At 41.4% G+C, this 270,974-nt stretch overlaps 8 protein-coding genes and 2 long non-coding RNA genes across 14 annotated transcripts; 4 read left to right on the top strand and 6 right to left on the bottom strand.

Moving 5' to 3' along the window:
• The first annotated feature begins 2,225 nt into the window (after positions 1 to 2,225).
• On the top strand, positions 2,226 to 6,092 carry LOC124117013. The gene is made up of 2 exons (XR_007219736.1): positions 2,226 to 2,539; positions 5,394 to 6,092. It is a non-coding gene; the product is annotated as an uncharacterized LOC124117013 (long non-coding RNA).
• A 24,514-nt stretch (positions 6,093 to 30,606) lies between these two features.
• LOC124117021 lies at positions 30,607 to 49,749 on the top strand. Its single transcript, XM_046478690.2, has 4 exons — positions 30,607 to 30,695; positions 43,577 to 45,803; positions 46,458 to 46,604; positions 46,990 to 49,749. Exons 2-4 carry the CDS (start codon positions 43,715 to 43,717, stop codon positions 49,374 to 49,376), a joined length of 4,623 nt encoding a protein of 1,540 aa, XP_046334646.2. The 5' UTR covers positions 30,607 to 30,695; positions 43,577 to 43,714; the 3' UTR covers positions 49,377 to 49,749.
• An 8,872-nt stretch (positions 49,750 to 58,621) lies between these two features.
• On the bottom strand, positions 58,622 to 85,239 carry LOC124117020 (protein IWS1 homolog). 2 transcript variants are annotated; one of them, XM_046478688.2, is made up of 18 exons: positions 85,117 to 85,239; positions 82,185 to 82,243; positions 78,852 to 79,806; positions 76,134 to 76,230; positions 74,675 to 74,739; positions 72,744 to 72,777; positions 69,597 to 69,660; positions 69,329 to 69,386; positions 68,823 to 68,931; positions 67,924 to 68,068; positions 66,158 to 66,240; positions 65,798 to 65,849; positions 65,051 to 65,128; positions 64,061 to 64,178; positions 62,626 to 62,734; positions 61,858 to 61,917; positions 60,486 to 60,597; positions 58,622 to 58,965 (listed from the first exon to the last, which is right to left on the bottom strand). In XM_046478688.2, exons 1-18 carry the CDS (start codon positions 85,133 to 85,135, stop codon positions 58,840 to 58,842), a joined length of 2,343 nt encoding a protein of 780 aa, XP_046334644.2. In that variant the 5' UTR covers positions 85,136 to 85,239; the 3' UTR covers positions 58,622 to 58,839. The 2 variants fall into 2 exon arrangements, with proteins under 2 accessions (XP_046334644.2, XP_046334645.1); XM_046478689.2 differs by having other exon boundaries at positions 79,521 to 79,806.
• An 11,928-nt stretch (positions 85,240 to 97,167) lies between these two features.
• LOC125377339 lies at positions 97,168 to 102,982 on the bottom strand. The gene is made up of 3 exons (XM_048390373.1): positions 102,581 to 102,982; positions 101,583 to 101,791; positions 97,168 to 97,212 (listed from the first exon to the last, which is right to left on the bottom strand). The coding sequence occupies exons 1-3, from the start codon at positions 102,855 to 102,857 to the stop codon at positions 97,168 to 97,170; spliced, it is 531 nt and encodes a 176-aa protein (XP_048246330.1). The 5' UTR covers positions 102,858 to 102,982.
• Positions 102,983 to 123,139: 20,157 nt separating this feature from the next.
• Positions 123,140 to 141,363, top strand: LOC124117019 (ADP-ribosyl cyclase/cyclic ADP-ribose hydrolase-like). Its single transcript, XM_046478686.2, has 8 exons — positions 123,140 to 123,449; positions 133,103 to 133,238; positions 134,312 to 134,399; positions 137,798 to 137,940; positions 138,561 to 138,634; positions 138,792 to 138,884; positions 139,393 to 139,479; positions 141,197 to 141,363. Exons 1-8 carry the CDS (start codon positions 123,247 to 123,249, stop codon positions 141,339 to 141,341), a joined length of 969 nt encoding a protein of 322 aa, XP_046334642.2. The 5' UTR covers positions 123,140 to 123,246; the 3' UTR covers positions 141,342 to 141,363.
• A 7,715-nt stretch (positions 141,364 to 149,078) lies between these two features.
• On the bottom strand, positions 149,079 to 152,275 carry LOC124117002. Its single transcript, XR_007219584.1, has 3 exons — positions 152,170 to 152,275; positions 150,650 to 150,718; positions 149,079 to 149,168 (listed from the first exon to the last, which is right to left on the bottom strand). It is a non-coding gene; the product is annotated as an uncharacterized LOC124117002 (long non-coding RNA).
• Positions 152,276 to 161,712: 9,437 nt separating this feature from the next.
• Positions 161,713 to 168,974, bottom strand: LOC124117017 (ADP-ribosyl cyclase/cyclic ADP-ribose hydrolase-like). Its single transcript, XM_048391410.1, has 8 exons — positions 168,699 to 168,974; positions 168,219 to 168,357; positions 166,469 to 166,556; positions 165,460 to 165,602; positions 164,890 to 164,963; positions 164,599 to 164,691; positions 163,102 to 163,188; positions 161,713 to 162,289 (listed from the first exon to the last, which is right to left on the bottom strand). The coding sequence occupies exons 1-8, from the start codon at positions 168,911 to 168,913 to the stop codon at positions 162,193 to 162,195; spliced, it is 936 nt and encodes a 311-aa protein (XP_048247367.1). The 5' UTR covers positions 168,914 to 168,974; the 3' UTR covers positions 161,713 to 162,192.
• A 2,148-nt stretch (positions 168,975 to 171,122) lies between these two features.
• On the bottom strand, positions 171,123 to 183,872 carry LOC124117015 (ADP-ribosyl cyclase/cyclic ADP-ribose hydrolase-like). 2 transcript variants are annotated; one of them, XM_046478683.2, is made up of 8 exons: positions 183,610 to 183,872; positions 182,259 to 182,397; positions 174,791 to 174,878; positions 174,401 to 174,543; positions 173,761 to 173,834; positions 173,445 to 173,537; positions 172,231 to 172,317; positions 171,123 to 171,791 (listed from the first exon to the last, which is right to left on the bottom strand). In XM_046478683.2, exons 1-8 carry the CDS (start codon positions 183,792 to 183,794, stop codon positions 171,647 to 171,649), a joined length of 954 nt encoding a protein of 317 aa, XP_046334639.2. In that variant the 5' UTR covers positions 183,795 to 183,872; the 3' UTR covers positions 171,123 to 171,646. The 2 variants fall into 2 exon arrangements, with proteins under 2 accessions (XP_046334639.2, XP_048247366.1); XM_048391409.1 differs by lacking the exon at positions 172,231 to 172,317.
• A 7,389-nt stretch (positions 183,873 to 191,261) lies between these two features.
• Positions 191,262 to 211,247, top strand: LOC124116953. Of its 3 annotated transcripts, XM_048390857.1 has the most exons (15): positions 191,262 to 191,536; positions 193,362 to 193,853; positions 199,694 to 199,794; positions 200,704 to 200,878; positions 201,483 to 201,553; positions 202,270 to 202,354; positions 202,788 to 203,870; positions 204,524 to 204,576; positions 204,869 to 204,932; positions 205,387 to 205,448; positions 205,799 to 205,850; positions 206,326 to 206,357; positions 206,473 to 206,536; positions 209,804 to 209,869; positions 210,301 to 211,247. In XM_048390857.1, exons 2-15 carry the CDS (start codon positions 193,592 to 193,594, stop codon positions 210,969 to 210,971), a joined length of 2,841 nt encoding a protein of 946 aa, XP_048246814.1. In that variant the 5' UTR covers positions 191,262 to 191,536; positions 193,362 to 193,591; the 3' UTR covers positions 210,972 to 211,247. The 3 variants fall into 3 exon arrangements, with proteins under 3 accessions (XP_048246814.1, XP_048246816.1, XP_048246815.1); XM_048390859.1 differs by lacking the exon at positions 202,788 to 203,870 and having other exon boundaries at positions 191,266 to 191,536; XM_048390858.1 differs by lacking the exons at positions 191,262 to 191,536; positions 199,694 to 199,794 and having other exon boundaries at positions 193,718 to 193,853.
• A 32,484-nt stretch (positions 211,248 to 243,731) lies between these two features.
• Positions 243,732 to 245,624, bottom strand: LOC125377338 (cell wall protein DAN4-like). Its single transcript, XM_048390372.1, has 3 exons — positions 245,202 to 245,624; positions 244,485 to 245,033; positions 243,732 to 244,172 (listed from the first exon to the last, which is right to left on the bottom strand). Exons 1-3 carry the CDS (start codon positions 245,622 to 245,624, stop codon positions 243,732 to 243,734), a joined length of 1,413 nt encoding a protein of 470 aa, XP_048246329.1.
• Positions 245,625 to 270,974: the final 25,350 nt, after the last annotated feature.

The following is a 270,974-nucleotide window of genomic DNA, read 5'->3' as shown; positions in this document are numbered from 1 at the left end:
ACTACACCCACAACTACACCCATGACTACACCAACAGCTACACCCACAACTACACCAACAACTACACCAACAACTACACCCACAACTACACCCACAACTACACCAACAACTACACCCACAACTACACCAACAACTACACCAACAACTACACCCACAACTACACCAACAACTACACCCACAACTACACCCATGACTACACCAACAGCTACACCCACAACTGCACCAACAACTACATCCACAACTACACCAACAACTACATCAACAACTACACCCACAACTACACCCACAACTACACCCACAACTGCACCAACAACTACACCCACAACTACACCAACAACTACACCCACAACTACATCAACAACTACACCCACAACTACACCCACAACTACACCCACAACTGCACCAACAACTACATCCACAACTACACCAACAACTACACCCACAACTACACCCACAACTACACCCACAACTGCACCAACAGCTACACCAACAACTACATCAACAACTACACCAACAACTACACCCACAACTACACCCACAACTACACCCACAACTACACCCACAACTACACCAACAACTACACCAACAACTACACCAACAACTACACCCACAACTACACCCACAACTACATCCACAACTACACCAACAACTACACCAACAACTACACCCACAACTACACCAACAACTACACCAACAGCTACACCCACAACTACACTCACAACTACACCAACAACTACACCCACAACTACACCCACAACTACACCCACAACTACATCCACAACTACATCCACAACTACACCCACAACTACATCCACAACTACACCAACAACTACACCCACAACTACACCCACAACTACACCAACAACTACATCAACAACTACATCCACAACTACACCCACAACTACACCCATGACTACACCAACAGCTACACCCACAACTACACCCACAACTACACCCACAACTACATCCACAACTACACCAACAACTACACCAACAACTACACCCACAACTACACCAACAACTACACCAACAGCTACACCCACAACTACACTCACAACTACACCAACAACTACACCCACAACTACACCCACAACTACACCCACAACTACATCCACAACTACATCCACAACTACACCCACAACTACATCCACAACTACACCAACAACTACACCCACAACTACACCCACAACTACACCAACAACTACATCAACAACTACATCCACAACTACACCCACAACTACACCCATGACTACACCAACAGCTACACCCACAACTACACCCACAACTACACCAACAACTACACCCACAACTACACCAACAACTACACCCACAACTGCACCCACAACTACACCCACAACTGCACCCACAACTACATCAACAACTACATCCACAACTACACCAACAACTACACCAACAACTACACCAACAACTACACCCACAACTACACCCACAACTACACCAACAACTACACCCACAACTACACCCACAACTACACCAACAACTACACCAACAACTACACCAACAACTACACCCACAACTACACCAACAACTACACCCACAACTACACCAACAACTACACCAACAACTACACCCACAACTACACCAACAACTACACCAACAGCTACACCCACAACTACACCAACAACTACACCCACAACTACACTCACAACTACACCCACAACTACACCCACAACTACACCCACAACTACACCAACAACTACACCCACAACTACATCAACAACTACACAAACAACTACACCCACAACTACACCCACAACTACACCCACAACTACACCAACAACTACACCAACAACTACACCCACAACTACACCCACAACTACACCAACAACTACACCAACAACTACACCCACAACTACACCCACAACTACACCAACAACTACACCCACAACTACACCAACAACTACACCAACAACTACACCCACAACTACACCCACAACTACACCCACAACTACACCAACAACTACACCAACAACTACACCAACAACTACACCCACAACTACACCAACAACTACACCAACAACTACACCAACAACTACATCCACAACTACATCAACAACTACATCCACAACTACACCAACAACTACACCCACAACTACACCAACAACTACACCAACAACTACATCAACAACTACACCAACAACTACACCAACAACTACACCCACAACTACACCAACAACTACACCAACAACTACACCCACAACTACACCAACAACTACACCAACAACTACACACAAAAACACATCCTCCACTACATCCACATTCTCGAAATCAACCACCCCCACCCCCACGACATCTACTACACCCGTACCTTCAATAGTAAACATTTCCACCACAACATCGACTACCACAATAACTGCAACGACAGCACCAGCAACTAGAACGGCAACATCATCACCAACAAACGATGCGACAACAGCAACAACAACGACTGTTTTGGCCTCAACAGCATGGCAAACAACATCATCACTTGGACTTTCACTAACAACAGCACAGCCTGGATCATCGGGTTTCGTAAGAGGTTCGATCTATTTCTATTGCTACAACGATATGGCTGAAATACTGCCGATGTGACGTTAAATCTTAACTCACTCACTCACTCACTATTGCTACAATATAATCCATAATTCAGCTACAATTCCTAACAATTAATATATTCATTCACGTAGCAGTTGACAGACAGTTGCCCTGATGACATTTTCACCTGCGGTCCGGTTGGTTCTAAATGAGTGAGTGAGTGAGTGAGTGAGTGAGTGAGTGAGTGAGTGAGTGAGTGAGTTGGGTTTAACGCTGCTTTTAACATTATTCCAGTTATATCACAGCGTGTCAGCTTAATGTGGGAGGAAAGCCCGAAGTGATGCAGGTCTCAGACGTTTACCACTTCGGTGAAACCCACGAGCACGACCATGGTGCTGACAAACCTAGAAACATAATCGGGGCGAACCGGGATTCGAACCCACAATCATAGTTTTCTGGCGTGCCCAAGGGACGTAAGTCTGCACAGCGAATTGCGGCCCCTTAGACGACTGGGCCACCCGTGCCCCCGGTTCTAAATGAGAACGACGATTTGCAAATTAATTAAAATAGGGAATAGTCTGTTTAATGTCAATACGGTACACGGCAAAGAATACTATGTACCCAACAATATCTGCTGATTGTTATTTTTATTCCAGTCACTGGAAAATGTTGTTTGAGAAACTATCATGTTGTTATGAGTATAAGGGGTGGGTGGGGGTGGGGGTGGGGTTGGGGGGGGGGGGGGGGGGGGGGGGGTTGGAGAGAGAGAGGGGAACAACGGTAGGTGGAACCGCGGAAACACGTTTATGGACAAGTAATCATAATTTAATGTCGTTAACCTTGAACATAAGGTTATTATAAAATAACAAGCGACAATGCGTCACATCGGACAACCGAGTTATTCAAGTTATTCCGTCACTATAATTTCTTCATCCATGATCATTATCTATCTTCTATAGTTTTCCATAAGAAAGATGGGAGGTCGGTCAGTCCAGTGGTTAAAACGTTCGAACCTCACGCCGAAGACCCGGGGTCGATTCCCTACATGGGTACAAAGCCCATTTCTAGTGTCCGCCGCCGTCATATTGCTGGAATATTGCTAAAATCGGCGTAAAACCATACTAACTCACTCGTAAGAAAGCTGACGAAAGTGTTGTTCTGGCAGTGTAAACAGTATTCTTCCGATTTATCAGCCAGACCAACTCTTATGAAACGTAACTTAAAACGGCGACAGTTGAGCGCGGATCGATGCTCATGATGTCAATCAATGGACTGTCTGGTCCAGACTCTACGGTTGAAACCTTATTTGTTGTGAAACGCGTCGGACTGCTCTAGCCATTCGTCACCACTCTCCCCTTTCCGGAACCTGCAAGAAGACTCGTCCCCCTATCGATGAATGTTATGTGCGAAAATACGACAAACCAATCAGAATACGAGTATGGTTTCAAGTTCTTCGTCGAAGAATGCCTCAGAAATATTTTTTGATTTTGCATATGTCTTGCATCTAAAATTATACCCAAGACACAGTTAAAGGTGTTCAATCATACTGTATAATTCAGCACGTCCCGATGTGCTTTAAATTGCACCTGAAATATATGTATAATATGTGGGGAAACATATGTGAACCATTACGCAACGAGTTGACAATTGTTTTTGGTATGCCCGTTTGCGCTAAGACTGAACCCGGTCGCAAAAATGGCCACGAGAGAGGCACGAGTCGCTATTCGGCTTGTCCCGGAGTAACACGAGCTGGTCACGAATGAGCCACACATGTCATAGCTGACATGAAAGCAGAGGACGGGGGTCTTCCCGTCAATAACGAAAACCGATAGCTTCACGCCGATATGCAGTGTGTGTAGATTATAAGTGGTCTATTCACAGACATTTACTGATACAGATGCGGATTATATGTCCGAAATGTCCGAGTAAAATGCTTTGAGTCAGCTATTTTGACAGATAACAGACGAAACGATTTACTTCCGTTTACCCAATACATTCGGATAAACATCGGTTCATTTCAGGTCAATGATACTTATGCGAGATAAACATGTTACCTAAGGTGTGTTCCGATTGATTTCTCAGCGGGCTTCATGAGCGGACAACATAGAACCAATCAGAAGGTAGTATTGTATTGTAAGCTTAGATGAGCGGCGTCTATCCTACGTCTGAACAGGTAGTCATGCAATTATCACTCCTTGTTTTTGACCCCTCTTTGAATCCCACAGTCGCCCGGTTAATGAACTCGACACGATACCAATGCTCGTTGTTTTTTTAAAAAACCTCCTACATCAGACTTTGTTTCAGACACTGAACAAACTCTTGTTTTCAAACCGATAATAGACCATACTCGCTCTTTCGCGTACTTGATACGCTCCATACAGCGAGTGTTCACACGTACAAGTCGTGACATAATTATGTTCAAGATTCCGGGGTAGAATAGGTCTTCAGCAACCCATGCTTGCCATAAAAGGCGCCTATGCTTGTCGTAAAAGGCGACTAACGGGATCGGGTGGTCAGACTCGCTGACTTGGTTGATGCATGTCATCGATCCCAATTGCGTGGATCGATGCTCATGATGTCAATCACTGGATTGTCTGGTCCAGACTCGATTATTTTACGGCCGCCGTCATAGAGCTGGAATATTGCTGAGTGCGGCTTTAAACAACAAACAAACAAACAAACAAAATAATTATGTTCACATGTTTTGGCTTCAGGATTAAAATCTGGTCAAATGTGTTCAGATCTCTATGTTAACAAGTGGTCACATATATTTAAGCCTCGACCACATCGTTGTTAACACGTGCCACACAACATTGCGCATATGTTTTTTTTAATATACTCTATTTCGTCCATTTCAGGCTATCAACCGACGCTTACAGACACTTGCTACTTTTTAACCATTTGGGTTCCAAACCACGATTTTCAAAATGCAGACAATGTCATCGCTCAAGCCTCCAACAGAACCTTCCCAGAGTGTGCCCACATGTGTACTGGTAACCCCAGGTGTCTCGTCTTCGTGTTTCACAACAACGGGGACTGTAAAGTGGGAGATACTTGGTCGCCAAGTCTGTGGACAAATGCCACCATGTCTTCACGTGTGTACAGATTGGTGCGCATGGACACAAATACGTATTTATACGCCCCCTAGTCATGCATCCACAGCCCGCTCGGTTGTGGATCAGAAGTAGTCCACTGGGTGAGAATTATAGCTCAAATTCGATTTGTGGAATTGGGTATGATTTTCAATTTCCAAATAACAACAATGGTGAGTACACCAAATGTTCAAATATACGTGAGTGAGTGAGTGAGTATGGTTTTACGCCGCTGTCAGCACTATTGGGGGCGTCATTTATTGCATGGTGTATATATGCACACAACTCGTATACTACATATTCATCATGGGCACGTTTTCATGACAGTCACTGAAAAATATACCCTATAAACCTTGGTGTCAGTGAAAACCTTGGACAGTCAGTACCTTGGAGAGTCAGTGAAAACCTTGGAGAGTCAGTGAAAACCTTGGAGAGTCAGTGAAAACCTTGGTCAGTCAGTGAAAACCTTGGTCAGAAAAATCACCATCATCCATATCTCGTTTCATATGCACTGAGTGAGTGAGTGAGTGAGTGAGTTGGGTTTAACGCCGCTTTTAACAGTATTCCAGTTATATCACGGAGGAAAGCCCGAAGCGATGCAGGTCTAAGACGTTTACCACTTCGGTGAAACCCGAGAGCACGGGTATGGTGCTGACAAACCTAGAAACATAATTGGGGCGAACCGGGATTCGAACCCCCAATCATAGTTTTCTGGCGTGCCCAAGGGACGCAACTCTGCACAGCGAATCGCGGCGCCTTAGACGACTGGGCCATCCGTGCCCCCCATATGCACTGATACAAGATAGAATCGTTACACCACCATGTATCAAACTTCATTAATAGTACATGTACTTGATGTGTGGAACTGCTTCAATCTGTCGTCCTACATATTCTTGGAAAGATTGATTTATTGGTGAACGCGTGGTACCACTGCGTTGCTATCAAATATACACTTGTGTTGACACATTCGATGCAACTTTGAACGGTCTTTGCTTAGGGATCGAACAGTTGATATTCGGGGGCGGGGTAGGGGGTGGGATGTTCTTGCAGTTTGTATCGAGATTGGATAAGATATGTTTTCAACTCTAGCGACAAAACCAGATATGTTTTTATTTAAAACTATTAGCCTGGATTTTAAAAAGTAAAATGCCTTGCTGCAATGTATTTTTTTGTGGCAGACAATTATTTTTGTTTCAACAGTCTAAAGCATAATTATTTCTTTTCTCAAAAATTTATTGGGACAATTTTTTGTTTCCGATAAAATCCCAGGCACCCCCCAGTGTATCAAATGGTCGGTCCATAATAATAATGTACAGATATCATGACAATAAAACTTGACGTTCACGTTTCTATTTCCTATGTTTTGCGTCTGTTTTAGTTCCTTTGAATAGAACATCACAATCACAAAGTTCACACTTTATTTTTGTCTGAGTCATCATCATTCTGACTTAAATAAGGAATCGGAAAGGTGAGGAGTACAATGAGAGCACTATTCATGAGACCCGTGAAGATCCGGGGTAGAATTTGTCTTCAGCAACCCATGCTTGTCATATGAGGTGACTAACGGGATCGGGTGGTCAGGCTCGCTGACTTGGTTGATGCATGTCATTGTATTCCAGTTGAGTAGATCGATGCTCATGATGTCAACCACTGAATTGTCTGGTCCAGACTCGATTATTTACAGACCGCCGTCACATAGCTGGAATATTGTTAAGTGTGTCGTTAAACAACAAACAAACAATTATCAATTATTGACCATTCATGAGGGCAATGTTTCAAGGCCAAAAGAAACGGAGATTGACCGCACCCTAACCATAATCTCCAAATCTAGCATCACTAACTTCTATTACAAAAGAATGACATTGCTGTAGCCGTCATTTTATGACATTTGTAAAACTAAGGGACGTCACTTCCATGGAATGTTTGAGACGGATGACGTCATCACGAAAAACAACTCTCTGCGTTAATATAGTTCGCTTTAAATAAGTAAAGTTTGGTGTTAAACAGGATTGTTTTGTTATGGTTGATGTCTATGTGAATATAAGGATTGAGGTTGTATTTGTTGTCGTTTATCATCTGGTGAAGACAGTGCTTCACGTGAGCAAATGGACCGTGTGAAGCGCATCGCATGAACGTCAACAGCTACAACTTCAATCCTTAAATCAATGAAAATTTCGAACTTTAAATCTATATTTTAGTATGAGCAAGTCCGTGATCCAAGACGAATTTTTGCCATATGTATATACTGTTTATATCTGCATCTCGAATGAAAATTAACTTGGGTCAAAGACCCGCTCCTGTTCAAATATTCGAAAACAAACGTTGTTACTTTTTGCATTTTGGCTCGGATTGGCAAAATCAGAACAAGGGAATTTGGAGTGAGAATGGTTTTACGTCGCTTTTAGCAATATTCCTGCAATGTCACGGAGGACATCATAAATTAAACGAGCTTCATACATTGAACCCATATGGGGAGCGAACGCCATATGGGGAAGTACTAAACTACCCCACCCCAGGGAATTTGGAAAAGAAGTTTGACTTAAGCTGATATCGTTTACCAACCTGGGACCCGTTCTACAAAGTGATCTTAGCGCTACGACTGTCGTAAGTCAGTGTTAAAGAATGGGAGTTACGATCGACCTAGAGCTTGAAGTAAGATAAAAATGTGAAAAAAAAAGATTTGGAGTGACAGACACTTCAGGAAAGTACTCACTATCTTTAGTCAGGATGACGCGGAAGTAAACTGGACAGCCTATTCGTTGTCATAATGCTTCTTGTTTGTCCAATAAAATAAAAGTGACATATCCTTATTCCATATTTATAAGAAATATCTGCTAAAAACAGAGACTATTATAAGATTCCGACTGTATCATGAGAATATGTTTATTAATCATTAATAAATAGCAATGAGGCGAAGGCGTTGTCCCGAAAAGGTGAGCGCATCCTGCCCTTCCGGTGGAACCCGCCACAAAGACATTCAAAGGCAAGTCAATTGTTCACCTGAAAAAACTCGGGAACATGTAGTCTATATAGGGAATTGCATCGGACATCATGTTTGTCACTGATGCTTCAAACTTGGAAATGTCTACCATAAACTTTGCTGAAGCCTTCAATGAGACCCGTGAGCTTGATCAACAAGTTCTTCAGCAAGAGTTGTATGATGCTCTTGGAAATCTTCGTAGAAAGAGCATGCTCGGATGTACATCAAAGGTTGCGTAATGCGACACCAAAGGCTGGAGCTGCAGGAATATTGCTATTGTAACGTTGAAGTCATCCCTCCTGTCATACAGTTTTTGTCACTCTGAATCTTTATGATCTAAATATGAAATATAGATGACGTGGTCTAAATACACAAGGCGCTACAATCTCAGAGTGAAAAAACCCAATGTTAAATGAGCGTTGATCTTGGCCATCATCAGGACTCATCTCTGTGAATGAATATGAATACTTCTTCTTGAAAAATATCTATTGATACCTTTAAAATTTTACAATGTATTTTAAATATTGTTCCGTGTCGATTCCCAAATTGAAACAAACTTGTTGAGCCAGAAATCTGTACGTAAAATAAGTTAGTGTGAAACCAATAAACAAACAACAAATGGTAGACAAACAACGATGTATTACACAATTCAATTTACAAATCAATATAAATTACTACAAAAATATAGTGATGATAGCACAAGTCAGTGATAATAATATATTCACCCAGCGGCGACTCTGGTCAAGCTTCCTAGATTGCCTAGGCAGGGAATCCTGGGTGATAAGTGATCTTCACACGAAAGCTGGTCTTCATGTAATGAAATGTGAGATATGGTGTGTAAGATGCAGGAGGCACGCTATTGTCTCCTTCTATACAGTCTGACTAGTGTCCAGAATATTCCCTAACGCTCCATACCAGTCAAAGGTATACCGAAAGATCACACATCACACATGACACTGGCATCTAAATATAGTAACTTCCTCACCACTGCTTACATCAAATAATACTACATTCCAGACAACTAATCCAAATACAATGCAATGGGCGAATCTCAACAGAACCAATTTAACACAGCTACAATACACTGCCATTGACAATGTGCGAGTACGATTAATCTCCTAAGTGTTTAACTGTACCTGTATCTGTGACTTAATGTTAAAATGGAGGCCATTCGTGGGGAGTATGTGATCAGTACTTCAGAGCGTCAAGAACATTAGTCAGCATATAACCCAATATAAGAAAGAAAATACAAAGAAAGAAAGATACTTTGGAAGCTAATGTTTTGATAGAAACAAGAAATAAGCATATTTTAAAGATTCCATGCCAATTAATGTAAAACTGCATGAATATTATCGTCTGTATATATACTTTATAATAACGAGAAACGCAAAAGTAATACAATTGTAAATATGTGACATAGTGTTGCCGATATCCATAAAAACATAATACCAAAAATGAATCGTTTATTTCTGCATGGATTGGGATTTGTTTGTGTGGAAAGAATGGGGTACTGCAGAAATATGGTGAGAGAAAAAAAAACAAAAACAAAGAACAAAAACACAACCACGTGAGATTATGGCGCCGAAACACATAAACATGACATGCCCGTGCAACATTACTTGTTTGGCAATAAAAAGATGTTTTTTTATTTGCATGCTATCATAATCTTACAGCAAATGAACAGCAAAAGATGCTACGACTGACCGAAGCCCAACGCAACAACGTCATTGGCCGACTGCAAACAGGAGAATCATCTTCAGCTGGAGCCAGGTTTTTTTCCACGTAGCACCAAGCACCATCACATGGCTGGGGAACCGTTATCAGACACACGGGACAACACGGGCCCTTCCAAAAGCACAGGCTGGACTCATACGGCTACGCTACTTGAGAGAGGGGGCACGGGTGGCCCAGTAGTCTAAGGCGCGTTGCGTCCCTTGGGCACGCCAGAAACCTATGATTCCCGGTTCGCCCCGATTATGTTTCAAGGTTTGTCAGCACCATACCCATGCTCGTGGGTTTCATCGAGACGTTGTGTTTACAGGCAAAAGCACTGCAGACAGAGTGGGCGAACATTCCCCAGGCCACAATTAGGGATCTGATTGCTTCCATTGGACGATGATACCAGTCAGTTTTGGACCCAAATGGTGGCCATACAAGATATGGAGCATAGATGATCTTCACATTGTAAATCTACTGTTCCATGTATGTCATAGGGAACCTTGGTCAATGACAATGGTGTATATGTTTCATATTGTGAATAAAAAATATCCATTCTATGTCTTCCTTACTGCTTATACCGCCTCCGTGGTGTTGGGAATAGAGCTTCAGCCTGGAGAGCGGAAGGTCGTTGGTTTGATCCCCGGCCGCGTCATACCAAAAGACGTTAAAAGATGGTAATTGTTGTTACCCTGAGTCAGGCTCGGAGTCATTATACTGCGTCTGAGTCGGGTATTCATGTTAAACTGTGGCATGGTATCTCAGTAAGCTGGTTGGCTAGCACTATCAACTCGGACTAGTACAAGCAGCCACACACACACACACACACACACACACACACACGCACACGCACCCGCACCCGCACCCGCACACGCACACACACACACACACACACACGTGCATGCATATGAGAGACGTAAATGCGAAATAGGCTGAAGCAATTTTCAAATCTATGATATATTGTGCTTCTTGATCAAGCGCTGAATAAGGTTTATGTTTAATAAAAGAAGAAACATCGTTTAATTGTCCTCATCATGCACCTATGTTGCAAAGTTAATTCGATTCCTAAACGTTCCACAACAGAGGTGACGCAGACAGGTGTTATTAGGTCGTGGTCAGTCAAGTGTAACGTGTTTTCATAAGACAAATTTCGTATGAATGAAGCAGTTTTTGTTGGAATATGAAAGTGGCGTGTGATTGATTGATGGGCGTTTACAAGATCGACAAGACGCTCTTCCATCATTCAAAGAGGACATCGTTTCGCTTAAGGACATCATTACCGATGGCACTCTAATACATTGAGTGCTTACATTGTAGGATTCCAGCTGATGCAACTGTGCTTCTGTGCTTCCAAGCGCGCATTGAAAAGGGTATCGGTTCTCTCATAATATAGGTAATCGATTCATGTAAATTGTGTGGGAAAGGAATTATTTTGTGTTCATCTCATCTTACACAAGACTTCGCTCATGATATAATCATTCTTATTCTTAACTCTACGTGTGTGTATGAGTGTTGTACAATCATAATAAAACTGTTGCATTTATTTAAATGGCATGTTTTCTTCACATTTCATCCTACCACGAAATGTCCTCCTTCCATTTAAACGTTCTTCTAATGTCATTTCACCGCTCCTTATTAGGTACAGCTAAACTGCAATATGCTGAAACAAAATACGTAACACGTTTTGTGGTTAAATGATAAATGTGGAATATCTCACCAGGAAACAGAACTTTTTCAATCAAATATTTGTTCAACTTCTGAGATTTTGTCTATAACTTCTTTAGATTTTGATTACCAATTTTGCAACTGTGTACTCGTGAGCGTTGCGGGGTCTTTACTTTCTCTATTTTCAGCATTTTATAGATGGATATTTTGACTTTTATTATCTATAAACCATGTTAGGCAACGGTCGCATTTCTCACTTCATATTTTATATGTTTGGGGGAATGACACGTGAATTACAAGTGCATAGATGTATGTTCAATATCACCTAGTTACATGTGTTCCTATATCAGTTATCCATAGTTCGAGACAATCGGTGGGTGAACTCATATATTTTCATGATCCGGTGAAGATCCCCAATATAGATTTACATTTCGAAGATTTACCATGATGCCCTTTACCCATTGTTCTTGTGCTCACAGTAATCAATTTGACTTGACGAACTCTGTGAGAGAACAATGAACAATATAAAACTAAGCGGCAAAAGAAAGTATAAGTTGGCAATTTGTAATTTTCCTAAAAACAGCGATAACTAGTGGAAAGTGGGTATTGGGAATGTGACTTCCAAGGAACAGGTACAACAAAACACCGCACACGAACGCGCCACCTTTGACGGCGCTCGTGCGGTGACAAAAAAAAGGTGAAACAGGTTTCCCGCCTATGGCATAAACTGCACGTGCATGTTAACTGTATAAATGCGTTCGTCTGCAGGGTATAACCACACGTGATGAAAGCGCACAAAAGAAATGCCACGACTGTCACAGGAGCAAAGAGAGAGAGGGAGAGAGCCATCGGTATGGCCGAAATGGGGGCAACACAGGTCCAAATTGCCAGAAGGTTTGGTTGTATACCATTGACAGTAGCCAGGCTGATTCAACGGTACAGGCAGACAGGGAGGAAACTGAACAGGTCTAGAACCAGACGACCCCGAGTGACAACACCACTGGAAGACGGTCAGATACGGCTCATTCCAACTGCGAAACAGATTCGTAACGGCGACGGCGACGGCGACGGCAGCAACAGCGTTGGGACATCCCATTAGCCAACGTACAGTACTACGACGACTTCGCGCTGCTGGAATCCGAGCGTGTCGTCCTTTCCGAGGAATGGTACTGACTGCTCAACATCGACGCCTGAGACTGCGATGGGCGAGGCAGGTTCGACGCTGGCAAGTGAGAAATTGGCGTCGAGTGCTGTTTACTGATAGGAGTCGGTTTAACTTGTTTCGAAATGACGGCAGAGAACGAGTTTATCGACGCAGAGGGGAACGTTTGGCTCCGGCGTGTATTCGAGAGGTCCATCCATTCGGCGGGGGAGGTGTCATGGTGTGGGGTGGTATTTGTGGAGATCAGAAGACTGATTTTGTGATTAGACAGGGAAACCTGAACGCTGTGCAGTACAGAGACCAAGTGTTGCAGCCAGTTGTGCTTCCGTTCTTACAAACCCAACAGCAGGGGACATTATTTCAACACGACAATGCCAAGGCCCCATACTGCAAGACTGACTCGGAACTTTCTAAACCAGCAGAACGTTGACGTTTTGCCCTGGCCTGCCAAATCACCCGATATGAATCCTATTGAACATCTGTGGGACCATCTTGACAGACAGATTAGAGCACGCCATCAGCCTCCCGCCAACAGACAAGAATTGAAGCAGGCCCTGAGAGACGAGTGGCAATGGATTCCATTCCACGTCATCAGAAGACTGACGTCATCGATGAGGCGGCGTATCACAACATGCATTGAGGCAGCTGGAGGTCATACACGCTACTTAAGGCAACTGTGTCGACAATGAACTTGTAGGGTGTCTGACAATTTTTTGGTGACATTTCAGACAACTTTTGAAAATGAAATTTCTTACCCCACCATTGTTACCTTGAGCTTACATTACCTGTGATTGCACAATTTCATTCAAACTGTGGTTGATAAATCATTTGTTACCCCTCCCTAGATTATACTATAATTCACACCAAAACCTCTTCTTGTTATTTTTTTATCGATCATGGAACTCGATTTATACTTTCTTTTGCCGCCCAATTATTATATCAATAATTAATCATCAAAAGGAATTAGAGCGCGGTGAAGGGATGCTGACCAATAACAATCTTACAAATAATGATTAAATGGTTTCATAGGACACGATCACATTGATCTTCACATAATATTGATTGAATCATAGTTCAAGAGATAGGCATATCAAAGACCGTAAAACGCCTTGGTAGTTAAATTGCAGCTATTCACTTCTGATGACCTCAGCACCGACTGTATAGAAGGATGAATACTTTGGTATCGTGGATTTTCATCACAGGTAAGGTGTTTTCATTTCATGTTTAATGGGTATTTTCAGTTGTATGTTATTCAAGATCCTAATTTACAAGGTAAATGTAGTACAATGTATCTGGATTTGTGCCATGCGTGCGCCACATGAGGATGCTATTGCAGTTATTAAATTGTAACTTTGAGCAAATTTATGATATGTATGCGCCTTGTGATAGATAAGTGGATGATTATTAATTGATTGTAGACATTGCCATCTCATTGAATGATTCCGTTGAGATTGTTAACGGGTAAGACACTTAATACTCGAGAACTGTTCGAATGGAAGTTTAATTGTAGTTCCTGGAATGAAACATTTTCTCTGTAACATCTAAATATACATTTTTTTCTGGTTAATTATTCTGCGATCGTTTTGGGAAAAATGACATATATGTTGCATTCTTTTTGCCAAAATATTATGTTGAATACTGACTTTGATTGGAACGTTGTACTTTGAACATGTATCAACACCCTCACAAACTGAAGGCTTTTACATCTTTGGCAAACACGTTACTTCCAATGATGACACCGTTCCTGCTTTCATTCGTCATAACCTAGGCTTCGTGAAATAAAAATTCTTGCTTCACATGACCCAGCTTCAGGACGTTTCTTTACCTACCTTATCTAAATTCAGACGTTCAGGACAATTTGTGAAATATGAGAGCAAATGCCATCTGAAGTTTACAATATGTGAAATGCTGGACTTCCTCATTGATAACATCTATATAAAAACTGGGGGTAAGACATTTAGGCAAGAAGTAGGCATCCCCATGGGCACCAGTTGTGCTCCCCTTCTTGAGGATCTGTCTCTTTATGCATATGAATAGGAATTTCTGTTCGTATTGGCAAAGTCAAAACAAGGTAATTTGGCCAAGAAGTTTAACTAAAGCTTCATGTATATCGATGATCTGATATCATTCAATAGCAATCAAATAGCCAATTCCCTTCCACTGATTTACCCTCCTGAACTAGAAATAAAGGAGACCAATGAGACCGCCTCATCTGTTTCATATTTAGATCTATGCATAAAGATTCAGAGTGACAAAACACTCTCCACAAGACTGTATTACAAGAGGGATGACTTCATTTTTCCAATAGTCAACTTTTGTCGAGCAAAATACGAGCAGCTCCAGCCTTTGGTGTCTACATTTCGCTACATCGAACATGCTCTTTCTACCAAGATTTCAAAGAGTGTTTGCATATATATATATATATATATATATATATATATATATATATATATATATATGTGTGTGTGTGTGTGTGTGTGTGTGTGTGTGTGTGTGTGTGTAATATGTGTGTGTGTGTGTGTGTGTGTGTGTATATATATATATATATATGCGCTCTCTCCCTCCAAGAATAAGTTTGGGCTGGCCTATATTAACACACAAAAGTGTTACATTTCGTCTCCTAAGACGTCTTCAGCCGTCCCCCATGTCTCCCCTTTTTTCAGACTTGGTGGCACATCAATTTGATACCTTATAAGGTCATTATCATTTAGAATTAGTATTTATAGCAACACTGTTTTTCTAAACTTTTAACAATATTTCCTTTGGCTCTTGCAATCGTCTCTCTTTAAATATACTACATAACAAAACCACGCCGTCTGGTCCCTTATCACTGGACTGTCTTGTCGAGTCTCGGCGTTGGGTTCCAGACAGGCGCTTTTTGTTGCCGATTGTGTGAGAAACAGGTGCTGCCCGTGGGGTGGGGCGTGTTTGCTCTTTTCGCGACACCTGGTGTCGTTACTGTTTTCAGTGATCCGTTCGTGTGTTTTTCACCACTTTTTACCTGTTGCGCCGAGTGAAATCTGTTTCGTCAGATGGTCGAGGCTGATTGATCTTTAGCCTTGACGTTTTGTGTCCCCTTTATGGCTATTGATAATGATGAGAACAAGTGTCTTACGCTATTTGTTATCTAGAAATCTTGAAATACCGCCTTTCCAGAAAGTATATAGACACGAGACTTGCCTGTCATTTAGCTCGAAAGATACCAACACTATCATGTTTCGAATCTGTTTGAGGCAACCGCACTGAATGTTAATTCCTGGTATCATCGCTAACACCTGGTATCAACCCTCTCTGATAATGATTCATATTGTTTGTTTGTTTGTTTGTTTGTTGTTTAACGCCGCACTCAGCAATATTCCAGCTATATGACGGCGGTCTGTAAATAATCGAGTCTGGACCAGACAATCCAGAAATTGACATCATGAGCATCGATCCGCGCAGTTGGGATCGATGACATGCATCAACCAAGTCAGCGATCCTGACCCGTTAGTCGCCTTTTACGACAAGCATAGTCGCCTTTTACGACAAGCTAGGGGTTGCTGAAGACCTATTCTACCCCGGAATCTTCACGGGTCTAATGATTCATAAACTTATGCTCCTAATATAGTTGGAATCGTACAATCGACTCTGCGTTTAGGCAGAGATTTCTTAAGTTGTTGTTGTTGATTGTTGTTTAACGCCGCTCTTAGCAATATTCCAGCTATATCACGGCGGTCTGTATATAATCGGGTCTTGACCAGACAATCCAGTGATTGACATCATCAGCATCGATCCTTGCAATTGGGATACGATGACATGCATCAAACAAGTCAGCGAACCTGATAACCCGATCCCGTTAGTCGCCTCTTACGACGAACATAGTCTCCTTTTACGACAAGACCTGATGTCGTTTTCATACTCTTTCTTTCATATTAAGATGCTATTTAAAAAGTCACACAAACTTCTGAAAGTGTTGTAGAGCGAAAGGTGCATTGTTATTCTTACATTATGAGTGAGTGAGTGAGTATGGTTTTACGCCACTTTTAGCAATATTCCAGCAATATCACGGCGGGGGACACCAGCAATGGGCTTCACACATTGTACCCATGTCGGGAATCGAACCCGGGTCTTCGGCGTGGCGTGCGAACGCTTTAACCACTAGGCTACCTGACCGCCCCTCTTACATTATGAAGCTTATTTGTGAAAGGTACAAATATTTGAGTTTCATTTGCCGATATAAAATATAGTATAACAGATTACCGGGAGAAGCAATAAGTAAGCATGCCTTCGATGATAATTTAAACACACATTGTTATCGAAAACAATTGAGTGTATATGACGAAATATATCTTCATTAGAATGTAAAAACATTAACCTTGATCGATAAAAGTACATTTCCAAGTGCAACTCTTGATCCTGACTTTTTAATCAATAAAAGTATAGAAAAGGGATGTGAATGTATCGTGTCGACACTTGGCATTCATTAGAATGTAAACAGGATAGATTATTTTCTCAGCATAGTTAGTGATCAATAAACAACGTAAAACATACAAATATTGTTTCCTCCTGTCACATTGATTTTGTATGCAGTAGTGTTGAAGAAATGGCCAAGGATCGAAGAACGTCATTCTTTGAAGTTTGCTGCCCTAATCTACAAATAGTCTTGATAGTACCACGTGGCCAAAAGGCCCGTGAAGATCCGGGGTAGAATAGGTCTTCAGCAACCCATGCTTGCCGTAAAAGGCGACTTTGCTTTTCGTAAGAGGCGACTAACGGGATCGGGTGGTCAGGCTCGCTGACTTGGTTGATGCATGTAATCGTATCCCAATTGCGTGGATCGATGTTCATGTTATCAATCACTGGATTGTCTGGTCCAGATTTGATTTCGTACAGACCGTCGTATATTTCGGATATGAAGATACTTATAGTTCGGATATGATGATATTAATAGTTCGGATATGATGATAGTGGTAGTTCGGATATGATGATCTTTGTGGTTCGGATATGATGATAGTTGTGGTTCGGATATGATGATAGTTGTGGTTCGGATATGATGATAGTTGTGGTTCGGATATGATGATCTTTGTGGTTCGGATATGATGATAGTTGTGGTTCGGATATGATGATAGTTGTGGTTCGGATATGATGATAGTTGTGGTTCGGATATGATGATCCTTGTGGTTCGGATGTGAAAAAAGTTATAGTTCGGATATGATGACCGTTGTAGATCGGATATGATGATCTTTGTGGTTCGGATATGATTATCGCTGTAGTTCGGATATGATGGTCGTTGTAGTTCGGATATGATGATAGATGTAGTTCGGATATGATGATCCTTGTGGTTCGGATATGATGATCTTTGTGGTTCGGATACGACCATACTTGTTGTCCGGAGATGGTTACATTTAGTGAATCGGATATGATGATATTTGTAGTTCTGATATGATGATAGTTGTAGTTCGGATAGGATGATATTTGTTTTCCGATATGAAGATAGTTGTAGTTCGGATATGATGATAGTTTCGGTTCGGATATGATGATAGTTGTGGTTAATTTACTTAGTTTATAAACGTTGCCAACTAGCAACCTTATAATTGAAAGCACAGTTGGCTATCTTCTGCTAAGATTAATGATTCATGATTCTGACCTATTGACACGTGTTATTCGTCATTGTTATTTTCAGTTACGGTTGCGACAGTCAACGGGACAAAACCCACCCTTAAACCGGCGAATGAATATGCATATTCCAAAGAGAGTCAGTTCAGCTCTCCAGACGTGTTTTGGCCTATGCACTCCACTCTACATGGCAGCGGGGCACCCGCCTCCAGCATCACGGCTCAGCTTCACAACGCAGCATTAGGCGCAGGAGAAGGGAACCTTGGGGCGGCAGAACTCACAGGAACACCAGACTCTTACATTCAGATCCCAAACACTGGAGACCTTGATGGCCAGATGGCATTTTGTTGGATCTTCAACCTGTACCCTACATCGCCCCAAACGGCAACCATCCTTGAGTACGCCGGTATGGGGGGGACGGGTAACGGGGTAAAGTTGACACAGGAAGGACAGGAACTCGTCGCTACCGTGTACGACATTGATGGAGTTTTTTATGATGAATACAGGCGAAAGATTTTGAAGATCAACGCCTGGAACTTTGTGGGATTTTCCTACAACAAAGTCTGGGGTATTATTGACATCTTCAAGGGTCGTAATATTGACTACAAAATCACTGGGGTCACTAATAAGGAAGTCAATGCCTTGGGTGACGTGACAGTCGGGAGGTCAGTTGATGGGTCGGGTCAGTTTGAAGGGAAGGTGTCTTGCATGCAGTTTTACAAGAAAGCGCTTTTTAACAAAGCCCTGAACAATCCCCGGACCTATTGTGATCTGTCCATGTGGGACTCCAGCGTTTTAGGTGAGGTTCCTATAATTTTCAAACATTCCTTAAGAAAAGATAAACAGCTGTTGTTGAGAAGTACATGTAACTCAATGATTGATATTTGTTACCTTAATCTCCCAATGCGACCCGGGTCAGAATAGGCCTTCAGCAACCCATGCTTGTCGTAAAAGGCGACAGTGCTTGTCGTAAGAGGTGACTAACGGGATCGGGTGGTCAGGCACACTGACTTGGTTGATGCATGTCATCGCATCCCAATTGCGTGGATCGATGCTCATGATATCAATCACTTGATTGTCTGGTCCAGACTCAATTATTTACAGACGCCGTCATATGGCTGGAATATTGCTGAGTGCGGCGTTAAACAACGAGTGCGGCGTTAAACAACCAGTTAACAAACAAACAATCCTCGAATTCGTTTCAATTTGATATCTTCAACCCGACTATCATTGACCTAATTCCAAATTAATGTCCGAATGATGGTTGAGTTCGATAATTTTATAACATTAATTAATACATTCTGTTCTGTTCGATTTAGAAATTATGGTTTGATATCTGAATACTTATTGTAACGTTGTGTATTTCTAGATTGGACTGAAGACGTTATTACTACAGCAACTACCACGACTACAACAACTATCACGACTACAACAGCTACAACTACACCAGTAGTCACAACCACTTCATCCACAACTACACCCATAACTACATCAACGACCACAACAACAACACCAACGAGCACAACCACACCAATCGTCACAACCACTACATCCACAACTGCATCCGCAACTACACCCATAACTACATCAACGACCACAGCCACACCAACAGTCACAACCACTACAACGACCACACAAATAACCACACCCTCGACTACATCCACAACGTTCATCTCAACCACACCCGCCCTCACGACCACCACCATACCCACACCAACTACATCTACGAAACCCGCAATTCCAATGACTTCTATAGTTACCATGTCAACCACACCAACCACCTCAACTACCACTAGAACTGCAACAACGGAAACAGCACCCACGTCGACAGGAACAGCAACACCATCACCAACAACGCCTGTTTTGACCTCCATGACAACACCAACACCATCTTCATTTGGACTGTCACAAACACCAGCGCAACCGCATACATCAAGTTTCGTAAGAGGTTCGTCTATTTTTCTTTGCTACATTCTAATCCATCAATCAGCTACGATGCTTTGCACTAAATGTATTTATTGATGCAACACAGTCGCATATGCAAAGGGGGCGGTCGGGTAGCCTAGTGGTTAAATCGTTCGCACTTCACGACGAAGACCCGGGTTCGATTCCCGACATGGGTACAATGTGTGAAGCCCATTTCTGGTGTCCCCCGCCGTGATATTGCTGGAATATTGCTAAAAGCGGCGTAAAACCATACTCAGTCAGTCAGTCGCATATTCAAAGACAGAAGCTTAAAAGTAACCCGAATAATTACCCCTAGAACACTGCCCCCGGAACATACCCCCTTGGACAAATTACATCTCCCCCCATCCGCCGGCAACGAGCGTGATGGGTGGGGCACAGTTTTCCAACGTAGGTTTTGTGTTCCTGCAGGTTTTGTTCTGTTGCTGGAATGTTAAATCAGCAACAAACAAATTCCTGTATCATTCCATAACTATTATTTATAGAGGATTCAAGTACGTGACGTTTTACCCCGGTATTAGTTACCCCGGTATTAGTTACCCCGGTATTAGTTACCCCGGTATTAGTTACCCCGGTATTAGCTCGTAGCCTCATATGCTTCATTACCTTCAGTTGCTGGCGCTCTATAGCCCGTTTTTATAATGTAATGTTATGTATAGTGCTATTGATTTTATTATTACATACTAGTTTTAAATTTATTGCTGTGATATGTCTAGTTGTTTTACTGTCCCTCGTTGGCAGGTTTTTACAATCGTTTCAATATGTGTATTCTATTTAACTATTGATAGTCACGATATGGCTGAAATATTGCCGATGTGACTTAAAATTTTAACTCACTCACTCACTCATTCATATGCTTCATCAGTTGTCACGCGTGATAACACGTTCCAGTTATTTATCAATGTCCAAATGGAAGATTTAGCTGTAAGAAGCACCGCCACACCAATATATCCTAAACTACCTCCACAAAACATCATGCTTCTCGGCGCCTGCGTCATATGGGCCTTGGTATGCTATCATATCATAACGATCAAAGCAGCATATGTTCATGCCTCTACAACATAAGTGCTAACACGTGGTCGGATGTGTTCACGTTTCTACCACTTCAGTGCCAATACGTTCAAGCGATCAACAAGTGGCCACGCTCATAGAAACCAAAATTGCACATTTTTTTACTTGTAATGTTCACTTGTTTGCATGTATACTCAATGTATTCGTCAATTTCAGGCTATCAATCGACGCTTACAGACACTTGCTACTTTTTAACCATTTGGGTTCCAAACCACGATTTTCAAAATGCAGACGATGTCATCGCTCAAGCCTCCAGCAGAACCTTCCCAGAGTGTGCCCACGTGTGTACTGGTAACCCCAGGTGTCTCGTCTTCGTGTTTCACAACAACGGGGACTGTAAAGTGGGAGATACTTGGTCGCCAAGTCTGTGGACAAATGCCACAATGTCTTCACGTGTGTACAGATTGGAGCGCATGGACACAAATAAGTATTTATACGCCCCCTGGTCATGCATGCACAGCCCGCTCGGTTGTTAATGAGTAGTTCACAAGGCGGCAATAATTTAGTTATCTATGTGGCGGAATGTTTGCTCAGAATTGTGCAGCCCGGTATTAAATTCATCTTTATATGACTTTAAAAAAAGAGTGTATTGTCCGAGAGTAAACACCACGGTGGTGAGGTGAAATGGGGTTTAACGTCGCGTCCAAGATTATTGCACTTATATAGCGACGTGCATGTACGTGTGTGTGTTTGTGTGGCTGCTTGTACTGGTCCGGACTGATGCCGATTTATAGTGCTAGCTCACTGAGATAGGGGTAACAACAAGTACCATGTTTTAACGTCTTTTGGTATGACGCGGTCGGGGATCGAACCCTGGACGCTCTACCACAAGACCACGGAGGCGGTCGTAAACACCACGTTTTCAATGTCTGTCATATGTTCGAGTGAAGTATTACAGTGTAAACAAACTGCTTGAGTATATACAGCACCATGTTTTGTTCGGTGATTCCGTAATTCAGATCGATCACCCACTCAAAACACTGAACTCAACCCGTGCCACTTCACTCAGTTTATTTGCTAACACCAAAGAGTTCGCGTTTTATTTAGTCATGGTAGAATGGAGATAAACATACTATGTTTTCAATGTAATGCTAGGTTACCTGTAGATTTAACCGCCCTAAATTTAACATTTGAAACCTCACTCTGCGCGTTCGGTACCAAATTCAATTTAGCGGGGTTAAATCTACAGGTAACCTAGCTCTACATATCTCCTAAATGAGCCTGCTGGTACAACGTGATTGTCAATGTAACTGGAATATTGCTGAAAAGCCGTTTTCTTTACGCTCCAGAAGAGTTTGCATTGCAACGAGTGATTCTTCTTTTGACCAATTATTTTTGTGATCGGGCAGTTTCAGAATTACGCGGCATTTGACGCCAGCATGTGAAAGAAGTGTGACATTTGTGACCCCGACACAGTGGTTCGGGTATGTTTTGCTTAATTGTGCGTGTTCTGAAATGAATTTGAAAGTTTGAAGCACGGGTATGGATTCATGATAAGACTGAGCCCTGTTAATAAAACCTAATAGACTACAGTATTTGATCAAAACTGGGGGTATTTGTTGGCATCATTTTTTCATCACATTGTTAATAATCTATATCCGCAATGTTGACATTAAAACCAAAATTAAACATAAAGTTTGTGTTCGCTATTACAAACTTGGACAGCCAAACTTCTTCCTTTTGCTTGTGTTAGTTGTGTTCACGCTAGCACCCGAATGGTAATACAATATTGACAAATTATACCAATATTGATAAAGGAATATGCGATTTTACAAATATTGACACATTACACACGGCAATGTAATACTTATACAATGTCTCCGTTGACTACATACGGTTTCCTCAGAATAATGTATAACACTATGTATACAATGTCGCTGGTGCCATTTCCTTTATGTTGTCCGGTTCTAGTTTCCTGTGCATCTGTGAGGCTAAAATTGTTCATGGACTCAAAAATGTTAGAGACTAAGTTTTTTTCTGAGACTGAGACATTACTAAGGCAGATATGCTCTCACATTAAGATAACCTTTCGTATGTGTGCAGTAAAACAACCATACAAAACACAAGATTACAAACTAAAACGCTGATGCAGTTATATAATTCATGAATCTGTATTTCTGTGGCGCATGAAGAAGTGTTCGTTTTCGGAGTTTAACAATCTGAGTGAGTGAGTATGATTTTACGCCGCTTTTAGCAATATTCCAGCAATATCACGGCGGGGGACACCAGAAATGGGCTTCACACATTGTACCCATGTCGGGAATCGAACCCGGGTCTTCGGCGTAAGGAACGAACGCTTTAACCACTAGGCTACCCGACCGCCCTTTAACAATCTGAACAGTACAACCCACTCTGTGTAACGGTAAAACAATCATGAAGGCAATGATCGCCCGTTTATTATGGTAAATAACGTGTGATAACGTTAATCTGTGTAATCGGCTGTGAGAATATTCCCATTTACCTATGATATCCACAAGCTACATTCTCGTATTGGAGTATCTCTCGTATCTCTGAAGAATCACGGAATCATACACATAACATTATTAGTTGGTTGGTGTGTTGTTTAATATGGAATACTGTAAGGGACATTCTCGCGATCTCGCATTTTCGCGATCTCGACCTTTGGAAACGAGGTTAATATGCCCGAAACACGAGAACGCGAGATTTGGCCAAAATCTCGCATTCTCGTGTTTTTGATACATATGCGAGATCGCGAGACTGTCCCTTACAGTATTCCATAGTTTAACGCCGCACTCAGCAATATTTCAGCTTTATGACGGCGGTCTGTAAATAATCGAGTCTGGACCAGATAATCCAATGATTAATATCATGAGCATCGATCCACGCAATTGGAACCGATGACATGCATCAAACCAAGTCAGCGAGCCTGATCACCCGATCCCGTTAGTCACCACCTACGGGTTCGGGTGGTCAGGCTCGCTAACTTGGTTGATGCATGTAAGTAGAGTTAATAGTCTTCAGATTGAAACGAACGTTGTTTCCAGACGCACGACATCAATATCAGCCCCAGCTTGTTCATTGACGCACATGATGTTGTCGTAGACATAAAAATAATCCTTGCACTGAATTCCAACATTTGCGTCTTAGTAATGGTTGACAAAGATCGTTTAAAATCCAAAACTGGCTCCCACAGGAGATATCGCTTGGATGAGATCAAGCTTTATTACCCACGTGGTGGAGATGCAGGTGGTAAGATACTAAATCCGTACGTCACACGTGTGTCGTACAAGGTTGATCTTGTTTTATTCGTTTTGATTGGATAACCGTGACCTCTGTCACCCCGGGACTACTTTTTTCATTCATAAAAAATCGCGAGACGTCATTCAAGGCAGATCTGAAGAAATTCATGAGAACGAGAGATGTTTACAAACACTTCATTAAACCAAACAAGATAGTCACACGCATCAAATTCGGTTTGCATTCTATGTTAGTTATGCATAGAGCTTCTACAGACATTATATATAATCGAGCTAGATCTATAAATCGATTTACAATGTACGACTACCGATCAATAGAGCGAGGGTCCCCTTGTGCGTGACGCACCCGACCACTTTCGCAACTTTCAATTTGATTTAACGTAAAAGGATAAGCGTGGTGAAATGAAGTCTGTTTAAATTATCTGGACAGATATCGAGACTTACTTGGGATGATCCGGTTGTGCCATCGGTGTCCCCTTTGAAGCGTGTTTTGTGGCGCTGTTTCGGGAGGTGTTGTTCATGAATGAACGAACACGACAGCACGACCAGATCACTTAAAGTTAACAGTTCCGATACAAATCATTCGAAAACTCCGTGGAAGTGTGCATGACTTCTGATTTTGTGGCCCCAAACATCCCAAATGTGAATAATAACATTCTAGCGTAAAACGCTGTGAGTGGATCGCGGTTGTCTTTTCTTATTCCGGTAGCGACCTTGCCCTTCGATCGTTCGAAGCTGTCACTGACATGCAAGCAGATTTGAGTTTGTTGATTTTCACGTCTTCAGTATATAGGGTGGTACAGTTAACATGAATGTCTTTGGCGAACAGTCTGATTTCCCTCTTCCAAAATGGTACGAACATGATATAAATTCAGCTGATAGATCAAGGAAACCGGACCATTTTGATTGCACAGCCGGGACCCCGGCAGCGCGAGTGACCGACTGTTGGTCCGATATTCAAAGCGCGGCGCTAATGTGACATTTCAAATGTTCTTATCGGTGTCCTGCGTACTAACAACATGGCGCTTGAATTACCATAAGTTGAAGAATTTCTTCCTAAAGGATCTTGAGCGTCGGTGCTGGTTTGTTTGCAAACAGAACAGCAGGCACATGTTGTTAATGCGTATGCATAAACATGTCAACAATGCCCATATTTGGTCATATATCAATATTCATGCGCAACCAGATTTTGCAACCGGTTTCAGTTTGGTCTGTCAACGAACGAAAGTTGTTATGTATTTACACTAAAATATATTTTAACGTGGGTAATAAATAAAATACCACACTCATTCTCGTTAGATACCATTTTTACGAAACTCGTGAACTTTCTATGGTATTTCTATACCATTGAAAGTCCACTCGTTTCGTAAAAATGGTATCTAACGAGAATGAGTGTAGTATTCTCTATTTATTACTTGCCCGTGAAGAGATCACCCGTTTAATAAACATACAGCTTTATTACACATTGTGTAATACCAAAACGCGTGCTTATGTACTCTCGGAACACGTTTCACGAACAAATATTGAAAGCTCTCAACATCCCTTGGCGTATTCAACGAAATTGTGTGTGGAGATGATAGATCACTGGGAGGAGCTTATGCACACTCGATGACCCCAGCAACCTTGTTGCTAGGCTGACGTCACATGGCATTGTTTCGCCGATGGATCTTGCAACAAAATTCAACAAATTACGTCATCGGGTATTGTGACGTGATTGTAAACTTTGAGGTGCAAGGCCCCATCCACAAGGCGATCGTACTCTAGCGCAACGACAGTCGTTAGTCTAAGTTAAATTATGTGAGTTGTGATAGCCTTAGCACTACGATCATTTTGTGGGACGAACGCCTGAATTCTAAAGGTGGACCATTGTATGATATTAAATTCATACGTTTCAACTTTTGATTGTTTGAAGTATTATTCTGTTAAACTCAATTGGATTAAGCCATGGATCGTGTAGGTGTCAGCCTATTTACACTCAACAGTATAATTCTAAAAACATTATAAATGACAAGTAATAAATAAAATACTAAACTCGCTCTCGTGTAAAACCAATTTTATGAAACTCGTGAATAGTTGTGGTATCTGACTCGCTTTCGCTCGTCAGATACCAGAACTATTCACTCGTTTCATAAAATTGGTATTACACGGGAGCTCGTTTAGTATTCTATATATATCTACACTGTAGATATCGCTGCAATGAAATTACATCACAATGCTTTGCAGACCATTGTGACGTCACTGGTTACCATGACGTCACAATCAAATGACATCACTAATGGCTCTGCTACTGAAGCAGTTTGCAGTACTTTTTACACTGAAGACACTGCTAATTACTGTCTACCAACTGAAAAAGTTGAAAGAATGATGTTGGATGATAAATAAAATCTCACCCTTGTGTCTTTTGATATCAAATATATCAACACTCGTTGATAAAAGTGGCAAAAATCCTCGGCAAGCCTCGGAATTTTTCCACTTTTATCAACTCGTGTTGATATATTTGATATCAAAAGACACTCGGGTGAGATTCTCTATTTATTACTCTCTTACTGTCGCTGGAATATAGGAGATTATGTACAGTGTTAATAGTAGTGTTATAGTGCATACCATTTCAATATACTTATTTAAAATAGTGCAAACCGTTTCAATACTTTTATTTTACATTTCATTTATCTAAATACCTAACTGGTTCAATATGTTTCTAAGTGCTCTGAAATTCTGCCTTTTGTCTGTTTAATATATTCAGCAAACATTCGGCGTATCCCCTCTTATCATAAGCCCCTCCGGGCAGGACCCTTTATCTCCAGCGCTATCTATAAATTTCAAATAACACCTCCTAACGTCGCCGGATCTTACGTCTATACATACACGTGGGACAATGACCTTGCCACACGTTACGTAATACCTCGCTCTACAAAACCCGACTGACATGGTCAGTCAGGGAGACAGCCAGAAGGTAAGTGACAGAACGGTTCTCCCACCCGGGTACATTGGCCACTCGGTCCCGGTGTGCGTTCTGTCACGTTCTTATCAACATGTACCTTTTCGACATATTCCAAACCATCAACAATAAACATGGCTGCTGTCGTCTAAACTTTACCCCTGAGTTTTGTCTTCCGTCATCACCCTGAGCTACCATCCGAGGGGCGAAACGAACGCCCTTGGACAGTAGCAGCAAAAACGCCACGTGGCCTGCCTATCTGATGTAGCCTATTCCCAGTATAACCATCAGACCACAACCCACCACTGTTTCCACCGACATAGCTCATCCTCTTCAAGGGGTCTACAGCAATGCTATGGGAAAGACTCTTCCGTGGTTACACAAGTCCACAATCCCCCGACAGCTTCTCCAAAATGTGGTGAGGTGAGGTGAGATGGGGTGAGGTGAGGTGAAATAGGGTTTAACGTCGCGTCCAAGATTATTGCACTTATATAGCGACGTGCATGCACGTGTATATGTGTGTGTGTGTGTGTGTGGCTGCTTGTACTAGTCCGGACTGATGCCGATTTATAGTGCTAGCACACTGTGATACCATGCCGCAGTTTAACACGAATACCCCACTCAGACACAGTATACTGACTCCGAGCCGACCAGTCCTTGTTTTAGCCCCTTAATGCCGAGCGCCAGACAGGGTAACAACAAGTACCATCTTTTAACGTCTTTTTGTATGACGCAGCCCGGGATCGAACCCTGGACCTTCCGCCCTCCGGGCGGACCCTCTACCACAAGACCACGGAGGCGGTCTATACGGGTATGTGTGGATGTGATGTGTGTGTGTGTGTTGATTGATGGGAGTAAGTGTGTGTTATATACGGGTATGTGTGGATGTGATGTATGTGTGTTGATGAATGGGAGTAGGGGTGTGTAATATACGGGTATGTGTGGATGTGATGTATGTGTGTTGATGAATGGGAGTAGGGGTGTGTAATATACGGGTATGTGTGGATGTGGTGTATGTGTGTTGATTGATGGGAGTATGGGTGTGTAATATACGGGTATGTGTGGATGTGATGTATGTGTGTTGATGAATGGGAGTATGGGTGTGTAATATACGGGTATGTGTGGATGTGGTGTTTGTGGATGAATGGGAGTAGGGGTGTGTAATATACGGGTATGTGTGGATGTGATGTATGTGTGTTGATTGATGGGAGTATGGGTGTGTAATATACGGGTATGTGTGGATGTGATGTTTGTGGATGAATGGGAGTAGGGGTGTGTAATATACGGGTATGTGTGGAGGTGATGTATGTGTGTGGATGAATGGGAGTAGGGGTGTGTAATATACGGGTATGTGTGGATGTGATGTATGTGTGTGGATGAATGGGAGTAGGGGTGTGTAATATACGGGTATGTGTGGATGTGATGCATGTTTGTGGATGAAGAATGGGAGTAGGGGTGTGTAATATACGGGTATGTGTGGATGTGATGTATGTGTGTGGATGAATGGGAGTAGGGGTGTGTAATATACGGGTATGTGTGGATGTGATGTATGTGTGTTGATGAATGGGAGTAGGGGTGTGTAATATACGGGTATGTGTGGATGTGATGTATGTGTGTGGATGAATGGGAGTAAGGGTGTGTAATATACGGGTATGTGTGGATGTGATGCATGTTTGTGGATGAATGGGAGTAGGGGTGTGTAATATACGGGTATGTGTGGATGTGATGTATGTGTGTTGATGAATGTGGGTAAGGGTGTGTTATATACGGGTATGTGTGGATGTGATGTATGTATGTGGATGAATTGGAGTAGGGGTGTGTAATATACGGGTATGTGTGGATGTGATGTGTGTGGATGGATGGGTGTGCGATATACGGGTGTTAAGCGGGTGCATGAAGCGCGCGTATACTGTATATATGTACATATATATGGTATGTTGGCCGTGTACGTTATTAATGTAGGCATACACATACATACATGTCTATACAGTATACACATATACACATATCTATATGTGGTGTGCATGTTTCAGTTGTATATACAACTCGACTTTATGCATGCGTTAATGCTAATCAGCTAATGGCTGTGTGGCTGTTTGAGGGTGTGTATCTAAATATGTACATGCGTAGGCGAGAGAAAAAATGACAAGACGTTGGCGTGATAGCCACGAAAGTGTATGTCTACGGCTATTTATAATACTTCAAACGATGCATAAATGTTACTGAATTTCATATTTTACAAGTCGGTCTCAGAGTTAAAAATGGCCGTTCGATAATTGTTCTTTTAAGTACGCAATTATTTTGGTCGCTGTGTACAACTAGTGACTAAGTATGACTAGGTAGATTTTACTTCTTTGGGGCAACATAGAGATAGTCGTTAGCTTCTCGATCTAGTGAACCTCTCTCTCCCTCTCTCACTCTCTCTCACTCTCCATGAGGTAAGCTGCACTGGATAATCGATCATTGATGATGCACCCTTTAGTAGATAATCCAACGTCAGTTTCTTTGTATATTATTTATTAGGTAAACTTATCTATTCATCCTAGTTTCAAATAGAGTTGTAATTAAACAAGACACCAGTCATATTGGATTTCGACCACATTTTATAGCGGTATTCAAAACGTCGGTCTGGTTTGGGGATTCCCCTGGTGACGTCACATCCTATCTAACTAGGTCATTCGTCACAGTCATCCGCCTTTCCGTATTGGCCGTTTACAGTAACAAGGAAGTTGCCAGTCCGTGTAATTGGAGAGCAAAGGTCAGATACTGACATGACATTGTCTTACCGATGTAAATAGTGCAATATCAATATCCGACAACATTGTAATTTAAAATGATTTGATAAGCGATGGCGAGGTATGCAATGCGGCAATGGCGGCGGGAATTTCCCTTGTGATGGCAGATTATGTTGCATGGTTAACTCGCGAATTAACCTCAGGTCCATGTAACTTATATTCTATACGAAACGTCTGCAAGTTTATTAGTGCAGGATATATTAGTTACAGAACAGTCCAGTGAACCATGGCATGTGCCGATTGTGCGACCTTGTGCGAGCTAGCATTCACTGAGCCTTTTAAATATGGTAGGCTTGTCAAGCACAGGCGATCGTGTCGTTTCTAGTAGGAAATCATGACATCACTATGAATAGGCCATCTAGCACAGTGTCAAACTTGGAGGGTGTAACCTGCTACCAATGTAAGACAGGTGCTACCACCCCATTAACACTGTGAATAGGTTGTCTAGCCCTGTGTCAAACTTGGAGGGTGTAACCTGCTACCAATGTAAGACAGGTGCTACCATCCCATTAACACTATGAATAGGTTGTCTAGCCCAGTGTTAAACTTGGAGGGTGTAACCTGCTACCAATGTAAGACAGGTGCTACCATCCCCTTAACACTATGAATAGGTTGTCTAGCCCTGTGTCAAACTTGGAGGGTGTAACCTGCTACCAATGTAAGACATGTGCTACCATCCCATTAACACAGTGAATAGGTTGTCTAGCCCTGTGTCAAACTTGGAGGGTGTAACCTGCTACCAATGTAAGACAGGTGCTACCACCCCATTAGCACTGTGAATAGGTTGTCTAGCCCTGTGTCAAACTTGGAGGGTGTAACCTGCTACCAATGTAAGACAGGTGCTACCACCCCATTTACACTGTGAATAGGTTGTCTAGCCCTGTGTCAAACTTGGAGGGTGTAACCTGCTACCAATGTAAGACAGGTGCTACCACCCCATTTACACTGTGAATAGGTTGTCTAGCCCTGTGTCAAACTTGGAGGGTGTAACCTGCTACCAATGTAAGACAGGTGCTACCAAGACAGGTGCTACCATCCCCTTAACACTGTGAATAGGTTGTCTAGCCCTGTGTCAAATTTGGAGGGTGTAACCTGCTACCAATGTAAGACAGGTGCTACCATCCCCTTAACACTATGAATAGGTTGTCTAGCCCTGTGTCAAACTTGGAGGGTGTAACCTGCTACCAATGTAAGACAGGTGCTACCATCCCCTTAACACTATGAATAGGTTGTCTAGCCCTGTGTCAAACTTGGAGGGTGTAACCTGCTACCAATGTAAGACAGGTGCTACCAAGACAGGTGCTACCATCCCATTAATACTATGAATAGGTTGTCTAGCCCAGTGTCAAACTTGGAGGGTGTAACCTGCTACCAATGTAAGACAGGTGCTACCATCCCATTAACACTATGAATAGGTTGTCTAGCCCTGTGTCAAACTTGGAGGGTGTAACCTGCTACCAATGTAAGACAGGTGCTACCATCCCATTATCACTGTGAATAGGTTGTCTAGCCCAGTGTCAAACTTGGAGGGTGTAACCTGCTACCAATGTAAGACAGGTGCTACCATCCCCTTAACACTGTGAATAGGTTGTCTAGCCCTGTGTCAAACTTGGAGGGTGTAACCTGCTACCAATGTAAGACAGGTGTTACCATCCCATTTACACTGTGAATAGGTTGTCTAGCCCTGTGTTAAACTTGGAGGGTGTAACCTGCTACCAATGTAAGACAGGTGCTACCATCCCCTTAACACTGTGAATAGGTTGTCTAGCCCTGTGTCAAACTTGGAGGGTGTAACCTGCTACCAATGTAAGACAGGTGCTACCATCCCCTTAACACTATGAATAGGGTGTCTAGCCCTGTGTCAAACTTGGAGGGTGTAACCTGCTACCAATGTGAGACAGGTGCTACCAAGACAGGTGCTACCATCCCCTTAACACTGTGAATAGGTTGTCTAGCCCCGTGTCAAACTTGGAGGGTGTAACCTGCTACCAATGTAAGACAGGTGCTACCATCCCCTTAACACTATGAATAGGTTGTCTAGCCCTGTGTCAAACTTGGAGGGTGTAACCTGCTACCAATGTAAGACAGGTGCTACCACCCCATTAACACTGTGAATAGGTTGTTTAGCCCAGTGTCAAACTTGGAGGGTGTAACCTGCTACCAATGTAAGACAGGTGCTACCACCCAATTTACACTGTGAATAGGTTGTCTAGCCCTGTGTCAAACTTGGAGGGTGTAACCTGCTACCAATGTAAGACAGGTGCTACCATCCCATTAACACTATGATTATGTTGTCTAGCCCAGTGTTAAACTTGGAGGGTGTAACCTGCTACCAATGTAAGACAGGTGCTACCATCCCCTTAACACTATGAATAGGGTGTCTAGCCCAGTGTCAAACTTGGAGGGTGTAACCTGCTACCAATGTAAGACAGGTGCTACCACCCCATTAACACTGTGAATAGGTTGTCTAGCCCTGTGTCAAACTTGGAGGGTGTAACCTGCTACCAATGTAAGACAGGTGCTACCACCCCATTAACACTGTGAATAGGTTGTCTAGCCCTGTGTCAAACTTGGAGGGTGTAACCTGCTACCAATGTAAGACAGGTGCTACCATCCCCTTAACACTATGAATAGGTTGTCTAGCCCTGTGTCAAACTTGGGGGTGTAACCTGCTACCAATGTAAGACAGGTGCTACCATCCCATTTACACTGTGAATAGGTTGTCTATCCCTGTGTCAAACTTGGAGGGTGTAACCTGCTACCAATGTAAGACAAGTGCTACGACCCCATTAACACTTTGAATAGGTTGTCTAGCCCTGTGTCAAACTTGGAGGGTGTAACCTGCTACCAATGTAAGACAGGTGCTACCAAGACAGGTGCTACCATCCCCTTAACACTGTGAATAGGTTGTCTAGCCCTGTGTCAAATTTGGAGGGTGTAACCTGCTACCAATGTAAGACAGGTGCTACCATCCCCTTAACACTATGAATAGGTTGTCTAGCCCTGTGTCAAACTTGGAGGGTGTAACCTGCTACCAATGTAAGACAGGTGCTACCATCCCCTTAACACTATGAATAGGTTGTCTAGCCCTGTGTCAAACTTGGAGGGTGTAACCTGCTACCAATGTAAGACAGGTGCTACCAAGACAGGTGCTACCATCCCATTAATACTATGAATAGGTTGTCTAGCCCAGTGTCAAACTTGGAGGGTGTAACCTGCTACCAATGTAAGACAGGTGCTAACATCCCATTATCACTGTGAATAGGTTGTCTAGCCCAGTGTCAAACTTGGAGGGTGTAACCTGCTACCAATGTAAGACAGGTGCTACCATCCCCTTAACACTGTGAATAGGTTGTCTAGCACTGTGTCAAACTTGGAGGGTGTAACCTGCTACCAATGTAAGACAGGTGTAACCATCCCATTTACACTGTGAATAGGTTGTCTAGCCCTGTGTCAAACTTGGAGGGTGTAACCTGCTACCAATGTAAGACAGGTGCTACCATCCCCTTAACACTGTGAATAGGTTGTCTAGCCCTGTGTCAAACTTGGAGGGTGTAACCTGCTACCAATGTAAGACAGGTGCTACCATCCCCTTAACACTATGATTGGTTGTCTAGCCCTGTGTCAAACTTGGAGGGTGTAACCTGCTACCAATGTAAGACAGGTGCTACCAAGACAGGTGCTACCACCCCATTAACACTGTGAATAGGTTGTCTAGCCCAGTGTCAAACTTGGAGGGTGTAACCTGCTACCAATGTAAGACAGGTGCTACCACCCCATTTACACTATGAATAGGTTGTCTAGCCCTGTGTCAAACTTGGAGGGTGTAACCTGCTACCAATGTAAGACAGGTGCTACCAAGACAGGTGCTACCATCCCCTTAACACTGTGAATAGGTTGTCTAGCCCTGTGTCAAATTTGGAGGGTGTAACCTGCTACCAATGTAAGACAGGTGCTACCATCCCCTTAACACTATGAATAGGTTGTCTAGCCCTGTGTCAAACTTGGAGGGTGTAACCTGCTACCAATGTAAGACAGGTGCCACCATCCCCTTAACACTATGAATAGGTTGTCTAGCCCTGTGTCAAACTTGGAGGGTGTAACCTGCTACCAATGTAAGACAGGTGATACCAAGACAGGTGCTACCATCCCATTAATACTATGAATAGGTTGTCTAGCCCCGTGTCAAACTTGGAGGGTGTAACCTGCTACCAATGTAAGACAGGTGCTACCATCCCATTATCACTGTGAATAGGTTGTCTAGCCCAGTGTCAAACTTGGAGGGTGTAACCTGCTACCAATGTAAGACAGGTGCTACCATCCCCTTAACACTTTGAATAGGTTGTCTAGCCCTGTGTCAAACTTGGAGGGTGTAACCTGCTACCAATGTAAGACAGGTGTTACCATCCCATTTACACTGTGAATAGGTTGTCTATCCCTGTGTCAAACTTGGAGGGTGTAACCTGCTACCAATGTAAGACAGGTGCTACCATCCCCTTAACACTATGAATAGGTTGTCTAGCCCTGTGTCAAACTTGGAGGGTGTAACCTGCTACCAATGTAAGACAGGTGCTACCAAGACAGGTGCTACCATCCCATTAATACTATGAATAGGTTGTCTAGCCCAGTGTCAAACTTGGAGGGTGTAACCTGCTACCAATGTAAGACAGGTGCTACCATCCCATTATCACTGTGAATAGGTTGTCTAGCCCAGTGTCAAACTTGGAGGGTGTAACCTGCTACCAATGTAAGACAGGTGCTACCATCCCCTTAACACTGTGAATAGGTTGTCTAGCCCTGTGTCAAACTTGGAGGGTGTAACCTGCTACCAATGTAAGACAGGTGCTACCACCCCATTAACACTGTGAATAGGTTGTCTAGCCCTGTGTCAAACTTGGAGGGTGTAACCTGCTACCAATGTAAGACAGGTGTTACCACCCCATTAACACTGTGAATAGGTTGTCTAGCCCAGTGTCAAACTTGGAGGGTGTAACCTGCTACCAATGTAAGACAGGTGCTACCACCCCATTTACACTGTGAATAGGTTGTTTAGCCCTGTGTCAAACTTGGAGGGTGTAACCTGCTACCAATGTAAGACAGGTGCTACCAAGACAGGTGCTACCATCCCCTTAACACTGTGAATAGGTTGTCTAGCCCTGTGTCAAATTTGGAGGGTGTAACCTGCTACCAATGTAAGACAGGTGCTACCATCCCCTTAACACTATGAATAGGTTGTCTAGCCCTGTGTCAAACCTGGAGGGTGTAACCTGCTACCAATGTAAGACAGGTGCTACCATCCCCTTAACACTATGAATAGGTTGTCTAGCCCTGTGTCAAACTTGGAGGGTGTAACCTGCTACCAATGTAAGACAGGTGCTACCAAGACAGGTGCTACCATCCCCTTAACACTATGAATAGGTTGTCTAGCCCTGTGTCAAACTTGGAGGGTGTAACCTGCTACCAATGTAAGACAGGTGCTACCATCCCATTATCACTGTGAATAGGTTGTCTAGCCCAGTGTCAAACTTGGAGGGTGTAACCTGCTACCAATGTAAGACAGGTGCTACCATCCCCTTAACACTGTGAATAGGTTGTCTAGCCCTGTGTCAAACTTGGAGGGTGTAACCTGCTACCAATGTAAGACAGGTGTTACCATCCCATTTACACTGTGAATAGGTTGTCTAGCCCTGTGTTAAACTTGGAGGGTGTAACCTGCTACCAATGTAAGACAGGTGCTACCATCCCCTTAACACTGTGAATAGGTTGTCTAGCCCTGTGTCAAACTTGGAGGGTGTAACCTGCTACCAATGTAAGACAGGTGCTACCATCCCCTTAACACTATGAATAGGGTGTCTAGCCCTGTGTCAAACTTGGAGGGTGTAACCTGCTACCAATGTGAGACAGGTGCTACCAAGACAGGTGCTACCATCCCCTTAACACTGTGAATAGGTTGTCTAGCCCCGTGTCAAACTTGGAGGGTGTAACCTGCTACCAATGTAAGACAGGTGCTACCATCCCCTTAACACTATGAATAGGTTGTCTAGCCCTGTGTCAAACTTAGAGGGTGTAACCTGCTACCAATGTAAGACAGGTGCTACCACCCCATTAACACTGTGAATAGGTTGTCTAGCCCAGTGTCAAACTTGGAGGGTGTAACCTGCTACCAATGTAAGACAGGTGCTACCACCCAATTTACACTGTGAATAGGTTGTCTAGCCCTGTGTCAAACTTGGAGGGTGTAACCTGCTACCAATGTAAGACAGGTGCTACCATCCCATTAACACTATGATTAGGTTGTCTAGCCCAGTGTTAAACTTGGAGGGTGTAACCTGCTACCAATGTAAGACAGGTGCTACCATCCCCTTAACACTATGAATAGGGTGTCTAGCCCAGTGTCAAACTTGGAGGGTGTAACCTGCTACCAATGTAAGACAGGTGCTACCACCCCATTAACACTGTGAATAGGTTGTCTAGCCCTGTGTCAAACTTGGAGGGTGTAACCTGCTACCAATGTAAGACAGGTGCTACCATCCCCTTAACATTGTGAATAGGTTGTCTAGCCCCGTGTCAAACTTGGAGGGTGTAACCTGCTACCAATGTAAGACAGGTGCTACCATCCCCTTAACACTATGAATAGGTTGTCTAGCCCTGTGTCAAACTTGGAGGGTGTAACCTGCTACCAATGTAAGACAGGTGCTACCACCCCATTAACACTGTGAATAGGTTGTCTAGCCCAGTGTCAAACTTGGAGGGTGTAACCTGCTACCAATGTAAGACAGGTGCTACCACCCAATTTACACTGTGAATAGGTTGTCTAGCCCTGTGTCAAACTTGGAGGGTGTAACCTGCTACCAATGTAAGACAGGTGCTACCATCCCATTAACACTATGATTAGGTTGTCTAGCCCAGTGTTAAACTTGGAGGGTGTAACCTGCTACCAATGTAAGACAGGTGCTACCATCCCCTTAACACTATGAATAGGGTGTCTAGCCCAGTGTCAAACTTGGAGGGTGTAACCTGCTACCAATGTAAGACAGGTGCTACCACCCCATTAACACTGTGAATAGGTTGTCTAGCCCTGTGTCAAACTTGGAGGGTGTAACCTGCTACCAATGTAAGACAGGTGCTACCATCCCCTTAACATTGTGAATAGGTTGTCTAGCCCCGTGTCAAACTTGGAGGGTGTAACCTGCTACCAATGTAAGACAGGTGCTACCATCCCCTTAACACTATGAATAGGTTGTCTAGCCCTGTGTCAAACTTGGAGGGTGTAACCTGCTACCAATGTAAGACAGGTGCTACCACCCCATTAACACTGTGAATAGGTTGTCTAGCCCAGTGTCAAACTTGGAGGGTGTAACCTGCTACCAATGTAAGACAGGTGCTACCACCCAATTTACACTGTGAATAGGTTGTCTAGCCCTGTGTCAAACTTGGAGGGTGTAACCTGCTACCAATGTAAGACAGGTGCTACCATCCCATTAACACTATGATTAGGTTGTCTAGCCCAGTGTTAAACTTGGAGGGTGTAACCTGCTACCAATGTAAGACAGGTGCTACCATCCCCTTAACACTATGAATAGGGTGTCTAGCCCAGTGTCAAACTTGGAGGGTGTAACCTGCTACCAATGTAAGACAGGTGCTACCACCCCATTAACACTGTGAATAGGTTGTCTAGCCCTGTGTCAAACTTGGAGGGTGTAACCTGCTACCAATGTAAGACAGGTGCTACCACCCCATTAACACTGTGAATAGGTTGTCTAGCCCTGTGTCAAACTTGGAGGGTGTAACCTGCTACCAATGTAAGACAGGTGCTACCATCCCCTTAACACTATGAATAGGTTGTCTAGCCCTGTGTCAAACTTGGGGGTGTAACCTGCTACCAATGTAAGACAGGTGCTACCATCCCATTTACACTGTGAATAGGTTGTCTATCCCTGTGTCAAACTTGGAGGGTGTAACCTGCTACCAATGTAAGACAAGTGCTACGACCCCATTAACACTGTGAATAGGTTGTCTAGCCCTGTGTCAAACTTGGAGGGTGTAACCTGCTACCAATGTAAGACAGGTGCTACCAAGACAGGTGCTACCATCCCCTTAACACTGTGAATAGGTTGTCTAGCCCTGTGTCAAATTTGGAGGGTGTAACCTGCTACCAATGTAAGACAGGTGCTACCATCCCCTTAACACTATGAATAGGTTGTCTAGCCCTGTGTCAAACTTGGAGGGTGTAACCTGCTACCAATGTAAGACAGGTGCTACCATCCCCTTAACACTATGAATAGGTTGTCTAGCCCTGTGTCAAACTTGGAGGGTGTAACCTGCTACCAATGTAAGACAGGTGCTACCAAGACAGGTGCTACCATCCCATTAATACTATGAATAGGTTGTCTAGCCCAGTGTCAAACTTGGAGGGTGTAACCTGCTACCAATGTAAGACAGGTGCTACCATCCCATTATCACTGTGAATAGGTTGTCTAGCCCAGTGTCAAACTTGGAGGGTGTAACCTGCTACTAATGTAAGACAGGTGCTACCATCCCCTTAACACTGTGAATAGGTTGTCTAGCACTGTGTCAAACTTGGAGGGTGTAACCTGCTACCAATGTAAGACAGGTGTTACCATCCCATTTACACTGTGAATAGGTTGTCTAGCCCTGTGTCAAACTTGGAGGGTGTAACCTGCTACCAATGTAAGACAGGTGCTACCATCCCCTTAACACTATGAATAGGTTGTCTAGCCCTGTGTCAAACTTGGAGGGTGTAACCTGCTACCAATGTAAGACAGGTGCTACCATCCCCTTAACACTATGATTGGTTGTCTAGCCCTGTGTCAAACTTGGAGGGTGTAACCTGCTACCAATGTAAGACAGGTGCTACCAAGACAGGTGCTACCACCCCATTAACACTGTGAATAGGTTGTCTAGCCCAGTGTCAAACTTGGAGGGTGTAACCTGCTACCAATGTAAGACAGGTGCTACCACCCCATTTACACTATGAATAGGTTGTCTAGCCCTGTGTCAAACTTGGAGGGTGTAACCTGCTACCAATGTAAGACAGGTGCTACCAAGACAGGTGCTACCATCCCCTTAACACTGTGAATAGGTTGTCTAGCCCTGTGTCAAATTTGGAGGGTGTAACCTGCTACCAATGTAAGACAGGTGCTACCATCCCCTTAACACTATGAATAGGTTGTCTAGCCCTGTGTCAAACTTGGAGGGTGTAACCTGCTACCAATGTAAGACAGGTGCTACCATCCCCTTAACACTATGAATAGGTTGTCTAGCCCTGTGTCAAACTTGGAGGGTGTAACCTGCTACCAATGTAAGACAGGTGATACCAAGACAGGTGCTACCATCCCATTAATACTATGAATAGGTTGTCTAGCCCCGTGTCAAACTTGGAGGGTGTAACCTGCTACCAATGTAAGACAGGTGCTACCATCCCATTATCACTGTGAATAGGTTGTCTAGCCCAGTGTCAAACTTGGAGGGTGTAACCTGCTACCAATGTAAGACAGGTGCTACCATCCCCTTAACACTTTGAATAGGTTGTCTAGCCCTGTGTCAAACTTGGAGGGTGTAACCTGTTACCAATGTAAGACAGGTGTTACCATCCCATTTACACTGTGAATAGGTTGTCTAGCCCTGTGTCAAACTTGGAGGGTGTAACCTGCTACCAATGTAAGACAGGTGCTACCACCCCATTTACACTGTGAATAGGTTGTTTAGCCCTGTGTCAAACTTGGAGGGTGTAACCTGCTACCAATGTAAGACAGGTGCTACCAAGACAGGTGCTACCATCCCCTTAACACTATGAATAGGTTGTCTAGCCCTGTGTCAAATTTGGAGGGTGTAACCTGCTACCAATGTAAGACAGGTGCTACCATCCCATTATCACTGTGAATAGGTTGTCTAGCCCTGTGTCAAACTTGGAGGGTGTAACCTGCTACCAATGTAAGACAGGTGCTACCATCCCCTTAACACTATGAATAGGTTGTCTAGCCCTGTGTCAAACTTGGAGGGTGTAACCTGCTACCAATGTAAGACAGGTGCTACCATCCCCTTAACACTATGAATAGGTTGTCTAGCCCCGTGTCAAACTTGGAGGGTGTAACCTGCTACCAATGTAAGACAGGTGCTACCATCCCCTTAACACTATGAATAGGTTGTCTAGCCCTGTGTCAAACTTGGAGGGTGTAACCTGCTACCAATGTAAGACAGGTGCTACCATCCCCTTAACACTATGAATAGGTTGTCTAGCCCTGTGTCAAACTTGGAGGGTGTAACCTGCTACCAATGTAAGACAGGTGCTACCAAGACAGGTGCTACCATCCCATTAATACTATGAATAGGTTCTCTAGCCCAGTGTCAAACTTGGAGGGTGTAACCTGCTACCAATGTAAGACAGGTGCTAACATCCCATTATCACTGTGAATAGGTTGTCTAGCCCAGTGTCAAACTTGGAGGGTGTAACCTGCTACCAATGTAAGACAGGTGCTACCATCCCCTTAACACTTTGAATAGGTTGTCTAGCCCTGTGTCAAACTTGGAGGGTGTAACCTGCTACCAATGTAAGACAGGTGTTACCATCCCATTTACACTGTGAATAGGTTGTCTATCCCTGTGTCAAACTTGGAGGGTGTAACCTGCTACCAATGTAAGACAGGTGCTACCATCCCCTTAACACTGTGAATAGGTTGTCTAGCCCTGTGTCAAACTTGGAGGGTGTAACCTGCTACCAATGTAAGACAGGTGCTACCATCCCCTTAACACTATGAATAGGTTGTCTAGCCCTGTGTCAAACTTGGAGGGTGTAACCTGCTACCAATGTAAGACAGGTGCTACCAAGACAGGTGCTACCATCCCCTTAACACTATGAATAGGTTGTCTAGCCCTGTGTCAAACTTGGAGGGTGTAACCTGCTACCAATGTAAGACAGGTGCTACCACCCCATTAACACTGTGAATAGGTTGTCTAGCCCTGTGTCAAACTTGGAGGGTGTAACCTGCTACCAATGTAAGACAGGTGCTACCATCCCATTTACACTGTGAATAGGTTGTCTAGCCCAGTGTCAAACTTGGAGGGTGTAACCTGCTACCAATGTAAGACAGGTGCTACCACCCCATTAACACTGTGAATAGGTTGTCTAGCCCTGTGTCAAACTTGGAGGGTGTAACCTGCTACCAATGTAACATATGTTACCATCACTGATACACATATTGTGTAAGTGTTACACATACTGAACAGATTGTTCTTGTAAAATCGTTCATGCAGTTCATAATGATTGATTTTGTATGGCAATTTAGACAGGGGTTTCCCAATGCATTGGGGCACTATGTTTTGTTTATTTATTTGTTTTTTAACGCCGCACTCAGCAATATTCCAGCTATATGACGGCGGTATGTAAATAATAAAGTCTGGAGCAGACAATCCAGTGATTGATATCAGGAGTATCGTTCACACAATTGGGATACGATGACATGCATCAAGCAAGTCAGCGAGCCTGACCACCCGATCCCATTAGTCGTCTCATACAAGAAGCATATTCGCCTTTTACGGCAAGCATGGGTTGCTGGAGACCTATTCTACCCCGGATCTTCATGGGTTGGGGGCACTAGGTCATGGGGCAATTCACTCAGGCAGTGTATTCTGACTCTGTTTCTAATGTTACCTTGGGATGAAAATATGTCAATTATTTTAAGCATGACATAATGTGATAAAGATTTTGATTCCTTTGTGTTTTTCGGTATCATAATTATACCATATGAACAGGAATAAAAAGTATGTATTAAATTTGCAAGGTCTTGCATAATACAGTTTCAATATTTAATATGTAATATTTTTAAATGAGTACACTCTCAGCTGATAATCTCTATTTATTTAAGAAATAAAGTTTGCTCTACTCTCATGTGTAGTGTAATAAAGTATGGTTTTCCACTGAACTATAAAAGTTCAAGCACGAGGACACTTACATCCAAGTGCATTGATGATTTTTATACTTCAGGGCAAAACTATACTCTTTCTGAGAAAGTTTGCTCTGGTCCCATGGGGGTGATCGGGTAGTCGTCTCGGTTAAATAGTTCTCTTATTGGACTATCGATATGTGCAATAGTCCAATCATATTTAGGACAGGAAAGGGGGGCATGGGTGGCCCAGTCGTCTTAGGCACCCCGACTCGCTGTGCAGAGTTGCGTCCCTTGGGCACGCCAGAAACTTATGATTGTGGGTTCGAATCCCGGTTTGCCCCGATTATGTTTCTAGGTTTGTCAGCACCATACCAGTGCTCGTGGGTTTCACTGAAGACGTAAACGTTTGAGACCTGTATCACTTCAGGCTTTCCTCCCACATTAAGCTGACACGCCGCGATATAACTGGAATACTGTTAGAAGCAGCGTTAACCCAACTCACTCACTCAATAGGACAGGAAAGTGGGCTTGATGTGGCAAGGGTGGAAACAAGTCTTTTATAGAAAGGCTAGTGGACGCTCTTGCCTCGGGAAGATGGTCTAACCCTGGCTAGCACTGGAATAAGTCACAGTCAAGTTTAACAAGTGTTTTAATCACAAAAGTCCTTGACTCCTTGTCATAGCCTAATGTTAAATGTTTACAGGGATCCTAGACTCATATGCCATAGGAGCAATCCCCCCCAAGTTTTAACGCTGATTAGTGTTAATGTTGACAATACATACAATTTCACTACACATTTATGTAGGACTAACAAGGATTGGATTTGGAGTGATTTAAAGAGGTCTATCTCAGTTTTTATTTTATACTGTTGAACATATCAGAACAAATATGCAGGTGAGCTTCAGAACTTTATTGTAATTGTATTTATTGTATTTCAGACACATACATTCTGAGAGTCAAGATGGCTTTAACACAAGACACAATAGAGCTCTGTGAACAAGCATCTACCAATTGAGCTCCAGCCAGCTATGAGAGCGATGGTCATGGAGTAGTGACAGCATAGTGCGGAACCCTATATGATGTCCAGTAAGCCCAGACAGTCAAAGCCCAGACAGTCACGTCTTGTTTGTGTGTTCCCTGGTGTTGAGGAACAAGCTGTAGACAGACATTGCAGAAAACCAGAAACCAGCCACGGAGCAGCATCCAGTGGTCCTGATGACCTGATAGATCTTTCTGACATTGGTCCTGCCCACTCCTCAGTGCACAGTTCATCGAATGAATCTAAAGTGAGAGGCATTCCTGTTCAGGCTGTGGGACAGGGTGATGTGCCTCTCTGTCACACCCAGCCTCTGCAGACAGATAGCATCAGATACCCTTCCACACCCAGCATTGCAGGCATTGGAGTAAACAATATGGACACTTATTCTTATGTTCAGCCTGATCAAAGGCATCTAACCAAGCAGGGCTCTGTGAATGTACCTATGGACCATTGGTCACCGGGCAAATATGGCGCTGTGGGGGGTTCTGAAAGACAATACAAAGACTTAAATCCCCCTGCCACACCAGGATTACCTGGAGATCAACGGACTGACAGTGATTCAGCTCTCATGTTGCAACTGACGACCAGTGGGCAGGATAGTTCTGTTGACTCTCCGTTTACCATGAAGGACATTTTGGGGGAGTTCCGGTCCAATATGCACTGTTCAGTGACAAGCAGTGTTATGACCGATAGCTCAGAGGATTCATTCTTTAATTCCAGAAATTATCCATCGGGGGGATTCACATTTGATGAAATACCTAAGAGGATGGAGAAAGAAATCAAAGCAGTTCTATCTGACTGTCAACTGAAGTCCACAGCTGTCTGTGAAGGGCTAGGTGATACTCAGACACCATCCAAACCTCATGAAACATCGGCTGGAACAGATCCAGCAGTTGAGGCAGATGTCTCTGAGGATGCTTCTCTGATGAAGATGATGAGAGATATGACCTTAGATGGACAGCACCCAAACAGTCAGATGGCAAATGGGGTCACATGTGATGGCACATTGTCCACTGGGCTTGAGAAAGGAAGGAATGATTGTACCATGCGTTGTCGTGACGATGAGGAGAGTCATGCTGATGCACATTCAGCTTCAGATGGAGACTACACAGCTGAGCCCACAATATGCAGTTTCCATGGTACAGAGTCAGGCGGATACTGGCCAGTACTTGATTCGTCAGCCACATGCGGTACTTATCCCGACAATAGTCTGGATGATTCACGGATAACATTGCAGATTGAAAAGGAGAAAAAGACTTTTCCAAAGGGCAAGGAACTTGTTGAGGGGAATACAATAGTAAGACATGGGGAGATGGACAGAAGGCAGACGGGGGGACACATGACTGGGAGGAGTGTCGTGGGTAGAAGGGAGATGATAAATGAGTGTTCAAGAAGTGGGACAAAAGAAAGTGTGACAGGCATGAGCAGAGGTGAGACGGATAGAAGTGAGATGGGCAGATGTGAAATAGGCAGACGTGAGACAAATAGACGTTTGATAGGCAGTAGTGAGAAGAGCAGAAGTGAGATGGCTAGAAATGAGAAGAGCAGAAGTGAGATGGACAGAAGTGAGATGGGCAGAAGTGAGACAGGGGTGACTGAAACAGACGAGAGCGAGACAGATGTACAAGAGAGGGGTAGAAGTCAGAAAGAAATATGTGTGAAGGCTGAGACATCACCAGAGATACAAGACTTGGATGAAAAGATGACATCACAGGCAGAGAGAAGCACTGACACTGAGAGAGAAGAACAGAATTATGGTGGAGCTGCTGAGATGCTAAGTATATCATCTCTACCATCTTTGGAGGAACCTCCTCACTTTCAGATGGATGAACAGGAAACTCAAGCTGAAATCTTCAGTTTAGAATCCAAATATCCGATAATCAATCCGACACACATAATAGTGGAAGACTGCTCAGATGAAGATTCAAGTAAGTTCTGTCAACCACCACCACCATTCCAACAGACTAGTGGGGATATTTTGACTGATGAACAAAGGTTGGCTGTAGCAAGAAGAATAGAGAAAGATCTTGTTGTGGATCAGATGGGCACACTAGCACTACCTTGTGGCGATGATGCTGCATGGTCATCCCTGGAGAGAAATAACCATCTGTTTGTTAACAGATCAAGTAAGTTAAATTAAATCCTGATATTTGGGGGTCAGATTTGGTTTGTTTGTTTGTTGTTAATCGCCGCACTCAGCAATATTCCAGCTATATGACGGCGGTCTGTAAATAATCGAACCTGGACCAGACAATCCAGTGATTAATATCATGAGCATCAATCCATGCAATTGGGATCGATGACATGCATCAACCAAGTCAGCGAGCCTGACCACCCGATCCCGTTAGTCGCCTTTTACGACAAGCATAGTCACCTTTTACGGGAAGCATTGGTTGCTGAAGACCTATTCTACCCCGGAATCTTCATGGGTCTTTGGGGGTCAGAGGTGATGACAGGTATTATGTCTTTGCAGGACTTGATTTAGCTACATAAGACATGCACCGGTGCAACCTATTAAAGAAATATGCAACCTGTTATTTATGTCTATGTGCACCAAGTGCATGTCAAAATCTTTCAAATTTGTGTCTAACCCTTCTATGTCCACACAAACATCAGTCTTTGAACACATTCAGTACCTCTAAACCTTATTAACTATACCACATTAATAATTCCTGTGTTATGTTTGATTTGTCATGTTTATTACGTCGAATAAAGTAACGTAAAATTGGATGGCCCGATAGTCGATTGCTATGTCTGTAATGCTCCTATTTCCATGACAGGGCAAGTAGCTGCTGTGTCCCCTGAAGACAAGAGAACACTGGCAGTGGCTGTCAACCACTCAAACAATGTGCAAGCTGTGGGATCCTTCCATTACAACAAACATATCTATAAGCGGTCAACAAGTGAACCTGGCCTTCACATACAAAGTAGGTGCTACTCAGGTGCCGCTTCTTGCACAGGGTGCCAGCTAACAATAGGTGTACTTCTGAAGAAGTATTCCATAAATGTAACATTAATGTAAAATGTGCCCTTCACACTTGTGCCACTATGGCCTGAGATGGTACCATTCCTGGGCAGAGTTGCATCCCTTGGCCATGCCAGGATCCATTTCAGTAAGCACAATGCCTGTCCTTGTGGATTTCACCTGCTTTAACTAGGTGACACATTAATTTCATGATTTAGAGTAACTTTTTAAACATCTCTTGAGTAATTTTGGAGGCAACAAAGATGAACATTTACGTTTGAGTCAAAATGTAGTAAATTGTGTGTCCCATACTTACTCATTCAGTCTGCATTTGTCTTGTATTGTAGCACAGAGCATGCAGGAGATTACGATCCAAGAGAAGCTGTTTGTCGAGACACAGGCATATAATGACGTATGGAAAGTGCTGGAGGAGGAAGGGATGGTCTTCATTGTTGGTCCTCCAGGGTCAGGCAAGACGATGATAGCTAAAAGAATACTTCTGCGGTATCACACAGAGCAAGACTTTGAACCACTGATCCTGTTTGATATGAAAGAAATGAGGCAGATGATGAACACTGAAAAGAAGCAGGGAATATTCATCAGAAACACTTTTGGAGTTTCAGACTTCGACCAAGGGAAGCTAGATTCTTTCCGGGAGTATTTTGCCTCAGTTAACGTTTGTGTTTCAGATAACAAAAAGTTCATCTTTAGTTGCAACAACAGAATTTTTCAAAGATGTGTTCCATGTTTGAAACTTTCCAATTTCTTTACTAAAAGATCAGTTTTTGATTTGACACTGGTTGGCTCCTTGACATCATCGAACAAGAGAGCCATCTTGTATAAGCATTTCAAACGAGATACCCTTCCAGAAAACGTAGTGGAGAAAATTGTAGACTGTGAGAGTAATTCCACACCTGTCTTCCTGAAATGTTGCCACATATTTGCACGGTCACCCTATTTACATCACAAAGAAAAAGCCCTCGAGTTCTTCCAGAAGCCTGTTTTGTACTATAAGCTTTCAGTTGATTCATTGTTGCAAAGAGATGACAAGAGCTATTTTGTAGTGCTTTTGCTAGTGATGGTTTTGGGTGAACTTAAAGACTCTTTCTTGAATGATCTATCAGAAGACAGTCTCATTGTAAAGAAAGCATACAAGGTTCTTGACATGTTGCCATATGAATGTACCTGGGTCCAGCTAGATTCAGCCGCCAAGGATCTTCTGCATGAAGGGCCGTACCTGAAAAGGTCTGCAAACAAGGACTCCTTTATCTTCATCGATAGCTGTATATACGATGCTGTTGCTGTTGTATTTGGTGAGAAATATCCTAAACATCTGCTGGAGATTTGTTCTGGGACATTTCTGTGTGAGAGAGTGCTTGTGAATTCTCCAAATCAGAAAAAAAGTGAAGAGGAAAATTTTACATTAGAGAGTGGTCAATTTGATTTCTTGTCTGAAAGATTTGTGACTGAAATACGCTCTGGTTTTCCATATATGGTTGCTCTGCATAAAGCATTTGGTGATGATTCATTTATCAAAGGTTTTGCAAAGTACTGTGAGGCTCAAACAGATATTGAAACCATCATAACATCAAAAGACAAACGTCACGATTTTCCATGGTTATTTTGGTCATCGTGGAATGAGAAGAAACATTTGTTTCAATGGACTTTCCGTGAACTCAAGAAACGAAAGCTACCAATAACAAAAGAAGCCATGAAAAAAATCGCTCGAGCATGTTGTATCTCAGGAAATGTGGAGTCTCTGAAAATAGTTTTCAAGGTTGTAAAATCATCTTCAGATATGGTAAAGGACTGTGCAACAATGTCCCTTGCCATGCCAACATGGAGTGAAGCTTCCCTGGCTATGGCGCCAGTTGAAGGAGTTGTCCAAGTGGGTGGAATGCTCCACACTGCATGCCTTAATGGTCACCTCCCAGTAGTGGAGCTGCTGGTGACCGAGTACCACTCTCCAGTAGACCTCCATGATCACTATGGCAACTCACCCTTGACCATTGCCGCCAAAAATGGACATTTCAACATTGTGAAGTTCCTCATCGATCAAGGAGCCCGAGCAAATGTGAGGAATCATATAAAGAAAATGGCAGTACATGAAGCTTGTGAAAATGGAAGGGCTGAAGTTGTGGATGTTTTGTTGACAGCCTGGCCTAAACTTGTGTCAGTTCCAGGTCCAGATCCAGACCTCTGTTTTCCCATACATTTGGCATGCATAAGCAAGGAACCCAAGTTGGTAAAGTTGCTTGTTAAGAAGGGTGCTGATCCCAAGTGCTTGGATTCATCCAAGAACACTGCATTCCACACAGTTTGCTGTAGGCCAGGGGGGCTACAGGTTCTAAAAGAACTAAAACCAACTTCACAGGATTTAGGGTTACAGAACAAGTACGGTGATACTTGTCTTCATCAAGCTTGTGAGTTTGCAGGGCCACCCATGGTTGAGTTTCTCCTCCGGGTGGGTGCAAATGTGAATGCTTTGAACAACAAGCTGCAGACACCCCTGCATGTTGCGTGTAAGAGAAATCATGTCAAGATTGCTGAAAAGCTCTGGAAGAATGGAGCTGATGTTTTTGCCTTGGACATCACACACAAACCCGCTCTAAAGCTGACAACAGACAAAAGGTTAGGGAAGTTACTGCTTGAACAAATGAATAGAGGCGATAACCAACGCCACATCAGCAATATTTCATCTTCACAGCAACAAAAAGTCTCAGAAGGTGTATAAGTTGTATTATTAATCGCCCATTGAGGATACCACTGTGTAATAACACAATAGGCTGATATTACAGTGTTTTATGCCGAACGCGTGCTTACGTGCTGCGGGAACCACCAACAAATACTGAAAACTCCCATCATCCATGAGCTTATTCAATGACATTAGAAATGATATATCACTAAGGGGAGCTTTTCCACACTCGGTGACCCCAGCAACCCTGTTGCTAGGCTGACGTCACATGACATTGTTTTGCCAGTGGATCTTGCAAAAAACTTTACTACGGTCTTGTGTTTTGTTTGTAAACTTTGTGGCGCAGTTCCACCAAACAATCATAACAGCAACGACTGTCGTAAGTCTGTGTTAAAGTATGGCAGTGGTTGACAGCAACGACTGTCGTAAGTCTGTGTTAAAGTATGGCAGTGGTTAACAGCAACGACTGTCGTAAGTCTGTGTTAAAGTATGGCAGTGGTTAACAGCAACGACTGTCGTAAGTCTGTGTTAAAGTATGGGTGTGGTTAACAGCAACGACTGTCGTAAGTCTGTGTTAAAGTATGGCAGTGGTTAACAGCAACGACTGTCGTAAGTCTGTGTTAAAGTATGGCAGTGGTTAACAGCAACGACTGTCGTAAGTCTGTGTTAAAGTATGGCAGTGGTTAACAGCAACGACTGTCGTAAGTCTGTGTTAAAGTATGGCAGTGGTTAACAGCAACGACTGTCGTAAGTCTGTGTTAAAGTATGGCAGTGGTTAACAGCAACGACTGTCGTAAGTCTGTGTTAAGGGGTGTGGTTAACAGCAACGACTGTCGTAAGTCTGTGTTAAAAGTATGGCAGTGGTTAACAGCAACGACTGTCGTAAGTCTGTGTTAAAGTATGGCAGTGGTTGACAGCAACGACTGTCGTAAGTCTGTGTTAAAGTATGGCAGTGGTTAACAGCAACGACTGTCGTAAGTCTGTGTTAAGGTATGGCAGTGGTTAACAGCAACGACTGTCGTAAGTCTGTGTTAAGGTATGGCAGTGGTTAACAGAAACGACTGTCGTAAGTCTGTGTTAAAGTATGGCAGTGGTTGACAGCAACGACTGTCGTAAGTCTGTGTTAAAGTATGGCAGTGGTTGACAGCAACGACTGTCGTAAGTCTGTGTTAAAGTATGGCAGTGGTTGACAGCAACGACTGTCGTAAGTCTGTGTTAAAGTATGGCAGTGGTTAACAGCAACGACTGTCGTAAGTCTATGTTAAAGTATGGCAGTGGTTGACAGCAACGACTGTCGTAAGTCTGTGTTAAAGTATGGCAGTGGTTGACAGCAACGACTGTCGTAAGTCTGTGTTAAAGTATGGCAGTGGTTGACAGCAACGACTGTCGTAAGTCTGTGTTAAAGTATGGCAGTGGTTGACAGCAACGACTGTCGTAAGTCTGTGTTAAAGTATGGCAGTGGTTGACAGCAACGACTGTCGTAAGTCTGTGTTAAAGTATGGCAGTGGTTGACAGCAACGACTGTCGTAAGTCTGTGTTAAAGTATGGCAGTGGTTGACAGCAACGACTGTCGTAAGTCTGTGTTAAGGTATGGCAGTGGTTGACAGCAACGACTGTCGTAAGTCTGTGTTAAAGTATGGCAGTGGTTGACAGCAACGACTGTCGTAAGTCTGTGTTAAAGTATGGCAGTGGTTGACAGCAACGACTGTCGTAAGTCTGTGTTAAGGTATGGCAGTGGTTGACAGCAACGACTGTCGTAAGTCTATGTTAAGGTATGGCAGTGGTTGACAGCAACGACTGTCGTAAGTCTGTGTTAAAGTATGGCAGTGGTTGACAGCAACGACTGTCGTAAGTCTGTGTTAAAGTATGGCAGTGGTTGACAGCAACGACTGTCGTAAGTCTGTGTTAAGGTATGGCAGTGGTTGACAGCAACGACTGTCGTAAGTCTGTGTTAAAGTATGGCAGTGGTTGACAGCAACGACTGTCGTAAGTCTGTGTTAAAGTATGGCAGTGGTTGACAGCAACGACTGTCGTAAGTCTGTGTTAAAGTATGGCAGTGGTTGACAGCAACGACTGTCGTAAGTCTGTGTTAAAGTATGGCAGTGGTTGACAGCAACGACTGTCGTAAGTCTGTGTTAAAGTATGGCAGTGGTTGACAGCAACGACTGTCGTAAGTCTGTGTTAAAGTATGGCAGTGGTTGACAGCAACGACTGTCGTAAGTCTGTGTTAAAGTATGGCAGTGGTTGACAGCAACGACTGTCGTAAGTCTGTGTTAAAGTATGGCAGTCGTTGACAGCAACGACTGTCGTAAGTCTGTGTTAAAGTATGGCAGTGGTTGACAGCAACGACTGTCGTAAGTCTGTGTTAAAGTATGGCAGTCGTTGACAGCAACGACTGTCGTAAGTCTGTGTTAAGGTATGGCAGTGGTTGACAGCAACGACTGTCGTAAGTCTGTGTTAAAGGTTGACAGCAACGACTGTTGTAAGTCTGTGTTAAAGTATGGCAGTGGTTGACAGCAACGACTGTTGTAAGTCTATGTTAAGGTATGGCAGTGGTTGACAGCAACGACTGTCGTAAGTCTGTGTTAAGGTATGGCAGTGATTGACAGCAACGACTGTTGTAAGTCTATGTTAAGGTATGGCAGTGGTTGACAGCAACGACTGTCGTAAGTCTGTGTTAAAGTATGGCAGTGGTTGATAGCATGGGCAACGTCGGCACGACTTGACCCTTATTATTCGTGTTTCACCAAACTGTAGCACCTACCAGGACTGCACGTTTTTACGCCCGCACGTTATTGCCCATGGGCTTACAAATGGAAAAGTAAAAAACTTTGAAGTCCATGGGCTGAAATTAGATTAAAGTTGATTGATCTCCCATACCGGATATTCTTCAACAAGTTTTGTAGCATGCTTCCATATAGCCAATTTGCACAAATGTTGTACTAAAAGTGTTGTTTAGAGGTTTCCACATTTACACATTGGACCCTTATGCCAGGTGTTGTAAGAGACGACTGTGCTTGTTGTAAGAGGCGACTGTGCTTGTTGTAAGAGACGACTGTGCTTGTTGTAAGAGGTGACTGTGCTTGTTGTAAGAGGTGACTATGCTTGTCGTAAGAGTCGACTAACGGGAATCGGGTGGTCAGACTCACTGGCTTGGATGATGCATGTCATGGTATCCCAACTGCGTGGATAGATGCTCATGATGTCAATCACTGGATTGTCTGGTCCAGACTCAATTATTTACAGACAGCCTTCATATAGCTGTAATAATGCTGAGCGAAGCGTTAAACAACAAACAAACAAACAAATTTTCCGGATACTCAGTGTGACATTTTAAATGCATATGACAAACACCCACAACTGTGATACATGTTTATTGTAACTTTTTTGAAAGCAGTCATTTCAATTTTGAACGTGTTCTTGACTCATAATTTACTAGTTATAAAGGAAAATCATGACTTGTGTTAACGTGTTGCTCTCGTGAGTGTTGTTTCCTTACATTTGGGATATTCATTCTCCCTGGGCTTAAATTTGGATAAAATGTTATTCAACTAAAAATAGTCCAAATCCGTGATTGAGCCCAGGGCTTAATAACGTGCAGTCCTGGTACCTTGGGTTATCTAATATTCCTTAACAAGCCAAAAACACTGACCAAATACATTACAGGCCGATTCCACATTTATTCAAATGCACAACTCTTCCAAGTTATTCTAAAAACATGCGTTTGTTTCGGTGTGCACGTCAAGAAGTTCAGACCAAACACATTGTGGTCCTCTAATAACGTGTGTTCTTCAGTGTTATCATGAAAACAATAGAAGCAAGCAAACTTGATATTAATTCATTTTATCACATGAACTTGAGATAGATGTTCAGATCAACTTGTCTGTACGTGAGCTCACTGAAGTACCTTGCCACAGTTTAATATGGATAGCCCACCCACATTATATGACTCCGAGCCAAACTGGTCTTTGTTTTATCCAATTGTTGCTAAGGGCCAGGCAGGGTAACAAGTAACACGACCTTCCGCTGTCCGGGCAGACGCACTATCCACCAGACTTCGGAGGTGGTCTCATTAATGGTGGTGAGGTGAAATGGGGTTTAACGTCGCGTCCAAGATTATTGCACTTATATAGCGACGTGCATGTACGTGTGGCTACTTGTACTAGTCCGGACTGATGCCGATTTAAAGTGCTAGCCCACTGAGATACCATGCCGCAGTTTAACATGATTACCCCACTCAGACACAGTATACTGACTCCGAGCCGACCAGTCCTTGTTTTAGCCCCTTAATGCCATCGCCAGACAGGGTAACAACAAGTACCATCTTTTAACGTCTTTTGGTATGACGCGGCCGGGTCTCATTAATGGATGAAAGAAAGAGTCACAATACCTTTACAATATCTCACTGTTTCTTGATCAGTTGGGACCAAATGTTTCCTTTGCTCCTGCAAAGCGGCAGTCAATTCATTGAGCGTATGGAGAGGTGGGTCTCTTTGTCGAACACAACGGCCTAAAATGGGACAGAATGGGACAGAATTCCTCAGAATCAAATCCAGAGATTGATCCAAAGAATGAGGAGGCGTCTTGAAGCAGTTGCTCGGGTTCAGGGAGGTTACATAAGATACTGATGGAAGTCAATATTTGGACTTGCAGGACATTGTTCTTCAATTCCGTGAACCAGAAGTGTGCATCTCACTGACAGTTAAGTCTTTGCAACAAAAGTGACATTCGTAATTTTTTTGGATGAAATTAAGTCATTTTCCAAATCTGTAACATAACCAAAAAAAGCCACATTATTTCTTGGTAATCTTGGCTATGTTCCTCCTCAACCCTTTCTTTTTACTAAATAATTTATTTGGTATGGAAATCTTTTACACATTTCATGCACTAGTTGATTAAAGTTGCCTGGTCTGAGACTATACGGGTGTTGCTTAACTAATTTCCATGTGTATACAAATGTTACCAATTGTTAAATTGAAAAACAACAATAAAGACTGATTTCAAAATTTTATTTCTTTTTTTTTTAGTTGTAAAGCTATTTACAGGTGTATGTCTGACGTATGTACACAATGAGTTGATGGATGATTCAGAATGATGCATGACACCATACATGACCAGGAACAGACACATGCTACTTCTTCCACACATCGTCTTCATGTCAAATCATGTCCTTAACCTTCTATGCATGGAGCGCAGAAACCAAAACTTATTAGAAGATCAAACTTGTACTTTAGAGTTTTATGGTGTTTTGTTTACACAAATTAGGACTATTTCCCATTGTTACTACTTCCAGTTTGACAAGTCAAAAATAAGGAGGAAGAAAATGCGCCTCCACGCGATAACTCCCTCGTCTCGGGAAGATGCATTACACTGACTATAAAAGTCCTGTTTCCACCCTTCCTGAATTAGGCTGGAATTATGGAGTTATATTTTGGCTTGACAAACGAGTCTATACACAGTCCAATCAAAATTGAGTACCAAAATCAACATCCGGTTCCTAAACTGCACTGTAGATTTCGGTTGGTTGCAGGATTTGCAAAGCATATGAACTCGGCGTCAACAGATATTTTCAAAATCTTTTCATGTTTTTAGCAATGTGGTTACAGGATTTGCTTCACCTCGCGAAGCAAGACCCGTCTTATCATAAAAGAGATTTTGTCAAACATTCATCTACAAATATTGATACAAATACACTTGAGACTAGAGAAGGATGATCAGTATTCAAAATCTGTATTGTGATAAGATGGTGCTTCACTTCACAAAGTAAGACCTGTCTTATCACAATATAGATTTTGAATATTGCTCAGATCATCTTGACTTGGTACCACCATTTTGTTTGAAGCTGATGCAAGTGATATGAGAGGTGGAATCTGATTGGTCAATAGGCGGGACATATAAGGGACATAACTCATAATAGCTACTGGTGGTGCTACCCGACATCCCAGCCTAATTCAGCAAGGATGGAGGACTTTTACAGCCAGTTAACTCCCTTGCCTCGTGAAGATGGGGATGATGAACCGGTCCATCATGGATGATGTTTTAGCGATACCGGCCTAAGACTCACATATCATGTGGAATGTATGTTTGCATGTGAAAAGGACTGAATACAAAACAAGCCAAAGATATGAATGAATGAATGCCTACATAGTACTGTCTTGTCACGTTGGCGAATCAATGACACTGGGAAGCTGTACAATGTTAGATATTGCCCACATACCCAGAAGCATAGGTGTGGTGTGCAGCCAGTAGCTGTCATTGAATTGTGAAGTGTGTATACTTCAGCAGTAATCAAATGGGGGAAATAGTGAGTGAGTATGGTTTTACACTGCTTTTAGCAAAATATTCCAGCAATATCACGGGGCGAACCCGGGGCGAACCCGGGGCTTCGGCGTGATGGGCGAACGCTTTAACCACTAGGCTATCCGACCGTCCCCAATGGGAAATAGTGGTAAAGGGAAGAGAACATCTTGTTTGTGTCAAACATTCCTCTCTCGTGCATATATGCAGATGTATATGCACAGGAATCCAAAGTTATTCAAATAAAATATTAGACTTATTTTCACCATCAAACATCCTTCTCTAGTCTCGAGTGTATGTGTATTAATATTTGTAGAATGTCTGACAAAATAAAAAACCAACCAAAATATGGTACATGTATGTAAATGAGGTACTTTGGATCCCTGTGTTACATGGGTCTCCAATACTGAACATCTGTACTGGAAACGAGAGTTTGGTACAAAGCTGCTTTGAACAGTATTTCAGTTATGTCCCCACTGGTCAGCTTTATGAGTGAGTGAGTATGATTTTACGCCACTTTTAGCAATATTCCAGCAATATCACGGCGGGGAACACCAGAAATGAGCTTCTCACATTGTACCCATGTCAGGAATTGAACCTGGGTCTTCGGCGTGCAGAGTCAGTGAGTGAGTGAGTGAGTTTGGTTTTACGCCGCTTTTAGCAATATTCCAGCAATATCACGGCGGGGGACACCAGAAATGGGCTTCACACATTGTACCCATGTTGGGAATCGAACCCGGGTCTTCGGCGTGACGAGCAAACGCTTTAACCACTAGGCTACCCGACCGCCCTCGTGTATAGTGAACGTTTTAACCACTAGGCTACCGACCACCCATCAGCTTTATGAGTCGAAATGACATACACATGACACGTGTAACATGGTACCAACTGACCAATGATCATTGTTGTGGTGAACCCAAGACACTGACCCACAACCAGCACACCCTGATATGGCCGAGGAAACATTCAGCAAACCGTGGGGCCTTAAAGACCCTGGTTCACCCATCCCCAACTGAAGTAGTGTAAGGTCATGAACAAGAATAGTGTTCTGATAACCCAAATTTGGGTTGACCTCCCTATAGAGGGGTGAGAATCTTCTGCTGATCTGCAAATTTCCGCAAATTTTAGTGACCACAAATTTGATAAAATCTGATGGCTTCCCCCTTTAAAAAAACACCAAATTATGGACCACACTCCATTGCAAAGAAGTTTCAGCTGAAAAGAAATATATTCATTCTCATCCCTGCATATATTTGGTGACTGTAAGAGTTGTGCACAGTCACACGTACATGTTTGTTGCCATAGGAAAGTTCTTGGTTGGGGAAAATCTAAAAAAAGTCTTATCTTACTTTGAGAACTGACTATTTTCAAGATAACCAGTCTCATTAAAATCAGATTTTAGTGCTTGCTTCCATTACACCAAAGATCTGAGGACATTATATTACAGGTCACATCAGAACGACCTTACACAAACTTTGAACGACCAATGAAACAGGAAGCTCAACATCAGCCAATCTGAAAGAAGCTTTCTCGAATTTAGTTTCAAAATGTTGACAATACTGGAAAAGAGACTACCTTAAGAAAATGTTAAAACAGAACAAAAAACATTCTGGAATGTCTAATATATGGTCTAAATTGAATGACAGTACTCCCAATGGACCATGGACATTCTATTTCTTTTCAAATGTTCATCCCATTGAAGTGAAACATAGACCATATCTAGAATATGGAATCAGTTGAACTGCCCGTGACCGTCATTCTGAACACCCTGCATTTACCTTTTTAAGTTTGCATGCCGAGAAAACACATTCGGACCGATACCCTCCCGTTCTGGTAAACGATGCTCTGATTGGTTGGATGAAGGGTCATTCTGACGGGAACCGTAATGGGATCTCCTCAGATCTTTGTTAAGCAGTAGCAAGAACTAAGATCTGATTTTGACAAGATTGCAAGAAAAGAATTTTACAAACGAAAAAGACACCAGGCTCTCATGAATTATTCTGGGGGCTGATTTCTCGTCTGTTTTTAGTCAGCACTCTAATGCATAATATTATCAATACGAACAGAACAGAGAGATAAATAAGTATCAACGATGATTTGATTTTATGAAACAGTATTGAAATGTACAATTAATGTTTCACTTGGAAATTCACCAATTCCATTAACAAGAAGCTTACTTGTAAGTACAGTAGAACCCGGATATAACGAACCCGGATATAGCGAACAAACTGATACAACAAACTGTTAAAAAATCCCCGACTGATCTATATGTATATAACAAACTCTCTACAGCAAACTAACGGATACAGCGAACTGATATCTGATCGACGACAAGCCCATCTTTCACTAATTAGTGACGTGTATAGCGAACTGAGAAATCTCACTCAGTGTCAAGTGTCACTGACAAGTGGCTGTACACGATCAGCGGCGAATCAACACAATGGCGGCGAATCAATACAATCAGCGTTGACGGATCAACCTGTCAAATTTGCATTGTGTTAATCTTACCTGTAGAGGTAATATTGTCTGAAAAATATTATGTCTGTCATTGGAAAATCTGTGTTTTGTCTTATCCAAGATGGCGGACATTTCCGAGCGAAAACGTGTATAGCGAACAACAGATTAACGAACTGATTTCTCTGGTCCCTTGTAGTTCGTTATATCCGTGTTCTACTGTAATATTATTCTTGAAGGCATATTTGTAATACATTGCAAAATGGACATTGCTCACACATATCGGTACATGTTAAACTACCGCTCCTTAAAGAGTGTGAGTTGTTTGATGACATCAAAGAATCTTGCACAAATATTGACACACTTTCATATTGATCATACATCCCTTTTGAAAAACAAGACATTTTCTGTGACCTACTCAAGTCCACTTCAACCATTTAACTCTATCATACACAGAGGAATGGTTGACAAATACTTTTCTGACAAATTAGTATGAACCATTCATTCACTTGTTGCATTTAATGGATTTTTTGGCAGATCAAAAGTAATCCTCAGAAAATATCATTTTCATTACATCTCTATATCGGTGAACAGCCTGCAGATCTGTATGGCTAAGTGTCATCAACTCAATCACTGATTGGTAGACAAGCAGCATTCCCAGCATGCACTAGAAGACTGAGGGCCATGTTCCTGCCTTCAATGTTGATGGTGATTGGTTGTCAAGCAGCACTCCCAGCATGCACTACAGGACTCAGAGGGCCATGTTCCTGCCTTCAATGCTGATGGTGATAGCTCTCTGGGCCTTACTGTTCTTCCTTTTATCTGCAAATGCTCGTGCATGTTTATCATACCGACTTGGATCCTTCTTTCCTGTACTCTGTAAAACAAATATTTTACAAATCAATTCAGAGCATATGGCAAACTATGCATTTGACTTATGAGACGCTATCACCACCTTCACCTACAATATACAGCACCTTGGGTGTGGAATGGTACTACGTCATAGCAAACAATGACGTCGGCTTTCAAAGAAGTTAGATGCTTGTTGGTGTTGTAGTATTGCAATTACATTTTTTTAAGTATGGCAATATGATAACCCAATAGTCAAGTGGTCGTTGACATATTGTATAAATCAGACCTCAAGATACAAGGACAACCAGTCACACATTTCAAACACCCAACGATTATTTTACTCACGTCCAGGACAAGAATGAATTGAGGGTTCAATAGAATTTCAGTCACAAAATTCAAGGCATTCCAAGGCCCTCTTCCCATAATTCAAGGCAAAACAACAAACAAACAAACAAACAAATGCCTATGTTCCAGAAATAGCTTCAACAAGTATTTGTCACAAAGTGACGAAATGTCCCCCGCCTGTATATACACCATAGTACCAAATATGAAGACAATCCAGCGATTAGTTCTTGAGATATTGTGGCAACACCGTTTTCTAACTCCAAAAGCAGATTTGCCTGCTGTGACCTTGAAAATGGGGTCAAGGTCACCAAAACCGACTGGTGTCTGCAGAGTCTGTATATACACCATAGTTCCAAATATGAAGACAATCCAGTGTTTAGTTCTTGAGATATCGCGGCAACACCTTTTTCCAACTCAAAAAGCAGATTTGCCTGCTGTGACCTTGAAAATGAGGTCAAGGTCACCAAAACCGACTGATGTCTGCAGGGTCTGTATATACACCATAGTTCCAAATATGAAGACAATCCAGTGTTTAGTTCTTGAGATATCGTGGCAACAAACAGGTGGGACGTATGGACGTACGTAGGGACGGTCGTGAATACTATATCCCCGGCTTCGCGCTTTCGCGCGGCGGGGGACAACAAAACATCATATCAAATATTGCAAAGGGAGTCTACTTCATGTATGTGAGTGAGGTGGGTTTAAAGCCAGTATGTGAAGGTGGGTATGAGTGAGTGAGTGAAGTGGGTTTAACGCTGCTAAAGGTGGGTGTGAGTGAGTGAGGTGGGTTAATCGCAGCTATGTGAAGGTGGGTGTGAGTGAGTGAGTGAGTTGGGTTTAATGCCGGTATGTGAAGGAGGGTGTGAGTGAGTTGGGTTTAATGCCGGTATGTGAAGGTGGGTGTGAGTGAGTGAAGTGGGTTTAACGCTGCTAAAGGTGGGTGTGAGTGAGTGAGGTGGATTAATCGCTGCTATGTGAAGGTGGGTGTGAGTGAGGTGGGTTTAACGCTGGTATGTGAAGTTGGGTGTGAGTGAGTTGTTTTCAACGCCAGTATGTGAAGGTACTAATCATACGGCTTCAATAGTTTCACAACCAATGGTTGAAATACCTTCAACAGTTTGTCAAGCTTGTTGAATTCAATGTTTAATTCTATTTTCATGTGGAACTGAAACATCCTAAGAGATAAAGTGAGAAACAAACCTTCTTTGCTGTGTAGTCTATCTCTGTCTTTGGTCGTACAACATAGTCTCTGTTGGAGGGGGTAGGGACTCTGGCTCGATACACCCACCCCGGATCACCCGGACGCAAGGCTCTGAAAAGTCATCCAAACACTCGTGTCAGAAATAATCATCAGTAGGGCTGGTACGAATCACCGATACCATCGATACTAGGTACATATGATACTTGAATTGTTAGTTTGTGAGATTGCGATATGCTATAAATAGAACAGGAACTAATAGTTACATCCCATAATGGCAGAAGTAGCATAGCGCCACCTGCAAGCATGGCAGAAAATAAGGACGGGGCAGCTGAGGACGCACCAGGTAACTGTTACATTCAATAACCATTCCTTCATTTAAAACTGTTTTGTTCTTATGGTCTTCTTTGTTTTTGAAATAACAATAAATAAATGGATAAAGTAAGGGGTTTAAGAGCTGTATTTCAGTGACTTCATCATTCCTTACTATTTGATGTGGTGTATCACGATACCAGTCAATCCATTTCGTGATCAAATCGTATTGCATATACCAGGCGATACTCAGCTCTAATAATCAGGCAATGTTTGAGTTTTAGGGATATACTACATACATTAGTCAACTGCACTGAGGGGCTTTATTATACCCAGACAAACTCATGGCATATAGCACGAGTTGAGTTGCTTGAAGCAGCAGTCAATATACAAGCTGTATCACAGCAACCTGTGAATAATTGTGTCAGGGGCATGGAAACAAGTGACTGAATGCATGAGCAGCAACGCCAGGCTGTTCAAAACATGACTATTAACACAAAGTGAGTGAGTGAGTGAGTTTGGTTTAACGCTGCTTTTAACAGTTATATCACGGCGTGTCAGCTTAATGTGGGAGGAAAGCCCGAAGTGATGCAGGTCTCAGACGTTTGCCACTTCAGTGAAACCCACAAGCACGGGTATGGTGCTGACAAACCTAGAAACATAATCGGGGCGAACCGGGATTTGAACCCACAATCATAGGTTTCTGGCGTGCCCAAAGGTCGCAACTCTGCACAGTGAATCGCGGTGCCTTAGACGACTGGGCCACCTGTGCCCCCTATTAACACAAAGACATTCAAAGATCTGTTTGTTAAAACCAAAATATTTCTGTAATTTTATCCAGGGCTTAGGAACAGCAGACCAAACAATTAAATAAACTGTGACCTGAAACGCAAGGAATTAAGTGTGTGGCAGTGGGGAGATGGACTAGCATCACTGAGGTAGGGTGGATGGAACAGCCACAACATTGTGTGGGCCATAATGAGCTCCTAGTAAGGTGTGAGTAGACTTGACCCATTACTTGAGGCCACTGGCCATCAGTGATGAGGTTGCAGGACGACTTACTTCTTTTCTCCTTCCATTGCATTGTCGATATCTCTCCTCGGAGTCTGACTTCCTTCTAAACTGTAACAGAGATTAACTATCAATAGCATCAACAATACATCAACAATCTCTACATCAGGAGATGAGTATTACAGACAGGAAAGAATGATAGAGCCCCCACCCCCAATAAAAAAATAATTTAAAAACTTACAACATCTAATTTGATGACACTCAGATCTATACTAACCATGTTATAATCTATATCCTTTGAGGTAGGCATATGTCTACCTCTTTAAAATTAGAATTAATTGTTCATCTGGAAATTTCTACCTCTTGTCCCAAACTGTTCCATTGACAACTTTTAGGATTTCCCAGTACCAGGTAGGTTCACAATTCCAGCAAAAAAATTGACAAAGTTAACTGTCAACAAAATCAGACATTTTGTTTGTGTGTTTGTTTGTTTCATTCATTCATTCATTCATTCATTCATTCATTCATTCATTCATTCATTCATTCATTCATTCATTCATTCATTCATTCATTCATTCATAATAAATAAATAAATAAATAAATAAATAAAAATAAAAAAATAAAAAAAAATAAATAAATAAATAAATAAATAAATAAATAAATAAATAAATAAATAAATAATAAATTAAAAAAAATATAAACTAGAATGGGCAAAATAACGAAAGTGCTTGTCATCAAGTGTCAGTAGCAACAAGCCTATAATAGTCCTCCATGTATGCCAGGAATAGAACTAGGACAATTCCCAAACGTAATGTGTACCTGAGTTTCCTCCTCTTGGGCAGCTGTTCATAATCTCTCTGTTCTCTCTCGTCTCTGGACAAAGTTTTGTAATTTGATGTTAGGTTGAAAATAGGTCGGGACCACTCATCTAGAAAGAAAAGTACAGATGACCGATTTTTGTTTGTTTGTTGTTTAGTGCCACACTCAGCAATATTCTAGCTACCGTATTCGACCCATTAAGACAGAAAGGGTGGGCGCTTATTGGGGACAATTAAGGTCAAATTGGCGTAAATTCATCAGTAAGCCTTACCGTATTTTCTTGAGAATAGTGCACACTTTTTTTCCAAAAAACACAGCTGTGTAGAAAGGGGTGCACATTATGCACGAATTAATAAGTTTTGATGTCTTTCCCCCATGGAAAGACATTACTGTGAGCACGTAACACCGGAAATACCATGTCAACAAATCCACACTGAAGTTCGCAAATTATTCATGTTATTACACTGTCTGGCTATAAAAGTGTTCTTTGTTTATCTGGACTTTTGTTTGTAACTTATTTCATTAATTTTATTCAAAATTCCTTTTAATATTGTTTTAATTAATTTCGGCGAAATCGTGTGTGAAGCGATCGGAAGATCGCACAACTCACCGTTATTAACAGCAACCACGGTCAGATTACCGCTATTGACGCCTTGAAACGAACTTAAGTTGACAGAGAATGGATACATATATCATAAATGCCATACTTTGAATCGTTAAAAGTCATATTAAAATCCTGTAAAGTTATATCATTGGGTGTGTCTTGACCGAATCACCCGTAGATTCCAAGAAAACGTGTGTACAGGTGATTGCTGTGTCCGGCTTAGTTTACGAGAAAATACACAAGGTAATCTTAATCCCTGGATATAAAATGATGCCTAGCTGAACAAAAAATACAATTTAAACGGTAAATCAACATGTCTGGTGATTTTTTAATTGATTTTTTAAAATAAACAGAATACAGTCATGCCCCGCTTATACAGACTTCAAATATCCGGAAACCTCGGTTCCCGGAAGATTTTCACTTAAAACAAAATAATTTTCGGAACCGGGAAGGGGGGCGCTTATTGGGGAGGGGCGCTTAATGGGTCGAATACGGTATATGACAGTGGCCCATAAATAATCGAGTCTGGGCCAGACAGTTGAATAACACCTAGTGACAAGCAAACTCTTAACTCGACCAAACTCTCGAAAATCACCAAAATGTACCCCCCACCCCAACACAAAATACTAAGTAGCAGTTTAAGAAGACAGCTTGTGTTTTGCAATGAGGAAAGTAAACCTTAGCTATACTAAGAGAATGTTGCAAGACCACTGAGAAATAAACCTGGGACCCTGTGGCATCACATTTCAATATTACAAGTTTCATGAAACTGGGCCCTGGATGACTCTTTTAGTCCTGGCGCAACTAAAAGCTGGGGTGTGTTCAACTCACTGATCAGTTTCCCCGCCTTCTCCTTATTTGGGCGCACCTCCCTAGGGTGTTTGTACAGATACATGACAGCTTTCCCGATTCCACTCATCTTCAGACTGTCCGAGCTGATGGCCGGAAACTGAAAAATACACATAATATATATTTGGACCGCCTCCGTGGTCTAGAGATAGTGCGTCCGCCCGGAGAGCGAAAGGTCCGGGGTTCGATCCCCGGCTGTGTCATACCAAACGAGTGAGTGAGTGAGTGAGTTTGGTTTAACGCTGCTTTTAACAGTATTCCAGTTATATTGCGGCGTGTCAGCTTAATGTGGGAGGAAAGCCCGAAAGTGATGCAGGTCTCAGACGTTTACCACTTCGGTGAAACCCACGAGGACGGGTATGGTGCTGACAAACCTAGAAACATAATCGGGGCGAACCGGGATTCGAACCACCAATCATAGGTTTCTGGCGTGCCCAAGGGACGCAACTCTGCACAGCGAATCACGGCGCCTTAGACGACTGGGCCACCCGTGCCCCCTCATACCAAACGATGTTAAAAGACGGTACTTGTTGTTACCCTGTCTGGCGCTCTGCATTAAGGGGCTAAACAAGGACTGGTCGGCTTGGAGTGAGTATACTGTGTCTGAGTGGGGTATTCATGTTAAACTGCGGCATGCATGAACCAAGTCAGCGAGCCTGACCACCTGATCCCGTTAGTCGCCTCTTACGACAATCATGGGCTGCTGAAAACCTATTCTACCCCAGCTCTTCACGGCTTAGATAAGATATATAAATCTGTAATATATTATGACTTTTTTATTATAATGTCTGGGCCAGACAAACCAGTGATTGACAGGACATGGGCAACATCCCAAGCAGTCAGGTAGGGTACAATGATATGCAATAAAGTCAGTCGGATCACTCCATTACGTCGCCTCTCATGACAAGCACAGGATACTGAGCAGCTGTTCTAGCCTGGATCCCCATAGGGTGGGACACACTAGTCACTTACATCCCATAATATCTTCAGTAAAGATTCCCTGATGGTAAGATGTGGCAAACTTTTATCTGGAAGAGGCGCCAACCATTCCTGAAAGCAACAAAATGAAATATCACTTTAAATAGCTCAAAAACAATTATCACTACAGTCTATGAATAAATACATCATTATGTCAGACCAATTAACTTCCTTGTTATAATATTGTAGATAAAAAACAAAAAAATCATATAAGTTTCCCTCAACACATCTCTTTCTATATTTTTATAGGAATATTGTTTCAAGAGATTTCTTCAGGAAATTAATGTGTGAAGCCAATATGACAAAGACAGTAGAAAGACTTAACACTGCTTCACTCTTCTGGTGTATTGACAAAGAAAATCTTTTAAACAAGACATTTCTTTGTTTGACATAAATGTTCATGAGAATACCTTTTTGAAATGAAAATCTTAGTCTTTACACATATTAATAATCTAATTTGCATCAGAGTTTCTCAAAATCAGCCCTCTCCATCACATCATAAATCGTCCACAGAAATTCTACTCCGCCTGGACAAAATCAATATCAAGCTAAGAATTCAGATTGTAAGTTGAGTTGTCTCCCCTTTCCAAAAGTCCTAAAGTGAGCAGTGTCATCATGATTATAGTAAGTAATATTCCAGGAATATCAAGTTAAGAATATACCATGTAAGTTGTCTCCATATCCACAAGTGCTTAAGTGCACAATCCTTAAGTAATATTCCAGTAATATAAATTCACTTACTGTAATTGCACTAAGGATCCCAGAGTCTAGGAATATTATGTGGAGATCAGCTCTGCAAAAAAACCCATCAAATATGTTGTAAAAGAGTGAGTGAGTGAGTATGGTTTTACGCCGCTTTTAGCAATATTCCAGCAATATCACGCGGAGGACACTAGAAATGGGCTTCACCATTGTACCCATGTCGGGAATCAAACCGGGGCTTCGGCGTGACGAGCGAAAGCTTTAACCACTAGGCTACCTGACCACCACATGTTGTAAAAGAAGTACATATTGCCACGTTTACATCATAATAAAGTTTGTATTCTCAGTATATATTTTATGACATGGAAATCACTCAGCTAGTCGCTACAATCTGCTTACTTCTTGAGTTGGGAGATGACCCATGGAAGCAGCTTCAGTTTCTTTGTGGCAGCCTGTCTCTTCTTGTTCAACTCTCGGTCTTCCTGTCAACAAAGTAAACAGTTACCATAGAAACACTGACACTCAACCAGGATCACTCAAGGGATCAAACAGTTACCTGTCAGTCAGTAGAAACACTGACACTCAACCAGGATCACTCAAGGGATCAAACAGTTACCATAGAACCACTGACAGTCAACCAGGATCACTCAAGGGATCAAACAGTTACCATAGAACCACTGACACTCAACCAGGATCACTCAAGGGATCAAACAGTTACCTGTCAATCAGTAGAAACACTGACACTCAACCAGGATCACTCAAGGGATCAAACAGTTACCATAGAACCACTGACAGTCAACCAGGATCACTCAAGGGATCAAACAGTTACCATAGAACCACTGACACTCAACCAGGATCACTCAAGGGATCAAACAGTTACCTATCAGTCAGTAGAACCCCTGACACTCAACCAGGATCACTCAAGGGATCAAACAGTTACCATAGAACCACTGACAGTCAACCAGGATCACTCAAGGGATCAAACAGTTACCATAGAACCACTGACACTCAACCAGGATCACTCAAGGGATCAAACAGTTACCTATCAGTCAGTAGAACCCCTGACACTCAACCAGGATCACTCAAGGGATCAAACAGTTACCTGACAGTCAGTAGAAACACTGACAGTCAACCAGGATCACTCAAGGGATCAAACAGTTACCTGTCAGTCAGTAGAAACAGTGACACTCAACCAGGATCACTCAAGGGATCAAACAGTTACCTGTCAGTCAGTAGAAACACTCACAGTCAACCAGGATCACTAGAGGGATCAAACAGTTACCTGTCAGTCAGTAGAGACACTGACACTCAACCAGGATCACTCAAGGGATCAAACAGTTACCTGACAGTCAGTAGAAACACTGACACTCCACCAGGATCACTCAAGGGATCAAACAGTTACCTGACAGTCAGTAGAAACACTGACAGTCAACCAGGATCACTCAAGGGATCAAACAGTTACCTGTCAGTCAGTAGAAACAGTGACACTCAACCAGGATCACTCAAGGGATCAAACAGTTACCTGTCAGTCAGTAGAAACACTGACAGTCAACCAGGATCACTCAAGGGATCAAACAGTTACCTGACAGTCAGTAGAAACACTGACAGTCAACCAGGATCACTCAAGGGATCAAACAGTTACCTATCAGTCAGTAGAAACACTGACAGTCAACCAGGATCACTCAATGGATCAAACAGTTACCTGTCAGTCAGTAGAAACACTGACAGTCAACCAGGATCACTCAAGGGATCAAACAGTTACCTGACAGTCAGTAGAAACACTCACAGTCAACCAGTTTCCCTCAAGGGATCAAACAGTTACCTGACAGTCAATAGAAACACTGACAGTCAACCAGTTTCATTCAAGGGATCAAACAGTTACCTGTCAGTCAGAAGAAACACTGACACTCAACCAGCTTATGCTCAAGGGTTCAAACAGTTACCGAATTTGTGAGCAACAATCCACGTCATCAGGGAGCTATAGCTTGCTGTCAACCAAGTTACCAAGCATGACAACGTTGATACATTCGGTTGCCTCTTCTGACCAGCATAGGTTGCTGGGGATAAAGTAGCACCTGGAATCCCCATGGGACCAATCAACAATCAATATTAAAAGTAACAGTTTGTTGCCAGTGGGAATAATGTCCAGTGGACTGAGAACCTACCTCAGCTGCTAGTTTCATCTTGCCAATCATGTCAGCGATGAGGTCATCATTATCATTGATCATGTCACAATCTTTCCTCTTCCTCCTCTGTCTCTGTCTTTCCTCCTTCTTCCTCTCCATCATCAATTCAAAGTCAGACACAAAGCTGTAAAAGTAATCAAAAAATGGTCATATGGAGACAGTGGCATAATATTATTCAAATTAGAACACTGTTAGTTAGTATGTGGAAGATTTACTCACCTTGTTCAGAACACTGCCAACCTATTGGGGCAGGAGACACCCGGGATGGGATTCACAGTGTGAACAATATGAATAATGATGAATAAAGCCACTTTGGACAGTATTCAGTTATATCACGTCGTGTTAGCTTCATGTGGGAGGAAAGCCTGAAGTGATGCATGTCTGAGGTGATGCATGTCTCAGACATTTAACACTTTGGTGAAACCCACGAGAACGGGTATGATGCTGACAAACTTAGAAACATAATTGGAGAAAACCAGGATTCGAATCATAGGTTTCTTGCATGCCCAAGAGACGCAACTCTGCAAAACGAATTGCAGCTCCTTAGATGACTGGGCCACCCCATGCCGAGTCAGGGTTACACAATTTCATATACTTTTACAATTATACATATAAACAGAAATCATAAACAAAATTAGGTTTAGTCGTAGCTTATGTTCACATAGACCATAGTTTTCCCCAATGCATATTTTCAAATATTGGATATATTTGTCGAAATTACGGTACACAAACATCAAAGTTTGGACAGATCGTCACCAATACATGGTTTAATGTGGAAGAGTGACTGATTACGGCTTTGAGCAACAACAGTAACATTACAGCTATTTGTGGAGCCAATAGGAAGGTGGGATACAGGACAACCAGTCCAGGTGACCTACTTGTCCTTCTGTAAAGCATCTTCATTCTCATCATCAGACAGCTCAGGCAAGGCACCGGTCGGACCCGCGGCTTCCCCAGTCTGACCATCCTCGTCATCAGATTTCGCAGCTGCAAGACAAATATACAATGAGTCGTGTTTGTCTGGATCCTGTCGGTCCTGAAACCCTTCCATCCCAGTGATTACTGTTAGCGAGTGAGTATGGTTTAACACCGCTTTTAGCAATATTTAGCAATATCACGACAGGGGGCACAACAAAGTAGGCTTCTCACATTGTACCCATTTGGGGAATCCAGCCTGGGTCTTCAGCGTGACGAGCGAATGCTTTAACCGCTAGGCTACCCCACTGTCACGGATTACAGCCAATTTCTACAATAATGAACTATCTGAATTAATAGGACTTTTTCGTAGGTCAAGCGACTTCCATTGTACCTACAGGCAAAGTTAGACTTTAAACTGAAGTAATGGAGAGCTTTTTCACCACTGTACAGGACAATCAATGGTTACCTGTTTTCTTTTTTTCTTTCTTCTTGGCATGGGCTTCTACATCAGCTTCACCAAAACCCTGAAATAGCAGGTAGATATATTAGGTGGAAATGTATCCCTGTAAATAGCAGGTTGTACCAAAGGTGTGAATTGAACCCGGGCCTTCGGCATGACGAGCAGACGCTTTAACCACTAGGCTACCCGACTGCCCATGCAGAAATACATGTAGTACCTAAGAGTGAAAAATGGTCAAGTCTTCTTTTTGCCATAATTACGATTCCAAGCTAACCTCAAATTCTTCATCTTCATCACTTGAGCCAAAAATGTCAGCAATGAGCCCATCTGCGACAGACCTGGAACAAATCATCATACATTACTGATTCAAGCAGGGTGTACTGCCTATCAACTATTTCAGTTGATTCAACAGGGTATAGTTAGAGCTGTTCCTGCCTATCAACTACAGTCAAGTCTCGTTAATCCGACACTCGGTAATCCGACAATCGGCTTTATCCGACACTAATGATGGGAACCAATTAAATGAGTGCTATTTAAACCTGTTAATCCGACAGTCTCGCACTCCGACTCCGACACACCTAATTTGCAACAAATTACTGAAATCACTCATTAATCAGTCTTGTTAATCCGACACAGTGATCAGCGTACTCCGTGGTCATCTGCCCGTGAGTACACAGCCCATGTTTTGATACGAGACGGGCCGGCTGATGGCTGCATATTACAACGGCTGCAGAGATAAACTTGCTTAACAATAAACAATTAATGCTTTAAATAAAGACAACAGGATTAATCACATGCTTAGATTACCTCAATATCATTAAAGTCAGATACAGCATGTACAAGTTCTCGCTATCGCCGAGGACATCCCATTACAGGTAGAGGTGTAACGATACGGGAGGGTCGCGATACGATACGTATCCCGATACAGGGGTCGCGATACGATACGTATCACGATACAGTGTTTACTTGTACAAGCTAAGCCAAGTTGCTGTCTTTCTGCTATCTAAAAGATGTGACAAGTACAGTTGAAGAAGATATAAGGTGTTTATTTACTGTTATAGCAAATTGTCAGCAATACAGTATGTTTTACTGAAACAACAAACTGGCTTTGAAACTGTTAAATGTATTTCATGGGCGCACACCCCCACCCCCAAACACACACCCCTTTTTATTTCGAAATAAATCTATATTTCTGTATAAATTACCACCAAAGACAACAATAAATAGATCTTAATTGTGCACCCCCCCTTTTCAAAAAAGCTGTATCCGCCCATGTATTTCATCTATTTTCTTGAGTATAGTGCGCACCGATGTATGATGCGCACGCCCCTCTAGCGGGTTCAATATTTTGGAAAAAAAGAAATATGAATATTATGCGCAGAAAAAATTACACCGTACCCCTTCAGCGAAGTCCGGCAAACAAACGGGTGATGAGAAACTTCGTCAGTACAAATTCGAAATTTGAGATAAAAAATCACCAGACATGTTGATTTACCGTTTAAATTGTATTTTTTGTTCAGCTAGGCATTGTTTTATATCCAGGGATTAAGATTACCTTGTGTATTTTCTCGTAAACTAAGCCGGACACAGCAATCAGCTGTACATGTACACACATTTTCTTGGAATCTACCGGTGATTCGGGCAAGACACACCCAATGATATAACTTTACAGTATTTTAATGCAAGGATCGGCAAAAGTTGTATCTAAAACTATTTTTTGATCAGGAATAATATATTCCAATATATTGTTAATTTAGATGCAGCTTTTACTAAACATATTTAAAATAATAATAACCCTAAGCGAAGCAGCTGATCGCTATTGCCGGGTATTATTTTTTACATGGAACCAGTCTGACCAGTCACCGTCAAGGCTCCCGAGCACGTGATCGCGAGAATTACGTGTTGACATAGAATCGTCCAACAAAAACAAATCTGACTTTTAACGAATCAAAGTATGTCATTTATGATATGTGTATCCATTCTCTGTCAACTAAAATTCCTTTCAAGGCGTCGATAGCGGTAATCTGACCGTGGTTGCTGTTAATAACGGTGAGTTGTGTGATCTTCCGATCGCTTCACACACGATTTCGCCGAAATTAATCATAACAATATTAAAAGGAATTTTGAATAAAATTAATGAAATAAGTTAAAAACATGAGTCCAGATATACAAAGAACACTTTTTTTATAGCCAGACAGTGTAATTACATGAATAATTTGCGAACTTCAGTATGGATTTGTTGACATGGTATTTCCGGGGTTACGTGCTCACGGTAATGTCTTTCCATGGGGGAAAAACATCAAAACTCATTAATTCGTGTATAATGCGCAACCCCTTCTACACAGCTGTGTTTTTTGGAAAAAAGTGCGCTCAATATACTCAAGAAAATACGGTAGGTATAACTGCTGTTATGAAAATATCGTATGTATCGCGATACATGCTTTCCAAATTGATGCATCGTATCGTGGGCTGTGCATCGGGATACAATACTGTATCGCCGTATCGTTACACCACTAATTACAGGTGGTCACGTCAGAACAACTTTTTTCAAACTATGACCGACCAATGAAATAACTAACAGGAAGTCAACATTAGCCACTTAGAAAGCAGCTTTCTTAGGCTTTGCGGTACCAGTTTCAAACTTGCGACTTCCATTCCAGACTATGCTTTTAAAATTATTTGGAATAAGTCATACAGTAACAGTGGTTTTGTGTTGAGCTTTAGAAGTTGCAGATTAGAAAACATATTCCGTTAACAATGTAACATAACAATAGGAATATTTCATTTATATTTTTTTTTTACGTGTTTGTATCTTTATCTATTGTGTAGTTGTCCGATTTTCGATCACAAACGTTGATAATGCCTAATTTTGTTTATCCGACATACTCGTTAATCCGACATAATCATATGCAACCAACAATGTCAGATTAACAGGACTTGACTGTACTGCAGTTGATTCAACAGGGTATAGTTAGACGTGTTCCTGCCTATCAACTTTTTCAGTTGATTCACCAGGGTTTAGTTAGAAGTGTTCCTGCCTATCAACTTTTTCAGTTGATTCACCAGGGTTTCGTTAGAAGTGTTCCTGCCTATCAACTTTTTCAGTTGATTCACCAGGGTTTAGTTAGAAGTGTTACTGCCTATCAACTTTTTCAGTTGATTCACCAGGGTTTAGTTAGAAGTGTTCCTGCCTATCAACTTTTTCAGTTGATTCACCAGGGTTTAGTTAGAAGTGTTCCTGGAAGAGGTCTGAACACTGAAACAACACCATCTCCATTTAGTAGTCTCTGTCAAAAGACATGAGCTACCTGGACACCTATTTTGTCACAAACCCCCGAAGGATGGGAGAAGAGCATGCTGTGTTGGGAGTCAGAAGCCATGCTCGGTTGCAGGACGACAAGAGATGGAAACGTTTACTTACTCTTTATCGCTGTCTTCATCATCACTTGCTTTAGCTGCAACAGAATTGATACAGTGCAACATAATCACAGAAAGCATTGACACATGTACATGGACAAGCTCCTAACAGCGATATCCCGTTCGCAGAGCTCTCTATACCATCGCTGCCACCAGTCAAAACTCCCCACTGTGATAGATGACCACAACCATGCTTGGAGTTGAACTCACAGCCGATTGACCGTTATGATTATAAACAAGTGACGACTGTCGTGACGCCAAAACACCTACCCCTGCTTAATTACTTTCTTTGTTTGTCAATTTGAATTTCTATTTCATTAAAACTATCATGTTATTGATAAAGTAAGAATGTAGGGGAGAAGTTGGTTGATTTTCCATTATTCTGCAATCTCGAACCAATCTGATTATACAAACAACAAAGTAAATTCATCTGGAAAACATGGTCAGTTGTAAACCTTTTCAAAACGAACAATTATGGTATTCCCAAACACATAAACAAAAGTATGAACGTGACTACATTTGGCGTAAGAGGCCAAATTTCAAGATTTTTGTAATGGCCACGCCCACACTGGTGGCAGCGATGTTACCGAGAGTATAAAGGCGTCATACGCTGGGAATGAGCTTGGTACATGGATAGACACGGCCACTGCTCCATTTGTCCGAGGACAGATTAAACCCACAACCACGTTTACCATCTCTACAAAATGAACTGTGGACTAGTTGGACATGACCAATGGCATCCACCTTATACCCATGCAATAGGCTAATATATCTGATATATTTGTGGGCCTGACCGAAGTGATGTTTAGTGTTATTGTGAACTGCTGTTCATTTTAAATATCTTCCCATGACCACTCTACCTGGATCAGATACTGATGTTTAAGCAAGTATTTACAGTAAGTGATATTTTGAAGACCGTATGGTTAATCAACTACCTATGAAGGTGTTGTACTACACCAAATTGTTGCTACAACTGTACTAGACAAGCTGATCATCCATACTATCGTGTCATCAAAGTAAGTCAATAATTACGTTGCCTATCATCAGGGATCATGACACATGACTCTGAGCCCCATTGGAGTCAGATTCTCCCGACAACCATTGATTTCTTATCAATTGGGAGGGTGAGGTGAGGTCAGGTGAAATTGGGTTTAACGTCGCGTCCAAGATTATTGCACTTATATAGCAACGTGCATGCACGTGTGTGTGTGTGTGTGTGGCTACTTGTACTAGTCTGGACTGATGCCGATTTATAGTGCTAGCTCACTGAGATACCATGCCGCAGTTTAACATGAATACCCCACTCAGACACAGTATACTGACTCCGAGCCGACCAGTCCTTGGTTTAGCCCCTTAATGCCGAGCGCCAGACAGGGTAACAACAAGTACCATCTTTTAACGTCTTTTGGTATGACGCGGCCGGGGATTGAACCCCGGACCTTCCGCTCTCCGGGCGGACGCTCTACCACTAGACCACGGAGGCGGTCTCAATTGGGCGGGAACATAGTTCAAGATATGAAGGAGGAATCTATACACCCTGATTACACTCACCTTCAGAGCTACAGATAAGCAGCGTATTTGCGTAAAATACCCCCATAAAATATTCAAAACCCAATTACTTTCAATTATATTGCATACCCGTAAATACCCAATGAAGCTTTTTCAGCATGCTACAAAGGAGCTAATTTCCTAAACAAAATTACGAGCTAATTTACCTTCCGTGTCAAGCCTATATATTTAGAACAGTTAAATACATCTAAAGATTATTTCATTTTTTTCAAATCTTAAAATGTTCACTAATTTAGGGAAAAACCCAATCGAGTGATGAATAGATGAGTGAAAAGATATTAGTTACCCAATGAAAAAGTAACCCAATTAAAATAGAAACCCTAGAGTAGAAACTCAATTGCTCAAAAAGTCATCTGGAGTTCTCACCTTTCTTCCTTTCTTCTGGCTCGGGTTCCCGGTCACTTTCATCATCGGAAATGATTCTCCGAGGCCTGGAACACAGAATATCAGCATACAGTGGTATATTCATGCTTGACACCACAATACTTGCTCATCAGCCCTTAAACCATGGAAAGCAATGTCTTCTCACACAGTTGGGTACAGTGAAACCCTGTTAATCTGAATTGTACCAGTTCCAGTGAAATCTTCTGGATAATCACATTTCCGGGTTAACAAATTATGTTTCAAAATAAATGTCCCTTCAATTCTTTGGGGTTATATATGCATACCCCAAAACTCAGGGAAGGAAGAGTGTCCCGACTGACAGGGCCTAGAATAACTAGGTTTCAAAGAATGTACATCTCCACTCTCCAGGGATATTTCTAGGCATTCGCAGAGACACTTCCGGGTTTATTAAATATAAAATTCCCAATGACCTCCCACTATGATGTTTTCTTTCTTTGTTGTTTAACACTGTACTCAGCAATATTTCCAGTTATATGACGATGGTCTGTAAATAATCAAGTCTGGACCAGACAATCCAGTGATTGACATCATGAGCATGTCTGGTCCAGACTTGATTAATTACATATGGCTTGAATATTGCTGAGTGCGGTGTTAAACAACAAACAAACAAATCTAACCAACATATCAAGGCACGTCCTGGTTCTGGAGATGAGCGTTCCGATTACAGTGCATTATGGGAATAGTGCACTTTACTGCACACACTTTTTCAGATTTCAATAAGCGCTGTGTGGAGGATCGAACTCACATTGCCAACTTGAAGCTAGGCTAGGCTAGGCTAGGCTAATGAATTAATCTTATTGGCCAACGCCCTACCACGGGACCATAGGCGCTATCACAAATAATTAGTGCTCATTTACCAAATTATCAGCAACTGACTGTTTACCTTTAGGTGTATGCAGCAGCCATTTTCTCCGCCAAACTTGAAACTTGATACAAGTGAACAGAGTTTCCTCCCTTTAGATTTGATTAATTCGTTAAAAGAGACAGCTAACCCATACCCTACACCACAACTGACCCTAAGGATCATAAAGGGTGCCTAACCCTAAGGGTTGTGAAGAGCTGTTGATCGGAAAATGGTACCTAACCCTTATGATCATAAAGGGGTGCTTGATCCAAGGGCTAAGGATAGAGTTGGGAGTACCTGCCCTAACCCTAACACAACTAACCATAGGATTGAAGAGGCATGAGAGATCTGGTGAAGTGAGAGCCATGGTCAGCAGCCTGAGCCAATAAGCGCTATTGTAAACAGTGCCTGTTAAACTGCATTGTTGCCCGTATGACTTCTGTGACGTATACACTGTTAAACCCTGACTCTAACAGACACATATCACTGCTACCCTACTTGTTAGAAGTATGTTATCATGGGTGACGGATGAACATAGCTTATATGAAGCCATATTGTATTGACAATGCCACTTACTTTGGTCGTCTTTCATCACCACTTCCCAGGTCGCTGGCGCCATCATTCTCCTTGTCTGAGCCTGGGCCTGGGCTAGGTGGGGAGCCTCTGGGACTACCTGTTACCAGAAATGCTTGTTAGTCAATGCTTAGCATGCTTATACACTGCAATACCTCTCACCTTTTGAGACAAGCTCAAGTTCATACAAGGCTAAGCTTCCTAAAGATGCCTTGTTATCAGTGATTTTTCTATTTTCTGTAATTCTCACATGAGATATGGCCTATAAAATACATGTACTGAAACATTTTAGTTTTGCTTGTCTGTCTTGTTTGAATAGACAACAGACACATAACATAAATTAAGTTTGACATACAGGGTTCTTTGTTATAACCCTAACAGTCTCTGCTCTATTATGCAATTTGCAGAATATTTCACAGAAATGCCCATTCTGTGCAGAAATGTACCTATCTTGCAGAAAATCACATTTTGTGCAGAACTTTTGCAGGATTTCACGAAAACTAAGCTTAAAAGTTTGTAGACTTGTGCGAAGAATTATTTTAAAATTTGTTTAGAATTTACAAAAAATGTGAAAAATTTGTTGGCAGCGGAATACAGTGGGGACTGCCCTAATGTCAAACATTACATCATTGTCCCTAGATTCAATTAGCAAAGAAGCAAACTCGAGCACACTGGGAAAAAGATTCTATTATTAATTGTGGAACACACTGATTATTTTTCTGTTATCTTAATCTTTCAGTTACATGTATCAGCATCAGCGTCATCAGTATGATTGCACTACATCGTACATACAATAGTCACAATACCATGCTTCTCAGTGGACTGTCAATAATGGCATGCGCTTACGATGTTGCCATTGTTGGTGACTGCAAAGTTGCTTGAGGTCCTCCAGCAATGCTTGTCTGACCCAGAGTTGGGTACAATGTAAAGTAAATTCTGCGAATTGCAGAAAGTTACAGACCAAGTTTGGAGTAGCGGCCTCAAGGGTAGATTAGGACTTTGTCTAGTGTTACACTACTTTTACCAGTATGCCAGAAAGATGATGTTTGGGAGACCAAGACAGGGATTCATACAGTACAGAGAATCAAAGCTGGGTCTTCAGCACGACAAGGGAACACGGTTCATTGTTTAAGGATGGATGTCAGTTATCAGGGTTTACAATTAACATGAGTCCTCTGGAGACGAGTAAATTTCAGGAAGGACATTTTCTTGTGGACTACCACCTTCACCATTGAGTAGATGGCAACTCTGTGCCCAGCAGATATATTTTGCAAACTAGTGAACATGGTGCACATAACAATTCACTTCTAATTTGAACAATGGTTAGGCTGTGTTGAACCAATTTAACTGACAGGGATAATTCTAGGGTGGGGCTTCGTGCTTTTAGCGCCCAAATTTGAAAAGAGGCCCACATGTTCAACTACAATGGGGCATTTTAACATTCTGCTGTATGGGCGAACCTCTGGAATATTGAAATATTCACAGAAACATGATAAGGGGCCCGCGTCAGAAAATTCCTAGAGTGAAGCCTGAACTGAGTTATAAAATCTCACCTGTCCAAAGTTCATTAAATTCATTCAGAAGCTAATCATCACCTATATCAAAATATGTCGGAATAATATCCCTCGAAACAAACGTTGGCACAGATTTGCTGAGTACGTGAGTGAGTGAGTGAGGTTTTACGCTGCTTTTAGCAATATTCCAGCAATATCATGGAGGGGGACACCACAAATGGGCTTCACACATTGTACCCATGTTGGGAAAAGAACGCTTTAACCACTAGGCTACCCGACCGCCCCAATTTGCTGAGCATGAGATGTAATGAGACATTGCTGACAGCCATTGTGAAGCATGATGATCTAGACACTACATGCACTACAGCTACTGTTCCGGTACAATCCCAGTAGAGAACTTAACAGTCAAGAGTAATGTACTAACATGAGTTTAATATATATAAACTTACAAGGTTCCCCACATTTGTAACATAGTTTAAAATTGATTTTGATTGATTGATTGATGAGTGACTGAGTGAGTATGGTTTTACGCCACTTTTGGCAATATTCAAGAAACATCATGGCTGGGGGACACCAGAAATGGGCTCCACACATTGAACCCATGTCTGGAATCGAACCCAGATCTTCGGCGTGACGAGCGAACACTTTTACCACTAGGCTACCCGACCGCCCCTTCATTTACAAGAAATCTATTTATCATTCAGTCATTCAATGAACAACCCTCTGAATGTTTTCGTGAAGAGTCTGCATGACCATCAACTGCAAGACCATGACACAAAGTTCTCTATTGGGATAATACTTATGGCTGTCAAGTACAATCTGCCTGTGGATGCAAGGAAGAATTTTATGACTTGTTTTACAGCACAAACAAGCTCCACCATGTCCAAACATGTGCACTGGTGACCCTACCTCCTTAAAGGATTGGTATCTTCATCCTTGACACACAAACAATTCACCCATTTCAAAATTATGCTTTCCAGGTGAAAATGTGACTAACAGTTAAATGGAAATATATTCAAAAATAAAGTAGCATGAAAAGTAACTGACATGAATATCAAATTTAGTATATCTGAATATGTATCCTGTGACAAGCCTTGTTTCTTATTTATCCTATTGTAATCTGGCTTAATAATTAAGAAAGTCTTCAATAAGGGCAACCATTCTTTGCATCCACAATGCACATTGGTTTGTTCAGCCATTACAGTACCTGGTGGAGACTGAGAGGCGCTCCTTGGACTGCCCATAGGGCTGTAAGATGGCGACCCTCCCGGTGCCCGGCTCCTTCCGGGAGATGGGGAGCGACTCCGATCAGATCTGGGTTGTGTTTCTTCTTGTAGGAATGACTCAAGACCTGGAGCCATTGGGGATCCCATTGGGGAGTTGGGTGCACTGAACATTGGTGATGCAGGGGACTGCAGCCCTCTTCCTGCCAGCAACCCTGGCCCACTTCCTGCAGGCGACCCTGGCCCACTTCCTGCGGGTGACACTGGCCCACTTCCTGCTGGGGATGCAGGGCCACTGCCCGGTGACAGTGGCCCACTTCCTGCTGGGGATGCAGGGCCACTGCCAGCTGGGGACGCAGGGCCACTGCCGGGTGACTGAGGGCTTTGAGGACCACTACCAGCTGGAGAAGCTGGACCACTTGCTGGCGACCTGGGCCCACTGCCAGCAGGTGACTGGGGGCCACTTCCGACATATGACCCAGGTCGACTACCAGACCCGTCCATGCTCATTGGACTGCCAGGAGATCCTGGGGGACTACCAGCCGGAGACTGGGGCCCACTTCCAGGTGGAGACCGTGGTCCACTAGCAACACTCATAGGAGACGCCGGAGGACTAGCAACAGATCCACTGGCTGGAGACCCTGGTGGACTACCTGATCCAGGCCTGGCATCCTCGTTGTCACTGCCAGGCTGATATTCTTGGTCATCTTCCACCTCCCGTTCCACCTCTTCTCGCTCAACGTCGTCGTCATCGTCAACATCCCGCTGGACTTCCTCTCGCTCTACCTCGCCGCCATCACTGAAGTAGTCATCTCCATCATCAGCCTGCGTCACTGGCTGGTCATTGTCAGACCCCTCAGCATCGCCCCCTGCCTCAACACTCTGGGGGCCATGGTCTGACTCTCCGCCAGGAGTACGAGGTGGGCCATCTTCTTCCCCCTTAAACACAAGCAAAACAAGACCTCAGACCAAGCACACGACACAGTTTCAATACACTACACAAAATGTAAAATAATCAGGGAAACTTACTTCCTCTACAAAACACTTGAAATAAGCAGTGATGAGTACAGAATATCAAACGAAAGAAGCACTTCCATTCACATGACTTGCACAAGGCAGTGACTTTGACAGAGGTGAAGTGAAATGGGGTTTATCGTTGCGTCCAAGATTATCGCACTTATATAGCGATGTGCATGTACGTGTGTGTGTGTTTGTGTCGCTGCTTGTACTTGTCCGGACTGATGCCGATTTATAGTGCTAGCTCACTGAGATACCATGCCGCAGTTTAACATGAATACCCCACTCAGGCACAGTATACTGACTCTGAGCCGACCAGTCCTTGGTTTAGACCCTTAATGCCAAGCGCCAGACAGGGTAATAACAAGTACCATCTTTTAGCGTTCTTTGGTATGACGAGGCGGGGGATCGAACCCCGGATCTTTGGCTCTCCAGGCGGACGCTCTACCACTAGACCATGGAGGTGCTCTGACTTTGACAGAGACAAATGGCATAGGACATTTTCTTGTTTATCAACTTCTGATATGATACTTCAATGTCATCATTACCAAATTTTTACCATATCTGCAGGACATTATGGATACCGTATTCGACATAGTAAGCGCCCAGGGCACTCTCAAAATTAGAAATAGGGGGCTCTTATTCGAATATTATTTTGGTGAAAAACAACAGAGTTGAAAGATCTTAAATTTCGTGGTTTATGCTGAGAGCCTGAAATGTTTATATATGACGAATAAATTTTTCCAGAACTTAATTGCCCATAATTAAGGGTGCATATAACAAATATATTATGCACGAATAGTCTTGAGTACATTTATCAATCGGAAGGGGTGATAATTGGGATTGTTCACTAGCTAATATATTAGCAAATATCGCCGTGGGCGCATATTAGAGTGGTGCACTTATTACGTTGAATACGGTAACCATCAGTCAATGTCCTAGAAAATGAACTGATCTGATTCTCTGCAAGGATGCTGCTTGTTTCAGGCAAGTGCTGATATCTTCCCTACAGATTTACATGATGTATTATGACGTAATATCATCTTACCAATGTTCTGTATCATTAACATGAAGCCTCCACCCAACACAGGGAGAAGAAGCGGGACTATTTGAAAATGGGCTTGTCTTTTGCAGCATATTCAGTGTGTACATAAATTATCATGATTATGTCAATACAATGTTTTGTGTTTTGGACACTTGGCGCCATTAAGGTCCTGAAGAGAAACTGCTTGTATATTGACAGACAATCCTGGGAAAGTGTGACTATTATGGAAACAGCAAGTACAGTAACTTTCCTTTCACAAGGAAAATGCAGGTTGAAGTGCTCTTAGGAACTTACCAAGATTGGTTTGAGCTGAGTACATTCTCCGTTATTAAGCGAATTCTTGGACAACTTTATTTTAATCATGTTAATGGCTGAACATACACAAACCCACATTTATCTGCCCAGTGCTTGGGACTTATTGCTTTGATTATTGTCTGTGCTAGTTATCCAGCTGGCTTCCATTTGTCCATTGCTATTCACCTATCAGCGCCAATTAACTGTTGGCTTCCCTTGTTAAGCTTCCAGTGTTACCTTAGTACTTTTGTTGTTCTTACAGGTGCCATTTTATGTTCTCTGCCTCATAGCATTCATTAACCTGATGAAGGAGTAAGCATTTACTCCGCAACATTGTGTTCAGATTAACAATACGTATCAATGAGAGATATCGGTAATTCATTGCAAGTTAGGTGTGTCAGAGTTGGAGAGCTGGCTTCCATTTGTCCATTGCTAATCACCTATCAGCGCCAATTAACTGTTGGCTTCCCTTGTTAAGCTTCCAGGGTTATCTTAGTACTTTTGTTGTTCTTACAGGTGCATTTATATGTTCTCTGCTTCATAGCATTTATTAACCTGATGAAGGGGTAAGCATATACTCCGCAAAATTGTGTTCGGATGAACAAGACGTATCAATGAGTGATTTCAGTAATTCATTGCAAGTTAGGTGTGTCAGAGTTGGAGAGACGGATTAACAGGTCTAAATAGCACTGACTTTTTCGGTTCCCATCATTGGTGTGGGATAAAGCTGATTATTGATTAACGAGTTTCGGATTATCGAGACTTGACTGTATATCACTGTATATTGCTGATGCTTCCTCCACCAGATGGCTAGGAGGTGAGGTGGTTAGTTGAAATGGGGTTTAACATCGCGTCCAAGATTATTGCACTTATATAGCAATGTTGAGAGGGCTAGGATATATTATGTCTGCCTGTACCAAGGTGTTATTGAAATTACTCGTTCCATAAACGACTCACTTACCTCCCCATTTTCAGCCTCATAGTCTGGCTCATCCTGGAGTGGTGTACTGCCCCCACTGCCTGCAAACACAAGGTGATAGTGCACATTTAACAACAAATTTGAAATGAGGCTTGTTTTACACCAGTCATCAATAATCTAGATGGCCTACAAAAGAACACCCAGAGCCAGACAAAGAAGCGGTCGATATTGTGAGCAAAATCCCACATTATGATGACAATGAGGCAAGTCATTCCGCCTATCAGCTCCATGACAACAATTGAGTCCTGGGAACCCAGGTCCTCAGAGGGAAGGTGATTAGACTGAGTAGGGTGCAACAGTACTTTGAAGTTGAACAGTCTTCCATAAATAACAAAAAATTCAGCTTAATTCAGGAGGGCTTGAAGTGATTCAGATCTTGGTGCTGAAGAATCTGGGATTTAAATCATGTGGATGGTTAGTGTCAAGCAGCATTAACTCTCTACCATGCAGCAAGAGGGAATAGGCCATATGTTTACAATATTTATAACTAAGATAAACAGTTGTTTGTTTGTATATTTGTTGTTCAAGGCTGCACACAGCAATATTCCAGCTATATGACGGCAGTCTGTAAATAATGGAGTCTGGACTAGACAATCCAGTGATTGACATCATGAGCATCGATCCACTCAATTGGGATAAGGTGACATGCATCAACCAGGTCAGCGAGCCTGACCACCCGATCCTGTTAGTCGGTTGTTATGACAAGCATACACCTATTCTACCTCAGATCTTCATGGGTCTGGTCACCTCAGTTGCAAGCGAGCTATCCTAAACAGGACTCCCTACAAGTCACATTGACACTGGGGTGAATAAAAATGTGTAACCCAAACGGATTCGTTCCCCAATAATAGAGAAATCTCATACCCAAAATCAAAAGTAATTTCGTAACCCTATGCAATAAGCAAGAAATTGTTATATAAAATATTAATTTAGATTTAGATCTTAACAACATATAATGTAAATACATAGGAGCAATATTTTAAATGAACAAGAACAAGAACAACAACATATGTTTTTTTTTCTGTTGACTAAAGCTAAACTTTAAGAAAACACTGTTTCAATTGACAATTACTTTTGGGCTCCTTGATCACAGTAGCCATTGAGAAGGAATTTGGAGATGTTTATTTAAAAATAACACCAGGCGAAGGTTCGTAAAGTGATGAAGATGCCATTCAACTACTTTCAACTTGGTATGGATGGCAACACTGTTTAAGCAATATACAATATATTCCAGATATATCATGGCTGTTTGGACCAGACTATGCAGTGACTGATACAGTGAATTGGGATATTGGTGGTGGTTTTACTGTGAAGTGTTTGATTGTTGTATTTATTACCCACGTGGTGAAGATACAGGTGGTAAGATACTAAATCCGTACGTCACACGTGTGTCGTACAAGGTTGACCTTGTTTTATTCGTTTTGATTGGATAACCGTGACCTCTGTCACACAGGGACTACTTTTTTTCATTCATAAAAAATCGCGAGACGTCATTCATTTTGCAACTAGCCTACAGGGCAGAACTGAAGAAATTAATAATGAGAACGAGAGATATTTACAAACACTTTATTAAACCAAACAAAATAGTCACACGCATCAAATTCGGTTTGCATTCTAGCTTCTACAGACATTATATACAGATATCTAATCGAGTTATATCAATAGAGCGAGGGTCCCCCATGAGCGTGACACACCCGACCACTTTCGCAACTTTCAATTTGATTTAACGTAAAAGGATAAGTGTGGTGTCATGATGTCTGCTGATGTTTACTGATTAATTGCAATTTTCATTTACAAAGGTTGTTAATTTTCTCATGTTTGTTCACCTGAGCAGCCGTAGAAACTTAAAACTTTTCTCCACTAGTCTTTATAATGATAACATATAGCAAAACCCGTTAAAATGACAAATTTCTTCAAGTCCTTATGATACCTTAACTATTGGGCAGTTTGGCAAGGACTATGGGACAACTGCCCATTTCTAACGCTGCTGAGGCAATACAATGTAGTTTTTGACTGAATACAAAACATACACTAAAATTGAGTACAACTGCTATTTAGTAAACAGCAGTTGTACTCAAGCCTGCACTATGCACAATATTACCAACATTCATCCATGGACCCTGATACCCGTGTTATGACAAGGGATGACTATATTTTAAATAAAGTTTAACTAATGGCTTGGTTAATGTAACCTGTATTCCACTAATAACAAAAGCAAAAGTGAAGAACTGGCATAATTTTACATTATCATTTTGTCTGCAATGTAAAATACCCTTAAAAAAAAACTGTTTAGAAAAATCACAATTGTTAACAAGTTTGCCTGACCAAGGCCCTTCATTGGGGATTCTTGACACATCCCTGGTAAAACCCTAGTCCAGTATCAAATGTTCTTCCATCTCTGCTTTATCTTCACTGTGCAACTGTCTACATAAGATGTATCTGATATAATCACCAGTGTTGTTTTCATCGTTGATTAAAACAGAGTATTCCTCATTACTTTGAAATATAAAAACAGTAACCACAGATGACCTTTGATATTATCGTTTGCTAACTACTGAATTTGTTTTTGTTACAGTTGATGATTGATGATGGCTTCACGTGTCTGCTAAGTGAGGTGTTTCATGAAATAGGCCCTATAATGGCAATATCATCAGATCTTTGTTTACATTTCTATGACCTATTACACATAAGCAAAAACCTAGACTTTTTATTTCCGTTTATTTTCACAACACATTGAAATAACTGAGTATATCCTAAGCAAACATGTACCGATAACATTATAACAAAATTAAGACTTGTGTATGCAGAAATTCGAAAATGTGCAACAGTCAAAGAATACCATGATTATGATTTTGAATATCCATAATTGTATCATATATCAGACAACATACGTTGGTCAGATTTTAGTAAGTACCTGGTTCGTCTGAATCCATGAATTAGCTCAACCTATCTACTTCCCAGATAAAATAAACCGCCGGAATATTCGCTCAGTTGTTCGCTGTATACAAACACATATGGCTGTAAAGGTGGCGCTGCGTGTAAAGGGGCAGATAACTCTAAAACACATCACATTGTCAAATTTATGTCATCTATTTTGATTAAATAAGAGTTCCATCCTGCTATATTAAAGCGGCGTCAAAATATTTAAGTTTTAGACGATAACATACTTAATCGAGAGTTTATAATTGTCTTCATGATTTTAATCAAAGAAGCATTGATAATAATTGTTATTGGAGGTGAACAAAATTTAGTTGGCAAACTTACCGTCGTTTGGATAATGCTATATAATCAACCGTATCAATCCAATCAGAAATGAGATTATAAGCCGAGTGTGTTTTCGTATCGTACAGATAATATTTTAGGAACACAAATTGTATAATGTCGAACCTTAGCTTATGACTCTTCTTAATGTTTTTTCATATAAATGGGCGCAGACAGGCTTTTTCTAGGACCAAGTTCGCCCTAAATCCAAAGACTATTACTACTTAAAAAAAAGAGTATGAAAACTTTTATTTTCATTTTTGTTCTGTGACCAATTATATTTTTCTTATAAGAAACCTTTGTAAGAAACTACATGATTTCTAAATGCTGCTATTTAACAAGGCGTTGACATACAACAGTCATTAAGAAATAATGATTATGAAGGGTTTTGGAAATTTCAACGTCACTGTATTTAAACATCAGTTACAAATTATAGTACTGCTATTGAGTTGCAGGAATACTTTAAAGAACCGGCAACAGATGAAGAAGAAGAAGAGTTTTTACATGACCATAACCCAGATTCATGTAATTTGTATTCGAACCCTAATGACAAGTGATCATGTGAAATTAGTGATGATGAAATTAAAGGAGCCATTAGGAATACTAAAAGTAATAAATCACCTGGAGATGATGGATTACCTCCAGAACTTCAAAAAGAAATAATTCATCGCACCATATTTAAATTATATTCTACAAAAAAGTTACTACCTAAAAGCATGGACATCAGTCATTATTGTTCTTTTATACAACAAAGGTTATACACAGGATCCCAATAATTACAGGGGTGTCTCATTATTGAATACAATGAGAACAATTTTTTCATCAATCACAGATAAAAAGACTAAACACCTTTTTGGAAATGGAACAAATAATTGGGGAATATCAAGGTGGCTTTAGATAGGATGACTCAACGATTGATAGTATTTTTATTTTACAAACTCTGGCACAAAACCATACAGCAACAAGAAGGGGGAGATTTTACTTTGCCTTTTACTGATTTAAAAAAACAACCCGTTCGATATTGCCGACAGAAGACAATTTATTTGTTATGTTCTTATAAATGGCATAGATGGTAAAATTCTTGACAACAATACAACGTATATATGATGAAGTTAAATCAATGGTTGCCAAAATGGATTTAAATCGTTATATAATTTCTGTAGCAAAGCTGGTGTTCGCCAAGGTTGTAGTTTAAGCCCAATTCTCTTTTCACTCTTCATCAAAGAACTGGTGGCAAATGTTACAGAAACGTTTGTTGATGGCATATATGTATCGGAGGACATTTACAAGGTTATAACTCAATTATTTGCAGATGACCTGGTACTACAATAAGTTACCAAAAAAATGTCACCGAAAGTTCAGCACATTTGTGCTAAATAATAGTTTCAAGTTACCATATTTGGCACCTATGGTGATTTTGGGATAATCCTTTTTCATATTACCCTTTCACGTGAAATGGTTTCGATAATGGCTCCGTCTTATGCCAATACCAACTGACATGTATCCATTTCTGCGCTATTATATGTTCATAAAAAAGCCGACCGCCTCCGTGGTCTAGTGGTAGAGCGTCCGCCCGGAGAGCGGAAGGTCCGGGGTTCGATCCCCGACCGCGTTATACCAAAAGACGTTAAAAGATGGTACTTGTTGTTACCCTGTCTGGCGCTCGGCATTAAGGGGCTAAAACAAGGACTGGTCGGCTCGGAGTCAGTATACTGTCTGTATTCATGTTAAACTGCGGCATGGTATCTCAGTGAGCTAGCACTATAAATCGGCATCAGTACAAGCAGCCACACACACACACACACACGTGCATGCACGTCGGTATATTAGTGCAATAATCTTGGACGCGACGTTAAACCCCATTTTCACCTCACCTCACCCCATAAAGAAGCCTGCAATAGAACACACCCAAATTGGGATACACAGCACTTTTAGAAGATAAAAAACTCTTGCACTGTCCCCAATAATAATACTTTCTTCATGTTTTTCCTCAAATATGTTTAATATTAGTCATGACACATAATAAGAAAACCTTATTTTTGTTTGCAAAATTTGTGCATGATATGTCCAAGTTCCATGGAAATATAAAACAGTAACTAATAATCAGTTGATATGTGTATTTTATATAATATATATATAACTGAATTTGTTTTATAGACCTGTTGACCTAAAGAACAATAAAAGATTGCCATTGTCATATTTCGACCGGCGAGCCTACAGTCTCGGAAAAAGAAGCCCACAAACCAAGTGATTATGGAATACTGTAAGGGTCATTCTCGCGATCTCGCATTCTCGCGATCTCGACCTTTGGAAACGAGGTAAATATGCCCAAAACACGAGAATGCGAGATCGCGAGAATGTCCCTTACAGTATTCCATACGTGATGGTTGAAAGAGAGAACGCAAATAGTGACGTCCTCGCTGATATTTCCTGCCCGCAGTCATTACATGCTTTTTTAAAATAACATTCTGACGTGTAATGTGCAGTTGTGGTAAAAATGTGACGGGCTGTCACCCCAAGAAGCAACAGTGTATTCTAAATTGTTTCCGCATGCATTCTGTCCCACATTCCATTGAGTCGTAAATGTGTTGACAGATACGACATATGAACATACATAATGCTAAGGTGAAATGGGCTTTAACGTCGCGTCCCATCTTATTGCACTAATATAGCGCCGTGCAGGCACGTGTGTGTGTGTGTGTGTGTGTGTGTGTGTGTGTGTGTGGCTGCTTGTACTAGTCGGGACTGATGCCGATTTTTAGTGCTAGCACACTGACATACCATGCCACAGTTTAACATGAATACCCCACTCAGACACAGTATACCGTCTCCGAGCCGACCAGTCCTTGTTTTAGCGCCTTAATGCCGAGCGCCAGACAGGCTAACAACAAATGACGCGGCCGGGAATCTACCGGGAATCGAACCCCGGACCTTCCTCTCTCCGGACGGACGCTTTACCACTAGACCACGGAGGCGGTCTAGAATGCTACGGCTACAAAAGTGTCTGTGAATGCGTGTGTAGCTTTGTAAGATGACTTCACCGGCCACGTCTGCCGTCGTATCACGACGGCGTTGATCGTTGTTCATTCTATCAACCATCGGTTTGTCTGACCCAAGTCCTACTGAATATAGTTTATTACTGTTACCTACTGCGGCGTGACATACACTTCACACGAATGTTGCTCTCATGTTGAGATTCGAATTCGAGTATTCTGCATGACGACGAACGTACGCCACTCCACCGTTACGTTGACAGTTGAGAATTATATATGTTTGCTGTTGCTGTTTGCTGTTGGCGTACTTAATAATGCCTCTTCTGAATGTCGAGTGGATAGAGTCTGCCCGGAGAGAGGAAGGTCGCTGGTTCGATTCCCGGCCGCGTCATACCAAAGACTTTAAAAGATGGTACTTGTTGTTACGATGCTTGGAGTAGGGCATAACGAAGACTGGTCGGATCGGAATCAGTATACAGTGTCTCACTGTCAGAGCTGGGCACATACGCATGCACGCACACACGCACGCACGCACGCACACACACGTTATATATAAGTCAACCAGCCCATGCAGGATAGGAAAAAGAATAATAGAGAGTTGAATATATTTATTACACACAATGACTAAAGATGATATATCATAATATAGTCAACAAACAATAATCCTTATATCTATTCTTGTAAGAAACTGGTTCTTTTAAAATAATAGTTCCGTGCTACAGCAGCAGGTGAAAAAGCACAAACACATTAAATCTATTTCTAAAACCCGACACTTACCGAAACGTCGCTATTACGGAATAATGATGACGTTTGTTACCCATAAACTTTCGTCAACATTGTAATCCGTCAACTTCTTAGACATGGCAATCAAAAAAAATTCAAGTTTAACTAAATGTACATTGTGAGTTAATGTTTTCACACGAGAAGACACACGAGAGACTTCACAAAATAAGGGGTAGCTAAGATTCTAAATAACTGTTGGTTCTAGGTTTACAATAAGCTCTAATGAAACTTTTATCGTTTAAACAAGTTAAATATCTTTCGGTTTGTAACAATGATTTTACTCAGTCTCATTAAAATCAAATCAAAGATCCGAGGACACCCCATTACGGGTCACGTCAGAACGACCTTTCGCGAATTTTGACTGACCACTAAAATGACTGACAAGAAATCCACATTAGCCAATCAAAAGGCAGCTTTCTCGAGCTTTACGACACTAGTTTCAAACTGGCGACAACGCTTTGAAACATATTTTGACGTATTCTCGATTCAAAAAATGAAAACTGATAAGAAGAACATTCTGGAATGGCTTATAGATGGCCTAGATTGTATGGATATAATCATAAAACCCGTAACTGTCGTTCGGAATACCCCGTGTAAAATATTTCGTGGTTGCATGATTAGAAAACACATTCCGACTGTCACTTTCATGATCTGGTAAGCGACGCTCTGATTGGTTGGATGAAAGGTCGTTCTGACGTGATCCTTAATAGGATGTCCTCAGATCTTTGTTTAGCGATAGCAAGAAGTAAGATCTGATTTTAATGAGATTGGATTTTACTTTGCTGTAATTGCTAAGATATATATCACACACCCGCACACCCGCGCACACACACACACGCACACACAAGAGAAAAGAAACGCAAAGCCAGATTTGTGTGAGGTAGGAAAGTACTCGCTATTGAACTAAAATGTTGAGGAGAGAACACATGGGGATTGCCGTCATCTCAGCTATCGGTACATGATGAGAGATATCCGCCCACACCATAACGCTACCCCAACCAAACCTGTCCACTTCCTTTTGTTAATGCCGTGGGTGCGTTTTGACGAATCGTACGTGTTTCCCGACTAATGGTTTGCATGTCCTTGTTGTGATCATTTTGATCAGGAAAATTTGTCATTGACACTATAACACATTAAACCTCTTCATTTTGCACCTCTTGGTCTGCCAATTTTGCTTTTATGGCCAAAAATATCCGTATTTCGTTTCTTTTTTAAGAGTATATCTGGCGTATATATTTTATGTGTGTATGATGGTTTACATTCACCGTGACTTGTGACAGGTTGTCATGACAGTAAAGGTTATGTCCCTGTCTCACGAAGATGGATTTATGGGGATTGACGTGGATTGTAATTAATGTTAAAAATCGTTATAAATACTTCCACAAACCTGTCTTTTTTACCTTTGCAATGTCTTTTTGTATTTCATTTGTATGAAGATTTCCAGCATGAATTATGTATCGCATAATGACTTGCTATACAGGCATAACCCAAACTTGCAAATACTGCAATACTGACGTTCTGGCATTGGAAAATGAATTTCACACCAACCCCCTTTGTTCAGTATCCTTTAGGGCTGGGACAGGTAACTCGTGGTTTGTCACGTGATATATTGTTTCATGACAAAATTTCACTATATAACTAATTGGTTACACAACAATTTTAAGTATCTAAAGTTCGCATTTCTTCATGACTATGAACACGTTCCTTCTGACTTATATATGTTTGAAAAAAGCTAAAACTGCAGTTAACTTCAGTGTATGCATGACCACATCGTTTTATACGTGTATCTAAATACATTCTGCCAGGGCTACTGTTAAACTATTCCCAATCGGACATTTTGTACCTATCTCTTGACACCAACAGCGGCACCTTGGTAGGGTCGGGTAATAGGGGTGTGGGTACCTGGGTTGTAAATTTGGACTCGTCCCAGCCCTAGTATCCTTGCTATGTATTATCCTCCCCACGATTAACACCATATAAGGCAAGTACGTTCCATACCCGTTCAACACTAACGAGGGGGCACGGGTGGCCCAGTCGTCTGAGGCGCCGTGATTCGCTGTGCAGAGTTGCGTCCCTTGGGCACGCCAGAAACCTATGATTGTGGGTTCGAATCCCGGTTCGCCCCGATTATGTTTCTAGGTGTGTCAGCACCATACCCATGCTCGTGGGTTTCACCTTTTTTGTAAACGTCTGAGACCTGCATCACTTCGGGCTTTCCTCCCACATTAAGCTGACACGCCGTGATATAACTGGAATACTGTTAAAAGCGGCGTAAAACCCAACTCACTCACTCACTCAACACTAACGAATGACGTCATGTTCTGTCAAACAAATCAAATCTGTCTAACAAATAAACACTTGGCTGACATAGTATTTCTATATTAACACGTTTCTTGTTGCTTACGTTAGACACTTATGTCTTTATGAATGGTGTAAGCAGAGTAACGTTGCTATGTAGGGAAGGTTGGGTAGCATTGTAGTTAATGTGCTCGCATGGTTGTTATTTGTGAAGTCTACAGAACAGAACAGAACTTTATTTACACCCAGGCCAGTATCCTCGGCATATGAGGTACAAATTTGGAAACAGTATAGGCATATAACAATCCATTTCATCTCTTGCGTCACAATTCGTGTGTATACACGGGTGACGTGATGCACAACATCCGCAATACCAACATTCAATTTTATCTCTTACGTCACAATTCTCGTGTAGACACGGGTCATGTGACACACAACATTCGCACTATCGCCATACTGGAGGAACGTAACCCATTACTCATTTTGACAACAAAAAACAAAGGCCATCCTTGTTGTTTACATTTTATTTTTTGTAAGAAAATAATCCTTGTCATCTCTTTATGGACATTGTGCAAGTTTCCCCACAACAACAAGGACAACATGCCTAGGAAACACAACATCTCAATCAGAGTGTATTCTAAACACAGGGACACACATGCCAAAGTGTAGGGACCGAAACCTGTATAAATCATGAATTCTAGTTCACAAGCCATGACGTAACCAGCATATACAGTAACATAACATAAGCTCTTTCTTATTTCACATTTTGGCATGTGTCACATTCGTTAAAGTGCAGATAATGTGTTACATTCGTTAAGAAGAAGATCAAAGTGTTTTAGTAACCCTATAATTCCTGTGAAGATCCGGGGTAGAATAGGTCCTCAGCAACCCATGCTTGCCGTAAAAGGCGACAATGCTTGTCGTAAGAGGCGACTAACGGGATCAGGTGGTCAGGCTCGGTGACTTGGTTGATGCTTGTCACCGTATCCCAATTGCGTGGATCGATGCATAACACATACGCTACTCTTAAAAAAACTGAAATCCTTTTGGTATATATTTTTGTAATTTTAATGAATGGTGTAGTTTATATTTTTTGTTTGTTTGTTTTCTTTTCTTTGTTGTTTAACGCCACACTATCAGTATTCCAGCTATATGACGTCAGTCTGTAAATAATTGAGTCGGTACCAGACAATCCAGTGATTGACATTATGAATATCGATCCACGGAATTGGTATACTATCACATGTATCAAACAAGTCAGCGAGCCTGACCACCCGACCCCGTTAGTCGCGGTCGGGTAGCCTAGTGGTTAAAGCGTTCGCTCGTCACGCCGAAGACCCGGGTTCGATTCCCGACATGGGTACAATGTGTGAAGCCCATTTCTGGTGTCCCCCGCCGTGATATTGCTGGAATATTGCTAAAAGCGGCGTAAAATCAAACTCACTCACTCACTCACTTATACGACACGCATGGGTTGCGGAAGACCAATTCTAACCGGCTCTTCACGAGGGGAGACAGGCATGGGTTGCTGAAGATCAATTCTAACCCGTAAACAAATGTGGCTTGTGCATGATTGTTACGAATATGTTTATTTGTACTCCTCTATCGGCTGTTAGTTCAGGCGAGGTGTTTGGCGTTGCTGCTAGAAACAAAACGATGTTACGTCGAATTTGACCCCAAAACAATGAAAAAAAAACCCGACCGCGAGACGTTACAAATAATTATATACCAGGGCCATAAACCACAACTGAAATATTTTCGGGTTGCACCACAATATTACACTCAACACGTGGAATCCTGATAAGGATTGGATCCCGCAAGGTTTGGAATGTGAGCACGAAGTATGAAGACGTTTGGTAAGCAGGCATAATACCTCACAAATCCCCATTCAGTATATTACTACTGGGAGCTCGGGTCTAACAAGTATGGAAACTGTAATCCTTTAACACGGACGTATCCTAGTCGAAGACGGCTTTGTTGAACCGATTCCTGGGTGACCTTTGAAGGTCAATTGGAGTCCCCAGTACTTTTGATTCATGTCAATCTAAACCAACGTTTTCGTCCATTATGACAACATATAATTTTAACATTGACTAAATAGAGATCATTACACGAGCACGTGTGTCATACTGATTTTACAAAACGAGTGTCAGAATTCTTGTATTCTTGCGTCATTCGTCACCACTCGCCCCTTTCCGTAACCTGCAAGAAGACTCGTCCCCATATCGATGAATGTTATGTGCGAAAATACGACAAACCAATCAGATGCGCGCATGATTTCAAGTTCTTCGTCAAAGAATCCCTCAGAAATAATTTTTGATTTTACATATGTCTTGCACCTAAAAATATACCAAAGACACAGTTAAATGTGTTCAATCATACTGTATAATTTCGCACGTCCCGATGTGGATTAAATTGCATCTGAAATATATATAATGTATGGGGAAATATATGTGAACCATTACGCAACGAGTTGACAATTGTTTTAGGTATGCCCGTTTGCGCTAAGACGGAACCCGGTCGCAAAAATGGCCATGAGAGGGGCACGAGTCGCTATTCGGCTTGTCCCGGAATAACACGATTTGGTTACGAATGTTCTTGCGTGTGTACAATCTAGTTTTCCCCGCCGTCATATTGCTGAAGTATTGCTAAACGCGGCGTAAAACCTTTGTCTTTTCTTTGTTTGTTTGTTGTTTTACGCCGCACTCAGCAATATTCCAGCTATATGGCGGCTGTCTGTAAATAATCGAGTCTAGACCAGACAATCCAGTGATTGACATTATGAGCATCGATCCATGCAATTGGGATACGATGACATGCATCAACCAAGTCAGCGAGCCTGACCACCCGACCCCGTTAGTCGCCTTTTACGGCAATTATGGGTTGCTGAAGACCAATTCTACCCCGGATCGTCGCGGGTGTAAAACCATATCCACTCACTCACTCGTATCTTTTAGAAAAGGAAACTGAAAAAATGGAAATAGCAAGTCAGCCCTGATTATTGCCAAAAGCTTCTTGAACACAAATATGAACCACGTTGAAACGCAAAAAATGATGTGAAAATCACTAAAAATAAAACGCAACCACGGAAATGGGAATATGGTACTACCGCGGTGGACATGACTTCGTTTTTCTGTATATTTTGAGTTTGACTTTTACATGTTTCAATGAACATGCTTCATGTTTGGTTTTCAAGAAATTAAAAAATATATATTATATTTCAGTTTACGGAGATTGAAGAAACACATTTACCTTTTTTTATTTTTCTGTAGTTCTTTAGTATTTAGTATATTACTGACGATTAGCTTTAGGAAAGTCTAAAAATGTTTAGAATAGAATTCCGAAGATGAAAAGAAGAAGTTATCTCGAAGAACACCATTCGTCACCACTCGCCCCTTTCCGTAACCTGCAAGAAGACTCGTCCCCCTATCGATGAATGTTGTGTGCGAAAATACGACAAACCAATCAGAATGCGCGTATGATTTCAAGTACTTCGTCAAAGAATCCCTCAGAAATAATTTTTGATTTTACATATGTCTTGCATCTTAAAATATACCCAAAACACAGTTAAATGTGTTCAGTCATACTCTATAATTCCGCGCGTCCCGATGTGCTTTAAGCTGCATCTGAAATATATATAATGTATGGGGAAATATATGTGAACCAATACGCAACGAATTGACAATGTTTTAGGTATGCCCGTTTGCGCTAAGACGGAACCCGGTCGCAAAAATGGCCACGAGAGGGGTACGAGTCGCTATTCGGCTTGTCCCGGAATAACACGAGTTGGTCACGAATGGAAGAACACATGGGCATTGCGTGTCCCTCATAGGCTACCCTACGTCTTTGAGAATCGTTCCCATTGACTGACTTAGGGATTCACTAAACAAAGTCCAGTGGTAAGTGGACGATACTGTCCAGTCTAACGATATTCCCCCCTTAGCTAATGGGTTTGGATAAACGAAGGTGTCTACTAACGAGGCTCCACTGTATCACAGAACCTTGTTATTGCACATATATTACATACAAGTCGACACAATGAGCGTTGTAGACTACACAAATTCACCGGTTGTAAAAATATATGATCTGAAAATTTAACTTCACTGGATCCCTGGAGTGCATCGCCCGGAGCCCCTGGAGAAGGTTTGTTGAGCTGGACATTGTCCTATACTGAGCGTCCTGCCTGAGTCACAGTACATATAGTAGTTCCGTGAGGAAGGGACGGGGTGGTAGCCATCAATGTGCCCCGAGCAGGAGGGGTGGCGTTGATGACAAGGTACACATGTGCGGGGGTCCGGGCACATCTGCTGGTACTGGATATAGTCGCCTGAAACATTGAGTGTAGAAGTGGGAGAGTGAGTGCGTTAATGGGCGAGTGAGTGGGGCAATGAATGAGTGAATGGACGAGTGAATTAGCGAGTGATCGAGGGGGTGGGAGAGTGAATGGGCGAGTGAGCGGGACAATGAATGAGTGAATGGACGAGTGGTCGGGAGGGTGAGAGAGTGAATGGGCGAGTGAGTGGGACAATGAATGAGTGAATGGACGAGTGAATTAGCGAGTGATCGGGAGGATGGGAGAGTGAATGGGCGAGTGAACAGGAGGGTGAGAGTGAGTGAGGTGACTGGGAGGGTGAGAGTAACAGTAAGCCGGTTAGTAGAAGAGTGAATGCAGCGATGGTTGAGTTATCGAGTGAGCGGGTGATCGGTCGAGTGATCCGGCGAGCGGGTTAGTTCGCGAATGTAGGTGAGTAAGTGAGACAGTGGTTATGTGAGCGAATCACATTTAACTATAACCTAAGTATAACCAGAGCAAGAAATCTTCCGCCAACATATATTAGTATGTACCGATCGCAGATTACTTTCAATTGTAAAATACACTGACCATCTTCCCGAGGCAAGAGAGTTAACTGACTATGTAAGTCCAGTTTCCACCCTTGCCGAACTAGGCTGGTATTATGGAGTTACATTTTGGCTGGACAAACGAGTCTGTGCATAGTCCAATCAAAATCGCGCACCGAAATCGAAATCCGGTTCGTAAACTGTCGTGAAGATTTCCGTCGATTGCAGGATTCCCAAAGGATGTGCACCGCCAACTCGTTGTCAACAGATATTTTACAAATCTTTAAATGTTTTAAATCAAGGTGCTCGCGTGATTTGATGCACTTCGCTGTGTTAGACCCGTTTTATCGCAATACACATCTTGATTATCGATCAGATCGTCTTGACGGGGCGCCGCCATTTTGTTTGAAACAAATGCAAGTGATACGAGAGGTGGATTCTGATTGGTCATAGGAGATAGGAGAGGCTTAGAGGGACATAACTCATAATAACCACTGGTGGCGCTACGATCGAGCCCAGGAACAAGGATGGAAACTGGACTTTTAAAGACAGTTGACGCTCTTGCCTCGGGAAGATGTACACTGACATGATTAAAAAAAACACAATAATGCGATAATTCATGTAATTTTAGTATTAAAGTACCAGGAAACTGACTAACACACGAAAATTATTCATATGAACAGAATACCTTTAATCATCTATGAAATACCAAAGATGTTTCGTTTACCTCCTAACACTAACACTCTTAACACTAACGAGGGGGAAGCAGGCCTGATGATATATCTAGTGGATTACTCCAACAGGCCTCGGACAAACACAACGAGGTACTCCAAAACCTGAAATGTACACACTCGGTGACATAGGTGGACAGAAGTCATGCATTACCATCTCGCCGCTCTACAATAACCATCATATGTGTCTACTCTCCTGAGACGCAAGTCTCGCCGTGGACAGTGATAGCCTAGCATTGCATGTAACCAGGTATAATGTTTATTGGTTTGTGAGGGTAGAGCCTCAGACACAGTGGCTGGGATCCGGGGTTAAAGCAGCATCTCATCGGGGAGGAAATGGCTGAGTATGCATTCTTGAATAGGTGACCTTGAATGAGTACCTTGAGTGTTGGTTAGTTTGGTGTTTAACGCCGCAAGAATAATGTAAATAATCGAGTCTGGACCAGACAATTCAGTGATCCATTTCATGAGCATCGATCCACGCGATCGATGACATGCTTCAACCAAGTCAGCGAGCCTGACCACCCGATCCCGTTAGTCGCCTTTTACGGCAAGCATGGGTTGCTGAAGACCTATTGATCGCGGCTTTGAACAGAGTTTAGACATCACGGCGTGTTAGATTTACGTCGGAGTAAAGTATGCTGATCAGTGAGAATGTGAGAATGTGAGAATAGAACCTGATTCTGGCATCTAAGGGGCAGAAAAATTGCGGCCCCTTAGATGAGTTACACATGGAATCTTTCTGGAAGCGTTTGCAACGAAATGCATCACCTCGAATTATCGTCACATCATCTCTGCTACTTTGAGCAGTATGTGGGGGGCACGGGTGGCCCAGTCGTCTAAGGCGCCGCGATTCGCTGTGCAGAGTTGCGTCCCTTGGGCATGCCAGAAACCTATGATTGTGGGTTCGAATCCCGGTTCGCCCCAATTATGTTTCTAGGTTTGTCAGCACCATACCCGTGCTCGTGGGTTTCACCGAAGTGGTAAACGTCTGAGACCTGCATCACTTCGGGCGTTCCCCCCACATTAAGCTGACACGCCGCGATATAACTGGAATACTGTTAAAAGCGGCGTTAAACCCAACTCACTCACTCACTTGAGCAGTATGTGGCTTGGTTCTCGTGTAAACGTCATAATGTTTTGAACAATAATGACAAATTAAAAATAATAATAGAGATTTAAATTTCGCTTATCAACGACCCCATTATTCTAAACAAAACAGCATTTTAAAAAAATGTAGTAATACATGAAGATTGTTTTACTCTAAAACGATTAGGTGAGGTGCGGTGAAGTGGGGTTTACAGTCGCATTAAAAAATTACATCAAATATAAACTGACATGCATGCACGTGTGTGTGTGCGAGCGTAGGTGCGTGCATGCGTGGCCACGTGTACTACTACAGTCCTACCACCTGAAACAGAATCACGAAATATCGCGATGATTAATTAACAAAGACAGATGCATCTATGCTAATACTTTTAAAGTGAAAACAAGTCAGTCCGTCCATCAGGAATATTACATACTGTAATGACAAAAATTACAAAAAGTCCGCTTTTCAAGAAATATCCTTTTTGCTTCCGATAAATATTGTCACTGAGTTTTGATCACGTGGTTACAATGCGGGTAAGCTTCGGTAGTCAGGTGAATATACAGTCTACATTTAGCAGCGTGCGTACATAACAAGCACGAACTGAAAGAAAACCCCGTACAGAAGTAGTACTTTAAGCGCTTCTTTAAGCGTGCACTGCTAAATGTATCCTGCGTATAAGTATTAACACACATGCAGCTATCTTTGTTGATCAATAATCGCGATATTTCGTGATTCTTTTTCAAGTGACAAGAATTATAGATCCGGACTTATGTCGTTTTATATATACAAATGTATAGTGCAAGCTGACTGAGATACCATGCCGCTGTTTAACATGGGTACTCAGACACCAATGGAATGACTGACAAGAAGTCGACATTAGCCAATCAGAATGCAGCTTTCTCGTGCTTTACTGCACTAGCTTCAAACTGGCGACAACGCTTCGAGCCGTATTTTGACAAATTCTCGATTACAAATTTGAAAATCGAACAAAAAACCCATTACGGAATGTTTAATAGATGGCCTAGATTGTATGGATTCAGTCGTAATCCCCGCAACTGTCGTTCGGAATTCCCCGGGTTAAATATTTCAAAATTTCATGATTAGAAAACACATTCTAACTGTCACTTCTTGACCTGGTAAGCGACGCTCTGGTTGGTCGGATGAAAGGTCGTTCTGATAATGGGATGTCCTCAGATCTTTGTTTAGCGGGAGCGAGAACGATAATCTAATTTTAATGAGATTGGACCTTCCGCTCTCCAGACAGACGTCCTAATCACTATACTACGGCCCACCCCTCAAGTTATCGCCATACGTCAGTAGGAACAATTACTCAAACACATGTCTTGAAGGGTAAGGCATTGACAAGTCTGCAAATGTAATCAAAGGGATTACACTACTGGTCTGAATGATTCCCCCAAACGCCGTATTTCCTCTCATAAAAGCACACTCCCGACCCCATATACACAGATATAACGGCTCCATGTGTAATTACAACGTCTATAGTCATGTGGGACATGGGTACTTACCTGTCTTCGTTAATAGACAGGCCAGTTCTCCACATCGAGCAATAAATCAGGGGAGCTTTATGACGTCATGTGACAGATTATATTATTCAACCCTGCCTGACACGTCCATATGACGTAACACTTACATTAGTGTGGAGGCCCCATGTCCATCATCATCATAGGAAGTATCTACATACAACCGTGAATCTAACTCAACTGCCGGCCAAAAGAAAGAAACAAACAAGAAATGGTTATTCGGTGGTGATGTATTTGATGTAGTTTTTTGTAAGAAAAACAAGGGGCACTTTACAGAATTTATACAATTAAGTGTTTGTTTTGCGAGAAAGATTAAACCAAGATGCTGTGCCGCTGACGTATCATGACGGTGTTTTTAAATCATGCATGAAATAATTGCGCGAATCAATTCTCAAACCAAAATAATCGAGCTCCGCACAGGGAAGCCGACAACACAAGCGCTGTGCAGAATAAACTGGTTCAGCCATGTTTTTACATTAAAGGCAAACAGAAGAAAAAGCTCTCGGGTTTTCTTAAGGATGAGTTACAACATACTAATTGCCAGGTTGATTGGATTAGCAGTCAGTATTTATCGAAACCTAGATTATCGTATAAATGTCTCTGCCTAGCCTGTCCCCAAGGCCCTAGAGAATAAAGAAAGAAAGGAATCAACTCAAGTCTAGAATGAGTTTGCAAGTCCTGATTGCCTAGCTCCTGAAATTAAACACTGTTCGCGGTTCCATCTGGATTGTATTTAATATTTTTTATATTTATATTTTTAAATAAAATATATAACTATATTTCTGGGACTAAATGTTAATCTAGCCTCGGTCCTATGACGATAATCACGTTGCAGAAACAAGGCAGTTGTTTTCCCCGGAAAAAAAACGCTTACTGATCTTCTAATAAGCTTACTGCCGAGATGTGGTCACTGGAGCAGAAACTTCTTTCGCGGAATAAGACGAGCAGAGCCGAGGTAGCGTTGAGGTTATCGGCTAATGTTTGTAAACAATGCTTCAGAACTGTTGTCTTCCAGCATTGTCGTCGGACTCGATGACTACTACCACGCCCCCCCCCCCCCCCACCCCCACCCCCACCCCCACCCCCCCGGCCCTATGTCTCTCGAGTGATGGACGCCCCAAGTATATACAAACCCGCAAAGTATTGACGATGAGAAAATGCCCTTGATACAGGGATGGGGAAACAGATGATAAGGAATCAAGTATGATGTTAAGAACACCAATTCCTTACTAATATCAATTTACGCAATGATGCATGCACATATGATTACATAAATCGGCATACATTGCATGGTTAATATTGCCATCGTGGATCTGTGTGGCGTGGAGTTACACTATTGCATGGATCATTGTCAGATTATTACCCAGTGCTCTCTGGAGAGATGACCAAAATGGCAGATTCGCGTATTCAAAGGCTATATGGAAACTTACATGGCCATGCAGGGGTGAGGAGAAATCGGGTTTGACGTCGCGTTTAAGATTATTGCACTTATATAGCGACATGCATGCACGTGTGTATGTGGCTGCTTGTACTAGTCCGGACCGATTTTTAGTGCTAGCTTACTGAGATACCATACCGCAGTTTAACATGAATACCCCACTCAGACACAGTATACTGACTCCGAGCCGACCAGTCCTTAATACCGAGCGCAGGCAGGGAAACAACAAGTACCATCTTTGAACGTCTTTTATGGAGGACAGACAGCGTCATGACATACTGTAACACGATCCTTCTGTTCAGTGGAGCTCAATGGAAGAAATTACATGATGCAGATAAAACAAAACAAATAATAAATATATCATGTTATCAGTTATACACAGAATATATTACTTACATGGAACTACGGGCACGGGCCGCTTGCCACACTGAACTAATTTGAAGTGCAAACATCTTCTATGCTCTTCCGAGAACAGCTGCGGGTACGGGCACTCCATGACGTATTTGACGTATTCGACGCTGCTGGCTGACTGGGAACAGTCGAAGTACTGAGAACAACTCATCTGACTTGGTAGTTTTGCACCTGGATTCCATTTACACATGTGATCGAATCGACCTGTAGTTGGAAAAGTATTTAGAAAAGTATTTTACACATGAAGTAGTAAACATATAAAGTAACTATGAAACTGATACAGTAAGTCTTAAATATTGTAGTGAACGGTTTGGGCATGTTCCTGTTCAACACTGTGTGCCAGAGTACTCCACCAAAACATTTGTAAATGATTAAACAGTGTCCTAAATGATACTGAGAGATGCTTTACCATTGTTGTTTGTTTGTTTGTTTGTTTGTTGTTTGACACCGCACTCAGCAATATTCCAGCTATATGACGGCGGTCTGTAAAAAAATCGAGTCTGGGCCAGATACTCCAGGGATTGACATCATGAGCATCGATCCACGCAATTGGGATCGATGCCATGTATCAACCAAGTCAGCAAGCCTGACCACCCGATCCCGTTCGTCACCTTTTACGCTGATTGGTCGATGCATGTCATTGTATCCCAGTTGCCTGGATCGATGCTCATGGTGTTAATCACTGGACTGTTTGGTCCAGACTCGATTATTTACAGACCGCCGTCATATAGCTGTAATATTGCTGAGTGAGGCGTTAAACAACAAACAAACAAACAAACAAACAAACAAACAAACAAACAAACATAGACGCACTTACTCATTAGTGAGTGAGCATGTTTAGAAATATTCCAGCAATAATAGAACAAAAAAAGGCTTCACACCTTAAATCCATGTGGGGAATCGAACCCGGGCCTTAATTAGGCATAACGAGCGAACGCTTTAACCACCAGTTTCCCAACCGACCCACCTACTCGTAAAACTATATGATCTTACCTAAGGGATTGTTTGAGCAATGTCTCAGGTCCACTTTGTGGGGCCAGTCACACATGCCATTCTGCCGGCTAAACACCGTACCGTGTGGACACTGGAATGTATAGGCCTTGCCAGTGTTACATAGGATGTAGGCCCCACAGTCCCAGGGGCTATAGCGCGGGTACACCCCATCCTCTGCACACAGGGTGTCAAACATTGACATTCCATCTACAAGACTTATGACCCCTGAGAAATAGTGGGTTATGATGAGGACTGTTAGTCGTATTATAGGACCCATTTCTCGTGCTGAAAAGAGAATGATATAACACTTAACTATTTAAACATGAATGGATACTTTTTGTTGTTAGGTCTACTATCGCCTACAGTGCACTTTGCCTACAGTATTATCAAAACAATGTTATACACCAGTCGCCGTCACTAATGAGCTCCCATTACCTTCAGTAGGAATGGACTGACTGAAAAAAACAACCTTGATAAGTGATCACAATTTTATTTATACTTTGCAACAAGAAAAACATTACATCAAGACATCACTTGAAAATAATCAATATTGATTGAATGTCCACTCTTTTCCCTACATCATATCTCACTCATTACAATAGCACATTAATAACTTGTCACTCTCCATTGATCATGTCTTTCACTCAGTCAAGCTTAATGATGTGACCAGCAGGATCAAGTAATTCAAGGGGCTTTTCTGTCCATTTGATAGCTGATCCTTCAGTCTCTGCAGTCTCTGGTCAATATATATATATATATATATATATATATATATATATATATATATATATATATATATATATATATATTATATTATATTATATTATAGAATTGTAATGCTTTCTTTTATTATCTGTACAATAGGATTAGTGAAAAGGCGTGAGGGGGCCTTTCGACTTCTATGTTAAAAGACTGTCAAGATCGTCAACAAATATATGTTGTGGCGTATTAAAAATTCTGTCATCAATGAAGGCTACACGTATGGATATATGTATACATGAGTATAACATACTCCAAACACTTATAACATGAGTCCCTTTGAACAGTTATCCCATGTTTTGGTTGTTTGTTGTTTATTGTCTAATACCCCACTCAGCAAAATTCAAGCGTCTGTAAATAATCGAGGCTTGATCGGACAAGTCAGCGAGCTTCTTACGACAAGACCAATCATATCCCGGATCCACATCACACCCGGATGTTACTAATTTGTGTGTGTGTCATTCTCAGAATCAGAATCAGAATCAGTTTATTCTCAGAAACCACAAAAGGTGGTACAAGAGCATATTACAATAAATAATTATGCATGTGTACAAAAAGCAGACAAGATGGCAATTAATAACAACATGTGATTACCTAGCATTTTTAATACTAATGGACATTTTTACAATGAATCTCAATTTTAGATCCTGTGTGTTTGTTGTTGATAAGAGTTTTACAAATTTTATAATATTTGGCCATTCAGTATAATATGGTGAGAGAAATGTTCGCCTCTCTCTTTTAAAATAATTACATCTGAATAAGTAGTGAAATTCATCAGCAATAGATGGGGAATTACATAATTTACAAGTTCTATTTTCCTTGGGAATATTTTTCCATCGACCAGTCTCATTAGGTAAATTATGATTACAGGTTCGAAATCGTAGTATTGGAATTGCTATTCGTTTTGGCAATAGAAGATATTTATCGAGAACCGGAGTGTCCTTTAAATGTTTATAGTATAAGCCTTTAGAACTAGAATTAACGTCACTTCTCCATTTCTGAAAAAAAGTGATCTTTAAGTATTTGCTCTCGAAACAGAACAACGTTTCGCTGTCAAGTGCTGGGTCTGACTATGATGGACTGCGTCGATGGAGTTGGTAGCTCATTATTTTTCAACACAATCCCCTCCGAGGTCCACACACGTCTGCCAACAATGCTGGAGTGTCTGGATCCCACTGGTGTAGAAGGCTTCTTCCTGATGTGTAGAACCTCATCCATAGCAGGAATAACGTCATCATCATTTGCATAAAGCGAACCAGACAGTTCTTTCTTCAAGTTTGGGAAAAGGTGGAGTACTCACCCAATCTCCTTAAAATCAGATCTTAGTTCTTGCTATCGCTAAACACAGATCTGAGGACATCCCATTAAGGGTCACGTCAGAACGACCGTTCATCCAACCAACCAGAGCGTCGCTTACCAGATCATGAACGTGACAGTCGGAATGTGTTTTCTAATCATGCAACCACGAAATATTTAACACGGGATATTCCGAACGACAGTTACGGGTTTTATGATTATATCCATACAATCTAGGCCATCTATAAGCCATTCCAGAATGTTCTTCTTATCAGTTTTAATTTTTTTAAGCGAGAATACGTCAAAATATGTTTCGAAGCGTAGTCGCCAGTTGAAACTAGTGTCGTAAAGCTCGAAAAAGCTGCCTTTTGATTGGCTAATGTCGATTTCTTGTCAGTCATTTTATTGGTCGGTCAAAATTCGCGAAAGGTCGTTCTGACGTGACCCGTAATGGGATGTCCTCAGATCTGTGTTTAGCGGTAACGAGAGCTAAGATCTGATTTAAATGAGATTGAGTACTCACTGTGCCTAATCTAGTGAATACGGAGGATGTTGAATGAATCCAAAGCCAGAATCATGCATTGCCGCCATGGCGACTGCAGACTTGGGCACAGGTGCATTGTCCTGGTGAAACAACACACCTTTAGTGAGATGTCCACAACGTTTTCCTCCATATTATAACGCAGTTACATACTAGCATGATATTGGCTTTTAGTGGTCTGTCTATCATTGTCCTCAGAGACAATACTTGTCCTGACATGAAGTGAGTGAGTTTGGTTAAACGCTCCACTGATCAGTTTACCGCTTACATCCCGGCGTGTCAGCTTGGTGTGGGTGGAAAGACCGAAGTGAAGCAGTTCCTAGACGTTTGTCACTTTTGTGAAACCCATGAGCGCGAGTATAGTGCTGACAAACCAACTCACTCTCACCAAAATGGAATATAACATCTACTGAACATTTTAAACATCACATACTTTGTACATCAGAAAGATTAAAACTGCTTTGGTTTCGGATATGTCTGGCAACAAGAACATGTTTTTTAGTTTTATATCTGAGTTTGTATATTGATTGAAATCATCCTACGAGCAAGACTGGCATGCAGCTCTTTTCCCCGTTCTAAATAGCTACTCTACGCTTCTTTCAAAATATACTGTGGCCTCGAATTCTGTATTAAAGAAAGGTTAATTTCAAAATTCCGTGCTGCATTAGCTCAACTTAGATGTCCTTCTCACCAGCTCGGAACTGAAACTGGTAGATATGTTAAAGAAGTAAAATCAGATAGACTATGTCATGTATGTAAACTAAGATACATAGAGGATGAATACCATCTTGTACTTGTGTGTTATGCTTATGGCAATCCCAGGAGTGTGTATGTACTCCCAAAATACTACTTGTATCCAACATTACATAAATTAAACTTTCTAATGTCTTAAAAAAAACAGAAACGGTTTAAAATCTTGCAGCGTTTGTATATAAGTCAAGACAACTGAACAATGTATATCAATGTATATATGCTGTCACTCTCTCAAGCAATGGTGTAACTGTAGAATGGGCCTATGGCCTCCACTACTTTATGAATAAAGATAAAGACAAAATAATACATGATATATTTCCATATATTACCCAAATATGGACAGTATTTACATATGTACAAGTGTAAAAAAAGAAATAGTCAAACTGTAAGTACAGTTAACGAAGGATAAGAATTTATGGATGAACAACTTCTTTATTACAATTAAGAGCGACGTTTCGTTGTAGGTTCTAACACCGTTATCAAGCAAGTGCTTGAACCTACACCGAAACGTCGCTCTTAATTGTAATGAAGAAGTTGTTCATCCATAAATTCTTATCCTTACTAAGTACTCCAACTTCTAAATGCCTATCAAAGAAGTTGTAAGTACAGTTGCAAAAAGACCCTTACCTCGCACAATACTTGAACCGAATACTCGTGTCACTTGACAGAGTACTAATATATCACTAGACAGTAGGGGACCCTGATGATCACCCTGTCATGTCCAGTGCGTCAGGACAATCATATAAATTACCCAAAACAGTGTATACTTCCTTACTCGTTGCTGCACGGTTTACGCTTCTGTCAGAGCATGGATTTATTGATGATACTGGCATGTCATTTTGACATAAATCCTGGGTTTGTACACAATAGGAGTCGGGATTACGTGGTATGTTTTCAGGGCTATGCATTCGTGGTTCTCTATGAAGTTGTCACTATGTCATACTTGCTATTTACTTGTACTTCGCAACACTATTGTCTTTATAAATGTTGTCATATATGAAATGAAATAAAGTTCCCTTATATGCAGATACAATAAGTATTATTGGAGGCGAAAATTAACAATATTATGTAACTCTTATGCTAAGCAATTTGGTCTTAACTTCTTTTGACTTTGTAAAGGATCAAGCATGATAAGTTTTCTCTCACTGGAAATTTGAAAGTTATCGAAACTTTTGAAGTAATGTATGTTGAGCAAAATATATTTCATGTCCTTTTTTCTTTCCTATATATAACATGTTTTGCATTCATAACACGATTAAGTACATGACCATGATGAGTGAAAAAGCCTACTATTTTAAATTCAAGAGACAATAAACAAGACTGTTATTGAAGATATCTTTTTATATTTCATTTTTTTTTGTACCGCTGGCAACTACTGTGGAAACAGCCTGGGTTTATGATTTGTTCATGTAAAAATATTAAGAAAACGCTTACTGAGAACTTTAAAATCCGACTCATGTATACCATTGTTGTTACTGTTAATCCTCTACTGTTAATCCTCCACCAAATATATATATTCTGCACTATGTCCCCCATTCAGTCTTGCTTGACAACGGTATAAGGATCTATACCAAAACGTCGCTATTCACAGTATTAAAGAAGTGGTTATCCATAAAAATTGTGTCTATCATTAAAATCCGGGTTTTTGACATATTTTGACCTAACCCTTATTTTGGGGTTGTAATAAAGACGAAAGAAAGATCAAAGAACGATTCTCGTACACAGGAATTCATCTGATAACTTTAATTTTTTTTTGGATCAATTCTTAAATAACGCAGCCCTCATACCATGTCCCCAATATTTGGATATAAGGGAAACCATGCCAGCTGGTGATTCAGTATTTACATTTAACATATCGCTCTGTGTATGCACTAAAGTCGAACTTTAATACTCCCTTTAGAACATTGGTACCGCCTGTAAGTTTCGTCAGCCTTTTACTCTCTATCTCACAAACATGCCTTTACTTAAACGTCAACTTCACCGTTAACGTCATGGGCAGGTCCCTACTTACGCTACCTTCACATCTACACACCATAGCACCATTACATCACTGCCTGGTTGCTATGATAACCATTGGTGAATAACCATTAGGGGAAGAGACATGCCGTACTTTGAATCAAAACGTCATGGCCTTAAGAATTCTCCTACCCCTAGTCCGCTCTGCTAATGATAGTGTATCTATAGCATAACCTCGTTTAACCGGATGACATCGTTTATTGGAAATCGTTCCGATTGACGAATTGTTAACTTATCACGGGCCAGTGTGTACGTACCCGATAGTGAGTGAGTTGGGTTTATCACCGCTTTTAACAGTATTCCAGTCATATCACGGCGTGTCAGCTTAATGTGGGAGGAAAGCCCGAAGTGATGCAGGTCTTAGACGTTTACCACTTCGGTGAAACCCACGAGCACGGGTATGGTGCTGACAAACCTAGAAACATAATCGGGGCGAACCGGGATTCGAACCCACAATCATAGGTTTCTGGCGTGCCCAAGGGACGCAACTCTGCACAGCGAAACGCGGCGCCTTAGACGACTGGGCCCCCCGTGCCCCCCGTCCCCGATAGGAATCGCCCGGAAAACGAGACTGACGCTGTTTCACTGTATCACATATTCTAAATGTAGGCCACAAAATATTAATATTTTCCCCATGAAAACAAGCATGAATACAAAGAGAAAAAGTCGGAATGTCTCAGGACATGCCAGGAAAAACAATAAACGATGTCAGTTTTAAACGTCAACATCAAAATGTAGATTTTTCTCATTTGGGAGAGAGTGAGTGAGTATGGTTTTACGCCGCTTTTAACAATATTCCAGCAATATCACGACGGGGGACACCAGAAATGGGGTTCACACATTGTACCCATGTCGGGAATCGAACCCCGGTCTTCGGCGTGACGAACGAACGCTTAACCACTGGGCTACCCGACCGCCCCTTCTCATTTGGGGAAAGAACCCGAAAAATATATTTTATAATTTAATGCAACCTAATTGTTATGTTAAAGGTTGTAAGAGATCCGCTTGATTGTGTATGGTGTATCGCGAACACCTGGTATCATTACTATTTGATAGTGATTCATAAACACATGCTCATGATATAGTCGGAATCGTACAATCGACTCTGCTTTATGCCAATATTTCTATCGGATATGGAAATGGTTTTGTCGCTTTATATTCAATCAAAGCTGATGCTAAATTCGATCCCAACGTACTGCCAAGGTATAGCAAACACAACACAGATACAGTAAACTACGGTTATAACGAACACAAAGGGACCACTAATTTTAGTTCGTAATAACCGTAGTTCGTTATAAGCATATATACATCATGTATACAACAAATGGCCGGGAGTAAGATTAAGTTCGTTATATCGGTCAGTTCGTAATAAGCGTGTTCGTTATAAACGTAGTTTAATTTATTTCCCTTTGAATCTGTCAGAATTGACACCAGTTATATATCAATGTACAATACTTAGTTTAAAAATGTCAGTCCCAAAGCAACGTATATATTTGCTATCAATATACCCGTGTCTATGCTTATGTTAAATGAAATATACAAACATATCGAATGATATGAATGTCAGTGTCACATGTACACAAACAATAGCCAATAACACATTTAGAATAATTTAAAAAATGGATATTTCAATAGTATGATAAAAGATGGAGAGTAATGGAGACAATAGAGACGTCACATGAAGCCTACCTGTCCGTTGTGTATCCTATCCACAGATAAACTGATTCACATCAACTGTCTTCCTCGTTTAAATTCCCGGTGACAGTGTCTACGTCATAAGTAGCCTGTCAGAACAAAGACACCGTCACATATATCTCCTCCTCCGCAAGCCTCACTCACAACGAGGTTGTGACTGTCGTGTAAACCTAGAGAACAGCCGCAACGAGATTACGATCATTGTGTATGCGGTGTTGACGTAATTATTAGGCTTATTAGGAACAAGGTGAATCATTGTGTTACTATCATTTCCTGGCATTATATATTTATTGTATTGGTACTGATAAGTAGTTTTATTCGTTTAGTAAGTCTGTAGGTTGTAGCACAATGTCTCTTTCTTCAAAATGTTTAATTGGGACATTTTTCAGACTTCTCATGACTAATTACAGTAAACTACGGTTATAACGAACTCAAAGGGACCACTAATTTCAGTTCGTTATAGTTTGTTATAAGCATATACAGCACATTTACAGCAAATGGTCGGGACAAAAAAATAAGTTCGTTATATCCGTGAGTCGTTATAAGCGTGTTCGTTACAAGCATAGTTTACTGTATTTCGTGTTTTGAAGGTGTCGTTTTGTCCAAAGATGATTGACTTTGTCTTTGAAGCTGTTATGAAAGTGAACTTAGCAATATATCTGAAAGTCCAGTTTCTTATTATCTTATGATTATGTGAATGTTTTTTTTCCGCTTTTATTTATTTATGGGAAGTTTTAAGAAAAACATTAGGTACAAATATTGCCAAAAATGGGTTTAAAAGCTAAAACCCCTTGACCTAAAAATTCCCCAAACGTTTATGCTGTATTTACCTACATATCCTGAGAAAATAATGTACTACCTAGTGGTGCAATTATAGATACAGTATAAAAGCCAGTATCCTTCAAATATAGTCATATATAGGTGAGGTGAGGTGAGGTGAGGTGAGGTGAGGTGAGGTGAAATGTAGCTCAACGTCGCGTTCGACTAGCTTAATACTGCTAGCCCGCTGATATACCATGCGTCAACACAGTATACCGACTCAGAGCCGACCATTCTTGGTTGCATCCCCTGAATGCCGAACGTCAGACAGGGTAACAAAAAGATAGTGTTTTGGCATGACTAGGCCAGGAGATCTCCATGGACAGACTCCATGGATATTATGTTTGTGCATGTGTTACCGTGGCCATTGACCATTCGTTTGAACCCATGGTTCACCTATAGGAACGCGTAACCTAACCTACTGACGTCGAAGCCTAACGAGCGTTGCAGAGGTCAATTGGTATACGCAATCTCTATACGTTCATGGCCTTGTAAAACGTCACTCCAAACATGACAACAAAATCTTGTGCAGGCAATGCTGTAAGAATAAGGTATTAAAATAAGAATATTGTTATGGCGGGTTCAAAGCTGAGCTGACCTCTCGTATTCCGGTGGGCACGTGGTAATTTCTACTAACATGGTGTTGTGATTAGGGTTACGAAGCCACAGAAGCTGGGGGGGGGGGGGGGGGGGGGGGGGGGAGGGGAAGATATACTGCAAGGGTGAGACAAGGTGTAAACATACACAATCCCAATATGTGTGTCTGGATACAAATTTGTTTCACTTTGATTAAGCATTTTATTCATTTGTTGACAATAGCTTTATTACCCATCATTCATCATTCAATGTTAAACAGTAACATAAAATCGTTAGTGAGTGAGTGGGTATGGTTTTACGCCGCTTTTAGCAATATTCCAGCAATATCGCGGCGGGGGACACCAGAAATGGGCTCGGGTCTTCGGCGTGACGAGCGAACGCTTTAACCACTAGGCTACCCCAACGCTCCCGTGAGATTACTAAATTGATTGTTATGATCCTGCGTCTTTCGTTTCGGTTGAAATGAATTTCACATGGTGATAATAAAGTTAACTTTGACTTCGAGGTAATCGTAAACAGATTTACCAACTGTGGATAAACGTGATTTCATAGTCAAAAAGAAGTAAACATCTAAACAAGAACAACATAATTTAGTAAGTGTTTGATGAATAGATATTTCTGCTAAACTGACGGACAAAAGAAAGTATACACCCATGCTTGATGTGGCAAAAATGAAACAAAAGAGAAATGGTTATTCGAAGGTGATGTAAATTTATTTGATACGGGTATCACAGATGTGTTTTGAACCTTATTAGGGGCTATGTGTGTATGATAGTTTAGACTTCAACGCCCGAGAATAATCAGTCTAGAATAGCGAGTCTGTACCAGACAGTTCACTGATTGACAAAACAAGCGACGTTGAACCACTTTACTAGTGCAGCTGGAGGCCGTTTCAATGTATTGGGGTAAAAAGTCCCTATTTAGATTGTCTTTCTCTTTCAAACTACAACGGTGGTTATATAGCCACCGAATTAACCAGACATTTCGATACATCTTTACACGTACACTCACACAAAGTGCAGAATTTTTAATTTGTTTAATTCAAAGCGAAAACAATTTTTTAGAACCACGTAAGATCATCCTCAGCCCAATTAAATAATAGTACACTTTTAAAAGAATTTTAAAAGAAAAACAGAGTACTTTCGAGTAATATGCTTCTAAAAATTATAATATTATAAAAAAGAATTTTATCATAGTAACTTGTACGAGATTATGTATTGAGAGCACATCATGTGAATAAAACCGACAACGCCCATTCCACAATCATAAGAAATCTCCAATGTAGTCCATACACTGCCCTTTTCGCGAACACCAGGGCCCGATTGCACAAAGCGATCTTTGCACTAAGACTATCGCAAGCCTATGTTAAAGTATGGGAGTTAAGATCATCTTAGCACTAAGATTGCTTTGTGCAAGTGGGCCCTGGTATCAGCAAATTTATGACACACACTCATGATGTAGTCGGAATCATACCATGAACTCTTAATCATGGGAAATATTTACTAAACCTGGGTCCATTGTACGATTACGCCACATGAATCCCCAGCCAAGCAACAACCACGACGACACAGTATCACGGCCAAACACCAACCACGACATCCAACATGGACACAGGCAACCACGGCCATACAACAGTCACGGTCATAAAACTACCATTGTTGTCATCCGGCCACCAATGACGTAAGGTCATCTATTGCCTTCTGGCGGTTCATGCTTTTGCCAACCATATTTTAATGTATTGATCTGACATGACGGCAGCTGTCGGTGGCTTTGGGACATTCCGACATTCTTTATAGCCTATATATAGAACTAATTTATTCGATTACGTATTCTTACACCTCATGTGAATTCATTGAAGTATGGACCGCCTCCGTGGTCTAGTGGTAGAGCGTCCGCCCGGAGAGCGGAAGTTCCGGGGTTGGATCCCCGGCCGCGTCATACCAAAAGACGTTAAATGATGGTACTTGTTGTTACCCTGTCTGGCGCTCGGCCTTAAGAGGCTAAAACAAGGACTGGTCGGCTCGGAGTCAGTATACTGTGTCTGAGTGGGGTATTCATGTTAAACTGCGGCATGGTATCTCAGTGGGCTAGCATTATAAATCGGCATGCGTCCGGACTAGTACAAGCAGCCACACACACACACGTCGTCATATAAGTGCAATAATCGTTAAACTTTCGTTAAACCCCATTTCACCTCGCCTCACCTCATTGAAGTATGAATCTGCATAGAGTGAGAGGGCCAACCTATACGAAAGTCATTTTATATCACTCCTGAGGCGGTCGGGCAGCCAAGCGTTCGCTCGTCACGCCGAAGACCCGGGCTCGATTCCCGACAGGGGTACAATGTGTGAAGCCCATTTCTGGTGTCCCCCGCCGTGATATTGCTGTAATATTGCTAAAAGCGGCGTAAAACCATACTCACTCACTCACTCACTTCTATCATTCCTCCGTGTTTTATACAATATAATATGCTAGTTGTCACCGTGACTGACCCCCACGGCTACATACCACTGTATAGGTTCCCCATTGCACGCGTCTTCAATATCTCCCAGCAACATTTTCTTTCTTCAACACTCAAGAAACTAGAATTTACTAATGGCCAAGTGTTGAGCATCAGTACCAGTATATATTTCAGTCAGCCAAAGCGTTCTCTCGTCACGCTGCAGATTCCCCCGGACTCCCCACATGGTACAATGAGTAAAGCACATTTCTCTCCTGCTGGTTAAAACATTACTGAAAGCGGCGTAAAACCACACTCACTCACTCACTCACTAACTCACTAACTCACTCGGTATGCGGAAAGTAAAACATACGTTGGTTGGTTAGTTTGTTGTTTAACGCCGCACTCAGCAATATTCCAGCTATGTGACGGCGTTCTGTAAATAATCGAGTCTGGACCATACAATCCAGTGATTAATATCATGAGCATCGATCCACGCAATTGGAAAACATACGTAAGTACGTACAAACGTACAATGATAATCCCAGTTGAAAACGGTCTACCTTTGTCATATTTACCGCTAGTTTGGAAAACAAAGGACAACGCTTTCGGGTAGCCTAGTGGTTAAGGCGTTCGCTCGTCACGCCGAAGACCGGGGGTCGATACGCGACATGGGTACAATGTGTGAAGCCCATTTCTGGTGTTCCCCGCCGTGATATTGCTGGAATATTGCTAAAAGCGGCGTAAAACCATACTCACTCACTCACTCATTTTGCAACATTTAATATAAATGTTGCAATGCGAAGATATGGTCAACGAAACATCCTTGTAACGGATCGAAAGTCACGAGTTGTATTAACTTAGTATTACTTTGTCGAAACATCATGTTCTGTTCAATTCTGCTTCGCACAATTTCAATAGTTCATATTATGCTTGCTTTGGCCAGATATAATCTGCACTGTGATGTTGAAACATATTCTGAACAGATATAGTTTATGTTTTAAGACTGTTGACTTCTTACCATCAGTGGGGCACGGGTGGCCCAGTCGTCTAAAGCACCGCGATTCGCTGTGCAGAGTTGCGTCCCTTGGGCACGCCAGCAACCTATGATTGTGGGTTCGAATCCCGGTTCGCCCCGATTATGTTCCTAGGTTTGTCAGCACCATACCCGTGCTCGTGGGTTTCACCGAACTGGTAAACGTCTAAGACCTGCATCACTTCAGACTTTCCTCCCACATTAAGCTGACACGCCGCGATATAACTGGAATACTGTTAAAAGCGGCGTTAAACCCAACTCACTCACTCACTCTTAAAATTAGCGTGTGTGCTTTCTCCTTAGACCTCCATATATCTCTGACTTGATGAGAGTCGTTGCCCGAGGGAAACATATACACTCAAACCATGCCCTTATTTGTTTGTCATGTGACACGTGACCTGATGTGTAGTACCACAGATGAATGACGTCCTTGCCTTGTGAACCAATTGTTGTGTTTTTCCGGTTTACACTGACACATCACATGAGCACCGCTGTTGTTGCATGTCCAGTTATTCATTCATCACGAAAGATCCGGGGTAGAATAGGTCAATAGAATAGCAACCCATGCTTGTCGTACAAAACGACTATGCTTGTCGTAAGAGGCGACTAACGGGATCGGGTGGTCAGGCTCGCAGACTTGGTTGATGCAAGTCATCGTATCCCAATTGCATGGACCGATACTCATAATGTCAATCACTGGATTGTCTGTTCCAGACTCGATTATTTACAGACCGCTGTCATATAACTGGAATATTGCTGAGTGCGGCGTTAAACAACAAACGAACATTCATCAAAAAGGCATGTTTGCGTCATGTACCGTCACATACACATGATTTAATATGCCTTGTTTTCATTCCAATATATATTCCTGTAAAAGAATTATTTGAATGAAAGACATAAGTATGAACAGATTCAATATGGAGGAAGTATTTGGAGAGAAGCAATGTATAGAAATTGTAGTGGAAATTGATAAGCGACACATCAGAAGTTCTAATTATAATGTGTGAATTGACAGTCAGTATCGGAGTAAACTACGGTTATAACGAACACGCTTATAACGAACTGACGGATATAACGAACTAACTTTTTAGTCCCGACTATTTGCTGTAGTTATGCTGTATATATGCTTATAACGAACTACGGTTATAACGAACTAAAAATAGAAATCCCTTTGAGTTCGTTATAACCGTAGTTTACTGTAGTGTCTTATGCAGCGAGAGATTTGTTTCCAAGTGAATATGCGTTTGAGACTGAATGTGAACAGCTGAAACGTAAAAGATATAGAGCATTGAAAAGGTTTAAAAAAATGTAAGGATAGTCACTCATTGAAGGATTACAACTACACAAGAAACAAATATAACGCTGTATGCAGGTAAAATGGAAATTCGAGAATGAATCAATGAAATAAACAACGTAATCTTAAATATATTGCCATAGTTTGCAAACGTTAATACTGTAACTGATAAAACCTACAAATGAGACACAATGTTTATCACGGAGTCCATATCCTGCCACGTAAAAGATCATCACATCTGGTGTCAAAATGGGGGACCTCTCTTGAACCGTGCTGCAGATACCCATTTCAGAGTGGTTCGTCAAAGGGGTAGCTGGGGTAACCCTTGAATCTGCAGTGAAGAGTTTTATTACAGAATAATATTTGTTGCCAACAGAAGCCATCAACTGTGCCGGGTGACTTTCCGAGTATTTTACAAGCTGATTGTTACCAATGGTGATTTTCGCTTCATATGTTCCAGAGGATACTCTCAATGTGCCTGTAACAAAAGACGAAATATTAAACAGCATCCGTCATAAAAAATGTAACAGATCTCCAGGAATAGATGACACCATTTCTGAATTGTTTGTACATTCGGCTGATCTACTTTTCCCATACTTAGAATTTCCATTTTATGTGATGTTTGATGAGGGATACTTCCCGGAAACACGGTCTATTCGTATTTTACTTCCGCTTCATAAAGCAGGTATTTCTAATGTTGTCAACAGCTATAGTGGGATAACTCTGCTGTGTATCTTCAGTAAAATATTTACTTTTATTATTATCATGAGACTTGTGTCTTGGGCCAATACCAAGGATAAAATTTCCGAATCGCAGGCTGGATTTAGGGAAGGAAATTTAACAGTTGATAATGTCTTTATATTGCAATCTCTGATACAGTGCTATATCAGCAAGAAGGGGAGAGGGGCGTTTTATGCATTATTTGTTGAAATCACTTAAGCATTATATTATATACACAGGTGCAGATTATGAAGATTATTTACTGCACGTGGACTTATTTCCAAAATGTTGAAATTTGTATGTACGAGACAAGGTTTTAATGTCTGATATGAATGAATGCAAATTTGGCGTGTGCTAAGGATTTGTTTTGAGTCCGTTTTTATTTTTCATTTTTTTCATAAATGAATAAGCATAAGAAATCCATAACAGTACAAACTGCATTCAATTACATCCAGATGTTGTTCAACTCCTTCTTTTATTATTTGCAGATGATATGATCATGTTCTCAAGCATAGCTGGTGACTTGCAAAAGCAAATTGATGTCTTAGACTATGATAAATGAAAACTCTGTGTTAATGGAGTCAAAACTAATTTTTTTGTATACTTTTAAAAAAAGAGAGGAAACTTTGAATGTGACTACACACTATAAATATTTGGGTGTTTATTTCAGTAACAATCTAAATTGGCCTATCCATGCAATAGACGCATCAGACCATGCCAAAAAGATTTTATTTGGTATTTTAAAGAATGTTAAAATCCTTGGCGATATAAGTTATAAGTAATCTTTTAAGAACTTTGACGTTAAAAGTAACCCAATTTTACTTTTCGGAGAAATATGTTGATTAAAACAATTTAATGATATCGAAAAGGTTCACTTATATGCATTTCTTGGTGTAAAAGCCAACACATCAAGCGCACTGGTTTATGTGGAATGTGGTAGACTTGCTCTATATTCACAGCTGAAAACCACATAGTACTGGCTGATAAACATGAAAATGACTTCATCGAGATATCACCCTACGACATACAACAATAGCATGACGTTATACGATACGAATGGAAAGAAAGGGTAACTGATGTGAAAATCTTTCATTCAATAGTGGTTTTGGAAATTTTGGTATGAACAATCTGTACAATCTGAAAGTGTGTTTATCTATTTTCTACAGAGACTAAATATGTATCTGCAATCGTGGTCATTTTCGTTGACATTATCGACAACACCTTGAACAATATATCTGTCTGATTGTTCACCCTGGTAGGAAGTGGAGGCATAACTATTTTGATGACAGTGATGTAGTAATTTCCATGTATTACCTCTAATAATCAGTTCATGTCATAAGCCACATTTTGCAGTTTTAACATATGATTAAACGGTTCGCCCCGATTATGTTTCTAGGTTTGTCAGCACCATACCCGTGCTCGTGGGTTTCACCGAAGTGGTAAACGTCCTAGACCTGCATCACTTCGGGCTTTCCTCCCACATTAAGCTGACACGCCGTGATATAAATGGAATAATGTTAAAAGGTGCGTTAAACCCAACTCACTCACTCAAGTGAGTTGGTAGGATTGTAGGATTTAAACAGTATAACTTGGGGCGTTGGAATACGTAGTGGTGTACGATTTAGTGTAAGATTAAGGCGCGGCTTCTATTACATTTAGAAGAATTGGGTTTCAAGTATTAACAACACGTTCATATCCCGTTTCTTATATAAATGTCTTTATCACAACATAAAAATGTTTCTATTTGTCCCTTGCCGGGAATTATCGCATTGCCTAACTTACATCAATGACATAAACTGTTTATTTGCAGGTCAGGTCGGTAAATACTACAATTTCTGTCACATACGACTTAAATGATACAAAGAACATCTTTATCAAAACCCTTTACCACGGATTGGAGTTAAACTGACAATCGCACAATTGTTCATATTCTTGTGAGTGAGTATTGTTTTACTTGTGATATGTCACGTGACTTGCATTAACTGAGGCTTTGTTCTTTGAATATGAGGGATTTATTCTGCCTCTCGGAAACCTACGTGCAGTCTGTATTGCTGTGGCGAGGTATAAGAGATTTATTCCCTCGCTGAGAAATGTATTACCCTCCAAGGCGGGTTACACAGTATTTTATCAAGATCACGTGGACCAATCAGATCCCATCATTCTGAAATGGACGTTTGATAAAACCATTTAATGTGCTTTCTGTCACATCAAACTATCATCTCTCTCCATGTAAGTGTAATACTCAAATGTTAGAAGATAGCATCACATGTGCAACAATTTCATAGTCATTTTCTGTTCTAAACAGTTTGGCTGTAACTGTAAGAGTGAGTGAGTGAGTTTGATTTAACGCCGATTTGGACATTATGTCAGTTACATCACAGCCTGTCAGCTTGATGTTAGAGGAAAACTTTACTAAATGACTTTTACCACTTTGCTGACACATTTCAACCAGTAATCTTCCGGGGTAGAATAGGTCTTCAGCAACCCATGCTTGCCGTAAAAGGCGACTATGCTTCTCGTTAAAAGGCGACTAACAGGATCGGGTGGTCAGGCTCGCTGACTTGGTTGATCCATGTCATCGATCCCAATTGCGTGGATCGATGCTCATGATATTAATCACTGGATGGTCTGGTCCAGACTCGATTATTTACATACCGCCGTCATATAGCTAGAATATTGCTGAGTGCAGCGTTAAACAACAAACCAACCAACCAGTAATCTCCACGGTGCATGAGAGGAAGTTAGCAAATGAATGTGATAGGGAACGAGAGACGCCGATAACTTCCAATAATTGTTTTTACTAGGAAATTCTTTTTCCATGAACAGTAGACGCTCCTAAGAAACTAAGCTGACCGCCTACGTGGTCTAGTGGATAAGGCGTTTGTCCGGAGAGCGGTCGGACCCGGGAAGATCCGGGTAGAGAATAGGTCTTCAGCAACCCATGCTTGCCATAAAAGGTGACTATGCTTGTCGTAAAAGGGGACGTACAGGATCGGGTGGTCAGGCTCGCTGACTTGGTTGATGCATGTCATCGATCCCATTTGCGCGGATCGATGCTTATGATATCAATCACTGGATTGTCTGGTCCAGACTCGATTATTTACAGAACGCCGTCATATATAGCTGGAATATGCCAGAGTTTGGCGTTAAACAACAAACCAACCAATCAATTGTTCCCCGGCCGCGTCATACCAAAAGAGGTTAAAAATTGGTACTTCGTGTTACTCTGCCCGGTTCTCTCCATTAGGCCAGGTTCACATTGTGCCGATTATGGCTCCCGTTTGAGATCAGACAGCGCTACGACACGAAAAGTGAAAAAGTCGGACTACCATCCTCATTGATCACGAATGTCCTATCAATGTCTGAATGAGTCCTACGGATCGGGAAAGGTCCAGAGAGTTTGGCCAAGTACTCCCGACAGTATGGTGCGTCCCGTAACATTCAGGAAACATTTTGACTAGCCGGATTACAGTCGTGACTATGTCGTGACAGATTCTGCTGTATCGGATCAAAATCGTCCATATAGCTGGAATATTGCTGAGTGCGGCGTTAAACAACAAACAGACCTATGGATCGGGACGCTGTCGTGATGAACGGACATGAATTGTTCATTGCCGTTTCTTGTCGATCGAGTCCAGATTGCGTCCATATCTTACCGAATGCGAACCGTCTTTGTCGGTTCATTGTCCGGTCACTGTCTGATCTCTTTCGGGTCGCATTTGGGAGAATCGGAACGCTGTCAGGACAGATTCTGTCGTTTTTTATCAAGCGGAAGATACAAATCGGATCAGATTCGGATTGAGAACGGGACAATCGGGACGATTTCGGCTGGAAACGGCTGAATCGGGACGCTTCCCGTACAATATCTGATTATTTGTGAATTTCCCGCACGAATCACAGGATCTTGATCAGACTTTTGACAAATTTTAATCGGGAAAAGTCCTATCAAGGACGGCAGTAAAAACCCTGAATGTGTGACTGAGCCATTAAGGGGCTAAAACAAGGACTGGTCAGCTCGGAGTCAGAATATTGTGTCTGAGTGGGATATTCCTGTTAAACTGCGGCATGATATCTGAGTGGGCTAGCATTATACATTTCACCTCACCTAGAAACGATACTAAGCTCGTGTCTACAATTTATCCCGGTCGAGTTTCCCTGACACGCGTGTGACATGAATGAGCACTGCACTTTGCAGCAAATATCACACACTAAACACGTGGGGATTGGGGCGCTGCTGTGTTTGTAATGGCGAGGTGCCACGGGGCCGATCTGCGTACAGCTTGGGTCAAAACCAACAGAATACAGGTTACCCTGGTCAAACAGACAGACAGACAGACAGACAGACAAGTTTAGTTTTGTCTCAAGCGTAGAATACACTTACAATATATCAAAAGTAGTATAAACCTGAAATTCTACAACTAGTCGCTAGACGACTTACGAGAGACAATATGTCATGAAAGTAAACAGTAATACACAGCGATAGGATATTTACATATATACATCAATGATATAAAATTGAACGTCACTTTGCTAAAATGTTATGGCAGGTTTTGGCCACGCAAGAAATAAAATCAACGTTTGATAAAATCTGGGTTAATTTTTAACTTTAAGAGTAATTATTAAAATTAGTAAATGTAAGACTTCAGCGTTTAAGAAGATCAGCCGTTACGTCGTCGTATAAAGGGGAGATAAGTAAAACATGGATCTCGTCTTCTACCTGTTCTGTACAACTAAAGTGATATATCTCTTCTGGTGGTATGTTTGTGTAACATCCAGTCTCTATCTTTAAAGGCGCCACTCCGCATCTGAATTTAGCTGGAGAGCTCCTGTAAGCACGGTTGAGAGGGTATTCCACGTGTTTTTCTGTGCTATAGATTTTCTTAAACAACCTGTAGTTTCTTTGTTTATTTCTTCCACGGTTTCCTTTGTCCAACAATAATTTGTCCCTCCATTTAGTCTTCTATTCCAACATAGGGCGTCCTTGTACCGTTGCATCAACCAACTTTGTTTCAATTTGGGCATTTATGCCTGTCAAATGTCCCAGGTCGATTCTCTCTAGACATGACGTCACTTTGGCATTCCAGCTCCTCTTGCAACTGCTTGACCACACAAATATCTTCTTAGTTATTCTTCTGTTTGGAGTGTTGACAAGTCTGGCTCAGTGTCTTGAGACTGTTGTCCATGATCTGATACATGGCGGGATCCAACCCACTTCCCCATTTATTGCAATGTTTGCTGCATATTTTCCAAGTCCTAGGAAAAATCGAATATCTCGGTGGCGGATAGCATTGGCAGCAGAATACACTGTCGTTCCCCATGTTGCCGACCTATAGTTTAAAACCGACCATACCATAGTGTTGTATAGTTTGGTAAACTTACTACCAAGTCCTTTGTATTTAGAAATTAAAAGTCCCAGGGATGTGTTTGCGGATTTCGCCGCACATTCAGCCATTGCGTTACAGTGTAGGTGTTCGGTTAAAAGCACACCAAGATAGTGAGTGGGTTGTGTTTAACGCCCCTATTAACAGTATTCCAGTTATATCGCGGCGTGTCAGCTTCATGTGGGAGAAAAGCCCGAAGTGATGCAGGTCTCAGACGTTTACCACTTTGGTGAAACCCACGAGCACGGGTATGGTGCTGACAAACCTAGAAACATAATCGGGGCGAACCGGGATTCGAACCCACAATCATAGGCTTCTGGCGTGCCCAAGGGACGCAACTCTGCACAGCGAATCGCGGCGCTCAAGACGACTGGGCCACCCGTTCCCCCCACACCAAGATAATGATACGAATTTTCAACGCTTAACAGAAACGCAATAGAAAACCGTTGCTGTTCTTGGAATGCTAGGGCCTCTAAAGTGGACAATCCTGGATTTTTCTGAGTTTATATACATCTTATTATCTTATCTTATGTGTTCAGGGCTGATAAGAGAGTTTGCACTGTCTGCCAATAGAACAATATCGTCTGCATAAGCTAAAGCAGCAATATTTTCCTCTTCGGTTTTAAGTCCCTTTCCAAGCTCGTTGATGGTCGTTAGTTAGTCATTAATATACATATTAAACAACAACGATGATAGAAGACATCCCTGTTTCAGTCCTTTACTCACAGGAAACCATGATGTATAAACGTGATTTATGCGCACAAAGCATTTCATGGTAAAACTCCAGGCGGGTACCTTGTTAACATCGGATTTTGTAGTCTGTTTGTTTGTTGTTTAACGCCGCACTCAGCAAAATTCCAGCTATATGATGGCGGTCTGTAAATAATCGAGTCTGGAAAAGACAATCCAGTGATTGACGTCATGGGCATCGATCTACACAACTGGGAAACGATGACATGCATCAACAAAGTCAGCGAGTCTGACCACCCGATCCTGTTAGTCGCCACTTGTAAACGACAAGCATAAGCGCCTTTTACAGCAAGCGTTGATCGCTGAAGACCTTTTCTAACCCGGATGGTCACGGGTAACGGGTTATGGGTACAACGGCAATAGGGGATTACTGTCGGGGATCATTTCAGTTTCTTTTGGACGTTTTCAATATTGCCTGCAGAGTATAAAGACTAGCTGCGGATCAGTCTGGTGACACTCTGTGCTGCCCTTGTCGGTCGCGTGAGGCGCTCCCTTTGTAACAGTCCACAAAAGGCTAAAAATACATTGGGTTACTAGGGCATGTACAGTCGCCCTAAGACGGATACACCATGAGTAGGAAGATGTGGAGTGAGGATTTATGCTGGCTGATGCATGCTGTATTTCCCATCATTCTCATGTGTACATTGCTGCCCCACCTGGCCAGGGGACAGTGTGTCCCCCCGGGAAGTACCCCCGGGCTGCGGGAGCTGGTGCTGGGGAGATGTACCGAGTACCAGGCCACCGTAAACCCTGCACAGTTCTGTGACAAAGAGTAAGTGGAACACGTCGATTGTTTGTTTGTTGTTAAACGCCGCACTTAGCAATAGGCCAGCTATATGACGGCGGTCTGTAAATAATCGCGTCTGGACCAGACAATCCAGTGATTGATCCCGCTTGTAGCCTCTTACGATAAGCATGGGTTGCTGAAGAACAATGTTAACCCGGATCTTCACGGAACACATGCATTGGTATACCATGACATTCTCTGCAACTATTTAGGGTGGAGATAAAGCCCAAACGATAAAGCGTTCTCTCGTCGCGAAGAAAGTCCGGGTTCGATTCCCCACATGGGTAAAATATGTGAAGCCCATTTCTGGTTTCCCCCGCCGTGATATTGCAGGAATATTGCTAGAAGCGGCATAAAACCATACTCATTCACCCACTGTGCCAATGTTTGAGACGGACTGGGGCCTCCAGTGTTACAGGACGTCCGAAATGACACTGTTCAGATTCAGATTATTTATTTCTCCATAGACCACCGACGGTGGTACAAGAGCATACATAAAGTACAGAGATATATATAATATGTACATCAAGAAGGCTGTGTGCATTTCGATTTAGCATTCAAAGTGGTAAATACAAATAATACATATTTTGATAGACGCTTAAGCTCGTATAGTTTAGTTGTTGAAAATAAGCTTTTTAATGGAAACACATTTGACCAAGTTACAAATCTGCTAGGAATAAATAAAAGTCTTTTGTCACCAAAAGCTTGACATCGAAATATATAATGGAATTCATCAGCTATTGCCGGGGAGTTACAGAGTGAACATAGACGTTGTTCTCTGGGAACATTATCCCAGGTGTTAGGTGTGTACGCGAAACGTGATCTCGGTCGTGAGATTTCCAACATCCTTGTACACGTTAGACATCTCGCCCGCTATAGAGTTAGAATTAGTAAGAGCAGATTTAATCTATGAGATGATCAGGCTTGGTGATTATGTGTCCTCGTACCACGACGACATGGAGTCATAATCAACACATTTCCTCGTCCTCATCGATACAGTCGTCCAAAAATGGGGATTGATCATGGAGTAGTAAAATGGAACGGAGAGAATAAAAAGCAAATCTTTATGAAACATGACGGTTTTGTGAAAAGAGTGATATTAATAAACATGACGTCTTTTCAGATTTGTGGGTATTACTGAATCTCTGATCGCAGATATTTCAAATGCTACAATTTTCAGATTTACAAAAACACCGGCAAACCTAAAAACACATAATATTTATCAATGTCGTAAAATACAAGGTATATCAGTTATATGACGTCACTGAGATGTCATATGCTAAAATCTTATCAGATAACTATAGTTCAGGGATATTCATTCGAACTGAGCTATCAATTTACAAATTATTGGAACAAACCTCCGCGTCATGCTGAAAATGCTGATATTCTAAGGTGACTAAGTATCTACTGTGTCATCAATAGTAGTATAGTCTCAGTCCGCAGGAACCCCTTTTGGTTGATCCGGTTGATCCAGGCGGATGCGAAGGTGATTGGCTGATCCAAGTCACGTGTTCGGATAGGATGACTCATGCATCAACAGCGCGTCGGGAAAGGGCGGGGAATGAAAGGTGTGTGTTTATAAGGCAGAAAAGAATTCGTAAGTAAACAACATTAAAGGGTTACGAATAGAGCTATGTGTATGGCGTGCTGCCCTGAATAGACAAGCAGCCCAGTTTGAATTGAGCGCGCTTGACAACTCACGTGACCTCATCGTTTCAAATTGTTTATTGGTCATAATAGTTTCGTTTATTTCAGGCGTTAGTAGGAATTACAATTAGTGTACAACTCACGTAGTCGTTCCAAATTGACCGCGCTCGCTAGAGCGTGGCGTGCGACCTGGTTTGATGAATGCAGGGTGTGTGTTGTAAGTACGACCATACCGCAATAGAGACGGGTCAACATGATATACGCCGGGTAATGTAGGGGGGGGGGGGGGGGGGGGATGTACGTCTAGCCGGATCAAATCTATCTTATACGGTCTACACGTTTGTACACCATGAACGTTAGACAACCTGTATAGAAAAAAGAAATAGAGACAAAATAGATAAGACTACGCAATCAGCAAGCTAGCGGTGTAGTTTACATTTAGCGCGCAACAACGAGCTAATGTATAGCAGAGAGAGACTAATTATAAGCGACCGACCGCCCATAACAATGTCAACATACCCCGGCCTTACAATTAATGTCAACATACCAGCCTCGCCTGAAGCTTCCCATTCATAAATTGTGTGACCAGTGTCCCGTATTTATGATATGTTAGGGAAGATGTGTTGTACATTTGTTATTTTAAAAGGGAGTTATTTCAGAGAGGATATATAGGGGATTTCCCCTCATTAAACCTTTCTTTCGTTGGTGTCTATTAAACGTATCCGGTATTTAATACATTTGAATGATGTAGGAAAGTATGTGCGTGTAGATGTTGTACCTATATCCGAACACGAATGTATGACACCTTTCAATAGAGCGCGCTTGACAACTCACGTTATATATTCAAATAACCCGCGATCGCTAGAGCGTGCGACCTGGTTTGATGAATACAGGGTGTGTGTTGAAAGTACATCATACCACAATAGAGACGGGTCGTGTCAACATGATATAAGCCGGATAATGTAGGAATAAAAAATGTACGTCTAGCTGGATCAAATTCATCCTGTGCGGTCTACACGTTGTACACCATGAACGTTAGACAACCTGTATGGAAAAAACCACATAGAAGAAATAGATAAGACTTCACAATCAGCAACCTAGCAGTGTAGTTTACATTTAGCGCGCAAGAACGAGGTAGTCATGTCACCCTGCATTGACTATAACGCTGAAGGCAGCCGGATTTCGAATCACCCGCGCTGCGTACTATTGTGAACCATTTGTAAAGAATTATTCAGCCCTGTCCCGACTTGGATAGTTGATGTTTCAATGCTAGCGTTTCCATTTAACGCGATGACAAATAAGCCCTACGGTTTGAGTTTTAACCGTGGAACATGATGTGCACAGTTTTACTTCAGAACGTGCTATTTTGAAAATAGATAGAAAACTGATAAGTACATGTACCAGTGTGACGGCACGAAGCTAGGTTTGTTGGGAAAGTGATGGAAGCAATCTATAGGACATTTTTATGTTTACAATACTCATCCTTAATTCGAAGAGAGAACAGAGTTTATCATGGAAAATTGTTTGACGAGGAAAATGTTTTATTGGAAATATATGTCGAAGTAGGTTTATTCATAGCTAATGTATAGCAGAGAGACTAAGCGACCGACCGCCCATAACAATGTCAACATACCCCGGCCTTACAATTAATGTCAACATGCCTCGCCTGAAGCTTCCCATTCATAAATTGTGTGACCAGTGTCCCGTATTTATGATATGTTAGGGAAGATGTGTTGTACATTTGTTATTTTAAAAGGGAGTTATTTCAGAGAGGATATATAGGGGATTTCCCCTCATTAAACCTTTCTTTCGTTGGTGTCTATTAAACGTATCCGGTATTTAATACATTTGAATGATGTAGGAAAGTATGTGCGTGTAGATGTTGTACCTATATCCGAACACGAATGTATGACACCTTTCAATAGATCAATTACGGTTCTAACCACGACGCGCAACATGACTATGAGCGTGGTTAGCAGTTCATATTTATAAACACATCGTAAATGACAGATTTCTGATGAATGAACTCGCCCGCACACATGTCTATAGGGTTATGTTCGCCCGAACTGTAAACAGTGACACATTGATAACAGGAAGGGTGTGTGGAATGCACTCGTCCTTGTAAGGGTAAAATACGCGTTTAAACTCGCCACTTAAATGATGACATTACTTTTTAGATGTATTGGTATCAGTGAGTGATTGAATTTAGTTTTACGCCACACTCGGCATTATTCCAGCTCTAGGACGGTGGTCTGTCAATAAACGAGCTTGGACCAGACAATCCAGTGATCAACAGCATGAGCAGCGATCTGGGCAACTAGGAACCGATGGCGCGTGTCATCCGAGTCGGCGAGACTGACCAACCGATCCCCGTCAGTCGCCGATAAGCATGGGTTACTGAAGGTCGATTCTATAACCCGGACCTTCACGGGTGTAGTATGACGAAGACTATATACTAATATGATCGCTTTTTTAACATACTCACACATGAAGAAAGCATCAGAGATTAGACTTGACCCTAGAGATATATTTAGGAAGACTACGTTGAGAAAATCACAACAGAGAAAGAAACCACAAGCAGCCAAGAAGTCGACGCTGAAGACAAAGAAGAGACAGGTAACACCTAAAATGAAAACGATGACAACCAAACAGGAATCGAAGACAACACCCCAACCCGTGAAAATACCACATGTGTCGGAGGTGAAGGCTGTGGTGGAACCGTCACTTGCTGCCTTGAAGCGTCAACAGAGTCAAGGGTATAAAAGAAAGCTTCATACCCTCTAATCGCACACCGTATTGGATCACCATGGGGGTTGCCACCTGTCCGGACTGTGAAAAAATGTTTTCAAGGAGAGATGTCATGTTACGACACAGGAGAAATAAACATAGCATACCGCCGCCGTTACAAGCCCACCCGCCGCCGCAAGTCCACTCGCCATTACAAGCCCACCCGCTAACGCCGCCGCAAATCCACCCGCCATTACAAGCCCACCCGCTAACGCCGCCGCCGCAAGCCCATCCTATAGATTGCTTCCATCACTTTCCCAACAAACCTAGCTTCGTGCCGTCACACTGGTACATGTACTTATCAGTTTTCTATCTATTTTCAAAATAACACGTTCTGAAGTAAAACTGTGCACATCATGTTCCACGGTTAAAACTCAAACCGTAGGGCTTATTTGTCATCGCGTTAAATGGAAACGCTAGCATTGAAACATCAACTATCCAAGTCGGGACAGGGCTGAATAATTCTTTACAAATGGTTCACAATAGTACGCAGCGCGGGTGATTCGAAATCCGGTTGCCTTCAGCTTTATAGTCAATGCAGGGTGACATGACTACCTCGTTCTTGCGCGCTAAATGTAAACTACACTGCTAGGTTGCTGATTGTGAAGTCTTATCTATTTCTTCTATGTGGTTTTTTTCCATACAGGTTGTCTAACGTTCATGGTGTACAACGTGTAGACCCGCACAGGATGAATTTGATCCAGCTAGACGTACATTTTTTATTCCTACATTATCCGGCTTATATCATGTTGACACGACCCGTCTCTATTGTGGTATGATGTACTTTCAACACACACCCTGTATTCATCAAACCAGGTCGCACGCTCTAGCGATCGCGGGTTATTTGAATATATAACGTGAGTTGTCAAGCGCGCTCAATTCAAACTGGGCTGACGGGTACGGTCTGTCTATTTAGGGCAGCACGCTATACACATAGCTCTATTCATAACCCTTTACTTTTGTTTTCTTATGAATTCTTTTCTGCCTTATAAACACACACCTTTCATTCCCCCTCACCTGTGACGCGCTGTTGATGCATGAGTCATCCTATCCGATCACGTGACTTGGATCAGCCAATCAACTTCGCATCCGTCTGGATCAACCGGATCAACCAAAATGACCTTCTGCGGACTTAACTATACTACTATCAATTGCCAAGTTGCACTTATTGATTCTCAGACATATAGGGGGCGGTGGGGTAGCCTCGTGGTTAAAGCGTTCGCTCGTCACGCCGTAGACCTAGGTTCGATTCCCCACATGGGTACAATGTGTGAAGCCCATTTCTGGTGTCCCCCGCCGTGATATTGCTGGAATATTGCTAAAAGCGGCATAAAAACTATACCCACTCACTCATGATCAGCCATATAGACAGCCTTTCTTTCTGCAGTAGAACCATCATCGCTATTGTATTTTGTGTTATCCAAATTCATAGCTGCTTTGCTTTGCTTGTTGTTTTTGTTTGTTTTGTTTTTTTGCGCAGTACTCAATACTCCAGCTATCTTAGGACGGCTTGAAAATAAACGAGTCAGGGACCGGACCGGACCAGACTATACGGCAATTGTAGTCCGCTGGGGAGTGGTATTCACAGGACGTCGACCTATTGACCCAAATAATTGGCAGGAAGTCCCTGTGTGGTATCCTTTGATCCGCTCAACTGTTGTTGTTTTAACGGATCAAAACAGGTGCAGGGGACATCTCGTGATAGAATTGAATTAAATTAGTGTCAAATTGTCATATGGACCGTTCAGGTTCCTAATATGCCTAAATCACAACTGCTACTACTACAATAACTACTACTACTACTACTACTACTACTACTACTACTACTACGACGACGACGACGACGACGACGACGACGGAGACAACATTTACTACACAGCAAACTAATAATGAACAACCATGACAACCACAACTGCTACTACCACAAAACATGTTGTTTCTAGTTACTGTCTAGACGACTGCTCACGACGACTACCACTGCTACTACTACTATAACTATCAATACTACTATACTACAACTGGATGTAGAGTGTCAACTTGTCATGTCAGTTTGGTTTGACACAACATCATGCACAGCACGATGAAAGGCAGTCAGTATTCGTTACATATAGAATGTGTCTGGTCGTATTTAAATATAACCCTGAAGGTAAAAAAAGAGAGTATCGCTCGTTTCCACGGGGCGGTCGGGTAGCCTAGTGGTTAAAGCGTTCGCTCGTCACGCCGAAGACCCGGGTTCGATTCCTGACATGGGTACAATGTGTGAAGCCCATTTCTGGTGTCCCCCGCCGTGATATTGCTGGAATATTGCTAAAAGCGGCGTAAAATCAAACTCGCAAAACTCGCTCGTTTCCACAAAAGACCGTACAATATCATTCCTGATAGGTTAACCTATACGGTTTTATGTGGGCTGAAGTGTACGCAATCAATAATAAAAGGAATTGGAATCTCCGAGTATGCTGAAAGTTCAATAGCTTCAGCCCTCAGCCATTATATTCCTGGGGCGGTCGGGTAGCCTAGTGGTTAAAGCGTTCGCTTGTCACGCCGAAGACCCGGGTTCGATTTCCGACATGGGTACATTGTGTGAAGCCCATTTCTGGTGTCCCCCGCCGTGATATTGCTGGGATATTGCTAAAAGCGGCGTAAAACCATACTCACTCACTCACTCACTCATTATATTCCTACATCCAATGATTTGGATCATGTTGTTTCGGAAGTCAAACGTGCAACCTTTGAACAGTTTGTCAAAGACTGGACAGACGCAATAACCGCCCAAATAGTATTCGTGGTACTGGTGGTAACACACTTCGGCTTCATTGTAATTTTAAACATGAATTCAGAATGGAACAGATTATTTTGTTACACCTAGCAATGTCTCATCGACGTGCCCCAGTTGGTTTAGGTGTGGAATAGCACATACACGTGTTAAGACTGGGCGCCGTGCAAATCTGCAAGTTGCTGACAGACTCGTAGGGCTGGGATGGGTAACTCGGGTACTCGGTCCTGAGTAGGACCCGGATACCCGGACCCGTGGTTAGTCACGTGATATATCGTTTAATGAAAAAAAATCACTATAGCTCAGTGGTTACACTACACGTCGCTAATGTTCGCATTTCTTTCTGACGATGCACACATTCCTTTGGACTTGTAAATGTTTGAGTAAAGATAACGCTTAAGTCAACTTCCGTGTACGCATGATCTGATTGTTTGATACATGTATGTATCTTAATAGCTTTGGCCAGGGCTGCGGTAAAACAATTACCAATCGGACATTTTGTCCCCTAGACTTGCAGTGGGTACCCGGGTAGGGTCGGGTAATAGGAGGTCGGGTACCCGGGTAGTAAATTTGGACTCGTCCCAGCCCAAAGTTTCCTTTACTTGTACTGACTGTGTGGAGACGAGTACCATGCATTGACCGCTTATTGATAAATGGTTTGGGACATTTTAGTAGCTCTACTGATATTCACAAAGTATGATTTATTCTCTCCAGCCCTCGTGTATTTATGTGCCTAAATCTGAGAAAGAGAAAAACATGTTCTATAAATAACTGTGTGTGTACAATATATGGATTTTGTATATGCTTTTGGGAATATTATGGGTTCTGGCGTTTAGTATGATTATTTCTAACTCTTTCTTAGAGTATAATTTGGGGCGGTTGGGTAGCCTAGTTGTTAAAGCGTTCGCTCGTCACGCCGAAGATCCGGGTTCGATTCCCGACATGGGTACAATCCTGATCACACCATCCGATACAACCGTCAACTACTTGTACACATCTGACACGCGGTTTTATATTCGTCAAATCACATGAACAATACGTTTGATACTTAAGTAAGTAATTGTAACCCGTGATCTTCCTCGAAATGCCATTGTTTTAATTTTGTAAGTCATAAATATTTCCTTATCACATAATAGTATGGACATTTGTGTGAATCTGGCGAGAGGGTAACAGCAGCTGATTGGGTAACAGCCAACAATGATAAAATATAATCTTAACATTATTAGTTCCTGTGATTTAATTAACATAGCCACGGGTGCTGAATGTATAGTTGATATGCTGTAGTCGCCATCCACAACGAGCAATGGAGAGCTGGGACCTATCCTACCCGGCTACCATGGGGCCTCAACTTTGCATAAGAAAATAATTATTAGCAGATACGTATTTGTATTCTTGTCTATTTTAAATTATATACGAATGGGTAAATATGAACTATGATTAAAAATACGGTGTCAACGTTGGATATTGGATGAGATAGGAGGTAAAAAGAAATAACATGTCATAGATGATATATGTGATGTGATAATACAGAGAGGGTACAACAAGTACTTGTTTGTTTTCTGTTTCACGCCACATTTAGCAATATTCCAGTTACATGACGGTGGACTTTAAACAATCGAGTCTGGAACAGACAATCGGGTGACTCAAATTATCAGCAACGATCCGTGGATGAAATATGAAATAAGAAAAACATTGGCCAGCGTCACAAATGGCTGTTGTAAATAAATCACATTATGACCGAAGTTCGCCCTTAATTCTATAAGTATTATGTTAAATTGACAAAAATTTAAGAAAATATTATTGGTTAAAACACAAACATAAAACAACAACGACACAAAAAATCACCCAGAAGTGACATGAATTTGTTATGTAAATTCTTCTTTCTAATACAGTAAAGTACGTTTATAACGAACACGCTTGTAACGAAATGACCGATATGACGAACTTATTTTTTAGTCCCGACCATTTGTTGTATAAATGCTGTATATATGCCTATAACGAACTACGGTTATTACGAACTAAATTAGTGGTCCCTTTGAGTTCGTTATAACCGTAGTTAACTGTATCCCGAACCTCGTCTGGACTGTGAACATGGACTTCGGTTCTGCATGTAATACCATGTATTCACAATCAATTTGAGCAAATATTTATAGGCCCATATCTACGTCCACTGTGACCGCCTCCGTGGTCTAGAAAAACACAGTATACAGTATACTGACTCCGAGCCGACCAGTCCTTGTTTTAGCCCCTTAATGTCGAGCGCCAGACAGGGTAACAACAAGTACCATCTTTTAACGTCTTTTGGTATGTCGCGGCCGGGGATCGAACCCCGGACCTTCCGCTCTCCGGGCGGACGCTTATTCTTGTTATGGTTAAGTACGGCAACTGTTTTACTATTAAGAACGATGTTCACTAAAACATTTGGTTTCAGCCATCAAAGAAAAAACTGCACCGAAATAACAGATAAGTTTGTGGCAGCATTTTCCTATCAGCCGGCATGTAACGTGTCGTTCGGTCGCTATGACAACTTCATCAAGTCAGCTCATGGTGACGTCTCTCGCGGCAAGGTGAGGTATCACTTATGTTAACCATGACGTTTGTTTGCCGCGTGCAACATTATACAGCCACGCCGAATCACCTGAGTGAGTGTGTGAGTTAGGATAAACGCCGCTTTTAACACTATTCCAGTTATATCACGGCGTGTCATTTTAGTGTGGGAAGAAAGCTCGAAGTGATGCAGGTCTCAGACGTTTACCAGTTCGGTGAAACCCACGAGCACGGGTATGGTGCTGACAAACCCAGAAACATAATCGGGGCGAAACCGGGATTCGAACGCCACTCTGCACATCGAATCGCGGTGCCTTAGACGACTGGGCCACCCGTGCACCCTGAATCACCTGAAAAAGGTTGACTTATTTCGAGGATTTGCCTCGAATAGCGGATGCTGTTCATCGCTGCAGGTGGGGGCGGTAGGGTAGCCTAGTGGTTAAACCGTTCGCTCGTCAAGACCCGGGTTCGATTCCCGACATACATACAATGTGTGAAACCCATTTCTGGTGTCCCCTGTCGTGATATTGCTGGAATATTGCTAAAAGCGGCGTAAAACCATACTCACTCACTCGTCGCCGCAGTCAGCTTTAGTCCTGTTATTACTCGGCGGGCAATGAAATAATCCAATCTGTACAAGACAAATCAGTGGCTGAAAGTTTGCGCAACAGAGCCGAAACACCTGATTCCTCTTCCGACAGGTTCCTGCAACACGCATGATGTTTTGTTTGTTTGTTTGTTTGTTTGTTTTTTTCCAGCAATAATCCAGCCATATGACAGCGGTCTGTAACTAAATGAATCGAGTCTTGACCAGACAATCCAGTGATTGACATCATGAGCATCAATCCATGCAACTGAGATACGATGACATGCATCAATCAAGTCAGCGAGCCTGACCACCCGATCCCGTTAGTCACCTCTTACGATAAGCATGTACTGAGGTATGTGTTTGTTGTTTAATTGTTTTGCTGTCACGAGTTACTGTGAGGGATCATAGATCGTGAGTTACTGTAACCTGGAATCCACTAAGGTAACATGCAGAAATACAGTTCTGGCAGCGTCAGGGTGAAGTGCGTTCCGATTTTTGTTTCAGGCGATGTTCTGGTCGGATGTGTATGGCGTCGTCCAACAGTACACCTACCGCGGTCGGCGCGCCATTGCCATAGAAGACACACTCATAGGTACTGTTATGTATATGTATTATACCGTACGTTTCAGTAAATCATCCGATTTTATGTCAGCTTCACTGCGGATGAATTTCAACATTTCCAAGGCTTTGCGCTGTCCCAATGAGACAAATATTGTGAAGAGCTTAGAGCCAAAAGGGGCCATCACTTTGGCCCTTTGGGCATATTACTGCATAAATAACGTCTATGAGTCCTTGTCTAACTGTAGAAAAAATTATTGTATGTTGTTATTGATTGATTGATTGATTGATTGATTGCTTGGTTGCTTGGTTGCTTGGTTGCTTGGATGGTTGCTTGGTTGCTTGGTTGGTTGCTTGGTTGGTGGGTTGGTTATTTTAATGGTTGGTTGCTTGGTTGCTTGGTTGGTTGCTTGGTTGCTTGGTTGGTGGGTTGGTTATTTGGATGGATGGTTGGTTGGTTGGTTGGATGGCTGGCTGGTTGGTTGGGGATATATACATATATATATTTACATTAGGAGTAACAACCCGAAACCCTATATGTAAAATGATAAGGTTAAGGGCTAAGGGTTAATATCTTTCATGTCGCCCCTTTTTGTAAAAGATTCTTATAAGCGAGGTTTGATTGGAAATATAGGGTACTTTTTGCTATTTTTACATTTTTCATTGTTTTGGCTCGGTTTCTTATAATTATTCGTAATAGAATATATCCTTCCTTCAACTTTGCGCGTTTTCTCACAAACTACATATAGTAAAGCCATGGAACTGCAGTGTAAATGCACTGTACCTTTTATATTCCAACAACCTCTCAACAACGACAGTCTGGTCGTTATTTACAGGTTTTGTTAAAGTGGCCATTTAGCCGAATTTGTTTAATATTGGTACAAACTGAATCTAGGGACATTATACAATATGACTTTATTAACGTTACTACTTTGTTTCCATGGTAACAGAAAGCGGTATCTGGGGAGCTGATTGATTGACATTTAGAAATTTCGTTCAAATTTGGTATTTAGGGACAATGCATTTCATGACTCAAACAAATAGCTTTTGTTACCATGGCAATCTAACCGAGGCATCTGTGAGAGTCAGGGTCTTGCTAGATTGCTCCCTAACTAATTATGACAGATTGCAACCCCCCCCCCCCCCCCCCCCCCCCCCCCCCCCCCCCCCATCTCCACCCCAACAAATCATACACTTATCAAGGAAACAGCGTCACAGCTGTATGTTGACAACACGTCAGTACAAGGCATAACTTCAGTGGCGTGTCCCTGGGCTACACACTAGAGTATCCAGAGAATCAATATCAACCAAGGGTGACATCAGGCAAACACTCGATACATCCTAGTAGGTATTGGTCAGAGAATTAATATTAACTCTTGAACCAAGGGTGACACTCGATACAGCCCAGCCAATAGTTCTGGATGAAGAAAAGGTGACATTGGTCAAGCTGACCGCAGCTGTAAATCACATCGTGGTCAGTAAATTAAAGTACACGTGGTTGTGAACATGCGACAGACTGTGACAACTCAGCAGAAGCTGAGGGTATACCAGTGACCAGGCAATAGACCTGCGCAGGTTTAGTTTAGATCTGACTTGACCTGAACACGTTTGCCATTGTCTGAATAAACAGCTGTGGACCCTCAGGCGAACGTGTGTTGTTTATGCCAACCATCGCTTAGATCACCAAACATCTAAGAGTGAGACATCTGCTTGGTCGAATTGAATGTTCGATTTCGTTGACAGATATTGAGATATATTTTTGCACACAAAGCACATTTTATTACAACAGCAACGGAACGGGGTCCTCTGGTTGGTTGACATTTAGATAATTAACCCTATTTAAGACAATTTTCCCATACTAATAACTGATCTTTATGAAACTTGGTGTAGATGATCAGCACAAGGTCCGGTAAAATAACCTCATTCAAGATATCCAAGATTGTCTCTCAGTCGCCATTTTCTAATTTACAGGTCTCAAACATATAAATCAGTAGATATATATTTAATGAAGTCCTTTTGAAAACCCTCGTGAATCATTTTTGCAGATTATTAGTTCATTGTACCCCCGCAACGAGGTTAGGGGATATAATAGAATCAGCGTGTCCGCCTGTCTGTTGGTCTGTCCGTAGAAAATAACTTTCGGACAATTCCCTAATGAACTAATTGACTGATTTCAATTAAACTTTGTACATGTGGCCACTTCAACATGTAGTTGGGCACATTGCAATTTTTTGTTTTTCATTTCGGCGGAGTTATTGCCTTTTATTACTTCATCATTTCAATTTTTCTGGACAACTTCTAAACTACTACATCGATTTCTTTCAGATATGTACGTAGGTGTAGCTAAGGAAACTGTACGATAAGCCTTCATGTCCATTACCATTGTGTTACTATGGCCACGGAACGGAGGCAATAGAATTTGTTGTCCGAATTCGTTTAAATTTTGTATTCGGGAATATCTTGGAATCGAACAACTGATTCTGCTATTAACAGCGATTTCTCATGATTATAAGGGCGGTCGGGTAGCCTAGTGGTTAAAGCGTTCACTCGTCACGCCAAAGACCCGGGCTCGATTCCCGACATGGGTACAATGTGTGAACTCCATTTCTGGTGTCCACCGCCAAGATATTGCTGGAATATTGCTAAAAGCGGCGTAAAATCAAACTCACTCACATTACCAGGACTGTTTTTCTATACATGTATGATGGCCGAAAGGTTTATGTAACGTATTGCCATCCATCTTTGGTTTCCATAACACATACACATATTGACTGAAATCGGACAATAACTACATTTCAATCAGGTCCTCCTGTCCGTCGCTATAGTAACGGAAATGAGGGTTGCCTTGTAGAGTATGGTAAGATAACCTTTTACGACTGTAGGTTTGATAGAAATCGGTTAAAAGGGTCAGGGGTCATAAACCCTTTTTTCTTTTATAAAACCTGCATATAGCAACCAGGTGGTCGTTGTAGAGAGGGACTATAAGAATCCAAGTAACGATCAATTAAATCTGCGAAGTTTAATGGATATTATTTTATAGTTAATACCCTAAATGTAGAAAGAAATTATCTCTCACTTCAACCCTTAATGTAAAACAAATTTCATTAAGATTTGTGAGTGAGTGAGTATGGTTTTACGCCGCTTTTAGCAATATTCCAGCAATATCACGGCGGGGGACACCAGAAATGGGCTTCACACATTGTACCCATGTCGGGAATCGAACCCGGGTCTTCGGCGTGACGAGCGAACGCTTTAACCACTAGGCTACCCGACCGCCCCCATTAAGATTTGAGAGTAATTTTTACATTAAGGGTTGTAACAGGGCATCAAGTTCAGCCAATTTTGCACTCGGAAGAATGATTGGCAATGCACTTTATACTTGTATTGGGATGACGCAAAGCAAACATTCAAAGGCTATATTATTGGTTAAAGGCTACATTGGTGACGGGCTGCGATTCTGTGCTCAGGAATCCTCTCCGGGTATAACATACAACCAGGAATGTCCAGGATTTGACCAGACAGAGGGTTGTCCATATAATGCAGAATTCTCCTTTTGGGCACAAGCGTCCTCAAACGTGCGTACACCTGCACAAAACATCATATACCTCAGCTATAACTATACAACTAAAAGGCGTCATAATTCTGTTACTCACCTAATTCAATCATTTTGTCACTGTGTTATCAATAACTTTTAAATACGTTATCATTCAATGTTAAGGTCCTGCATGTCTTATCGATAAGTGATCCGCGCTCCATCAATTACAGTAAACTACGCTTATAACGAACACGCTTATAACGAATTGACGGATATAACGAACTTACTTTTTGGGTCCCGACTATTTGCTGTAGTTATGCTGTATATATGCTTATAACGAACTGCGGTTATAACGAACTAAAATTAGTAGTCCCTTTGAGTTCGTTATAACCGTACTTTACTGTACTATTGTATCTGTCTTTGAGAGCGTTGTCACTATTTCTCTTGTGTTATCATTGACGTTTGCATGTGGCAATACTGTCTTGTGCGACTTGTGCTAAGACGGATTTTGCACGTGTTATCCTTGACCTTTGCACGCGTTATCATTGTCCTTTACACGTTGTAATATTTATTTTTATGTGACTGTTTTTTTTTAAATGTAACTACTCGTATCTCCGAATAGGGTGCTTCACAATACATAAACCATATTTTGCATTTCAGTTTGCATCCAGTGCTTCTGGAGAAGTAAACCTCATGTTAAACGCAAGTTTGGCTGAGGCGTTCTACAACACGTCGTAAGTCATCATGTTATCATGTGAGGATTAAAGGTCAATACATTTTCTTGTGAAGCAGAATTTCACCAAACTGAGGTAAACGGACATTTTTTAACGATGGATGGCAACGCGCTAAATCACCGCATTATTAATGACGTCATCGTTTCCTTTATTTCAGTTTCTTTGGAGTGTGGGAGTTACCTAATTTAAATTCTAGCAAGGTGACAAAGGTCACTGTTCTACTGGTACACATTCCAGGACAAACGGTCAGGTAGGTCTAGAGTCGGCGAGTGCGTGAGTTAAATGATATAAATGGGTTGAGTGGGTTAGTGAGTGAACCATATGACAGCGGTCTGTAAATAATCGAGCCTGGACGAGACAATCCAGTGATGGACATCATGAGCACCATTGGGATACGATGACATGCTTTAGCAGCCTTGACCCGATCCCGTTAATCGCCCCTTACGACAAGCATAGGCACCTTTTACGGCAAGCATTGGTTGCTGAAGGCCTATTCTATCCCGGATCTTCACGGGCCAGTGAGAATCGTCGATACAAACCCAGCCAGTGGAGCCTTGAAGTTAAGGGAACAGACCTACACAGCGAGATGCGTCTCAGATGACAGGGAAACCCTATCGAAACGCATACAGCAGTCAGTACGATCATCTACCAAAACAACAGATTCCACATAATCCAAAGGAGTTGATAAGGACAGTTGGTATAATTCAATAGTATGAGAACATACTCATCTGACTTTTTTTTTATTTAACATCTTACAGATCGAAGTGCAGTACTGAGAATATCGCTTCATTACAACGGAGACTTAGAGAGAGAAACATCGTATCTGACTGTGTGGACGGTCCGAGGTGTGTATAGGTAAAATAGTGTTTCAATCTCATTAGAATCAGACCTTAGTTCTCGCTACCGCTAAACAAAGATCTGAGGACATCTCAGTAGAGGTCACGTCAGAACGACCTTTCAACCGACCAATCAGAGCGTCGCTTACCAGATCATAAAAGTGACAGTCGGAATGTGATTTCTTATCATTCATCCTCGAAAACTTTAACACGGGGTATTCCCGAACGGTAGTTACGGGCTTAACGACTGAATCCATACAATCTAGTCCATCTATTTACGATTCCAGAATGTTGTTTTGTTCGGATTTCAAATTTTTAATCGAGAATTTGTCAAAATATGTTTCGAAGCGTTGTCGCCAATTTGAAAATAGTGCCGTAAAGCACGAGAAAGCTGCCTTCTGATTTGTCATTCCTTTGGTCGGTCAAAGTTTGCGCAAGATCGGTCTGACTTGACCCGTAATGGGATGTCCTCAGATCTTTGTTTAGCGGTAGCGAGAACTAAGATCTGATTTTAATGAGATTTAATAGTGTTTCAGTGTATGAGAAAGGCCTAAATACAGTTCTGGGACATTACAATGACTAATAAGTTCTTCAGACCAGAAGCTAATATTGTTTAACGCCACCGTCAGCATTTACCTTGACCCCTTAATAATGATAGGTGGTTCGCCCAGATTTTGTTTCTAGGTTTGTCAGCACCATATCCGTGCTCGTGGGTGTCACCGAAGTGGTAAACGTCTGAGACCTGTATCATTCATTCATTCATTCATTCATTCATTCATTCATTCACTTCGGGCTTTCCTCCCACATTAAGCCGCGATATAACTGGAATACTGTTAAAAGCGGCGTTAAACCCAAATCACTCACTCACTAACAATGAAAGGAAAGAGTGAGTGAGTGAGTGAGTATGGTTTTACGCCGCTTTTAGCAATATTCCAGCAATATCACGGCGGGAGACACCAGAAATGGGCTTACAGATTGTACCCATGTCGGAATCGAACCCGGGTCTTCGACGTGAAGGCTTTAACCACTAGGCTACCCGACCGCCCCGTGAAAGGAAAGAAGACATACGAACATATCATGATATTAACTCAGTCGGACCTTACATAAGTGAGCGATATGAAAATTCATGGACTGTATATACGTAAGTATTGTTGTATGCCCAAACAAAACATTTTGGCTGTGTATTCTGATATTTAGCCTCAACCTTCTCCCTTCATGTACCGATATGGGTGCTAATAGCGCCATGACAATCACGATGAATGTGTATTCTGGTACTTTACCCTACACTACCAATTATGCATGTGTCAATGTGTAATGTAGAGAACTTGCTGTAAGGGTATCAATCGTATAGAACCTTCTGTTATTTCGTTATCATGTTCTTTGTTACCCTTGAACCACCTTTCTGATGATGTTTCAGAAAACAATCAGATGAACTTCCGGGCTTCATTGCTCTATTTAAAAAAAACTTTTTGACCTCTAAACGTTTCAAGATAAGATCATGTTTGAGTCAGTTCAGGAATGGCATTTGTGTGAAAAGTGCTGATTTTCATATATGGTAACCATGAAGTTTCCATGGCAGTACCATGAAGTCAATTTCCACTTGACATCCTCAGAAATGGCAGTAGAGTTTTGTTCCCAGGATGTGGCATTGACTTTTGCTATACTATGATTTTGTCCAGAACAGTCTTCTGATACAATTACATCACCAAATACTTGGACTTTTCAGGGGCCCTCAAGCTATGCTATGTGTTGACTATCCGGATGAAGAGGAATGTAAAGTGAGAGCATCTACTAGCGGTGCATCCCTTAACAGCGATGCGGTGATGGGACTCGCGATATGTATCTGTGTCATTTCTTTCGTTCTTTCATAAGGAATAAAACTTCTTAAGGATTGTCATCTTCTTTGCCTCATTAATATTTTTTATGACAAAAAAATACTTATGAGGTATCATGTTAAACAACTGAATCATTAGTTTAAATAGCGCCATCTTTGCGTCAATGAACAACTGAACACGGCATCATTCTTGTCTAAAACATCTTTGAACAATTGAAACATGAGTATCTATCTATTTATCTATCTATCTGTCTGTCTGTCTGTCTATCTATCTATGTCTTGATCCGATGCCTACCTTCAACATGTTGTAAGTGTTTATAGTTGATCCACGAAAACATTTTTCAATAGTCACAGTGGTTACCATCAGTATATATTCATACGACGTTTGTAGTATCTATCAATAGAATGACACCACCGCCCATTTATTTACTCCATGCTTCGTGATTGTCCCCGGGTTCCAATCATGTGTCATGACTTTACAACAAGAAACTGTTGAGGGAGAGCATATATGGATGTCAACTTCTTTATAATGAGAAGCACAACGTTTCGGAGTATATGCTTACTCCTACATAAGGTGAATGAATGCCACGAGGCAGAGAGGATATATATGTACACATAAAGACAACAACATTAATAAGATAACAAAAGGTGGAAAATAACAAAGGGTAGAAACTAACAAGGGAAGCCAACAGATGATAGCCGCTGATAGGTGATAAGAAATAGACAATGAAAGCCAACACGTTACAGTCATCAGCGCTGATGGAAGCCAGTTGCGTTATCATAGATACGTAATAGAAACAAATACTGCGTTAGGAGTGAGCGAGTTGGTTATAACGCCGCTTTGAACAGTATTCTCGTTACATCACTTCCACAGTAGTGTGACAGGTTACTGTGGGAGGAAAGCCCGAAGTGATGCAGGTCTCAGACGTTTACCACTTCGGTGAAACACACGAGCACGGGTATGGTGCTGACAAACCTAAAAACATAATCTGGGCGAACCGGAATTAGAACCCACAATCACAGGTTTCTTGTGTGCCCAAGGGACGCAACTCTACACCGCTAACTACGGTGCCTTGGACGACTGGGCCACCCGTACCCCCCATCAATACCTGAACATGAATACACCAGCACCATCGAAGCACGCATCTGGTAGAGACAGTCATTCATTATACATCCATTAGACAATGATTTCAACATAACATTAGTTAATAGAAAATTGGATGGCAATGCAATTCAATATTTGTGAATATACAGTACGGTTATAACGAACTCAAAGGGACTACTAATTTTAGTTCGTTATAACCGCAGTTCGTTATAAGCATATATACAACATAACTACAGCAAATAGCAAAAAAGTAAGTTCGTTATATCCGTCAGTACGTTTTAAGCGTGTTCGTAATAACCGTAGTTTACTGTACAACGTCAACAATTTTCGACCAAAAGACATTGAAACTGGTGGTGTGGTGAGTACTGGATGCAGTGAAGGCTTTTCAATCCTTATGGATCTAATTGAATTCTTCGCTTCCACAATGTTGCATTGTCCGTTATGATACAGCTATATGAAAAATACAAATACACTATGATGGCTTCGGCTTCCATATCTGTGTTCGTGAATTACGGACGATAGAAAGAGATTTTATAAACAATGAATATACGCAATGTAGGCGCAAATTAAGTTGGTTGTATCCTGATCCGCTGATCTCGAACCCACGGTGCTAGAATTCGTCCACGCCAAAGTCCTCAGCTCAGAATGGCAAATTTGTCCCCTAATCACTGAGTCACACGTACCCCCATGAACTGATTTTCCATGTATTCGTAAAACAAATAGACACGACCTGAACACATTATTAATTTGCTTGTGTCAGATAAGTGCATAGGAAATGTATTAGGGCGTTGTATGTGAGAATATTAGTTTCAGTTAACAGAATGCTGAGTGAAAGCGTGACGGTATATTTCACCAGCATTTGAGAGGATTTCTCAAGCTCAGAGATCCATCCGTTTGTGGTATGATCGAAATCATTTCGATAAGCCATGCTACAGCCATAAACAATAAGGTCATCCGTTCCACAAAAAAATGAAGAAGCTCACACAGCTGATCACAGTTAATCTAAGTTAAGTAAATATTTCCAGAAATAATAAATGATATGACTGAAAGATGTTGGTATGCTGTATTAAATACACCTTAGCATAAACAACCGTCCTCGTATTAACAAGTGGTTACTGAAAACAATTTTTTTATGGATAACATTTCTTTATTATTTAAACGAAGTTTCAGGGCTACTCCTTGCCCCGTCGCCAGGCGAATACTGAGTGAGTGAGTAAGTTTGGTTTTACGAAGCTTTCAGCAAAGTTCTAGCAATATCACGGCGGGGACACCAGAAATGGGCTTCTCACATTGTACCCATGTCGGGAATAGAACCCGGGTCCTCGGCGTGTCGAGCGAACTCTTAACCACTAGGCTACCCGATCGCCCTCAGGCGAATACTGAGTTAGGGTATTGAGTTAACTGATATTATGTGGCGATATGTTCACACAATGTAGGATTGATGTTCTCAGATGACAAAATAATGAGGAAGTCAATAATACTTCCTTTTGTGTCACACAAAATTGACACCTGTCTTCATCTTCCATATGAAAGGGAATGCTGACAGGGCGACTCACTGTCCCCTTATCTATTCCTGCTGGTTGCAGACATTTTGAGAATAATGAGCCGTACTGTTAATGCAATAAAAGGTATCAAACAAAATCATGTGGCGCTCATACACTATGCTGATGATACAAAAATATTTGTTTCTCTATGGGGGAGTCATTCTCAATTAAACAAAATGTTTACAAATTATTTGAGAACTGAGAATGATAGAAGTAAAGGCCATTATAGATTCTCTAAACGTGTCAGTTCTGAAAACAAATCTGTTATACCCTAACATCCTACCACAAAACAACATAATTTTTCAATGGAGGCATTATCAAATACTATTTACACATATATATGGGGAACATTTTATTGAAGACATATAATTAATTTATGTACTATGAGAACCTCTTTGGTGTAACCGTCAGTTAAAAAAAAAGATTTTATCATAAGGAATTGTTTTAAACATCGAATAAACACTATTAAAGATCTCTGTAATGATTATGGAATAATGCCTTTCAATGAACTTAATACAATTCGTCAATTACCGTTATACAAATTTCAAACAAGGCATGGTAACTGAGTGGGCTAACTATAAACCCGGCATTAGTCAGGACTAGTACAAGCAGCCACACACATGCATGCACGTCGCTTAAAGGGGAAGTGTACACGCAAAAAACACTTTCTTTCTTTTTCTAAACAAAACGCAATTTTAGAATTAATTAGTATCTGTGTTTGAAAATATACACTCATTTTTTTCACAGTGAAAGTAGGAAGCTCACAATAGTGTGAAAATGATATGCCGTTATGAGGCCTTCGTTTTTCGAGCTAAACAGGCCTGAGTTATCCCCCTTAGATTATGACGTAATTGGTGCCAATTCAACTGGGTCCCTGTCTATTCTCAACGCAAAAGATATCAAGTACCAGTTTGCGGTAAAACAACATGGCCTACGACACACTCCGGCGCAGTGGTGACTCAGCATAACACTATGCTGGCTGGCTTCTGAGACGCTAGAATCACACACCTAGACCTACACCACGTGAAGCGGCTCTAACAAAGCATGATGACGTCATAATGTTTATCAATTGGCACCAATGACGTCATATTGCAAGGGGCATAAGCCATGGTGTTTTTGTTGTGGAAATAGAACACTTGGTTAATGTGAAAAATATAAATCGTTTTAATGCGAAAAATATGTTGATTAATTGTGATATTTTTATATTTTTGTCTATGACACTTCTAGGTTAACACTTTTAATGTGGAAAAAGTACAAGAAAAATAGGTTCATTTCCGTGTGAACTTGCCCTTTAAATAGCGATGTACATGCACGTGTGTGGCTGCTTGTACAAGTCCGGACTAATGTGAGCATTTAATGAACAATTGGCTACATTAGCGAATTTTGTTCGTAACTTTTTGAAAGCGGATATCTACTTAATATGTCTGATTTTCAACATGTAACATTTTGCCTGCCGATCTAGTTGTACCAAAGAATAAAACACTTTGCATTAGGATTGTCGAACAGTCGATTGTTACGAGATCGTATACTGTATACTGTATACCTTATTTATGTGATTGTGAGTCTAACAATGTTGGTCTGAAATAAAATCCAAATGCAAAAATTATGACATCATCAATGAGTGATTTATTAAAAAGAAGGTTTACATGGAAAATGTGAGATAGCAATGTGCTTACACCGACAGTGATATTGTAATAGGGGTATTTACTAAGGATTGTGGATGCATGGCCCGAGGGACAAAGCTGCCGCATCGTGCTGTGCAGAGATGTGTCCTTCGCTTTTTCGCGGTTCGAATCCCAGTTACATTCTGAGTAGGACTGTAAGCCTGGGAGAACTGCTTAATTCTGTGTTTACGATAAGCGGAACATATAGATCAAATTCACCGTTTGAAAATACTATCAATGTTTAAATACTTAAAATAAATACATAAACTGTAAAACAATTACGATGGGTTTGGAACTGTTTATGGGAGGGTACTAGAATTAAACGTAGGGAGATACAAATGGTGCATTAAAACTACAATGTTTAAATGTGCATCTGAAAGCCGTCAAAAGATACACCAGGGAGGAATGTGCCTGTAACAATATGATATTGTTAGTAATTTGGGCAGTGAGTATTGATTATCTCTGCATTCAGAGACATTCCACCTAAATCACAATGACCCTTTGTTAAACTGTTTCGGTCACGTTCATCAATTATGCAAGGTGTGTGCAAAGTCTTACGCCTTGAGGTATGATAACTACCTTACCAGCAGGGAGATTACACATTCATAGACATACGCTGACCCATAAACCGTACTGTGGGTTCAGGATGTAGAGAGGAATGAATGAACAATCCAATGACATGGAGGTGATCTGTGAAGTTTGTATCCTGGATTGGATACAGTATCCTCCCTATAAAAAAATGATGCTTGTGAGCATCACAAAAGTGATAAACGACTTGTTTCTCTTTCTTCCAATCAAAACTAACACGCCGTGTGTAAAGCACACGCTCACCAGCTACCTTACAATGTAAGATGTTATCATACAGTTGATGGGAACCGAAGCAATATAGTCAGACACTTATCGTGTTAATCGTCTAAACTGGAGAACAGGTGTCTTCAAACTGGTGACGTATTCTCTCAATAAATGACTTCGGTGCATCTCCCTCTTTGTTGCCAAACAAACTGTTTACATCAGCGTTAAGCTGTTTCAACTCCTTCAACAGGAAATAGGTGAGAAAACAGAAAGAAATGCCAGGGAAAATACTGCCTGTATCACAATAAGGTAAACAGTAATAACGTTGCAAGTGCCATTTCTATCGCTATTATTGTGGAAATGGTAATTAAGCATCACCATGTAAATAGGGATTCTGTAAGGTTTTGCCTGACTTTGACCGCCGCACAATGTGATTAGCCACGCGATGCTTGGAGATCTTCGGGATATCATAGCCTCAGGACATTTTGACAAATTGATACATTGTATGTCATGTCATTGGCCAAGGCCATAGTCTTTTTAAGGCAACTAGAGACAAAGGATTTTATATTTGAAATTATCTTGCTGGATACCGGAAGTGATATCATTAAACCGGAAGTGCACATAACTTTCTTATTAATGTAGCTTCAGACATGAAAGTTTCTGTTTTGAAGTTGTCTTGCACTGAGCATTTGTTTTTCCAAAACCGGAAGTGATGTCTTTAAACCAGAGGTGTTTAGTTTAGGTTAGCAAGATGCATAGGACTAAGTTGTACTGCATTTGCTAACATGATGGATCAAAGATGAACATAGATATTGAAGGAGTCAGCTGTTACTGAGCTTCACTAAAACCATAGGTTCACTATATCCATAGCATAATCAACCCAGCAGAGTTAATCCCGTACTTTGATATGACATTTTCGAGGAGAAAACATCTGCAAAAGAGACCTCATGGGTTCCACCAAAATAATAAATGTCTGATGCAGCGTTAAAATCAGAAATACTGTTCAGAGAAGCGGTAATTCCACAACAAGATGCTTTATAACCATTGAACAGCATTAAAAGCATTATAATACTACGAAGTCATATATCCCTGAAATACGTTACCAAAACATTTAAGTTGTATCCTAGTTACAAAACTTGCAAATTAGATAACCTGAAACAGGACCTTTATTTTCATCGATTCACATGACCAGTTTATAACTAACAAGTGAATTCCATTTATTTAACCATTTTTATTAGATCCATAGGCGAATGCTACAGTATTGCACGTTACTAGTGTATTGCGTGTTACAGACTGATCATATCTAATTTGACGAATCGCAATTCACGCATTAACATCTTCTAAAGAATTAGAGTGACAACAGTGTACAGCCAAATCAAATCATGCAGATGAAGAACGTTCATTCTGTGACAAAGTTCTTCCAAATAAATCCCGATCAGCACAAACACATATGTCATCAAATTTGCAAAAACAAACAAAAACTAAATTGAATGCAGACACACATGCTTGATGTTCCGGAATTGCCCTTCTTGCATATATGGGTCCAAATCGCAAGTTGAACAATCTCACACTATCCATGTTTTTAACTGCGTGGATACTATGTTCTTTATTTTGTCCCACGTATTATGCGTAACACAACATGGGAACTTAACATTTTCAATGTATCTGTTTCCACTATTAGAAACGTGAAAAGCATGGTTGACATCCATGAAGAATGGCACTTCATTTGAACTGTAACACCACCAGCACATATGTCAGCAAGGTCCCGGAGAGCTGAAGCAAAGTAGTATAACAATAACTGATAGTTATGAGGAGAAACCTCGGTTTACAATGAACCCCCACAAGTCCGGACACTGTAAGTCCTGAAATCCCGCATCTGGACAGTATCTTTATTGAGCGTCTTTGCTTAACTAAAGAGAGAGTAATATATATTATCATGAGGTAATCCCGAAAGGTATAAAACCGGACGATTTCACAAGAAACAGTAGCATCTGGATTAACGGGATTTCATTACCCATAAGAAGTAATATGACAAGGCTTAAACGGGTCTCTGTATGCTCGTGTCCACTCCAAAACTGACTACAGATTGATTTTGCAATGAAGTGAACTCACTAGATATTTATATTCCACTCAGTACCTCTGCGTATGAACGCTCACATTGTTCAGCATTATAACGCACATCCGTTTAGAGTGAGTGAGTTTGGTTTTACGCCGCTTTAACCGTATTCGTGTTATATCACGGCGTGTCAGCTTAATGTGGGAGGAAAGCCCGAAGTGATGCAGGTCTCAGACGTTTACCACTTCGGTGAAACCCACGAGCATGGGTATGGTGCTGACAAACCTGGAAACATAATCGGGGTGAACCGGTTTTCGAACCAACAATCATAGGTTTCTGGCGTGCCCAAGGGACGTAACTCTGCATAGTGAATCGCGGCGCCTTAGACGACTGGACCACCCGTGCCCCCTCATACGTTTAGGGGACAAAAAACTGAAGTACATCGAGAAATCATCATTTCTGAGCTACAGATAAACAAAGGAGATTTTGCATTACTTGTGTCTGGTGTCTAATACTTTAATGTAAGTGCAGACTGTACATGTAGGTACATGCTAGTCGGATAGTAAGCGTTTCGTCTGACGACCTACCCTTTACCAAAGAAGAAAGTGCTTACCATTAGGATGGTCGAGTTGTCGATCGTGAAGAGATTATATATGGTATACCCTATCTTGGTGGTTGTGAGTCGTGTTATGAAGATGTTGATCTGAAACGAATTTCAATTTTCTCATAACTCATATTATCAATGCATCTATTATCAATATGAATTTATTTGAAATACGTATATGGAAAGATGTAACAGTGGGGTATCAGTGTGCTAAAACAAACTGTGGGCTTTTCATTAGAATGTATACTGAGGCGAATAACAAGACACAGATGAGGTGAGGTGAAATGGGGTTTAACGTCGTGTCCAAGATTATTGCACTTATATAGCGACGTGCATGTACGTGTGTGTTTGTGTGGCTGCTTGTACTAGTCCGGACTGATGCCGATTTATAGTGCTAGCTCACTGAGATACCATGCCGCAGTTTTTAACATGAATACCCCACTCAGACACAGTATACTGACTCCGAGCCGACCAGTCCTTGTTTTAGCCCCTTAATACCGAGCGCCAGACAGGGTAACAACAAGTACAATCTTTTAACGTCTTTTGGTATGACGCGGTCGGGGATCGAACCCCGGACCTTCCGCTCTCCGGGCGGACGCTCTACCACTAGACCACGGAGGCGGTCCTCAAGACACAGATGACCAAGTCGTCTTCAGGGTCGCATCTTGTTGTGCAGAGATGCTTACTTCAGACTGGATAAAGATCCGCTGATCGCCTGTTCGATGTCACGTGACCGCCTCCGTTGTCTAATGGTAGAGCGTCCGCCCGGAGAGCGGAAGGTCCAGGGTTCGATCCCGGGCCGCGTCATACAAAAAGACGTTAAAAGATTGTACTTGTTGTTACCCTGCCTGGCGCTCGGCATTAAAGGGGCTAAAACAAGGACTGGTCGGCTCGGAGTCAGTATACTGTGTCTGAGTGGGGTATTCATGTTAAACTGCGGCATGGTATCTCAGTGAGCTAGCACTATAAATCGGCATCAGTCCGGACTAGTACAAGCAGCCACACACACACATACACGTGCATGCACGTCGCTATATAAGTGCAATAATCTTGGACGCGACGTTAAACCCAATTTCACCTCACCTCGATGTCACGTTCCATTGGTCTGAGCCCTAGTCTGACAGAACGATACCCACACTGGTGGACTATCCAACTTTTTTGGACATGACTCCTACACTAATATGATATGATATAACTGTAACCTTATGATTACGTCAACGGAACATTTTACACAGATAACATGGAACTTTTCGAAATAATAAAAATGAAAAGTCAACGTTTTTATAGGCCCAACAAGTGTTGTTGCACGTGCATGTCAAGTTGATGTGTTTCGGCGTCAGGCTCTCACGTGGTTGTGTTTTTGCGTTTTGCCATCTTTTCACCAAATTCCTGCAGTACCTCACTTTTTCCACACAAATCAATCCAAATCCATGCAGAAATGACGAATTCATTTTCGGTATTAAATTTGTATGGATATCTGCAACACTCTGTCAGCCATTTAACAGAATTGGTTTAGATATGTTTGGTTTGGGGAGATGAATGTTTGATTGCATCTTGTACAAGGTGCAGAGGATACTTACAATGTTTAAACTTGTGTCTGACAGTGTGGACAAGTCAGCATTCAAAATATACATCAGCGACGAATGTGCCTGTAAAGATACACGGTTATATATTGTTATATATTGTTAGTAATTGGGTTTGTGAGTGAATAATGTTTAACTCTGAAGTCAGAGCAGTCACTTGTATCAAGATGACCCGTTGTAAATACATCTTCCCGAGGCAAGAGAGTTAACTGACTTTAAAAGTCCAGTTTCCACCCTTGCCGAACTAGGCTGGAATTCCTGGGCTCGATCGTAGCGCCACCAGTGGCTATTACGAGTTATGTCCTTTCTATGCCTCTCCTATTGACCAATCAGATTCAACCTCTCGTATCACTTGCATTTGCTTCAAACAAAACGGTGGCGCCCCGTCAAGACGATCTGATCGATAATCAAGATCTATATTGTGATAAAACGAGTCTTACATCGCGAAGTGCATCAAATCACGTGAGCACCTAGATTAAAAACATGAAAAGATTTAGAAAATATCTGTTGACAACGAGTTAGCGGTGCACATGCTTTGCAAATCCTGCAGTCGACCGAAATCTGCATGACACTCTACGAACCGGATTTCGATTTCGGTGCGCGATTTTGATTGGATTATGCATAGACTCGTTAGCCCAGCCAAAATGTAACTCCATAATGCCAGCCTAGTTCGGCAAGGGTGGAAACTGGACTTTTATAGTCAGTTAACTCACTTGCCTCGGGAAGATGTTGTAAATAACACAAGTAATTCATATTGTGTGCAACATCTTACAATGAGCAATGTCGCTCCGAATCTATACTGACCTGGAAGCAATTGTGGTCAACAATCAATGCAGGTGATCCATGAGTGACACCAGAAATGGGCTTCTCACATTGTATCTGAATGTGGTGAAGCGAGCCCGGGTCTTCGGTGTGACTAACATGAGTGACCAACATGAGTGAGTGGGTGGTTGAGTGGTTGAGTGGTTGAGTGAGTGAGTGAGTGGTTGATTGAGTGAGTGAGTGGTTGAGTGAGTGAGTGAGTGAGTGAGTGAGTGAGTGAGTGAGTGAGTGAGTGAAATGGGCTTCTCACATTGTATCTGAATGTAGTGAATCGAACCCGGGTCTTCGGCGTGACCAACATGCACCTATGTTACAACTATTAACGTAAAAATTACTCTTAATTTAAAAATGTTAACATTAATGTTACACATCTATGTCACAATATCCAATTTAAACATTTAAGGTAATAGTAATTACACACGTCTTTGATCAATGATGATTTTTAAAGAACCAGTAGGATGCAAAATAGAACATGTGTATAGTTAGGATTACATGCATTTTACCACACGCCACTGACCGTGGAGTCGAATCCAACATCCTCCAGATAATAATCTTTGATTTGTTAGCAACATGCAAAGGAAGAAACATGCAAACGAGGAAAGTGATAAACGACTTGTGTGACCTGACTCGTCATGTTCCAACCAGAGCTAAATCTACCTCCTCGACCTGACGAGGTTAGCAATTTTTATACATACCTTGATGTTCAGGGCCACTGATGTGAGAATCGTTGATCCAACCATGACAATGTTGATTACTATACATGTTATCAACATTGTATATTCTTTCTTCATCAACTCATCATTTATCAAACCATACAGCATGAAACAGGTGATGGGAACTGCCGCGGCATAGCCAGAACCGATCATATGCATGAACACGTCGCTTATCGTGCTGACAAGGGAACACGTGTCTTCAAACTTTCGACGAATTCTCTCAATATGTGACGCTGGCTCTTCACCTTCCTGATTGTCAAGTTTATTGCTTAACTGAACGTTTAGCTGTTTGAACTCCTTGAATAGGCAATAGGTAAGGAAATAGAATAATATCAAGAAAAATTCTACCTGTATTACATTTACGTAAAACACAATAAAGAATACAGTTTTTACGGTGGGGTAATATTCTCGTGGGAGCAGTCTCATAGGTTTCAGATAAATCACATCAGGGTCGACGTCGTGAAGTGATATAAAGTAAGCAACAGGCAGAACAATGACGACCACAGAAGCAGCAAAGAGAGGCAGCATCTTGATACAGCGCCTGAGAGATGCGTTGTCCATCGCGGAGACATACGTGTCTCTGTAGGAATCATATTTTCGGAAGAACTTGGGCAGGTGCTTGTTAATACTGACACATGTCGCGCTGCCAAAATACATACCACTAAACTGAAATCCTACGTACGATAATACTGCCATCCATGATTCAACAGTATAAACCTCATCTGTGGAGCGAATGAAGAACCGACACAAGGTGGACCATAACACGATTTGGATGATGACAGAGTAAACGACACTCATTGCATTGGACGTTGTTCCTCTTTTAATTGGCATGTGCATCCCCGCAGTGTTTATAATTGTCATAAATGGCTTCAGCATATCTTGCATACTCATGTGATTGACGCATTTCTCTGCATCAACACTATCGAGTGGATGCACCTTTGATAGACACATATCTTCTGTGAGGCCGACACAATATTGAAAACCAGTGTGTTCAAGTACAGCTTTGCTGATGGTTTTCTTTGCTGGAGGAGCGGGTGCTTTTTATATGTCCGTTATCTTCAAATACCGTCATCGGCTTCTAACGCATCATCAAATATTGACACGTGTGAAAGGTTGTTAAATCATCGTTCGTGTGTATTGTGTTTGCTGTTGATATCCCTTCGTGTTGCTTGGATTAATGAAACTGTGCAAACAATGCATTTGAAAGGAGCCTCTATATTATATCGGAAAAAAACATGTTGTCTCGTGTCGATTCCCATATTGAAACAATATGTTAACCCAGAAACTGTACGTAAAAGAACCTAGTGTCAAAACAAGAAACACTCAACAAGCGTTATACAATCAACAACTGTATTACAAAAATTAACCAGGTTTACACATCAACACAAATTACTGAACAGAAATTACAATGGCAGTACACACTATAGCGGTAATACAATATTCAATGGCAGTACACACTATAGCGGTAATACAATATTCAATGGCAGTACACAATATAGCGGTAATACAATATTCAATGGCAGTACACAATATAGCGGTAATACAATATTCAATGGCAGTACACACTATAGCGGTAATACAATATTCAATGGCAGTACACAATATAGCGGTAATACAATATTCAATGGCAGTACACACTATAGCGGTAATACAATATTCAATGGCAGTACACACTATAGCGGTAATACAATATTCAATGGCAGTACACACTATAGCGGTAATACAATATTCAATGGCAGTACACACTATAGCGGTAATACAATATTCAATGGCAGTACACAATATAGCGGTAATACAATATTCAATGGCAGTACACACTATAGCGGTAATACAATATTCAATGGCAGTACACAATATAGCGGTAATACAATATTCAATGGCAGTACACACTATAGCGGTAATACAATATTCAATGGCAGTACACACTATAGCGGTAATACAATATTCAATGGCAGTACACACTATAGCGGTAATACAATATTCAATGGCAGTACACAATATAGCGGTAATACAATATTCAATGGCAGTACACACTATAGCGGTAATACAATATTCAATGGCAGTACACAATATAGCGGTAATACAATATTCAATGGCAGTACACAATATAGCGGTAATACAATATTCAATGGCAGTACACACTATAGCGGTAATACAATATTCAATGGCAGTACACAATATAGCGGTAATACAATATTCAATGGCAGTACACACTATAGCGGTAATACAATATTCAATGGCAGTACACACTATAGCGGTAATACAATATTCAATGGCAGTACACACTATAGCGGTAATACAATATTCAATGGCAGTACACACTATAGCGGTAATACAATATTCAATGGCAGTACACAATATAGCGGTAATACAATATTCAATGGCAATATATAATATGATGGCCGTGGTCAGTATCAACTAAAACAATACAGTGGTGATAGCAAAAGTCAGTGATAATAATATATATTCACCCAGCGGCGACAGTGGTCAAGCTTCCCAGATAGGTTAAGCAGGAATCAGGCATGATGCGCGATCCTCACATGAAAGCTGGTACCGAAGCGATGATAATGCGTGAGAGATACGTAAACACGTCCTTGCCCCACTAGAAATACAGCCTAACCAACTACTGGACATTTCTACAGTGCCCTCACCAGTCTAGCGGTATCACAGAATTTTCTGCATGAGTCCACAGCCTACCGGAAGTTTACACGCAACACTAGCATCTAAATATAGTAACTTCCTGACGACTAATCCCTCTCCAAACACAATGCAAGAAACGTCTACCGAATCCCAACAGAAACAACTGCAACACAGCTACAATTATTGCTAATCAATAAAATACACTGCAAAACAACAATGTCAACTCTTATTGTAATGTTCGTAAAGCGACCCAAAAAGTCCATGATTATAAGAAATGTCTGCTAAAATCAGAATCCATTGTACGATCACAATTAGATCATAAGCTAAAAATATATCACTTTCAGACAGAGCTGATTTAGAGTCATTTTTTAGACTAATCTTTTGAGGGGCCTGGATGTTTCTCTTATGTAAGCTTATCCACAGTTGCAGGGAATGTGGTACACTGCTCCTGATGGTTCTAGCTTGTGGCTGGATGGCGGTTTTCCTGTGGATTTAATTGTGTTCTGAATGCTGTGACTTCTTTTGAAATTGACTTCCATGTTGGCCTGTTTCTTTAGGAGTCTCTGAATTTTGTGGCTAACTGTTCCAAAGTAGGGGAGGCTGATCTCAAAGGGTGCAGATTGTTGACCGGGTAGTGCAACCACTACCCCGAACAGCTACTACAACAGACAACACAGAACATCACCAAGAAAACTCAGAAATTTTTCTTTCCTTTTTTTCTGAGTTTTCTTGGGGATTTTCTGTATGATATATACAGATTAAAAACGTTTTAACCTTATAGCAATATATCATGTTTAAAAAGGACACACGATTTCGTTTAAAAAGTCGGACATTTTAGCCGTTATACCCGTAAATAATGTAGATCTTAGATCATCGTATAGTGGACATTCGAATAAAACATGATTTTCATCTTCACGATGTTGATTACAATTAAAGCAAGGAACCATTAGCTGTACACACTGCAGTAAATATCCACACGTGTTGATGTGATTTAAGACATGTCGATGTGCACGTAGTCCTTGCCAGTACAATGTCTAGTATAGAAGAATGATAGTTCGAGGTCTTCGTGAGAGCACCTTTAACATCATTAACTGTGTTTTACCAACTGATTTGTCCATACTTGTGTTGCTACATGTTTATATAAATGACATTCAGAGTAATCAATAAATTTGATTAGTTAATAGCTTTAGCGGTGATATTGGCGTAGAAGCTTCATATGTCAAGGGACTGTTTGCGTGAATTAGAGAATAACCCTTGAGCTTCGAGTAAATGCAAAAATATCTGTTTAGAGAACAATCATTATTTTGATTCGAAGTCGTGGCTCGTAACACCATTCAATCTCCAGGAACAGACAAAGCACTTTTCCGAGTGGAGAGAAGGTTATTCTGTATATATTCAACAACATTGGTGGGTGAGTTGGTTTTAACGCCGCTTTTAACAGTATTCCAGTTATATCACGGCGTGTCAGCTTAATGTGGGAGGAAAGCCCGAAGTGATGCAGGTCTCAGAGGTTTACCACTTTGGTGAAACCCACGAGCACGGGTATGGTGCTGACAAACCTAGAAACATAATCGGTGCAAACTGGGATTCGAACCCACAATCATAGGTTTCTGGCGTGCCCAAGGGAAAACAACTCTGCATAGCGCCTTAGACGACTGGGCCACCCGTGCCCCCAAACAAAATAGGAGAATGGACACTGATCTGTTGAAATGACTGGGAATGGATGAATTGTTCAAAAGTATTTTATACAGATCTTCGTGACATTTTCCTAAACTTTACACCCACAAACGGTACCGGGAAAAAAGTACTTTCGTATAAGGTGTGATTTCAATGGGTCTTAATTAAACACTGACACTTCGGTGGAAAGCCTCGAGCCAGATTCTGGAACTCTGCGTAAGGAATCCAATTCTCAGTATCAATTCTGACCCTTCTTGATCAGACAATATAGTCTAATGGACTATGGCCTATATGCTACGTCAGTCCGAATTGAAATGTAATTCTATGAACAGATGAACAGCAATGCTCCTGGGATCGTTGTAAGCCCAGCGACCCAACGAACTAGGCTTCTGACCATCAAGGGGCCAACTGGAAAACCCTGTTGTCAGCGAGAGGTAATCCCCTTGAATCCTCGCTTCTGAGTGAGTGATGCTTACTATCACCTTTCACCTTGAAAACTCATTTACCTGTGTAAATGTGTATGTACAATTATGTAGTTTGGTATATAGAAAATACGTGTACGTATTTTTATTGTCAAAATGAAATTCAGTTGATACACTAAACAGCAATTGTTTCAGGCAAATTGCATATAATACTACAATTACTTCTCCCTTCTTGTCATCCATATTTCATGGTATAATTCTCCACCTTTGTATTAGTCTGCGTTCACTTGATGCTCAGTTAATGACTTTATTACAGGTATAATTAGTGCTAGAACTATTCCGATTACCTGACACAGTCTGTAAAATATCTCAATAACGTTCACCGCTGACTACGAGGGTACCAAGATAATAAAGCACTCAGTGGTTCACATTGTGGCTTTGGTAATTGTTTAATCTACGATTGGGTTTTATTTCCATGTCTGATGTGGTTAATGTACTACCTATTATGTAATATGCACGTGATAGCGCAGCAAGAAAGGAATGGTCAGTTGAGTTTAAAAAAAAAACATCGATCAAAGGATTAACCGATAATACCTTGATTGATGAATCACTGTTATCTTGCACAGCGGATTTGTCAAAAGTAAGTGTTAATATATGTAGGTGTACTAAAGCAGGCGGAATACACCCATGTCATCATCATCATCATCATCATCATCATCATCATCATCATCGCCATCATCATGGTGCATGTTTAATTTTAGATATGATATTTCAAAATCTATTTTGCAGATTATACATAGTTTGTAAATGGACGAGTTGGTGATAACTGAAGTCGGTTTTAGATATGTTTAACATACTTGCATGTATATTCTCATTCAAGCCTTCACTATTTATAATGTAGTATTACTTTTTTATCTATGATGTATAAGAAACCCCTAACATCACAAAGTGTAGCATTACAATGCATTTGATTGATGCAGTATCCGGTTGTGGGGGGTGGCAGGGTTTATAAAGGCTAACCAGTGATTGTTTAAAGAACAGTTCTTTAAGGTAAGGTTGTCCAATGATACACCGACAATATAACTTCAAGGTGTTGATATATTGATGTTCCAAGATACACCGACAATATAACTTCAAGGTGATATATTGATGTTCCAAGATACACCGACAATATAACTTCAAGGTGATATATTGATGTTCATAGATACACCGACAATATAACTTCAAGGTGATATATTGATGTTCCAAGATACACCGACAATATAACTTCAAGGTGTTGATATATTGATGTTCCAAGATACACCGACAATATAACTTCCTTTTTTGATATATTGATGTTCCAAGATACACCGACAATATAACTTCAAGGTGATATATTGATGTTCCAAGATACACCGACAATATAACTTCAAGGTGTTGATATATTGATGTTCCAAGATACACCGACAATATAACTTCAAGGTGTTGATATATTGATGTTCCAAGATACACCGACAATATAAATTCAAGGTTTTGATATATTGATGTTCCAAGATACACCGACAATATAACTTCAAGGTGATATATTGATGTTCCAAGATACACCGACAATATAACTTCAAGGTGTTGATATATTGATGTTCCAAGATACACCGACAATATAACTTCAAGGTGTTGATATATTGATGTTCCAAGATACACCGACAATATAACTTCAAGGTGTTGATATATTGATGTTCCAAGATACACCGACAATATAAATTCAAGGTTTTGATATATTGATGTTCCAAGATACACCGACAATATAACTTCAAGGTGATATATTGATGTTCCAAGATACACCGACAATATAACTTCAAGGTGTTGATATATTGATGTTCCAAGATACACCGACAATATAACTTCAAGGTGTTGATATATTGATGTTCCAAGATACACCGACAATATAACTTCAAGGTGTTGATATATTGATGTTCCAAGATACACCGACAATATAACTTCAAGGTTTTGATATATTGATGTTCCAAGATACACCGACAATATAACTTCAAGGTGATATATTGATGTTCCAAGATACACCGACAACATAACTTCAAGCTTGGATGTGTAACATGACATTGTTCCACTGGGTTAGTTGGGTTCAACGCCGCTTTTATCATTGTTATGATACACGAACACAATGGCTTCAATGTATAAATATATTGCTGTCCAAAGATTCACGGAAACGTCAGCTTCAGTGTGTAAACATATTGATGGTCAAACATTCACGGAAATATTCGCTTCAAAGTGTAAATATATTGATGTCCCAAGATTCAAGGAAACGTTACCTTCAATATTAAAAGTAACGGTGTCCCAAAATTCACATAAACGTCAGCTTTAATGTGTAAATATATTGATGTCCCAAGATTCAAGGAAACGTTACCTTCAATATTAAAAGTAATGGTGTCCCAAAATTCACATAAACGTCAGCTTTAATGTGTAAATATATTGATGTCCCAAGATTCAAGGAAACGTTACCTTCAATATTAAAGGTAATGGTGTCCCAACATTCACAGAAACGTTAGCTTCAAAGTGTAAATATATTGCTGTCCAAAGATTCACTGAAACGTCAGCTTTAATGTGTAAATATATTGATGTCCCAAGATTCACGGAAACGTCAGCTTTAATGTGTAAATATATTGATGTCCCAAGATTCAAGGAAACGTTACCTTCAATATTAAAGGTAATGGTGTCCCAACATTCACAGAAACGTTAGCTTCAAAGTGTAAATATGTTGCTGTCCCAAGATTCACTGAAGCGTTAGCTTGAATGTGTTAATATATTGATTTCCTAAGATTCACGGAAACGTACCTTTAATGTGTAAATATATTTATGTTCCAACATTCACAGAAACGTTAGCTGTTAAAGTGCCCCATGATTCATTTAAACGTCAGCTTTGAAGTGTAAATCTCGTGATGTCCCAAGAGTCATGGAAACGTCAGCTTTAATGATTAAATATATTAATGACGTAAGATTGACAAAAACGTCAGCTTTGAAGTGTGAATATATTGATGACCCAAGAATCACGGAAACGTCAGCTTCAGTGTGTAAACATATCGATGTCCTAAGATTCACGAAAACGTTAGCTGCCCTGGGTAAATAAGTTGTTTATTGCGTCTTCTACTTTTCTCTTGGATAGTTCCTTAGTGTCTAATAGTAAATTATTGTGCACGATCTGCATCAGATACTGTTACGCAGATTCTACGTTCTAATGAGTAAGGGACACTGTTTTTTATAAGACGAGCGTGACAGGAACTGTAATTGAGATATTATTTGGAATTAGTTGGTTTCAATGTTATTGTTTGATATTGCAACCACTACATCTAGGAACGAAATACTTTTATCGTTCTTTAAAGTAAAGGTTAAACGTGGATGGAGTGTCTGTAAAATGTCTATCAAACATTGTAACGCCTCTTCACTCTCATTCCACTAAACACAACAATCATCTTTTCTATTTGTTTTGAAATCCCTGTCCTAATTCAATGCCTAATTCTTTATTAATTGTTTAGTATAATTTCCCTCAAAAAAATAGCCAAGTGTCGCATAAGTCGGGGTCATTTTGCTCCCATTGCTGTGCCTATAACTTGCTTGTAATTAGATCAGTCAAAATGAAATGTATTATTGTTTGGAATAAACCCAATGCTATAATATCGATAATGAATTCCGGGGTAATGGCTTCTCGGGTTTCCGATTGGTTGTTATTTATCCAGTTATTTATTATAGATTCTATGCCGTGATCGAGTACCATTTTCGACTGAGGCGGGAAGTTGGTTTAGAGAACCAGTGGTATCTTTTATGTAGCTTTTGACATGTTTAGTGATTGGTTTTAGCACTTAATATACACAAAGTCACCGATTCAATGTGTGTGGCATTTTGTATTCAAACATTACATTTGATCTTAGACACTGCCACATTATTACCTCGTTAACAAAATCGTTTCAATAAATCAACAAACACAACGTCCAATTTTGTCTTTTTGTACATAAACGTTTTTGTATACTGAGTACAAGGTAAAGATGTGGTCAGTTGCTGAGTGTCCATAGACGCTCTGAAAGACAGCTTGTGACTCATGTATCTTATCACGCTAGTAAGGATCACAATAAATGTCAGTTCATCCAAGAGTCATCCAAAAGTCACATTTACATTCCCATCTCCATTCTCGTTCTCAGTTGTTCACGTGCCACACGTCAAACACCACATGCCATGGAGAACACCATTCAACGTTGTTACAAGTTCATTTCCAAACAAAGTCCACAACACATACATCTCATCCCAAAGTTGTTGTGTATTCAGTTTCAATTAAAGTTCATAATATGCATCTCATCTCATCATCATCAATTATCAAGAAATACCCCAAACCTGGAAGATTGACATTTTGGTAGACACATATTATTTTCTAACCTTTACTTCTTTCTTTTCTTATTTCTGACCGCATGGGTCCTCATTCTCTCCTTGCATAAACTAAAAAGCATGGCATGAAGCCTAAACAGAGTTACCTTCATTGGCTAAACTCCTGAAGCATGCATAAAATGATAATCTTTTTACTGCTTAATTTGACATAAAAATTAAAGAAAATTCTAAACTTTAATAATTTGGAAAAATAAATACAAATTATTTCAGAGATTTTTTTTTTTACCGTAACAACCCATAGCGTTCTGAGGTTGTCATATACCTCTATAATTGTCAGCTTTGTTCTAATCCCCTTTTTTATTCAATGGCATGATAATTGATATTGACAAACCTTCAAGGAAAACATCAGAATCTATCACTGCTTTAACCATAATTTAATACACAATATTTGATGCCTAGTCATACTTGATTTCTCATATTAATACATCCTTTTGACCAACCTAATTCAAGCATCGTTTTGCTCTTGTTATGATTCAAATTAGAGTCTAGTTGTTGGTGACCGGATACAGACATACAAACACGTTGGTTAATGCAAACGACACTGACAATAAAGATATATAAAGTAACTTTTTAGGAAACGATCAAAGGTTTGTTTTCTTTTTGAGAAAAACAACCGATATTGACATTGGCTTTTAATTACAAGAATCACTTGAGTGGAAATTGAACAATAACCATTTCTGCTCAAGTATACTTTAATTCACATGAAACATTAAAGATGGTAAAGGACGATAACTCTTGTCTGCGCACGCATTCTCTAATTCACTTACTACACATGCGCACCAATAATGGAGTACTAATCGCTCGGTCAGTTTCAGAAAGATGGCCTTGAAGGCTGTGTTCATCCAATAAGACCAGGGTGAGACAATGCGCCTGCATTTCCAATATGACACTCCTTTTCTCCTGGGTAGTCCACACAAAGCATTGTTTGGGGTCCTCTGTGAGATACAGACAAAGAGAAGACCTATTAATGGACCTTGTAAGTTTGACCTACTGGATATCTATCGAATCACATAATAACAGAGTTTGCTGATTATGAGAATGTGCAAGACACTAATTATGAGCTTATTACTCTGTCAACACTCTTTGACGGTCAGTGTGAATGTGTCCGTAATGTGAAAGTATGGGTTGGCACAATTGTATTAAGACATTAAAAAAGCAGTGTATGCGTTCGAGACATCATAACTGGCACATTTCGTTCTCGACAAATGTACCTGAAATATATGTGAGTGGAATCCCAGAAAAGTAAATTGATCCTGAGTATTGAGATCATTCTGGCAATAAATGATGGCAATGTTACAAGGAGACAATATTGCAATGTACAATAAGACAATGATGCGTGATCCATTTTCAAGGGGAAGGTGGTATGTAGGTAAGGACGATGTTTTGGCATGTCAACTTGTGTACGTACACTGCAGTAAATGTGTTTCAATCCTACACGTGACAAATGTTTATGGAAGTTTATCGCAACACGGTTAGGATGTTGACGATGGAAAGGGACGAGAACATCACTTCATATATAGTGTGGGGTGTAGTCAGACATGTAATGTTTTCGGGGCGGTCGGGTAGCCTAGTGGTTAAAGCTTTCGCTCGTCACTCCAAAGACCCGGGTTCGATTCCCGACATGGGTACAATGTGTGAAGCCCATTTCTGGTGTCCCCCGCCGTGATGTTGCTGGAATATTGCTAAAAGCGGCGTAAAACCATACTCACTCACTCACTGTCATGTTTTCATTCTTACACAAAATTACCTTGGGCTGTCCTGACAGGAAGACGCAATGTTTCTGTCCCTCAGTCGCTTTTTCAGTTCGGAGATGTTGTTGCTGTTACATGTTGATCTACATACATCAAATGGAGGGTAATTAGATGGACATATTCCGAAATCACATGTGTTTGGTAATACCGACCTCTGTGTAAACACTGAGACCATCTTGCAAGCATTCCTCTTCTTTCACAACTTGGGGCACTGGTGTGTTAGTCGTAGTCTAAAGCGACGCAATTCGCCACGCAGTGTTGCGTCTCTAAGGCGTCCAAGAAACCTAGGATCGAGTGTTTGAATCACGAAACCCTGATTATGGCGCTAGGGCTGTCGCCACTTTACCCGTGTTACTGGGTTTCAGGATGAACATGCATCACTTTCTCCCACATCAACCTTACACGCCGTGATATAACATTACTGTTCAAAGTGACGTTAATACAAATTCACTCACGCAAATTTTGCAGGGATAAGTTACAGAACCATGGACCCATGATTGTCATGACGTTCGGGGACACTGGACCGAAACTTGTTCAACAAAAACTTGGGGAACTAAACTTGCTTTAGCGTATGCTCTACACATACTTTGTTAGTTGCAAAAAGGTTCGAGTGAGTGAGTGAGTGAGTGAGTGAGTTGGGTTTAACGCCGCTTTTAACAGTATTCCAGTTATATCGCGGCGTGTCAGCTTAATGTGGGAGGAAAGCCCGAAGTGATGCAGGTCACAGACGTTTACCACTTCGGTGAAACCCACGAGCACGGGTATGGTGCTAACAAACCTAGAAACATAATCGGCGCGAACCGGGATTCGAACCCACAATCTTAGGTTTCTGGCGTGCCCAAGGGACGTAACTCTGCACAGCGAATCGCGGCGCCATAGACGACTGGGTCACCCTCGGTCCCCCCCCCCATTTTTTTTTATATATATTGATATTGATATATGTAATTTATGTCATATAATCTGCGTTAAATTGCGTTCTAATTGCATTTTCAAAACATACTATCAATGTCAATTGCTCATTATACTCCTAACATTAAGAGGGCGGTCGGGTAGCCTAGTGGTTAAAGCGTTCGCTCGTCACGCCGAAGACCCGGGTTCGATTCCCGACATGGGTACAATGTGTGAAGCCCATTTCTGGTGTCCCCCGCCGTGATATTGCTGGAATATTGCTAAAAGCGGCGTAAAACCATACACACTCACTCACCTAACGATAAATTCATGATTTTATCAGTATCGATTTCACCAATCACAACTATTTAAAAAAATTACCAACTAATATAATACAAAATGAAGTGTGTATACATTGTCGAGTATAACATTGGGCTGCATCTATCCTGTAAATGTTTGGGATCCCCCGCCATAATAATGTTCCAATGTATTCTGTCAGATTCACACAACCGTGGTCGTCCACAAAACGTTAACTATTGTTCTTGAAAGGATACATATGGGAAACTGCACATTATAACATTATGGTCTTACACCTTCAAACATACCTTATCTTTTGTCCCGGTATATGAACCATAAGAATATTGACCTTTGACAGTTGGCTAGCGTTCATGTTCGGTACTTCCCACGTTGCAAAGAAACTAGAAAAAAAAGATAAAAGAAAATTATATGGCATGTTAAGCAACGTGTACTTGCTTTATGGAGTGTAGCATATAACTTGTATTCCTGCATTGACGTATCAGAAAGCTAAAACATATTTAAGAATCACATAATTATGAACAAAAACCAATTAAGCATCCCGTAACCCTAAACTACCCGTTATGGACGCATAAACTTACGATGAATCTCGGAATGGCTGGTCTCTGCTTGCATTCAACATAACATGGGCTTCGCCACTGGCATGGGATGCATACTGTAAAAACAGTCAGAGGTATGTTTCATTTCCGCCGATAAAATCGATGTATTAAGGAGATGCTTACAACGCTGGACAGCTCATACCGACGTTTTCTTATAAAGTGATGTCCAATATGTGTATCATAATTGTAATGACTAAAATTATTATGTGCAATGCTATTCTTTCTTGCAAAGAAAAGCAGTAAATGTGTTTCAGTTCAGAAGCATATAGAAAAGTACACTTCTAAGAATTAAGCATGTTGAATCTGTACTCAACCGATTGTAGAGAATATATTTCACAGTTTGTCAGCACCACATGCATGCTCAAAGCTTTCAGAAAAGTGATCAATGACTAAGACATCACTTTCCTCCTACATCAGGCAGACTTGCCATTACGTCACTCAACTATTGTTCGAAGCGGCGTTTAAACCAACTAACCCACTTGAACCTTGTATTGAGACGTAGAACAGACTAACTGATTAATAAGCAAATGTAACGTCACATAATGCCCATACATTTTTCGACGCCATGGCCCAGAAGGAAAACTCAGCATTGTTTGTACAGTTGGCAGTCTGGTCGAATCCAGGACAATCTGCACCATACGTTATCCCAGGGAGATGGGTCTGGGCACAGAACTGTAACCCATCAACCATGTAACCTGCAATTGAAGTGTGAGTGAGTGAGTGAGTTGGTTTTAACGTCGTTTTGAACAGTATTCCAGTTATATCACGGCGTGTCAGCTTGGGGAGGAAAGCCCGGAGTGATGCAGGCCTCGGAGGTTTACCACTTCGGTGAAACCCAGGAACACGGGTATGGTGCTGACAAACCTAGAAACATAATGGGGGCGAAGCGGGATTCGAACCCACAATCATAGGTTTCTTGCATGCCCAAAGGACGCAACTCTGCACAGCAAATCGCGGCGCCTAACACGACTGGGCCACCCGTGACCCCTGCAATTGAAGACAACATGCAATACATTCCTAAGTACTACCCACCTCTTTCTACAGAATGTAAAGGGAAGTGCAAGCGGTAATATTGAAATTGTCCAACCTATTCTGTATACTCAACTATTAAAGTCGTCCTATGCAAACCTGGAAATGAAAATAAACAACCGCCAATTTGTCTATGACCACATGGAGATGAACTATTTTGTACAAATGATACAAGATCAGGTAAATACAGACCAAAATTGTCACCCAAACCAATGGTTATTATCTGCCCGTGCAATTCGAAGTATGGTCACACTGTTTTCATTCCACCTCATTCTCAGCAGCATATGGCAATATGCGCTGGAAAAAATACCTTGATTTCCGAGTATTGAAACTGTGCAAGAACTATTTTGATCCTACAAATGGGTGATAGCCAATGTCAGGTGACAGTACAACTAACTGTGTGTTATTGGGAGACTGTCAGCAGTAAATATTACTTTCCACAATGCCTGTGTTGATATGTAGAACAATAAATTTCGTGCCGCGAATACACATTACCTTTGTATAACAAAACCAAAGCTGCGAACAAAGTTACCTATGAGGGTGTCTTCAAGCACTGTTGCTCTCTGCCCACGGTTGCTGTACATCTGCACGACACCATAAACACCAGACCAGAACATACTCTGAAACAGGAGAAACCACACGTTGTGAGCGTGTGTGTATTTAGAGTATGGCAGATACTGATTAAAAGAAGATTGTCACTGCTAAGGATATTGCTATACTAGTGGGAAAAAGTTCATGTGCATCACTGACGATCATGAGAAATATTGAATAAACGTAAACGTAAAATAGCAATAAATATGTTCTATCAAGGGTGGCAATGCAACTTGGAAAATAGTTCACGTTATGATTTGTACAGAACATTTAAGACTCTATTAGAGCCAGAAAAATATCTATCAGTTTTAACAAATAGTCACCTAAGAAATGGATATATTAAATACAGACTTGGCTTGTCAAAACTTATGATTAACTATGGACGGAATATATCACTTGAAAGAATACAAAGAATTTGTCCATTCTGTAACTCTGCAATAGAAGACGAAATACATTTTACCTTTGAATGTCCTTATTATGCAGAATTACGTACTAAATATATACCAGAATGTTTCTTATCTAAGACAAGTAGAATAGCTTTTGTTTCTATTTTGTCATCGAATGATGCCGATGTAATGTTTAAACTGTCTTTATTTGTAAAACATGGGATGGAACTACGAAATAACATGTTGAGTGGAAATTCATAATTTTAATTACCTCACCCTAGAAAGTCCTCATGATTATCACCGATTGTTAAATGAATGTTATATTTATATAATTTTTGTTGTATCTCCCAATCTGTAAATTCTCACCCACTGTATTTATCTGAACTTGTATATGGGCCGATGGCCTTTGATACAATAAACATCTTTGACTTGACTTGACTAAACAAATTGGACCAAGGCCTATTGCTGCTTGACCAGCGTGACCAGTTGTGTTGGAAGTCGGCGTAAACCACGTTTCATTTCATCCACACATCTGTCGGGCGACAGATCTGGCCAAACAGCTGGCTAAGGGAGTGTGGGGGGATTCTGGTGCCCAATGAAATCTGTGACCACACATGCAACGGAAGGGCTCGTATTCTCCAACTGTTTCGTGATGTGACGCCCTTGGGTCTGAATGAATGGGGGGACGGATAACTTCGTCATGGTACCGTGCACCTATCAAACTACCATCGATGACCACTGGAGGGTTCTGTAATGTTCAGAGATGTCTCTCCACGCCATTACTTTCACACTACCGAATGCATAACGTTGAACAACACACGGCATCCGACATCGATAAACACGCATCCTCATTGCTCGCAACCCCTCATTTTCAGATAGACATGGCATAACGTTTACGAGGTTGCTTTTCACTGTTAAATCACTTCAACGATTTTCTCTGTTTGAATTGTCTCTGTCCCACGTGTACTGTAAATGTGTGACCAACTGCAATGGAATTTTATGCATGCAGTGATTGGACGCACGTGCAATTTCAGGGCCATTTTGACAAAGGCGTGATTCTGGTGATTTCTTATGGTGCACAGATTTTCCTTTGCGCTAGCATATGGGTAACTTAAAACAGGCATGGATAAATAAAGTATTTATTACGAATTAGCATAACCCCTATAGAGTAGTACATTTATAAGGATCTTTTTGCAATATCTTCGTCAAACTTTCTGTTTCAAAGTCTGATCACATTTAAAGTTATCTTTCAGTGGGCAATTTTATTTTTTAAGTCATTCAATTGCTTATATGATATCCACGTACCTGACCGGGAGAAACGTCAATATGGGCTGCTTTGATAAAGTCATCATATCGACTGTAACTTACATTACACACAGTCTGGAAGGCGAATGCAGAGATGAACTTATCTGCTAGAGCAGTACAGTTTCTGTGTCTAGATACCCTGGAAGAATAAACCTTTAATATTTTGCAATGAGCTTGGTTAATGGCGCTTTAAAGAGTACACCCGCAACCTTTTTTCAGTTGGTGCTTGTAACGTACGTACTCTGCACATGTTAAGTTTGGACGCTCGAAGTTACCTGACTGTCGATCCTTAGTAGGATTGTAACCATTTGATCTAAACTTAATGATGATGTTTATCGCTAGCAAAAATGGATATTGTTTAAAAAGCATTACTGTAAGTAATATTCCGTATCGCCGGAATGTCTTGTTTTCACCTTAAAAATATAAACAAACATGCAGCTTCTTCGTTAATTAATCTTCGCATTGTTTCGTGATTCTTACCCGTTCACACAGAATGGTCCAGGGTTGATGTTCGTCTGGTAGTCAACACACCTCCCCAACACCAACTCCCGTATGTCAGGAGTTGTTCCCTTCGCCACACACTGACCCTCGACCAGGACCTGGTGTATCACCAGTGTCAGGATCACTGCCAGTGTGTTTAGCTGAGATACCATTCTGATGGTCATCCACGAATACTTTGACTCGGACGTGTACATCTACTTCACTACAATGTTGTTTAGTTGACTCCACGTCACCTGCTTTAGGCTTATCTCTGGAGTGTGTACTTTGACTGTGGGTCACGACAACACTGGGTCGTAAAAATGATAAGACTTCCACTATTCAAAAATCAACTATCAGTAACGTTGTCCACTTGTTTGAAGCTGTTTTTAAACATTGTCCCTGGCAGTGGTATAAAATTGACTTAAGGCTAACAACCTGATTTAAGAATGATTGAGAATTTTCCAGTTGTGCTTTATGAACAAAATGTTAAAAATCAGTATCTTAAGAAATTGCTCAAATCATAAAGTCTATCTGCACCCGACATATTCGGGGAAAATCATTATTTCGTCTACTTCCTTACTTGTTTTATGAATGAACAGGGCGCCCGATAGAAATGTATACAAACCTCAAAAAGACAATATACGATGGAAGGACATATATATATATATACATTCTCGTTGAAGCTTCTAAACCATCTTATTTATTCTTTACGGGTGACTTTGTCAATGTATGAAAGACCATAGCCCTTGAAAACAGTTTACAAACAGATGATTTATCTTAACCTGAAAAAATCATAACTGGTTATGAATTTTGAACAATTTCCAAAGGTGTATGTGCTCATAAACGCACGGCATCGTTCTACTGTGATATATTTGATGTGCAACAGTTGCTATAGAGAGCTAAAAGACGTAGGGCTTACATGAGAGAAAAGTCTTTTTTCCTTTCCTTTCAGCGAATATCTTTCCAATACAATGCAAATAGAATTGTGATATCTGTTCATTTTTTCAAACTGGATGATTAAACTGTTTAATTGAGTCATCCCAATAAAATGGGAGTATGTGAGTTCTACTTTCTTCGGTTAAATTGATTTTATCGCCCATGTCTAAGATTGGAATGTCTCACAATTTCTTAGTATCATAAATACATCTGGAATAAGTCCATGCCATTTGTAATAGTCACGAAGATGTGTTGTAAATAGTGATTTGGTACGCATGTTTTAATCAACAATGGAGATATCATGGCGATAAAAGGAGATAAAGGAGATGTACGAGTATACTGAAAACCACAGTGACCGCTATGGCGTGATGTTAGTATATATCAGGATTTAGTGTAAAAAAAGCCCTTTTTCTAACACATCAAAACTATAAGTTTCAAGAGATGTTTACTAAAACATTTATTTTCAGATAGTTGTAAATTAAAAAGACGAAAAAACAATCTAAATTGACATTTTAAAGAAAGTAGCAATTATGTTAAAAAGCACTGCAGCAGCCCAAGTGTTCAAAAGTTCGTGTAAGAGCACCTAAAATCACCAATTATTGTTAAAGGGACATTGATGGTGAGGTGAGGTGAAATGGGGTTTAACGTCGAGTCTATAATAATAATCGAGTCTGGACCAGACAATCCAGTGATTAGCACCGATTTACGTAATTGGGATACGTTGACATGCATCAACCAAGTCAGCGAGCCTGACTACCCGATCCCGTTAGTCGCCTCTTACGACAAGCATAGTCGCCTTTTACGGCAAGCATGGGTTGCTGAAGGCCTATTCTACCCCGGATCTTCACGGGTCACTTCAGAACTAAAATGGACAAAACTGGGTATAGAAACTGTCCCTATCATATACCAGAATTAAATGTTGGGGGAAGGAATTTCAGCGTGGGGCGCCAATGTTACGGCCATCAAAATGTACAGATCCTCTGACAGGATTCGAACCACGGACATTCTACCCTGACATTGAAGAATGCTTGATTCGGACTCACTACAAGGAGGTCTCAATCTTCCAACTAATACCTCTAAATCATGTCTTTTTTCCACACAAAAACGTGCGTATGAATACATATATAGCCTACGACGATCCAAAAATAGAAATGGCTGCCGATGACCTTCAGAAATGACTGCGTTCGCTATCGGTGCATTGTCGGATGTTCTTGAGCCCTGGGCAAGGTGGGTGATGACATGACACCACTGAACGAAGGCATGTCATTTGCATACAAATTCTAACGTGTATTGTGAGTGAGTGAATTGGGTTTAACGCCGCTTTTAACAGTATTCCAGTTATATCACGGCGTGTCAGCTTAATGTGGGAGGAAAGCCCCAAGTGATGCAGGTCTTAGACGTTTACCACTTCGGTGAAACCCACGAGCACGGGTATGGTGTTGACAAACCTAGAAACATAATCTGGGCGAACCGAGATTCGAACCCACAATCAAAGGTTTCCGACGTGCCTAAAGGACGCAACTCTGCGCAGCGAATCGCGGCGCCTTATATAACTGGAATACTGTTAAAAGCGGCGTTAAACCAAACTCACTCACTCACTCACTATTAATGAGTTGCATGGCATCAGTGCCTCGACAACCATTAAGAATTGTGTCAATTTAATGATCACCCTCACATACTATGTTATTGAACCCTAGAAAGAATATTTTATGCCTAAAATGTGGTCGCAATAAAATACACATAAAAGATGGTGTGTTAAGCTCGACGCGTGTTTGGTCGCACCATCAACCAGACCCGACTTCGTTAGTTTCACTGTCTGTGAAAATGCGACAACGACACATACCTTGACAAATGTCGTGTTGTCGCATTGTTGGCCTTTGGCGAACACCAAAAATACTACTGAAAGTATGACAATACGACTACTGGTCAAAATGTGAAAACTGTTGCGACGTTGATTAAATGTTCTGTCATGCAACGTGCACCATTAGAGCAAGTAGTAATCGTCTGGTCAATTACAGAGAGATGGACTTGAGTGCTGCGTTCAACACTGCAATGTGTACTCCAACAGAAACAAGGTGAGACGACGCGCTTGTTGTCCTGTCCATGTCACACTCCCTCTCTCCCGGGTAGTCCACACACACCATTGTTTGGGGTCCTCTGTGGGATAAAGATACAGAGGTGTCCACGTAATGATCATAGTCTATGTAAGTTTAACCGTGTGGATATTTAACGAATTTCAAAAATAAGAGTATAATATGAGTGAGTGATTATGGTTTAACGCCGCTTTGTAGACATATTCCAGCAATATCACGGAGGGGGACATCAGAAATGGGCTTCACACATTGTACCCATGTCGGGAATCGAACCCGGGTCTTCGGTATGACGAGCTAACGCTTTAACCACTAGGCTAAAACCGAACTCACTCCCTCACTGTACGTGGTTATGATTGAGTTTACATCCTAAAAGTGACACATGTTAATGCAGGTTTTTCGCAACTTGGTTAGCGTGTTAACGCATCAAAGGACCTGTGATATCACTTCAAATAGAGTTGTTGTTTTTTGTAAGACATTATGTTCTTATTCCTATACAAAATTACCTTGGGCTGTCCTGACAAGAAGACGCAATGTTTCTATCCCTCAGTCGCTTTTTCAGTTCAGAGATGTTGTTGCTGTTACATGTTGATCTACATACAACAAATTGAGAATAAATAATTAACCGAGATATTCCTAAATTACACGTTGGTTCGAATCCCGCCCGGTTCTCCCTGACTGTGTTTCACAAACTTTGTCAAAGCATATACAGTAAACTATGGTTATAACGAACATGCTTATAACGAACTGACGGATATAACGAACTTACTTTTTGGTCCCGACTACTTGCTGTAGTCATGCTGTATATGTACTTATAACGAACTACGGTTATAACGAACACGCTTATAACGAACTGACGGATATAACGAACTTACTTTTTGGTCCCGACTACTTGCTGTAGTCATGCTGTATATGTGCTTATAACGAACTACGGTTATAACGAACTAAAATTAGTAGTCCCTTTGAGTTCGTTATAACCGTAGTTTACTGTACCTGTGCTTGTGGGTATCACCAAAGTGGTGAACGTCACTGCGGGATTTCCTTTCACATGAAATTGACACGCCTTGATATAACTGTAATATTGTGCGTATTGTGCGTAATTGTTTTAGCAGAACAAGGGACCCATACTTGGTTATGACGTTCGGGAATTATGAAACGGGCATAAATGATATTTTTGGAGTGTAATTTACTTTATGTATTCTGATTGTATTTTCAAAAATGCTTCTTTATGTCTATTGCCCATTGTACTTCTTTATGGTGCATTCATGTTTGTTTGTTGTTTAACTCCGCACTATAACCCAGCTATATGACGGCTGTCTGTAAATAATCGGGTCTGGACCAGACAATCCCGTGATTGACTTCGTGAGCATCGATCTAAGCAATTGGAAAATGATAACATGCATTTACCAAGTCAGCGAGCCTGACCACCCCATCCCGTTACTCGATCTTGCGACAAGCATGGGTTGCTGAAGACCAATTCTAACTCGGAACGTGACGGGTGGATACATTCATGGTTTAATCAGTATTGATTTTCACAATAAACACACACATGCATTTTAAAAAAAAATTCTGACAAATTATGTCCACGTATAATGAATCGTACAGTGTATTTTCTTGTGCAACACCGGGCTGTATCCGTGAATACTAACTAATGTTCTTGGAAAGATACATATGGGAAACTGAACATTATAATATTATGGTCTTACACCTTCAAACATACCTTATCTTTTGTCCCGGTATATGAACCATAAGAATATTGACCTTTGACAGTTGGCTAGCGTCCATATTCGGTACTTCCCAAGTTGCAAAGAAACTAGAAAAAAAAGAAGAAAGATAATTACTCAGCTTTTTAAGACACTCGTTCATCCGAAACCAAGGCAAGAGTACTGCTTCAACCAACCATTTACTAGGGATATGGATGAGAATATAACAAAACGCCATTCCTTTGAAACCAAATCATGTACACATGTACAGATACCATTTAGACATGCCCGACCCGGAAGCCGGCCACTATGTATGTACATGTATATACTTACGATGAATCTCGGAATGGCTGGTCTCTGCTTGCATTCAACATAACATGGGCTTCGCCACTGGCATGGGATGCATACTGTAAAAACAGTCAGAGGTATGTTTCATTTTCCCCATTAAAATATTTTCTCCATGTGGTAGTTATTCTGTGCATCTATGTATATATGACGTCTTTCCTGGCTGGTGTAACCAAAGTGGAAAATGTGTAAGGTATCATTCATCAATTGTGTCCTATGGTGTGCAATATACTATTTGATAAATACCGTATTCGACGTGATAAGCGCCCCGCTCTAATAAGCGCCCACGGCGATATTTGCTAATATATTGGATAGTGAACAATCCCAATTAGCACCCTTCCGTTTGATCAATGTACACAAGACTTATTTATTCGTGTATAATACGCACTTGTGTGTTATATGCAAACTTAATCAATGGCAATTATATTCTGGATAAATATATCTGTCGTGTATAATACACACAGACTTTTCTTTTGTATCATGTCAGGCTGTCAGCATAAACCACGAAATTTACAATCTTTCAACTTTCTCCAAAATTTAATTCTAATAAGAACCCCCTATTTCAAATTTTGAGAGCGCACTGGGCGCTTATTACGGTAAGTAAATTAACGTCACATAGTGCCCATACATGTTTCGACGCCATGGCCCAGAAGGAAAACTCAGCATTGTTTGTACAGTTGGCAGTCTGGTCGAATCCAGGACAGTCTGCACCATAAGTTATCCCAGGGGAATCTGTCTGGGCACAAAACTGTAAGCCATCAACCATGTAACCTGCAATTGGAGATAAGATACATAAACAACATGTCGTTTTTTCAATACTATGCTCTTTCTGAAAATGTGAAGTGACATACAAGAGGGAATATGGAAATATACAAATGTAATACAATGGATATTGTCTTTACCCTTATACATACTTCTCCAACTTTACATAGGACGTCCTTTTGTCCATGTTTGGAACAATGCATTTCTTAATGCAAATATATGTCTTATAACAATCCAAAGATGCGTGCAGCGTTACCTATGAGGGTATCTTCGAGCACTGTTGCTCTCTGCCCACGGTTGCTGTACATCTGCACGACACCATACACACCAGACCAGAACATACTCTGCAACAGGAATTAGTTAGTCAAACGTTATGAGCGTCTGTGTGTTTCGTATGTGGCACCAACTCTTGAAATGAAGATAGAAACAAAACATAATATATTCTTGTAATAGGAACGGACAAAATGTATACGCCATCAAGAAAAATAAAGTAGAACCCCTATGGGGGATTGCCTAAAAGTCGGGCCAAGAAAAGTCGGGCCGGGCCAGCGGGTAATACTGAAAATGGATTGCAGAATAATAAAACGAAACGTGCATATCTAGGCAGATCTCAAATGTCAAGAAACGGATAGTTTTGCTCATTTAATTGAGTTTGAATCAAAATGTATCTTCAGCAATGTAATAAACTGATAATTATAGCTACATACCGAGAGTTGATACCGAAAAGTCAGTGTCTTGACTGTGTCTTTACTTTGATAAGAAGGTTTCTCACCGACCTTATCGTGAAGGGGTGTGATGTCCTGGGCAGGGATTCGAAATGACAGTGTTTTGACTACTCTTCTTTCATCAATTAACGTGTTTGGCATCCCTAATTAACCTTTACTAATTCATGTTAAACCAACACAGGATGTTTCCTGCAAGTGGATATTTGCGAATGTCATAGGACTGACACGACACATGTTAATAACTGTCAAAGCGCTTCTAAAATTACAACACATACTTTACATCTATAGACTAATTATAATATCATATCTACCTATATAACACTTTAGTGTCTCATATTGCAGTAAACCCTCTCATCCAAAACTTAATAAACCAAAACATCAGCCCTAAAAACCAAGCTCTAGCTCGTAAACACCCCTTCCTTACCCCAATATCCCAAAGAATAACAAACTACTTAAATGAACACCAAATTAAAAATCTTAAACAAAACTGCAAACAATCAAATATCTTCACCCCTTAACTTAAAATACCCAAAATAGACACAACACTAGCTAGCCAAATAAATAAACAAACCGACCCAAACATAGCTAAAACTACCACACTAGCATACATACACGAAAATTGGCCAAATTGGTGTCACATTTACACGGACGGATCCTCAGATCCGACCTCCAAACACACGCGTTTCGGAGTCCATACCACACAACCAACTAAAACCACACAATCCTTTCGACTCCCAAATAACCAATCAATATTCACGGCAGAACTAATGGGCATGGCCTCAGCCCTCCATAATCAAGAACCCCAAAACCACAAAAAAAATCCTAATACTTACCGACTCCCTAAGTGGACTGCAAGCCCTCCAAAACAAAAATACCAAAAAACGACATAAATTAACGCAGCTAAATTATCCCTCAAAATCCCAGAAATAAGCTTAAACTTACCCATCTCAAAATCAGAAATTAAAAGTGTAAACAAGCAAAAAATCACAAAAAATGGCATAACCTATATCTAAACTCAAATTGCCAAATCAAAAAATGCTCAGCAAACCACTAACCAAACCAAAAACTCTCCATCCATCAAAAAAAATCGACAGAGTAATCACTAAACTCCAAACAGGACACACCAACCTAAATAACCACCTAAATTTTAAAAAAAACCACACTACAGGTAACTGCCCACACTGCAAACAACTAGAAACCCCAGAACACTGCACACACTACCTAACACATCGAACCGCATTACAAACCACCCTCAATCTAAACAAGGCTCTCACTCTAGAAGCAATACTGAACCCACAAAATAAACTAGAAAACTTCAAGGCCTTAGGCGTATTCTTAATCAAAACGGAACTAATAAAACGCATCTAAAAACATAATAACCTACCAAATCAAAATCACATAAACAAACAAACATCCACCATACCCAGCTCCCTTAGTTCTCCTCCCCAACCCCATCGACATCTATTCCAAATCTCAAAATTCCCAAATTCTATATAAGCAACCCCTAAAGCCCCCTCTTGGGTTGCACAGACCACTTTCGCCCCTTTCGGAAACACATTAAATGGCCTGGCCGGGCCCGTGTGCGAAATACGCATCAGTCGGAAAGCGCACGTTAAATCTCCAAAGTAAGTAAGTAAGTGAGCATATTGCAGTAGCAAACACGGTGCTCAAAAGTGAAGCCCTTTTCCCTCTACATTCTCTCTATCAGAAGTGTTTGGCTTGTGTTGGGTCCGACTTGGCCCGGGCTCTCAAAATCAACTTAAACCTGACAGATGTATCATCAAATGGATTCAATCTATAGATTAGTGTTATATCTACCTATATACCACTTTATAATGTCACGGTACATCGTATTTAAAGAAAACAATGGGCTCAAAGTGAAGTATTTTTACTGTATTTTCTTAAGAAAATCTATGTTAGAAGTGTTCGGTCCGACTTGGCCCGGGCTGTCAAAATCAACTTAAACCTCACAGATGTATCATCAAATGGATTCACATCTATAGATTAGTGTTATATCCACCTAAATATCACTTTATAGTGTCTCAGATGGCTGTAATTAAAGAAAACAAGGTGCTGAAGGTGAAGCCCTTTTCCTCAACATTCTCAACATAGTCTCTATCAAAAGTGTTTGGCTTGTGTTGGGTCCGGGCTGTCAAAATCAACTTTAAACACACAGATCTATCTTCAAATGTGTTTACTTCTATAGATTAGTGTTATATCTACCTATGTATCACTTTATAATGTCACAGTTTATCGCATATAAAGAAAATCATGAGTTCAAAGTGAAGCCCTTTTTCCTCTACATTCTCAACATGACTAGTATTATATGTACCTATATAACACTTAATAATGTCGCACGATAACTCAAAGAAAAAGTGGTCTGTTAAAGTCGATCACTTTCACTGTATCTTCTCAAGAAAATTTCACCAAATGTGTTAGACTGTCTGACTGACTGATATAGGAGATTTGACGTGCGCTTTCCGACTGTAGCGTATTTCGAACACGGGCCTGTCCGGACCATTTAGTGTATTCCGAAAAGGGTGAAAGTGGTGTGTGCAACCCAAGAGGGAGCTTAAGGGGGAGTAAGTAAGTAAGTAAGTAAGTAAGTAAGTAAGTAAGTAAGTAAGTAAGTAAGTAAGTAAGTAAGTAAGTAAGTAAGTAAGTAAGTAAGTAAGTAAGTAAGTAAGTAAGTAAGTAAGTAAGTAAGTAAGTAAGTAAGTAAGTAAGTAAGTAAGTAAGTAAGTAAGTAAGTAAGTAAGTAAGTAAGTAAGTAAGTAAGTAAGTAAGTAAGTAAGAGCCTTCGGTAGGAGTAGAGGGAATGATAAGCATAGACTTGCTAAGTATTTTATGATATTCATGATAGCTCAACAGAAACTTTGATTTATGTTTGAAGTACACCCCAAAAAGGGGGATAACACAAGTGATATATTAAGATGACATACAACTTATACATACTTACGTGTATAAACTACTATCAAACAGTGAGGATAACAGGTGTTTGCATAGAGGTGAGTGTATCCTGCACCACCGGTGGAACAAACACACGCAAAGGCAAGTTAGTTGTTAAACCCGAAAAACACGGAAACGATTAGAACAAGTCAAAACAGAGAATTTCATCGGACATAACTCCATTTGCTACTTCTGTGGTAGTCACCAATCAACCCATTTATACTTCCAAAAATAGCTTTAACCCTTTTAAAGCTTTTGAGAAATTCAACAGTATGGGTTTGGTCTGGCAAAGCAAGAAGCACAAATGGGGCATGTTTCGACCAATGATTAGAGTATTCTTGCAAGTCTAAGGGTCCAACAGGAGTTATTTCTGCGACATGCTATTTCAAAACCAAAAATTCAGAGGGATATATATGAAAAGAAAAATTGAAAAAATACAAATATAAATTCCTTCCAGGTAAAGGCTATCACTTGAAATCAAATTTACAAAGCAGATTTTAGTCAATGACACATCTCTTGGGGTAGAAGTTCATCTCTGTCACCATGCTATGGTATTTCTGGAAAGGAAAGTTAACTTACAAAGTTGTAATATACGCGAAAGGCTTAATGTTGCTGATTAAGCGCAAAGATATAATCTCTGACTGACTGCTCAGTAACATTCATGTAATATTAGTAATATTCAAATAAGTGTACTTGTTCTAGGTGTGTGTAACGTGGATACATATATATAAGCGTATAGTAGAAACGTCAACAATCTTGTAACTATGTATAAAATAATAAATAAGCCATGTCCTTCATATGTAACTGATCTTATACCACCAGCTGTGTCACAGAAGGTCAGTTATAATCTCAGAAACCGCCATGATTTTGTAGTTTCATTTGCACGGACATCTACGTTTAAAAGGTCTTATATTATAGATACATTAGACCAATGGAAAAATCTATCATCCGGAATCAGGGATAGTCCGTCAGTATCTTATTTTAAAGCTGTCGCATCTGAGCAGCCTACATCACCACCTATGCACTATAATTGCGGTGAGAGATCTACAAACATATTGCACACTAGATTGAGACACAATTGTAGCACACTAAATTCCAACCTGTTTCGTGTTAATTATCTGATACTATTTCCTGTAAATGCGGAGCTCCTTGTGAAAATTCATTCCATTTCTTCTTCCAATGTACCTTATATGATGATATTAGGGAGACATTACTGACAGCTATCGATAATCTTGGAGGACAAAAAAACTCTAAATAGTATTTTTTTTTTGGTGATCCAAATTTAGATGTTTTCCTGAATACAAAAATATTCTTGTCTGTAGACAAATTTATAGAAACGACTAACAGATTCAGTAGCTAGCATATTATTGTTTCCAAACTGTTAATCATTAATATTGTTAAATCTATATACAACACTAACATGTATAATATTAGGATATGTATGAGATGCACACTGTCTTCACTTTCCAGCACATTGTACATATCCTTCATATGAGCACTGTATATAAATTTATATTGCGCACTATGTTTCCACAATGTGATGCTTCAACTGTAAATTGTTCATTTTCATTATGCAATATTATGTATAACTGTATAAAGGTAATAAGTGCTGCACTTGCGCCCAATCCCTTTGTCATTTTGGACAATACAATATGTTTAATAATAATAATAATAAGCAACCAATGTATTATGATCAGGGTCCATTGTATCCCTTCAGCAAGTGCGAATCAGGTCCTATCACATCTGTTTTGTCATGTATCATGCGCTATACAGTCGAACCTCGCTTATCCGGACAATTGCTTTTTCTAAAATGTTGTCCGGATAAACGAGTTTCTGGATATCTGAATACCTTGTTATCTGACCAGAAGTCCTTCCCCTACCTCAATTCTACCGAGGCATATGTGAAATGAATGGCAAAAATATGATTTATGAAGGATCGACCAATTACTAATAAAAAACATTGTGCTGTACAGACCTACGCAGCATGCTGTGACAGCGCACTGCATTATTGAAACGGCTGAAGAAATGCATATGTATCCTAGTTTAGACTATGCACGTGTTTTGTGTACAGATACGAGGCGAGGTTGGGGCAACCTGACACACATGAGCATTAATAGCCATGTTTTTAGCTCTACTAGTTGACTGCCAAGGTTGAAGTCATTCATGTGTGAAAAATGTTGTCGAGGCATCTGTAAACGGCTAAAGAAATGCAAATGTTGCCTAGTTTAGACTATGCACTTGCTTTGTGTACAGGTGTGACTTCGAGGTAAGGGCAACCTGACACACATGAGCATTAATAGCCATGTTCCTGTACTTGTAGTTGACTGCCAAAAATGCTGTCGAGGCATCTGTACATCTTCTTTGTCGAATTGCATTATTAAAGTACATCAAGATGAGACATCATATACATTCATATATATTTGTTGAGCACGAAACCTTGAAGTGTAGCCAGGACATTTCCTCGAAACTATGGGCGGCCGTGTAGCTTCAATATCTTATAAATTATAGGTCAAGGTGTATTCAGTAAACAAAGATCTGAAGGGCTGTATTTCCTTCATCGAACACACTATGCGTTCATCACAGTTTGTGACGGATACGAACGAACTAGCACTTGTTTGGCAGGTAGTTAAGATTTGTTATCTTGTTCTCTCTCTACCCTCTACTTCCTTAATCACAATTTAAATCCTAAATAGACTTTCGGGCCTAACACTGTGGCAATTTTAGACCCTCTGTTTCTGTATTTGCATGAGCTCATTTCCCCTAAGGTTTACACATCTCATAAGACTAAGTCATCAATGATGTCAAAGCTGTCTGACATGTTTCTTATGAAGAGTTCATGAAGCTAAACAATCTCCAAGTGACTTAAGCACAAAAATACGCGAACACTTCTGACATAGAATTTCTTTAGAAAATACAGTAAAAATGCTTCACTTTGAGCCCCTTGTTTTCTTTATTAACGATGTACCGTGACATTATAAAGTGGTATATAGGTAGATATAACACTAATCTATAGATGTAAACACATTTGAAGATACATCTGTATGTTTAAAGTTGATTTTGGCCGCCCGGGCCAAGTCGGACCCAACACAAGCCAAACACTTCTGATAGAGACTATGTTGAGAATGTAGGGGAAAAGGGCTTTAGTTTGAGCACCTTGTTTTCTTTAAGTACAGCGATCTGAGACACTATAAAGTGGTATTGAGGCAGATATAATACTAATCTAAAGATGTGAATCCATTTGATGATACATCTGTATGTTTAAAGTTGATTTTGACAGCCCGGGCCAAGTCGGACCGAACACCTGTGTGACTGTTGAGAGTATGGGGAGAAGAGGTCTACTTTAAGCAACGTGTCTGCTTTAAATACGACGATCGGTGACATTATAAAGTGGTATTTACTTATATATAGAACGTTCCTACAAATATAAACACTATGCTCACAGATGGAAATTTGTATCACGATAGGTACGTTTCAAATCTTATTTCGTTTAACGATTGCTCTTTTACATGTTACCAAGATCAGCGACGCTTACACACAGCTCCACTTTCTGGTTTTCAAGCGATTTACTCCGAATTACTTATTTATGGTGCACTTTGTTGTTTGGTGATTGTTCATTAATGTCATGTGTGTATGTTGCATCAATTATATGTAGGTATGATCGCCGATAATGAAGTAATTAGCCAGTAACACTTTGGCCCGTCTTGGCCCGGCCCGGCCCGACTTTTAGGCAATGCATCCCTATGGCATACACTTATATGTGTATGTATGTAATATGCTTTCCGGATGTCACGGTTTGTGTTAACAAATCCTAGTGTGCTATGAAAGTGCATCAAGCTTGACCATCAATAGTCTGTCGTGACATCCGCCCCTCCAGCTGGAGGTGAGGTGAAATGGGGTTTAACGTCGCGTCCAAGATTATCGAATTTTGATGAATGTTGACGATGTCTATGGTCAGCACACTGAAGCAGTTACCTTTAATCTCGAAAGAAAAGAGATCGGTTTTGAGATGTGTGTATCTAACAAATTCCCAGTCTCATCACACCAACTTACCTGACCGGGAGGAACGTCAATCTCGGCTGCTTTGATAAAGTCATCATAACGACTGTAACTTACATTACACACAGGCTGGAAGGCGAATGCAGAGATGAACTTATCTGCTAGAGCAGTACAGTGTCTGTGGTTGGATACCCTGGAAAATAAACCTTCACTGCAGCTGATATCAGAATAAGCTGAAAGAATGAAAACTTTACAGTAAAACCTTTTCAACTCAACGTCCTTGGGACCATCGAAGACATTTATAAACGTCTTTCTAATAAAACATCCTCTCAGTACGAATCTTCAAGGCCAAAAGAGTCCAAGTATTTTACCAGGAGCTACCATCTTAAAAACATGTAAATGATATGGGTATATTTTTTATGAGAAATACCCACGCTTTTGTGCAAAAAAGTGTTTATTTGAAAATACATAAATGCTAGTACTTTCGTGGCATTTAGTCGGGCAACCAAGCAATGTTGGTTTTTTTTCGTTTATGTTTCCATAAACCGAAAAAAATAGGCAACGCCCACTAACGAACTGCTGTTTCTTGATAGGTTGATAATAGAATGGGCGGTGCTTGTGCTACATTATTTGCGCTGAACGATGCCGCTTTCGAACATTTCCAGTATTTTATTGGTTGATTATTGAATGTACAGTTTGTGTAGTTCTTATCGTTGACGTACTTTTTCATAAGATTTTAATTAAAAATAGTTCTGGTTTATTGTGTAAACACCAGTTTGCACATGTGTGATTTATACACTGAGCACACGGGTGTTTACATTTTAACTCCAGATACACGAAGCATATTGCAGCATATTCAAACAGTCAAACAGTTTCTTGCAAGTTGGTGTGGTTGTCATACATTTGCAGTATTCCGTCGAGCCTCTTACTGAGTCTCTCACATATCATTCGTTTTTTACCATTACCTGTGATGCCTTGGCAAAGAACCGTTGCATTTTATACCATTTTCACTGGTACCCGAAAACAGGTGCAGCTTCTAAACCAACGCGTTGTGTTTTGGAACGTTATGGTAACATTTTAACGTTTAGGTCAAATTCTTTTGTCCGGCAGTTTGAAAAGTGTTTTTTTTCCCACAATAACGTAAGGAAAACAAAATGTTTGCTCTTAAAGATATAGATTGATTTACCTCTTGAAAAACTTGTGATCACTGATAATATTATTTTCACAGTAGATTTACATATCCTCATAGGAGATCTGAAATTTACATCCTGTTATGAGTTGTATCCTGGCAACAACCTTTCTCACCTGAGCGGTAAATACTGCATCGATAATATATTCACTATGGTTCAATGTATCTTGACAGGTAAACGAGTCATCAAAATGTCAATTGTCTTGTTCAACTTACCCGTTCACACAGAATGCTCCAGGATTGATGTTCGTCTGGTAGTCAACACACCTCCCCAACACCAACTCCCGTATGTCAGGAGTTGTTCCCTTCGCCACACACTGACCCTCGACCAGGACCTGGTGTATCACCAGTGTCAGGATCACTGCCAGTGTGTTTAGCTGAGATAACATTCTGATGGTCATTCACGATACTTTGACTCAGACGTGTACATCTACTTCACTACAATGTTGTTCAGTTGACTCCACGTCACCTGTCTTAGGCTTATCTGTGGAATGTGAGCTTTGACTGTGGACACTGGGTTTTACAAGTGGCTCTATGACACTGGGTAGTACGAGTGGCTCTATGACACTGGATAGTACGAGTGACTCTATGACACTGGGTTGTACGAGTGGCTCTATGACACTGGGTAGTACGAGTGGCTCTATGACACTGGGTAGTACAAATGACTCTATGACACTGGGTAGTACAAATGGCTCTATGACACTGGGTAGTATAAGCGGCTCTATGACACTGGGTAGTACAAGTGGCTCTATGAGACTTGGTTGTACAAGTGGCTTTATGACACTGGGTAGTACAAGTGGCTCTATGACACTGGGTAGTACAAATGACTCTATGACACTGGGTAGTACAAATGGCTCTATGACACTGGGTAGTATAAGCAGCTCTATGACACTGGGTAGTACAAGTGGCTCTTTGACACTGGGTAGTACAAATGGCTCTATGACACTGGGTAGTACGAGTGGCTCTATGACACTGGGTTGTACAAGTGGATCTATGACACTGGAAAGTACGATTGGCTCTATGACACTGGGTTGTACAAGTGGCTCTATGACACTGGATAGTACAAGTTGTCCTATGACACTGGGTAGTAAAAGTGGCTCTATGATACTGGGTAGTACAGGTTGCTCTATGACACTTGGTAGTACGAGTGGTTCTATGACACTGGATAGTACGAGTGGCTCTATGACACTGGGTAGTAAAAGTGGCTCTATGACATTGGGTGGTACATGTGGCTCTATGACACTGGGTAGTACGAGTGTCTCTATGACACTGGGTAGTACAAGTGGCTCTATGACACTGGGTAGTACCAGTGGTTCTATGACACTGGGAAGTACAAGTGGTTTTATGACACTCGGTAGTACAAGTGGCTCAATGACACTGGGTAGTACGAGTGGCTCTATGACACTGGGTTTTACAAGTGGCTCTATGTCACTGGGTAGTACGAGTTGCTCTATGACACAGGGTAGTACGAGTGGCTAAATTACACTGGATACTACGAGTGGCGCTATGACACTGGGTAGTACAAGTGTCTCTATGACACTGGGTAGTAGAAGTGGCTCTATGACACTGGATAGAACTAGCGGCTCTATGACACAGGATAGTACGAGTGGCTCTATGACACTGGGTAGTACAAGTGGCTCTATAACACTGGATAGTACAAGTGGCTCTATGACACTGGATAGTACGAGTGGCTCTATGACACTGGATAGTACGAGTGACTCTATGACACTGGGTTGTACGAATGGCTCTATGACACTGGGTAGTATGAGTGGCTCTATGACACTGGGTACTACAAGTGGCTCTATGGCACTGGGTATTACGAGTGGCTCTATGACACTGGGTAGTACGAGTGGCTCTATGACACTGGGTAGTACAAATGACTCTATGACACTGGGTAGTACAAATGGCTCTATGACACTGGGTAGTATAAGTGGCTCTATGACACTGGGTAGTACAAGTGGCTCTATGATACTTGGTTGTACAAGTGGCTCTATGACACTGGGTAGTACAAATGGCTCTTTGACACTGGGTAGTACAAATGGCTCTATGACACTGGGTAGTACGAGTGGCTCTATGACACTGGGTAGTACAAGTGGATCTATGACACTGGATAGTACGATTGGCTCTATGACACTGGGTTGTACAACCGGCTCTATGACACTGGATAGTACAAGTTGTCCTATGACACTGGGTAGTACAAGTGGCTCTATGATACTGGGTAGTACAAGTGGCTCTATGACACTTGGTAGTACGAGTGGTTCTATGACACTGGATAGTACGAGTGGCTCTATGACACTGGGTAGTAAAAGTGGCTCTATGACACTGGGTGGTACATGTGGCTCTATGACACTGGGTAGTACAAGTGGCTCTATGACACTGGGTAGTACGAGTGGTTCTATGACACTGGGTAGTACCAGTGGCTCTATGACACTGTGTTGTATAAGTGGCTCTATGACACTGGGTAGTACGAGTGGCTCTATGACACTTGGTAGTATGAGTGGCTCTATGGCACTGGGTAGTACGAGTGGCTCTATGACACTGGGTTTTACAAGTGGCTCTATGTCACTGGGTAGTACGAGTTGCTCTATGACACTGGGTAGTACGAGTGGTTCAATGACACTGGGTAGTACAAGTGGCTCTATGACACTGGGTAGTACAAGTGGCTCTATGACACTGGGAAGTACAAGTGGTTTTATGACACTCGGTAGTACAAGTGGCTCAATGACACTGGGTAGTACGAGTGGCTCTATGACACTGGGTTTTACAAGTGGCTCTATGTCACTGGGTAGTACGAGTTGCTCTATGACACTGGGTAGTACGAGTGGCTCAATGACACTGGATACTACGAGTGGCGCTATGACACTGGGTAGTACAAGTGTCTCTATGACACTGGGTAGTAGAAGTGGCTCTATGACACTGGATAGAACTAGTGGCTCTATAACACTGGATAGTACGAGTGGCTCCATGACACTGGGTAGTACAAGTGGCTCTATGGCACTGGATAGTACAAGTGGCTCTATGACACTGGGTAGTACGAGTGGCTCTATGACACTGGATAGTACGAGTGACTCTATGACACTGGGTTGTACGAGTGGCTCTATGACACTGGGTAGTACAAGTGTCTCTATGACACTGGGTAGTACAAGTGGCTCTATGACACTGGGTAGTACGAGTGGCTCTATGACACTGGATAGTACGAGTGGCCCCATGACACTGGGTAGTACAAGTGGCTCTATGACACTGGATAGTACAAGTGGCTCTATGACACTGGGTTGTACAAGTGGCTCTATGACACTGGGTAGTACAAATGACTCTATGACACAGGGTTGTACAAGTGGCTCTATGGCACTGGGTAGTACAAGTGTCTCTATGACACTGGGTAGTACGAGTGGCTCTATGACACTGGATAGTACGAGTGGCTCTATGATACTGGGTAGTACAAGTGGCTCTATGACACTGGATAGTACAAGTGGCTCTATGACACTGGGTAGTACAAGTGGCTCTATGTCACTGGGTAGTACGAGTTGCTCTATGACACTGGGTAGTACGAGTGGTTCAATGACACTGGGTAGTACAAGTGGCTCTATGACACTGGGTAGTACAAGTGGCTCTATGACACTTGGAAGTACAAGTGGTTTTATGACACTCGGTAGTACAAGTGGCTCAATGACACTGGGTAGTACGAGTGGCTCTATGACACTGGGTTTTACAAGTGGCTCTATGTCACTGGGTAGTACGAGTTGCTCTATGACACTGGGTAGTACGAGTGGCTCAATGACACTGGATACTACGAGTGGCGCTATGACATTGGGTAGTACAAGTGTCTCTATGACACTGGGTAGTAGAAGTGGCTCTATGACACTGGATAGAACTAGTGGCTCTATAACACTGGATAGTACGAGTGGCTCCATGACACTGGGTAGTACAAGTGGCTCTATGACACTGGATAGTACAAGTGGCTCTATGACACTGGGTAGTACGAGTGGCTCTATGACACTGGATAGTACGAGTGACTCTATGACACTGGGTTGTACGAGTGGCTCTATGACACTGGGTAGTACAAGTGTCTCTATGACACTGGGTAGTACAAGTGGCTCTATGACACTGGGTAGTACGAGTGGCTCTATGACACTGGATAGTACGAGTGGCCCCATGACACTGGGTAGTACAAGTGGCTCTATGACACTGGATAGTACAAGTGGCTCTATGACACTGGGTAGTACAAGTGGCTCTATGACACTGGGTAGTACAAATGACTCTATGACACAGGGTTGTACAAGTGGCTGTATGGCACTGGGTAGTACAAGTGTCTCTATGACACTGGGTAGTACGAGTGGCTCTATGACACTGGATAGTACGAGTGGCTCTATGATACTGGGTAGTACAAGTGGCTCTATGACACTGGATAGTACAAGTGGCTCTATGACACTGGGTAGTACAAGTGGCTCTATGACACTGGGTAGTACGAGTGGCTCTATGACGCTGGATAGTACGAGTGGCTCTATGACACTGGATAGTACAAGCTTTGGATACCCAATATACAATAAACAATTCTCACTGATTTGAAATGAAATGAAGGAATATTGTTGACATGTTTTTAAACACTGTCCAAGCCAGATGTTAGAAACTGAAGAAATGTTAAACTTCTTTTAGAGGCATTTAGAAGTTGGAGTACTAAGTAAGGATAAGATATATAGAGAACAGCTTCTTTATTACAAATACGTTGGTGTAGGTTCTAACACCGTTATCAAGCAGGTGATATACAGTGTATGGTTGACAAGTATATATACGGGTAGGAGGCAGTGTTTATACAGTAGAGTAGATATCAGATTTAGCCTGTTATGTACAGGGTAGTAAACATGTGGACCGGCGAAGTCAGTAATAAGTGTCAACCATACTGTGTACACCACTTGCTTGACAACCGTGTTAGAATCCACACCGCAGCGTCGCTCCTAATTGTAGTAAAGAAGTGGTTCAGCCATATATCTGATCCTCACTTATGAAGAAATGTTACAAGACAGTATTAAGATGTGTTCATGTGTTTATTCTTTCAGGGATGTCCTTCTGTGCCCGAGTGAAACTTCAGTATCTGACCACACTTCTTGAATAAGCAAACCACACAGTTATAACAACTAACAACGCGCTGTTGTGACATTGATTAATGTAACAGTTATAATTTGCATACTCGTATATGCATGGGGTTATGGTTCCCGGTAGGGGGTAACAACTTGGAAACGCGGGCTGGGGTATATCCAATCTTACTTAATACAAGTAGATATATACATACAGAAGACACTATGTGCCAGGTCAGCACATGGTGGTAGTGGTTGTTGTCTTGGTGCCCCGGAGCACCCAGCCTAACCCTAGCTAGGCTAAGACCTTTCTTCTCTCTGTTTCTCTCACTCTCTTTTTCTCTTCCTCTCTGGACCAAGGCTTATGTCGCCAAGGTCACCTGACATTTAGTAAGTCATAAATATAAACAACCGTATTTCATCAGTGACATACTTGCACATCTCATTCATGATGGCTGACATTCGATGTACAAGACAATGGGGATTAACAATTAGCATTAGCATCTTATAACGGCAATTAAATGTTTCAAGGCATATACATGTAGATGTCATGGCTTCAGGGTAATTTGCCTTTGGAATTTATTGTTCATTCAGACAACTGTTGTCGTAAATCAGTCGCTATGAACAGTGTTCTTGAGTAATAATGAGAAGTAAAGAAACTGCTTTGTTATGATCGACCGATGCTAAAATACTAACAGCATGTGGCATAGTCAGGGTAGGTGGTTACTTAATCACCACCTTCTTTGATTTTATCCATAGCCAGGACTCCCAGTACCAATGTTCAATCCTCAATAAGTGGGTGAGTGAGTGAGTTGGGTTTAACGCCGCTTTTAACCGTATTCCAGTTATATCACGGCGTGTCAGCTTAATGTGGGAGGAAAGCCCGAAGTCATGCAGATCACAGACGTTTACAACTTCGGTGAAACCCACGAGCACGGGTATGGTGCTGACAAACCTAGAAACATAATCGGGGCGAACCGGGATTCGAACCCACAATCATAGGTTTCTGGCGTGTCCAAGGGACGCAACTCTGCACAGCGAATTGCGGCGCCTAAGGCCCCTGGGCCATCCGTGCCCCCAATCCTCAATCAGAAAATACACGTCGGAAGTATATATCCAAATATAAGTGAGAGAGTGAGTGAATTGGGTTTAACGCCGATTTTAACACTATGCCAGTCGTATAACGGCTTTTCAGATTGATGTGGGAGAGAAGGCTGAAGTGATGCAGATCTTGGACGTATGGTGCTGACAAACCTAGAAATATAATTGGGGCGAAACTGGAATCGAACCAACGATCATAGGTTTCTGGCGTGCCAAAAAGTGGTGATACAAGGTGTTCGCGAACAGGCGAACATATCCTCCCCTACGGTGCCATCCGTCACAAACACATGCAAATGCAAGTCAAGCGTTCACCTGCAACAAACCCAGGGTAACAAGTAAAAAAGGGGAATTATATCAGACATTATCTTTCACTGATGCGAATATTTTGGAAATATCCTTCACATCCTTCGTATATTAGTTTTTTAAGCACTTGATGAAGGAGCAAGAAGTAGCGTCGTGACAAAGAATAAAAGAAGTTGCTATCTTTAAAACGTGCCATGTATTCATCCTTTCACGGATCTTCAATAAACCAAGAGTCGCATGACGCCCGCATACCCGAGGTCAGGGTGAACCTCCAATTAGAACTTGTACAGACTAATCGTACCAGGAAGTCATACGCGCTTCGAAATATACACTATGTAGAGTAGACACGTAATGAGAGGTGTATTTATGCATGTGATACACTGATGATTTACAGATAAGTATTTCACACATACCGCGCATCTACCAAGCGTAACCCATACATGGCAACTCAATCTCCTTCCTTCATCATAACAGTAGAATAGGCTGATACACTTACAGTATAGTAGCAAAGGGATGTATGTGAAGTAAGGCAACATAAAATATGAGAATCCAACTAGTCTATCAAGGTCCTGCCTGGAAAAGTAGTGGACACCCTTCTCCGAGATCGATTATAAGAAAAGATAAGATATGTTTTTAAAAACTTTTCGACTGACAATCTGATGTCCACACATTCTGTTATTACACGATTTGTAATGCAGTTTTATCTTATAATGGGTAGTGTTCTGGATACGATTAACCTGCACATGACGCGTCCAAACAGGAGCCGCAAATGCAAATACGAGTATGTCTTATCAGCAATTGTTTCAAGTATGACATTATATAATACAAAGAATAATATTATCTTCGTGTGTTTTCGTATCGTACATATCATGTGAGGAACAAAAAGTATGTATTATGCTCGCACAATACCAGTTTTATTCCAAATTACAAGAAAACCACAATCGAATAATAATTTCTATGTATGTTTTATTTTCATCTGGTGTCTTAGTCAATACTATCAAATATGGCACATGCTTTCTAATATGATATAGATATGCTGTTGGGTTAACTAAGCTATTCTTCTCTGCAGATACGTACTTCTTCTCTGTCTGAGAAGTTAACTTTGATACAGATTTGTTGATTTCAATTCTTCACATTCATTCATACGACAGAGGGGTGGTCGGATAGCCTAGTGGTTAAAGCGTTCTCTCGTCACGCCGAAGACCCGGGTTCGATTCCCGACATGGGTACAATATGTGAAGCCCATTTCTGGTGTCCCCCGCCGTGATATTGCTAGAATATTGCTAAAAGCGGCGTAAAACCATACTCACTCACTCACTCACTCATACGGCAGATGCATATGAATGCAAATCTTATCACCAGACAAGACATGTGGTGATAGTATCGCCACAACGTGCAGTGAAGTCACCCTTGTCATGGTGCAAACCAAGAAGGAAGTAAAATAGAACCGGCGACGCAGTACAGGAAGGCATATAGTTGTGTCCATATGTCAGTGTGGATTGTCTCTATCAGAATGTACTCGTGTTGGGATGGCAATGTTTGAACTACTGTAGTGTATTGTATTGGAAGAGAAACAAACATTACCAAACATGCTTTGAGCTCACATGTCTGAATTCAACAACTGCGGACTTCTTCATCCCATGATTCATCTCTACCTCTGGATTCACGTAAGTGTGACTGCAATATTTTTATATATGATATCTATACAAGACGCTTTATGGCGTTGTAAGCACTGTTTGTACAGAATCATGTGTTCATACTTAGAAAGAGCTTCTTCTTTTTGTTTAACGCCGTAATCATCAATAATCAAAACCAGTGATATTATAAGTAACAGTCCATACGACCACCACCCCAACCCTCAATAAACCCACCACCACCACACACACCCATTAATACGCCTCATAGGGCAAACACAGGTTGCTGTTCTAACCCGGAATATGCCCTGGGAAACTCAGAAGAAAGCATGAAATAACAAACACGGTATGGACTACATAGCGCCGGGAAAATATTTATAGTTCATGGTAATGACATAATTCTTTTCACATTGTAATATAATGTTACAGTAACAGAAATCAAGATCATTGTCACTTTTCAGTTGTTTGTTTAAAGTCCATATTCTGCATCAGGTGATTCCTCTCATTCGAAGGTATAACCTCTCAGTCTAATGATTATAAAGGCGGTTATGGAAAATTTAAGGCCTTAGTGAGAATGAGCGACATGTCCATATTTGATATCAAATATTTGAACCATATTAACGTAGTTCGTCATTTGTGCTGATTAAATAATGCTGCAGTTTAAGGTGATCAGGAAACAATGTTTCAAGGGATACATTATTTTATTCAGTCAAAAGCTTTATCTGTTTTTATCTTCGCAAACATATCTCGTAGTCAAAATAAACAGAAACTTGCTCGTTATAACTAGGTCAGTGAATAACTGCAATTTGTTTTCAAATAATCATTTAAATACTGTATTTTAAAGTCGTTTATTATGTTTTTTCGTGGTTATTATTGTTCATGGAAACTGTTAGTTTGCCTGCTGGTGAATATTCACGTTACTAAAAGATTCTATAATCACCAGTGCATTCATTATTTGACTGTATATGTGAGCCTGTGAGAACAAACTACTTCCTTCTTTGCTTGGGCTATTTATGACTCGTTGTCTGGCAGAGATAGAACAGGTATGTGTAAAAAACTATGAAATTGACTCATCTGTCATCTAGTGGCTTTGAGTGTCCTCCAACTGTGGGTGGGTGTAGATTTATGCTGTGTTTAGCACAACTCCACAACACCACTGCGGCAAACCATCCCGTGCATGCATATGGAAACGCGGGTAGTTAGCATGAGTGAACGCTTTAACACAAGGCGGCTACGCTAGCGTAATGTACTGCGATTACAATAGGTATTGCAATTACTTATTTGACAATTACATATCAAGTATAGTTGCCTACGTCTGAATACTAAATTACAAAACAAACATGGGAAGGGGGGGGGGGGGGGGGGGACGCTGTAGACTTCAGTTGATGTGTATGCAACTATACACAGGTTCACGCGTTTTCATTTGTTTGTTTGTTGTTTAACGCCGCACTCAGCAATATTTCAGCTATATGACGTCTGTAAATAATCGAGTCTGGACCAGACAATCCAGTGATTCACATCATGTGCATCGATCCACGCAATTGGGATCGATGACATGCATCAACCAAGTCAGCGAGCCTGACCTTCCGATCCCGTTGGTCGCCTATTACGACAAGCATAGTCGCCTTTTACGACAAGCATGGGTTGCTGTAGACCTGTTCTACCCCGGACCTTCACGTGTCACACGCGTTTTCAATTTATGAAGTTTCCACAGGCACGGAATTAATATCCGCAATAGTAATCTCGCTTCAGGGAAGTTCGTATTTCCATTCATTTCTCTCCAGAAACGAATCTCCCTTGAACGTACAGCATAAAGTATTCAACCATTTGAATTATGTCTTTTCATTTATTGATGCAGGTTGATCTACCAACACCTTATTTGGAATGGATACATTAAGTTGACGTCATTATGGCACTGGGTGAACAGATATTGATGGACAAGGATGCATCGCACCACAAACAGCTGTTGCCAAGAAAGATTCCTTTCACCATGAATCTTTGCACATGTTTCTACGGCGTTATGTTGTGGGGGAAATGACAACCGCCATGTGTTGGGACATATTTGAATAAGGAAGACTTGTAGCGAAAATGGAACCTAAGGATATTCTTCGAAGACACCATGTTTTCTTGAAGGATCACCTTGATGTGACAGGTGTCCTGGATCGCCTTTACCAAGAAGGAGTATTCACGGACTCTGAAGTAGAAGAGTGTCGTGCTGGGGACGTCAAGTCTAAACAGTGTAACATCCTCTTGGATACCCTACGGAGAAAGGATGCTCATGGTTACAGAACCTTTTGTGCGATCTTAGACGATATCCAGCCGAATATAAAGACACGTTTGGACGAGGACGGTAAGGATATACGTATAGGATTAGTTGGTTGGCTGGTTGGCTGGTTGGTTGGTTGTTTTACGCCGCACTTAGCAGAATTCCAACTATATAACGGCGGTCTGTAAATTACCGAGTCTGGACCAGGCAATCCTTCTTGGCATCATGAGCATCTATCCACGCATTTGGGATCGATGACATGCATCAACCAAGTCAGAGAGCCTGACCTCCAGATCCCGTTAGTCGCCTTTTACGGCAAGCATTGTGTTATGAAGACCTATTCTACCCCGGATACGTGTAGGAATGATACCAATTGGGATAACTCTTGAAATGAAACTCCACACCATTTATAACAAAGCTGCAGTATACTAAGTACCAGCTACCACTCATAAATAGTTTCATGAGAGTCAATAGTGACAAAACATCAATTTATGGTTTGGAGGAATATGCTTGCCAGTTAATTCGTCCGTTTGACATTTTCTCTGGAATAAATGTCCTTTTCTTGTTAATGAAAAATATTGTTTCACGCTTAGCCATATCAATTCCAAAGACTGAACTGATTTTTTTCGTAAGCTGCCATAATGTTCCTTTAATATTTTGACTACCTTGTAAGTAAAAGCGATAACCCCACAGCTTTATCATGACAGTAAGTGAGTAAATTTGATTTTACGCCGCTTTTAGCAATATGCCAGCAATATCACAGCGGGGGACACCAGAAATGGGCTTCACACATTGTACCCATGTCGGGAATCGAACCCGGGTGTTGGACGTGACGTGACGAGCGAACGCTGTAGCCACAAGGCTACCCGACCGCCCTAATAATCATGAGAACTCGCTGCTAAAAGCAGAATCAATTGTACGATTCCAGCTATATCATAAACAAGCAAAATATGTAAACGCAAATCAAGTGTTCACCTGGACAAAAACGGGAAGATATGGTACACGTCAAAGTAGAAATTTGCATCGGACATCATCTTGGTCACTGAAGCGTCAAATTTGGAAATGTCCTCCGCATGTTTTGAAAACGTTTTGAATGCTTTAACCCTGACCAAACAATTTTGGGGTAAGAGTTGTAAGACACTGTTTGGAATTCTCTCGCAGAATAAGTATACTTGATTGTACCTAAGAATTTTGAATGTACGACTGGAGTTGCTGGAATGTTGCTCAACATAAAAAGGGAAAGTTGACTGTTGTAATGTTCAAATCATTCCTCTTGTCATACAGTCCTGTGGATGTCACTCTTTATTTCTGTGCATTGAACTAAATAGGAAACATCGGTTTCACTTATCTTTTGTATGTCTAGTTCGGGTGGGTCAGTGGAAATGAGTTGACTGTTTCGCCATTATTGTCCGATATCAGATCGTCGATAAACCTGATATAAATTCTAATCCAAATTCCTGGTTTTGGAATTTGCTAATCCCACCAAAAATGTCGACCACTATGCATCAGGAAACAGACAGGGAGGTGAGCTTAAATGTCATATCTCCAGATAATAATTCCATAGTTTACAAATTGCCCTGAATTTTGCAGAACATTTCTCTATCGTCACCGCGTTTTGTTCCGTCAAAAACAAGTTTATCGCGCGGGAGAGGATAGAACAAGACACACACACACACACACACACACACACACACACACACACACACACACACACAAGCAAATCGTTTGAGTACGGTATAGATTTCACTTGTCTCAAATGTTTTCTGTCTGCTTAAATATTCAGAACGCGTGGACCAACGTAATATAACCCGAGTTTAGACAGTGTTCCTTAACCTGCAGCGATATATATAAAATGTAATACTATATGGCATGGTTTAGAAAAGCTTAACTTTCGCCTTTTGTTGCTTTTAATAAAATTAAACGTCATAAACATCAACAAAAATATATTTAAATTCCAATATTTTGTTGGAGCAAAATGTCCTAGAACTGAGGAAGTGCGGATTTACGAAGATTTATTAAGTTTTTACCTCCATAAACGCAAATAATATTGATGTCATCTTTTTAATTTTTCACCATCAGTTAATGGCAGTAAATGTTCTGCGATTGTAACTACATGTACAAAGAAGGAAATTGAGTAAAATATCTAGCAATTCATATTCAAGTCATTTTAACCGTACATGTGTGCCTGCTTATAATATGTACCGTGTGCATAAAAATCAAGGCTTGCAGGAAATAGACACCCAGACACTCTCCCATGTGACTGTGCCCCGAATAACTGTACTGCCCAACGAGCAAATTCGCAAATTGACTATTATGTAGTGTGTATGCGGATATGAAAGGACGGGATACAAGGAAGAAGATGTGGGAAAGGCCTGATCATGATCAGGAAACATAGATAAGTGTGTATACAAAGATAGCGTCATGGATATATTTAATATTATCCACTAGGATATAATGATCAAGTATAATACATTTCCAATATTTGCACATGCATTTAATCGATTCTCATTGCTGCAGGACGTCATGCATTGATAATGACGTCACAATTTGATTACGTGACGTTACGTGAACAATAGACAGGGTTGACATGTCATACGTTTTTTCTTCATTCTCGTAAATGAATGCTCGTAGCTCTTATATTCTCATATTGTTCACATTCAGTGTAGTGATAGAAATATGTTGACCACATCCCTCTTGAATACTGTACATATTACGACAATGAGCAACCCAATACTATTTAGCTCACCTGAATGTGTAGTAATATGATAACAGATCAGAAGATTATTATAAGGGTAAACACGAATAATCATGAACAAAAGTTGCTCTTAAAAGGCAAGCTGGTGTACATCAGGAGTTCATGTGTAGTCACCCAATACAATACTTCCTACCCCCCCCCCCACCCCCCACCCCCCCCCCACCCCGCCCCCCCCCCACCCCCACCCCCACCCCCACCCAAACAAACGAACGCTTTAACCACTAGGCTACCCGACCGCCCCCATGTTATAAGAGGATACAGGTTGATATGCTTGCATGATACGTAAACGGTACAGGAATTCATATTGACTCCAACCATTGGGACTAGGTATGTTTAAAAATAGGGCAATACATTAATAGTTATCATAACGCAACTACTAAAATTGGCAAACAATTGTAACACATTGTATGTGAAGTGTCCCTTATCCCCGATAATGCAGCATATAATATCTGTTATGATAAATAACGGACCCACAGCTTTTACATTTGGGAAGTGAGGTAAACGTGAAGTAGCTGATGGCATAGTGGCAAAGTAATAATCTTAAAGATTGTGTGAATGTTGCTGTTGACAAAATAAATGTTGTGAAAAGGTCAAGGAAAGGTCAACAAGACGTAATGCGGGTTAGCGGGTTAGCGGGTTAGCGGGTAACGGTTAATGTCATTAATCTGGAAGTAGTAATAGATAATAAGGCCTGTTTGTGACCTACTAATGCCAGGTCAGGGTAAAAAAGGCAAAACATGCCCGAAGCTACATCACAGGTTATACCACACACTGCCTATCAAATGTCATAATGGTACGTGTGAAATGACTGAGAGTGAATGAATGATGGGTGAGTTAGGTTTGACACAACTTTGAACAGTATTTCAGTCACATCATGGCTGTCAGCTTGACGTGGGAGTAACGCCGGACGTGGTGCAGGTCTTATAGGCTGGACACTTAATTGACAACCATGAGCCCGGGCCTAACAAACATTATCGGGGGCAGGGGTGGCCCAGTCGTCTAAGGCGCCGCGATTCGCTGTGCAGGGTTGCGTCCCTTGGGAACGCCAGAAACCTATGATTGTGGGTTCGAATCCTGGTTCGACCCGATTATGTGTCTAGGTTTGTCAGCACCATACCCGTGCTCGTGGGTTTCACCGAAGTGGTAAACGTCTGAGACCTGCATCACTTCGGGCTTTCCTCCCACATCAAGCTGACACGCCGCGATATAACTGGAATACTGTTAAAAGCGGCGTTAAACCCAACTCACTCACTCACCACGGGTGTTTATAAATGGACAACTCACTGGCAGGGATCCACACACGCTTGGGAAAATAGCTATACTTTATATAAAGTTTAATAAAAATGAACTATTTCTGAAATTAAATGATGCATCTTTCAATACAAATTAATAAAGACATCTTCTCGACTTTAAGGTCGTGATTCGCATTTTCCACGTGCATGTTCATTCACGGCGCACGATTTAGATATTTGCTTGTTCGTGTGAGCATGATACTCACACGCTTGGTTGTTTAGTGTGAACAGCACACAATGATTACTTAGCCACCAGGTGCTCATAAAACTATTTTGTTTAACCGTAAATAATGCTTACGCAAGACCACCGCTTGCTGAAAATCAACGTCTACCCGCAAAACCGAACTTGCCAGACATTTTAATGTTCATCGAAACACAATATCATCTCCCTGGAGACGTTGTCTACAGGTAGGTTGGTATGCTTGCACTGGTCCGAACAAATGCCGGTTTTATAGTGCTATCCCATTGAGATACCATGCCGCATGGGTATATCAATCACTCGCTTATTTACAGGCCACCGTTTTATAGCTGGAAAGATGTTGACAGCAGCTTTAAACAACAAACAAAGGAAACAGTTCAGGCAGAGATGTACGAGTAATGGGTAAAATGACACGTTTAAACACAGGCAACATGGCTTTCAAAGTGATAGCTCACATGATGTGTGCGTTTCAAAGGGAATATCGGAATTTTAACAGTTTACAACGAAGGGTCGGACAACTTGCATTGTCATAATCGGGGAACAAACCGCATTTGAACAAATATGTCTGGATAAGTGCGGTATTTATAAATGTATAAAATAATAATAATAATAATAATTGAGCTGACGATATTTGCAGTTTTAATCTGTTGCCTACCATCTTTAGCCCAGTTGAATGAGTAGGTCGGAAATTACTTCCCCTGTCGCTACCGCTAAACAAAGATCTGAGGACATCCCATTAGGGGTCACGTCAGAGCGGCATTTCATCCGACCAATCAGAGCGTCGCTTACCAGATCGTGAAAGTGACAGTCGGAATGTGATTTCTAATCATGCAACCTCGAAAACTTTAACACAGGGTATTCAGAACGATAGTTACGGGCTTAACGACTCAATCAATACAATCTAGACCATCTATTAGCCATTCCAGAATGTTCTTTTCTTCAGGTTTCAATTTTTTAATCGAGAATTTGTCAAAATATGTTTCGAAGCGTTGTCGCCAGTTTGAAATTAGTGCCGTAAAGCACGAGAAAGCTGCCTTCTGATTGGCTAATGTCGACTTCTTGTCAGTCATTTCATTGGTCGGTCAAAGTTCGCGCAAGGGCGGTCTGACGTGATGGGATGTCCTCAGATCTTTGTTCAGCGGCGGCGAGAACTAAGATCTGATTTTAAAGAGATTGAAGAAGATAATAATATTATTGTAGAGGTCAGAATTGGTTATTTCTAAGGTAATGCACTTGAGGTAAACACCACCCGGATGTTATACTATCAACGTCTGGTAAAGCCTCTCCAAACAGCAGCATACTTTTCGTCTTTTGTCTTGTTGTTAATTCAGTAATTACCAGTTAATTCAGTAATTTTGATTGACATAGTTCTTTCCGGAAAGTGTAGGACGCTTGGAACCCCAATTCTGCCGAAACTTTTAAACGGAGATAAATTGTGTCACTGGGCGATATTCTTTACAAGGGGCGGTCGGGTAGCCTAGTGGTTAAAGCGTTCGCTCGTCACGCCGAAGACCCGGGTTCGATTCCCGACATGGGTACAATGTGTGAAGCCCATTTCTGGTGTCCCCCGCCGTGATATTGCTGGAATATTGCTAAAAGCGGCGTAAAACCATACTTACTCACTCACTCACTATTCTTTACAAGGTCAGCACTAACGTGTTGTGTATTCCTGTTTCAGATGGAGCAGGGACAGCGTTGTATGTCAATAAGAACAAGATTGAACGCAAGTACAAAGCATTAATAGACAGAAAAGATACACGCATTGCTCAACTGGAAAAGGTGAGAGTACATGAATATCTGACATATTATGAACATATCCTTCTAAAAATATAAGCTGTGTCAATATCCATAGGAAAGTGAAGGGGTACCTGCAGGCTCATGAAGTGTGACGGGGGCAGCTTTAGCCAACGTTCATGTTTCCTGTTCACAAATTAATATGATATATACAGAAAGATACTATTGTCATTACTATTGAGTAAGCAATATATTCCACTCGAAGATTTCATGTATGTAAACTATTAATTACTATGTCATTCACATGTCTTGAGACCTGCATAACTTCGGGCTTTCCTCCCACATTAAGCTGACACGCCGCGATATAACTGGAATATTGTTAAAAGTGGCGTTAAACCAAACTCACTCACTCACTCACTCACATGTCATGAAATGAACCCAGACATTCCAGGGAGGGTTAATGCAGTAAAGCTATTCGATCGAATAGATTAATCACACCTCATGTACTCTAGAATGAGGGGGCGGTCGGGGAGCCTAGTGGTTAAAGCGTTCGCTTGTCACGCCGAAGACCCGGGTTCGATTCCCAACATGGGTACAATGTGTGGAGCCAATTTCTGATGTCCACCGCCGTGAAATTGCCTGAATATTACTAAAAGCGGCGTAAAACCATACTCACTCACTCACTCTAGAATGAGCTCAATATATATGGACTCTGTATAAAGAATAGGTCTTCAGTAACCCATGCTTGCCGAAAAAAAGCGACTATGCTTGTCGTAAGAAGCGACTAACGGGATCGGTTGGTCAGACTCGCTGATTTAGCTGCGTGGATCGACGCTCATGATGTCAATCACTGGATTGTCTGGTCCAGACTCGATTGTTTACAGACAACAACAACAAAACCCCCTCCATACATATGAATTATTGATTACATATTAAACAGTTATATTATTGTAGGAATTAGAAGAACGAAGTTCTGATATCACGCACATGTGTGCTGAACACAAGAAGGAGATGGACGCCAGTACGTCACGCATGAAGCTCTCGACGGACGTGGCTATGAAGGAAAAGGAACAGACCATTGCTTATCTGCAACAACGGATTCAGAGTGCGGAAAGTGGGAAGCTGAAAGGTGAGAAACCAATTAATGTAACGAAACTTTGGACCAGAGACTTATTTAGTTCTAACAACAATTCAAAGATGGCAAAAACACCCCGTACATTGATATGTCAAACACTTGATCCTTGCGTTGACTGATTAAGTTGTCATTCTGGTTTCGACCGCCTCCGTGGTCTAGTGGTAGAGCGTCCGCCCGGAGAGAAGATCCGGGGTTCGATCCCCGGCCGCGTCGTACCAAAAGACGTTAAAAGATGGTACTTGTTGTTACCCTGTCTGGCGCTCGGCTTTAAGGGGCTAAAACAAGGACTGGTCGGCTCGGAGTCAGTATACTGTGTCTGAGTGGGGTATTCATGTTAAACTATGGAATGGTATCTCAGTGAGCTAGCACTATAAATCGGCATCAGTCCGGCCTAGTACAAGCAGCCACACACATACATACACGTGCATGCACGTCGTTATATAAGTGCAATAATCTTGGACGCGACGTTAAACCCCGTTTCACCTCACCTCATTCTGGTTTCATGAGTTGGTGTAAGGGAGACAACTATGTACACATTCAACAGTAGTGGCTTCATAACTTGGGTTAGTCATTCACTGAAGTCAAACAAATGTTTCAGCTGAGAAAGCATTAGAAGAAAGTGTAGCTCTCAAGGAGGAACTGCAATCCCAGATACAGCTCTTGGAGAAGGTATGACTTAATTTGTGACACATTGTTAACATTCCTCTGGAGTTGGAGGTACAACTGTAAATCTTGAAATTAATGCGTCTCCAAATTAATGCTTCTGACCCCTAGCCAAAAGTTCCCCAGTGGAATGATATATATGATATAATCAGTATATGATTGGGGCTGATCTATCACTCAAAAGCACAGGGAACGACGAAATCATGAAATATATTGCGCTACACAATTTTCAGCAACAAACTACAATATCCTTATATTTTGACATTGTAAAAGAAAACAATGGCTGATAAATCTATTTGAACATAATATCCAGTGTCAATAGTAGTTCAATATATTGATCATATTGAAAATAGGATTGTGATATTTTCAACCCAGACAGTCAAATAATTTTCGTTTACATCTAGATCTGATATCGTATTTTAAACAGATAATCACAATATTGTATGATATACCAATATATTGATAGAAAACCACACAATATCCATTGTTTGCAGTTGAACTGTACTGTTGAATCATTTTAGCCTGGTATGTATGACATAAGTAAATCTGTCCATTCTGTTGACGATACATTCATTCGTTGTTATGATAATGAAAGCTTAAGTTACTATTTCTACGTTACCACGGATAAAATTATTACATGTACTAGCAGCTGTTTTCAGTAAGCAAATACACGTCTATATTGAAGACATCTCAGCTGCTCTTATACAAACTTACAATTTCAGGAATTTGCTGATTGTAAAGAGAAGTATGATGCTATCACACAGTCCACAATACCAGAACGATGTGTCAACGCAGAAGAACATGCAAGTATGTTTGATGTTAGAATCATTGACGACGTGACAATGAGAATGGAATAGTGTTACTGAGATGAAAACAAGTCCTTTACGATGACTTCAGAATAGAAATGGCCAGATAGTATTGAAGATTCCGCATGGTATACATGGCTGCATGTGCTGACAGTATGAGGAAATATTCACTCCTTTTTCATTCACGGGGGCTAATAATCCTTGTACTTATGCACAGTGAATGCTGCGCTATACAAATGCATAAATTATTATTATTGTTGTTATTATTATTATTATTATTACATTAGGACCATGTATTCCCAATCTATGTTGGCTCTTACAAACAAGCCCCCATATTTGAGTATTTATTGAAGCGAAAGATGAGACATACTTATTGCATCCTATACCCGAGTTTATGTAACAAACATTGAACGTTGGTTATTTTACCATTTCAGATCCCACTGAATGGAACATAGATACATGCACGATGTGTCGACAACATTGTGAGGAGAATCAGGTCATGTACAGACTTCCATGTATTCATCTGATGTGCCAGACCTGCTTGGAACATCTCAACGAAACCCACGGAACCTGTTCTGAATGTTCAATAGCATTCGCTCGTACTGACATCAAGCTAGATACTTCAAGAAGAAACAAAGCAAGATGGGAGGACAGAGAAACAAGAAGAACCTGCACACATAACGATCACCATTATGAAGCAGAAGCTGTATGTTATTGTCCTCGATGTGAAGACTACCTATGTGCAGAATGCAACAACAATCACGGTCAAATTAGGTGTTTTGCTGGGCACGCAACGTACTCAATGGAGGAAATTCAAACCATTCCTTATCAACACTTCATGAAAAAGCAGATGTGTCATCATCATGAAGGGCATGATCTTGTCCTTTATGACCAAGATTGTAAGATCGCCCTATGTCTAGTCTGCATTCAAGATGATCACCAGAACCACAATACAGTTCATCTTGAAAAGGTGTATGAGCAAGAGAAGAAGGCATTGGAGGTTCTCCTGGGGGATCTTGAAATACGATCAGAAGAAATAAAGAGAAACGTTATGGACATGGAAGACCACGGGCTGGCTTTAGACAAGACTGAGGAATCTCTGTTCAACCAGATATCTGTAACAAGAGAACGTATGTCGCAGCTGCTGCTCCAAAGAGACAGACAAGTCCAGAGTGAAGTCATCCAAAGCTTGGTAGCACCAAGGATGGCACTGAAGGAAAATCTGGCCCGTTTGCTCAAGACATTCAGTTCTGTAAAGACTGCTATCAGATTTGGCAAGCAAATTCTTCAGTACTGTTCCAAATCTGAGTTTCTTGAGTTGAAACCGATCTTACATGATAAGTCCATGATCGATTTGAATATAACTTTGCCTAGTGCAGACAGACGAGGTGGTGAAGTACGGTTATTGTTCCATGGACAGAACAACCTGGAGAGAATGATACAGTCTTTCTTTAGCTTATACAGTCCTATGATAATGGATGCGGAACCACCCTCAGATGCCACCCCAACAATGGAAGGTGTGTCATGTAGTTCTTCCCTTTGTCACACGTTCCTGCTTTGAGAGCTTTTCCTGTTTTGTGTGACCAAAACTAACGCCGCTTCAAGGCAGCATAAAAATTGTCTTTGGTGTTTTGCTATACAACAATAGGTGGCACGAACAAGACATATTTTATACGGATATCCCGAGAATGGAGAATGTTATTCTATACGTAAAACTATAATGTTGATACCAAAGGGCTTATGTCATACCTTGAATAGCAGTTTCAATTATGCAATATCGTGTTCTAATGATCTTATAGTTTTGTTTTTCAATGTAAATGATATCTTGCAAGATACAAATCTGGACAAATGGAATGTCCAATGACAATCCATACCAGTACATTCAACCTAGGTGATGCTCGTCTCCAGATTCTCAACGTACATCCTGTTAAACATTCAGACAATACCACACAAGTCATAGACAAGCTAAGAGGGGTGGGGGATGGGTCCTTGACTAACTACGAACATGGGGTTCATATCTTCCAAACATGACCCGCCGTGATATTGCTGGAATATTGCTAAACGCGGCGTAAAAGTATATTCTCTCACTCCACATTGACTACAATGATTTAAGGTTGTTGTGTCCCACATATACGAACGTAAGCAGTGGGTCTCAATTGTATCTTTTCAGACTACCTGAGAAGAATTAACTTACTGGAGGAAAGAGTAGAAGAAAACGAAAGAGTAAGTCGATGTTCATTTACGAGCACTTGAAGCAATCATTAGTGGAAGTCAGTGAGTATGGTATCACGGTAGGGGACACCAAAAATGGGCTTCACACATTGTACCCATGTCGGGAATCTTCAGCGTGTCTAATCTTCAGCGAACGCTTTGACCACAAGGCTAACCATCAGTAGAAGGACTACTTGTACTTACACGTTAAATGCATGGGGTATATATTTTTTTCTACGAAGTTGGTTACAGTCTGTCTGCCGAAACATTGAATATATTATCTGTTGCAATGTTCATGTTTTAGGCAATAACATTCCAGACAGAGATGCTGTCACAACAGGACAGGGAAATTCGGCTTCTCGAGCGACGTAAGTTGTTTAAGGTCAATGACCATCGAGGTGAATATGGATGCGCAAACAATACTGGTTACTGGGATACTCGTCATAAACGGGGGCAGGGGTGGCCCAGTCGTCTTAGGCGCCGCGATTCGCTGTGCAGAGTTGCGTCCTTTGGGAACGCCAGAAACCTATGATTGTGGGTTCGAATCCCGGTTCGCCCCGATTATGTTTCTAGGAAAGTCAGCACCCTGCCATTTCACGTGGGTTTCACCGAAGAGGTAAACGTCCGAGACCTGCATCACTTCGGGCTTTGCTCCCACATTAAGCTGACACGCCGCGATATAACTGGAATACTGTTAAAGCGGCGTTTACCCAACTCACTCACTCACTTGTCAAAACCGCTTTTAGGTATGGCTTGGCGATTGCTGAAAGTGATGCCGTGTCCCTGACCTGTAATATTCGAACACTATTCTTTGTTTTCTAGAGCTTGAGCAAAAGACGACAGAGTTGCAGTCTACCGAGAATATTTCAGCTTTGAAAGACAAGGTAATACGTATTCCTTTACGAACCAGAAATGCTATGTAATTAAAAATATCTACTAGTCTTTTGTATTATTCAATAGTGGCGCTGTAATGTAAATTATCCTAAATGTCCTTAATTAATGGAAACACTCTAGATGTTACGGATATGGGTGGCTTGGCATTTTGTGTGAGACAGAATATTTACAGTAAGCGCCTCAAAACATCTTTTCTCTGAAAAGAGCCACGGATATGGGTGGCTTGGCATTTTGTGTGAGACAGAATATTTACAGTAAGCGCCTCAAAACATCTTTCTATAGTGGGGGGTACCTTAATGCCTACCTTGACATGCATATTTTGTGTCTTTTCATACAACAGAAATTGAAGGATTTGCCGTACCTAGAGCAACGATGCGGGGATCTTGAGGACAGTATGTTGGTTGGGTGGTTGGTTTGTTGTTTTACGCCGCACTCAGCAATATTCCAGCTATATGACGGCGGTCTGTGAAAAATCGAGTCTGGACCAGACAATCCGGTGATTGATATCACGAGCATCGATCCATGCAATTGGGATCGATGACATGCTTCAACCAAGTCAGCGAGCCTGATCACCCGATCCCGTTTGTCGCCTCTTACGACAGGCATAGTTGCCTTTTACGGCAAGAATGGGTTGCTGAAGACCTATTCTATCCCGGATTTTCACGGGTCGAGGACAGCATGTATGCATTACTCCATGTACCGTATTCATTTTGAACACTGCTATTATTTGTTCCTGTAGCATAAGCTACCTCTATGATCAGATTCACCTTTAGTGATCAAAACTGAACAAGAGGAATCATGTATTTAATATGACAAACATATAACATATTACACCCATAATTTAATATACCTATATATATCTCACAGAGCTTAGCGGAGAAAGGAGCCGACACAAAGAGGTAAGACTTAAGTAATTCATACATTCATCTTTGAAATAGCACATTTCTTCATCTTCAAACCAATATTCATGTCTTAGCTGCAGTGAATGGCTAGACATTATTCTTTCTGTTGCAGAAAATGACACCTCTGAATGAAAGCATCGACCTTTTTCGAAAAAGATGTGAACAGCTTGAGCAAGGTTTGCAGTCATTTTGTTCGTTACTTCAGGACACATGTAGAGTTGAGTCAGGACACATGAAGAGTTGAGTCAGGACACATGTAGAGTTGAGTCAGGACACATGTAGAGTTGAGTTCAGGGGACACATGTAGAGTTGAGTTCAGGGGACACATGTAGAGTTGAGTCAGGACACATGTAGAAATGAGTCAGGACACATGTAGAGTTGAGTTCAGGGGACACATGTAGAGTTGAGTCAGGACACATGTAGAGTTGAGTCAGGACACATGTAGAGTTGAGTCAGGACACATGTAGAGTTGAGTCAGGACACATGAAGAGTTGAGTCAGGACACATGTAGAGTTGAGTCAGGACACATGTAGAGTTGAGTTCAAGGGACACATGTAGAGTTAAGTCAGGACACATGTAGAGTTGAGTCAGGACACATGTAGAGTTGAGTCAGGACACATGTAGAGTTGAGTCAGGACACATGTAGAGTTGAGTCAGGACACATGAAGAGTTGAGTCAGGACACATGTAGAGTTGAGTCAGGACACATGAAGAGTTGAGTCAGGACACATGTAGAGTTGAGTCAGGACACATGTAGAGTTGAGTTCAGGGGACACATGTAGAGTTGAGTCAGGACACATGTAGAGTTGAGTCAGGACACATGTAGAGTTGAGTTCAGGGGACACATGTAGAGTTGAGTCAGGACACATGTAGAGTTGAGTCAGGACACATGTAGAGTTGAGTCAGGACACATGAAGAGTTGAGTCAGGACACATGTAGAGTTGAGTCAGGACACATGTAGAGTTGAGTTCAAGGGACACATGTAGAGTTAAGTCAGGACACATGTAGAGTTGAGTCAGGACACATGTTGAGTTGAGTCAGGACACATGTAGAGTTGAGTCAGGACACATGTAGAGTTGAGTCAGGACACATGTAGAGTTGAGTCAGGACACATGTAGAGTTGAGTCAGGACACATGAAGAGTTGAGTCAGGACACATGTAGAGTTGAGTCAGGACACATGTAGAGTTGAGTTCAGGGGACACATGTAGAGTTGAGTCAGGACACATGTAGAGTTGAGTCAGGACACATGTAGAGTTGAGTTCAGGGGACACATGCAGAGTTGAGTCAGGACACATGTAGAGTTGAGTCAGGACACATGTAGAGTTGAGTCAGGACACATGTAGAGTTGAGTTCAGGGGACACATGTAGAGTTGAGTTCAGGGGACACATGTAGAGTTGAGTCAGGACACATGTAGAAATGAGTCAGGACACATGTTGAGTTGAGTCAGGACACATGTAGAGTTGAGTCAGGACACATGTAGAGTTGAGTCAGGACACATGTAGAGTTGAGTCAGGACACATGTAGAGTTGAGTTCAGGGGACACATGTAGAGTTGAGTCAGGACACATGTAGAGTTGAGTCAGGACACATGTAGAGTTGAGTTCAGGGGACACATGTAGAGTTGAGTCAGGACACATGTAGAGTTGAGTCAGGACACATGTAGAGTTGAGTCAGGACACATGTAGAGTTGAGTTCAAGGGACACATGTAGAGTTGAGTCAGGACACATGTAGAGTTGAGTCAGGACACATGTAGAGTTGAGTCAGGACACATGTAGAGTTGAGTTCAGGGGACACATGTAGAGTTGAGTTAAGGACACATGTAGAATTGAGTCAGGACACATGTAGAGTTGAGTCAGGACACATGTAGAGTTGAGTGAGACACATGTAGAGTTGAGTCAGGACACATGTAGAGTTGAGTCAGGACACATGTAGAGTTGAGTCAGGACACATGTAGAGTTGAGTCAGGACACATGTAGAGTTGAGTTCAGGGGACACATGTAGAGTTGAGTCAGGACACATGTAGAGTTGAGTCAGGACACATGTAGAGTTGAGTCAGGACACATGAAGAGTTGAGTCAGGACACATGTAGAGTTGAGTCAGGACACATGTAGAGTTGAGTTCAGGGGACACATGTAGAGTTGAGTCAGGACACATGTAGAGTTGAGTCAGGACACATGTAGAGTTGAGTTAGGACACATGTGGGTTGAGGTCAGGGGACACATGTAGAGTTGAGTCAGGACACATGTAGAGTTGAGTCAGGACACATGTAGAGTTGAGTTCAAGGGACACATGTAGAGTTGAGTCAGGACACATGTAGAGTTGAGTCAGGACACATGTAGAGTTGAGTCAGGACACATGTAGAGTTGAGTCAGGACACATGTAGAGTTGAGTCAGGACACATGTAGAAATGAGTCAGGACACATGTAGAGTTGAGTTCAGGGGACACATGTAGAGTTGAGTCAGGACACATGTAGAAATGAGTCAGGACACATGTAGAGTTGAGTTCAGGGGACACATGTAGAGTTGAGTCAGGACACATGTAGAGTTGAGTTCAGGGGACACATGTAGAGTTGAGTTCAGGGGACACATGTAGAGTTGAGTCAGGACACATGTAGAGTTGAGTCAGGACACATGTAGAGTTGAGTTCAGGGGACACATGTAGAGTTGAGTCAGGACACATGTAGAGTTGAGTCAGGACACATGTAGAGTTGAGTCAGGACACATGTAGAGTTGAGTCAGGACACATGTAGAGTTGAGTTCAGGGGACACATGTAGAGTTGAGTCAGGACACATGTAGAGTTGAGTTCAGGGGACACATGTAGAGTTCAGGATAGATTCCCACCAACCTATGCTTGTCGTACGAGCCGACTGAATGGAGAGGGTGGTCAGGCAAGGTGACTTGATTGATTGGGTGTCATCGTACCTCGGCGGCGTGGGACGTTGATCATGGTGTCAGTCACTGTTTTGTTTACACCAAGTCCACATGTTCAAGCATACGTAATTCGACAGTCTTTATATTGGTTATTTAAACCTAGTTCATACATCCCTTATGAGACCTGCATCAATTCGGGCTTTCCTCCCCCCATTAGGCTGACACACCGTGTTATAACTGAAATAATGTTAAAAGCGGCGTTAAACCCAACTCACTCACTCACTCACTCACTCACTCATACATCCCTGATGCAACAAACACGTTAGCACATGACAGTTTTAACTTTGCCAAATGGATGCAAAATTGCCGAATTGGAATTGAACATTCTAAATCGATCATGTCATAATAATTAAAGTTATCTTGTAATTACCCTCCCTAAGTGTAGACTTCTCTTTTCACGGGGCATAAGTAGCCCAGCAGTTTCCCACTTTAAGCTGACACACCATTTGAAATACTGTGGAAAGCGTGGTCAAATGCATTTCACTCATTCATTCGCTCTTTCTCCAATAGCGTTGGAACAAACGGTAGTCTGTGTTGGCAGTCATCGAAATGGAGTAGACAGCTTCCTCATCGTCTGTGAGTATATCTGGATTAACTATAACTTTGGAAAGGGTTTTGTAGCTTTTATTTACAAGAGATTCTTTCTAGATATAATACTTTTCCAATAACGAAAGAATTATATTTTGCAGAGGTTCGTGTCTCATAACCATGTTTCATCTGTACACACTAGACCATAGATTACCTAAAGTAAAGATAGTATTTAGTCATCTAACAGTATTTTACTTCTGAATCAAAAGCAGGTAATGACCAACTGAATTAAATTTCGTAATACATTCTGGTCTTTTGTGGTATGCTGTCTATCAAATCCTGACTCTTTGACTACGAGTTTTTGGCGATTTTGTAATATACATGTTAAAATTTAGCTGCTTATAATCTTGATGTTATACTTTAATGATTATATGAAAATTAAGTAGCAAAGGGTATTATTGATCTCCATTTTTCCTCAGGTCCCAGACTGAAGATGTGTATACAACGGGTAAACACACGGTGGTGCAGCGTAGAGAATGGAGAGTTAAGCAACATGCCGTCAGACAGTCTACAGGAAGAGTCAGGCCAGCTTCGTTTTCGAAAATTTTGGGGCACTTCCTGCTCCGAGCCGCTCCACCCAGCACCTTGTCAAGTCCACCATGAACCTACGTATTGGGAGGTGGAAGCTGACATCGCTGGTATTGATGACGAATCCTTGAAATCTCAAAATAAAGAACCAATTTTAGAGACAGGAGTTGTCGAGGAGGCGGTATTGGACACACGCGCCTTTATGTCAGCTGGTGAATTGTCTTGGTGCGTTGTTTTGTGTTTGTGTTCCAAGCACGACTGCATATGCAAACAGATATGGCAGCATGGACAACATATCAAGTGTGTCACCATCTCAAAAGCAGAAACTGTTATGAGATTCGGCGTTGTATTGGATGCTGTAAGGTCGAAACTTACGTTTCTAGACATTTTAAAGAATGATATATTGAGGGTGTTTGATTTAGAGCATACTTCACCGTTGTGGTTGACCTTTGGCGTGTCAACAAAGATACCTTTCTCTGTGAAGCTGAAACTGATCTCAGGAACAGATTTAGAAATGAATGCTCGAAAGAAAGGCCTCATCCTGAAAGCAGTATCACAGTGATAGTTTGAAAAATGATAGTCATTTCACGAACTCGACAACTGTAATTTTAAGGCCTCGTATCCACACTCAAAGGGTATGACAGTATTCTCAAGCAGACCAAATTCAGAAAATCTGAGTAATATACATCTAAAGAAATGCTAAACACTACTCCTTGACTTGGTTGATGCTTGTCAACGTATCCAAATTGCGTGGAGACCCGAGGAGATCCGGGGTGGAATAGGTCTTCAGCAACCCATGCTTGCCGTAAAAGGCGACTTTGCTTGTCGTAAAAGGCGACTAACGGGATCGGGTGATCAGGCTCGCTGACTTGGTTGATTCATGTCATCGATCCCAATTGCGTGGATCGATGCTCATAATATTAATCACTTGATTGTCTGGTCCAGACTCGATAATTTACAGACCGCCGTCATATAGCTGGAATATTGCCGAGTGCGGCGTTAAACAACAAACAAACAACTACTCCTTACTGATGTCCATATACCTTTAACAGCCATGTATCACGTGGACAAATGTCCATATGGCATTAATATCATTTTAATATATGTCTAACATACCATGGACACCAGCTTGAAGGCTGGGAATAGAACAAAGTATGGTGCCCTCCGTTGGTTTAGTGCTGGTTCACATCATATAAGTAAGTTATATAAGTAAGTGAATGAGTTTCGTTAAACGCCGCTTTGAACAATATTCTATACCACACGAAAGCTTGATGAAAGGGTAAAACCCACACTGATGAAGGGTTAACACGTTTACTTCTTTGTTGAAACCAATGATCATCTGTATGGTGCTGACAAACCTAAATATATGACCGGGCAAAACTGGGATTCGAACCACCGGTCTTCATTTCTCGACCACTTCGACGACTGGGCCAACCGTGTTACCTCATTTTATATATAAATCTAAGGGCACACAAATAACTATTCCCATGGAACACTAAGACAACATGTAAGATAATCGATTTCGGTTTCTGAATTTACATAAGTGTATGTGATATTGTGAACAAAACAAAGTGTTTTGTCGGAAACTTTATACAGGATGCGTTTTACAACAAGGTACTTAATCTGGAAATATTTTGTAAGCGGTTCTTAACCCTTTATTAGATGTATAGGGGCGGTCGGGTAACCTAGTGGTTTAAGCGTTCGCTCGTCACGCCGAAGACCCGAGTTCGATTCCCGACATGGGTACAATGTGTGAAGCCTATTTCTGGTGTCCCCCGCCGTGATATTGCTGGAATATTGCTAAAAGCGGCGTAAAACCGTATTCACTCACTCACTACTATATTCTTGTTTAATGACACCCCTGATCATTGGAGTACAGCTCTATAGCACTATAGAAACGGCATTAGGCCGGACTAGTGCAAGCAGCCACACACACACACACGCATGCACGCACGCACGCACACACTCACGCGCGCGCGCACGCACGCACGCACGCACACACACACACTCACACACACATACACACACGCACGCACGCACACACACACACACACACACACACACACGTGCATGAACGTCGCTATATAATATTCATGAGAAATCTCTGCCATTTGAAGTCTGTCTATTGTACGATTCCGCCTGTATCATGAGCATGTGTTTATGAACTTCACTTCATCAGTTATTTTGATTTACAAATTGATTGCAATTATATGTACAATGTCGGAGATTCCTACCTATGTTATGATATTGACCATACGCATCTACGTACGAAAGCAAACAGAGCACCACACACACACACACACACACACACACACACACACACACACACACACACACGCGCGCGCGCGCGCACACACATACACACGCACACACACACACACGCACGCACACACACACATACACACACGCGCGCGCACACACGCACACATACACACACACACACGCACGCACACACACACGCGCACACACATACACACGCACGCACACACACATACACACACACGCACGCACACACACGCACACACACACACGCGCGCGCGCACGCGCGCACGCACACGTGCATGAACGTCGCTATATATGTGGAATAATCTTGATCGCGATGTTAAACTACATTTAACCTCATCTCACCCAACAGGTTTGCGTGAAAATAGAATGAACAGGGCCTATTTCACATTTTGTATGATATAATACGCAGGACAATTGACTATTTGACTCAATCTGTTATTTCGGCTTCATCGAATCATATAGGTGATACACTGACTTGCAAAATGTCGGTAAATGACTCGATGACCTTACGCTCTCGATGACCTTCACTGTATTAACACCATACATACAGAACCAGGGAGCCACAAGGTCATGTCACCAATTTGTTGTCAATAGTTTGGAAAAGAAACACGTGGATAAAGCCGTAGTCATTTTACATCACCTTTCCAAAGTTACAAACACGTAGAGTTACCTCCCTTATATTGTAGCGAACTAGAAGTCAGTTATCAGTTTTTCAGTCGTTGTTCTATAATATCCATGTTTTCAAAGCCAAATTTTCAAATTCTAGGAATCCAGATACAGGCTTCTTACATTCTTATGCGACCATATATGTCCTATTGCGTTGTGTGTTTATCTCAACATGGTGTTGACAGTTACTTCTACACTGACAGCGTATCCTTCAACTTGAATGGGGTGGCCCTGCCGTCTTAGGCACCGAGTTGTTTCCATTGGTCACGCCCCGGTTATGTTTCTAGGTGTGTCAGAACAATACTCACCACTTTGGTTCTACTTAAGTGGTTAACGTCTGAGACTTGCATCACTTCGGGCTTTCCTCACACATTAAGCTGACACGCCGTGATATAACTGGAATACTGTCATCAGCGGTTAAGCCCAACTCATTCACTCACTCTACTTAAGTGGTTAACGTCTGAGACTTGCATCACTTCGGGCTTTCCTCCCACATTAAGCTGACACGCCGCGATATAACTGGAATACTGTTAAAAGCGGCGTTAAACCCAACTCACTCACTCAAATTGAAAGAGTGAATCTTTGTTGTTTTATTGTTAAAAATACTTGTTGTCAAGGTGTATCGTTAAAAATGAATGTACAATGATATGTCCTTAAAAGTAAAGTTGCCAAAGCTGTATTTGCAACTCTTCTTACAGAAAATGTTGCCATGCTGGATTCTTGAAAGCGAATGTTGCCAAAATGTAGTTTTTATATGGAATATTGACAAAATATTGCTTTGACAGTGAAATATTGTCAAAAAGTAGCTTTGAAAGTGAATATTGTCGAAATATAGCTGTGATAGTGAATGTCATAATGTATCCTTTAAAGAATATTGTCAAAATTTGCTTTGATAGTAAATTTTGTCCAAATGAAGCCTTGTCAGTGGATATTGTCAAAATGCAGCTTTGATAGTGAATATTATCAAAATGTAGCTTTGATAGTGAATATTGTAAAAATGTAGCATAGATAGTTGATATTGTCAAAATGTAGCTTTGAAAGTGATGATTGTAAAAATGTAGCTTTGATAGTGAATATTGTCAAAATGTAGCTTTGAAAGTGAATATTGTTAAAATATAGCTTTGATAGTGGATGTTATCAAATATAGCTTTGATAGTGAATATTATCCAAATGTAGCCTTGACAGTGGATATTGTCAAAATGTAGCTTTGATAGTGAATATTGTCAAAATGTAGCTTTGAAAGTGAATATTGTTAAAATATAGCTTTGATAGTGGATGTTATCAAATATAGTTTTGATAGTGAATATTGTCCAAATGTAGCCTTGAAAGTGATGATTGTAAAAATGTAGCTTTGATAGTGAATATTGTCAAAATGTTGCTTTGAAAGTGAATATTGTTAAAATATAGCTTTGATAGTGGATGTTATCAAATAAAGCTTTGATAGTTAATATTGTCAAAATGTAGCTTTGATAGTGGATTTTGTCAAAATGTAGCTTTGATAGTGAATATTATGATAATGTAGCTTTGATAGTGGTGATTGTCATAATAGACTCATGTCAGATTCGGTCCCAATAGTGCCAAGCTGTTATTACATATGAAAATGTATCCTAGACAACATATCAGCTATCAAGATGGTAAAAGGTGGTACTTGTTGTTACCGTGTCTGATGGTCGGCATTAAGGGTTAAAACAAGGACTGATCTGCAAAGAGTCAGTACAATGTGTCCGAGTCGCGGTTCCATATATTTGAGTCGACTAGCACTACACAACTGCCATTTGTCTGGACTAGTACAGCAAACGTACACACATACACGTGCATGCACGAAGCTAAATAAGTGAAACAATCTTGAACGCTACGTTTAATCCAATTTCCTAACCTATATCACTTAGTCTGCCATACAAACCCTGATACAAATATATCCAATACAGCCCATGCAAGTCTATAATGTTTGACAAGTCTAGATTACTGCTGTATCTGAAGATGAAGAGAATCTCTGGGCTTCGTTTTATTATATTTTTAATGAGATAATTCAACAACTGGTTTTTTTCTGTAAGATATGTTCATTTCAGAGACTAGATGTTAGTCTATATATCACTCTGCCAACCTTAATTATCACGAAAAAACATTGGTGGTGTAGTATGCGGCAACGTAATAATTAATTCCATTCTACTAGCTTTAATCATCACAAGACCGCCTCCGTGGTCTAGTGGTATAGCGTCTGCCCGGAGAGCGGAAGCGGGTTCGATCCCCGGCCGCGTTATACAAAAAGACGTTAATAGATGGTACTTGTTGTTACCCTGTCTGGTACTCTGCATGAATAGGCTGAGACAAGGACTGGTCGGCTCGGAGTCAGTATACTGTGTCTGAGTGGGGTATTCATGTTCAACTGCGGCACGGTGCATGCACGTTGCAATATAAGTGCAATCATCTTGAACGCGTTGTTAAACCCCATTTCATCTCACCTCATCTTTAATTATCATATGCCTCTGGTGGTGTCGTCGGCAACAACGTATTAGCAATACAACTCTACTAGCCTTAATCAAGACTAGTAGTTCATAGCTCGTCTGTAACAACTTAGTCATATCCTATTCATATCCTATTCTTTTTTCTGAAAAATCCAATTGCAAACTTATCATCGGCTAATTTTGAGGCTTTCAATCCATTTTCCACTTGACAGCAACTCCACAATACGAGATACCTTGAGTGATATCATGGTTATTGCTTGATGGCTAACTCTATCAGGAAAGAGACAGATACTTATAAGAAAGAAAAATATCTCCAATACACATTTATTTAAATGCTTCATCAGATATTGTAAAACGAAAAGATGCGTAATTTTATGTAAAAATAAATTGGTTCAATGAATTTCAACCACATGACCCCTAACATGTTTGAAGTGTTGTAAATTAGTGGAGTGCAAATTAGAAAGCAGAGTGTATTGATTTTCAAAGATAACATGTTTAAAGATACCCATCAGAAGTTTTAAGTTGTTTTTTTTAGTTTTATATCATATTAAATTTGTAAAAATAAAACCATGTAGTAGTATAGCAACACACTTTTTGTCTAACTTTTTATTTTAATCAAGTGTAAACCTATCTTTTCTTAAACGCCTCAGTGACAAATATGATGTCCGTTGCAACTCCCAATTTTAACTATTTTGACTTGTACCATATGTTCCCGTGTATTTACATGTGGAATATTGACTTGCCTTTGCATGTGTTTGTGACGGGTGCCACCGGTGGGGCAAATACGCTCACCTGGTACCATCACTATTTGCTTGTGATTCATAAACACATGCTCATGATATAGTCGGAATCGTACAATCTCTGCTTTGGGCGGATATTTCTTATGGCTATGGAACGGGTTTTGCAGCTTTTATTGCAAACACAACTAATTAAAATGAATTCTGGGCAAACTGTGTTTGGCGGTTTTAGGACAGAGCTTGATAAGGTTTCAGCATCACAGATGGAGGGAGTGTACAGTATATGACATGGGCCTTCGGTTATCCACAACGGACAGACACGTTGAATGCTTATGATTATACTTGGTTGTTAATGATAAAACCACCCTTTAGGAGTTGTTTACACGGCTTAGTGCCCTAGGTATCCGGGACGCTTCCTCGCCCACCCCGTGTCCACACTGACATTCAGATTGCGGTTTTATGCATGCTTGTTGCTTAAACGACACGCCCTGTGAGAATACTGCTTGGTCATGCGGTGTGAATAGACACAGCCAGGCATGTAACTACAACCGTCCCTTCGCCTCTCATCGCGCTTTTTGTTACAACTTCTTTCAAGCAGCCCTTGCAACAAAAGGCAAGATTCTTACAACATAACGGAATGTAGTACAAGCGTTCTTAATCCTATGCGCATGCGTAACCTCGGTTTGACCTTTCAAAATCGTCCTTGAGACTGCTGAAAGGTGAAGGCCGTTTAGATGTCAACCTAGCTTTTATAGCGGTGTGAGGTTACATCAAATGACACCTCTGACAAATGGCCTTCTTTTTTCAGGTGGGATTCTTTATGTTGGGGGTATCTGCAGGATCATCAACCTTCCTTTACTGTATTTGCTAGTAAGGAGCACAGAAAGATGAAAACGTAGATAGAAAGGACTTGCTCGTGTCTGACGCCGCGGTTATTGAAGAGAAGGGCGTTACTAGAATTTGACAAGTGATATCATAAATTACAGTCCATGTCGTACTTCTTCTTAAAGAAAATGTCATCTTGTGATGTGTAGTGCCGTGAGAAAAACCGAGTGTGAAATATAGTCTATATCTAAATTATATATATACCTACACAAAACAGGGATTCGTATGTTACATGCATTCCTCACAAGTTATGCCCCCTCCACGCAAAGGAGGGGAGACATATTGCTTTTGACTCGGTTTCCGTTGGCTTTGGCGTTCCCATCATATTCCGAGCCATAAATTGAAAACCGTTCGATGTTTTACAACGAAACTTGGCATATGCATTGCCCATCAGCTTGTGTGTGTGTGTTGTTTAACGCCGCACTCCACAATAATCCAACTATATGACGGCGGTCTGTAAATAATCGAGTCTAGATCAGTCAATCCGGTAATTGACATCATGGACATCGAACGACGCAATTGGGATCGATGACATGCATCAACCAAGTCAGCGAGCCTGATCACCCGATCCTGTTAGTCGTCTCTTATACATGTGCTCTGGCAGGAATGATATGCTGTTTGTGCTGTTTCTCATGTTGTTTCTCGCTGTTTCCCCCAGCGTCTCGGGGGTTATTCTGAAAAAAATCCAGTGCATGATTAATCTTCTAATACCAACGCTTTGAATAATTGTATCTCTCGTAAATCACGTTAAAACTGTTGTGTCATGGTGAAGCCAATAAAATAAACACTTCACAACGACATCTGAACTGTTGTGTATACAAATATCACACGACTGCTTTCCAGGAATTTACCGAAATGCAAATACAAGCCGGTGTGTCGCCACTATGTGTATGGTAAAATATACATGGGGCTCTTTATGCAAGACATGTGATATGGGGTAGGCTAGAGGGCAACGTTATATATTGTATCAGGTATACCCCCGCTAGCTTCATTTTCTGCCTCAGTTCCTTCGGTCACTGACAGGTCCAGCGTAAATGTGAATATAATCCCCCTGTAAATACCTTTACACAATAGTTTAACGGTAAAAACTGCACCCTCTCCATCATCTCCCGTTATTCTGCTTGAAGTACGTGGATTTCCTTTGTGATCTACGTATCTTATCGGAAAGATGCTGAGGGGTGGGAATGGGATTTCGGGATGATAACGGTGTAAGAAAACATTTGATGCCCATGTCATTTATACGGGCAGCCTTGTGCTTTTGTTATAAGATTATGGGGTGTGAAAAGCAGAGTAGCATTTCAATATGTGATGACATGAGTATTTTAAACACTAGGATGACCTACAACAGATCTCGTATTCCAACTTGCAGCTGCGTCGGGTGTTTTTGAATTTTGAATTCAAACGTTGCAAAAACGTAATCAAAATTAAAAACTAAACAATCAAAAATGATTGTTTTTATATATGTGTGCTTTACATAGTTATAATATATAAGATACTATTCAAACAATGTATTTGACAGATAACAAAATCAGGTTATATATCTCATAAACTGGTGTCACGTGTTTATGTCTTACTCAGAGACGTCATAATATTTTTAGTGTTAAAAGTAAGCAAATACAATTTCCATTAGTCACTTTTAGGGCCTACTAAAGGCGTTCAAATAAGGAACAGTTGCAGTATGTCGTCATAAACCTGCCTAACTGATGACTAGTTATGTCAATAATCATTGCGATAAATGACGGTTGTTTTCAACGCTATCATACTTATATTAGGGTGGATCGCCCCTTGAAGCATTCTACACGGGTGTGAACGCTAAGGTGGCAGAAGGGCTGTGTTGGGAGGGGTATGAAAGATGCAAGGGTAGTCACGTAAATTCTGCTCTAATCTCCAGGGACGGCAGAGACGACACAATACACCAGTATAACGTGGTGGGCGTAGAGGAGCCGTGCTTGGCACGGTGGGCCACAGCTGAATTTGTGGCACTTTAGCCTGAAGGCTTTTTCAAAAAGCTCTGCGTGTTGACATCGGGTTTGTAAAAGTCTCGAGTGCTTCATAAATATAGGAAGTAAAACACCGGTTACGCATGTACAATGGCGATTTGTGGTTTGTTTAAAGAGTGGAGGTGACCCACGGGCAACCTCTGCAGATCAAATCTCGTGCAGTCCCGTGAATTCTCGGGTGGGGCGGTACTTCCTATTTATAATGGCCAAAGTTAAAATATGTCACTGGCATGATAAACTGATAAACGTACAGAATTTCTATGCAAGTCTTTTCAATAAATATTTGGAATTATCCCGAGATGTTAACATGCTTTTGACAGTTGTGAAACTGCTAAAAGGATGTATGTGTCTGGTTGGGAGGTAGTCGTATGCTTCGATGACATAATAAAAAGGCATAAACCCTTGCATTCAAACTGGTAACACTTCTGTCAGGGTCAAATTATTCATTTGTTCTTAGGAATATTCTCATCCTTTTTTTTGGAAGGTCTCAGATCACCATTTTGCATTTAAGACATGTACCATATCAAATATGCATATATCGATCTCAATATCGAAATATAATAACATTTATTTATAACATCATCAGCAGTCCTACAGGAGATTTCAAGACAATATCACCATTGTCTACCAAAGAAGATTGATTGATTTGTAGCGTGAACACTAAGCACTTCGCCGCCTTAACAATTGACGACATTGTTCACGTCACGCCGAATTTGCCCTATGATTACATTCTTATACCCTTAGTATAGACTATTGTCCATTAAAACAAACAGACACAGTTTCTTATCATTCCTCTGTTGGCGTTCATGCCACGTCTGATATTTCTAGTTTGGGAAATAGCTTTACTGTATGTGGGTTTTTGCTGTTCTTTCTTGTTTAGCGACACACTCCGCAACATTCCAGTTATATGACGGCGGTCTGTAAATAATCGAGTCTGGACCAGACAATCCAGTGATTGACACCATAAGCATCGATCCACGCAATTGGAATACGATGACATGCATCAACCAAGTCAGCGAGCCTTACCACCCGATCCCGTTAGTCGCGTCTTACGACAAGCATAGTCGCCTTTTACGGCAAGCATGGGTTGCTGAAGACCTATTCTACCCCGGGTCTTCGAGGGTCTGTTCCGTAGTATAAGATTGAACTTCCTATAGTATTTTCTGTGTACACAATCAGGAACAACGAATACGGATCAGAAGGATGTTTCTGTGTTTCAGTAAATGTATTACTGTATTGATAATAATGAAATCCCGTTATATAAAATGAAATTCCGTTATTCTCAATCTGAACAACAATGTGCAGAAAGCAAATTCGAGTCAACCTGTCCCGAGCTAATTTCTTTCTATCATCACTTCGGGCTTTCCTCACACATAAACTAACATGCCGTGGTGTAGCTGGAATATTGTTAAAAGCTGCGTTAAATCCAGACTCAATCACACTCAATCCTCTTTTTAATAAAGAGTGATTCATAAGAAGGTCGGTGCAAGTTGATGTTATAGCTAATTGCAAGCAGAGCAGGAACAAGTTAGTCTGCTAGTTCACGTCACGTTTAAGATGTTTTTCGGTCAATAACATTAATCGGCGGAAGGGTCGCTCTTTTGTCATATTTAAACAAGTTTTCACTTTTAGTGAGTGAATAATAGCAATGGTCCATACGGAGGACGCCCTAAATGGACTTCACACTTTGTGCCCATATAGGGAATCCAAATCGGGCCTTCAGTGTGACGAGCCAACGTTTTAAACATTATGCTACCCAACAGGTTCTAGATATGTGTCATAAAAACTCTAATATACACTTCTCTCAATGTGTCAGGCGCTTTAACCCTCACAACGAGGAGTGATATAGTCTTGTAACCGCAGATTGTTGAAGTAAAGTATTAATATAAAGTATATTCTTTCACAAAACCTTTCCTTAAGTTATTCAAACAACAAAAGCAAACACGTTCTACATACGAACGATCATGTCTGGTATGAGTCAAAGATCAGAACCATTTTGTAAATCTAGAACAAAGATTAGATATGTCAGCAGTCATAATGCATACATTGGCCATCTGTGTGTCAACATTTGTGGCAGGCATGTGTATCCAGGACCACATGGGCTTATTGACTTGCCTTATAATTTTGTAATTAACGAGACATTAGCCTAACTCAAATTTTCATTTTACTTATTCCATCATTTGATTAGGGCTCACTTGAAAGACCTTTGACTCCAACATTGTGCCACGTGGCGACAATGGCAATACTGAGACGACTACTAACTGTAAGCGTCTTAATGTTTTGTTTATTTAACCTGAAATCATAAGGAGGGAAACAATCTCCCTGATGGACTCCTACTTCACATTCAAACTTTTGAATCCTGAGTGTAGGTGTTGTAATCTGCTTCATAATCAGAGACTGCACCCTTCAAAACATACCACGCATTCCGGTTGTAACGTATCTACCATCAAAAGAAAATATACATTATCAGACATAGCTTAGTTAAAAAGCGTAATTCTGTATATTCGAATGCTGTAAACAGATTTAGAGATTTATGACTGAGCAGCATTAAGTATGTATATACAAATGTATGGATGCACAACTTTATTGAATGTGAGAAAAAAAATAGACCTTGAATCACCAAATACTGAAATTTATATAATAGACTTTCATCTCATTTTAAAACACATTTATTGAGAGACGGAGTACATTGGAGCCCATACTTGGTTTCTCTCCTCATGATTTGTTTCAACTGCTTAACTCACTTACATATTTGTCATCTGGCCATTCTTGTACTCATCCCATGGTGTGATGGTGTTGCGATATCTTCATATGATGTGGGGGCACGGGTGGCCAAGTCGTCTAAGGCGCCGCGATTCGCTGTGAAGAGTTGCGTCCCTTGGGCACGCTAGAAACCTATGATTGTGGGTTCGAATCCCATTTCGCCCTGATGATGTTTCTAGGATGGTCAGCACCATACCCGTGCTCGTGGGTTTCACCGAAGTGGTAAACGTCTGAGACCTGCATCACTTCGGGCTTTCCTCCCACATTAAGCTGACACGCTGTGATATAACTGGAATACTGTTAAAAGTGGCGTTAAACTCAACTCACTCACTCACTCACTCATGCGATGTAATCGTTTGTTCCCTTCCTTTCACTTTCACCACCATGTCCATTGTAGTCGAGTTGTTACATAAACATGACCATAACCACATGGTTCAAGGGTGATACTGAACATACATCACGATATTGCAGATGTTATGACATATATGTATTATATATATAATCAACTCAGTGACTAAAGTATCTTTCGCTGTTCCTATGACGACCCCAGTTGGAATCTATCGTGTCCAAAGTCCAACACTTACTGTCAGTCAAACTTTATTTATCGTGCTTCAGGCAGCTCTCGAGATTTTTTTTTCACATAAACAAACAACCCCATGTAGATGCATTGATATGTCAGGGTTGAAGGTGTCACAGCAAGACAGTCCTTATGTTCTCGAAATCCCGTGACAGTTTTATAACGAATATGTATTAGGGATAAGTTGGGCATTTAAAGAGTCATATCAAAGTATGTTAGATACTGGAGGTTTTACTTGAAGAACATCTTACTTGACTCTATGTCAAATGTATATGATAAGATTCCACTTCAAAGAAGGGAAAAGACTCAATGCATACCACCATCATTTGGTAAGGTGTGATATGCGGATTGCGGGACATACACACTACTGTTTTGAAATGAATTTTATCTCAAGAGAACAATTCGTTTTTTATTTACTCTCATATTTTATGTAAGCAAAAGCAGGTTCACACGAACCTATTTTGGAACATGTCATTTCTATAAGAGACAGGTAATTAATATTGTGTGTGGGGGAAGTGGGGTAGATAACGGGGATTCGGGGGAAGGGGGCATTAAAAATGACACAACGAAAGAGGGGGTCCGCAACTATAGGGGAGGGGGTCATGAACAAATTACACAGTTCTATTTTTACAAATAAAACAATTATGAATAAGAAGATTTGTTATTAAATCGCCAACATCTGAACATTATTCAGACGATAATACACATGAAAAGTATTGTTTTGTTGTCGTCAGTTATGTTCTTGTGGCTAGAGCGTCTTCTCGGAGAGATGAAGGTCGGTGGTTCAATCCCCTGGCCGCGTCATACTAGAAGAATTTAAAAGTACTTGTTGTTACCCTGCCTTATGTTTGACATATAGGGGACAAAGCAAGAGTGAGTGAGTGAGTGAGTGAGTATGGTTTACGCCGCTTTTAGCAATTTTCCAGCAATATCACGGCGGGGGACACCAGAAATGGGCTTCACACATTGTACCCATGTTGGGAATCGAATCCGGATCTTCGGCGTGACGAGCTAACGCTTTAACCACTAGGCTACCCGACCGCCCTAGGATTCAGTGGCTGTGACTGACCATCACCATGAAAACTGATGCAGTCAAACACCTTTGTACAGGATTCGGTGGGATCAGAGAAAGGGCGACTTATCCGCGTTTCGACACTATCGTGGAGGTGTCGACTACACACGGGAGAGCCAAGAATGTTGTAATAAACGACACATTCTATTACAGTTACTGAGTGAGTTTGATTTTACGCCGCTTTTAGCAATATTCCAGCAATATCACGGCGGGGGACACCAGAAATGGGCTTCACACATTGTACCCATGTCGGGAATCGAACCCGGGTCTTCGGCGTGACGAGCAAACGCTTTAACCACTAGGCTACCCGACCGCCCCCGACAAAGCAAGAAGTGAATGTAATGTTTTTGTGGGGGGTATCCATTTTAAATTAGGGCATGGTGTCTAGGTGAGTTAGCACGATGAAACTTGGCATAAGTCTGGACCTAGTACAAGCAGCCACACAAAAAATATTTATACAATAGCGAAGTGAAGAGAAGCGACAAAATCTATATTCATGAGGAATATCTGCCATTTGTAGTCTGTCTATTGTACGATTCCGCCTGTATCATGAGCATGTGTTTATGAACTTCACTTCATCAGTTATTTTGATTTACAAATTGATTGCAATTATATGTACAATGTCGGAAATTCTTACCTATGATATGATATTGACCATACGCATCTACGAATGCAAACAGAGCACCACAAACACACGCACACGCACACGCACACGCACACGCACACAGGCACACGAGCAGCTACACGAACATATCCACGGATATCAAGCGGGAACCCGACCACGAACATTGACACGCAAAAGAACAGTGATGCATACACGAACACGAGGGCGAAAACGCAAACGCACGTGCATACGAACCTGGAAATGTACACTTACTCACACACGCAAACGAACACCTACACCCACAACATGCACTGATACGCTCACGCAAAGCTCACATGCACTTCAACTAATACACGTTTGAGTTGAAACCATGCCTATTTTAATGTCTGTAAATTATCACTAGCAGTATTTATAGTTTATGTACTACCTTAACCCCGATATCCGCTCTTAATCCCCCGTCCAAAGTCCACCACCACTCTGGACTATGTCTGGGTCATTTATCACCTCAGTGGTCAAATGATCGCATTCTAACAACATAAACACACGGCTAGGTCGGCATCAAGAGGACTGTTCTTAGCTTAACAACGACTTTATGTGGGATCCTGTTCCTCTCAGGAGTCGCCTGACTAGAACGTGCTGGAGCAGTGCATTAAGCCACCTGACACTAGTCTTATCTCGGAGAATATAATTGAGATGTCAGTGTCTTAAATTGACTTAAATGGTTGACTGGGATGACGTCATCATAACCTGATGACGCCAATCGGTTCTGTTCGGTTATCCCGATGAAAGGTCGTTGTGAGGGTGGTGTTTTAAAGGGTCTTTATTCCTATTAGAACCTTACCACAGACTTCAATACGAATTGAGATTTGACTATGAGAGATCGCTATGCAGTAGGTTGATTGAAACAATTATATTCTATATACGGCTGACAGGAAATTAACGACATGGCACTACAATCTCTGTTCAGTGACACAGATCTAGGATTTAGGTTTTACCTGTGAAAACAAATACCATCATATATATGGAAACACAAATATGAGATTTATTTAATTTAATTTGAGTTTTATATTAGTTTCTGTTTCATACACTAACACATGAAATCCTATACGCCCCAAACTAGTGACAACATGGGCTCAACGTAGTGACATTATAAGTCGATGTTCCACATGATGACTACATGTCTATGTTCAATATTGTTGCAATATTCATATCTGTGCATAAGATAGGGACAATATATATCTAGACTCATCATAGTAAAAATACACATGTAGTTGCACAACATAGTGACAAGATATTCCAGCAGAGTGAAAATCTACATGTCCCTCATCAGCACAGTGAAAATCTACATGTAGTTGCACAAAAAAGTGACAAAGGAAACCTATGTGCAAGATAATTACAATGTAAAACTATGCTTAATTTATATTTGACCAAATTTGACAATATGTCTTTGAGTGTATATGCATATTAGTGACGACATAAATCTCTGCATCACAGAGCGATAACCTAAGTCTATGCTCAACAGAATGACAATATAGTAAATGTTCAACAGAGTGACAATATAGTAAATGTTCAACAGAGTGACAATAGAGTAAATGTTCAACAGAGTGACAATATAGTAAATGTTCAACAGAGTGCGATATAGTAAATGTTCAACAGAGTGACAATATAGTAAATGTTCAACAGAGTGACAATATAGTTAATGTTCAACAGAGTGCGATATAGTAAATGTTCAACAGAGTGACAATATAGTAAATGTTCAACAGAGTGCGATATAGTAAATGTTCAACAGAGTGACAATATAGTAAATGTTCAACAGAGTGACAATATAGTAAATGCTCAACAGAGTGACAATATAGTAAATGCTCAACAGAGTGACAATATAGTAAATGCTCAACAGAGTGACAATATAGTAAATGCTCAACAGAATGACAATATAGTAAAAGCTCAACAGAGTGACAATATAGTAAATGCTCAACAGAGTGACAATATAGTAAATGCTCAACAGAGTGACAATATAGTAAATGCTCAACAGAGTGACAATATAGTAAATGTTCAACAGAGTGACAATATAGTAAATGCTCAACAGAGTGACAATATAGTAAATGCTCAACAGAGTGACAATATAGTAAATGCTCAACAGAGTGACAATATAGTAAATGTTCAACAGAGTGACAATATAGTTAATGTTCAACAGAGTGACAATATAGTAAATGCTCAACAGAGTGACAATATAGTAAATGCTCAACAGAGTGACAATATAGTAAATGCTCAACAGAGTGACAATATAGTAAATGTTCAACAGAGTGACAATATAGTTAATGTTCAACAGAGTGACAATATAGTAAATGCTCAACAGAGTGACAATATAGTAAATGCTCAACAGAGTGACAATATAGTAAATGCTCAACAGAGTGACAATATAGTAAATGCTCAACAGAGTGACAATATAGTTAATGTTCAACAGAGTGACAATATAGTAAATGCTCAACAGAGTGACAATATAGTAAATGTTCAACAGAGTGACAATATAGTTAATGTTCAACAGAGTGACAATATAGTAAATGCTCAACAGAGTGACAATATAGTAAATGCTCAACAGAGTGACAATATAGTTAATGCTCAACAGAGTGACAATATAGTAAATGTTCAACAGAGTGACAATATAGTAAATGCTCAACAGAGTGACAATATAGTAAATGCTCAACAGAGTGACAATATAGTAAATGTTCAACAGAGTGACAATATAGTAAATGCTCAACAGAGTGACAATATAGTAAATGCTCAACAGAGTGACAATATAGTAAATGCTCAACAGAGTGACAATATAGTAAATGTTCAACAGAGTGACAATATAGTAAATGTTCAACAGAGTGACAATATAGTAAATGCTCAACAGAGTGACAATATAGTAAATGCTCAACAGAGTGACAATATAGTAAATGTTCAACAGAGTGACAATATAGTAAATGCTCAACAGAGTGACAATATAGTAAATGCTCAACAGAGTGACAATATAGTAAATGTTCAACAGAGTGACAATATAGTAAATGCTCAACAGAGTGACAATATAGTAAATGCTCAACAGAGTGACAATATAGTTAATGCTCAACAGAGTGACAATATAGAAAATGCTCAACAGAGTGACAATATAGTAAATGCTCAAAAGAGTGACAATATAGTAAATGCTCAACAGAGTGACAATATAGTAAATGCTCAACAGAGTGACAATATAGTAAATGTTCAACAGAGTGACAATATAGTAAATGCTCAACAGAGTGACAATATAGTAAATGCTCAACAGAGTGACAATATAGTAAATGCTCAACAGAGTGACAATATAGTAAAAGCTCAACAGAGTGACAATATAGTAAAAGCTCAACAGAGTGACAATATAGTAAATGCTCAACAGTGTGACAATATAGTAAATGCTCAACAGAGTGATTTATAATATAGTAAATGTTCAACAGAGTGACAATATAGTAAATGTTCAACAGAGTGATAATATAGTAAATGCTCAACAGAGTGACAATATAGTAAATTACTTACATTATAGATCAACGATCAACGCAGTCAATGTTCAATGCATTGATAGTATAAGATTACATGTACACTGACGACTGTCCCTGCAAAGGATAGTTACAACATAAATCTTTTCACAAATTCACATTGGCAGTACGGGAAGCAGTCTTGCTTTGTTTAAGAATACTGTCTACTTCAGACATCAATAAATATAGCGTATGAAGTTCAACTTAGGCGCATGTGACGTCAACTGAAATGCTTATGTGCGTAGACTGCGTATAATAGAGTGAGTGAGTGAGTGAGTTGGGTTTAACGCCGCTTTTAACAGTATTCCAGTCATATCACGGCGTGTCAGCTTAATGTGGGAGGAAAGCCCCAAGTGATGAAGGTCTCAGACGTCTACCACTTCGGTGAAACCCACGAGCACAGGTATGGTGCTGACAAACCTAGAACCATAATCGGGGCGAACCGGGATTCGAACCCACAATCATAGGTTTCTGGCGTGCCAAGGGACGCAACTCTGCACAGCGAATCGCGGCGCCTTAGACGACTGGGCCACCCGTGCCCCCGCATATATTAGAGCTATCTAAATGACTTTATAACATTTGATATAAGTGGTAAGTGGCAAAATGAATGTCCAAGAGGCTATCACGTGAACGCCAGTAAATACTTCTTAAAAGTATGTTCAGATTTAAGAGGTCGGGAGACAGATGTTTGGCATATATTGTCCTGGGAAAGCTGGTCTCCCTACATTTCACCCTGGAAAGACGATTGATCATGGTTGGTTAAAAACTCACTGCATATTTATTTGTTCTGAGAAGCGGGTTGACAAAGGGTTGGTTGTTTCCTCTCTATATTGTTTCTGTGAGGAGGATTGACAATTTCCAAATTGACCCACAAAGGTTAACGCAGAAATCAGTTAGCACAGAACTAAATTAACAAATCATGTTGAAACACGTCGTTTTAGGTTTACAATCACAAAATGGAATCCAATGGGTCAAATAAGAGGAAGCATCAGCCATAAGTAACATGCCCTAGAGTATATGTCAGTGCACTCACGAATGTCCACAATTTGCCACTGTCAAATATCTTGAAAGAGGCCCGAGCTCAGCTCTTGAATCCCGAGTGGTGTTGGAAACTGGCAGAAATTCGGTGTTTTGCAGTTAGGAAAACAACCCGCACTTGACAAGTAGATAATCCCTCATTAAGGCACAACCAGCGTTTTAGAAACTGTTACCCTACGAAACTTCTAGAACGGTCAAGCTGTCCTGTGTTTGTCAACAATTAAGGGAGGTAACTCTAAATCACACTTCCTGGCCATTATAGCACTCGGTATTTAACGAGCAATTCACTCATTTGCCGCCACAAGTAATCATTACAACATCTACTGCCAGATAACACTGACAATGTCGTCATTTCATTTTTATCAATGGAAGCTGATTGACAAAGGATGGAAATATATTGATTATGCGTTTGTACTTGGACAGTGGTTGATACAAATATTCGTTGATAATATCTCCATAACATATTTTTGCTCAAAAGTGAATTGACAAACTTCGACTTATCATATTTATATTTGGCCTAGGTAGATGGTTGACAATAATTAGTTTTCAATAAACCGAATGACTGCGCGATCAGATTAGATTCAACAGTTCAATATCTCAAGACTGTGTGATTTAATAAAATTATCCCAAGAGCTTCAACAATACATTATTTCGAATGAATTTTAATCCATAAGATTCAACATTGCAACATGTCGAAATGACTGCACCTGCAGTTCAACTAAACAACATCTTGAATGACCGTGTATCCCATGCGGTTTAACATTACAATATCTCGAAAGGCTACGTGTCCAAAGTGATTCAACGTTACGATAAATAAAATGACTGTTTATCCTCTGCGGTTTCACATTACAAAATCTCGAAAGGTCACGTGTCCAAAGAGATTCAACGTTACGATGAATAAAATGACTGTTTATCCTATTCGGTTTATTATTACAAAATCTCGAAAGGCCACGTGTCCAAAGAGATTCAATGTTACGATAAATAGAATGGCTTATCCCATGCGGTTTTACATTACAATATCTCGAAAGGCTACGTGTCCAAAGTGATTCAACGTTATGATAAATAGAATGACCGTGTATCCCATGCGGTTTCACATTACAATATCTCGAAGGGTCACGTGTCCAAAGAGATTCAACGTTACGATAAATAAAATGACTGTTTATCCTATTCGGTTTTACATTACAAAATCTCGAAAGGCCACGTGTCCAAAGAGATTCAATGTTACGATAAATAGAATGACTGTGTATCCCATGCGGTTTTTTACATTACAATATCTCGAAAGGCTACGTGTCCAAAGTGATTCAACGTTACGATAAATAAAATGACTGTTTATCCTATTCGGATTTACATGACAAAATCTCGAAAGGCCACGTTTCCAAAGTGATTCAACGTTGCGATAAGTATCATCACTGTGTATCCCATGCGGTTTTACATTACACTATTCCGTTTACCTGCGTGTCCTCCATTGTTCAACGCTACACTATATCGAATGACTTAACGGCCAATGGACCGCCTCCGTGGTCTTGTGGTAGAGCGTCCGCCCGGAGAGCGGAAGGTCCGGGGTTCGATCCCCGGCCTCGTCATACCAAAAGACGTTAAAAGATGGTACGTGTTGTTACCCTGTCTGGCGCTCTGCATTAAGGGGCTAAAACAAGGACTGGTCGGCTCGGAGTCAGTATACTGTGTCTGAGTGGGGTATTCATGTTAAACTGCGGCATGGTATCTCAGTGAGCTAGCACTATAAATCGGCATCAGTCCGGACTAGTACAAGCAGCCACACACACACGTGCATGCACGTCGCTACATAAGTGCAACAATCTTGGACGCAACGTTAAACCCCATTTCACCTCACCTCACCTCACCTCATCTTTCGAATGTCTGGCCCCTGTGTTTCAACATCTCAAGAGGTTGCGTGATACAAAATGTTCGAGAACACACAGTTTTACACTGGCAGTACATGAAGTAGAAGTAAAGTACGGTTATAACGAACTCAAAGGGACTACTTATTTTAGTTCGTTATAACCGTAGTTCGTTATAAGCATATATACAGTATAACAACAGCAAATAGTCGGGACCCAAAAGTAAGTTCGTTATATCCGTCAGTTCGTTATAAGCGTGTTCGTTATAACCGTAGTTTACTGTAGAAGTAGAAGTCTCCCCGCAGCGCCAATTATGTGCATTAGAAGCTCTTTAGTAACTATCGTGTTGTAGATCTGAACTCGGATAACACGATCATTTTCTTGACTATATATTAAGCCACTGCATAAACATGAAAATGATCACTGTAATATTTCACAAATAAAGTTATCTAACGTGCAGATATTGACAGAGCACGCGAAGAGCGATACGTACATGATATAGCACATCTCTTGACAACAGAATGCAAACGATAGGTCGCAGGGGATTTGTAAACTGATTGCTATCAACAAGCAATTGATCACGAGTTAAAGAGAACATCCTTTAATAGCGTCTTAGTGGAGGGACCTATCTATAGTCCGGTCTCCGTCATTTGGCTTATCAAATTCTCATCAATATACAAGGCGACGTCGTCCAACATTACCGTGCAGATCAGTGACGTCTGTCTGTTTGAGCAAGTATTCATCGAAATACGCGCATGTGTATCACACATTGGGACGGTAAACATGAATGAGTATTGAATACGCCTATCTCTGGTCATATCAGGCTTGTACCAACACGCAGACCTATTTTCAGACAGCTATTTATGAATGAGATTCGTGAATTCAACATGGCGGAGATCGCCGTCCGACACGCGCTGGTTGCTACGGGCAACGGAGTACTCCACCACTTGACACTTGCCCGGGCAGACAATATCCGTTTAGATAAAAGCAGGCGAACAAGGACTTGTGTTGGTTAACTCAATACATAAATTGATGTTTGACAAAGCATATTCGGGTGAAGATTTAAAAGCTTTGTCATGTGGTCTTGAAATAAGCGTTTATTTGGAGACACGTCGTATCGTCTTGAAATCTTTGGACAGTCTTGTAACCGATAATACTTATACTCCCCCAGCTGGGATATGCTTAGTAAATGGGAAACATTCGAAAATTGTGACAGTAATCGTGTTATCAGTGACATTCACTGACAGGTAGCCCTTGACTAGGAGGTATTTACAGAACTATTTGAATGACGATTGGCCCAGCGTGAAACATGTGTTGCTGGTAAAATTACATGCAGTGTGGATTTATAATTAGGTTGTGTCTCTTGACATCCAATCGTAGAGAAACATTAGTCAGGTTTTCACAACCGAATGACAGTTAATCCGCATTTTATGTAACTTAACGACTTTTAAGAAGAAACTGTCGAAACTATCTTTTTGTAGAATTTATTCAATATATCTTGAATCTAACGTTTGAGACCATGGAATTAACATGGAGGCACCATCTTTACACTCAAGGTATTTTATATATCGTAAGGGGCGGTCGGGTAGCCTAGTGGTTAAAGCGTTTGCTCGTCACGCCGAAGACCCGGGTTCGATTCCCGACATGGGTACAATGTGTGAAGCCCATTTCTGGTGTCCCCCGCCTTGATATTGCTGGAATATTGCTATAAGCGGCGTAAAACCATACTCACTCACTCACTCACTCATATATCGTAAAACTGACGTCATATCCTAAACGTTACATGACGTCATTTACAGTGTAAAGTAGATTGTTTAGTTTCGGGTGCTTAAACTACACGAGAATAAGTTGAATGAAGAAAATAATAACATGGAACCTATATAGAGAACATCTGCACCATGATAGACAATTTAAAAGTGTTCTGTGAAATTCTTGGATGGACATTTGTTGAGAGGTTGGATATGGCATATGCGGTGACTGTAATGTGTTGGATCTTTATCACATGTTTGATGTACAGTTAATCTGTCGTACAGTAAGAAAGTGGTCGATAGCGTTAACATAAAAACAGACCAATGGCATCAGCGCAGTGCACTTTAAACCACGTATCGAACATGTGTTTCAAATGCCACTTTTTCACAGTTTATAAGATTAGTTGCTCTGTTTCCTGAAGGTGCTCCCGCTATCAGCGGGAAGAAGGGTGCATCGTGAGGTGTGTGTGTGTGTGTGTGTGTGTGTGTGTGTGTGTGTGTGTGTGTGTGTGTGTGTGTGTGTGTGTGTGTGTGTGCGCGCGCGCGTGTGTGTGCGTGCTTGCGTGCGTACGTGTGTGCATGCGTGCGTGCGTACTTGCGTGTGTGTGGGTGCATACGCGTGAGCGTGTGTGCGGGTGTGTGTGTGTGCGTGCGTACATGCGTGTGTGTGTATGTGTCTGTGCATGCGCGCGCGCGCGCGTGTGTGTGTGTGTGTGTGTGTGTGTGCGTGTATAGCATAGGTGTGTGTGTATTATGCAAAATTGTTGTTGGTCGACAATTGAAGAAATACCCTCAAATATAGGCAAATAACATTGTTTTGTTTAACGTCGCTTTGACCAGTGTATGAGTTAAGTCACGGCCTGTCATCTAGTTGTGGTGCAGACCTTAGGTGTTGTTTACCAGTTTGGTGAAACCCGCGCACGGGGATTGTTTTGAAAACCCCAGAATATCATCAGGTCGATTTCGAACTCACAATCATAGGCTTCTGGCACGCCTAAGGGACGACAGAACTCTGTGCCATCTGCGTCACAAGCTGAAGAAGGCATAGGCCGTCATATTGTAAGTGATTATAGTGGGAAATTCGACGGTTGAGGGGGATTGCAAGAAACGAATGCCTATTCATCGATAGACGTAAACTAAAACTGCCGGGCAAAAGAAAGTATACCCTTGAAAATATGATTTGCCCCCAAAACAGTCGCCGAAAAACTACAAGCTTAAAGTCCTAAACATAACTATGATACCCGTATCAACTTCCTCTGCATCCATTTCTTGTATGTTTCATTTCAGCCATCAAACATGTGTGTATACTTTGTTTTGCCCGGCACTGTACATGCTTAACGTGTTAAAGAGCGTGGTTGGGGCTAAATAAGCGCCATATAATGGTTATCGTTAGCGCACGTAATACATGTAGGTGACATCGGTTCCAAAGCGTCACAGAGTATAAAAAAAGGATAGGGAATCCAAACAATCTTTGCCCAAAAGTAAAATATTTTAATCAAGAGTATTCTTTTTATTGCTTTCCAAAAACATATTTAAAACTGCACTTGGCGTTGCCTACCAGATATCACAATAGAAGATAAAATTGCTTTCAGAACTGTACAGTCATGCAGTACAAAGCATACAATGAAACCCTTGTTAATTTATCATAATTTAAAAAAATGAAAAAACAACTCCGAGGAGTACATGCAGTTCGGCTTGATTCAGACCTTATCAGATCAAATAAACGCTAACCCATCCCAAGTATCTCCCCACCCCTCCCACTGCCACCCCCTCTCCAGGGGACGTCTGTGCCCTGACCAGCAGTGTAGTATTAATCAGGTCAACATGGGACCAGCATGACGGGATGCGGGGTGACCTATGTACAGAGATATACATTTGATTGACAGCTACTGACACGGGGCTATATGACTGTGTTGGGTCTATGTCTGCCCGGATTATGCAATGGACCCACAATATGGCGATATTGCTTTTGTGAAAACCCCGCAGTGCAATATGCGTATTATTTGTTGGCGCGTGCGGATCACGTGGCAATAACAATCGTGTTGTCATGCACAACAAGAATAAAAATGGGAAACATTTTATACACACCCTTTCCCTTTGAATGTATTTTTTGTTGATCACAAAAACATATTATACAGCTTACAATAACATATCTATTTTAAGTCAGGCGTGTCCTCTCTCTTCAGTTAAACAGTTCGATAGCAATTGAGTTTATTGTTAGTGAAGAGTTAATTTGTCATAACCACGAATTTCTGTGAATGAACCGGGATAAAGGCGTTCACGACACCTGTATGGTTGATATGGGCGTTTTGATAAAATGTCGAAGGTTTTTTTCCGAACGTGTTTCCTTTCTCCTGCATTCTGTATTGTCAATTTTAAACCTCTAGTGATATTAAGAATATTTCAAGTTTATATTATTTCAAATTAAGTGTCTTGTCAACGTGTGTGAGAAGCAGTTGAACAATTTGTTTAACAGTTATCAGCTAATTCACAGTTTGACCGACCCGTGAAGATCCCGGGTAGAATAGGTCTTCAGCAACCCATGCTTGTCGTAAAAGGCGACTATGCTTGTCGTGAGAGGAGACTAACGGGATCGGGTGGTCAGGCTCGCTGACTTGGTTGATGCATGTCATCGTATCCCAATTGCGTGGATCGATGCTCATGATGTCAATAACTGGACTGTCTGGTCCAGACTCGATTATTTCAAGACCGCCGTTATATAGCTGGAATATTGCTGAGTGCGGCGTTAAAAAACAAACAAACAAACACAGTTCTACCCATATGGGGGATCGAACCGGGGTCTTCGGCGTGACGAGCGATCGCCTTAATCCTACCCCGCCGCCCCCTTTTAAACAGTAACTCGGACTGACAACGACAGACAGCATTAATGTGGGAAGTATTCTTGTTTGTCGACACTGTTTTTTAACTGGGAATTTTTGTCAAATGTATATTTTTCATACATGTATTTTAAAAATACGCCAATTTTAAGTTGAAGTTTGCACCAAAACGACCTTATAAACTTCAAAACCCCACAGCGTCGTCTCGTATTTAGAATCGTTGATGCATTCAAAAAGTGAGACTTGAAATAGACAATATCTCAGAAAATAAATGCGGAACAGGACCCGATTCTATAATACAATTTGTTGGTTGTTGTGAGGCCTTACTAGTAACGTTCATGCTACCTTTGGTCGTACACAATGTTGTGCACCCGTGAAGATCCGGGGGAGAATATGTCTTCAGCAACCCATGCTTGTCATACAAGGCGACTCTGTTTGTCGTAAGAAGCGACAAACGGGATCAGGTGGTCAGGCTGCTGACTTGGTTGATGCCTGTCATCGTATCCCAGCTGCGTAGATCGATGCTTATGATGTAATCACTGGATTGTCTGGTCCAGACTGGATTATTTACAGAATGTCGTCATATAGCTGGGATATTGCTGAGCGCGGCTTTAAACAATAAAAAGACAAATAAACACAATGCTGCGCCTCATACAGGTTTTCACTCAAGTAATAAACGCTTAATCTTGTGTTGGCCATAATAATGAAATACAAGAGATAAATTCTGATGTTGTTGTATTTCAAATTTAGAACTGCCATTATTAATTAAAACAAAGTATTTATCATTTTCGTTTAATTCAAAGGAACTATAACTACAAGAAAATAAATAATTAAATTAATCTATTTAGGTTTCAATGTATTTCTCTCTGTACACGTTCGATATAATAATTATTTATTTAAAAACGAGGGCTTGTATCAAGCGGAAAATGTAAATTAATTTCAAGAGATTTTCTGAATCATTATTTTTTCATAAACCATGCAAACGTCAACCCGACGAGGAGTGTGGCCAACAATTAAAAACACCTTTACTAAATCCCTAAGTCAGCATGTTTTCTCAATTCATGGGAGTTTAATCTTACCCCTAATACAGTTACTCAATTAACAATGACTTGGTGAATCCTGTGGGAATGTCCTCAATGCAGAGCAGTATTCAAAGTCAGAATCGGATACACACATGAAAAGAATTGAATTACTCGCCTGATATCCCACACTGCATATCCGATCATCTTAATAGCAGCGCAACATTAAAATGAAATATAGACCACGTCCACGTAATGTGATCGGTATATTATTCATACAGCCTACTTCGCATTATCTGTGCACACAATGCCAAGCTATCTTAACTCGGATGTCCTAAGGATATTATAATGTACATTGCTTCTTAAAATGTGGGTCATTACGGAAGATTAATCAGGCATATGTCTTGGCATAGAATATATATGTTACAGTTTTATGGGGATGTATAGTCGTAATTAAAATAGTTTATTATTAGGCTACAAACACATGATTACCTCTTCATTAGACTTATCTCATCATTTATGTTTCGGGGTGGTCGATGGGGATTCGGATAAGGTTACTTTAAACCTTGGTAGAAAAATGTGCGTTGGTAGGTTCTTTCAATTTGGAGTGGAAACAGTTGGTATACAGCCTTGACATTATTAAACATACTGGGCCACATGTGTTTTCCTAATAAACATCTCACGACCCCTTCCTTCCTCTTTACACAATAAAGAAGTATTTTTATGTAATAAAGACATGGTATGTCCACAGTCATAGAGTTGGTGTGGTGTGTCCACTGTGATAGAGATGGTGTGGTGTCCACAGTCATAGAGATGATGTGGTGTGTCCACTGTGAGGGAGATGGTGTGGTGTGTCCACTGTGATAGAGATGGTGTGGTGTCCACAGTCATAGAGTTGGTGTGGTGTGTCCACTGTGATAGAGATGGTGTGGTGTGTCCACTGTGATAGAGATGGTGTGGTGTCCACAGTCATAGAGATGTTGTGGTGTGTCCACTGTGAGGGAGATGGTGTGGTGTGTCCACTGTGATAGAGATGGTGTGGTGTCCACAGTCATAGAGTTGGTGTGGTGTGTCCACTGTGATAGAGATGGTGTGGTGTGTCCACTGTGATAGAGATGGTGTGGTGTCCACAGTCATAGAGATGATGTGGTGTGTCCACTGTGAGGGAGATGGTGTGGTGTGTCCACTGTGATAGAGATGGTGTGGTGTGTCCACTGTGATAGAGATGGTGTGGTGTCCACAGTCATAGAGATGATGTGGTGTGTCCACTGTGAGGGAGATGGTGTGGTGTGTCCACTGTGATAGAGATGGTGTGGTGTCCACAGTCATAGAGTTGGTGTGGTGTGTCCACTGTGATAGAGATGGTGTGGTGTGTCCACTGTGATAGAGATGGTGTGGTGTCCACAGTCATAGAGAAGATGTGGTGTGTCCACTGTGAGGGAGATGGTGTGGTGTGTCCACTGTGATAGCGATGGTGTGGTGTGTCCACTGTGATAGGGATGGTGTGGTGTCCACAGTCATAGAGATGATGTGGTGTGTCCACTGCGAGGGAGATGGTGTGGTATGTCCACTGTGATGGAGATGTTGGCATGTCCACTGTGAGGGAGATGTTGGTAAGTCCACTGTGATGGAGATGTTGATGTGTCAATTGTGATGGAGATGTTGGCATGTCCACTGTGATGGAGATGTTGGTATGTCCACTGTGATGGAGATGTTGGTAAGTCCACTGTGATGGAGATGTTGGCATGTCCACTGTGATGGAGATGTTGGCATGTCCACTGTGATAGAGATGGTGTGGTGTGTCCACTGTCATGAAGATGGTGTGGTATACCCGTTGTAATAACGATGTTGTGGTGTGTCCACTGTAATGGAGATGTTGGTAAGTCCACTGTGATGGAGATGTTGGTAAGTCCACTGTGATGGAGATGTTGGTAAGTCCACTGTGATGGAGATGTTGGCATGTCTACTGTGATGGAGATGTTGGCATGTCCACTGTGATGGAGATGTTGGCATGTCCACTGTGATGGAGATGTTGGCATGTCCACTGTGATAGAGATGGTGTGGTGTGTCCACTGTGATGGAGATGTTGGTAAGTCCATTGTGATGGAGATGTTGGCATGTCCACTGTGATGGAGATGTTGGCATGTCCACTGTGATGGAGATGTTGGTGTGTCCACTGTGATGGAGATGGTGTGGTGTGTCCACTGTCATGAAGATGGTGTGGTATACCCGTTGTTATAACGATGTTATGGTGTGTCCACTGTGATGGAGATGTTGACATGTCCACTTTGATGGAGATGTTGGTGTGTCCACTGTGATGGAGATGTTGACATGTCCACTGTGATAGAGATGGTGTGGTGTGTCCACTGTGATAGAGTTGGTGTGGTGTGTCCACTGTGATGGAGATGTTGGTAGGTCTACTGTGATGGAGATGTTGGTAAGTCCACTGTGATGGAGATGTTGGCATGTCCACTGTGATGGAGTTGTTGGCATGTCCACTGTGGTAGATATGGTGTGGTGTGTCCACTGTGATAGAGTTGGTGTGGTGTGTCCACTGTGATGGAGATGTTGGTAAGTCCACTGTGATGGAGATGTTGGCATGTCCACTGTGATGGAGATGTTGGCATGTCCACTGTGATGGAGATGTTGGCATGTCCACTGTGATAGATATGGTGTGGTGTGTCCACTGTCATGAAGATGGTGTGGTATACCCGTTGTTATAACGATGTTATGGTGTGTCCACTGTGATGGAGATGTTGACATGTCCACTGTGATGGAGATGTTGGTGTGTCCACTGTGATGGAGATGTTGACATGTCCACTGTGATAGAGATGGTGTGGTGTGTCCACTGTGATAGAGTTGGTGTGGTGTGTCCACTGTGATGGAGATGTTGGTAAGTCCACTGTGATGGAGATGTTGGTAAGTCCACTGTGATGGAGATGTTGGTAAGTCCACTGTGATGGAGATGTTGGCATGTCCACTGTGATGGAGATGTTGGCATGTCCACTGTGATGGAGATGGTGTGGTGTGTCCACTGTGATAGAGATGGTGTGGTGTGTCCACTGTCATGAAGATGGTGTGGTATACCCGTTGTTATAACGATGTTGTGGTGTGTCCACTGTGATAGAGTTGGTGTGGTGTGTCCACTGTGATGGAGATGTTGGCATGTCCACTGTGATGGAGATGTTGGCATGTCCACTGTGATGGAGATGTTGGCATGTCCACTGTGATGGAGATGTTGGCATGTCCACTGTGATGGAGATGTTGGTATGTCCACTGTGATGGAGATGTTGGTAAGTCCACTGTGATGGAGATGTTGGCATGTACACTGTGATGGAGATGTTTTTGTGTCCACTGTGATGGAGATGTTGGCATGTCCACTGTGATGGAGATGTTGGCATGTCCACTGTGATAGAGATGGTGTGGTGTGTCCACTGTCATGAAGATGGTGTGGCATACCCGTTGTTATAACGATGTTATGGCGTGTCCACTGTGATGGAGATGTTGGCATGTCCACTGTGATAGAGATGGTGTGGTGTGTCCACTGTCATGAAGATGGTGTGGTATACCCGTTGTTATAACGATGTTGTGGTGTGTCCACTATGATGGAGATGTTGGCCATTCCACTGTGATGGAGATGTTGGTGTGTCCACTGTGATGGAGATGTTGGCATGTCCACTGTGATGGAGATGTTGGTGTGTCCACTGTGATGGAGATGTTGGTAAGTCCACTGTGATGGGGATGTTGGCATGTCCACTGTGATGGAGATGTTGGTGTGTCCACTGTGATGGAGATGGTGTGGTGTGTCCACTGTGATGGAGATGTTGGCATGTCCACTGTGATAGAGATGGTGTGGTGTGCCCACTGTGATGGAGATGTTGGCATGTCCACTGTGATGGAGATGGTGTGGTGTGTCCACTGTGATGGAGATGTTGGCATGTCCACTGTGATGGATATGTTGGTGTGTCCACTGTGATGGAGATTGTGTGGTGTGTCCACTGTCATGAAGATGGTGTGGTATACCCGTTGTTATAACGATGTTGTGGTGTGTCCACTGTGATTGAGATGTTGGCATGTCCACTGTGATGGAGATGTTGGTGTGTCCACTGTGATGGAGATGTTGGTAAGTCCACTGTGAAGGAGATGTTGGTAAGTCCACTGTGATGGAGATGTTGGCATGTCCACTGTGATGGAGATGTTGGCATTCACTGTGATGGAGATGTTGGCATGTCCACTGTGATGGGGATGTTGGTATGTCCACTGTGATGGAGATGTTGGCATGTTCACTGTGATGGAGATGTTGGCATGTCCACTGTGATGGAGATGTTGGTATGTCCACTGTGATGGAGATGTTGGTATGTTCACTGTTATAGAGACTGTGTGGTATGTCCACTGTCATGGAGACTTTGTGGTATGTGCAGATTGATAGAGATGTTGTGGTGTCATGTAATGTCAGATGAAATGAGAGATGAGATGTCAGATGACAGGCACGTGCCCGCTCCACTTTTATAGTCAAACGCGCGTCCAACACTTTCCACGCAGTGCTTGACCAGTCCAGTGTCACAAGAACATCACCAAACATTCCACATGTTTTTAACGCTTGACATCCATCCATGTTATTCCAGACGTTCACAGATAATTCGAGCATCTAAATATAATAACTTTCTCACCACTGCTTACATGAAACAGCACTACTCTCCTGACAACCAATCACTGTCCAAACACAATGCAATGAACCTCCACTGAATCTCAACAGAAACAATGGAACACAGTACCGAACATTGTTTAACAATATATACTGAACCGCAAAAGAAACGTCACCATGGATAGATATATGAGAAACCATATTTGTCAAAACACTGTAAACATACTTTGAGACATATTAAAAAGATGAAACTTGCCCAAACTGATGATCAGGGTTGAAATTAAAGTGTCAAAAGTTCTTAAAGTGAAACACAGCAACTAGTCTCTATGAAAATGACATCCGGGTGAGTATCTGGTGTTTCCGCCATGTGCATTGATGACTGCCGTGCAACGTCGACACATGGAATGGATGAGGCGGTTGATGAAGGCCATGGGCACTTGAGTCGACACTCTGAGGAACGTCTGACGTAGTTCAGCTGCAGTTGTCGGCCTTGGCCGGACGTCATTCAGCCGTCTTTGAATCTCGTCCCACAGGTGCTCAGTGGGATTTAAATCGGAACTGACGGCAGGCCACTGCATGGTTCTGATGCCATTTTGCTGGAGGGAGTGTCTTGTTCCTCTCGCAGTGTGGGCACGGGCGTTATCATGCTGAAACTCGTGGTTGCGGCGACGTGCCAAATGGGGTATGGCCAGTGGTCTCAAGACTTGATCAATGTACCGAGCTGCTGTGACACCATTGCCTCTCCCTGGACCGATGTTCTGAAAGACCACAGAGCCGATCCTCTGTGCAAGACCAATTCCACCCCACACCATGATGCTCGTTCTCCAAGGCGTCGCCAGACTCTCTCTCTCTCTCTCTGCCATATGCTGTGAGATACAGTAACGGCTGTCGTCTGAGAAGAGGACGCTTCTCCACTGCTGGTGGCGTCAATGCTGGTGCTGTGTTGCCCACTGAAGACGGTCCCGGCGATGAAGTGGTGTCAGAATGGGTCCTCGGTGTGGCCTGTTACAGTGGAGGTGTCTGCTCGTCGATCGTCGACGCACGGTGTCCGCACTAATGTGTGGCTGGTGTGTTCCCATGGTCTGTCGAGCAGTTTCCGCAGCAGTAACAAAGCCATCTTGAAGATGCTGTCGCACAATCTGACGATCCTGACGTCGGGTGGTGATCCTTGGTCTTCCACTACGTGGTCGGTCATCTGTAGTGTTGGTGGTCTGGTCTAGTCTTGGCGCTTTGTCCAGCTTGCAATTGTCCAAGGTCTTGGTGTCGCAGATTTCTTGTCAATCTTGGCATGTGGAGTGAGTGAGTAAATGTTGCTTTAAGCCGCATCAACAATATTCCAGCTATTCGCGGCTAGCTTGGCATGTGGTAGCAATTCAATAATGTGAATGTGCAATTTGCACGGAACTCACGTGCATTGGGTTACTATGGCCGTTGCTGTGATGCGTTTGGGCGATCGGTTAAATGCCTGTCAAGGACTTAAGACGCCGTTAATCCCAATGTTACGTAAATATATCATTATAGTTGAGGTGAAAATATTTTTTATTACATTTAAAACATCGATGTTTTCTGTTACACTTCTTGTGCTATGTGATAAGCCATGCTTATATTTGTTTGTTTTGTTGTGAACGTTACATGTGATTTGAAGTATAGGCCATGTATTTCATTGCTGTGTGTGTACATATGGCTAATAGTCACAATCAGAAACGTTTGTTGCTTGGGCGGGCGGTAGGCAGGTAACGCCTTCAATGGTATGAACTAGAGCATGAGTGTCAATGTACCATCAGGACAGGTACATAAAGAGGTGCGAGTATATGTCTCATGAGGCAGAACCGTTTATGTCCTCATTTTGAACTGTCACTGGTACTCTGTCTTACTCCGATTACACATTATGAAACGAGTGCATTTATATTCTATTCGCGTACTATGATTCTACAATCAATTAACGATTTGTCGGTGGACCCTTACCTTAGCATTAATCCTTATTACAATGACATTGGCATATGTAATCCACACGTTATAATTGTTGCCCCCTAATCTCTCACTCTCTCTATATATATTGCGGTACACGTTAACTTTTTTTGTTATAGTTTCTGCAATGTTTTTGAATTGGAAGTGGAATTACCCCTTCTTTTTGAAATTTATTGGAAATAAAAAACACCTATGCACACACACACACACAAGCCAGCCTACTATGCACAAGCTAGTCAACCCATACACATGTTAACCAGCCGTTGACACGCTCGCCAAACCATACACAAGCTACCCAACCATACACAACATAGTTCACACATACACATGCAAGTCAACCCATACACATGCTATTTAAAGCATGCACACCGTATTCAACCCATATACAAGTCAGTCAACCCATACCAAAAGACGCCCAAAGATGGCACACTCTGTCCTTGTGATCGGGCTGTCGCGGACAGACTCTCATGTGTAGGCTGGGTGTTGGTGGAGCATAGGTACTCTGTCCTTGTGGTCGGGCTGGTTGTGGACAGACTCTCATGTGTAGGCTGAGTGTTGGTGGAGCATATGTAGTCTGTCCTTGTGGTCGAGCTGTCGTGGACAGACTCTCATGTGTAGGCTGGGTGTTGGTGGAGCATAGGTACTTCGTCCTTGTGGTCGAGCTGTCGCGGACAGACTCTCATGTGTAGGCTGAGTGTTGGTGGAGCATAGGTACTCTGTCCTTGTGGTCGAGCTGTCGCGGACAGACTCTCATGTGTAGGCTGAGTGTTGGTGGAGCATAGGTACTCTGTCCTTGTGGTCGGTGTGGTTGTGGACAGACTCTCATGTGTAGGCTGAGTGTTGGTGGAACATATGTAGTCTGTCCTTGTGGTCGGGCTGGTCGTGGACAGACTCTCATGTGTAGGCTGAGTGTTGGTGGAGCATAGGTACTCTGTCCTTGTGGTTGGGCTGGTTGTGGACAGACTCTCATGTGTAGGCTGAGTGTTGGTGGAACATATGTAGTCTGTCCTTGTGGTCGGGCTGGTCGTGGACAGACTCTCATGTGTAGGCTGAGTGTTGGTGGAGCATAGGTACTCTGTCCTTGTGGTCGAGCTGTCGTGGACAGACTCTCATGTGTAGGCTGAGTGTTGGTGGAACATATGTAGTCTGTCCTTGTGGTCGGGCTGGTTGTGGACAGACTCTCATGTGTAGGCTGAGTGTTGGTGGAGCATAGGTACTCTGTCCTTGTGGTCGGGCTGGTTGTGGACAGACTCTCATGTGTAGGCTGAGTGTTGGTGGAGCATAGGTACTCTGTCCTTGTGGTCGGGCTGGTTGTGGACAGACTCTCATGTGTAGGCTGAGTGTTGGTGGAGCATAGGTACTCTGTCCTTGTGGTCGAGCTGTCGTGGACAGACTCTCATGTGTAGGCTGAGTGTTGGTGGAACATATGTAGTCTGTCCTTGTGGTCGGGCTGGTTGTGGACAGACTCTCATGTGTAGGCTGAGTGTTGGTGGAGCATAGGTACTCTGTCCTTGTGGTCGGGCTGGTTGTGGACAGACTCTCATGTGTAGGCTGAGTGTTGGTGGAGCATAGGTACTCTGTCCTTGTGGTCGAGCTGTCGTGGACAGACTCTCATGTGTAGGCTGAGTGTTGGTGGAACATATGTAGTCTGTCCTTGTGGTCGGGCTGGTTGTGGACAGACTCTCATGTGTAGGCTGAGTGTTGGTGGAGCATAGGTACTCTGTCCTTGTGGTCGGGCTGGTTGTGGACAGACTCTCATGTGTAGGCTGAGTGTTGGTGGAGCATAGGTACTCTGTCCTTGTGGTCGGGCTGGTCGTGGACAGACTCTCATGTGTAGGCTGAGTGTTGGTGGAACATAGGTAGTCTGTCCTTGTGGTCGGGCTGGTTGTGGACAGACTCTCATGTGTAGGCTGGGTGTTGGTGGAACATATTTACTCTGTCCTTGTGGTCGGGCTGGTCGTGGACAGACTCTCATGTGTAGGCTGAGTGTTGGTGGAGCATAGGTACTCTGTCCTTGTGGTCGAGCTGTCGCGGACAGACTCTCATGTGTAGGCTGAGTGTTGGTGGAGCATAGGTACTCTGTCCTTGTGGTCGAGCTGTCGCGGACAGACTCTCATGTGTAGGCTGAGTGTTGGTGGAGCATAGGTACTCTGTCCTTGTGGTCGAGCTGTCGCGGACAGACTCTCATGTGTAGGCTGAGTGTTGGTGGAGCATATGTACTCTGTCCTTGTGGTCGAGCTGGTTGTGGACAGACTCTCATGTGTAGGCTGAGTGTTGGTGGAACATATGTACTCTGTCCTTGTGGTTGGGCTGGTTGTGGACAGACTCTCATGTGTAGGCTGAGTGTTGGTGGAACATATGTACTCTGTCCTTGTGGTTGGGCTGGTTGTGGACAGACTCTCATGTGTAGGCTGAGTGTTGGTGGAGCATAGGTACTCTGTCCTTGTGGTCGGGCTGTCGCGGACAGACTCACATGTGTAGGCTGGGTGTTGGTGGAGCATAGGTACTCTGTCCTTGTGGTCGAGCTGTCGCGGACATGCTCTTACGTGTGGGGTTACTTTATACTGCATGGGTGGTGGTGGTTCTGCATGGGTCTTTCACATAACACATATTATTACAATTCTATGATCAATCGAGCGTTCCCAAAATGCTCGTTACAATTGTGATCTGTCAGTGTGTTGAATGTTGATAACATTTATATTCATCAACAATTATCTCACCCTATAATCCGTTTTACAAATCACTTTTACATGTTGACACTTCTCCTTGAGTTTATATTTCTCCATATTTAAGGACATGTTTATATAAAAATTGATGTTGCAGATGCAAACTTTGTGACTAAAAACTGGCAGATATAAGAAGAATGAGCCATACCATTTAAGGTATTGCCTTTACTCTAAATTAATGATAGTAATTACACTGAAGATGAATTTCATTTTATATTTTTAAATTATTCATGAGTTAAGCTTGTATTTATATGGTGTTCAAAAATAAGGGATTGTGATGTTGTGGTAAGGCCGAATAACTTGGTTGATAGCGTGTATCCCAACGGCGTATATCGTTGCTCATAATATAATTGCTACATGTTAACATTTACATCCATGTTGTACCTCACAGAAGATTACTGTGTCTTTCAGTTTATAACGGGAACGAATCCCTATGCCATATGTATCCACATTAAAGGGGAAGTGTACACGCAAAAATTACTTTCTTTCTTTTTCTAAACAAAACGCAATTTTAGAATTAGTTAGTATCTGTGTTTGAAAATATACACTCATTTTTTTCACAGTGAAAGTAGGAAGCTCACAATAGTGTGAAAATGATATGCCGTTATGAGGCCTTCGTTTTTCGAGCTAAACAGGCCTGAGTTATCCCCCTTAGATTATGACGTAATTGGTGCCAATTCAACTGGGTCCCTGTCTATTCTCAACGCAAAAGATATCAAGTACAAGTTTTCGGTAAAACAACATGGCCTACGACACACTCCGGCGCAGTGGTGACTCAGCATAACACTATGCTGGCTGGCATCTGCGACGCTAGAATCACACACCTGGACCTACACCACGTGAAGCGGCTCTAACAAAGCATGATGACGTCATAATGTTTATCAATTGGCACCAATGACGTCATATTGCAAGGGGCATAAGCCATGGTGTTTTTGTTATGGAAATAGAACACTTGGTAAATGTGAAAAATATAAATCGTTTTAATGCAAAACATATGGTGATTAATTGTGATATTTTTATATTTTTGTCTATGACACTTCTAGGTTAACACTTTTATTGTGGAAAAAGTACAAGAAAATGAGGTTCATTTCCGTGTGAACTTGCCCTTTAAGGCGAATAATTGCCTATATAAATATGAATCAATTTTGAGAAGGGTTGGAGGGGTGGACACATAGCTGTGTTTCTAATTGTAATGCTAAGTAGCTTTCTCGTAAACCCCGGGCGTGTTACACAACATAAGTAGGGTCAAGCCATGGTAATATTTCATGTTTAAACGGTGCATTGGTATACACAGTTTGAGTGCAACCTTGAGTTGGTTTACATGTTAAATGTCCACATATTCAGCATACACTGAACTCTCGTTAACTCTAAGTGCTTTGGACATGTTCTCTCCCAACACGGTTTTCTAGACACTCGATACTTTTTGCACACAGTAGGGGAAGAAAGTGATGATAGTTACGCGCGTATTGTTCCGCTCATGTGATGGCGAGGATGATGGCAATACAACACAGGGTAAACAGGACGAGGGTTCCGCAATGACATTACAAAATATCACACAGAGGAAGGTAAAAGAAAACTTTGGGCTCAGAGTTCAAGGCTCGTAAAAAACAAAGCTTCAAATGCGTATGCATTGCCTGTTCAGGCCTGTTCATTTGGAGTGATTGATTGGACAAAACGAAGACATCCGGGGTCAAGGCCACCTCAAAAGAAAGGTCATGTAAGACAATGGAGCTCTCCACCATCCTTCACTAAATCGTTTATATGTGTGAATCAATTCTAGAGGGCGCAGTTTGGCTAATTTGGAAGCCCTACATGACCAAATTATACTTGCACATTTGCACAAATTTATATGTCCGATGATCCTCTGGTTTGCCAACTCAAGACTCCCCAGGAAAGCACGGCATTCTACACTTACTTCAAACGTGCAAACGTTGTTGGTCGGTCTCTAAATGTTGATGTCAATTTTGTTGAGGGGTCTGTACTGCAGTCTATAAATATGTTCTATCAAGAATGACATTCCACTTTAGACGATAGTTCACGTTATGAATATTACAAAAGTTTCAAGACTTGACATCAACCAGAAATATATTTATCAGTACTCACTACGGAAAACTTAAGGAAACATTTCATAAAACATCGACTTGGTTTACTAGACTAATTTGTAAATGAAGGCAGAAAACTGTCGATTGAAAAATTGAAACGAATTTGTCTAATTACAATAATATTCGAAAGAAATATATCAAAGCTTATTTAATAGCAATGTCACCAATAAACGATGACAAAGAAAGAATCTAATATATTTAATTTGTCTCTATATATTAAGTATGCATTTGCCAAAAGAAATTAATTAATCAAATAACGTGTATATCCAATGTGTAATATTTATAACTGTGTTTAAATGCGTACTCCCTCTTGTTTATGGGCCGGATGCCTTTTGTACAATAAACTTGTTTTGACCTTACAGGTGTCAACCTAGCACAGTGCCATATCAAGTGACTCTTTTGTTTAGATGAAGACTACAGGAATAAAAGTCGAAACAGGGATTTCTGTTTGCCGCACAGACCAGTCACTTCCAACCCGAAAACGTCAAAATGAAATTTTATAGCAACATGTTAATATCAAAAATACATTATGTGATGAATTTAGTGAAACTGTCAGTGGATGCGCTACTTTGGTTCAAACCTGTTACTTTAAAAGACATGGTTGCATGGTTCGGTTATATTGTATCATTATCTTCGTGGATTTTGATACAAGGCGTCATGGAAAATGACAATTACATAATTTTAGGCTCAAATACAACCTGAGACAAATTCAAACCAAATAAATGTTATCTTGTCCTGTTTGATAACTGCAAATTGAGTAAATGGATAAGTATATATATTATTAAGTTTCAATCCCTTTTGACAGCAGTGTGATTAGCAAGATTCAGGGATGAAATGGCAAATTTGCGGAGCTCATGTATGTGAAAACGCGCCTGCATCCCAAGAATGAAGATGTCCGACTCACCATTGTCCTCCGCGCCTTAGGCTTGGTACCTCCTGATATCTTAGCACAGATGAGGACATCGCCCGGGTTGCCGAGAATACAAAACCTTTGACAATCAGGGTGATGCAGAAGTGTGCAGTGTTGGGAAACCTTCATAAACTTAGAAAGGTTCTTGGTCCGACTGGGACGCGCTTCCTGGGAGGGTCCCATTCGCTGTGGGGGTTGCGAGTAGAGTGAGCAAGGCTACCTCAGAGTACCTGAGCTGATGGTGAGCCTCATCTTATACATGAAAACCTCGTTATGTCGAACTCCATTTTATCTTTGTATGGTTCTTTTACGGAGCCAGATTCTTATCGGGCAATGTTGTATTTTGAGACCTTCGAATGTTTCTGAATTCTGATAACACGATTTTTTGTAATGGGTCCCAGGGCAAATACGGGTTCACTAAAATTCTAACAGGGTAAAGGAGGGAATGTTATCTAACGCGATCTACCGAGCTACGAAAGTTAAATTGGATGAGGCTTTATTTGGCAATATTACATTTTTATACAACATTTTCTCCCCCCAACAACGCCTCGATGGTCTGGTGGTAGAGTGTCCGCCCGGAGAGCGGAAAGATCCGGGGTTCCATCCGCGGCCGCGTCATACCAAAAGACGTCAAAAGATGGTACTTGTTGTTACCCTGTCTGGCGCTCGGCATTAAGGGGCTTAAACAAGGACTGGTCGGCTCGGAGTTAGTATACTGTTTCTGAGTGGGGTATTCATGTTAAACTGCGGCATTGTATCTCAGTGTGCCAGCACTATAAATCGGCATCGGTCCAGACTAGTACAAGCAGCCACATACACACCCGCACTTGCATGCACGTCACTATATAAGTGCGAAAACGTTAAACCCCATTTCACCTCAGCTTCTACCTCCAACATCAAGCAACATAACTATGTGTTATAAGATAATTGATTTCAAACGAGGAGGCCTGTGTGTATATCCAACACAATCCTCCCGCAGCACAACACAACGAAACAAATTGCACATTTTAGATAACCTCGAAAGTCTACCCACACACTAAGGAGGGAGTTATACCCCTATGGACATAATATCAATTCACCCACCTATTTTTGAACATACAAAATTTGGCTCAGGACATAAAAATCAAGTACTTGTTTTCCTCCCAGTCCCGACGATGTTTATTTGAATACAGATCTTGAAAACCTTTAAAAGGCAATTAAGATACATTATTCCCTTACCTAAAATGGATATAAACCTCTAAAGTGAATTTTAAACGTTTATTGCAAATAGAAGGACATTGTGTAGCTCAACGTGATAATCAAAGCCGCCCTTCATCAGCACTTGTTGTGAGACATTGAAATTAAATGTTTTGTGTGCAGTAAACATGTAGGACGATAAAGCCCCGGAGGCTTTTTCGGGGGTGGGCTTCGAGAGAACAAACAGTTTTCATACCCGCAAGATTTTGAAAGTCATTTGTTATGCATTGTGTGCAAATACGGTGAAGGAGATTGCACAGGGAAATATATGATTAACAGAGGCACAAGTTGTTCGAGAGAACATAAAAGGAAATGTCCTCCTTGTTTAGAGTATCGTCTATGTTTATCACCGGGCCAACACAAACTTCAACAGCACGTCTATTGTGTGCACATAAAGTTGGCATGGGGGAATTAATGTTGTTTTACGACTCGGCTAGCAGTAGTCCAGCTGTACCCTGCCGTATTATAAATAATCTGTCAAGTGAGTGAGTGAGTTGGGTTTAACGCCGCTTTTAACAGTATTCCAGTTATATCACGGTGTGTCAGCTTAATGTGGGAGGAAAGCCCGAATTGATGCAGGTCTCAGACGTTCACCACTTCGGTGAAACCCACGAGCACGGGTATGGCGCCTTAGACGACTGGGCCACCCGTGCCCCCAATAATCTGTCAAGAATAATACTAGCTGATAGCATGAACAAAAAACGACACTGTCGAGACTCGCTGACATAAGTATTACATCGCAACCACCCGACGCTCATAATCGGTGCTAAGGGACCGACCATTGTTTTTTATCGAAAAACTATATTGTCTCCGAAACTTCTAGAAAAAACATATTCTCAGACTGTTGAAACAAATATTGCCTGCAGCAAACACAACACTGCTTTAAAACATCAGGCACAAAGTTTTAAATATAATAAAACCATCTGTACGTGTAGCTGAAAAAAATATCTAACCTCGGTACAAAATCCCCCCAATCATTATGATTGCTTTGTGCAAGATAGGACTTGGTATTAATACCAAATAGAACTGTCTTTGTTTATATCACGTGGCATTTCATGTTCACTGCGGTACTTCAGACAACTTGGCTTCTCGCACCTCGCTTTGTTAAATGTGAGGTGAAATTGGGTTGAACGTCGCGTCCAAGATTATTGCACTCATATAGCGACGTGCATGCACGTGTGTGTGTGTGTGGCTGCTTGTACTAGTCCAGACTGATGCCGATTTATAGTGCTAGCTCACTGAGATACCATGCCGCAGTTTAACATGAATACCCCACTCAGACACAGTATACTGTCTCCGAGCCGACCAGTCCTTGTTTTAGCCCCTTAATGCCGAGCGCCAGACAGGGTAACAACAAGTACCATCATTTAACGTCTTTTGGTATCACGCGGTCGGGGATCGAACCCCGGACCTTCAGCTCTCCGGGCGGACGCTCTACCACTAGTCCACGGAGGCGGTCCTTTGTTAAAGAAACCCATACATATAAAATAATAAAATTGACTCCCGACCAGATTACTCAATCACATCTGCAATACTGTTTGCGTTGCATTCGCTCTTGAAACGTTTTCCAGTAGCCATTGTGTAAAAAAGTCCGATGGAATGGACTTTTCCTGTTTCTTCTGTTCATGCAACGCTATTTAGGTCGAAGTTATGTGACTAACAGGAGCATCGAGTTAACCGAAGTTCCTAAATTAAAGGAATACCCTACACTGACCCACGTGATATGCACATATGAACGCGGGTTTAATTCGGATATCGAGATAGCTATTTTAAGGCCATAGATAGGCATGTGAGGAATCTCACCATGGTGTCCTATCCGACACACTTGCCTGGCTTGGTAATGTCCAATTTAAATTCAAGATCACCCCCGGATTTAGCTGATAATATATCGCAGCGTCCTTCACATTTGAAATCCGAAATTAGTATTGTTGTGCTTGCACGGTAACTATATACTGTCAAAAACACCCTATTTCATCAAATGGAAATCCGACGAACCCTGGAAGTATGAATCAATTACTTGCTCGTCTTTCTCGTAATATCCTATTCATTTTTCACGAGAATTACAACGCTTATACCTGTCTTTGAAATGAAAGGTGAACGTCACTAGAGTCTTCTACACAAACAAACAATGTTACAGTTGCAAGGATATATGGCTCAAAGTTTGTTCACACGAGGCTGAGGACAGAGTGTGACAGGACGTCCGATGTGGATGGACATACCTGCTTCCAGGTGGCCACAGGAACTGACCTGCCGTCGTGGTGTGACTTAACATAACTGAACAACACTGCTACCCAGGGAGAAACAATTGTAACTTCTAAGATTACCTGATGACCAGAGACGTGTTAAAATTTTTTGTATTTTGAGAGGATGCAACATGGTAATCTGACTATCAATAGTGACATACTGGTCAACGTGACAATCTGGCTACCAACAAGTGACATACTGGTCAAAGTGACAATCTGGCTACCAACAGTGACATACTGGTTAAAGTGACAATCTGACTACCAACAGTGACATACTGGTCAACGTGACAATCTGACTACCAACACGTTACATACTGGTCAACGTGACAATCTGACTACCAACAGTGACATACTGGTCAACGTGACAATCTGACTACCAACACGTTACATACTGGTCAACGTGACAATCTGACTACCAACAGTGACATACTGGTCAACGTGACAATCTGACTACCAACAGTGACATACAGGTCAACGTGACAATCTGACTACCAACAAGTGACATACTGGCCAACGTGACAATCTGACTACCAACAAGTGACATACTGGTCAAAGTGACAATCTGACTACCAACAGTGACATACTGGTCAATGTGACAATCTGACTTCCAACACGTTACAAACTGGTCAACGTGACAATCTGTCTACTAACAGTGACATACTGGTCAACGTGACAATCTGACTACCAACAAGTGACATACTGGTCAACGTGACAATCTGACTACCAACAAGTGACATACTGGTCAAAGTGACAATCTGACTACCAACAGTGACATACTGGTCAACGTGACAATCTGACTACCAACACGTTACAAACTGGTCAACGTGACAATCTGTCTACTAACAGTGACATACTGGTCAACGTGACAATCTGACTACCAACAGTGACATACTGGTCAACGTGACAATCTGACTACCAACAGTGACACACTGGTCAACGTGACAATCTGACTACCAACACGTTACATACTGGTCAACGTGACAATCTGACTACCAACAGTGACATACTGGTCAACGTGACAATCTGACTACCAACAAGTGACATATTGGTCAACGTGACAATCTGACTACCAACAAGTGACATACTGGTCAACGTGACAATCTGACTACCAACAAGTGACATACTGGTCAACGTGACAATCTGACTACTAAACACTGACGTACTGTCCAATGTGACTGGTGGGTAGGCAGATCGTCACGTTGGACAGTACGTGACTGGTAAGTAGGCAGATCGTCAAGTTGGACAGTACGTGACTGGTTAGTAGGCAGATCGACCAGTCACGTACTGTCCAACGGTGTAATCTGCCTACTAACGAGTCACGTTCTCTCCAGCATAGCAATCTGACTACTAGCTACGTATTGCCTAACTGGACGAGACAACGCTGCATACATTGGCGTTAAGTCACTCAAACACAGGAAGGCCACGTCATCAAGAAACATTACTAGTACAGTATCAATTGTACACACTCATCAGGGTCGCTGTCGTCGGTGTCGTTATCATTGTTAATGTAAGTACACTAACAGCCATAAATAGACGTACACACTTGGTTCCAGGTGTGAACCAGACTGTAACCAACTGTACACCATATTACAATAAATGTACGGTTTCTTCAATTTTATTTTATAATACATAGTCACGATAATGTAAACTAGCAATTTAATAAACTCATATAATATAGCTAGGACCTTGAAAACAGTATAATTGAACATGAACTATGAATGACAATATACCACAATAGACTTACGTCTTGTAAACAGTACAGTAGGATATATGCTCTGCAAAGAAAGAAACGCAAAAGCAGCAAAATCGTGTTGCCGACATCCATACAAAATTAATACCAAAAAAACGAATCGGTCATTTATGCATGGTTTGGGATTGATTTGTGTGGGAAGAATGAGGCACTGCAAAAAAAATGGTGAATGGAGAGGAGACAGGAGAATAATCTTCAGCTGTAGCCAGGATTTTCCACGTAACACGAAGAACCATTATAAGACTGTGGAACCGTTACCAGACACACGGGACCAACGGGACCTTACCAGATCTGTTCGATCACGTATTACTACTAGAGCACATGACAGATTCATACGGCTACGTCACTAACGTGAAAAAAACACCACGGCAATGCCAGGATTGAGTAAGAGACTTCCACGTGTTGTGATCATAAATATAAACTACCCCACACCACATTCCTTTATTGGATTTCAAATCTATTGCCGATGTTATAGCTTTTGATGTGTTTATATGTGAGATATACATGTGGGTATAGCAGAACCCCATATTTCTGTCTGAGAACACGTTATAAGACACAGGAAGACAGATGGTATTTGATGATTTGATGACTGGACATAGACCATTGCAAAATGACCCAGGAGCTGGTTAAAACAGTTTAATAAATATGCACAGCTTACAGTTTAAAATGTGTTTAGATCCAAACACAAACTTAAACACGTTCCTTGTCCCATAATTTCGACATGTTTAGGTCTTAACATGTTTAGGAATGTGTTTAACAGGCAAACGTGTTAAGGGTCTAAATGTGTGTACCCCCTTGAAAAAGAGGTGATTTATTAGCGTGTAATGGGATACAGAGGTGAGTGTGTAGATACACCTTGACTAGTAGTCCTTCACGTTACCACCTGTTCTACGGACACTGTTGTCGCCATAAGCGTCAGGTTTCCTCGTCACCATTAACCAAGTTTGGTTAATTGCTACATTTTTATGTTAATCGTGTACGAAGTTCGTTGAAAGTCATGGTGGTATATGTGTTATATGTGTTATATGAGTGTACAAGATTTGCACATCTTAAATTCAGGCTATTTAGGCTGTAAGACGATAGCTCATTTAATCTGTTTAGACCTTAATGCGTTTAGATAGAACACATCAAATGTGTATTCTGTTTAGGATTTAAACACATTCATAATCATGTTTAGATCTTAACATGTCATGTCTGTACAAGGGAGAGAGTAATGTGGATATACAACTCCTTCATTTCAATGGGGGCGGTCGGGTAGCCTCGTGGTTAAAGCGTTTGCTCGTCACGCCGAAGACCCGGGTTCGATTCCCGACATGGGTACACTGTGTGAAGCCCATTTCTGGTGTCCCCCGCCGTGATATTGCTGGAATATTGCTAAAAGCGGCATAAAACCATACTCACTCACTCACTTTATTACAATGGATGCGACGTTTTGGTGTAGATTCTTACACCGTCATACAGGTTCTACTACACCAAATCAGAACCAGTTTGGACTGTGCGGTTTTCAGAACCAGTTTGGACAGTGCGGTTTTCAGAACCAGTTTGGACAGTGCGGTTTTCGTAGGGAGCCTTCAGTGCAGATCGAGATATATCTGCAGGCTGTGATTGGAGGATATTCTGTAAGAATTTTATGTCTTTCAAATGTACATCCATCCAGTTATTAAAACTGACCATGTTTTTCTATATTGAGTACTGTCTTTTTCAACATGATGACTTATGCTGAATGTGACCACAGCTATTTTCAAGTAGGTGACATTTGGTGTGAAACTGGGGGTGGTGTGTTTAGCTTCCGGTACTCGGAAAAGGAGCTGGCTAAGCTAGTCATTTTTTTATTTTATTGCTGCTCTAAGGCCAAACTGTGCACACACGTACAGGTAATAGCTGTTGAATGCTTAGTTATTTTAAAAAAATCATAACGTTACTATAGAAGTCTATGGGAAAACATTTGGTTGTGTGTAACCTCAAGCAGGTGATGTGATGTCTAGTCTGCGTCTACTTTCTAAACATTTTATACAGCGTATGATGTTTCAGGTGTTTTAAGGTATGGATGTGTGCTGTGTGTCGGGTTCACACCAAGTGCTTATGTATGTAGGCTCTCCGCTATCTGGCATTCACTGTTTATGAATTAACGAGATTAACCGACGATGTCCGAGAGCGCCCGAGATGAGCACACTGATCTTGATGATGGAGGATGGTAAGAATCGACATTGCGTGGCCAATAAATAATACAATTCTGTCAAAATATACATGGAGATAAGTAATGTGACTAAAATGATTGGTACCAAGTACCCTGCTAATTCCGACTGCGCATTCTGTCTAAAGACTACACTGCCCATCCTGGTATTACCTTAAATTTCGAGCTTCATATTCTAGCTCTTGAAAGTGGAGGTTATCATTTGACTGAGCTTTTCTCTCCGATCTTGTTGAAGAAAATTTTCTGATTGTGATGGTCATACAGTTTGGTCCATTTGGTTCAAAGCTAGAGCAAACGTACGTATATAGTATTCTTAGGCGAGCTTGCATTATAGCTCCATTGACCACCCACGCGGAACAGAATAATGCTTGGTAGTATACACCATAATCACTTCTCACCGAAAAAACGTTTAAAGTGCAACACTTCCTTCGGTTCCTTACCCTGTGCAACGTAACTCGGTTGGTTGGCTGGTTGTTGTTTAACGCCGCACTCAGCAATATTGCAGCTACATTCCTATTTTGATTCATCAGTGACCAAAATGCTGTTCGATGCAAGTCGCTATCTTGACTTGTACCATATGTTCCCCAGGTGTTTGGTTCAGGTGAACAATTGACTTGACTTTGCATCTGCCACCTGTGGACAGGATAAGCTCACCTTACCGCGAACACGGGATATCATCACTATTTGATAGTTTTATTTGCTTGTTTGTTTGTTGTTTAACGCCGTACTCAGCAATATTCCACCTATATGACTGCGGTCTGTAAATAATCGAGTCTGGACCGGACAATCCTGTGATTGATATCATGAGCATCGATCCACGCAATTGGGATCGATGACATGCATGACATGATGACATGCGTCAGCGAGCCTGACCACCCGATCCCGTTAGTCGCCTCCTACGACAAGCTTAGTCGCCTGCAACGCAACTGACCATGGCTTAATCACTGAGTCCTGTGGCATGTCACAGTGTCATCTTAGTACCACAGGACCTCGAACAACACTGGCTGGAGGTGAGGTGTGGTGAGGTGTGGTGAGGTGTGGTGAGGTGAGGTGTGGTGAGGTGAGGTGAGGTGTGGTGAGGTTAGGTGAGGTGTGGTGAGGTGTGGTGAGGTGTGGTGTGGTGAGGTGAGGTGTGGTGAGGTGTGGTGAGGTGAGGTGAGGTGAGGTGAGGTGTGGTGAGGTGGGGTGAGGTGTGGTGAGGTGTGGTGAGGTGAGGTGTGGTGAGGTGAGGTGAGGTGAGGTGAGGTGTGGTGAGGTGAGGGGAAATGGGTTTAACGTCGAGTCCAAGAGTATTGTGTGTGTGTGTGTGTGTGTGTGTGTGTTTGTGTGTTTGTGTGTTTGTGTGTGTGTGTGTGTGTGTGTGTGTGTGGCTGCTTGTTCTAGTCCACACTGATGCCGATTGATAGTGGTAGCTCACTGAGATACCATGTCGCAGTCTAACATGAATACCCCACTCAGACACAGGGCACTGAGTTTGAGCCTACCAGTCCTTGTTTCAACCCCTTAATGCCGAGCGCCAGACAGGGTAACAACAAGTACCATCTTTTGACGTGTTTTGGTATGACGGCCGTCATGTTATGCGAACTATTTGCGGCGGTATCATGCGTTACCAGGTTTACGGTAAACCAATGCACTATATCATTACGCGGTTGTTGTACTCGGTATTATAAAGGCGGCGGAATAAGCCGAGTGGAGCTGAGTGTTGGATTGTTAGACCTTGATGTCGAGGTGCGCAACTTCCGATAGCGAGGGTCCAACTGTATATCAGTAAATTCATATAAGTGTCATGGGAAGTCCATGTAGATATTTAGTGTCTGGGGGCGACCTTCCTGATAAAGACAAAAGAGTCTGCCCAGACAGCTGCAGACATCAGCCCTACTCACAGTCATGGGGTTTCCATTCACAGATCTTGAAGATAAACGTTTCATTCAGCAATGTAACACTTGTCACAATCATATCTCTCAGTGGGCGTGTTGTACCTTGTGGCTGACACACTCGACCGTCTTGTTTGATTTACTTTCAATCTGCTCAAAATGAATGAGGGATCAATATGACAGGGTATTGTGTTCATAAGAGAACGATTTTAGATTCAATGTGATCATGATATACATATAATCATGAAGGTCAAATGTTTTTTGACAAAGTTCACGTTTAGGTTTTCCCCGTAGACTGTGTTGAAAGTTCCAATTTGGAACACAAACACTAGTAAAATGTCTATGAAAACTGTGCTTCCTCTGTTATAGAAAGCTACAGAATAAAGTGCCATGCCTGCAAACAGATGCAGTGAAGCATTGTCCTGTTACACGAAAGGGATCTTGGCGCTTCGGTTGCCCTGTGTGTCTGGTAAAGTATGAGAGTTACCATCGTGTGACACTCATCTTCCCGAGGCAAGTGAGTTAACTGACTATAAAAGTCCAGTTTCCACCCTTGCCGAACTAGGCTGGTATTATGGAGTTACATTTTGGCTGGACTAACGAGTCTCTGCATAGTCCAATCAAAATCGCGCACCGAAATCGAAATCCGGTTCATAAAGTGTCATGCAGATTTCGGTCGACTGCAGGATTTGCAAAGCATGTGCACCGCTAACTCGTTGTCAACAGATATTTTCTAAATCTTTTCATGTTTTTAATCAAGGTGCTCACGTGATTTGATGCACTTCGCGATGTAAGACTCGTTTTATCACAACATAGATCTTGATTATCGATCAGATCGTCTTGACTGGGCGCCACCGTTTTGTTTGAAGCAAATGCAAGTGATACTAGAGGTTGAATCTGATTGGTCAATAGGAGAGGCATAGAAAGGACATTACTCGTAATAGCCACTGGTGGCGCTACGATCGAGCCCAGGAATTCCAGCCAAGTTCGGCAAGGGTGGAAACTGGACTTTTAAAGTCAGTTAACTCTCTTGCCTCGGGAAGATGTGTGACACTTGGCGTGATGGATCTCGACAAAAATGGGAATGGGCGACGTGCCTTACGTGCAATCAGCTGTGGTGGACCTGTTCAGAAAAACTACAGAGTGAGGTTCCTTATCTGCAACCAGCTGTGGTGGACCTGTTCAGAAAAGCTACAGAGGGAGGTTCTTTATCTGCAACCAGCTGTGGTGGACCTGTTCAGGAAAGCTACAGAGTGAGGTTCCTTACCTGCAACCAGCTGTGGTGGACCTGTTCAGGAAAGCTACAGAGGGAGGTTCCTTATCTGCAACCAGCTGTGGTGGACCTGTTCAGAAAAGCTACAGAGGGAGGTTCTTTACCTGCAACCAGCTGTGATGGACCTGTTCAGGAAAGCTACAGGGTGAGGATCCTTATCTGCAACCAGCTGTGGTGGACCTGTTCAGGAAAGCTACAGGGTGAGGTTCCTTATCTGCAACCAGCTGTGGTGGACCTGTTCAGGAAAGCTACAGGGTGAGGTTCCTTATCTGCAACCAGCTGTGGTGGACCTGTTCAGAAAAGCTACAGAGGGAGGTTCTTTATCTGCAACCAGCTGTGGTGGACCTGTTCAGGAAAGCTACAGAGTGAGGTTCCTTACCTGCAACCAGCTGTGGTGGACCTGTTCAGGAAAGCTACAGAGGGAGGTTCTTTATCTGCAACCAGCTGTGGTGGACCTGTTCAGGAAAGCTACAGAGTGAGGTTCCTTATCTGCAACCAGCTGTGGTGGACCTGTTCAGGAAAGCTACAGAGGGAGGTTCTTTCCCTGCAACCAGCTGTGGTGGACCTGTTCAGGAAAGCTACAGGGTGAGGTTCCTTACCTGCAACCAGCTGTGGTGGACCTGTTCAGGAAAGCTACAGGGTGAGGATCCTTATCTGCAACCAGCTGTGGTGGACCTGTTCAGGAAAGCTACAGGGTGAGGTTCCTTACCTGCAACCAGCTGTGGTGGACCTGTTCAGGAAAGCTACAGGGTGAGGATCCTTATCTGCAACCAGCTGTGGTGGACCTGTTCAGGAAAGCTACAGGGTGAGGTTCCTTATCTGCAACCAGCTGTGGTGGACCTGTTCAGGAAAGCTACAGAGGGAGGTTCTTTACCTGCAACCAGCTGTGGTGGACCTGTTCAGGAAAGCTACAGAGGGAGGTTCTTTACCTGCAACCAGCTGTGGTGGACCTGTTCAGGAAAGCTACAGAGGGAGGTTCTTTACCTGCAGCCAGCTGTGATGGACCTGTTCAGGAAAGCTACAGAGTGAGGTTCTTTACCTGCAACCAGCTGTGGTGGACCTGTTCAGGAAAGCTACAGAGGGAGGTTCTTTACCTGCAGCCAGCTGTGATGGACCTGTTCAGGAAAGCTACAGAGTGAGGTTCCTTATCTGCAATCAGCTGTGGTGGACCTGTTCAGGAAAGGTACAGGTTGAGGTTCCTTATCTGCAACCAGCTGTGGTGGACCTCTTCAGAAAAGCTAAAGAGGAAAGTTCTTTACCTGCAACCAGCTGTGGTGGACCTCTTCAGAAACGCTAAAGAGGAACGTGCTTTACTTGCTTCCAGCTGTGGTGGACCTGTTCAGGAAAGCTACAGAGGGAGGTTCTTTTCTTGCTTCCAGCTGTGTGGACCTGTTCAGGAAAGCTACAGAGGGAGGTTCTTTTCTTGCTTCCAGCTGTGTGGACCTGTTCAGGAAAGCTACAGAGGGAGGTTCTTTACCTGCAACCAGCTGTGGTGGACCTCTTCAGAAATGCTAAAGAGGAACGTTCTTTACTTGCTTCAAGCTGTGGTGGACCTGTTCAGGAAAGCTACAGAGGGAGGTTCTTTACCTGCAACCAGCTGTGGTGGACCTCTTCAGAAACGCTAAAGAGGAACGTGCTTTTCTTGCTTCCAGCTGTGGTGGACCTGTTCAGGAAAGCTACAGAGGGAGGTTCTTTTCTTGCTTCCAGCTGTGATGGACCTGTTCAGGAAAGCTACAGAGTGAGGTTCCTTACCTGCAACCAGCTGTGATGGACCTGTTCAGAAAAACTATGTAAATCACCGATAGAAGCCTCAAATGTTACTTGCTGCTAGGTTTGCCCAGGGAAGCAAACGTACTGTGTCCCTGAGTCACTGGAGGCATTATTGAGCATCGATTGTCTCCTTTCCTTCATTGTAGTGTTACTTTGTTTTGTTCTTGGAATAGAATGTAAGTCACCTGCTGGTTTAACTGTTACCCTATGATAGCCGTTGTAACGTACATCCATAGCTCCATTCTCTAACTTGCAGAAACCTGTACACGTTCTTGTTCCTTATTCCGATAAAACAACCAGGATCCCTTTGTAACATTAGTGTTGTTGTTGTTGTTGTTGTTGTTGTTGTTAACGCCGCACTCAGCAATATTCTAGCTCTACGGCGGTGGTCTGTCCATCGTTTTGTGGTAGAGCGTCCGCCCGGAGAGCGGAAGGTCCAGGGTTCGATCCCGGGCCGCGTCATACAAAAAGACGTTAAAAGATTGTACTTGTTGTTACCCTGTCTGGCGCTCGGCATTAAGGGGCTAAAACAAGGACTGGTCGGCTCGGAGTCAGTATACTGTGTCTGAGTGGGGTATTCATGTTAAACTGCGGCATGGTATCTCAGTGAGCTAGCACTATAAATCGGCATCAGTCCGGACTAGTACAAGCAGCCACACAAACACACACACACACGTACATGCACGTCGCTATATAAGTGCAATAATCTTGGACGCGACGTTAAACCCAATTTCACCTCACCTCTGTACATCGTTGAATCCGGACAAGACAATCCAGTGACTGATATCATGATCATCGATCCTCGCAATGGGGATACGATGACATGCATCAACAAGGTCAGCGAGCCTGACCACCCGATTCCGTAAGTCGCCTCTTACGTCAAGTATAGTCGCCTAGTACGACAAGTATAGAAGCATGGATTGCTGAAGACCTATTCTACCCCGGATCTTCACGGTTCTTGTAACATTAGTGAATGTGTTTGGTGCAACGCTGTCTTGGGCAGTATTGCGGTAATACCATGGTGAAATCCGCAATGATGCCGCTTGTACTAGTTTGGGGAAACTCATGAGCACGGGTTGGGGCTGACAAACCTGCAACCATCATCACGGCGAATCTAGAATTGGAACCCGTTATCATAGGCTTCTGTGTTAATGGACACAATCCAGAACACACACCCTAATACAGTTACAATATTGATGACAAGGCGTATAACAATATTCACTCACTAAGACACTGTAATCTACTTGTTCTACCAGTTAACGCCAGGCACTGACAGCTATCATGTTCGTGGGGTAACATGCCGAAAGAAGGGGGGAGGAGGGGTAAGCAGATTAAAGGGCAATGTCAAACGCGTCGCGTGCTCGGGACCCTTAGGACTGCCTGGCTACTTTGACGGGATCAGCGCGAAATGGAGGAACATATTTTGATCTTTTTTTCTAACTGTAGATTGCTGATTCATGTGTTCATAATCTCTTTGATTCTTTCTTATTTGACAGGTGATAAGCCGTTAAGCAAACATGTATACAGAACGAGTGTTTTAAAATGGAACAGCGATTTAAACCTTGTTATTTCAACACCTTGGTCTTACTTTGTAGTATGACGGATTGGGCTGTAGGTCCCCCATTGAGGGTCCCGGCGTTCAAACATTAACGCGGGGGTAAAGATCAGGGTGCTAGCACAGGATATGTGTCTAACGTGTTTATTTCCCTGTCACTAATATCACGCGTGGGATTTGGGAAATTTAGCCCAGATAAGAAACCAACCCTTAATTAGAACATACCTGCATCCAGTGACAGTTTCCTGTTAACATTGGATACTCACATGAGGATTTGTAGAAAATTCTTGGAATGCTTTGTTTGTTTGTTGTTTAACGCCGCACTCAGCAATATTCCAGCTATATGACTGCGGTCTGTAAATAATCGAATCCGGACCAGGCAATCCAGTGATTGACATCATGGGCATCGATCCACGCAATTGGGATTGATGATAGCATCAACCAAGTCAGTTAGCTGACCAACCGATCCCGTTAGTCGCATCTGACGACAAGCATAGTCGCCTGTTACGGCAAGCATGGGTTGCTGAGGACTTATTCTCTGACCCGATCCTCACAGGTCTCTTTTGATGCAGATTTAATACTAAACAATATTGACATGTATCGTGTAACATATTTCATATTTGGGATTCGAACAAAAAAGTACTAGAATTTGTACTTCGCAAAGAAAATGTAATCCCAAATATAACATATGTTTGACCACTTTCCAAACGGCATTGTCTATTGTTGTATAATGTTGTTAATATATATTTTAGGGCTGTGATTTGTCATCATAGAATTCCTTCAAAATCTGTATCAATCTGCTACCCTAACCTTAATCCAACCTTATTATTACCCTGACCAGTGGCTAACATACACTGTAATTCTATGCAGAGCCATTATACACATAGTAGTATTTGGTGTAACCGTCCAAACGTATATGATTCCTGTGTCAAAAAGTGGATACACTATACTCACCGCCAAAAGAAACGCGAACTATAGAAACATATAGAGAAGTATGTACGTTAACAATAGATGTTTCCAATGTGTACCACTAAATAAAAATCAATCAAGTGTCACAACAGTGTCTTTATTCTTGTCGAGTTATGCTGCACGTGTTTTCCAAACTTTACACGCTAATCCTGCACGAGAGAAATTGTGCATCTCGAGTCATGGGTCCATGACGTCATATGTGATGCGTTGATGAACGTCGATTCACACAACATACCAGTACGTTCGTTTGTGATTCGAACCAATCTAATATCTCTTGAATATGAGTAATTCTCCATATATTAACCAACATGTATGGTACTCGCGTTTCTCTTGTCGGTGAGTATATTATTGTTGAGGTGGAGGAAATATGGTAGAAATATTTCTCAATAATATTTGGGAATGGGTGTTAAACTTACAAAAACTACACACGCTAACACTAACACACAAACACACAAACACATACACACACGTACTGAGTTTCAGCCACACAGTTTACGGGGGTACAGCCACACGTCATTAGCTCGTACCAGTTGCTACTTAGCAGGTACCCTTGCTAATTGTACAGGTCAATAATGTGTAGTGTGTTCTTGAAATAAACTATTAACTTGAGACTGTCAATTACGACTTAATGTCCTAACACCTGATCGGTATACTATCTGCCAACTGTCAGAAGCACATTTGATTAATTAGATAATAAGTGAGGTATGTGACACCAGTCATACAATTACTGTCACGGCACCATTCAACCCAACGAGAGACGTGTCTCTGGAACTTATGCCAAACTGGCCATTCCAGACAGACAAGTGTTGCAAACAAGCCTTGGATTATGACTTTAATGTAAACCAACATAAATAGCACCTGATTGGCACTTGCACTTGATCTGTAAACGCGGGCTTAAAGCTCTTAAAAGTTTTATTTAATAATTTATCAAGTTCAAACATGGACAAAATTAAAATCCTTTAATCACTAAACAAACATACGTTTATGCTATCCTGTCTAGCTTTAATATTAATAGTCTTGATATACTACATCCGATAGTATACATAGTGTCTTTGTATAACGGATTTCACGCAACACAACTCAGGATACAACATATTCCTTCCAACACAATGTCTAAGAATAACATGTTTAATACAACAGAACTATGTACATAACCGATTGAACACACCACAATGTCTTAGTATATCGTGTTTCTTCAACATAAGTATCGGCATGATAGATTCACAATACAAGAATAATTTGAACAAAACACAACATCTTCGATTACCGGAGTTAAGACATAATGGATTTGACCGAACAATTATCAATGTTATCAAAACGTTACTACGCTGAAAACAGCTGCTGAAACTAAGGTCCAAAACACAACTGATATCCGTATCAAATACATCACCGTCGAATAATCATTTCTTGTTTGTTTCATTTTAGCTACCATCAAACGTGGATGTATACAGTTCTTCCTGGTTATAATGCGACCTGTCGTCCACCCGAAATGATGGCAGTATAACGAGGGTGGCAGTACAACCAGGGAGGTGAAAACCAGACCTTACTCACATGGTATGTGGGAAATTAAATAGGAACCAAGACACATCCATTCAATCCAACCAATTAATTCTGAGATCAATTCAGAATTGAGAAATACCAAATGAATTTATTTAGGTTTATAGAAAAGGACATTTTAAATAACATCAAATTTATTTATTTTCATTTTAAGAAAGTGAATTAATCTCTGTGTGGGGATTAGCTGTGAAAACAACCAGGATCAATGCACAAAAAATTGATTTAGAAGAGGGTATTAACGCCAAACTACATTGCCAAATGCTTTTACATTTTTTGTCAGGAATGGCATTATAACTAGGGAATTGGAACTTTTGTCCTGAAAAACATTGGGATTGGCATTACAACCAGGCTGGCATTATAACCAGGGAATTTTGAACTGCAGAATTCCGTTCTGAGAAAAACGTGGCATTATATCCAGGGGGGACTTGACATTCTTTTCTCCGCCAGGTTAGATCTTAGTATACCAAATTTACATAATACAATCCATGTTTTATCCAAAGCTGATTGATAATTAAAAACATTTAAATGTTCAATTGCATCTTATGTAATTGATGATAATTGTTAAAAAGAAAAGGTAGTTGTCAGCTTTTTAAAATAGCTGATAATGTTTACATCAATATTTAAAACTGTTTTGTCACTTTCAAATTTGACTTACAAGTTTGTAAAAGTGGGCCCGCATCCTACCTCGTTTTTGGGATTTTGGTCAGTCAAAGGAGTTATTCCCCTTTGAGGTAAGTATCGCTAAGTATTAGTGCTTGCCGTGCGAAATACTGCTTTTGTCCTTATCTTGTCCGTGATCCTTGGGACATTTATCACTAAACGTGGTGACCGTAGTTAAAGTAAGGCAACTGTCATCTCACGCTTACTTTGAAAACAATATGTGAAATGCTGGATTTTCTCAGGTAGAGTATGTATTAGAAGAGTGAGTGGGTCTGGTTTTACACCGTTTTAGCAATATTCCAGAAATATCACGGCGTGGGACACCAGAAATTGGCTTCACACATTGTGCCAATGTGGGGAATCGAACCCGGGTTTTCGGCGTGACGAGCGAACACTTTAACCACGCCCTACCGCCCCATGAATTAGAAGAAGTAGGCACCCCATGGGCATGTTACAACTGTCCTCCCCTTCTTGCTGATCTGTTTCTGTAGGCATAGGAATAGGAATTCCAGATCGCTTTGGCAAATCAACACATGGGAATTTGGCCAAGACGTTTAATTTAAACTTCAGGTATATCGATGAACTGACATCATACAATAAGGACCGCCTCCGTGGTCTAGTGGTAGAGCGTCCGCCCGGAGAGCGGAAGGTCCTGGGTTCGATCCCCGGCCGCGTCATACTAAAGAGGTTAAAAGATGGTACTTGTTGTTACCCTGTCTGGAGCTCGGGGCTAAAACAAGGACTGGTCGGCTCGGAGTCAGTATACTGTGTCTGGGTGGGGTATTCATGTTAAACTGCGGCATGGTATCTCAGTGTGCTAGCACTATAAATCGGCATAAGTCCGGACTAGTACAAGCAGCCACACACACACTGTGCAATAATATTGGACGCGACGTTAAACCCAATTTCACCTCACCTCACCTCATACAATAATGGTAAAAATGCCAATTCCCTTCCACTGATTTACCCATCTGAACAAGAAATAAAAGAGTTCAATGAAACTGCCTTACCTGTTTGATATTCAGATCTATGCATAACAATTCAGAGTGACAAAAACTCTCCACAAAACTGTATGACAAGAGGGATGACTTTCCAACAGTCTGCTTTCCCTTTATGTCGAGCGACATTCAAGCAGCTCCAGCCTTTGGTGTCTACATTTCACAACTTTTGAGGTACATGTGCTCTTTCTATGAAGATTTCAAAGAGATGCGATTCTTGCTGAAATAAAAAGTTGTTCAATCAAGGTTACAATATACAAGGCCTCAGCAAAGCTTTCAAAACGTTTTATAACAGACATGTGGAGGATATTTCCTATTTTGATTCATCAGTGACCAAAATGCTGTTCGATGCAAGTCGCTATCTTGGCTTGTACCATATGTTCCCCAGGTGTTTGGTTCAGGTGAACAATTGACTTGACTTTGCATCTGCCACCTGTGGACAGGATAAGCTCACCTTATCGCGAACCCGGGATATCATCACTATTTGATAGTGATACATTAACTCATGTCCATCATATAGTAGAAATGTTGCAATGGGCTGTTTTTCGTAGGGATTTCTTATGATCACAGAAATGTTCATTTTTATCTAATTGTACAATTATGTTTTGAAGCACTTATCTCAGAACTCCTAAATGTTTCGTTAAACATTTTAGTTGATTTTAGGGGTGTAGAAAGCCCCCCGTGAATTCGAAAGCAAAATTCAAACTAAATTTTGTAAATATATTTCAAAATTTCATACTCTGATTCTACTAAGCATTTATGATGTTATTTAAGTTAAAAAGAAATGTCTGCTATGTTTATTCTGTCATTCAGTCCCTATTTGACCGGCTGTGATGTATAGATATCCCCCCCAAAAAAAGAAATAAAAAAAATTATTATTTTTTTTATATATAAAATAAAATAAAATAAAAAATAACAAAATACCAAAATCACTACATCCCAAAACAACAAAGTTAATGGTCCAGTGGGCAGCTAAAGCACCGCCATTATCCCTATGTGGAATAGTCTTACATCATACAAATACAGAAACCACATCATGTACTTGTTTTGGGAGACAAGCGTTTTGTACATAGTTAGAATAGTGATCAGTCTGAAATGCAGATATTTACTTTCATCATAATAATATCAATATTTGTGTAACAGTAGGGGCGGTCGGGTAGCCTAGTGGTTAAAGCGTTCGCTCGTCACGCCGAAGACCCGGGTTCGATTCCCGACATGGGTTCAATGTGTGAAGCCCATTTCTGGTGTCCCCCGCCGTGATATTGCTGGAATATTGCTAAAAGCGGCGTTAAACGTCACTCACTCACTGTAACAGTAAATCTATCAATGATTTATCTTACTTTTATAACAGTAAATTTATCAATGATATCTTACTATTCCTATGGGGTTAAAAGACAAGTGGGGTAGGTTATTACTGATAAAGATGTTATGTATGACATTCCGCCACCCCCACGCTGCACGTGAAGCCAGCCTGATATTATTATCTTAGAGGGGGTCAAATGTAGCCTAAATGTCATAAACACACTTTAGTTTTATCAGTGAAATTTGACAACGTTCGCAGAAAGACGTCCATTCATCTTTACAAGCGACAGCGGTTACAGCGTTCGCTCGTCACGCCGAAACCCGGGTTCGATTCCGTTTGTGGTGTCCTCACTCTCTCACTCACTTTGTATTGGAGGCAATATGTGTCACAAAAAACGTTAAAAGCTACTCGTATTCCGGAAACTAACGAGAGTTAACCCCCTGGATGCCATTTGGACATACATGTCCCTCCTCTTCAACCATCACTTCGAAATCGAATAAAATTCAACATACATCATACACACATACATCACGCACATAGCATATTAGTGATCACGGGTATCTGTCTTTATCAAACAACCAATGGCCATTCCAAAACGTCGCCGATATCCCTAGCGACACAAGATATGGGCTTCACACATTTTACCCATGTGGGGAATCGAACCTGGTGTGACGATCGAACGCTCTCAACACTGGGCTACCCCAGCCCGTTGTGGATACCCCTGCTCCTGGACAAAAAGCCTCGTTAGGAGTTCGAGCTCTTGACACAGTAATAGTGAAAGATAAATGTGTACTGTTCTTCTCTGGTCTGTGTTTATTTTATATTCATTCGGGGGCACGGGTGGTCAAATCGTCTAAGGCGCCGCAATTCGCTGTGCAGAGTTGCGTCCCTTGGGCACGCAAGAAACCTATGATTGTGGGTTCGAATCCAGGTTCGCCCCGATTATGTTTCTAGGTTTGTCAGCACCATACCCGTGCTCGTGGGTTTCACCGAAGTGGTAAACTTCTTATACCTGCATCACTTCGGGCTTTCCTCCCACATTAAGCTGACACGCCGTGATAAAACTGGAATAATGTTAAAAGCGGCGTTAAACCCAACTCACTCACTCACATAACTGTTCATACAACTGCGAGCACGCATACTCCAACAATGACGATAGACCATCATTCCTTGACGAGTAACCAAGGCGCTGTAATGCGCGTCCGTAGATTTACCCCAAGCTCCACACATTGACATATTTTTTCATCGTGATATAACTGGAATACTGTTAAAAGCTGCGTTAAACCCAACTCACTCACTGCTAATAATTTTAATCACTGGTTTGTCTGTCCCAAACTTGATTATTTACAGTTCATCGTGATATAGTTTATGTATTGCTGACTGCGGCGTTAATGAAATGTATCGTAGATTTGATATACGTGCAAAACCTAATTCACAAACTTCAACAAAAAAGTGATCACCTTTTGTGAGGTATATTCTTCTCGGCATGTTCCTCCGATATACACGTATCTACAAGTGCTCGTTTCATCATTCACAAATATACAACTAAACGCACACACTTGAATCGGCGTGTTTGTTATTTGCAGTAAAAGCCATGTCGGTTACACTCCATGTCTCTTGATTGACACATGTCAAACAACATAAGCATTGTGATTGACTACACAAAACAGGACTGGCTTTCACACGAAAAGGGAATATAGTGGAACGTTGTGCAGTGTCATCAAAAATGTAAAACGACTGGATGTGTTATCTAAACAGTTCAGATGAACATGAATTCGTGGGATAAGTTTCAATGACATCAAATATTATTTCAATTCATAAACATGTCATATACGACGGGATAGTGAACCAGCGTTCCGTAGGCTGTCTACAAGCGACCACCCAAGCGACAGCTCAACACCGGACCTGTGATTTCCTGTGACACATCAATTACCTTAAAATAATTATTCAGACATTGGCACCGACAAAACAGTTATCACTTTATTAAAATGAAACAATATATTTTTATGATATTCACGTACAATTTCACATGAATATTATATTTATTTAAATGGGAAACGTCTACTGAGAAATGAGGTTCTGGTTGAACAACACCATAACAAATACAAAGAAACAGTATTACCATGTTGACAATGTGTTTGGTAAATAATACCATGGCACTGTAAGTCCACTTCCGTTGTTTTTTTGGTCCCAAAGAGTATTATAAAAGATGGTCACGTCACGTTCGAAGTGGACAAGGGGGCACGGGTGGCCCAGTCGTCTGGGGCGCCGCGATTCGCTGTGCAGAGTTGCGTCCCTTGGGCACGCCAGAAACCTATGATTGTGGGTTCGAATCCAGGTTCACCCCGATTATGTTTCTAGGTTTGTCAGCACCATTCCAGTGCTCGTGGGTTTCACCGAAGTGGTTAACGTCTGAGGCCTGCATCACTTCGGGCTTCCCTCCCACATTAAGCTGACACGCCGTGATATAACTGGAACACTGTTAAAAGCGGCGTTAAACCCAACTCACTCACTCACTAAGTGGACAAGCAGCCAGCGTTATGGGCGTACTTACAGATGCATGGCGAAAGTACCCTGACATATCTGTGCTCTGAAAACCTATTTGATACACTGTAACGTCAATTTTCTGATTATATCTTAGATCTTTGCTTTGGGGCAGGCACAGCAGAACTAGGAAGCTAGAGTTTATGACCATATCGACATTCGACGTTACCGTTGTTTTCAGGCGGTC

This window comes from Haliotis rufescens, unplaced genomic scaffold (genome assembly GCF_023055435.1).
Source record: "Haliotis rufescens isolate VD_foot unplaced genomic scaffold, xgHalRufe1.0.p SCAF_9, whole genome shotgun sequence".
Taxonomy (NCBI): domain Eukaryota; kingdom Metazoa; phylum Mollusca; class Gastropoda; order Lepetellida; family Haliotidae; genus Haliotis; species Haliotis rufescens.
Note: the sequence above shows the minus strand (reverse complement) of the source record. Positions and strands in the feature narration are given on the sequence as shown.

Coding starts and splice junctions, on each gene's coding strand:
- LOC124117021 (XM_046478690.2), top strand. CDS start 43,715: ATGATGTCCAGTAAGCCCAGACAGTCAAAGCCCAGACAGTCACGTCTT. Junction 45,804..46,457: donor TCTGTTTGTTAACAGATCAA/GTAAGTTAAATT, acceptor TTTCCATGACAG/GGCAAGTAGCTGCTGTGTCC. Junction 46,605..46,989: donor ACCTGGCCTTCACATACAAA/GTAGGTGCTACT, acceptor CTTGTATTGTAG/CACAGAGCATGCAGGAGATT.
- LOC124117020 (XM_046478688.2), bottom strand. Junction 76,231..78,851: donor CGCCTCTCAGTCTCCACCAG/GTACTGTAATGG, acceptor TTCTGGTAACAG/GTAGTCCCAGAGGCTCCCCA. Junction 69,387..69,596: donor ATGAAGATGAAGAATTTGAG/GTTAGCTTGGAA, acceptor CTGCTATTTCAG/GGTTTTGGTGAAGCTGATGT.
- LOC125377339 (XM_048390373.1), bottom strand. CDS start 102,857: ATGGGTCCTATAATACGACTAACAGTCCTCATCATAACCCACTATTTC. Junction 101,792..102,580: donor TTGCTCAAACAATCCCTTAG/GTAAGATCATAT, acceptor TTCCAACTACAG/GTCGATTCGATCACATGTGT. Junction 97,213..101,582: donor GTGGCAAGCGGCCCGTGCCC/GTAGTTCCATGT, acceptor TGTACATTTCAG/GTTTTGGAGTACCTCGTTGT.
- LOC124117019 (XM_046478686.2), top strand. CDS start 123,247: ATGAGTAGGAAGATGTGGAGTGAGGATTTATGCTGGCTGATGCATGCT. Junction 133,239..134,311: donor GTGACGTCTCTCGCGGCAAG/GTGAGGTATCAC, acceptor TTTTTGTTTCAG/GCGATGTTCTGGTCGGATGT. Junction 137,941..138,560: donor GGGCACAAGCGTCCTCAAAC/GTGCGTACACCT, acceptor TTTGCATTTCAG/TTTGCATCCAGTGCTTCTGG.
- LOC124117017 (XM_048391410.1), bottom strand. CDS start 168,913: ATGTACACGTCCGAGTCAAAGTATTCGTGGATGACCATCAGAATGGTA. Junction 165,603..166,468: donor GCTTGAAGACACCCTCATAG/GTAACTTTGTTC, acceptor CTTCAATTGCAG/GTTACATGGTTGATGGGTTA. Junction 164,964..165,459: donor GGGCCATGGCGTCGAAAAAT/GTATGGGCATTA, acceptor CTGTTTTTACAG/TATGCATCCCATGCCAGTGG.
- LOC124117015 (XM_046478683.2), bottom strand. CDS start 183,794: ATGACCATCAGAATGTTATCTCAGCTAAACACACTGGCAGTGATCCTG. Junction 174,879..182,258: donor TTGACGTTCCTCCCGGTCAG/GTAAGTTGGTGT, acceptor TTCCTGTTGCAG/AGTATGTTCTGGTCTGGTGT. Junction 171,792..172,230: donor TCTTGTCAGGACAGCCCAAG/GTAATTTTGTAT, acceptor TTTATCCCACAG/AGGACCCCAAACAATGGTGT.
- LOC124116953 (XM_048390857.1), top strand. CDS start 193,592: ATGGAACCTAAGGATATTCTTCGAAGACACCATGTTTTCTTGAAGGAT. Junction 206,537..209,803: donor ATGTGAACAGCTTGAGCAAG/GTTTGCAGTCAT, acceptor TTTCTCCAATAG/CGTTGGAACAAACGGTAGTC. Junction 209,870..210,300: donor AGACAGCTTCCTCATCGTCT/GTGAGTATATCT, acceptor ATTTTTCCTCAG/GTCCCAGACTGAAGATGTGT.
- LOC125377338 (XM_048390372.1), bottom strand. CDS start 245,624: ATGCTCCACCAACACCCAGCCTACACATGTGAGTCTGTCCGCGACAGC. Junction 245,034..245,201: donor AGCTCGACCACAAGGACAGA/GTACCTATGCTC, acceptor ACCAACACCCAG/CCTACACATGAGAGTCTGTC. Junction 244,173..244,484: donor AGCTCGACCACAAGGACAGA/GTACCTATGCTC, acceptor ACCAACACTCAG/CCTACACATGAGAGTCTGTC.